This window comes from Festucalex cinctus, chromosome 14, assembly GCF_051991245.1.
Source record: "Festucalex cinctus isolate MCC-2025b chromosome 14, RoL_Fcin_1.0, whole genome shotgun sequence".
In the NCBI taxonomy this organism is placed as follows: domain Eukaryota; kingdom Metazoa; phylum Chordata; class Actinopteri; order Syngnathiformes; family Syngnathidae; genus Festucalex; species Festucalex cinctus.
This window is the reverse complement of record NC_135424.1, coordinates 24,556,817-24,845,174: the sequence shown is the minus strand read 5'-3', so window position 1 is coordinate 24,845,174 and position 288,358 is coordinate 24,556,817. Positions and strand designations below refer to the sequence as shown.

The 288,358-nt window shown below is 40.6% G+C and overlaps 1 protein-coding gene and 2 long non-coding RNA genes across 6 annotated transcripts in view; 2 read left to right on the top strand and 1 right to left on the bottom strand.

The window, feature by feature from the left end:
• The window catches only part of LOC144000885 (uncharacterized), a 2,499-nt gene extending 218 nt beyond the window's left edge, over window positions 1-2,281 (top strand). The window contains exons 1-3 of the long non-coding RNA XR_013278318.1: window positions 1-278; window positions 622-786; window positions 1,831-2,281. The exon at window positions 1-278 is cut by the window's left edge and continues 218 nt beyond it. This is a non-coding gene — a long non-coding RNA (uncharacterized LOC144000885). The remainder of the gene's footprint in view (window positions 279-621; window positions 787-1,830) is intronic.
• Window positions 2,282-61,880: 59,599 nt separating this feature from the next.
• LOC144000884 (uncharacterized) lies at window positions 61,881-253,274 on the top strand. The gene is made up of 3 exons (XR_013278317.1): window positions 61,881-62,386; window positions 62,728-62,892; window positions 252,816-253,274. It is a non-coding gene; the product is annotated as an uncharacterized LOC144000884 (long non-coding RNA).
• Window positions 253,275-278,334: 25,060 nt separating this feature from the next.
• The window catches only part of LOC144000883 (rap1 GTPase-GDP dissociation stimulator 1), a 265,952-nt gene continuing 255,928 nt past the window's right edge, over window positions 278,335-288,358 (bottom strand). For 2 of the 4 annotated variants that reach the window (XM_077494631.1, XM_077494634.1), the window contains 2 exons: window positions 287,677-287,805; window positions 278,335-281,808 (listed from right to left, as the gene is read on the bottom strand). In XM_077494631.1, coding sequence (XP_077350757.1) covers window positions 281,681-281,808; window positions 287,677-287,805 — 257 coding nt within the window. In that variant the 3' untranslated portion in view covers window positions 278,335-281,680. Of the gene's footprint in view, window positions 281,809-282,291; window positions 282,394-287,676; window positions 287,806-288,358 lie in introns of all 4 variants that reach the window. The other 2 variants (XM_077494632.1, XM_077494633.1) reach the window with 2 other exon arrangements.

The following is a 288,358-nucleotide window of genomic DNA, read 5'->3' as shown; positions in this document are numbered from 1 at the left end:
ACATGAGCCAATCAGGTAGCTGCTGCTTTCTCCTCACCATAGCAACCGCATAACAAAAATGGCGACCACAACGTCGGAGAGCGAAAGGAGAAAAAAAGTTAGAAAGAAAGTAGTGAAAAAACTTCGTTACCGTTCAGATTTGCCCATCGCTTCAGCTGGCCCCGTCCTTCCAGCCATCTGCATCATTTGTAAAAAATAAATTTCAAAGTATATTCGTCTGGGATCGGAAGGAACACGGAAGAGGGATCATCTCGCCAAAGCAGAAACATTGTCAGCAGGTATGTGCTACACACACGCGTGCCCATTTCTGTTATTAATGTGACCGATATTTAGTATAGGGCTGAAAATAATTTTTTGCTAGGTTAAGTTTTAAGGCTATAGTTTATTAAAAAGGCGAGCTGCTGAATGTTTTATCGAGTGAATCCAACAGTTGTTACCAAACTCGAGTTACCTGTGCCCATCAGAGTCATAATATAGTCACAGCTACACACTCCCTTTTCCCCAAACTCTCTCTCATCAACCTCAACAAACACTTTACTTTACTTAAATCTGTGATGTGCATATACTGTAAAGAGGTGATGTGACAATAACACTTATAATATAATTCTTTTTTGTCTAAAGGCGGGTTGGTTGCTGCAGGCCGCTGAGATGAAGAAAGACTGTTCCATTCTTCTGCATATTCAAGACAAAAGACTGTGTCACAATGGAGGTGCAGTTTTGTTTCAGAGATTACACAAGGTTCTTAAAGTCAACAGCAACAGAAACCGCAACCAGGGACGAACAAATGTGAGTTGTTACATTGCACTATTTCATTGTCACTTTGCTAAAATTACACATTTCAAAAGTAAAGCATTGGTCAGCAATATGTCACTTGTATTCTGTTTACATTTCGAGACAGCATTAATTAGAAAGCATGACTCTGCACATATTAAGTGAGTGTGTGTGTGTTTTAGACAACCCAATGCTGAGAGCTACAAATTCTTTTTGTGAACAAGTAATCCGTCAAAGGATTATAGTTGACAAAGATGTGATGAGAATGGACAAGCTAAGGGGTTTGTGAACAGTGTTAATAAACACGGGGATCTTGATGCTTCAGACTACAGGTAACATATAAATCATTGAAACACATTTATGAAATCTATGGGGAGAGATTTGTCTAAAATCTCACTGTTTCAGAGAAAAATAGTTTGCTGACAAGCTCAATTTAAGTTAAAAATAAATAAATAAATAAAATTGATTCTCTAAAAATGAAAACCAGTTGGTTGTTAATTATTACATGCAAATGTGTTTTTTTGTCTTCTGTATTTATAATTGTTCTTTGACCAAGAAAGTATATAGGCCTATAGGTATATTTGTATTTCTATCCAAATATACGATTATTCACTAGAATTTTCAGTAGGATATCCAAATACCAAAATATTCGATAGCTGCAGCACTAATAATACTAATTTTGAGTTGTGGCACGCCCACACGAGTTATTTTACCACACACCCATGTCAAAACTAGCTTACTGCACACACACTGCACCCCAACTTCAAATTTTTGCTAACGTCATAATAATAATAATAATAATAATAATAATATATTATAAATTTTGTTGGATCCAAAAGCAACTTACATAATTATAGTTTCATATGATTGTAATTGTCTTATTTTCAAATGTTTAAATATTTTCTTGATTTGAACAAAATATAATTGTTTAGAATAATCTTGATTTCAATTATTACCAAAATAATTGTGATGATTATTTTTTTCCATAATAGAGTAGCCCTAGTCTGATGTGAATATGTGTATCTTGTGCTCATCTTTCCCTCCAATTTTCTATTTCAGGCAGGATATACTGAAACGAAGATTGAGGTGTGATTTCCCCCAGCTGGTTTTTCACACCCCTTTCCAGCAACAACTCTGAAATGGTTTTTGTAGAGACATTATCAACAACTGACAAACTTTTAGACAGGATACCTCACTCATCAGATACATCAACTACTGAGTCTACTGACGTAAGCCAAGAAAGTGACACTAACACATAGCTGGTACAACATCAGGTTGGAAAATCACAGGGCATACGAGGACACTTTAAAATGCAGGGCTGTAAAATCTATGTAAAATCTGCCATTTTGTTTGTTTCATTATCAAGATGTTAACTCTCCATTTTAACACTTTTCAAGCAAAAATAAAAATGTCTGTATTCAATTTTTCCACAACACAGACCTTTGTTAAATTGGTCTGCCAAAAAAAAAAGAGAGCTGTTCCAATGAAGTTCCAAAGGTTTTATTGTGAATGCACATTTGATTTTTATTTTATTATTATTATTTTTTTTATTAATATTTTTTGGGTAGGGCGTGGGGGGTATAAATGACATGCTGTGATGACACAATCTGATACTTTAATAAATATTCTATATGTTATAATAATCTGGGCTCTGAATGCATCTATTTCCATCTAGTCCATTTTGCCTTGTTCCAGGTTTGTGGTGCATGGTAGTATTTTTGGCCGATGTATGCTGCTTCTTGTGTACCTTTCATTACGTAATAGGTTGTGAATTGTTTTCATATATGAAACATAAACATAGCTAAATGTAACATCCGTGTGCTGGTTTCACTTCTAGTTGAAGCGTTTTTTTGGCACAAATTTAATATATTTAATTATCTAAATTCACATGATTGCACCAAACCACCAATACTTGTTTCTGATGTTAGGTACATGTATTTATAACATCTGGGAATGATTTTCCGTTGCCAAATTTAACGTAAGACATTTTACAACCAAAAACTGCAGCACAAGATTTTCGTTTTTTGTTATTTACCTATATATTGTCAACTTCCGCTTACCCGCAGGACTTAAATCGGGAAATATGTCCTGATCGACTCTCCAATTAAAGGGTTAGAAATTCCCCTTTTTCCTCACCCGCTCTAAGGCGTCAGCGTGAGGAGACGGGAATTAGATAAGCCGATATATCAAAGTGGATTCACCTAGGTTTGTTCACTGTCTTCTTATCATGAGGCCAATCCGTTTTCATACACCTATCAATCCTACACTTTCTCACCAATTCCTTCCATCTAGGTGATTTATACTGACATGGATTTGCCTCGTTAAAACTAGGACATCCACGTAGCGACCAATGTCTTTTGTGGTCGCCGACTACATGTCCTTCACCGGTACAACCCGGGTATGGACATCCTTGCCACCATTTTTCCTTTGGGCGACCTCTAAGGTCTGATTTTCCCCTGACATGGGTCACTCGTTCTTGCCCGAGCCTTCCCTCACTTAATAAACTCGCATTAAGTTTTTCTAGCTTTTCTGTGGCCACCTGGGCTAATGCCATCATCTTCTCATTACCACTAGGCCTTATTTTTTCACTCTTTTCTTCTCTATAGGTTCTACCACTATACATTCTTATCTGTGCACTACTATGGCACTCCCTATAAAAAGTACATTTGGGGTGAAGCCGCTTGGCCTCCTCCTCCGTGCTCATTGACACTTCCATTCCCAATGAGTATATACCCTCATAAGGTTTCATGGCCATCATTATTTTTACTTTTATCCAGTATCCTGTGTCAGACCTCGTATCTTGTTGAGGCGACGCCACTGGACTCACCCTTACTACTGCTGTTTTAGCCTTATATATATTATAATGTAGCGTACATTAACACATTACTACTACCCATACTACTAATATTTATTACCCTTTCTTGTGGGACGTCAGGTAATGTTTCCATCGGAATATCCCCTCGGGCTAACACACCATTGATTACTGTGGCCCAGGGTACCCCTGGTTCAACTACACACTTAGGTTCAACATATATTAGAGTTGGCGTCGCCTCCGAGCCAACAATAAGCAGAGCCGGGCGATACTCACCTCCTTCTGGCGGCCAGTTGTTATAAAGCAGCGCCTGAAATCTCGGGTCGCACGTCCTCTCGTTTATCTCCATCGGCCAATAGGTCAGCAAATCGGAACTCAGCGACTTTATCGGGGTTTCCGCTCTAGTTAGCTGCCACCCTTCGGCTTCCCCAGCTCTTATCACTGAACCTCTTCCCATTCTCATCCAACAATGTTGACAATACAATACCTTCTCTCCATCCCACATACATTTACAATACTGTGCATCTGTATTCTCTTGCGGGGCTAAATCCCACTGAACATGCACTTTTATTCTAGGTAGGCTCTTTATTCTACAATACCCACATACCTGTATTTCAAATATCTTAGCCGTGCCTACCTCGCTCAAATCCGGCTTAAGCTCGTCCAACCAGCCTTCGTCGGATATCTGTTCCACATTCCACTGGCTCCTCGACTCTTCGCTTCCACTACAAATTATGCAGGTCAAGATAGCCGGTTGCCAACTAAAATCTTCTACTCTATTAACAATATATCCTCTTATTGCATTTATCCAAAGATTAAATGCCCTACCAACCATTATTTCCTTTTCAGTCCGCCGCACGATGACAGCTCCTTTCACCATAACGAGCTTGACAAAGGCCGGAGTGGCTTGTTCCATCTTTTAATTATTTGTCTTACTCCTTAGCTTTAGGCTGAATTAACTGGCATTGGTTTTAGCTGCTCTACCCCTTGGAGTCCCTTCTTTTTTAATCGCACTGTATTTCTGTCTAAAACTTCTTCAATGATGTCAGATCGGTCATACTTTGCTTTTACTGCCTGGCTATCAGATGGACCATGAGATTTTATCCACACTCTCTGTCCTACCTGAAATGGGCACTTTCCTTTCTGAGTGTTTTCTGTACTTTGCATTCGTCCTACCTCAGGAGCGACAAAGGGGCGCTGGTTTAACTCCTCTGAAGGGGAAGGTCTATCTGCTCTGCTCCTCCCATTCAAGTCCTTGACCAACTCCACCAATTTTTCACTCCATTCTTTTCCATTAGCATTTTTCCCGAGCCAACTTTTAACTAGGCCAATGGTTCGTTCAGCCACGCCATTAGCTTGAGGGGTGTAAGGCGGAGAGTAAGTCCTTATTATTCCCCACTTTTGACACCACCTGTCAATTGTAGCGTTTTTGAAATGAGTTCCATTGTCAGTTCTTAACTCTCTCGGTATGCCTAACCACATACAACCCTCTTCCAGTGTTTTTAGTACGCTATTAGCATTCGCATTACGTACCGCTTTTAATCCAAAATGTCCTGACATCGAATCTACAAGCACAACAAGATACTTCTCACCTTTAGTGCCGTTTACTCCCATGGGGCCTGCTACGTCCATGCAAACTGATGCCCATGGAACAGTGCTTTTAATCGTCAATCCGTCCACTCGTTGCCCTCGGCGTCCTGCATTATACTTATTACACAAATCGCAATTTCGTATAACTGAACGGATTTTTTTTTTCTGGGATCCAAAGTTCCAGTTTCTCCAGCTCTCTCTTTGTGGGCAAGGCACCTCCATGGCCTAGCGCTTCATGTACGGCCTTAGTCACCTCACACACAAACTCACCTGGGACCACTTTTCCTCCTTTGGGGGTATTGTCCCATTTTTCTGCTCCTACAATTACCGAGCCTCGAGGAAGGCCTTCCTTTCTTCTGGGTTCAGTTTGTCAAATTCTTCTTTGGGCATATATGCTGGACCTGGTCTTCGCACTGCTGGCTGTTGTCTTGGTTGGGGCCTCGTCTGCTGTCCTGGCTGGGTGGCCTGTCTCTGATTCCAGTTCGTTCTCTGCTGCTGAGGTCTCACATAGGGGACAGTCTGAACTGGTTGCTGAGCTCCCTGCTGGACCTGCTGTTCGCTCCCTCGGGTGCGACTAGCGACTGGTCCGGTTCTCCTTTTCTCAGCGTTATGCTTAGTTAGGCGATCCCACTTCTTAACGGAGGCTTCAATTTTCAGCGTCGTGCTATTTGGGGCCATTTTCACAAAGACAGCTTCGTTCCCTCTGTCCTTGACAATCATCCGCAGCACTTTGATATACCTATTTGGAGATGTAACTTCCTTAATTTTGTGCCACACATTTAGCAGTGAAACGTCCCTTTTGAGTTGCTCTCTAGCCCTGCTAATATGGGCATCTTCATCCTCATCTTCACCGTCCACCCATCTTTCGTAGACCTGTTGTGGTGTTTCGTTTGGTCCGACAGGGCTAGCGATGATGTACTGAAGCCATAGTTTCTTAGCACCATCTCCTCCTGGGGCGTCTCTAATCATAGGCCATGTCTCAACTAAATACTCTTTAGCTGTCTCTAGCCTACCTTTTTGGCGAACCAACTCCTTCAAGGTCTTAAATTGTTGCACCTCCCCCTCCATGTCATGTGGTTGGGGTACTGGGTTTGGTACTATTGTAGTTGATCCCAGCTGTGTCACATATTGGGACTGTTGGTTCAAAGAGGTTCTTGGGGCGGCTGGTACCATTACAGTAACCGCTGCTCCATCGTTATCAGAACCTGAATTTAGGTCATCGTCGGCTCTCAGCTCACATTTTGCTTTATTATTTATTGCTTTTTTAAGCCTTCTCAACATAAAATCATGTGCCACCGCCACGTAGCCATCCCTGAAATTCTTAGTCAGGTCTTGGTGAATTAATAATGTGGTATATGGCGGAGTCTGTAAAATGTTAATAGCCTCGCGATAAATTATTCGCATAGTTAGAGGCATTTTACTATCTAGCTTATTGAGCCAGGCAGGTGGATAGGGGCGATTTACTTGCCCTGCCTCGGGTACGTAAGCTCTTCGCCCATCCTTTGTCTCGATCCATCCCAGGTTAAGATCTCTTGCTACCCTTGCTGAGGATTGGTACACGTCAAACGTAGGTTGAGGATTTTTCTTTCTTTTACTAACTGGTCTTGTAACTATTTTCGGGTTCTGGCCGGGGTTGCCCGGGTCATCTTCTGATGAGGTTGAGTCTTGGTCTTCGTCAGCGGGGTTAGCGCCAATCACGGTCGAAACAGGAGCTTGCTCTTCATCGTCTTCCTCTTCGCTCCCATCTCCTGGCATCGCTAACGGTCCCATCGGGTTTACATTTCCCATATGCCTTTTTTGCGAAACCTGTGGCAGGGGCACCGGCGTTATGAGGGGTTGTCCCGGAAAGAGCTCCCGTGCTGTTCCAGGGGTAGACGTGACGGGGCTAAAGGTCACCGTTCCCCTTGGGGCCTTGTTTTTTCCCTTCGGGGTTTGTCTGCTCGGTCCCGCTTGCTCTTCGTCCTCCACCTCCCGGGCAGCTTCTGACTTCCTTCCACTTACCGGGAGAGGCACGGGAGATGTTTTAACCGGGGATGATGACTGGGGTGAGTCCCTGGGTTCTCCGTTTATTGATTGCTGGAGCTGGCGTCGTTCACGATCCATCTGTCTAGTACGGGTTAAAATCTCGTCTGTCACTGATTTAACTCGTTCCTCTCTCTGCTTTTTTGATATTACTATCACAAATTCTACTCCCGATGGTGTTGTTACAGGAGTCTTAGCTCTTAGAGTGAACGCTGCTACTGCTATGGACTCAGCCTGTTGCCACTGCATCTTTCCAGTTTTAATCCAATTTACAGCCATCACTATTCTCTCCGCTCCTTCTCCTAACGCTTTGTCGACCCCCCTCTCCAATGCTTTTGCCATCTCGTCCGCATATTGTGACTGATCGATTTTGGGGTTCCACTCTGTCCCTGGCACGTGTATTATCATGCCGTAGGGAGTGTTCCCGCCACTAGTTTTTGCCGCTATTATTGGCCGCTGATTATCTTTTTGTAATTCTTGTTTAACCTCTAATTCATATTCTTGTCCCGCTTCCTGCCTTAAAATGTTTCCAAGCGCTTTACTATGCGGTTTTAGTGATCTATCTGTTATTATCACTATAGCATCCCCCCGTATTTGCCAGGGGCTTCCCACATAGTGGCACAATATTACACCATTCCCGATTGAAACATTTTTTGTTTCCTCCGGCAGCCCACCCAGGGGCGCCGTTCTTATCAGGGGAGTCATTTTTACAATTTTTCCTGGGCTTTCATTTTCTTTTTTTCTTTTTTTTTTTTTTTTTTTTTTTTTTTTTTTTTTTTGAAGAGCTCAGAATTGTTCATTCGGTAGTCTTACCGATTCAACGTCTTGTCATCATTGCTCTTTTTTTTTTTTTTTTTTTTTTGTGTATGTGTGCGTGCGTTTGCGTGTGTGCGTTTGCGTGCGTTTGCGTGCGTGCGTGTGCGTGCGTTTGCGTGCGTGCAAATACGTATAAATTTATACTCATTCATTCACCTAAAACCTTATAAATATCCCATTACCCTTCGCCTTAACCAGGTACTTCAGAATCTTGCCAGAGTCGTGAGATTTAAATGGTCAGGAGACCAGAGAAAAGGTCAGAAAAAAAAGAAATAAAGAGAAAAGAAAGGTAAATCAAAGTGACATCCAGCACCGACCAAACACTTCCTGCCTTCCCCATGATTACAAAATCAAAGTCTTACGCCAACCCCGGAAGCCTCTAAATTCCAGCAAATTTAGCGAGATCTCAAGAGCCCAGAGGAAAAACTAAAGAGAGGAAGGAGGGAAGGATCGATAAGGCAGAGTGAGATCAATAGAAGCCAGTACATCCAATCCATCAAAGTGGGCTTTCATTTTCTGATGCTCCTGCATCCTCCTCATGGACACATGAGCCCATATCAACAACGCCCTCTTCACCAACGGCCTCAGCTGGCCTTTTCCGCATTTTTTGTAACTCTTTCTGCTTTTGATCAAATCCCGACTGCTCCCAGAGGTTGAAGCTTAATTCTTCAGCCCCCTTGGGATTTGCTAATTCCACCCTTATCTGCATTTTCTCAGCGAGGGATTTAATCGTAGAGTCCCACTGGACTCCGGTGCTAGTTACTTCCACTACGTTATACACATCCAACAACACAGTCCACCAGTGGACCCAAAGCCGAAAAAGGCTGCTTCCACTAGAACATTAGTCTAGTGGAAACCCCTACCTTTTCTCCTTGGTTCTCGACAACTTTCTTCTTGTGCCAATGGACACTCCTGTCAGGAACCGAAAAAGGCTGCTTCCACTAGAACATTAGTCTAGTGGAAACCCCTACCTTTTCTCCTTGGTTCTCGACAACTTTCTTCTTGTGCCAATGGACACTCCTGTCAGGAACCGAAAAAGGCTGCTTCCACTAGAACATTAGTCTAGTGGAAACCCCTACCTTTTCTCCTTGGTTCTCGACGACTTTTTTCTTGTGCCAATGGACACTCCTGTCGGGAACCGAAAACTTAAAATTTTTTCAAAAACTCCAGGAGAAAAGGCAAGAGACAGGGAATCAGGGTTAGGTTTGCAGCGTCAGCCTCTGACACTGAGTCCGCTATCCAAGAAAAGGGACTATAAATATTTTCAGGCACCCCGCAATAACTAAGCAAAGAGTATGGTAGTTTTGCTACAAATGGATACCTGAGATAACAAACCAATAAAATGGGCAACCGCACCCAATATGGAAAGCCTAAATAGCGCAAACCATAGTTTAACATCACAAGTCTAGAAGAGACTGCCTCTCTCCGAGCAGCCTCTCAACATTAACTCTAACTGTTCAAGCCCTCCTTCTTTTTGTGGACTGGCCTGAACCACCCCTTGACTCAGCCCCTCCCTCAGGAAAGCGCGGCGCAGCGCGCTCTGCCAAGTACACTATCAGTACCTTCACAGCTGACCAGAGCAGCAGGTCGCTGTTAAAGCCCATTCACTTTGAATGGCCTTCTCACACTAAACCTCTTTTAGAGTGCAAGTCTCCTGGGGGAGCCAGTCACCGTTTCTTTAACACAAAATAGTACAATCAACTTCAACTCAAAAATCACACTAGATTTTCACAATTAAAGAAGCTCTTTTCCATGAACCACTATTCATCAAAGAGACTATTTTGTGTTAGCTCAGGGTCGTATGACATGACAATTTATCAGCGAGTTCGCTATCAGCTCTAAGTTCTGTGCCCTCCGCTCAGAGTCGCACTTACTCGGGTTCCGGTTTGGGCCTCGATCGATCCCGATTTTGACAAAAATGAGTCAATCGAAGCCCCACATTATGGGCGCCACATGTCAACTTCCGCTTACCCGCAGGACTTAAATCGGGAAATATGTCCTGATCGACTCTCCAACTAAAGGGTTAGAAATTCCCCTTTTTCCTCACCAGCTCTAAGGCGTCAGCGTGAGGAGACGGGAATTAGATAAGCCGATATATCAAAGTGGATTCACCTAGGTTTGTTCACTGTCTTCTTATCATGAGGCCAATCCGTTTTCATCCACCTATCAATCCTGAGTGAGTAACCACACACACAGAGCCCAGGACTGCTAGCATGTACACCTCACTTATATTGGCAGCTCCACTTCTCTGAGTTGTTTGCATTTGTTATTGACCTAGTAATTTAATAATCCTTGTTAGAATCATACGGATTTGTTACATATCAAGCTGGAGTATTTGACTTTATTAATACAGATGGAAGCACTGGTTAGAGGTTATTCAAATGCACTTACCTTCTCCCAAACGTCCGTTACTGTTGTCCTCCTCGAAGAGGGGAAAAATTAATATTAATGCGGACTTATAAAATGTCCAAAATAAAATCAAAACAAATAATAAGGACTTATAAAACGTCCAAATATAAAAATAAAATCAAAACAAATAATAAGGACTTATCAAACGTCCAAAACAAAAATAAAATCAAAACAAATAACAAGGACTTATGAAACGTCCAAAAAATAAAAATAAAATCAAAAACAAATAACAAGGACTTATGAAACGTCCAAAATAAAAATAAAATCAAAAACAAATAACAAGGACTTATGAAACGTCCAAAATAAAAATAAAATCAAAAACAAATAACAAGGACTTATGAAACGTCCAAAATAAAAATAAAATCAGAAACAAATAATAAGGACTTATGAAACGTCCAAAAATAAATATAAAATCAAAAACAAATAACAAGGTCTTATAAAACGACCTCGGACTCATAAAACGTCCAAAAATAAATATAATAAAAATTAAAACAAACCAAACAAACTAATTAAATCACAATTAGTTTTTAAATCATTTTATTTGGTCTCATAAAATGACCTCGGACTTATAGAACGTCCCAAAAAAAAAATAAAACCAAAAATAAATAAAATAAAGATTAAAACAAAACAATAAAATGATTGATTCAAAAATTGTCTTTTAAACAATTTTATTGACAATAATAAGACAACCAATATTAATCATAACAATCACCTTTAATGATAAAACCTTAAATCAATAAAAATAAAATAAAATATAATAAAATAAAGACAGGAGATTAAGAATAATATAACCTTTTACAATAAGCTTTATAAGATTGATCATTTCTCAAAAAAGCTTAAGACCTGATTGACAATAAGATGTTTTTGGCAAAAATAATTTTAAAGATATGAGAGTGTATTAAATGGCCCCTACCCTAACACGCGATTAGTCATTCATATCTTCCTATTATACATCATTATTGCTAAAAGATTTGTACATTACCAATCAGAGAAGAAGAATTCCAGTCACGGCTTAATCCCAGTCCTTCGTAAAAAATCCAAAGTCCCAGGCAGGCAGCTATAATCCTTCTTCGAGAATGCACTCTGTCCAGACCATCGCAGGGTGAAGAAAAAGGAGCCCCGATCGTAGCTGGTGACGGCTTTTTATCCCCTTCGGTCAGACCACCGACTTCTTCCGTGAATGTCCTTCCGCTTCCTCATATCAAGTCGCACTTGTTGGGACTCATTTCCAGTAATTTTCCACAGACGAGCCATGAAGATGAAGTCATACATTCTTTACAAATGTGTCATGGATACACAACGTTGAATGATGAGTCATACATGAAAATATGTCAAGGTCTTCAGCTCTATTCGACAATGATGAACGTTAAAATAAATAACATCATAGATATATTAATTAAGCAAGCATGAATAACATATATATACATGACATGTTAAATCCCAAATTCTCTCAGGCACTTAACAGGTTAATTCTAATCTCTGTTGCACATCTTTGTTAAATCAAACAATACATACAGATAATCTTTTCAATGCAGTTACAGCAATATTATCAGCGATAAAAGACAGTATCACTTATAAATAAAAGAAAAGAGAAAAAAAGAAAAGACAGCAAAACTTCATAGTTGACTTTCAATGTGCTACAAACATTGATCCAAAAATCAGGTTAACAATTGTCGAATATAGATTGTCTTGTGTATTATTATTTAATTCAGGATATCATTTATTTACACTCAATTTGTATCTTATATGGAATGTCCGGGCAATGCTGAGTGGGTGGCTTAGTTGTACAGGTTTGGCGGCATCTGGTGGTTACTTTGAGGAACTACACCCAGAGGCCAAAGTTTAATTATCAGTCCTATAGACACCTATTGGTCTCTAACTAAGAATTGAGTCTAGCCCATTAATTTGTTATCTCATTTTACATGATATGGCGTTTCATCTGACCCACTCAATCTACTCAATTCAACAATATGCATTTCTGGCTTGTGACAAAATTGGGGCAGGAAAACATTGGGTGAACTTTTAACCCAAAGTTCAGAAGGGTATTATCTATCAAAAAATGCATTGAACAAGTAGTGCCCAGACAGTGGAGCGAAACTCATTTTCTAGGCACTTTTTTGGGGTTCACCCCACGGCCTATTGGGACCACTTTTCCTCCTTTGGGGGTATTGTCCCATTTTTCTGCTCCTACAATTACCAATCTTCTCTCCTGGACGTATTTATCTATTTCATCATTTCCTCTCCAGTGAGCCCCCTCCTTGACGTGGACTTTCTGGTGAACAACATCGATAGTCATATTTAACCTTAACTCGGCTATTTTCTTCCATAACTCAGCATGAGCAATTTCTTTACTCCTCGCTCCTTCAAACCCATTTTCTTCCCAAATGGATAAATCTTCTTTGAGCGCCTGAGCGCAATAGTGACTATCGGTTATAAGTCTTACTCGACTCACGTGTAGTCTTATGGCCTCCAATAATCCTTCTAACACCGCTGTAGCCTCTCCTGCTTGGGCACTGCCAGGAGTCTGACCTTTCCTGCGGCATATCTCTTTACCATTGTGTTTCAGGATGAAGCCCCAGTGGGCATGCTGGTCTTCACCCCTTTTGGATCCATCTGTGTATAGAATCCATTCATATGGTTTCTCCTCACTATTTACAGTTTTCGCCTGTTTTTTAGATATGGATTTTGCTGGTCCTATCTCTAAATCAGGGTCAAGCAGGATATCTTCCCACCTCCCCCATCTCACATTAGTTGCTTTAGTACTTTCCAGCGTGTCTTTACGCAGGTATCGATGTACTTGACTCTGCGTAATAACTTTTATACCTTGTCCTTGGGCTAGATCTTTTAATGTTCCCCAATATTTAGCAAGAACCGCTAATTCTCTCTCCTCCTGGGGAAACCTTTTCTCAACATTATTTATAGTGTAAGTCCATAGTGTCACTAAACCGGCCCTTCATTACTAACACTTACCATTGCATTATCTTCATCACATTGTATCTTGGCAACTAACCTAACTTCCAAGCTTCTCGGTTCGAGGCGTATAGCATTTTTTACTGCGTTTTTGAGCCCTTCTAAATTTTCTTGGTCTTTAGCCGACCATGGCCAATTTTTTTGTTTTCTTTTCGTTAGGAATTTTACGCAATCGGGCATAAAGGGGTCTCGCAAATTTCTGATAATATGGAACATAATCTCGAACATAATTACACAGTCCTAATATTTTCTGTAGCTCGTTCTCGGACGTTGGAGGCAAAATCTGTTCTATTTTCTCTCGATATGCTTGCGACAGCCCCAAGTCTTCAGACACTTGGAATCCCAAGTAATCTACCTGAAACCTGGCAGGATGACACTTCTTAAGATTTAGTTTTAATCCTGCCTCCGTCACTCATTCGATTACGGCCTGCAGAATCTCCAAATGTTCCTCCTCCGTGTCACTAGCGATGAACGCATCATCGATGTAAACTGTGACTGGGAGACCTTCCAAAATATGCAAGACAGCTGATTGAAATACATTCGGGGAGTTCTTATATCCTTGCGGCAACCTGTCAACTTCCGCTTACCCGCAGGACTTAAATCGGGAAATATGTCCTGATCGACTCTCCAATCAATGGGTCAGTAATTCCCCTTTTCCCTCACCGGCTCTAAGGCGTCAAAGTGAGGGGACGAGAATTAGTTAAGCCGATATATCGAGGTGGACTCACCTAGGTTTGTTCACTGTCTTCTTATCATGAGGCCAATCCGTTTTCATCCACCTATTACTCCTGAATGAGCAACCACACAGAACCCAGGAATAACAAACTGAACACCTCACTTACTTGGCAGCTCCACTTCTCTTAGTTGTTTGCATTTGTTATTGACCTAGTCTTTTAATAATCCTTGTTAGGATCATACGGACTTGTTTCACATAAAGCAGGAGTATTTGACATCATTAATATAAATGGAAACATTCATCAATTATTATTAAAATGCACTTACCTCTTTTCCAAACGTCCGTTGCTGCTGTCCGTCTCGAAGGAAAATAATGAGGTCTTATCAAATGACCTGGACTTATCAAAACGTCCCAAGAAGAATAAAACAAAAATCAAATCAAATAAAGAAACTTAAGTTCAAGATCAACGGTCTTATAAAATGACCAATGACTCATAAAATGTCAAAATGAACAAAACAAAACCGAAAGAAACAAATAAAATAATTAAATCAAAAATTGTCTTTCAATTTTTTATTTCGATAATAACAGGAATATAAAAACAATTTTTAAATTCTTCAATGCGCTTTCGCCAAACACAAGGCGCAATTATAAATTTCAAAAATCACAAATACAATCAAAATTAAAATTAATAAAATATAAAATAAAATAGGAAAAGGGAAATCAAACATAATCATATAAACCTTTGAATAGAGCCTTCTAAGATTGATCACTTCTCAAAAGAGCTCAAGACCTAAATTTAAAATAAGACGTTTTTGGCTAAAAATAAATTTGAAGATATGGGAGTGTATTAAATGGCTCCGTCCCTACACGCGATTTACCGTTCATCACTTCCTTTTAAACATCTTATTTAATAAAGCGTTGTACATTACCCAATTTGGTGAGAAAAGTCCCCGCTCGCAGCTAACAGCCAAAGGTCCTCCGAGAAAAACCTAAGTCCTATCACTCTGCTGAACAGTTCTCTAACAACACACTCCTTACAGGTCTATCGCAGGAACAAGTCGATGGATATCGTCGACGGAAGAGAGCCCCGATCCTCACAAGGAACGAACTTTTATAACCTTGGTTGCGTGTCACAGCTTCCTCTTGGTGAAGGTGTCCTTCCGCAAGTCTTTTCAGTCACTTGTAGTCCCTTTGCATATCGATGCGCTGAGACAAGTTAGGGCATGTTGGGACGTGTTAGGGCATGTCCACAGTCACATACAGTTGAGTGAGTGACAAGCACATAACATTGGAGCTCATTCTTTACACAAGCGCACACAGGAAACTGGTTTCTAAGCTACGCACACCACAAAGCTTAATCAGTTCCTGTTTAAACAAAAACACATTTCAGCCTACGTGGGGCTATATGCACCCATATGCACGTGGGGCAATATGCCCATCTTACGTGGGGCAATATGCTCATCCTACGTGGGGCACTGCGCCATCTTACGCTGCCAAAGTCTCGGCTGCAATTCAATATGGAGCCAAAAAAGTCCCTATTACAATTCTAACGGTCCTGGCTCTTATTTGATATTTACAAACATCAAATCAATAACAATATATGATAATGTTCTAAACATAACTATGCAAGCATGAATAACATGTATATACATGACATGTTAAATCCCAAACCTCTCAGGGAATCTCAACAAGTTGATTCTTTTTCATTTGTTACACATCTTGTATGACAATGCTGAGAGAAAACATCTTTTCATACAGGCAATCATGACACTCAATGCAGTTACAGCAATCTCATCAGCGATAATAAACAGTATCGCGTGTAATTAAAAGAAAAGAAAAGACAGCAAGGTTTCACAGTGGCTTCAATGTGCTGTAAGCATTGATCCATATTTCAGGTTAACAATTGTCGAATAAAAATTGTATTTTGTGTGTGCTATCACTCAATTCAGGATACCTTTGTTTATTTATTTAACCGTGGGGCTCTATCACTACAACGTGGGGCCACCTACTCTCTTTAACTTGTGGCTTGATAAGGTTCAAATCGTGGGGCAAAACAAAATCACAACGTGGGGCAAAACAAGTCCACTACCTGGGGCAAAACAAGACTGGTGTTCTCGTGGTGTGCTTGATAAGGTTCAAAATGTGGAGCTTACTTAAGGTTAATATGGGCCTTGCTAAGGGATGACCTATCCTTGCTAAGCAGGCGGCTCCGGTTGCTTAGGTTTGGCGGCATCTGGTGGTTACCTTGAGGTACTACACCCAAAGGCCAAAACATGATCATATCTGCCCTATAGACACCAATTCCCTGATCTCATGGACACCAATTGATCTCTAATTTTAGAATTGAGTTCAGTCCATAATTCGTCATCTAAAAGTACATGATATGGCGCTCCATCTGACCCACTCGATCCCACTCAATTCAACAAACCGCTGCCAAACGTATGCTTTTCCTTTATGCGTAAACGCTGTTTTCCCTTGTGATGCTTTGGCAATTCTCAGGGAAAAGAATCCATTCGCAAGGTCAATACATGATTTATACTTCTTTACTCTTAATGTTTTTAAAGACGCCTGGGGGTTTATGAGGCTCGCTCGGTTAGCCACCGTTCGGCGGTTTAGAGCTTTAAAGTTAATGACTGGCCTCCATCCCCCTCCTACCGCTTCAGGTTTTTTAACAGCTTGAATTGGGCTATTGGTAATAGGGTTTAGTTCTTCACGAATAATGCCAAGTGCTAATAATTCTTTTACAATTACCTCCATTTCGGCCACTGCTCCGGGGTTGAGGGGATATTGCCTTACTGGCGGATGTACCCCCCCAATTATAATATGCACATAATTTGAGCCTAAATCACCGCAATCATTCTTAAAATGTGCGATGGCGGCTTTGTCTAGAATTTCACCTAATTTCTTTTTCCCTTCCAGTGTTAATACACTGTCTTGGATTTGTTGGGCTTTTACAGCAGGTACATCTACTGATTTATACCATTCTTGGTCGGGTATTATTTTTGTAGGGCCTACTTTCACTAATTTCGGTTTTAGTTTTTCCCATCTCTTTTTCGCAACTTGCCTTTTACTTTTAGGTATTTTCATTTCTTCTGCATCTTTTAATGTCAACAAATTGTATGGTCCTAACACCCACACAATTCCCTTCCAAATCCCTACCGGCATTTTGGCAATCGAGCCATCAGCTACCATTACTTTTAGGTGTCCAATTCGTTTTAAGGCTTTACGGGTCATGGACACCTCGGCCCCTGTGTCTACTAAATAGGGCACTCCCTCCACCTTAGCATAAAGGTTATCCCCTATTCTGTAAACCCCTTCTAGGGTGACCCGTGCCTTCGTTTCCATTATTTCCCAGGCCCCCCGGAGGCTGCAGCCTTGCGAGCCTCGAGGAAGGCCTTCCTTTCTTCTGGGTTCAGTTTGTCAAATTCTTCTTTGGGCATATATGCTGGACCTGGTCTTCGCACTGCTGGCTGTTGTCTTGGTTGGGGCCTCGCCTGCTGTCCTGGCTGGGTGGCCTGTCTCTGATTTCCGTTCGTTCTCTGTTGCTGCGGTCTTATGTAGGGGACAGTCTGCACTGGTTGTCGAGCTCCCAGCTGGACTTGCTGTTCGTTACCTCGGATGCGACTAGCGACTGGTCCGGTTCTCCTCCTCTCAACGTTATGCTTAGTCAGGCGATCCCGCTTCTTAACCGAGGCTTCAATTTTCAGCATCGTGCTATTAGGGGCTATTTTCACAAAGACAGCTTCGTTCCCTCTGTCCTTGACAATCATCCGCAGCACTTTGATATACCTATTTGGAGATATAACTTCCTTAATTTTGTGCCACACATTTAGCAGTGAAACGTCCCTTTTGAGTTGCTCTCTAGCCCTGCTAATATAGGCATCTTCATCCTCATCTTCGCCGTCCACCCATCTTTCGTAGACCTGTTGTGGTGTTTCGTTTGGTCCGACAGGGCTAGCAATGATGTACTGAAGCCATAGTTTCTTAGCACCATCTCCTCCTGGGGCGTCTCTAATCATAGGCCATGTCTCAACTAAATACTCTTTAGCTGTCTCTAGCCTACCTTTTTGGCGAACCAACTCCTTCAAGGTCTTAAATTGTTGCACATCACCCTCCATGTCATGTGGTTGGGGTACCGGGTTTGGTACTATTGTAGTTGATCCCAGCTGTGTCACATATTGGGACTGTTGGTTCAAAGAGGTTCTTGGGGCGGCTGGTACCGTTACAGTAACCGCTGCTCCATCATTATCCGACTCTGAATTTAGGTCATCGTCGGCTCTCAGCTCACATTTTGCTTTATTATTTATTGCTTTTTTAAGCCTTCTCAACATAAAATCATGTGCCACCGCCACGTAGCCATCCCTGAAATTCTTAGTCAGGTCTTGGTGAATTAATAATGTGGTATATGGCGGAGCCTGTAAAATGTTAACAGCCTCGCGATAAATTATTCGCATAGTTAGAGGCATTTTACTATCTAGCTTATTGAGCCAGGCCGGTGGATAGGGGCGATTTACTTGCCCTGCCTCGGGTATGTAAGCTTTTCGCCCATCCTTTGTCTCGATCCATCCCAGGTTAAGATCTCTAGCTACCCTTGCTGAGGATTGGTACACGTCAAACGTAGGTTGAGGATTTTTCTTTCTTTTACTAACTGGTCTTGTAACTATTTTCGGGTTCTGGCCAGGGTTGCCCGGGTCATCTTCTGATGAGGTTGAGTCTTGGTCTTCGTCAGCGGGGTTAGCACCAATCGCGGTCGAAACAGGAGCTTGCTCTTCATCGTCTCCCTCTTCGCTCCCATCTCCTGGCATCGCTAACGGTCCCATCGGGTTTACATTTCCCATATGCCTTTTTTGCGAAACCTGTGGCAGGGGCACCGGCGTCATTGGGGGTTGTCCCGGAAAGGGATCCCGTGCTGTTCCAGGGGTAGACGTGACGGGGCTAAAGGTCACCGTTCCCCTTGGGACCTTGTTTTTTCCCTTTGGGGTTTGTCTGCTCGGTCCCGCTTGCTCTTCGTCCTCCACCTCCCGGGCAACTCCTGACTTCCTTCCACTTACCGGGAGAGGCACGGGAGATGTTTTAACCGGGGATGATGACTGGGGTGAGTCCCTGGGTTCTCCGTTTATTGATTGCTGGAGCTGGCGTCGTTCACGATCCATCTGTCTGGTACGGGTTAAAATCTCGTCTGTCACTGATTTAACTCGTTCCTCTCTCTGCTTTTTTGATATCACTATCACAAATTCTACTCCCGATGGTGTTGTTACAGGAGTCTTAGCTCTTAGAGTGAACGCTGCTACTGCTATGGACTCAGCCTGTTGCCACTGCATCTTTCCAGTTTTAATCCAATTTACAGCCATCACTATTCTCTCCGCTCCTTCTCCTAACGCTTTGTCGACCCCCCTCTCCAATGCTTTTGCCATCTCGTCCGCATATTGTGACTGGTCGATTTTGGGGTTCCACTCTGTCCCTGGCACGTGTATTATCATGCCGTAGGGAGTGTTCCCGCCACTAGTTTTTGCCGCTATTATTGGCCGCTGATCATCTTTTTGTAATTCTTTTTTAACCTCTAATTCATATTCTTGTCCCGCTTCCTGCCTTAAAATGTTTCCATGCGCTTTACTATGCGGTTTTAGTGATCTATCTGTTATTATCACTATAGCATCCCCCCGTATTTGCAAGGGGCTTCCCACATAGTGGCACAATATTACACCATTCCCGATTGAAACCTTTTTTGTTTCCTCCGGCAGCCCACCCAGGGGTGCCGTTCTTATCAGGGGAGTCATTTTTACAATTTTTTCTGGGCTTTCATTTTCTGATGCTCCTGCATCCTCTTCATGGACACATGAGCCCATATCAACAAAGCCCTCCTCACCAACGGCCTCAGCTGGCCATTTCCGCATTTTTTGTAACTCTTTCAACTTCGGTTGCTCCCAGAGGTTGAGGCTTAATGCTTCAGTCCCATTGGGACTTGCTAATTCCACCCTTATCTGCATTTTCTCAGTGAGGGTTTTTATCGTCGGGTCCCACTGGACTCCGGTACTAACTACTTCCACTACGTTATACACATCCAACAACACAGTCCACCAGTGGACCCAAAGGCCCACCGTCCCAGGGGTGCATCCATCCTGGGGGTGGTTTATTACTATTGTTGCTATTTTTTACTTCGGGAAATTCACTCACGAACACTCCCGTTTCCTTCACCGACCTTTCCACCTCCGCTGGGAGGTCCGTCGGAAGGATTGAAGGGTTACTTCCAGGTGCCTTCTTGCTCCTGGTGGCCATCGATCTACACCTTCGCCCAGTAGCATAACCTCTACTGGTATATCTGGTTGTTCTAGAGGATGGGGTGCAGGCATTAACCCTGCTACCCTCTCTGTAGGGCTGGGGGGCTTTCCCCTCCCATTTCTCCCTATTATTCTTTCCATTACTTCACTAACGTGTTTTATAGCCCGCTTTGCTTCCTTATTGTAGGAGTGGAGCTATCTATTTCCTAAGCCTTTCCCGCGCGCCTTTTGGGTTCAGGGACGTACTTTAGCTCCTGGCTACTCAGCTCCGTACCCGTGTACGTTGCCTCTACCTCTATCGGGACTACCGCCTTCGGGTTTCCTACCTTTACTCGTCGGCGGATGTCCTCTCTCGAACGGTGGGGTGTGTTATTCTTTTAGGTCGGTTGCAATCCTTCCCGCTTCTCCTTTCCGGGATGTGGATTTCTTCTTGTGCCAATGGACACTCCTGTTATGGAACCGAAAAAGGCTGCCTCCACTAGAACATTAGTCTAGTGGAAACACCTACCTTCTCTCCTTGGTTCTCGACGACTTCCTTCTTGCGCCAATGGACACTCCTGTCAGGGAACCGAAAAAGGCTGCTTCCACTAGAACATTAGCCTAGTGGAAACACCTACCTTTTCTCCTTGGTTCTCGACGACTTTCTTCTTGTGCCAATGGACACTCCTGTCGGGGAACCGAAAAAGGCTGCTTCCACTAGAACATTAGTCTAGTGGAAACACCTACCTCTTCTCCTAGGTTCTCGACGACTTTCTTCTTGTGCCAATGGACACTCCTGTCGGGAACCGAAAACTTAAAATTTTTCCAAAAACTCCAGGAGAAAAGGCAAGAGACAGGGAATCAGGGTTAGGTTTGCAGCGTCAGCCTCTGACACTGAGTCCGCTATCCAAGAAAAGGGACTATAAATATCTTCAGGCACCCCGCAATAACTAAGCAAAGAGTATGGTAGTTTTGCTACAAATGGATACCTGAGATAACAAACCAATAAAATGGGCAACCGCACCCAATATGGAAAGCCTAAATGGCGCAAACCATAGTTTAACATCACAAGGTTAGAAGAGACTGCCTCTCTCCGAGCAGCCTCTCAACATTAACTCTAACTGTTCAAGCCCTCCTTCTTTTTGTGGACAGGCCTGAACCACCCCTTGACTCAGCCCCTCCCTCAGGAAAGCGCGGCGCAGCGCGCTCTACCAGGTACACTATCAGTACCTTCACAGCCGACCAGAGCAGCAGGTCGCTGTAAAAGCCCATTCACTTTGAATGGCTTTCTCACACTCAACCTCTTTTGGAGTGTAAGTCTCCTGGGGGAGCCAGTCACCGTTCCTTTAACACAAAATAGTACAATCAACTTCAACTCAAAAATCACACTAGATTTTCACAATTAAAGAAGTTCTTTTCCATGAAACACTATTCATCAAAGAGACTATTTTGTGTTAGCTCAGGGTCGTATGACATGACAATTTATCAGCGAGTTCGCTATCAGCTCTAAGCACTGTGCCCTCCGCTCAGAGCCGCGCTCACTCGGGTTCCTGTTTGGGCCTCGATCGATCCCGATTTTGACAAAAATGAGTCAATCGAGCCCCACGTTGGGCGCCACATGTCAACTTCCGCTTACCCGCAGGACTTAAATCGGGAAATATGTCCTGATCGACTCTCCAATTAAAGGGTTAGAAATTCCCCTTTTTCCTCACCAGCTCTAAGGCGTCAGCGTGAGGAGACGGGAATTAGATAAGCCGATATATCAAAGTGGATTCACCTAGGTTTGTTCACTGTCTTCTTATCATGAGGCCAATCCGTTTTCATCCACCTATCAATCCTGAGTGAGTAACCACACACACAGAACCCAGGAATGATAATCTGAACACCTCACTTAAATTGGCAGCTCCACTTTTCTAAGTTGTTTGCATTTGTTATTGACCTAGTAATTTAATAATCCTTGTTAGGATCATACGGATTTGTTACATATCAAGCTGGAGTATTTGACTTTATTAATACAGATGGAGACACTCATTAGATGTTATTCGAGTGCACTTACCTTTTTCCAAACGTCCGTTGCTGTTGTGTCCTCCTCGAAGAGGGAAAAAAGAAAGGGGAAAAGAGAAAAAAGAAAAAGAAAAGGAAAAGGAAAGAAAATAATAATAATAATAATAATAAGGTCTTATAAAACGACCTTGGACTTATAAAATGTCCAACAAAAAAATAAAATAAAAAATAAAAAGAAACAAATAAAATAATTAATTCACAACTGGTTTTTCAATTATTTTATTTGGTCTTATAAAATGACCCTGGACTTATAAAACGTCCAAAAATAAAAATAAAATCAAAGACAAATAATAAGGTCTTATAAAACGACCTTGGACTTATAAATGTCCAACAAAAAAATAAAATAAAAATTAAAAAGAAACAAATAAAATAATTAATTCACAACTGGTTTTTCAATTATTTTATTTGGTCTTATAAAATGACCTCGGACTTATAAAACGTCCAAAAAGAATAAAACCAAAACTAAATAAAATAAAGACTGACAAAACAATAAAATGATTGACTCAAAAATTGTCTTTTAACATTTTTATTGTCAATAATAAAATAACCAATATAAATCATAAAAATCACATTTAATGATAAAACCTTAAATCAATAAAAATAAAATAAAATAGAAAACAGGAGATCAAGAATAATATAACCTTTTACAAAAGCTTTCTAAGATTGATCATTTCTCGGAAAAGCTTAAGACCTGATTCACAATAAAATGTTTTTGGCTAAAAATAATTTAAAGATATGAGAGTGTATTAAATGGCCCCCACCCTAACTCGCGATTAGTCATTCATATCTTCCTATTATACATCATTATTGATAAAAGTTTTGTACTTTACCCAATCATTGAAGAAAATTCCATCCACGGCTTTAAGTCCTTCGTAAAAAAATCGTAAGTCCTCAAACAGCCATAAATCCATCTTCAGAAATACACTCCATCCAGACCACATCGCAGGGAAAAAGGGCCTCGATCCCAGCTGGTGACGACCTTTTATCACCTTGGGTCATATCACTGATTTCTTCCGGTGAGTGTCCTTCCGCATCTCCTCATATCAATGCGCACTTGTTGAGACTCATTCTCAGTAATTTTCCACAGATGAGTCATGAAGATGAGTCATAAATTCTTTACAATTGAGTCATGGATACACAACGTTAAATGATGAGTCATGAGGATGAGTCATAAATACACAACGTTGAATAAAAATATGTCAAAGGTCATGGCTCTATTCGACAATGATAAACGTTAAATCAATAAAATCATATATATATTAACTAAGCAAGCATGAATAACATATATATACATGACATGTTAATCCCAAATTCTCTCAGGGAACTTAACAGGTTAATTCTAGTTCTTGTTTCACATCTTGTATATCATTGTTGAATCAAACAATACATACAGGTAATCTTTTCAATGCAGTTACAGCAATATTATCAGCGATAAAAGACAGTATCGCTTGTAAATAAAAGAAAAGAAAAGAAAAGAAAAGACAGCAAAACTTCATAGTTGGGCTCAATGTGCTGTAAACATTGCTCCAAAAATCAGGTTAACAATTGTCGAATATAGATTGTGTTGTGTGTATTATTACTTAATTCAGGATATCATTTATCTATTTATCTACACTTATGGCCTTATAAGGAATGTATGTCCGTTTGTTGAGTGGGTGGCTTAGTTGTACAGGTTTGGCGGCATCTGGTGGTTACTTTGAGGAACTACACCCAGAGGCCAAAGAATAATTCTCAGTCCTACAGACACCAATTGGTCTCTAACTAAGAATTGAGTCTAGCCCATTAATTTGTTATCTCATTTTACATGATATGGCGTTTCATCTGACCCTACTCAATCCACTCAATTCAACAATATATATGGGTCGAAATTGACCCACAACCAGTGTTGGGGGTAACGCATTTCAAAAGTAACGCGTTGCAGTAATATATTACATTTAGGTAGTAATGAGGTAATATAACGAGTTAATATATTTTTGTAATATTATTACAGTTACTGACCCTCGTAACTTGTGTTTTAAGTGGGCCGGAACGCACCGGTACGGAGCTCCGGCACTTCTAAAAATCGCTCTTGAGCGTTCCGGTACTTCTTGACGTGCAAAGAACGTACTATCAGCGTTCCAGTACGCTTGACAATGCAATTTTTTATTCTCAAAATCTGTTAGGGCGAACACCGCTCATCTACAGATTTGCATATAGTATGGAAAACGCCTCTTTTTAGGTTGCGAGAGGGTGCAGGAAGATGCCTTCATGGCACGCACTGAACACGGAAGCGCTCGTTGAGAAGCATGACGCACTAATTAAGCTTATTAATTGTAGCGCTCGCTGGCCGTCCACTCCCCGTTGAGAAGCACGACTCACTAATTAAGTGTCATATTGAACTTTTTTTCCCCCTTACACCTCGCTAACAGGTATTGTACCAAAGTTGTACAAGCCGCGGGAGCGCGCACGCAGAGTGGAACCCATGCGACAGCACTGCCTATGGATGAGTTCAATAAACAAATGAAGAACACACTTCCATCCATCCATCCATTGTCTTGACCGCTTATTCCTCACAAGGGTCGCGGGGGCTGCTGGCGCCTATCTCAGCTGGCTCTGGGCAGTAGGCGGGGAACACCCTGGACTGGTTGCCAACCAATCGCAGGGCACGCAGAGACGAACAACCATCCACACTCACAAGCACACCTAGGGACAATTCGGAGCGCCCAATTAACCTGCCATGCATGTCTTTGGAATGTGGGAGGAGACCGGAGTACCCGGAGAAGACCCACACGAGCACGGGGAGAACATGCAAACTCCACCCAGGAAGGTCCGAGCCTGGACTCGAACCGGAGACCTCAGAACTGGGAAGCCGACGTGCTAACCACTCGACTACCGTGCCGCCGAAGAACACACTTGTGGTTTTCAATTTTCAGTTTTGGAAACGTTTTGTAACAAGAGCAAATGTTTTTCATGGAGAAGGAGGAGAAGGAAAAGCAATAATCCTGCAGTGGACTCAAGGTGCGTTCAATTAACAGGCAACACAGTAGGAAATCACAGTTATACACAGAAAAAGCTAAGACGATGGTCAGAGCGTCAGGTTGTGACGCATTTTTGACACCTCTTAAAAAATAAATCGAGTGTGAATGGTTTTGTTCCCAGTTTGTAGTATTTGATTGATTATGGGAACGGAATGAAGAGCGGAGACATGCACACACACTCAAGCAACGTTATATTGAGTCATTGGAGTATGACCAATATTTCAAATGGATGACATCAAATGCAATCAAATACAGTACTTCAACAATATGGCATGCAATGTGAAAGCACATACAGTAGGCTATATACATAAATATATACAGTATGTACATAAAATAACGTGTACATCCTACTGTTTTGATTTCATAAAAAATAAAAATTTGAAGTTCTTTTGTTAGTTTTAATGCTGCTTTTGCTGATGTTTTGGATTTTTATCTCGAGGTACTGTTTCAGTACCGTATCGAGGTATTTTATTCAGGTACAGTATCGAAGTCAAAATTTTGGCATTGTGACAACACTAATATATATACAAATTCTCTTAACAGCAATATATATATATATATATATATATATATATATATATATATAAACTAATTAATTAATTTTATCTAGGGGAGTACCGGCACTTATTTTTTCCGACTTAAAACACGGCTCATAACGCATTACAACATCGAACAGAAGGGGGAAAAAACACCATAAATTTAAACTATCTATAATATCAAAAAGTATAGAGGCCAGCACCTGTCAAATTTTGATGGATGCCCCGCCCCCCCGGCCAATCAGAAGCCGTTATTTTGAATTAAGCCCCGCCCCCTTCCCCCCTTCTCAACCAATCAGAAGCCGTTATTTTGAATTAAGCCCCGCCCCCTTCTCAACCAATCACGAAGTTCCCCCCACCCCCATCCAATCAGAAGCCATTATTTTGAATTAATCCCCGCCCCCTCTCCCCGCCCTCCCCCTATTCACCGCCTCCCCCTCCCCGCCCTCCCCGTGTACGGTTACTGTGTGTTTCCGACAGATAATGTCGTGTCCCCCTCTGCTAATCAAAATCGTGACACGAAACGCTCCCCCTGCAAGACTCCGTTATGAAAAAGAGGAAGCAGGCGCAATAATCTTGATAGTTCCCCATCTGCTAATCAAAATCGTGGTTAGTCGTTATCGTCTTGTCAAAAAGTTTTCGTCAAACTGACAGCTCTCCCTCTGGTCGTGCAGGAAAACACAGGAAGTCCTTCCCGCCCTCCCCCTTGCAAGACTCCGCTATCGTGTGTGTGCGTGTGTGTGCAATGTAAAAACAGTGAAAGGCTCTCTTATTCGAGCGAAAGTGTTGTGAATATTAAAAAATGTGATCCATTTGCTACATGTTTTTTAAAATAAATAAAAGAAACTTACCGGTGTTTCCGGATGTGAAGTTGCGTCTCGTCTCCTTTGAGGGGTTTTCTTTAAAAAAAAATAATGGACATTGTAGCGGGGTTTGCATTAAAAATGTAATCCTTTTGCTTCATGTTTTTTAAAATAAATAAAAGAAAAAAAGCTGTCATCCTCCACAACCGCGAGATCGCGAGATGCTGTGACTATCGCGAGACCGGTAGCGAGACTGGGAAAATCTAACATGGCGGCGTCCTGCTGCTAAAATAGAATTAGCTTTATATTTCTAATTAAACCCGAATTTAACGATTAGATAAATTCGATTTTTTTCTTTTCTAAGAAAGATCGGAAATATTATCCAGTGTGGACGACTTCGAACGCTTTATTGACGATTATTTTTATAGCTGCGCGATAGATGATCTGGCGGCTAGTCGTGATAATCCTTCGAAAAAAAGGAAAAAGGACTCGTCAACAGACACGGACGATTTAGTAACCGCCGACGTATCGGTGAGTATGGTGTTTTCCATAAATAAAAAACTTGACGTCCTCTGTCTTATCCGCGAGGACTTCAAAGAATTAAAGGCAAGTTTGGAATTCGTTAGCCAACAGGTAAGCGATCTCCAACGAGATAATTCCGAGCTACGCTCCTCTCTCGTCGCTGTCACAGCCGAGTTGGAGACGATTAAAAAGGAAAATAAAATGCTAAAGGAAACGGTCTTAGATGTTCAATCCCGTAGTATGCGGGAAAATCTAATATTTTCAGGTATATCCGAAAATACCCCAGATAATCCAGAGGGCGAGATAAAAAAATTTATGATATTATCGCTAAAGATCCCTCAGGAGACGGTAAATAATATCTCTTTTCACCGTGTACACCGGCTCGGAGCTCGTAAGGGCAATAAGCCCCGTCCTATTATTGCTAAGTTCGAACATTTTAAACATAAAGAATTGGTAAAAAGTAAAGGACGGGAGCTCAAAGGGACATCTTTCGGGATGAATGATCAATTTCCAAGATAGATAAACGAGCGGCGAAAAGTACTGTTTCCTATAATGAAACAAAATAGACAGGAGGGTAAACGGACTTCGATGGTCGTTGATAAATTATATATCGACGGCCAGCTATTCCGAAACCCACCCTCGACCCCTTGGCTGTTCTAACTGATAATTGGTAGAGCCGAGTATTGTGTGATTATTTGACGTATGTATATGTATGTGTATGTATATGTGTATATATGTATATATAAGTATATGTATATAGGTGTGTATGTATATATGTGTGTATGTATATGTATGTATATGTATGGATAATGGGTTACGAAACTGAGAATATGAATTTATATCATGTATAGGCTATAATAATAATAATAATGATAATAATAATAATAATATAAAAATATATTCTTAAAAAAATAAAAATAATAATAATAATAAAAATAATAATCTCGCTTAGGTCACTATTTACTGGTGTATTGTTATGTTGAATCCCCCACAGATTTCCTTCACACTCACTTCCCCCCTCGTTTCTTCACTATTATACTTATCTACTTGCTATCTCTCTCTTTATATAAATTATATAAATTGCCTAATTACTCTTTTGCTATCCTACAATATGTTAATATTAATAAGCAGCTTATATAGATGTATACATAAGACTGAGTCTATATTGCTTGTATGCAGAAATTAGTTCTGGTCTCCTGGAATGTGTGTGGCGCTCGCTCCCAGGCAAAAAGAATAAAAATTTTAGACCATGTCTCAAAATTTAAGGCAGATATTTGTCTCCTACAAGAAACCCACTTACAAAAATCAGAAGAAAAATTATTTATAGATAAAAATTTTAGTCAAGTTTACTCTGCCTCCTATAATAGTAGACAAAGAGGTGTCTCTATACTTATACATAAGAATTTATTCTTTACTCTAAATAATATAGTAACAGATTTAGAGGGCCGATATATTATTATCCAGGTAACTATATTTAATAAAGTATATACAATTGGTAATTTATATGCCCCAAATAATGATGACCCGGATTTTTTCCATGAATTTTTCTCTCGGTTACTCGATTTAGCAACAAATTCTACTATTATTATTGGAGGTGATTTTAACACGGTCTTAAACCCGTTAATAGATCATTCTAATAATATGATATATACAAGGCGATTACGATCCGCTAAAGTAATAGATGAATATATGGAGGATTTTGGCCTCAGCGATGGCTGGAGACTTCAAAACCCAACTAAGAAGGAATTTACTTTCTTCTCTGCGGTGCACCGATCATTCTCAAGAATTGATTTTTTCCTTACAAATAATTCTATTGTTGATAAAACTGCTATAAAAATACATTCTATAATTATAAGTGATCATGCACCAGTCTCTCTCACTCTACAAATTGACTCTACCTTTAAACTTCCCCCGATATGGCGTTTTAACATCTCATTACTGAAAGACGTAGAGTTTGATAAAATTATTAGAAGGGAGTGGGCAGATTTTTTGGAAATAAATGACTCTCCAAATATATCTCCATCTCTTCTCTGGGAAGCAGGGAAAGTGTCACGCCGCCACGTGACGGCCCATGCTTTTATTTTCATAGTAATGTTTCCCGTTTTATTTTGAAAGTTCTAACTCTCCTCTCACCCCAGGTCACTTGCTCTTCCTGCAGCTCACTAATTACCGGTCCACGCCCATGATCACCACCACCTGCTTCCAATCAACCCTGCAATAAAAGCCATCAGCCTTCTTCCTCAGTTGGCCGAAGTGTCACACACATCTCAGTGCATGGAAGCGGCCTCACAGTCCTTGATCCACAGTCCTAGTTTGATGTCTTGCCTTGCTTTGTCTTGCGCCCTTTGTTTGCCCCTTGTTTTCCTCCCTTGTGGAGCGCCTTTAGTTGTCCCTGTTTTTGAGTGCCCTTTTTGTATCTCCAGTTTGGAGCTCTTTTTGTTCAGCCTTTTTTCCCTCTTTGAGAGGTGTTTTGAGTTTCGATCTATTAAAACTGCAGCCTTGTTGGCCAACTGTCACTCTGCGTCTGAGTCCTACCTCCTCGCTTCGTGTCAGAAAGCGGTAATTAGAGGGAAAATTATATCATATTCAACTTATAAAAAGAAACAGGATCAAAAATTAGAAAAATACCTGGAAGATAAAATTTAAAAACTAACGGATGAATATGCATTAAACCCAAATAATCAAATATGGATAGAACTACAGAATATAAAAATACAGTTAGATAACATGTTATCTAAAAAGACAGAGTTTATAATACAACAGTTGAGATATAATAATTTTGAACATAATAATAAATCAGGTAAATTCCTGGCAAATCAACTTCAACGGAATCGGGAAAAATCTCTTATAACGGCTATTAAGATATAAATGGTGAATGCACACAATCACCAAAAGAAATTAACCATATTTTTTATAACTATTATCGAAATCTATACTCAGAAATTAATAGACCTAACCCTGAACATATTGAGGTATTCCTAAATAGCTTAAATATACCTCAGTTATCTATTGAACATAAAGATATTCTAGATGCCCCGCTTACTATAGATGAGTTGTATCGTGCTTTAGACAGTATGCCTAATGGCAGAGCACCTGGTCCAGACGGCTATCCGGCTATATTTTTTAAACATTTCTGGTTAATGTTTGCTCCATTATTTCTAAGAGTAGTAACTGAAATTAAAAGTAAGGGTGATATACGTCAAGATATGAATATAGCAGCAATTAAACTTTTATTAAAGCCAGAAAAAGACCCCACCCTCCCGTCAAGTTACCGACCGATATCACTAATTAATACCGATATTAAAATTATCGCTAAGGCCTTGGCATCTCGACTAGAGACAGTAATCTCGACAATTATTCATAGCGATCAAACAGGTTTTATTAAAGGTCGTCATTCTACTAATAATATTAGGAGGCTCTTTAACTTGATTAGTATGTCACAGCGGTATGATAAAAAGGCAGTTGTTATTTCGCTGGATGCAGAAAAAGCCTTCGATAAAGTGAACTGGTCCTTCCTCTTTGCTGTCTTAAATAAATTCGGCTTCGGGGAGTCATTCATTCAATGGGTCTCAATATTATATGATTCTCCTAAAGCTACAGTTACTACCAATGGGATTACATCACAGAGTTTTACTCTACAAAGGGGAACAAGACAAGGGTGCCCAATGTCTCCTTTATTATTTGCTATATTTATTGAGCCGCTTGCATTAGGTATACGTCAGGATAGACGGATCCAAGGAATCCACTCCGGGACAATAGAACATAAAATTAATCTATATGCCGATGATATACTACTCTATTTAGAAGAACCTGCTATCTCGCTAGGGGAAGCATTTAACTTAATAACTAAATTCTCTCACTTATCAGATTACTCTATTAACTGGACAAAATCAACATTATTACCTATCACAGAAAATTCATGGAATCCTACATGTCAGGATCCACACTACTCCTTTCCTACAGGTAATTTAAAATACTTAGGTGTTAAAATTTCACCAAAGTTAACTGAATTAACTTCTTTAAATTTTTTACCATTATTGGATAGTATCCGTAGTGATCTGGAGCGCTGGAATAATCTTCCGATCTCTTTAATAGGACGGATAGCTACTATAAAAATGAAAGTTTTACCAAAGATTAATTATTTATTTTCAATGATTCCATTTAAACCTACGTCTAACTGGTTCCTATCGCTGGACTCTGCTATCATAAAATTCTATTGGAATAAAAAAAAAGCTAAAATTAGTCTATCTACTCTTCAGGAAAGTAAATCTAAAGGAGGTTTAGAGGCACCAAACTTTATGTACTATTAAATAGCTAATCAACTACAATATCTTGTGCTATGGACACAACCCAACAGAGATACTAACTGTTGGTTGGAATTGGAGCAGAAGGATTGTAATAATCTTAGACTGTTAGATTTACTCTTTATTACAAAATCAATAAAACGACATAATTGTTTTAAAAACCCAATGATAGCCGCCACCCTGACTGCCTGGTGGAAGGCATTAGAAATTACAAACTCCCAATTGGCGCCCTGTGGGCTCTCTCCCATTTGGCATAACCCCGACTTTCAACTTAATAATCAGTCGTTCCATTTAAGCTTATGGGAGCAGAAAGGAATTACACACCTTCATCATCTTTTCTCAGATAATAAGTTTATATCGTATACAAACTTGGTCCAGAAATATGAAATAAAAAATGGAAATTTCTTACATTATCTGCAAGTTAAAAATATGGTTAAGAAACAAATCCCAACACTTCAGGATACGCTGTCAGGATACTGCCTGTCTTAGCTAAAGATATTATAAAGCTTTCTCCAACAACAATAAAGAAAATATCAAAAATATATAAGTTATTTTTATACACAAATAAAACGTATTTACCGACTTTAAAATGGGAAAAAGACTTGTCTATAGTTCCAGAACCAGACTTTTGGACCCAAATCTGTGAAAATGTATTTAAAATGACCAAACAGACAAATTTGCAACTTATCCAATATAAGATACTTCATAGACATATATTACACAATATATGATGAAAAAAATGGGACTCTCTGACTCCGACATTTGTCTCCAGTGCTCACAAAACACTGCCGATACTTATCTTCATGCTTTATGGTCATGCACTCCAGTGCTGCATTTCTGGACTAAAATCTTGGAAAAGCTCGCTTTATATTAAACTGTAGGCTTCCTTTATCTCCAAGATTGTGTTTACTAGGTGACTTAACAATAACTGAGCTACCATGTAAACAATCCCAATCTATATTTATAGCCCTTACTATTGCTAAAAAAATAATCCTTGTCAATTGGAAAAATAAACAATCTCTAAATATCGACCACTGGTTAAACTTACTAATAAATTATATCTCAATGGAAAAAATCTCTGCCTTAAATAAAAATCAAGTATCAAGTTTTAAACAAATATGGTCTATGTACATAGAATATTTTAATCTTAATTTGGCAACTTAATCCTGCCAAGATTCTGCCTGTTAACGAGAGCCACCACATCGCTACAACTTCTGTTTTCGCTGCTTCTGTATTTGGTATTTTGTATCTGATTGTTTTTATTTGTTTTTATTTTTATATAGTCAGGAACCTAGTTGCTGCTAGTGGGCTCGAGCATACCACACTATACGACACTATACTCACTAACTCCTTAAGAGTTATTTCTAGTGGGCACTAAGCATCAACACTTGGTGTTACTGCATGCTAATTAGTCCATTTTCTTGACGCCGCCCCCTGTGGTCGGGCGGGGGTGGTTCTGCCCCCCCCCGTTATCTGCTCGGTAGCGGTTGCGTCTTGGCCGCTCCCTGGGCCCCCTGTGGGGTGCGGTGTTGGGGTGCTTTCCCTGGTGCCCGGGGCGGCGCCGTCCCGGCGCGGTCTGCTGCTCCGTGCCCGGCGGCGCGGTTCGGGGCGGGTGGGCCTCTGGTGTGCCCCGTGGCTCCCTCTCCCCTCCCACTTCCTCCCCCCCGTCGCCTCTCCCTCCTCGCCTCCTCCCGCCCATCCTCCTCTGCCTCCCGGTCCCTTTTCCCTTGTCGCCTTCCCTCCTCCCCCCCCCCCCCCCCCCCTCCTGCCCTGAGCCGCCCTTTCGCCTTCTTGTCGTCTTCCCCCCGCTTCCCCCTCCCCCTTCCCTGTCTGCCCCCCGCCCCCTCCCCCTCCCTCTCCCTGGGCCTGGGGCTCCCTCCCCGGCCCGGGCGTCGGGCTCCGGGGGCCGGGTGGGGGTTTGAGGCCTGCCCCACTCCGGTAGAACTCCTGGCGCCCCGGGCGGGCTCCGGTGGCCGGTGGGCTGTCCAGTAGCCCTGCTGCGCTGGCGGTCCGCCTATTGTGGTGCCAGATGTGTGGGGTGGGGGGCGGGTGGGGGTGGGGGGTGCTGGGGGACGGGCGTGCCACCTACACCCGCCGGGTTGGGTGAGGCCCCGCTGGTCGCTCCTCTTACTCACTTCACTAGTTTTGCACTATACACTTTGTAAATATACACATAGGGCACACAACACATTTCTTGGTGGGGTGGGGAAGGGTGGAAACACCGTCTTCACCCTTCAACTCCCCTCCAATTTTAATGCACTTCATGTCCAAGGGGAGGGGTGAGTTGGGGCGGGGAGCCATCAGAGGGGATGGACTGCAGTGCCTGGCAGCGCTGTGGTCCCCCCTATCTGTGTCCCTGCCCCACCACTTTGTCCCTCCATTTCCTTTTTTAATGCACCACACATATACATATTCATTTTTTTGGGGGGATGCGGGTGTGTCGGAGTAGGGGAAATTTTTTCCCTCTGCTCCGACTCACCTGCTCCCAATTTTAATGCACCACACGCACACACTTGTATATACACTGGGTGGGGGCCACATTCACGGTGTAAGGGTAGAGCTCGCCAGTCGGCGAGCTGGCGGACTCAGTAACAGGGTTAGGTGTCACTAGTACGCTGGCGTGACGACCGGGGCCTCTCCCCACCGGGCTCGGTGTTCTGGTGTTCCGCCTTTTCCCCTGGTGCTTCCTCCTCTGCTTCCCCCCCTACCGCCGCTGTGCTACTCTCGCACGGCTGGAGGTGGGGTGGGCACGTTTTCCCTCTCTGCGCTGCTGCCCAGTGCCGGTTTCCGGGGGTGGGGGGGGGCTCGCGGGGGCCGGGTTCGCGGGGGGGTTGGCGGTCGTCGGGGGGGGGCTGCTTGTTTGGGGGGGGTGGAGGTATGGGTGGGTGGGGGGTTGGGTGTTGGGGGTCGGGGTGTTCGGGGGTTTGGGGGCCGGGGGTGGTGGGGCCTGGGTCGTGGTGGGTGGCGGGTTTGGGTGGGGTGTGGGGGGGTCGTGGGGGGATGGGGGCTGGGGACCGGTGGGGCGCTGTGGGGGCCCGCTGGGCCTCGTTCTGCGGCTTTGGGCTCGGGGGTGTGGGCCGGGGCTGGTGCGGGGGTGTTCCGGGCGTCTGGGTCGGCTCGCCGACCGGTGTCCGCTCGGGTGGCTTGGGGGTGGCCTTGGTGCTGCCGCGGCCTGGGGATTTCGGGGGGGGGGGGTTCTCGCTTTGCTGGACCGCGGTTGACGGCTTCTTTCTTTGGTGGTGGTCCTTATGCATGCCAGATCCGTCGCACCAGCATCTACTGAAACTCAACAGAAGTAGCCTCTCCCTCCCACAGCCCCTTGAATCAGTGGGTGCTGGTGTCTGTGGATCTCACTTTGCTTTATCTATCCTTCCCTCCTTCCTCTCCTTAGTTTTTCCTCTGGTCACTTGAGATCTCAATTTATTGGAAGTTTGAGGTTTCTGGGGTTGGCATAAGACTCTGGTTTTGTAACCACGCAGGAGGGGTTTTGTTGGTGCTGGATTTCACTTTGATGGATTGGATGTACTGGCTTCTATGGATCTCACTCTGCCTTATCGATCCTTCCCTCCTTCCTCTCTTTAGTTTTTCCTCTGGTCTCTTGAGATCTCGCTAAATTTGCTGGAATTTAGAGGCTTCCGGGGTTGGCGTAAGACTTTGATTTTGTAATCATGGGGAAGGCAGGAAGTGTTTGGTCGGTGCTAGATTTCACTTTGATTTATCTTTCTTTTCTCTTTATTTTTTTCTGACCTTTTCTCTGGTCTCCTGACCATTTAAACCTCACGACTCTGGCAAGATTCTGAAGTACCTGGTTAAGGCGAAGGGTAATGGGATATTTATAAGGCTTTAGGTGAATTAATGAGTATAAATTTATACGTATTTGCACGCACACGCACGCACGCACGCAAACGCACGCACGCGCACGCACGCACGCACGCAAACGCACACACGCAAACGCACGCACACACAAAAAAAATAAAAATAAATAGAGCAATGATGATAAGACGTTGAATCGGTAAGACTACCGAATGAACAATTCTGAGCTCTTAAAAAAAATACAAATAAAAAAATAAAAAATAAAATAAAATAAAATAAATAAAATAAACTTACCGGTGTTTCCGGATGTGAAGTTGCGTTTCGCCTCCTTTGAGGGGTTTTCTTTTAAAAAAAAATAAAGGGTATTGTAGCGGGGTTGGTTTCTAACTGAAGGAGGTGGGGGGGAATACATACGAAAAAATAAAACGATTATTCGTGTGTATAGGTCGTTATTTTTAAAAAGACAATTTCTGAACTGTCTGCACGTTCGTCGCTTGAAGACGTCTGACATTGTTACAATAGCTAAACGGGGTGGCGGAGAGGAGTGACTGTCTCTCCCATGGTGAACGGCGTCATCTAATGGTCAAAGGATGTTACTCCATTTGATTAAGGGAGGGGCTACTCATTGTTCCTTCTATAAACATCGCGTATTCCCCATAGCATGTCATCAGTTCTTTCCAACGGATTTCTCAAGAAGTTCTTCTTTTGGGTCTCTGAAAAAAAACCCGCGTTTAAGATGGTGAAAGGTGATCTTTTTTATTATTATTATTGTTTTAAATGTATATAGATGATATAAAACTATATTTCTAATGTATGAATGTGGATATGCAGATATTATAAAACTATATTTTGTATTTTACAGATACTATTACAACGACCGCGGAAGTTTATGATGCTCGTGAGTTTACCACATTTTAATTATTTGTATTATTTTTCCTAACTTTTAATATAGAAAATTGTTTTATAAGGTCCTCAACAGATCGACTTTAGCGATGAGGATTTTACACACGAGGATTACGGTAAGAATCTGTGTTTAGTCTAAAACACCTTTACTATATTTAATTTTAACTTATAACTTGTTTTTTAGAAGCTATAACAGAGACCGAAAATTCGGCCTTGCCGGAAAAATTACAGTGGTATCCTATACTCTGGGGCAATCCAGCGGCACAGGTCGCTGTTTTGGCTGACGAGGACTCACGGGCGATTGCTGACGGAAGAGAAGAAGAAGAAGCGGGTTCTGTTTCCGGACCCGGAGTCACCGACCGCGACGTTAACTTGAGGGAGGCCGCTCCTAAACCCATCGTTTCTGGCCGCGCCAGGATAAATATTGGCAGATACGTGACAACGAGCGGTAAGCGGTTGATATTTATTATTAAAGAGATTCATATAATGAAATAAAACGCCGTCGGTTATTGTTATCGTAGATACAAGGTACCGGGTAACAGCTGGTGTTTTGAAATACTACAGTACCCATAATGCGTCACGACCAGATTGTTTTGTTTTGCTTTTTAAAATTGTTTAAAGTTTTTGAGGTAAAAGTAATATATTTATAATGATGAAATGAATAAACTAAACAAAATAAACGAATGTGTAGGCAGTGAAGGGACCGCCGCCGAGGACGGAGAACCCCGCGTTGACTCGCCGGCGGAGGGTAGGAGAAGGGACCGGAGCGAGACCAGCGAGGCCGGTGAACCCTACGCTGACTCGCCGGTGGGGAGAAGGAGAAGGAGGAGGAGAGGGACCGACGGGGTCAGAGGCCGGCCAGGGTGCAGGTTTTGTGAAGGAGATTGTGTTCGTGACCGCATAGAGGCGGTTAAACGGATTACTCGTTTAGAAACGACTATGCGTATTTTACGTTCTATTATCAATAATTTGTAGTTTGCTGTTTTTTATTTTAAAGCCTTGTAATGGAACGCTATCACACGGGTAATGTACTGCCTGAATTGGAAGAAATTGAAAATCAGATAAATGACCTCTTTGCATCTATAAGACAAATCGATGATTTTGAAGACTTTTTTTTAGCCCTCTAGAATCGGCGCTAGCTAGACTTAACCATACAAATTCAAACGGAGGTGAAAATCAAGAAGTACAGGCACATATCATATCTGATAACGATGTAGCTAGTATATCTGATGAAATACTGCTCCCTGCCGTATTGGCATTTGGGGATGGATTGGCGTTAGACGAATCACTACATCCGCTGCTACCTGCGCAATACATAAACGAATCAGCGCATTCGCACCATCATGTACCTCACATAGATGAAATACAACATCAACAACAACAACACACAGACGATTTACTACATTCAAATGAAACACAATATGCAGCGGAATTAACCGCATCACACACAGACAATTCGCTACATCCGCTGCTACCTGCACAATACATAAACGAATCAGCGCATTCGCACCATCATGTACCTCACATAGATGAAATACAACATCAACAACAACAACACACAGACGATTTACTACATTCAGATGAAACACAATATGCAGCAGAATTAACCGCATCACACGCAGACGATTCGCTACATCCACTACTACCTGTTCCACACATAAACGAATCAGCGCATTCATACCCGCACACGTCACATTTAGATGAAATACAACAACAACAACAACACACAGACGATTTACTACATTCATATCCACCTACGCTAAGCGTAGACGATAATCAGGCAACAGATTGCTCATTAGACGCAGATGTACAGGAGGGGGCGGGGGGTATTATTAGAACGAGGAGAACCGTTTTTAACAATACCGAATTCCGTAAACGTCTATACACGCCGACGTCCGACCGCCCCTCGATTTTGCGACTTTTTATACAAATATAGGAAATCATGTAAACGAGCTAATCGAAGAGGTAATTAGAACGACACGCCCCGGCGATATCGTACAAGTAGAATTAATTAGCGGTGATAGGAGCGCTAACTGTTATCTACGCCTTACCGACGATCCAAATATTTTATCCGAAGAGGTTGATAATTTATTGGAACGTATAGCTCAATCTAACGCAGAGATTTTGGCTAGCGACGACATCCAAATGGTAGTACAAGTTGTCCCGGATATGAGAGGAGGAGGAGGAGGGGTCAGACGTAAACTACAGTTAACTACAAACGCAGAAATTTTGAGAAAGAAACGACAATGTTTGTATATAACCGACAACGAAAATAACAAACTATGTTTTGCTCTAGCACTAGCCTACTTGCTAGACGGGTCGTTAACGACGGCTCAGGCTATGCAAAGGGCTGTGCATTTACAAAAAAGCGTCGGGCTAAGCTGTCAAACGACCGTCAGTCTGAGAGACGTGCACAGATTCTAGACCTTCATCAATCGAAAAATCGTAATTCTGTATAGAAACGATGATTGTAGGCCCTTGTCTTTTTTTGAAACGCAATATCCTAAATCAGAGGACGCTCTGTTCTTGTTATTGCTGAATGAGCATTATTATGGAATAAAAAGGGTCGAACGTTTTGTTGGACACAGTTACTTCTGCTGACACTGCTACAAGGGGCACTCAGACTGGCGACGTCATAATTGCGAGGGACGATGCGGGGTGTGTCTTAACCCTTTATGTAAACAACTGCCTCTAAAAATCGTTTATTGCCGCGATTGTAACAGAACGTGTCTAAACGATGAATGCTATGCTAAACATAAAGAAAGCGTACGGACGAACGAGAGTAATTGCGACCTCTGGAAAAAATGTCGCAATTGCGGTCTCTCTTACTACAAATCAAAACACACATGCGTGCAACCCCGTTGCGTTGTATGTAAAGAGGTCTTGCCGCGGGGGGATGACACAATGCTTAACACTCATCGTTGTTACATGCAACCCTTAAAAAAGGAACAGGTGTGTAAACAAATAATCTACTACTATTTTGAAACTTGCGTGGAGGGAGACGGTAACCATAAAGCATATCTGGTTTGCGCAAAATTAAACAATCTTGAAAAACAATGGTTAGGGCGAGATTGCGTGGAACGATTTATCGAATGCTTCAGAAATCCACGTTTTAAGGGGGCTACCTTCATAGCCCACAATGCACGAGCCTTTGATTCATACATCTTAATTAACAAGATGATATATATGGGGGTTAAACCCGAAATTATTATGCAGGGCAGTAAAATCATCTGTATTTGAATATCTAGGATGTTTTTACCACGGCTGCGTCAAATGTTTTGATCCCTCCCAAATTTGTCCTATGACTAAAAGACCTTTCCAAGAAAAATTTGATGCTACCGAAAAGACATTGCGCGAGCTAACTCTTAATCACGGCGTTAAACTTTTTGTTATGAAGGAACATATCTGGCAGCGAATGAAACAGACCGATCCGAAAGTGAGAGAGTTTTTGCGCGAATCAAAATTCCCGGAACCTCTCAACCCGCGCCAGGCTCTTTTCGGGGGTAGAACAAACGCTTTTGTTTTACGCTACACCGCGGCTCCCAACGAACGCGTATTGTACGTTGATGTCACATCTCTGTATCCTTTTGTCAACAGTACCTGCCTATACCCTCTAGGGCATCCCGTTATTATTCACAAAGACTTTGGCGACCTCAGAAAGTATTTTGGTTTCATTAAAGCCACGGTCGCACCGCCGAGAGGTCTGTATTTTCCTGTACTTCCTCATAAAACAGCTAGAGGTAAACTCGTGTTTACGCTTTGCAAGATGCGCGCGGAACTTAACAATCAAGAAAGCGCGTGTACTCATAACGAGAAAGAAAGAGCGCTGGAGGGGGTGTGGGCGACGCCCGAGTTTATCAAAGCTCTAGATCTAGGCTACACCGTCTCACAAGTAGATGAAGTGTGGCATTTTAAGGACTCGAGTAATGACGTTTTCAAACAATACATGAACACTTTTCTCAAAGGAAAGCAAGAGGCTTCAGGATATCCCTCGCACGTTACCGACGACGCGGGTAGAGAGAAATACATCTCCGACTACCTAAAGCATCAAGGTATTCAACTTGAGGCTAGTAAGATAGCGTTAAACCCCGCTAAAAGACAGGTATCAAAGCTATGCATGAATTCGACATGGGGCAAACTCGGACAGCGTGAAAATTTAAATGAAACAGAAATTGTAAATAATCCAGATCGTTTTTTCAGCCTGCTGTTTTCGGGGTTGTACGAGGTGAAATTTTTTCACTTCCTCAGCGATGACGTTTCTCTGGTACAGTACAAATACAACGAACGCAGTCAAACACCCGCCTCAGAGACGTCTAACATCTTTATCGCTTGCCTGACGACCGCCTACGCGCGTTTAATAATGTATGGGTATTTGGAACAACTACAGACTAGAGTACTGTATACCGATACAGACAGTTTGATCATTACCGTGAAAGAGGGGGAAAGCAGTCTCCCTTTAGGCGATCTATTGGGTGACCTTACAGATGAACTAGATAATGATAGCATCCAAGAATTTGTCTCCGCAGGTCCAAAAAGCTACGCTTATCAGACCAGAAACAAGGGGAAAATGGTGATGAAGGTGAAAGGCATCACTCAGACTCATGACACCTGTCGACGCATCAATTTTGACAGCATCAAGGAGCTAGTTGACGGATACGTTGACAGCATGGGCGCCCAGTCAGGGATGGATCAAACCCCGCAATACAACATTGTCCGGAATAAGAAGGGGTTTCATTTGAAAAACACATCATTTATGAAAAAGTTTAAGGTGGTTTACGACAAGCGTCGGTTGCTTCCAGGCGGTCATAGCGTTCCATTTGGTTTTTGAAGAGACTGTGTTTGTGATTGTGACTGTGTTTGTGGCGGAAAAAAAATAAAATAAAAATGAACCCGAACCACATTGATTTTGATCCCAGATGAGAGACGCCTTTTTCATGTCTAATTTCTGGACCCAGCGGATGCGGGAAAACTTTTTTTGTGAAAAGTGTTTTGGAAAATTGCGAACATGTTATGAAAACAACCCCTGAGAATATCGTTTGGATTTATAATTCTTATCAGAAAATGTATGACGAACTTGAAAAAAAACTGAATAAAAAGATAAAGTTTGTAAAAGGTCTCCCTGAAAGCTTTGAAGACGAATCTCTCTTCCCAGCGAACCAATCACACCTGGTCATCTTGGACGACGTCATCTTCCAGGTGAGTGATCATCCGGAAGTGGTAAACATTTTCACCCAGTACAGACACCATCGGAATATGAGCGTTATGATGCTCACACAAAACATTTTCCACCAGGGGAAGTATAGCAGAACAATTAGTTTAAACAGTAATTACATGATACTGTTTAAAAACCCTCGCAATAAATTACAGGCGAGTGTTTTGGCTAATCAAATCTTTCCCACTCGCAAAAAGTACTTTTTGGAATGTTATGAGGACGCCACGAAAAACGCGCACGGCTATTTATTAGTGGACCTGACCCCCGCGTCTCCAGATCAATTTAGGCTGAGAACCGGGGTGTTACGCGGGGAGTGGCCTACTCTGTATTTACCTAAAAGTTTGTAAGATGTCAAAACTTAAAAAAAAAAAACGTCCGGCTTCTTAAATCATTGTTTCGGGCGCTTCCTCGTAAACGTAAACAAATCCTCAAACAAGCCCCCGACAGCCTGGTTAAAGCGCTTTGCGAGATTGCTTTAAATCTCTTAAAAGGGCACATACCTCTAAACCCGTCTCAATATAAGAAGTTGAAGAGGCGAAAGAAGTTTATTCGGATATTAGCGGATAAAAAAAAAAAGTCTTAAAAAGAAGAAGAAAAGTTAGTTCAAAAAGGTGGAATCATACTCCCTCTACTGGCCGCTTTTGCACCTGTCCTAGGCAGCATCGTTACCGGTCTCGCAAACAAATAAAATATGAGTTTGAAAACAGCGCAGAAAATGTTTTTAGTATCGCCGCTCCAACTGGAACGTTTAAGCAAACCCGCCCCCAATATCCGAGAAACGGCGGAGAATGAATTGGACGCCAGGATGAGAGAGGTATTGGAAGATCGTTCTATAAATCAATATGAAAAAATTAAAAAATACCAAGCTCTGATGCAGCGCTATTTAGGACTACTTAAACAAAAAGATCGTGAGTTGGTTCCGCTCACTTTGACTCTCCCTAATCGACGCAATGCATTTGGAGAAGAAGAGATGGAAAAGAAGAAGAAGAAGGAGGATGAGGAGGGGGCGGAGGAGGAGGAGGAGGAGGTCAAGATGGATGCGAGGGTATGGGATGAGATATACAAACCGTCCCGTTACATCATCGTAAAAACGCCGAATATGTTTTAAGAAAAATATCGTCTCGAGAAAAGGTATGGAACCAACGAGGAGAGTTTATCTTTAACGGTAAACCCGTCAGAGGGTCCCACATGACCGATTTTCTCAAACATCTCACGGTAACCGGAAAGAAGATTAGTGATCGAGGCCCGCTGGGTTGGTCGGAATTCTTACACCTGTTATCGGAACTTAATATACCAGACACTATAGTCTCTAATCCCTACGCCAGAGAACGGCTGAGACTTTTAAAAAACGGGTCTATTTCTAAGCAAAGCGATGATGACGTAATATCCGGTGGTAAAAAGAAGAAAAAGAGAAAGCAGAAGATCATCAAATGGGAGGATTATTAATTTGTATCCCTCGTGTCAAGAGAAAAAGAGAAAAAAAAAACACACGCTCACAACTCTGTATCTTTTGCATGCGAATTTTATTGAATAAAATATTTGAAAAAGACATCACGAACAATGGCATTTTTTTTTAAATATATCCAAAGAACATGAAATCTGGCCTCCGCATGCCATGTACATCCTTCGCTTTTCCACGAATATTGAAACCATGACGTCATTCATGACGACGTCATCGTGATAACGGGTTAAAACCTCTCGGTAAGATTCACCGCACCCTCTAGCGGATAAATAATAAACGCAATGCTGTCCGCATACCACCGATAGTTCGTGCTGCAATTGCCGGTCGTGATAGAATATCCGGTCGGAATGTTTTTTTAAGAACCAGTTTATACTCTTGTATAATGTTCACCCGGTCTGTCACGGGGATGTGTGTTGACGATATAGTGGGAGGGGATAGGGGGCGCTGTTATGTCAGCCAACTCATCTTCCACGAAGACGCCGAGGAATCTTTCCCCCTGAATTTGTCTCATAAGGCGTTCTAAATCTCTGCCGTTCATCCTTTAATAATAGTCGATCAAAACTTCTCTTTTTGAATTAATTTCTATGATAGAGTCGTAGCAGGCATAAACAATAAGGGTCGCCGTGTATGTCAAAGCATTTCTAAATCTCATATCCAGTCTCACGACGCCGTTAGAAACGGGTGATAACGCCTCAGTATCAGCGCTGGGGCTTAGATTAAAAACAAAAAGCGCTTAACCGTTTTGAAAGTCCTCCAAGTCTAAAAACAGGGGTAAATCTTTCAGATACTTCCCGGTAGCCTCAAACAAATTATGGAACTCCCGAACAGAATTCCCAGCAATAAAAAGTGGTTGAAAAGGTTTATTGGGGATCTGCGTACCTTCTCTCGACAGCGCTAAATATTCAATATCGTGATGGGCGAAATTAAAGGGATTTAAATCTCTTCTCCCAACAAAAGTTGTGGTTAACGAGAGCCAGAACAACGCTTTTTGGCATGTTCCCCAGAAAGAGGTTATCTTGATGACAGATCCTTGAATTTTGGGGGATGGAGTAAGTTTTTATGTCGACTCTTGTAACTGGGTATAAAGCGTTCCCTTTGTTGAGAGCCGAGGCGTGGCCTAGCGCGACAGCGGGGGATACGGTTACTTTTTTGATAAAGAGCGACGCCCCCATAATTTTTAATCGAGTATCGCTGTCGGGGGCGCTCATCAAACAGAAATCATCGCAGGCTCTTGTCAGCTTCAACCTTAGATCCACGTTATTTAAAAGGTGTCTCTCGCAGAAAAATATATCAGCATGGATCGGGCCTATAACGTGAAATTCTCGAGAATTTTTCTATTATGCGTGCTCTTTTAACGAAGCCTTCGTTTACCGCGTCCCCTTCCAAAGCTAAGGAGTCCATAAGCCCCTTCGTATCTTTAAAAAACATCCCCGCCGTAAATGGACTTTTCAGAGTATCACCCGAGAAGTTTAATAGCGTTTCTATTATAGCTCTGTAGGGGTGTGAGGCGCTAGATTGAGAAATTAAACGGTCTCCGAGGGTGACGTCAACCTGACTAAAAATGTGTTTAGAGGGAAATTAATTATACTGACGCGCTCGTTGGGGGGTATGTTAAAGCCGTCCCGTCGGGTTATTTTTAAGCGCAGGTGTAATAACGTATCCGATAAGTCTAGATACTTTGATCCGTCGCCCGGTATAAAAAATTCAATCGGGGATTGGTCACCAAGCGCTGAGAGGGGTAATATCTCAATGTATTGGCTCTGTTCTATAGAAAGTTGCGTCATAGGGGGCGAAAACAAATCTAATTCAGACATGGTGCATTCTTGCGACTTGTGATGTAAGAGGGCCCTTTTCCTTTTCTTTTTCTTTTATGAGAAAATATCCGCGTTGTTTCTTCCGCGCTTTCTTCTCCGAACTGATTTTATTTTAGTACTGCGTGGACGCTTTTTATGCGTCATCACCCGACGCCCCACGGGTCTAGACGACGGACGTCGCGCCAGTACGAACAGGCCCGAACCATCTTGGCCTTGTTTAACGTCTCTTTTTTGTCTCATTCTTTCCATAACACGTCCTGCAACATCAGTGGCTATATTTTTAGCCGCCGACTGTATGTGTGGTCTGGCCACGGTAAAACCTCTTTTAACTAAGGGATCTATGAAACGAAATAATTTCGCAAAAATAAATCCTAAACCTCGGCCATATTGAACCGGGCTTCCGTGAAACCCAGGAATGCCGCTTCCGGTTTGATTTTCATAATAATGTACGAAGCGGTAGGGGTCCGGATGTGACGTCATAATAACCATGATCTATCTAGGTCTAAAGTGTAACGTCAAAATGATCTTCCCAAACCGGAAACCAACGGGCTGATTTTGGTCCGTCTTAATCTGTATCGCTATGTCTTCGATGTGTTTCTTACTAACCGGTTGGTAATAAGCGGGGTTAAAAATTTTATAAATAATCTCTCCGTAGCGACCTGAAACAGGGACTGCTCTCAGCAGCGGGGCGGAGGCGTCACCTACCGCTTGATGACGTATCACGTCCGTATAAACATAAAGATAATATTGTCCCGCCTTTATATCCGCCGGATGCGGAGCGTTGGTCCAGTCTGAATCTATAGTGAACCATTCCCCTTCTTTCATACCGAGTATATAAGCCAACGGACCCTCGAAGCGAATCTTATAACTGCCCTCCGCCACGAAGAAAAAACATTTTCTTTTCATAGGGTTGAATTGAAATAAAATGTAAGGGCCTATTTTTTCTCTTATAACACTCTCTACCTCCTGTCGCACCTTATCGAGATTATCGTAGTCGCCGGCTCTAACGTCTAAATCGTAATGCTTGGACGTCTTCGTATCCAATAAGGAAAACGACGTATGATTGTCAGGGATGTTTACCCAGCTGCGTGGGTATAAAATCTCGGTTAAAGCCACTTCCCATTCGCCCTTAACCAGGTCTAAATGACGCGCTAGATTAACTCTATACTGCGAGATTGTATTATCCTTAAACATATCCATGCTCGAGTTTGACGGGAGAGTTACGTAGAATCCTCCTTTGTTAATGGGATCCATATTAACGTATGATTTATGACGTATATTGCAGCTGTTTTTAAAGATCAATAACCTGAGACGCTGGGACCCAGCTGTCAAATTTCGAAGGCCATCCCTTCCAACGAATTAGATATTGAGTCCGTCCGTTAACCTTACGTCTTTTTAAAAAAATTTCCACGTGAAAAGCGTGATCTTTTGAAACGTCGACTTTCTGTAATTCCTCCTCGTAAAATGAGCCATCTATTTTCTCCCCGTCGTAATCTGCAAGTTTGTAGACAGGGGGCGCTCGAGGAATACATTCGATAATTGTAAAATATTCGTCGGTGAAGCTCTGTTCATATTTCTTGTCGAAAACGCCTCTTAATTTTGATATCCGTACAATATCTCCTTTTTTAAAATTCATTTTAATCTTTCCACCTACGCGGATGTTTCCGTATAAATTAAAAAATACTTTTTGTGTCGTTTCCGCGTTTACTTCGTTTGGTTTCATTTTAATGCTGCTGTGATAGCTCTCGTTATAACTCTTTATGAGATCTTGCAATACTTCTATATATCTGCGGCTGTTTTTTGCTGTAAAATATCTCCACATCCTAGTTTTCGAAGTCCGATTGAACCTTTCTACCACCTGGGCTTTTTTGTCGCTATGCGTTGCAAAGTGAGTGATTCGGAGCTTTTTCATCAATCTGCCGAAACGGTTATTAAAAAATTATTTTCCTTCATCCGTTTGTAATTTCTTAGGAACGCCGCTTTCGGTAAAAACTGATTCGAACGCCTCTGCGACCCTCGACGCCGATTTATCTTTTAATACGCGAGCGTACGCGCGTTTTGAAAAAATATCAATAACGGTTAATAAATATTTATTACCGTCATTGTATTCGGCCAAGGCCTGCATGTCACACAGGTCGGCCTGAAATTGTCTCAGGGGCCCCGTAATAAACACTCTGTTTCTAGGGCAAATTAATTCGGGCAGGTTTATGTAACGAATACGTATCTTGTTGCGATAAATATTCTTTAACTTTATCACGTTTAATTTTTTTATTCAAAGCTTCCTGCAGGCCTCTATGGAGGCGATCTATACCCCCGTAACTGGACGGATGTTTAGGATCGTAGTATAGCTCTTTTAAACGTTTACCCTCCGCCATCCTCATCTCTTAATGGTTATTAAAGGATGTGTCTATAATTTTTATAGACCTTTGTTTTAAAAATTAACTCTTTTAATGTTTTTTTTGTTTTAAAGATTTTATTAGGAAGTAAAATAAATTTACGTTAATATATTTTTTAAATATGTCTATATGATTTAAATAATTTGCATCGTTATATTTCAATGCATTGTTTACCGTGTGTGTTTTATTTTTTATAAATAATTTACATCGTTATATTTCACAACGCGATGCAAATTCATTGTTTTTTTTTATTTGTGTGCGTGTGTGTCTGGTATAAATAAAGAATGTGCTCAGACTTTTTTTTATTTTTTATTTTTAATCAATGGGTAATGAAAAAGCAAACACAAGTATACATGATTCTAAAAACTAAGAAAAAGCAAACACAAAACATACATTTTCATATATGGTTTCAAAAATTCAAGAAAGCGAGTATACATGATTTTTTTTTTTTTTTTTTTTTTACATGGTTCTAAAAAACTAAGAAAAGCAAACACAGGTCATATACATTTTCTGCCTTGTGAGTAGAAAAAAAAACTTAAGGAATAACTTGGTAAAGCACTCTGAATAAGACATAGGGGTGCACTTTGCGTTCGATAAAGCTTTTAAATTGTTTCAGTTCATTCATCAGATCATGAGACAGGTTATTGTCTTGACAGTATCGTACACAGTCTATGAATAATGCCATGAGGGTAATCAATTGACCCGCATTGACAGGATCCCCCCTCCACTCGTATGTGGCGTATTCTATAGTATCTGAGATGTTGAAGTGACTTATTTCAACAACACGTTTTACATACGTTTCCCAAGGCTGATCAAATAAAGAGCGGGCTAATGTCCTGACTTTATCAATTAATAAAATCAGGCATTTGACACGTTTCCATCATCATCATCATCATCATCATCATCATCACGTTTTTGTATGGTTTTCTCCAAAATTTCTATCCAATTATCCAATCCGTAGTAATATTTAATCATCAGCTTTCTTAAAAAGTTACCCATCGCAGTCGTACAGATCACGGATTAGCTCGAGAACTCCTGGTGGCAAGAACCCGTCCCACGTACTGGCAAGAACGGTAGTTATTCTGTCAAAAATCAGACGTTCTTGCACGTAGTCGTGTAAAACAAATTCTATGATGCGTCTCACTTCTGCATCTGTGGATACATGATCAGTAAGCGTTATAACGCGGCGGATTGTCGACATGAAATTGCCGTTACACAGCACCTCCACGATACCATCGAAATTTTGTGCGAAATAATACGCATGTCTGGGCATGTAAAAACAGCTATGCTTATATCGGCATGTGTATAAATGAAAACATCCGTCACACATATTTCTACTATATCTATGGATAGCGACCCTTAGCATATAGCTAACAGCCTGCTTAATGCATTGATAGCGCGCGTTATTCACCCACAAATCAGGAGAGCTGCTCCAATTCAGATCGACCTCTCTCTCCCCGGGTGTCGCAGCTCGTGGTTCGGGGTTTGTCGGTGAATCCTGCAGCAATGCGTCAGGAGACGTCGTTCCGCTTGAAAGGGCCCACGCCGGCAGTCCAGGTCCTACAGGTCGACTGCTCTCCCCATCGGCTCTCTCATTTATGGGGGAAAGCGACTGCGTAAATGGAAGAAGAAGTTTCTCTTTTTCAGAGATATTTCCAGGAGAGCCGTTGACGTCATCGCTCGGCCCATCATTGCAGCAGGCAGCCTCCTCCTCGGAGGGAGCCAAGATGGCTGCGAGGTAGGAGGATGTGTTTTTTCAGATAGTTAAGGGGTTTGTGGTTAACAACGTGTTATGTAGGTACTATATACGTGTTATATATCTTTTTATGCAACTTTTTTGAATGGGAAAGGGGGTCAAAGAAAGAAAAAGAAAGAAAATTAGAAACGTTTCATCCGAGACTTTCTCAATGTCGGATAACGACGCAGTCGCCGCAGCTAAAATGGACGTTGTTGACGAGAGCGAAGAATCTTCAAACGCCGTTCTTGAACCGAAGTATGATACTCCAAAAAAACCGCCACTCAAAAGGACCAAAAAGAACGAAGATGAAGGTAACATCTTAATGGCAATTCAAGCTCTGTCTGCAAAGCATGATGAGACTTTTAAGAAAATATCAATCATTGAAAGAACAACTGAGGCCACTTCACAAGAGGTAGCTAAGCTAACTGCGACAGTCCTGCAACTTACATTGGATGTTAACCAGCAAAAAGAAAAGATGGAAGGCATGGATACAGAAATTAAGAACCTTCAGGCGGAAAATAAGCTGTTGAAAGCCAATGTTGCTGAGAATCAACGCTACAGCCGTCGCTGGTCACTGAAGATTCATGGAATGAAGGAGGAAGATCATGAGGACATCAGAACCAAAGTCATCACCATCCTGGAGAAAACTGCTCCTTCCATCCGTGACTGCTTGAAGGAGGGGATCGACATCGTTCATCGAGTTGGGCAGCGGCGTCCAGACGGTTCGTCCAGATCAACCATTGTCCTGTTCGCTTTGCGACGGCATCGGGATGCTGTATGGAAGGAGGCGAAAGGTTCGAAGTTTCTTCTCGACAACAAGCTACGGATCACCGAGGCTTTATCCCCAGAGGATAAAGCTGCAAGAGAAAAGCTTTGGCCTTTGGTCCAGAAAGCAAGAGAAAGAGGAGATAAAGCTGTCTTCCGTGGTCCTTTTGTCTTCATAAATGGCAAGAAGATGAACATCCCAGAGAATTTCTGTTAAATTTGTTTCCACCTGCCTTATGTTGAACTAGAAATTTAAGCTTTTATACAGAAGTAGAATTGTATTTTTGTTTTTATCTAGTAATTATTTTCTTTATTTTTTTTGCCTTCTTCTCAAAGGTGTAGTGATTGTATTTGTATATGTCTTAGGTTGAACTGCAAACTGGAGAATTTTTATGTTTATGCGGGTACGGTTTTGATTTAAGGAAAATATATGTGGTTAATTTAATATTCACATAAAAAATGGGGAAAGTACTGTCAGAAACGAAAAGGAAATCTCTCCACACCAGTCACACACTGAATGACTTTTTGGAGATAATAGTTTCAGAATTTTGTCTGTTCCCAATACTTGTCTATGACCTACTTTAGTTCCTACATTTTCTTTTTTCTTTCTCTCTCTTTTTTTTTTCTTTAAAGGGTTTTGGATCTACCTACTGTTATATATTGTCAAGTGTTCAATGGTTTAATGGTTGTTAATCACCACCTCTCTTAGGTGTATTTTTTGTCAAGTACATCTTTAATTTGGTGCTTGGGATTTCAGGTTGTCTGTTATAGTTCTATGGATTTTTTGTTTAATTCTCTTAATGTTATGTCTTTAAATGTTAAAGGTCTTCGGGATATTACCAAGCGTAAAGCAATCTTTTTGTTTTGTAAAAAATCAGAATCTGACTTAATACTGCTTCAGGAAACACATTCTGGTGAGTCAGATGTGAAATTTTGGAAAACACAATGGGGTCATTCGTCTTACTTTAGCCACGGTACTAATCACTCTGCTGGGGTATTGATTCTCATTGATAAATTTAAAGGGGATGTTATTGAGACTTTGTCTTCAAATGATGGCAGATCGTTGATTCTAGTTGTTAAACAAGACAATGCTACTTTTATTATTTGTAACATATACGGATTTAACTCTCATACTCTTAATAAGATACTATTTGATTTATTAATTTCAAAATTGAAAGATCTCAATAACAAATACCAGGGTGCACTCCTTATCCTTGGTGGAGATTTTAATGAGTGTCTAGATGACACGAAAGATAGATATCCCCCTAAACTATCCCAAACGTCTATATACAATAATCTTGTGTCATTATTTTGCTCCAATCTCTCTGTGACTGATGCTTGGAGATTTCTTAATCCTAATGAGGTGGAATTCACATGGAGTAATAGAAGTATGACATTAAAATCTAGAATTGATTTATTTTTAATATCTTCATCCTCCCTTCAATTTGTTAAAGAAGTTTATCATCAATATGCACCATTAACAGACCACATGCAAATAATTTTGAAATTGGGGGTAATTCGAGACAAGCCTGGTCTAAGAGGATACTGGAAATTTAATAATTCTTTGCTTAGTGATAAATTGTTTAATGAATCAATTAAAACTTTAATAAATAATACCCTAATTGAAAATGTTGACAATAATTTTTGCCGGAAATGGGAATTTTTCAAATTTAAGGTCCGATGCATTTCCATCCAAAGAAGCAAAGAATTAAAGAAAGAGAGAAACCTCCATGAAGCTGAGTTGCTTGCTAAGCTCGACTATTTATTAAAAAATAATAGTCTCACCTTAGACGAGGAACTTGAATTGAAGGATATTCAACTACAGCTGGATCAAATTTACTTGGACATGGCAAAGGGGGCATTTATTAGATCCAGGGCCCGATGGTTGGAGGAGGGAGAAAAAAATACTAGTTATTTTTTTGCGCTAGGGAAAAGGAATTTCAAGAGAAATTCCTTGACTGCCCTCAATATTGATGGAAATCTCTCTAAAGATCATAAGTTAATATCTTCTTTTGTGAGCTCCTTTTATAAAAATCTATATGATACCAAATTCAATGTAAGAGATTGTGAGAGTTTTTTTGAAAAAAGTTAATTCTAATATCCCCTTGATTAATGAAGATTTCCGATTATCTTGTGACTCTAAATTGTCTTGTGCTGAAATTAAGGATGCCTTGATGTCTATGAAAAAGGGGAGGTCCCCTGGGATCGACGGTTTGTCTGTTGAATTCTATGCCCATTTTTGGGATCTACTAAATATTCCTTTAATTGCCATGTATAATGAATGCATCAGTCAAGGAGAAATGACCACTACAATGAAGCAAGGGGTAATATCTCTTATCCCCAAACCAAACAAAGACACTTTATTCATAGAAAATTGGCGCCCTATCACTCTTTTGACTATAGATTACAAGATATTAGCCTTGGTTTATGCAAATAGACTAAAAAAAAGAGCTCCATTCCATTATTGCTGAAACACAGACAGGATTTATGAAAAATCGTCATATTAGCTGTAATATAAGACTGATTTTAGATCTGCTAGATTATGCGGACAATGTCAAATCGAAAGCGCTTATTTTGTTTCTGGACTTTTATAAAGCTTTCGACACTGTTGAGCATAATTTTCTTATTGAGTCTCTTAGAGCTTTTGGCTTTGGGAAAACATTTATTGATGTTGTCCGTATGTTTTATAATGGTATCAATAGCTCCGTCATGATAAATCAGAGTACTTCCAGCAGATTCCTTATTAATAGAGGTGTTAGGCAGGGCTGCCCAATCTCCCCTTTTTTGTTTATTATTATTACGGAGCTATTATCTATTTATATACGTATGGATATAAATTTTGAAGGGATCTCAATTTTTGGCAGAGAACTGAGGATTTCTCAATTGGCCGATGACAACCACCTTGTTTCTGAAGGACAAGAACCAAGTTGCTCATTCTATAACGCTAATTGAAGATTTTTCTAAGGCTTCAGGTCTAAAACTGAATAAGACCAAATGTGAAATGTTGTCATTACATGACTCCGAAGACTCTGTAATAGATAATATCCCTTTGAAGGCATCAGTTAAGTATTTAGGAATAGTCATATCTAAAAATATTACGGTTAGACAACATCTAAATTTTTCAGATAGATTTAAAAAGGTTCGGAATATATTTGGCTTATGGCTTCAAAGGGATCTGTCTGTAATAGGAAGGGTTCTCCTTTCTAAAGCTGAAGGTTTATCTCGTTTTGTTTACCCATCGTTATCTCTTTTTATGAAAGAATCAACAGTCACTGAAATAAATAAGATATTTTTTGACTTCATTTGGAAGAATAAGTCTCACAAGCTCAAGAAACGAGTGCTATCCAATTGCAAAGCAGAGGGTGGTTTTGAAGTTTTGAATTTTTGTGATGTTGCTAATTCATTTAAGATTACTTGGTTAAAAAAATGTCTCTCTAACCCAGATTCAATTTGGTATTTTATTCCCAATTATATTTTCAACAAAATTGGTGGGCTACATTTTCTTCTTCAATGTAATTTTTTGCCAAACAAATTGCCTGTCAAGTTATCAAATTTTCGTCAACAGGCCCTTCTTGCTTGGCTTTTGGCTTTTGTTCACAATTTTTCTCCCCACAAAACTTTCTTTTGGAACAATTCTACTATACTTGTCAGAAATAAGTCTATATTCCTTCATACTTGGTATGAAAAAGGAATTAACCATGTTTGTAATTTATTTGATGAATCTGGTAGTATGCTGTCTTATGAACAATTCATGTCTGTCCATGATTTTCCAGTTCCCTTCAAGACCTTTAACTTAGTAGTACGTGCTATTCCAAATGGGCTGGTTCAATTTATGGTGAATCATTTAAAATATAATAGAACTGTTTTAACACTTCCTGTTTTGAAACTTGATGGAATTGAATTAACAGACACAAAATGTAATAATAAACATCTACGCCAGATTTTACAAAGAAAGAACAAAATTGTGCCTAGAGGAAAGTTTTTTTGGGATTCTAAAATTATAGATATAAATTGGAAAAGAGTGTGGCTTTTACCTTATAAATATTGTATTACTAATAAAGCCAAGGTCATACATCTTAATATTTTACATAATATATATCCTACTAATTATTTTATATCCAAATTTGCCGATATTAGCAACCTTTGTTCTTTTTGTGAAAATGAAGTTGAAACTGTATCTCATTTGTTTTATGAATGTGTGATTACTAAACAGTTTTGGTGTGATTTAGTGGCTTTTTTCTTTAAAGCTTCTAAAACCTCTTACAATCTTAATCTAAAGGATGTAGTTTGCTACTATAGTAACTCAGAAGACAAAAACTTTGAATATTTACTTAATTTTGTTATTCTTTATGCTAAGTTTTTTATTCACAAACAAAAGTTTTCAAAATCCAACCCCAGATTTGTGTGTTTCCTTTTGGAATTGAAATCTATTTTCAAAGTTGTTAAATTAATCAACAATAAGAAAAGCAGTAAACTGTCAAATCTGTTAGAAGTGTCATGGTTCGGTTCTCAGCCCTGTTGTGCTCTTGTGTGTGTTTTCAGTGTCAATGACAAGGTGGGCGTTCCCCAGCTCCGCACCTGCATCGAGTTGGCAATCAGGACTATAAGAGGACTCAGACAAGCAACAGCCAGCTGTCGGATTATTACTTGCTCATCCTCGTGTCCAAGTGTTCTCCGCGTTTCCCCATTGGTAAAAGTTTTTGAATCTGCCGTCGTCTTTAGTTTACTTATATTCACGTGTGTGTTTCCGCGTCGCCTTTTGTTGTTATACTCGCGTTGATTGAGTCCGTGTGCATTTCGTGTCGTCCTTGCCGGTCGCAAGTGATTTATGTTTTTCTAGTCCTTGCTGTTAGCAAGTGTTTTTTGTTACGTTAGTTCTCCTTGCCGTTTGCAAGCGATTTTGGTTATGTTAGTTTTCCTTGCAGTTGCAAGCGCTTTGTGTTACATTCGTGTTCCCTGCCTTTTGCGGGAGTTTTGTGTTTCCCAATTCCTCCTTGCCTTTTGCAAGTGTCCTTTGTTACTTCCGTGTCCCTCGCCTGTGTGCAAGGGCACCGCTGTAAATTTCGTTGTCTTGCCTGCGCGCAAGCTTTGTGCAATCGGTTTTTCAGAAAGAATAAATCGAGATTGTTTTCCTCCTCTGAGCCTGCAGTTTTGGGATTCATTCTTTATCGACTCAGCTGAGTCCTTACAGAATAATCCGACCACCATGGATCCCGCAGACTCGGAGAAGGTGAGACGGGCGTTGGCCAGTCAGGGGCAAAGGGTGGTGCAAACTGAAACCTCCTTGGTGGAACTCCAAGGTATGGTAGGCAGGCTTGCTCACCGGTGCGAGGAGATGTTCGCGATGTTCGAGCAGCTCGGTTCCCGTGGAGTGCTGAGCCCGGAACTTCCGCGAACGGACCCAGCCACCACTGCTCCTCCAGCAGCTACAAGGGAACCCGTTTTGCCCCATCCGTCGCGCTACGAAGGACAGCCGGGTGGCTGTGCTCAGTTCCTGCATCAATGTTCGCTTATCTTCGACCAGCAACCATACACCTACGCTCGTGATCAATCTAAGGTTGCTTTTATTATGAGCCTCCTGGCTGGTCAAGCCGCTACCTGGGCTATGGTGGTGAGCAACTCACGACCAGACCTCCGGTCCTCCTTCCCGTCTTTTGTTTCTGAGTTTCAACGTGTGTTCGATCATCCAGTCAAGGGGAAGGAGGCCGGAGGTCGGTTGTTAGATTTAGTGCAGGGGGAAAGATCCGTCGCAGACTATTCAATCGCGTTTCGTATTCTGGCCGCAGAAAGCGGGTTTGATGATTGTGCTTTACGTAGTATCTTTCGTCGGGGACTGAATACCGTACTGAAAGATGAACTGGCGGTCCGCGATGACACGAGCTCTCTCGAAGGGCTTATTGAGCTCACCATACGGTTAGATAACCGTCTTCGAGAACGGCACCGGGAGCGGGCTTGTGAGCGGCATGGGCTCTCCACCAACCTCCGAGGGCCTGGACTCACGCTCAGCGAGGACTCCGAGGCACGTTCCCTTCCGGGTGCCCCAGTGGATACCGGGGAGCCCATGCAGGTCGGAGGAGGACGCCTGCCTCCCGAGGAGCGCCGCCGTCGATGGGTCACGGGAGCCTGTCTTTACTGCGGCCAACCTGGGCATCGGGTGGCTGCCTGCCCGGCGAAGCCACCACGCCGGACGCAACCGACCACCCGACTCGGAGGACGGACCAATGAGACCCAGGAGTCCGGAACAGACTCGAACCAGGGTAAGCACCTACCGGGGGGAACCGAACCTTGCCCTTCGAGGAGGGCGAGTTGTGAGATTAGACGGTTAGAATTGTCGGGGGAGTTGTCTGACCACGGGATGAATTTTAAGATTAAGGCACTCATTGATTCTGGCGCCGACGATTGCTTCGTTGATCCAGGTGTGGTAGAGGCGTTGGGAAGCCCGGTAGAACCGTTAGAGAAGGTTAAGGAGGTGTTCGACCTAGATGGGCGGTTACTAGCACAGGTCCGACATGTTACCGGGCCACTAACATTGAGACTTTCGGGAAATCATGTTGAGAGAAGGAGTTTTTTCGTGATGCCCTCCCGTGCAGCTCCGCTAGTATTGGGGCTCCCTTGGCTAAAGACGCATAACCCCGATATCAATTGGGAGAAGCCCGCGTTGGAGAACTGGAGTCCCTTCTGCCACGCCCACTGTTTGAGGTCGGCTGAAGGGACCACCACGGTGTCCGTAGGACCGGTTCCCGAAGCAATTTGCCTCGATCAGGTTCCTAAGGAATACCATGACTTAGGAAAGGTGTTTAGTAAGGACCGTGCCCAGGCATTGCCGCCCCATAGACCTTACGATTGTGCGATTGAGCTGATACCCAATGCGACACTACCGAGTTCTCGCCTGTATCAAGTATCTCAGCCGGAACAAGAAGCCCTCCGGGAATATATTTCGAGTTCGCTGGCCAGTGGTCAGATCCGTCCGTCTAAATCACCCGTGGGGGCGGGGTTCTTTTTCATAGAAAAGAAAGATAAGACACTTCGTCCCTGTGTTGACTATCGGGGATTGAATGAGATAACAGTTAAAAATAAGTACCCGCTTCCACTGTTGGACTCGGCCTTCGCTCCGTTACAGTCTGCCCGAATCTTTTCGAAGTTAGATTTACGCAGTGCGTACCACTTAGTACGCATCCGAAAGGGAGATGAATGGAAGACCGCGTTCAAGACTCCCCTTGGTCATTTTGAGTATTGCGTCATGCCTTTCGGGTTAACGAATGCGCCCGCGGTGTTCCAATGCCTAATTAACGATGTCCTCCGGGACATGTTGAATGTTTTCTGTTTTGTGTATTTGGATGACATTCTAATCTTCTCGCGAGACGAGCAGGAGCACCGACAACATGTTCGCCTGGTGCTCCAGCGCCTTTTGGAGAATCGACTATATGTCAAAGCGGAGAAATGCGAGTTTCATTCCAAGTCGGTTCAGTTCTTGGGCTTTATTATTGAGGGGGGGCAGCTGCGAGCAGACCCAATCAAGACACAGGCGGTGGTCGAGTGGCCGAGTCCCACGACACGTAAGCAGTTGCAAAGGTTTTTGGGCTTCGCCAACTTTTATCGCCGGTTTATTAGGAACTATAGTCTCCGGGCCGCCCCTCTTACCAGGTTAACGTCGAGTAAGGTTCCGTTTAGGTGGACCCCGAGCGCCGAAGCGGCCTTCACAGAACTTAAGCAGTTGTTCATAAATCCACCCGTATTGCTCCACTCTAATACTGATATTCCCTTTGTGGTCGAGGTTGACGCGTCGGATTCAGGAGCGGGGGCGGTCCTGTCCCAGCGGTCGCCAGAAGACGGGAAGCTCCACCCCTGCGCCTTCTTCTCCAGGCGACTAAGCCCAGCGGAGCGCAACTACGACGTGGGGAATCGGGAGTTACTGGCGATCGTCCTGGCACTACAAGAATGGAGACACTGGCTGGAGGGCGCGAAGGAACCGTTCCAAGTACTGACAGATCATAAGAACTTGGCGTACCTTCGGTCAGCGAAGAGACTCAATTCCAGACAGGCACGCTGGGCCCTACTTTTCACCAGATTCAACTTTGTTGTGGACTATCGCCAAGGTTCCCGGAACCAGAAGCCGGATGCTTTGTCCCGTATGCACGACGTGGCTACTCCCGAGGCTGGGACGGAACCCATTCTTCCCGAGCATTGTTTTGTGGGCGCAGTGCGCTGGGAGGTGGAGAAGAGGGTTACTGAGGCATTGGAGGGAATCGCCATCCCGGAGGACTGTCCGGACGAGAGACTGTTTGTCCCGGACCCCTTGCGGGCGGAGGTCCTGCAGTGGGGTCACACCTCGAGAGTCGCCTGCCATCCGGGTATTCATAGGACTCTCGCCCTCATCGGCCAACGTTTTTGGTGGCCGGAGATGAGGAAAGACATCACCGAGTTTGTCAAGGCCTGCACCGCTTGTGCATGTGGGAAGTCCTCCCACCAGCCTCCGGCGGGACTACTGCGACCTCTACCCGTCCCTTCTCGACCGTGGTCCCATATTGCCCTTGATTTCATCACGGGCCTCCCTAGTGCTAGAGGAAATACCGTGATCATGACTGTGGTAGACCGATTCTCCAAGCTGGCACATTATGTCGCTCTCTCCAAATTGCCTACATCCTGGGAGACCGCACAACTCCTCGTCCGGCACGTATTTAGGCTTCATGGACTGCCGGTGGACTTGGTGTCAGACCGTGGGCCGCAGTTCATCTCCCAGGTCTGGAAGAAATTCTGTAAGCTGTTGGGAGCCACAGCCAGCCTGTCGTCGGGGTATCACCCGCAGACTAACGGCCAGACAGAAAGGGCCAATCAAGACCTGGAAGCCGCCCTCCGATGTGTCTGTCTGCACAACCCCGAATCTTGGTTCACGCATCTACCCTGGATAGAATACGCCTCCAACACCTTACCTTCTTCTGCTACAGGACATTCACCCTTCATGGCGGCGTATGGTTACCAGCCACCCCTGTTCCCGTCACAAGAAGGCCCCATCGAATTACCCACAGTTCAGCAGCACCTACGCCGGGCCCACAAGGTGTGGCGGGAGACCAGAGCGGCGTTGTCCCGCACAGCTGAACGCAACAAGGAGATAGCAGATCGCCGGCGGCGGCCAGAGCCAGCTTACCGACCTGGGGACAAGGTTTGGCTCTCCTCCCGGGACCTGCGACTGGCTGGTGGGGCTAAAAAATTGGGTCCGCGCTTCATTGGACCATTCGAAATCCTCGCCATGATTAACCCTGTGACAGCGAAGCTCCGTCTGCCCTCCTCTCTCAAAGTGCATCCTGTGTTCCACGTCTCCCTCCTTAAGCCTGTGACTCCTAGCCCTCTGAATCCTCCCGCGCCAGCTCCGCCTCCACCCCGGTTAGTGGATGGGGATCCTGTCTACACAGTGAGAGAAATTTTGGACTCTAGGTGCAGGGGCCGGGGCTTCCAGTACCTGGTGGACTGGGAGGGATACGGACCGGAGGAGCGCCAGTGGATCCCCCGCTCCTGGATCCTGGACCCGTCCCTGTTAGACACGTTCTATGCTGCGCACCCGGATAAACCAGGTGGTCCGCCAAGGGGCGTCCGTTAAGGGGGGGGTACTGTCATGGTTCGGTTCTCAGCCCTGTTGTGCTCTTGTGTGTGTTTTCAGTGTCAATGACAAGGGGGGCGTTCCCCAGCTCCGCACCTGCATCGAGTTGGCAATCAGGACTATAAGAGGACTCAGACAAGCAACAGCCAGCTGTCGGATTATTACTTGCTCATCCTCGTGTCCAAGTGTTCTCCGCGTTTCCCCATTGGTAAAAGTTTTTGAATCTGCCGTCGTCTTTAGTTTACTTATATTCACGTGTGTGTTTCCGCGTCGCCTTTTGTTGTTATACTCGCGTTGATTGAGTCCGTGTGCATTTCGTGTCGTCCTTGCCGGTCGCAAGTGATTTATGTTTTTCTAGTCCTTGCTGTTAGCAAGTGTTTTTTGTTACGTTAGTTCTCCTTGCCGTTTGCAAGCGATTTTGGTTATGTTAGTTTTCCTTGCAGTTGCAAGCGCTTTGTGTTACATTCGTGTTCCCTGCCTTTTGCGGGAGTTTTGTGTTTCCCAATTCCTACTTGCCTTTTGCAAGTGTCGTTTGTTACTTCCGTGTCCCTCGCCTGTGTGCAAGGGCACCGCTGTAAATTTCGTTGTCTTGCCTGCGCGCAAGCTTTGTGCAATCGGTTTTTCAGAAAGAATAAATCGAGATTGTTTTCCTCCTCTGAGCCTGCAGTTTTGGGATTCATTCTTTATCGACTCAGCTGAGTCCTTACAAGAAGTCTTTCTCTTATGATGATGCGTTTGTGTAATATCCAATGATGGTTGGCCTGTGTTCATGTCAATGGTTATTTTTTCTTTTTTGTATTTTTCTATCTTTAAACTGTGTAACGATTTTCATATATGTTATGTGTGTAAGACGTATTCTTAAATGTATAGGTGTGTTAAACTGTGTTAATAAAAGCATTAAAAAAAAAAAAAAAGGCAGCCTCCTCCTCGTTCGTCGAATGTAACGATGTCTACCTCCGCAACAATCTTTCGATGTCGACGGACGTTCGGGCGTGAAAAATTCCCCGCAGCAGGAGTAGACGATTTTTATAGACCCGCCGCTCCGCTCCTCCTCGACCGGGTTCGCCCCCGCTGTGCGGGGATCCGATCTCACCGAAGAGACCTCCATCGCACCCCGGCGTTGGTCGGGTCCCTCGAGAAAGGTAACGTCGGCCTCGTTCTCCTCGGTGTCCGAGCACTCAGGACTAGAGGAGATTAAGATCGGGGCTCGAAGCAAGAACGCATACCTTCGGTGAGTAGAGGGAACAGCGGGGGAGACGCAGCCTCGTGCCTGTAAGATGGTTGCGGAGGCGGTGGGGGTGTTGGCGGCGGTGTCAGGGACCGTCCTTTTCATTCATCGGCGGACTGCATTGTTGAAGATTTTTCTTGCCGCGAGTCAGACGTTTTGGTAGGGTGAAAAGATGTTGAAGCCGATGAGTTAGCGTCCTTTTTTATCAGGGAGAATAAAACCCCCTCCCTAGAGGGGCGTATAACGACCTCCCCCTCAGGGATGCATAGCTTTTTTTTCACACTAGAGGGCGGGGGTGTGGGGATTTTTATTTTTTATTTATTTATTTATTTTATTTATTTATTTTTACCAGGCAGGAAATGTCACTCCTTTTCGCAGGCGTGTATGAGGGGTCTTCTAACGTGAATGAGGCTTAATCAAATTTCAAGGTTTTTCTCACCCCTGTAAAATTCTGCCACAATCTGCTGTTAAAATAGAGGGCAGAAATTCTCTCAGCCTCGCTCAGCATGCGGTCGTTCCATTCGTCCCATGGCACACTCACTATTTGGTAGAAAACCCCACATTCTGTGTTGAATGATTCCAGCGTAAAATACATGTGTGCCGACTCTCTACAACCTCCTGTAGTTTTTAAACAAGCTTCTGCTTTAACGTGCTCGATCTTTACTTTGAAGTACCATCGCCCGTTTGGAACGGTTCTACTGATCCATGTAAAGCATAAAATCTCACCGCTTACATCTGACGGAGACGCCATGTACTCCTTAAAGGTCCTGGGTACGAGATCGCTGATAATCCCCCAGTCATTCGAGTTCAGGGTCCCGTAGCCAGATGCAGGAGTAGTTTCGACACCGTCATATTCCATAAAAATGCAGAGCTCGCCCATTTCGTACAAAAAATGATACCCCCAAAAAGCTCCGTTCAGAGGCCACTGCATTCTCAAAACCCCCTCTGCCGGTTTTTGAACGCGGTGTAAAAACATTCTCTGTTTGCGAGGTGTCTTTAGAGGGCAAAACACTTGCAATAAGACGCTAGTCTCGGCGATCACGCGATGGTTTGTCTGTGACATTTTGCGTCAGGTTTCACGGCTCAAATGAAAAGAAAAATTGAATCTTTCGCCGTCTAGTCAATCTAAAACACACACCCTGCATTTAAATCCGTCCCACTCTATTACCACGTGGTGTTTAATGTAAAAAAAGAAAAAGTCATAGAATAAAAATATAATATTTTATACCTTACACCGATTTACAAGAGTCGAAATAAAGACTTTATAGTTTCAATATACATCACTTTTATTATTTCAAAAAAAAAAAAATCAACATATTATTCCATTGTGTTACATTTACAATATAACAAAAATAATCATTTATTTCAAACTATTAGGCCGTCAGGTCACACACGTTTTCGTTCAGTTTCGCTCCACTACCAGGGGCACTAAATAATCTTTACTTCATAAAATAGATTTATTAGTAGTAAGTAAGAATCCGTGGAGTTCACCCTCTGAAAACCTGCCAATTTTGTGTTTTCGGTGGTGAAACCCCGGCACTATTTTGCGATGAGGCGCAGTGATCTCTCGTGTGGGCGTAGTGCCATTAGGTCGGTAGTGGTGTGATTTAGGTCACATGAGCCAATCAGGTAGCTGCTGCTTTCTCCTCACCATAGCAACCGCATAACAAAAATGGCGACCACAACGTCGGAGAGCGAAAGGAGAAAAAAAGTTAGAAAGAGAGTGGTGAAAAAACTTCGTTCCCGTTCAGGTTTGCCCATCGCTTCAGCTGGCCCCGTTCTTCCAGCCATCTGCATCATTTGTAAAAATAAATTTCAAAGTATACTCGTCTGGGATTGGAAGGCACACGGAAGAGGGATCATCTCGCCAAAGCAGAAACATTGTCAGCAGGTATGTGCTACACAGACGCGTGCCCATTTCTGTTATTAATGTGACCGATATTTAGTATAGGGCTGAAAATAATTTGTTGCTAGGTTAAGTTTTAAGGCTATAGTTTATTAAAAAGGCGAGCTGCTGAATGATTTATCGAGTGAATCCAACAGTTGTTACCAAACTCGAGTTACCTGTGCCCATCAGTCATAATTGAGTCACAGCTACACACTCCCTTTTCCCCAAACTCTCTCTCATCAACCTCAACAAACACTTTACTTTACTTAAATCTGTGATGTGCATATACTGTAAAGAGGTGATGTGACAATAACACTTATAATGTAATTCTTTTTTGTCTAAAGGCGGGTTGGTTGCTGCAGGCCGCTGAGATGAAGAAAGACTGTTCCATTCTTCTGCATATTCAAGACAAAAGACTGTGTCACAATGGAGGTGCAGTTTTGTTTCAGAGATTACACAAGGTTCTTAAAGTCAACAGCAACAGAAACAGCAACCAGGGACGAACAAATGTGAGTTGTTACATTGCACTATTTCATTGTCACTTTGCTAAAATTACACATTTCAAAAGTAAAGCATTGGTCAGCAATATGTCACTTGTTAGGGCCCGAGCAGCGACCGCTGCGAGGTCCCTATTGTTTTTGTAAAAATTATTATTATTATTATTATTATTATTATTATTAGGGCCCGAGCAGCGACCGCTGCGAGGTCCCTATTGTTTTTGTAAAAATTATTATTATTATTAGGGCCCCAGCAGCGACCGCTGCGAGGTCCCTATTGTTTTTGTAAAAATTATTATTAGGGCCCGAGCAGCGACCGCTGCGAGGTCCCTATTGTTTTTGTAAAAATTATTATTAGGGCCCGAGCAGCGACCGCTGCGAGGTCCCTATTGTTTTTGTAAAAATTATTATTATTATTATTATTATTATTATTATTATTCTTCTTCTTCTTCTTTATTCTCCGCAAACAATCGCGATTTTGGGTACCTAAATATTCACGAAAACTCACCAAACTTTGCACACTCCTCAGGTCCGGCGAAAAATTTGATATTATGAAGTCGTTATAACAACGCGGCTCTATAGCGCCCCCTAGCGTAGAAAAATAAAAACCAAGCCCGACACGTTTGAGCTAGAGCAACGAAAATTGGCAGGCACGTGTAGCACCCCGAGACGCACAAAAAATTCTATTGGGACCATGTAGCTAAAATGTACAGGAAGTGAGCTATGAATTTTTTAATGTCCAATTTTGGCCTATTTTGGCACATTCACTGTGGTCATGCTTTTTCCCCCTTTGCAAACATTTTTCATCCAATTGACTTCAAACTTGGCATTTATCATCTCAAGACCTAAGAGAACAGCTGGGCAAAACATCTTGCCTTTTCGAAATACTATACGACGGGGGCGGAGCATCAAATATTGCCTTTAAAATTTCATTTGTCCAGAAAGAGCAAATGCTTAATAACTCCCATGTTCAAGCTCCAAAAAATCTCAAACTTCTCAGGCAACGTAATAGTCACAGCCTGAAAACATCTATATGACAAAATTCAGTTATACATATAGCGCCACCTAGTGGTTACAATAAATGTCATACTTTACGTTTTTAGCTACTGTGCTGAGCTTGTTGAAGGGATCCATTTGAAAATTGGTCAGAAAAGCCTTAAGATGTTGATCATGCCCCACACCGAATATTGTAACTTTTCATCAATGGGCGTGGCCGCTACGGTGACGCAAAATCTGAAGATTTTTCGTGAAAATAAAAGCTGCATTAACTTGACCGAGATGATCCTATCTTCTCAAAATTTCACACATTTGATGAGAGTCCAGCTCTAAAGACATCTACTAACTTACATTTCATCTAACTGATAGCGCCACCTAGTGGCAATTTTTTTTCTTACGAATTTTCTTCTACGTTTTTCTCCAAACATGTTAACTGGACCTACCTCATATTTGCTCAGAGGAGGGTTTCGGCCTTCATGATGTCACAACACGAAGTTTGTGAGTTTTCGCGAATTGCTGTAGGCGTGGCTAAGCGCTGTTCGCCAAGAAAACAACGCCAGTTTTGAGGGTCTAAACATGCACAGAAAGGCACACACATCTGGCCTGGTAAAATGAGCAATATTTTATTGTTGATTGTGCTATTTTTACAAAAATGACTCAATAGCGCCCCCTCAAAATTTTTAACGAAGCAGCCCCGGTTGTACGTTTAAGCAAAAACGCCGAATATTTTTAGGTGTATGAGGGAGCCCAAGACCTACAAAAACGTCTCTTGTAGCCATATGCTAAAATGAACAGGAAGTGAGCTACGAATTTTTGAATGTCCCATTTTTGACGATTTTTGCACATTCACAGGGGGCAGACTTTTGCCCACTTCTCCTACACGTTTCATCCGACTGAGTTAAGACTTGGCCTGGACCATGTCAAGACCTGAGCCAACGACAGGGGGAAAAATTTTGACTTTTCGAAATACTATATGATGAGGGCGGGGCATCAAAATTTGTGTTTCACAATGAAAAAGGATATGCTTGATAACTCCCCGGTACATGCTCCAAAAAATCCCAAACTTGACATGTATGTTTATCGTCAAGGCCTGAAGTTATCTCTATGACAACATTCAGTTATATATGCAGCGCCACCTAGCCCTTGAGGCATGAAAAAAAAATACCCCACATACGGTATTTTGTACAAAAAATGTACACTCATTCTAAGTGTGATAACTAAGTCATTTATGAATATTTTTTTAGTTTCCACCACTCAAAATGTTCACTGGCATCAGACTTATCCAAACATATATATATTTTTATTTATTTTTGATAGCCTCTATGGACATTAAAAGCAATATCGTGAATGAAGGATATGCTTAATAACTCCACGGTACATGCTCCAAAAAAAAATCCCACACTTGACATGTATGCTTATAATCAAGGCCTGAAGGTATCTCTATGACAACATTCAGTTATAAATACAGCGCCACCTAGCCCTTGAGGCTTATATAAAAAATAAAAAAAATACCCCACATACGGTATTTTGTACAAAAAATGTACACTCATTCTAAGTGTGATAACTAAGTCATTTCTGAATATTCTTTTAGTTTCCACCACTCAAATTGTTCACTGGCTTCACACCGATCCAAACGTATGTACGTTTCCATTTTGTTTTATTCATTTTTGATTGCCCCTTTGGACAATAAAAGTAACATTGTGCAATGAGTACAACGAGCGATGATGTGTATATACACTTTTACAAAAAAATACCAATCAGGGCAACTCATTGCCTAAAAATAAAAAAGGACGCTGATTTTTGCAGGTCTTAACAATCACCAAAACCCGTTGAGCTTGACACACACACTGGCAAAAAAATATTCTACATGTAAACGTTTATTATGCCATTTTCAAAGAAATTTTGCTTCCAATATGCCAGTACCCCAACGTGCCAGTACCCCAACGTGCAAGTACCCCAACGTGCAAGGACCCCAACGTGGCCCGGGCTGCGAGGGCCCTTTATAGCTGCTCGCAGCTCTAGTTATTATTATTATTATTAGGGCCCGAGCAGCGACCGCTGCGAGGTCCCTATTGTTTTTGTAAAAATTATTATTATTATTATTATTATTATTATTATTATTATTATTATTATTATTCTTCTTTATTCTCCGCAAACGATCCCGATTTTGGGTACCTAAACATTCACGAAAACTCACCGAACTTTGCACACTCCTCAGGCCCGGCGAAAAATTTGATATTATGAAGTCGTCATAACAACGCGACTCTATAGCGCCCCCTAGCGTAGAAAAATAAAAGCCTAGCCCGGCACGTTTGAGCTGGAGCAACGAAAATTGGCAGGCACGTGTAGCACCGCGAGATGCACAAAAAAGTCTATTGGGACCATGTAGCTAAAATGTACAGGAAATGAGCTATGAATTTTTTAATGTCCAATTTTGGCCTATTTTGGCACATTCACTGTGGTCATGCTTTTTCCCCCTCTGCAAACATTTTTCATCCCATTGACTTCAAACTTGGCATTTATCATCTCAAGACGTGAGAGAACAACTGGGCAAAAAGTCTTGCCTTTTCGAAATACTATATGATGGGGGCGGGGCATCAAATATTGCCTTTAAAATTTCATTTGTCCAGAAAGAGCAAATGCTTAATAACTCCCATGTTCAAGCTCCAAAAAATCTCAAACTTCTCAGGCAATGTAATAGTCACGGCCTGAAAACATCTATATGATAAAATTCAGTTATACATATAGCGCCACCTAGTGGTAACAATAAATGTCATACTTTACGTTTTTAGCTACTGCGCTGAGCTCGTTGAAGGGATCCAGTTGAAAATTGGTCAGAAAAGCCTTAAGATGTTGATCATGCCCCACACCGAATATTGTAACTTTTCGCCAAAGGGCGTGGCCGCTATGGTGCCGCAAAGTCTGAAGATTTTTCGTGACAATAAAAGCTGCATTAACTTGACCGAGATGATCCTATCTTCTCAAAATTTCACACATTTGATGAGAGTCCAGCTCTAAAGACATCTACTAACTTACATTTCATCTAACTGATAGCGCCACCTAGTGGCAATTTTTTTTCTTACGAATTTTCTTCTACGTTTTTCTCCAAACACGTTAACTGGACCTACCTCATAGTTGCTCAGATGAGGGTTTCGGCCTTCATGATGTCACAACACGAAGTTTGTGAGTTTTCGCGAATTGCTGTGGGCGTGGCTAAGCGCTGTTCGCCAAGAAAACAACGCCAGTTTTGAGGGTCTAAACATGCACAGAAACTCCTGAAACTTGGCACACACATCTGGCCTGGTAATATGAGCAATATTTTATTGTTGATTGTGCTATTTTTACAAAAATGACTCAATAGCGCCCCCTCGAAATTTTTAACGAAGCAGCCCCGGTTGTACGTATAAGCAAGAACGACGAATATTTTTAGGTGTATGAGGGAGCCCAAGACCTACAAAAAAGTCTCTTGTACCCATATGCTAAAATGAACAGGAAGTGAGCTACGAATTTTTGAATGTCCCATTTTTGACGATTTTTGCACATTCACAGGGGGCAGACTTTTGCCCACTTCTCCTACACGTTTCATCCGACTGAGTTAAGACTTGGCCTGGACCATGTCAAGACCTGAGCCAACGACAGGGGGAAAAATTTTGACTTTTCGAAATACTATATGATGAGGGCGGGGCATCAAAATTTGTGTTTCGCAATGAAAAAGGATATGCTTGATAACTCCCCGGTACATGCTCCAAAAAATCCCAAACTTGACATGTATGTTTATCGTCAAGGCCTGAAGTTATCTCTATGACAACATTCAGTTATATATGCAGCGCCACCTAGCCCTTGAGGCATGAAAAAAAAATACCCCACATACGGTATTTTGTACAAAAAATGTAAACTCATTCTAAGTGTGATAACGAAGTCATTTCTGAATATTCTTTTAGTTTCCACCACTCAAAATGTTCACTGGCATCAGACTTATCCAAACATATATATATTTTTATTTATTTTTGATAGCCTCTATGGACATTAAAAGCAATATCGTGAATGAAGGATATGCTTAATAACTCCACGGTACATGCTCCCAAAAAAATCCCACACTTGACATGTATGCTTATAATCAAGGCCTGAAGGTATCTCTATGACAACATTCAGTTATAAATACAGCGCCACCTAGCCCTTGAGGCTTATATAAAAAAAAATAAAAATACCCCACATACGGTATTTTGTACAAAAAATGTACACTCATTCTAAGTGTGATAACTAAGTCATTTATGAATATTCTTTTAGTTTCCACCACTCAAATTGTTCACTGGCTTGACACCGATCCAAACGTATGTACGTTTCCATTTTGTTTTATTCATTTTTGATTGCCCCTTTGGACAATAAAAGTAACATTGTGCAATGAGTACAACGAGCGATGATGTGTATATACACTTTTACAAAAAAATACCAATCAGGGCAACTCATTGCCTAAAAATAAAAAAGGACGCTGATTTTTGCAGGTCTTAACAATCACCAAAACCCGTTGAGCTTGACACACACACTGGCAAAAAAATATTCTACATGTAAACGTTTATTATGCCATTTTCAAAGAAATTTTGCTTCCAATATGCCAGTACCCCAACATGCAAGTACCACAACGTGCAAGGACCCCAACGTGGCCCGGGCTGCGAGGGCCCTTTATAGCTGCTCGCAGCTCTAGTTAGGGCCCGAGCAGCGACCGCTGCGAGGTCCCTATTGTTTTTGTAAAAATTATTATTATTATTATTATTATTATTATTATTATTCTTCTTCTTCTTTATTCTCCGCAAACAATCGCGATTTTGGGTACCTAAATATTCACGAAAACTCACCGAACTTTGCACACTCCTCAGGTCCGGCGAAAAATTTGATATTATGAAGTCGTTATAACAACGCGACTCTATAGCGCCCCCTAGCATAGAAAAATAAAAACCAAGCCCGGCACGTTTGAGCTAGAGCAACGTAAATTGGCAGGCACGTGTAGCACCCCGAGACGCACAAAAAAGTCTATTGGGACCATGTAGCTAAAATGTACAGGAAGTGAGCTATGAATTTTTTAATGTCCAATTTTGGCCTATTTTGGCACATTCACTGTGGTCATGCTTTTTCCCCCTATGCAAACATTTTTCATCCCATTGACTTCAAACTTGGTATTTATCATCTCAAGACCTAAGAGAACAGCTGGGCAAAAAGTCTTGCCTTTTCGAAATACTATATGACGGGGGCGGGGCATCAAATATTGCCTTTAAAATTTCATTTGTCCAGAAAGAGCAAATGCTGAATAACTCCCATGTACAAGCTCCAAAAAATCTCAAACTTCTCAGGCAACGTAATAGTCACGGCCTGAAAACATCTATATGACAAAATTCAGTTATACATATAGCGCCACCTAGTGGTTACAATAAATGTCATACTTTACGTTTTTAGCTACTGTGCTGAGCTCGTTGAAGGGATCCAGTTGAAAATTGGTCAGAAAAGCCTTAAGATGTTGATGATGCCCCACACTGAATATTGTAACTTTTCGCCAAAGGGCGTGGCCGCTACGGTGACGCAAAGTCTGAAGATTTTTCGTGACAATAAAAGCTGCATTAACTTGACCGAGATGATCCTATCTTCTCAAAATTTCACACACTTGATGAGAGTCCAGCTCTAAAGACATCTACTAACTTACATTTCATCTAACTGATAGCGCCACCTAGTGGCAATTTTTTTTCTTACGAATTTTCTTCTACGTTTTTCTCCAAACACGTTAACTGGACCTACCTCATATTTGCTCAGATGAGGGTTTCGGCCTTCATGATGTCACAACACGAAGTTTGTGAGTTTTCGCGAATTGCTGTGGGCGTGGCTAAGCGCTGTTCGCCAAGAAAACAACGCCAGTTTTGAGGGTCTAAACATGCACAGAAACTCCTGAAACTTGGCACACACATCTGGCCTGGTAAAATGAGCAATATTTTATTGTTGATTGTGCTATTTTTACAAAAATGACTCAATAGCGCCCCCTCGAAATTTTTAACGAAGCAGCCCCGGTTGTACGTTTAAGCAAGAACGACGAATATTTTCAGGTGTATGAGGGAGCCCAAGACCTACAAAAAAGTCTCTTGTACCCATATGCTAAAATGAACAGGAAGTGAGCTACGAATTTTTGAATGTCCCATTTTTGACGATTTTTGCACATTCACAGGGGGCAGACTTTTGCCCACCTCTCCTACACGTTTCATCCGACTGAGTTAAGACTTGGCCTGGACCATGTCAAGACCTGAGCCAACGACAGGGGGAAAAATTTTGACTTTTCGAAATACTATATGATGAGGGCGGGGCATCAAAATTTGTGTTTCGCAATGAAAAAGGATATGCTTGATAACTCCCCGGTACATGCTCCAAAAAATCCCAAACTTGACATGTATGTTTATCGTCAAGGCCTGAAGTTATCTCTATGACAACATTCAGTTATATATGCAGCGCCACCTAGCCCTTGAGGCATGAAAAAAAAATACCCCACATACGGTATTTTGTACAAAAAATGTAAACTCATTCTAAGTGTGATAACGAAGTCATTTATGAATATTCTTTTAGTTTCCACCACTCAAAATGTTCACTGGCATCAGACTTATCCAAACATATATATTTTTTTATTTATTTTTGATAGCCTCTATGGACATTAAAAGCAATATCGTGAATGAAGGATATGCTTAATAACTCCACGGTACATGCTCCAAAAAAAATCCCACACTTGACATGTATGCTTATAATCAAGGCCTGAAGGTATCTCTATGACAACATTCAGTTATAAATACAGCGCCACCTAGCCGTTGAGGCTTATATAAAAAAAATTAAAAAAATACCCCACATACGGTATTTTGTACAAAAAATGTACACTCATTATAAGTGTGATAACTAAGTCATTTATGAATATTCTTTTAGTTTCCACCACTCAAATTGTTCACTGGCTTCACACCGATCCAAACGTATGTACGTTTCCATTTTGTTTTATTCATTTTTGATTGCCCCTTTGGACAATAAAACATTGTGCAATGAGTACAACGAGCGATGATGTGTATATACACTTTTACAAAAAAATACCAATCAGGGCAACTCATTGCCTAAAAATAAATAAGGACGCTGATTTTTGCAGGTCTTAACAATCACCAAAATCCGTTGAGCTTGACAGACACTGGCAAAAAAAATATTCTACATGTAAACGTTTATTATGCCATTTTCAAAGAAATTTTGCTTCCAATATGCCAGTACCCCAACGTGCCAGTACCCCAACGTGCAAGTACCCCAACGTGCAAGGACCCCAACGTGGCCCGGGCTGCGAGGGCCCTTTATAGCTGCTCGCAGCTCTAGTTATTATTCTTCTTCTTCTTCTTCTTCTTCTTCTTTATTCTCCGCAAACGATCGCGATTTTGGGTACCTAAACATTCACGAAAACTCACCGAACTTTGCACACTCCTCAGGCCCGGCGAAAAATTTGATATTATTAAGTCGTCATAACAATGCGACTCGATAGCGCCCCCTAGCGTAGAAAAATATAAACCAAGCCCGGCACGTTTGAGCTAGAGCAACAAAAATTGGCAGGCACGTGTAGCACCCCGAGACGCAAAAAAAAGTCTATTGGGACCATGTAGCTAAAATGTACAGGAAGTGAGCTATGAATTTTTTTATGTCCAATTTTGGCCTATTTTGGCACATTCACTGTGGTCATGCTTTTTCCCCCTTTGCAAACATTTTTCATCCAATTGACTTCAAACTTGGCATTTATCATCTCAAGACCTGAGAGAACAACTGGGCAAAACATCTTGTCTTTTTGAAATACTATATGACGGGGGCGGGGCATCAAATATTGCCTTTAAAATTTCATTTGTCCAGAAAGAGCAAATGCTTAATAACTCCCATGTTCAAGCTCCAAAAAATCTCAAACTTCTCAGGCAACGTAATAGTCACAGCCTGAAAACATCTATATGATCAAATTCAGTTATACATATAGCGCCACCTAGTGGTTACAATAAATGTCATACTTTACGTTTTTAGCTACTGTGCTGAGCTTGTTGAAGGGATCCATTTGAAAATTGGTCAGAAAAGCCTTAAGATGTTGATTATGCCCCACACCGAATATTGTAACTTTTCGCCAAAGGGCGTGGCCGCTACGGTGACGCAAAGTCTGAAGATTTTTCGTGAAAATAAAAGCTGCATTAACTTGACCGAGATGATCCTATCTTCTCAAAATTTCACACATTTGATGAGAGTCCAGCCCTAAAGACATCTATGAACTTATATTTCATCTAACTGATCGCGCCACCTAGTGGCAATTTTTTTTCTTACGAATTTTCTTCTACGTTTTTCTCCAAACACGTTAACTGGACCTACCTCATATTTGCTCAGATGAGGGTTTCGGCCTTCATGATGTCACAACACGAAGTTTGTGAGTTTTCGCGAATTGCTGTGGGTGTGGCTAAGCGCTGTTCGCCAAGAAAACAACGCCAGTTTTGAGGGTCTAAACATGCACAGAAACTCATGAAACTTGGCACACACATCTGGCCTGGTAAAATGAGCAATATTTTATTGTTGATTGTGCTATTTTTACAAAAATGACTCAATAGCGCCCCCTAGAAGTTTTTAACGAAGCAGCCCCGGTTGTACGTTTAAGCAAGAACGACGAATATTTTTAGGTGTATGAGGGAGCCCAAGACCTACAAAAAAGTCTCTTGGACCCATATGCTAAAATGAACAGGAAGTGAGCTACGAATTTTTGAATGTCCCATTTTTGACAATTTTTGCACATTCACAGGGGGCAGACTTTTGCCCACTTCTCCTACACGTTTCATCTGACTGAGTTAAGACTTGACCTGGACCATGTCAAGACCTGAGCCAACGACAGGGGGAAAAATCTTGACCTTTCGAAATACTATATGATGAAGGCGGGGCATCAAAATTTGTGTTTCGCACTGAAAAAGGATATGCTTAATAACTCCCCGGTACATGCTCCAAAAAATCCCAAACTTGACATGTATGTTTATCGTCAAGGCCTGAAGCTATCTCTATGACAACATTCAGTTATATATGCAGCGCCACCTAGCCCTTGAGGCATAAAAAAAAAATACCCCACATACGGTATTTTGTACAAAAAATGTAAACTCATTCTAAGTGTGATAACTAAGTCATTTATGAATATTCTTTTAATTTCCACCACTCAAAATGTTCACTGGCATCAGACTTATCCAAACATATATATATTTTTATTTATTTTTGATAGCCTCTGTGGACATTAAAAGCAATATCGTGAATGAAGGATATGCTTAATAACTTCACGGTACATGCTCCAAAAAAAATCCCACACTTGACATGTATGCTTATAATCAAGGCCTGAAGGTATCTCGATGACAACATTCAGTTATAAATACAGCGCCACCTAGCCGTTGAGGCTTATATAAAAAAAATAAAAAAAATACCCCACATACGGTATTTTGTACAAAAAATGTACACTCATTCTAAGTGTGATAACTAAGTCATTTATGAATATTCTTTTAGTTTCCACCACTCAAATTGTTCACTGGCTTCACACCGATCCAAACGTATGTACGTTTCCATTTTGTTTTATTCATTTTTGATTGCCCCTTTGGACAATAAAAGTAAACATTGTGCAATGAGTACAACGAGCGATGATGTGTATATACACTTTTACAAAAAAATACCAAACAGGGCAACTCATTGCCTAAAAATAAATAAGGACGCTGATTTTTGCAGGTCTTAACAACATACGATGTACAAAAAAGTCCCTTGCTGCTTTGTGCTAAACCCAACAGGAAGTCCCCCAGGGGCCGAGCATCACATTTTGAGCTAAAAAAATTCCGCTTTAACGAAGCATTCCCGGTTGTACGTTTCACCTAGCGCTATGATAATTTGGAGGCATACATAAGAGCCCACGATGTACAAAAAAGTCTCTTGCAACCATATGCTAAACCAAACAGGACGTCCGCCACTTTGATTTACGTTGGGATTTGTAGCCATTTTTTGTGGCTTTTTTTAGGGGTCATATTTTAACCAACTGCTCCTACAAAATTTATCTGACCATCTTCAAACTTGGTGTTTTTCATCTTAAGATGTTTATGTTGCAAAGTTATCGAAAGTTTTTTATTTTGTCGCACGCCGTTCCCATAGCAATGCATTGTTTGCCAAGTAAAGTGCTTCTATTTTTTTGGTCTATACATGTGCGAAAACTCGTGAAACTTTGCACACACATCAGACTTGTCATGCACATGAATATTTTAGAGATTTCTTGTGCAATTTGCAATAAATGGCTCAATAGCGCCCGCTAGACATTTTTAGGAAGCTTTTGGAAATGTATGATTCAGCTAGATTTTTAAAAATTGGGATACCTATCAGCCTAAGAATTACAAAAAGTTACTAAAGCCATATGCTAAACCAAACAGGAAATCTGTCATTTTGATTTACTTTGGTATTTGTAACCATTTCTGGGGGCCTTTTATTGGGGTCATATTTTCAACAGAACTTATCAGATCGTCTTCATTCTTTGGCGTGTTTCATCTGAAGATATTTAAGATGATAAGTTATTGAATTTTTTTATTTTGTCACACGCCTTTGCTGTAGCCATGTATTGTTTGTGAAAAAAATGCTTTTTTGAGAGTCTAAATATGGGCGAAAACTCACATAACTTTGCACACACACCAGACCTGTCTGGAACATGAATATTTTATTTAGAGATTTGTTGTGCAATTTGTAATAAATGGCTCAATAGCGCCCTCTAGACATTTTTATGAAGTCTTTCCGATTATATGATTCAGCTAGATGTGTGAATATTGGCAGGCAAGCCTAATATATACAAAAAGTATTCTATATAGCCATGTGCCAATCCATTTTGATTTTATTTTGTTAATTGTGCATCAGTTTTGGCCCCCACATCAAACTTTGCAAACACAAAGCATGTCAAAAACATTTACAATTTAGAGAGTTTCCTATTTGCGAGGGCCCTTTATAGCTGCTCGCAGCTCTAGTTAGGGCCCGAGCAGCGACCGCTGCGAGGTCCCTATTGTTTTTGTAAAAATTCTTCTTCTTCTTCTTCTTCTTCTTCTTCTTCTTCTTCTTCTTCTTCTTCTTTATTCTCCGCAAACGATCCCGATTTTGGGTACCTAAACATTCACGAAAACTCACCGAACTTTGCACACTCCTCAGGCCCGGCGAAAAATTTGATATTATGAAGTCGTCATAACAACGCGACTCTATAGCGCCCCCTAGCGTAGAAAAATAACAACCAAGCCCGGCACGTTTGAGCTAGAGCAACGAAAATATGCAGGCACGTGTAGCACCCCGAGATGTACAAAAAAGTCTATTGGGACCATGTAGCTAAAATGTACAGGAAATGAGCTATGAATTTTTTAATGTCCAATTTTGGCCTATTTTGGCACATTCACTGTGGTCATGCTTTTTCCCCCTCTGCAAACATTTTTCATCCAATTAACTTCAAACTTGGCATTTATCATCTCAAGACGTGAGAGAACAACTGGGCAAAAAGTCTTGCCTTTTCAAAATACTATATGATGGGGGCGGGGCATCAAATATTGCCTTTAAAATTTCATTTGTCCAGAAAGAGCAAATGCTTAATAACTCCCATGTTCAAGCTCCAAAAAATCTCAAACTTCTCAGGCAATGTAATAGTCACGGCCTGAAAACATCTATATGATAAAATTCAGTTATACATATAGCGCCACCTAGTGGTAACAATAAATGTCATACTTTACGTTTTTAGCTACTGCGCTGAGCTCGTTGAAGGGATCCAGTTGAAAATTGGTCAGAAAAGCCTTAAGATGTGATCATGCCCCACACCGAATATTGTAACTTTTCACCAAAGGGCGTGGCCGCTACGGTGCCGCAAAGTCTAAAGATTTTTCGTGACAATAAAAGCTGCATTAACTTGACCGAGATGATCCTATCTTCTCAAAATTTCACACATTTGATGAGAGTCCAGCCCTAAAGACATCTATGAACTTATATTTCATCTTACTGATAGCGCCACCTAGTGGCAATTTTTTTTCTTACGAATTTTCTTCTACGTTTTTCTCCAAACACGTTAACTGGACCTACCTCATATTTGCTCAGATGAGGGATTCGGCCTTCATGATGTCACAACACGAAGTTTGTGAGTTTTCGCGAATCGCTGTGGGCGTTGCTAAGCACTGTTCGCCAAGAAAACAACGCCAGTTTTGAGGGTCTAAACATGCGCAGAAACTCATGAAACTTGGCACACACATCTGGCCTGGTAAAATGAACAATATTTTATTGTTGATTGTGCTATTTTTACAAAAATGACTCAATAGCGCCCCCTAGGAATTTTTAATGAAGCAGCCCCGGTTGTACGTTTAAGCAAGATCTATGAAAATTTTTAGGTGTATGAGGGAGCCCAAGACCTACAAAAAAGTCTCTTGGACCCATATGCTAAAATGAACAGGAAGTGAGCTACGAATTTTTGAATGTCCCATTTTTGACGATTTTTGCACATTCACAGGGGGCAGACTTTTGCCCACTTCTCCTACACGTTTCATCTGACTGAGTTAAGACTTGACCTGGACCATGTCAAGACCTGAGCCAACGGCAGGGGGAAAAATCTTGACTTTTCGAAATACTATATGATGAAGGCGGGGCATCAAAATTTGTGTTTCGCACTGAAAAAGGATATGCTTAATAACTCCCCGGTACATGCTCCAAAAAATCCCAAACTTGACATGTATGTTTATCGTCAAGGCCTGAAGCTATCTCTATGACAACATTCAGTTATATATGCAGCGTCACCTAGCCCTTGAGGCATAAAAAAAAAAATACCCCACATACGGTATTTTGTACAAAAAATGTAAACTCATTCTAAGTGTGATAACTAAGTCATTTATGAATATTCTTTTAGTTTCCACCACTCAAAATGTTCACTGGCTTCACACCGATCCAAACGTATGTACGTTTCCATTTTGTTTTATTCATTTTTGATTGCCCCTTTGAACAATAAAAGTAACATTGTGCAATGAGTACAACGAGCGATGATGTATATATACACTTTTACAAAAAATACCAATCAGGGCAACTCATTGCCTAAAAATAAATAAGGACGCTGATTTTTGCAGGTCTTAACAATCACCAAAACCCGTTGAGCTTGACACACACTGGCAAAAAAAATATTCTACATGTAAACGTTTATTATGCCATTTTCAAAGAAATTTTGCTTCCAATATGCCAGTACCCTAACGTGCAAGTACCCCAACGTGCAAGTATCCCAACGTGCAAGGACCCCAACGTGCAAGGACCCCAACGTGGCCCGGGCTGCGAGGGCCCTTTATAGCTGCTCGCAGCTCTAGTTATTATTATTATTATTAGGGCCCGAGCAGCGACCGCTGCGAGGTCCCTATTGTTTTTGTAAAAATTCTTCTTCTTCTTCTTCTTTATTCTCCGCAAACGATCCCGATTTTGGGTACCTAAACATTCACGAAAACTCACCGAACTTTGCACTCTCCTCAGGCCCGGCGAAAAATTTGATATTATGAAGTCGTCATAACAACGCGACTCTATAGCGCCCCCTAGCGTAGAAAAATAAAAACCAAGCCCGGCACGTTTGAGCTAGAGCAACGAAAATTGGCAGGCACGTGTAGCACCCCGAGATGCACAAAAAAGTCTATTGGGACCATGTAGCTAAAATGTACAGGAAGTGAGCTATGAATTTTTTAATGTCCAATTTTGGCCTATTTTGGCACATTCACTGTGGTCATGCTTTTTCCCCCTTTGCAAACATTTTTCATCCAATTGACTTCAAACTTGGCATTTATCATCTCAAGACCTGAGAGAACAGCTGGGCAAAACATCTTGCCTTTTCGAAATACTATATGACGGGGGCGGAGCATCAAATATTGCCTTTAAAATTTCATTTGTCCAGAAAGAGCAAATGCTTAATAACTCCCATGTTAAAGCTCCAAAAAATCTCAAACTTCTCAGGCAACGTAATAGTCACGGCCTGAAAACATCTAGATGATAAAATTCAGTTATACATATAGCGCCACCTAGTGGTTACAATAAATGTCATACTTTACGTTTTTAGCTACTGTGCTGAGCTTGTTGAAGGGATCCATTTGAAAATTGGTCAGAAAAGCCTTAAGATGTTGATCATGCCCCACACCGAATATTGTAACTTTTCGCCAAAGGGCGTGGCCGCTACGGTGCCGCAAAGTCGGAAGATTTTTCGTGAAAATAAAAGCTGCATTAACTTGATCGAGATGATCCTATCTTCTCAAAATTTCACACATTTGATGAGAGTCCAGCCCTAAAGACATCTACTGACTTATATTTCATCTAACTGATAGCGCCACCTAGTGGCAATTTTTTTTCTTACGAATTTTCTTCTACGTTTTTCTCCAAACACGTTAACTGGACCTACCTCATATTTGCTCAGATGAGGGTTTCGGCCTTCATGATGTCACAACACGAAGTTTGTGAGTTTTCATGAATTGCTGTGGGTGTGGCTAAGCGCTGTTCACCAAGAAAACAACGCCAGTTTTGAGGGTCTAAACATGCACAGAAACTCATGAAACTTGGCACACACATCTGGCCTGGTAAAATGAGCAATATTTTATTGTTGATTGTGCTATTTTTACAAAAATGACTCAATAGCGCCCCCTAGAAGTTTTTAACGAAGCAGCCCCGGTTGTACGTTTAAGCAAGAACGACGAATATTTTTAGGTGTATGAGGAAGCCCAAGACCTACAAAAAAGTCTCTTGGACCCATATGCTAAAATGAACAGGAAGTGAGCTACGAATTTTTGAATGTCACATTTTTGACAATTTTTGCACATTCACAGGGGGCAGACTTTTGCCCACTTCTCCTACACGTTTCATCTGACTGAGTTAAGACTTGACCTGGACCATGTCAAGACCTGAGCCAACGACAGGGGGAAAAATCTTGACCTTTCGAAATACTATATGATGAAGGCGGGGCATCAAAATTTGTGTTTCGCACTGAAAAAGGATATGCTTAATAACTCCCCGGTACATGCTCCAAAAAATCCCAAACTTGACATGTATGTTTATCATCAAGGCCTGAAGCTATCTCTATGACAACATTCAGTTATATATGCAGCGCCACCTAGCCCTTGAGGCATAAAAAAAAAATACCCCACATACGGTATTTTGTACAAAAAATGTAAACTCATTCTAAGTGTGATAACTAAGTCATTTATGAATATTCTTTTAGTTTCCACCACTCAAAATGTTCACTGGCATCAGACTTATCCAAACATATATATATTTTTATTTATTTTTGATAGCCTCTGTGGACATTAAAAGCAATATCGTGAATGAAGGATATGCATAATTACTCCACGGTACATGCTCCAAAAAAAATCCCACACTTGACATGTATGCTTATAATCAAGGCCTGAAGGTATCTCTATGACAACATTCAGTTATAAATACAGCGCCACCTAGCCCTTGAGGCATAATATATATAAAAAAAAAAAAACCCACATACGGTATTTTGTACAAAAAATGAAAACTCATTCTAAGTGTGATAACTAAGTCATTTATGAATATTCTTTTAGTTTCCACCACTCAAATTGTTCACTGGCTTCACACCGATCCAAACGTATGTACGTTTCCATTTTGTGTTAGTCATTTTTGATTGCCCCTTTGGACAATAAAAGTAACATTGTGCAATGAGTACAACGAGCGATGATGTATATATACACTTTTACAAAAAATACCAATCAGGGCAACTCATTGCCTAAAAATAAACAAGGACGCTGATTTTTGCAGGTCTTAACAATCACCAAAACCCGTTGAGCTTGACACACACTGGCAAAAAAAATATTCTACATGTAAACGTTTATTATGCCATTTTCAAAGAAATTTTGCTTCCAATATGCCAGTACCCCAACGTGCCAGTACCCTAACGTGCAAGTACCCCAACGTGCAAGGACCCCAACGTGGCCCGGGCTGCGAGGGCCCTTTATAGCTGCTCGCAGCTCTAGTTATTATTATTATTAGGGCCCGAGCAGCGACCGCTGCGAGGTCCCTATTGTTTTTGTAAAAATTATTATTATTATTATTATTATTATTATTATTATTATTATTATTATTATTATTATTATTATTAGGGCCCGAGCAGCTACCGCTGCGAGGTCCCTATTGTTTTTCGATCGGATTATTATTATTATTATTATTATTAGGGCCCGAGCAGCGGCGGCGGCGGTGCCGCTGCGAGGCCCTATTGTTTTTGTAGGAATTCTTCTTATTATTATTAGGGCCCGAGCAGCGACCGCTGCGAGGTCCCTATTGTTCCTGAAGGAATTCTTATTAGGGCCCGAGCAGCGGCGGCGGCGGTGCCGCTGCGAGGCCCTATTGTTTTTGTAGGAATTCTTCTTCTTCTTATTATTATTATTATTATTATTATTATTATTATCCGCAAACAATCGCATTTTTGAGACGCTAAACGTGAACGAAAACTCACCAAACTTTACACGCACATCAGGCCTGGCGAAAAATTTGATATTTTAAAGTCGCCATACATGATAACAGAAAAATGGCTCCATAGCGCCACCTACATGGGTTAAACGGATCCCTGTCCCGCTACGATTGTCCTATGGCGACGAAAATTGTGTGGCACCCGTAGCACATCCAGATGAACAAAAACCTCTTTGATGTGTGTACCCTAAAATAGACAGAAAGTGAGGTATGATCATCTGAATGTCCAATTTTGGCCCAGTTTTGCACATTTACAGGGGTCATACTTTTGCCCGCTTCTCCTACACGGTTAACCTGTTGACTTCAAACTTGGGATGGACCATCTCAACACCTGGGACAACATCATTGTAAAAAATCTAAAGTTTTTGATATACTATATGACGGCGGCGACGCATCAAATTTAGAGTTTAAAAATTCTTACTTCACGAAGCATTGCCGGTTGTACGTTTAATCTAGAGCTACGAAAATTGGTACACATATGTAACAGACTATGACCTACAAAAAACTCTTTTTGAACCATATGCTAAACCTAACAGGACGTCCGCCATTTTTATTTATTTTGGAACGTGTTGCCATTTTTTTGGCCATTTCATTGGGGTCTTATTTTAACGAACTCCTCCTACAGTGTTTATCCGATCATCTTCAAACTTGGTGTGATTCATCTAAAGATGTTGAAGATGAAAAGTTATTGAAAGCTCTTTATTTCTTCGCACGCTGTTGTCGTGGCATGCACTTTTTGCAAAGGAAAAAAATCCTTCTTAATGAAGCATTCCCAGTTGTACGAAGTAGCTAGAGCTACAAAAATTTGTAGACATTTGTAACAGCCCACAATGTACAAAAAAGTCTCTTGGTGCCATGTGCTAAACCCAACAGGAAGTCCCCCAGGGGCCGGGCATCACATTTTGAGCTAGAAAACTCCTCTTTAACGAAGCATTCCCGGTTGTACGTTTCACCTAGCGCGATGATAATTTGCAGGCATACATAAGAGCCCACGATGTACAAAAAAGTCTCTTGGAACCATGTGCTAAACCAAACAGGAAGTCTGCCATTTTGATTTACGATGGGATTTGTTGCCATTTTTTGTGGCCTTTTTCAGGGGTCATATTTTAACGAACTCCTCGTACAAAGTTCATCCGACCGTCTTCAAACTTGGTGTGTTTCATCTTAAGATGTTTAAGATGCAAAGTTATCGAAAGTTTTTTATTTTGTCGCACGCTGCTGCTATAGCGATGCATTGTTTGCCAAGTAAAGTGCTGCTTTGTTTTTTTATCTTTACATGTGTGAAAACTCATGAAACTTTGCAAACACATCAGACTTGTCATGAACATGAATTTTTAGAGATTTATTGTGCAATTTGCAATAAATAGCGCCCTCTAGACATTTTTATGAAGTATTTCCGATTGTATGATTCTGCTAGATTTGTGAAAATTAGGACAGACCCCTATCAGCCTAATACCTACAAAAAAGTATGATGTAGCCATTTGCCAAACCAAAGAGGAAGTCCGCCATTTTGATTTTATTTTGGGAATTATACATCATTTTTGGCCTCTTTCATTAAACTTTGCACAGACAAGGCATGGAAAAAACTAACATTTTAAATGGTCCTTGTTCCATGTAACAGTACCCCAACGTGCCAGTACCTTGACGTGCAAGTAACCCAACGTTGTGCTCAATAGCGCCCTCCATGCATTTTTATGGAGCATTTCCAATTGTATGATTCAAGCGATACACAACTAAAGATGACTTGACCTAGATTTGTGAAAACTGGGAGGCATACCTATTAGCTTAAGACCTACAAAAAGTATTCTGTAGCCGTATGCTAAACCTAAAAGGAAGTCCGCCATTTTGAATTTATTTTGGGAATTGCACACCATCTTTGGCCTTTTGCACTCACAAAGCTTGTCAAAAACATTTTAGATGGTCCTTGTCCGATTTGACAGTACCCCAACGTGCCAGTACCCCGACGTGCAAGTACCCCAACGTGGCCCAGGTTGCGAGGGCCCTTTATAGCTGCTCGCAGCTCTAGTTATTCTTCTTCTTCTTCTTCTCTTTTTCTTTGTTATTATTCTTTTCCGCAAACAACCACATTTTTGAGGCACTAAACATGAACGAAAACTCACCAAACTTTACACGCAGATCGGGCCTGGCGAAAAATTTGATATTTTAAAGTCGCCATACATGATAACAGAAAAATGGCTCTGTAGCGCCACCTACATAGGTTTAACGGATCCCTGTCCCGCTACGATTATCCTATGGCTACGAAAATTGTGTGGCACCTGTAGCACATCCAGATGAACAAAAACCTCTTTGATATGTGTACCCTAAAATAGACAGGAAGTGAGGTATGAGTATTTGAATGTCCAATTTTGGCCCATTTTTGCACATTTACAGGGGTCATACTTTTGCCCGCTTCTCCTACACGGTTAACCCGATTGACTTCAAACTTGGGCTGTACCATCTCAACACCTGGGACAACATCATGGTAAAAAATCACAAGTTTTTGACATACTATATGACGGTGGCGGGGCATCAAATTTACAGTTTCAAAATTCTTACTTAACAAAGCATTGCCGGTGGTACGTTTAATTGAGAGCCATGAAAATTGGTACACATATGTAACAGACTATGATCTACAAAAAAGCCTGTTGGTGCCATATGCTAAACCTAACAGGAAGTCCGCCAGAGGCGAGGCATCAAATTTTGTGTTTCAAAATTCTTATTTAATGAAGCATTCCCGGCTGTACATTTCACCTAGAGTTACCAACATTTGAAGACATATGTAACAGCCCTCAAGGTACAAAAAACTCTTTTTGAACCATATGCTAAACCGAACAGGAAGTCCGCCATTTTGATTTACTTTGGAACGTGTTGCCATTTTTTGGGCCATTTCATAGGGGTCTTATTTTAACGAACTCCTCCTACAGAGTTTATCCGATCATCTCCAAACTTGGTGTGATTCATCTTAAAATGTTGAAGATGAAAAGTTATTGAAAGCTTTTTATTTCGTCGCACGCTGTTGCCGTGGCATGCACAGTTTGCAAAGGAAAACATTCCCTCTTAATGAAGCATTCCCAGTTGTACGAAGCAGCTAGAGCTACGAAAATTTGGAGACAAATTTAACAGCCCACGATGCACAAAAAAGTCTCTTGGTGCCATGTGCTAAACCCAACAGGAAGTCCCGTAGGGGCCGGTCATCACATTTTGAGGTAAAAAACTCCTCTTTAACGAAGCATTCCCGGTTGTACGTTTCACCTAGCGCTATGATAATTTAGAGGCATACATAAGAGCCCACGATGTACAAAAAAGTCTCTTGGAACTATCTGCTAAACCAAACAGGAAGTCCGCCATTTTGATTTACGTTGGGATTTGTAGCCATTTTTTGTGGCCTTTTTTAGGGGTCATATTTTAACGAACTCCTCCTACAAAATTTATCCGACTGTCTTCAAACTTGGTGTGCTTCATCTTAAGATGTTTAAGATACAAAGTTATCGAAAGTTATTTATTTTGTCGCACGCCGTTTCATGGCGATGCATTGTTTGCCAAGTAAAATGCTGCTTTTTTTTTTTTTGGTCTAAACATGTGCAAAAACTCATGAAACTTTACACACACATCAGGCTTGTCATAAGCATGAATATTTTAGAGATTTCTTATTAAATTTGCAATAAATGCTTCAATAGCGCCCTCTAGACATTTTTATGAAGTCTTTCCGATTATATGATTCAGCTAGATGTGTGAATATTGGCAGGCATGCCTAATATATTCAAAAAGTATTCTATATAGCCATGTGCCAATCCATTTTGATTTTATTTTGTTAATTGTGCATCATTTTTGGCCTTTCCATGAAACTTTACAAACACAAAGCATGGCAAAAACGTTTAAAATTTAGATGGTTTCCTATTTGACAGTACCCCAACATGCCAGTACCCCGACGTGCAAATACCCCAACGTGGCCCGGGTTGCGAGGGCCCTTTATAGCTGCTCGCAGCTCTAGTTCTTATTATTATTATTCTCCGCAAACAATCGCATTTTTGAGACACTAAACGTGACCGAAAACTCACCAAACTTTACACGCACATCAGGCCTGGCGAAAAATTTGATATTTTAAAGTCGCCATACATGATAACAGAAAAATGGCTCCTTAGCGCCCCCTACATAGGTTAAACGGATCCCTGTCCCGCTACGATTGTCCGACGGCTATGAAAATTGTGTGGCACCTGTAGCACATCCCAATGAACAAAAACCTCTTTGAAGTGTGTACCCTAAAATAGACAGAAAGTGAGGTATGAGTATTTAAATGTCCAATTTTTGCCAATTTTTGCACATTTACAGGGGTCATACTTTTGCCCGCTTCTCCTACACGGTTAACCCGATTGACTTCAAACTTGGGATGTACCATCTCAACACCTGGGACAACATCATTGTGAAAAATGAAAAGTTTTTGATATACTATATGACGGCGGCGGCGCATCAAATTTAGAGTTTAAAAATTCTTACTTCACGAGGCATTGCCGGTTGTACGTTTAATCTAGAGCTACGAAAATTGGTACACATATGTAACAGACTATGACCTACAAAAAACTCTTTTTGAACCATATGCTAAACCTAACAGGAAGTCCACCATTTTGATTTATTTTGGAACGTGTTGCCATTTTTTTGGCCATTTCATTGGAGTCTTATTTTAACGAACTCCTCCTACAGTGTTTATCCGATCATCTTCAAACTTGGTGTGATTCATCTTAAGATGTTGAAGATGAAAAGTTATTGAAAGCTTTGTATTTCGTCGCACGCTGTTGTCATGGCATGCACTGTTTGCAAAGGAAAAAAAATATCCTTAAAGAAGCATTGCCAGTTGTACGAAGCAGCTAGAGCTACGAAAATTTGTAGACATATGTAACAGCCCAAGATGTACAAAAAAGTCTCCTGGTGCCCTGTGCTAAACCCAACAGGAAGTCCCCCAGGGGCCGGGCATCACATTTTGAGCTAAAAAAAACTCCTCTTTAACAAAGCATACCCGGCTGTACGTTTCACCTAGAGTTACCAAAATTTGTAGAGGTATATAACAGCCCTCGATTTACAAAAAACTCTTTTTGAACCATATGCTAAACCTAACAGGACGTCCGCCATTTTGATTTACTTTGGAATGTGTTGCCATTTTTTTTGGCCATTTCATAGGGGTCATATTTTAACAAACTCCTCCTACAGAGTTTATCCGATCATCTTCAAACTTGGTGTGATTCATCTTAAGATGTTGAAAATGAAAAGTTATTGAAAGTTTTTTATTTCGTCACATGCTGTTATCGTGGCATGCACTTTTTGCAAAGGAAAAAAATCCTTCTTAATGAAGCATTCCCAGTTGTACGAAGCAGCTAGAGTGACGAAAAATTGTAGACATATGTAACAGCCCAGGATCTACAAAAATGTCTCTTGGTGCCATGTGCTAAACGCAACAGGAAGTCCCCCAGGGGCCGGGCATCACATTTTGAGCTAAAAAACTCCTCTTTAACTAAGCATTCCCGGTTGTACGTTTCACCTAGCGCTATGATAATTTGCAGGCATACATAAGAGCCCACGATGTACAAAAAAGTCTCTTGGAACCATGGGCTAAACCAAACAGGAAGTCCGCCATTTTGATTTATGATGGGATTTGTTGCCATTTTTTGTGGCCTTTTTCAGGGGTCATATTTTAACGAACCCCTCCTACAAAATTTATCCGACTGTCTTCAAACTTGGTATGTTTCATCTTAAGATGTTTAAGATGCAAAGTAATCGAAAGTTTTTTATTTTGTCACACGCTGTTGCCATAGCAATGCATGGGAATTGCACACCATATTTTGCGTTTTGATTAAACACCTAAAGCTATGATAATTTGCAGGCAAACATAAGAGCTCAGGATGTACAAAAAAAGTCTCTTGGAGCAATATGCTAAACCAATCAGGAAGTCCACCATTTTGATTTACGTTGGGATTTGTAGCCATTTTTTGTGGCCTTTTTTAGGGGTCATATTTTAACGAACTCCTCCTACAAAATTTATCCGACTGTCTTTAAACTTGGTGTGCTTCATCTTAAGATGTTTAAGATGCAAAGTTATCGAAAGTTATTTATTTTGTCGCACGCCGTTGTCATGGCGATGCATTGTTTGCCAAGTAAAATGTTACTTTTTTTTTTTGGTCTAAACATGTGCAAAAACTCATGAAACTTTACACACACATCAGGCTTGTCATCAGCATGAATATTTTAGAGATTTCTTATTCAATTTGCAATAAATGGTTCAATAGCGCCCTCTAGACATTTTTATGAAGCTTTTGCAAATGTTTTGTGTTTTATGATTCAGCTAGATTTGTAAAAATTGGGATACCTATCAGCCTAAGACTTACAAAAAGGTTTCTAAAGCCATATGCTGAATCAAAAAGGAAGTCTGCCATTTTGATTTACTTTGGTATTTGTAGCCATTTTTTGGGGCCTTTTATAGGGGTCATATTTTCAACAGAACTTATCAGATCGTCTTCATTCTTTGGCGTGTTTCATCTTAAGATATTTAAGATGAAAAGTTATTGAATTTTTTTATTTTGTCACACGCCTTTGCTGTAGCCATGCATTGTTTGTGAAGAAAAATGCTTTTTTGAGAGTCTAAATATGGGTGAAAACTCACAAAACTTTGCACACGCACCAGACCTGTCTAGAACATGAATATTTTATTTAGAGATTTGTTGTGCTATTTGTAATAAATGGCTCAATAGCGCCCTCTAGACATTTTTATGAAGTCTTTCCGATTATATGATTCAGCTAGATGTGTGAATATTGGCAGGAATGCCGAATATATTCAAAAAGTATTCTATATAGCCATGTGCCAATCCATTTTGATTTTATTTTGTTAATTGTGCATCGTTTTTGGCCTTTCCATGAAACTTTAAAAACACAAAGCATGGCAAAAACGTTTACAATTTAGATGGTTTCCTATTTGACAGTACCCCAACATGCCAGTACCCCGACGTGCAAATACCCCAACGTGGCCCGGGTTGCGAGGGCCCTTTATAGCTGCTCGCAGCTCTAGTTATTATTATTATTAGGGCCCGAGCAGCGACCGCTGCGAGGTCCCTATTGTTTTTGTAAAAATTATTATTATTATTATTATTATTATTATTATTATTATTATTATTATTATTATTATTAGGGCCCGAGCAGCTACCGCTGCGAGGTCCCTATTGTTTTTCGATCGGATTATTATTATTATTATTATTATTAGGGCCCTTTATAGCTGCTCGCAGCTCTAGTTAGGGCCCGAGCAGCGACCGCTGCGAGGTCCCTATTGTTTTTGTAAAAATTATTATTATTATTATTATTCTTCTTCTTCTTCTTTATTCTCCGCAAACAATCGCGATTTTGGGTACCTAAATATTCACGAAAACTCACCGAACTTTGCACACTCCTCAGGTCCGGCGAAAAATTTGATATTATGAAGTCGTTATAACAACGCGACTCTATAGCGCCCCCTAGCGTAGAAAAATAACAACCAAGCCCGGCACGTTTGAGCTAGAGCAACGAAAATTGGCAGGCACGTGTAGCACCCCGAGACGCACAAAAAAGTCTATTGGGACCATGTAGCTAAAATGTACAGGAAGTGAGCTATGAATTTTTTAATGTCCAATTTTGGCCTATTTTGGCATATTCACTGTGGTCATGCTTTTTCCCCCTATGCAAACATTTTTCATCCCATTGACTTTAAACTTGGCATTTATCATCTCAAGACCTCAGAGAACAACTAGGCAAAAAATCTTGCCTTTTCGAAATACTATATGACGGGGGCGGGGCATCAAATATTGCCTTTAAAATTTCATTTGTCCAGAAAGAGCAAATGCTGAATAACTCCCATGTACAAGCTCCAAAAAATCTCAAACTTCTCAGGCAATGTAATAGTCACGGCCTGAAAACATCTATATGATAAAATTCAGTTATACATATAGCGCCACCTAGTGGTGACAATAAATGTCATACTTTACGTTTTTAGCTACTGTGCTGAGCTCGTTGAAGGGATCCAGTTGAAAATTGGTCAGAAAAGCCTTAAGATATTGATGATGCCCCACACCCAATATTGTAACTTTTCGCCAAAGGGCGTGGCCGCTACGGTGACGCAAAGTCTGAAGATTTTTCGTGACAATAAAAGCTGCATTAACTTGTCCGAGATGATCCTATCTTCTCAAAATTTCACACATTTGATGAGAGTCCAGCTCTAAAGACATCTACTAACTTACATTTCATCTAACTGATAGCGCCACCTAGTGGCAATTTTTTTTCTTACGAATTTTCTTCTACGTTTTTCTCCAAACACGTTAACTGGACCTACCTCATATTTGCTCAGATGAGGGTTTCGGCCTTCATGATGTCACAACACGAAGTTTGTGAGTTTTCGCAAATTGCTGTGGGCGTGGCTAAGCGCTGTTCGCCAAGAAAACAACGCCCGTTTTGAGGGTCTAAACATGCACAGAAACTCATGAAACTTGGCACACACATCTGGCCAGGTAAAATGAGCAATATTTTATTATTGATTGTGCTATTTTTACAAAAATGACTCAATAGCGCCCCCTAGACATTTTTAACGAAGCAGCCCCGGTTGTACGTTTAAACAAGAACGACGAATATTTTTAGGTGTATGAGGGAGCCCAAGACCTACAAAAAAGTCTCTTGTACCCATATGCTAAAATGAACAGGAAGTGAGCTACGAATTTTTGAATGTCCGATTTTTGACGATTTTTGCACATTCACAGGGGGCAGACTTTTGCCCACTTCTCCTACACGTTTCATCCGACTGAGTTAAGACTTGGCCTGGACCATGTCAAGACCTGAGCCAACGACAGGGGGAAAAATTTTGACTTTTCGAAATACTATATGATGAGGGTGGGGCATCAAAATTTGTGTTTCGCAATGAAAAAGGATATGCTTGATAACTCCCCGGTACATACTCCAAAAAATCCCAAACTTGACATGTATGTTTATCGTCAAGGCCTGAAGTTATCTCTATGACAACATTCAGTTATATATGCAGCGCCACCTAGTCCTTGAGGCATAAAAAAAAAATACCCCACATACGGTATTTTGTACAAAAAATGTAAACTCATTCTAAGTGTGATAACTAAGTCATTTATGAATATTCTTTTAGTTTCCACCACTCAAAATGTTCACTGGCATCAGACTTATCCAAACATATATATATTTTTATTTATTTTTGATAGCCTCTAAGGACATTAAAAGCAATATCGTGAATGAAGGATATGCTTAATAACTCCACGGTACATGCTCCAAAAAAAATCCCACACTTGACATGTATGCTTATAATCAAGGCCTGAAGGTATCTCTATGACAACATTCAGTTATAAATACAGCGCCACCTAGCCCTTGAGGCATATTATATATATAAAAAAAATTACCCCACATACGGTATTTTGTACAAAAAATGTACACTCATTCTAAGTGTGATAACTAAGTCATTTATGAATATTCTTTTAGTTTCCACCACTCAAATTGTTCACTGGCTTCACACCGATCCAACGTATGTACGTTTCCATTTTGTTTTATTCATTTTTGATTGCCCCTTTGGACAATAAAAGTAACATTGTGCAATGAGTACAACGAGCGATGATGTATATATACACTTTTACAAAAAATACCAATCAGGGCAACTCATTGCCTAAAAATAAAAAAGGACGCTGATTTTTGCAGGTCTTAACAATCACCAAAACCCGTTGAGCTTGACACACACACTGGTAAAAAAATATTGTACATGTAAACGTTTATTATGCCATTTTCAAAGAAATTTTGCTTCCAATATCCAGTACCCCAACGTGCCAGTACCCCAACATGCAAGTACCCCAACGTGGCCCGGGCTGCAAGGGCCCTTTATAGCTGCTCGCAGCTCTAGTTATTATTCTTCTTCTTCTTTATTCTCCGCAAACAATCGCGATTTTGGGTACCTAAATATTCACGAAAACTCACCGAACTTTGCACACTCCTCAGGTCCGGCGAAAAATTTGATATTATGAAGTCGTCATAACAACGCGACTCTATAGCGCCCCCTAGCATAGAAAAATAAAAACCAAGCCCGGCATGTTTGAGCTAGAGCAACGAAAATTGGCAGGCACGTGTAGCACCCCGAGACGCACAAAAAAGTCTATTGGGACCATGTAGCTAAAATGTACAGGAAGTGAGCTATGAATTTTTTAATGTCCAATTTTGGCCTATTTTGGCACATTCACTGTGGTCATGCTTTTTCCCCCTTTGCAAACATTTTTCATCCAATTGACTTCAAACTTGGCATTTATCATCTCAAGACCTGAGAGAACAACTGGGGAAAAAATCTTGCCTTTTCGAAATACTATATGACGGGGGCGGGGCATCAAATATTGCCTTTAAAATTTCATTTGTCCAGAAAGAGCAAATGCTTAATAACTCCCATGTTCAAGCTCCAAAAAATCTCAAACTTCTCAGGCAACGTGATAGTCACGGCCTGAAAACATCTATATGATAAAATTCAGTTATCCATGTAGCGCCACCTAGTGGTAACAATAATTGTCATACTTTACGTTTTTAGCTACTGTGCTGAGCTCGTTGAAGGGATCCAGTTGAAAATTGGTCAGAAAAGCCTTAAGATGTTGATCATGCCCCACACCGAATATTGTAACTTTTCGCCAAAGGGCGTGGCCGCTACGGTGCCGCAAAGTCTGAAGATTTCTCGTGACAACAAAAGCTGCATTAACTTGACCGAGATGATGCTATCTTCTCAAAATTGTACACAATTGATGAGAGTCCAGCCCTAAAGACATCTACAAACTTATATTTCATCTTACTGATAGCGCCACCTACTGGCAATTTTTTTTCTTACGATTTTTCTTCAATGTTTTTCTCCAACCATGTTAACTGGACCTACCTCATATTTGCTCAGATGAGGGTGTCGGCCTTCATGCTGTCACAACACGAAGTTTGTGAGTTTTCGCGAGTCGCTGTGGGCGTGGCTAAGCGCTGTTCGCCAAGAAAACAACGCCAATTTTGAGGGCCTAAACTGGCACAGAAACACACGAAACTTGGCACACACAGCTGGCCTGGCAAAATGAGCAATTTTTTATCGCCGATTGTGCTATTTTTACAAAAATGACTCAATAGCGCCCCCTAGAAATCTTTAACGAAACAGCCCCAGTTGTACGTTTAAGCAAGAACGACGAATATTTTTAGGTGTATGAGGGAGCCCAAGACCTACAAAAAAGTCTCTTGTACCCATATGCTAAAATGAACAGGAAGTGAGCTACGAATTTTTGAATGTCCCATTTTTGACGATTTTTGCACATTCACAGGGGGCAGACTTTTGCCCACTTCTCCTACACGTTTCATCCGACTGAGTTAAGACTTGGCCTGGACCATGTCAAGACCTGAGCCAACGACAGAGGGAAAATTTTTGACTTTTCAAAATACTATATGATGAGGGCGGGGCATCAAAATTTGTGTTTCGCAATGAAAAAGGATATGCTTGATAACTCCCCGGTACATGCTCCAAAAAATCCCAAACTTGACATGTATGTTTATCGTCAAGGCCTGAAGTTATCTCTATGACAACATTCAGTTATATATGCAGCGCCACCTAGCCCTTGAGGCATAAAAAAAAAATACCCCACATACGGTATTTTGTACAAAAAATGTAAACTCATTCTAAGTGTGATAACTAAGTCATTTATGAATATTATTTTAGTTTCCACCACTCAAAATGTTCACTGGCATCAGACTTATCCAAACATATATATATTCTTATTTATTTTTGATAGCCTCTATGGACATTAAAAGCAATATCGTGAATGAAGGATATGCTTAATAACTCCACGGTACATGCTCCAAAAAAAATCCCACACTTGACATGTATGCTTATAATCAAGGCCTGAAGGTATCTCTATGACAACATTCAGTTATAAATACAGCGCCACCTAGCCCTTGAGGCATGAAAAAAAAATACCCCACATACGGTATTTTGTACAAAAAATGTACACTCATTCTAAGTGTGATAACTAAGTCATTTATGAATATTCTTTTAGTTTACACCACTCAAATTGTTCACTGGCTTCACACCGATCCAAACGTATGTACGTTTCCATTTTGTTTTATTCATTTTTGATTGCCCCTTTGGACAATAAAAGTAACATTGTGCAATGAGTACAACGAGCGATGATGTGTATATACACTTTTACAAAAAAACACCAATCAGGGCAACTCATTGCCTAAAAATAAAAAAGGACGCTGATTTTTGCAGGTCTTAACAATCACCAAAACCCGTTGAGCTTGACACACACACTGGCAAAAACATATTCTACATGTAAACGTTTATTATGCCATTTTGAAAGAAATTTTGCTTCCAATATGCCAGTACCCCAATGTGCCAGTACCCCAACGTGCAAGTACCCCAACGTGCAAGGACCCCAACGTGGCCCGGGCTGCGAGGGCCCTTTATAGCTGCTCGCAGCTCTAGTTATTATTAGGGCCCGAGCAGCGACCGCTGCGAGGTCCCTCTTGTTTTTGTAAGAATTATTATTATTCTTCTTCTTCTTCTTCTCCGTAAACGATCGCATTTTTGAGGGCCTAAACATTTACGAAAACTCACCAAACTTTGCAGTCTCTTCGGGCCCGGCGAAAAATTTGATATTATGTAGTTGTCATAACAACGCGACTCTATAGCGCCACCTAGCGTAGAAAAATAAAAACCAATCCCGGCCCGTTTGAGCTAGAGCTACGAAAATTGGCAGGCACGTGTAGCACTACGAGACGCACAAAAAAGTCAGTGGAAGCCATTTCCTAAAATGTACAGGAAGTGAGCTATGAATTTTTTAATGTCCAATTTTGGCCTATTTTGGCACATTCACTGTGGTCATACTTTTTCCCCCTATGCAAACATTTTTCATCCCATTGACTTTAAACTTGGCATTTATCATCTCAAGACTTAAGAGAAAAACTAGGCAAAAAATCTTGCGTTTTCGAAATACTATATGACGGGGGCGGGGCATCAAATATTGCCTTTAAAATTTCATTTGTCCAGAAAGAGCAAATGCTGAATAACTCCCATGTACAAGCTCCAAAAAATCTCAAACTTCTCAGGCAACGTAATAGTCACGGCCTGAAAACACCTATATGAAAAAATTCAGTTATACATATAGCGCCACCTAGTGGTTACAATAAATGTCATACTTTACGTTTTTAGCTACTGTGCTGAGCTCGTTGAAGGGATCCAGTTGAAAATTGGTCAGAAAAGCCTTAAGATGTTGGTGATGCCCCACACCGAATATTGTAACTTTTCGCCAAAGGGCGTGGCCGCTACGGTGACGCAAAGTCTGAAGATTTTTCGTGACAATAAAAGCTGCATGAACTTGACCGAGATGATCCTATCTTCTCAAAATTTCACACATTTGATGAGAGTCCAGCCCTAAAGACATCTACGAACTTATATTTCATCTAACTGATAGCGCCACCTAGTGGCAATTTTTTTTCTTACGAATTTTCTTGTACATTTTTCTCCAAACACGTTAACTGGACCAACCTCATATTTGCTCAGATGGGGGTTTCGGCCTTCATGATGTCACAACACGAAGTATTGTGAGTTTTCGCGAATCGCTGTGGGCGTGGCTAAGCACTGTTCGCCAAGAAAACAACGCTAGTTTTGATGGTCTAAACATGCGCAGAAACTCATGAAACTTGGCACACACATCTGGCCTGGCAAAATGAGCAATATTTTATCATGTATTGTCCTATTTTTACAAAAATGACTCAATAGCGCCCCCTAGAAATTTTTAACGAAGCAGCCCCGATTGTACGTTTAAGCAAGATCTACGAAAATTTTTAGGTGTATGAGGGAGTCCAAGACCTACAAAAAAGTCTCTTGGACCCATGTGCTAAAATGAACAGGAAGTGAGCTATGAATTTTTGAATGTCCCATTTTTGACGATTTTTGCACATTTTCAGGGGGCATACTTTTGCCCACTTCTCCTACACATTTCATCCGACTGACTTTAGACTTGACCTGGACCATGTCAAGACCTGAGCCAACTACAGGCAGAAAAATCTTGACTTTTGGAAATACTATATGATGAGGGCGGGGCATCAAATTTTGTGTTTCGCACTGAAAAAGGATATGCTTAATAACTCCCCGGTACATGCTCCAAAAAATCCCAAACTTGACATGTATGTTTATAGTCAAAGCCTGAAGGTATCTCTATGACAAAATTCAGTTATATATGCAGCGCCACCTAGCCCTTCAGGCGTGAAAAAAAAATACCCCACATACGGTATTTTGTACAAAAAATGTCAACTCATTCTAAGTGTGATAACTCCCATGTTCAAGCTCCAAAAAATCTCAAACTTCTCAGGCAACGTAATAGTCACGGCCTGAAAGCATCTATATGATAAAATTCAGTTATACATATAGCGCCACCTAGTGGTAACAATAAATGTCATACTTTACGTTTTTAGCTACTGTGCCGAGCTCGTTGAAGGGATCCAGTTGAAAATTGGTCAGAAAAGCCTTAAGATGTTGATCATGCCCCACACCGAATATTGTAACTTTTCGCCAAAGGGCGTGGCCGCTACGGTGACGCAAAGTCCGAAAATTTTTCGTGACAATAAAAGCTGCATGAACTTGACCCAGATGATCCTATCTTCTCAAAATTTCACACATTTGATGAGAGTCCAGCCCTTAAGACATCTACGAACTTATATTTCATCTCACTGATAGCGCCACCTAGTGGCAATTTTTTTTCTTACGAATTTTCTTGTACATTTTTCTCCAAACACGTTAACTGGACCAACCTCATATTTGCTCAGATGAGGGTCTCGGCCTTCATGATGTCACAACACGAAGTTTGTGAGTTTTCGCGAATCGCTGTGGCCGTGGCTAAGCACTGTTCGCCAAGAAAACAACGCCAGTTTTGAGGGTCTAAACATGCGCAGAAACTCATGAAACTTGGCACACACATCTGGCCTGGTAAAATGAACAATATTTTATTGTTGATTGTACTATTTTTACAAAAATGACTCAATAGCGCCCCCTAGAAATTTTTAACGAAGCAGCCCCGATTCTACGTTTAAGCAAGATCTACGAAAATTTTTACGTGTATGAGGGAGCCAAAGACCTACAAAAAAGTCTCTTGGACCCATATGCTAAAATGAACAGGAAGTGAGGTACGAATTTTTGAATGTCCCATTTTTGACGATTTTTGCACATTTTCAGGGGGCATACTTTTGCCCACTTCTCCTACATGTTTTATCCGACTGACTTATGACTTGACCTGGACCATGCCAAGACCTGAGCCAACAACAGACGGAAAAATCTTGACTTTTGGAAATACTATATGATGAGCGCGGGGCATCAAAATTTGTGTTTCGCACTGAAAAAGGATATGCTTAATAACTCCCCGATACATGCTCCAAAAAATCCCAAACTTGACATGTATGTTTATCGTCAAGGCCTGAAGGTATCTCTATGACAACATTCAGTTATATATGCAGCGCCACCTCGCCCTTGAGGCAAAACAAAAAAATACCCCACATACGGTATTTTGTACAAAAAATGTAAACTCATTCTAAGTGTGATAACTAAGTCATTTATGAATATTCTTTTACTTTCCACCACTCAAAATGTTCACTGGCATTAGACTTATCCAAACATGTACTTTTTTATTTATTTTTGATAGCCTCTAATGGACATTAAAAGCAATATCGTGAATGAAGGATATGCTTAATAACTCCACGGTACATGCTCCAAAAAAATCCCACACTTGACATGTATGTTTAGAGTCAAGGCTTGAAGGTATCCCTATGACAACATTCCATTATATATACAGCGCCACCTAGCCCTAGAGGCATAAAAAAAAATACACCAACTTAACGGTATTTTTACAAAAAAAAAAAAAATCCACATGTCAAGGTTTATCATGCCATTTTCAAAGAAATTCTGCTTCCAATGTGCCGTACCTAAACTTGCCAGTACCCCAACGTGCCAGTACCCCAACGTGCAAGTACCCCAACGTGCAAGTACCCCAACGTCGCCCGGGCTGCGAGGGCCCTTTATAGCTGCTCGCAGCTCTAGTTATTCTTCTTCTTCTTTATTCTCCGCAAACAATCGCGATTTTGGGTACCTAAATATTCACGAAAACTCACCGAACTTTGCACACTCCTCAGGTCCGGCGAAAAATTTGATATTATGAAGTCGTTATAACAACGCGACTCTATAGCGCCCCCTAGCATAGAAAAATAAAAACCAAGCCCGGCACGTTTGAGCTAGAGCAACGAAAATTGGCAGGCACGTGTAGCACCCCGAGACGCACAAAAAAGTCTATTGGGACCATGTAGCTAAAATGTACAGGAAGTGAGCTATGAATTTTTTAATGTCCAATTTTGGCCTATTTTGGCACATTCACTGTGGTTATGCTTTTTCCCCCTATGCAAACATTTTTCATCCTATTGACTTCAAACTTGGTATTTATCATCTCAAGACCTAAGAGAACAGCTGGGCAAAAAGTCTTGCCTTTTCGAAATACTATATGACGGGGGCGGGGCATCAAATATTGCCTTTAAAATTTCATTTGTCCAGAAAGAGCAAATGCTGAATAACTTCCATGTACAAGCTCCAAAAAATCTCAAACTTCTCAGGCAACGTAATAGTCACGGCCTGAAAACATCTATATGACAAAATTCAGTTATACATATAGCGCCACCTAGTGGTTACAATAAATGTCATACTTTACGTTTTTAGCTACTGTGCTGAGCTCGTTGAAGGGATCCAGTTGAAAATTGGTCAGAAAAGCCTTAAGATGTTGATGATGCCCCACACCGAATATTGTAACTTTTCGCCAAAGGGCGTGGCCGCTACGGTGACGCAAAGTCTGAAGATTTTTCGTGACAATAAAAGCTGCATTAACTTGACCGAGATGATCCTATCTTCTCAAAATTTCACACATTTGATGAGAGTCCAGCTCTAAAGACATCTACTAACTTACATTTCATCTAACTGATAGCGCCACCTAGTGGCAATTTTTTTTCTTACGAATTTTCTTCTACGTTTTTCTCCAAACACGTTAACTGGACCTACCTCATATTTGCTCAGATGAGGGTTTCGGCCTTCATGATGTCACAACACGAGGTTTGTGAGTTTTCGCGAATTGCTGTGGGCGTGGCTAAGCGCTGTTCGCCAAGAAAACAACGCCAGTTTTGAGGGTCTAAACATGCACAGAAACTCCTGAAACTTGGCACACACATCTGGCCTGGTAAAATGAGCAATATTTTATTGTTGATTGTGCTATTTTTACAAAAATGACTCAATAGCGCCCCCTCGAAATTTTTAACGAAGCAGCCCCGGTTGTACGTTTAAGCAAGAACGACGAATATTTTCAGGTGTATGAGGGAGCCCAAGACCTACAAAAAAGTCTCTTGTACCCATATGCTAAAATGAACAGGAAGTGAGCTACGAATTTTTGAATGTCCCATTTTTGACGATTTTTGCACATTCACAGGGGGCAGACTTTTGCCCACCTCTCCTACACGTTTCATCCGACTGAGTTAAGACTTGGCCTGGACCATGTCAAGACCTGAGCCAACGACAGGGGGAAAAATTTTGACTTTTCGAAATACTATATGATGAGGGCGGGGCATCAAAATTTGTGTTTCGCAATGAAAAAGGATATGCTTGATAACTCCCCGGTACATGCTCCAAAAAATCCCAAACTTAACATGTATGTTTATCGTCAAGGCCTGAAGTTATCTCTATGACAACATTCAGTTATATATGCAGCGCCACCTAGCCCTTGAGGCATGAAAAAAAAATACCCCACATACGGTATTTTGTACAAAAAATGTAAACTCATTCTAAGTGTGATAACGAAGTCATTTATGAATATTCTTTTAGTTTCCACCACTCAAAATGTTCACTGGCATCAGACTTATCCAAACATACATATATTTTTATTTATTTTTGATAGCCTCTATGGACATTAAAAGCAATATCGTGAATGAAGGATATGCTTAATAACTCCACGGTACATGCTCCAAAAAAAATCCCACACTTGACATGTATGCTTATAATCAAGGCCTGAAGGTATCTCTATGACAACATTCAGTTATAAATACAGCGCCACCTAGCCGTTTAGGCTTATATAAAAAAAATTAAAAAAATACCCCACATACGGTATTTTGTACAAAAAATGTACACTCATTCTAAGTGTGATAACTAAGTCATTTATGAATATTCTTTTAGTTTCCACCACTCAAATTGTTCACTGGCTTCACACCGATCCAAACGTATGTACGTTTCCATTTTGTTTTATTCATTTTTGATTGCCCCTTTGGACAATAAAAGTAAACATTGTGCAATGAGTACAACGAGCGATGATGTGTATTTCCACTTTTACAAAAAAATACCAATCAGGGCAACTCATTGCCTAAAAATAAATAAGGACGCTGATTTTTGCAGGTCTTAACAATCACCAAAATCCGTTGAGCTTGACAGACACTGGCAAAAAAAATATTCTACATGTAAACGTTTATTATGCCATTTTCAAAGAAATTTTGCTTCCAATATGCCAGTACCCCAACGTGCCAGTACCCCAACGTGCAAGGACCCCAACGTGGCCCGGGCTGCGAGGGCCCTTTATAGCTGCTCGCAGCTCTAGTTATTCTTCTTCTTCTTCTTCTTCTTCTTCTTCTCCGTAAACGATCGCATTTTTGAGTACCTAAACATTCACGAAAACTCACCAAACTTTGCACACTCCTCAGGCCCGGCGAAAAATTTGATATTATGAAGTCGTCATAACAACGCGACTCTATAGCGCCGCCTAGCATAGAAAAATAAAAACCAAGCCTGGCACGTTTGAGCTAGAGCAACGAAAATTGGCAGGCACGTGTAGCACCCCGAGACGCACAAAAAAGTCTATTGGGACCATGTAGCTAAAATGTACAGGAAATGAGCTATGAATTTTTTTATGTCCAATTTTGGCCTATTTTGGCACATTCACTGTGGTCATGCTTTTTCCCCCTCTGCAAACATTTTTCATCCAATTCACATCAAACTTGGCATTTATCATCTCAAGACCTGAGAGAACAACTGGGCAAAAAGTCTTGCCTTTTCGAAATACTATATGATGGGGGCGGGGCATCAAATATTGCCTTTAAAATTTCATTTGTCCAGAAAGAGCAAATGCTTAATAACTCCCATGTTCAAGCTCCAAAAAATCTCAAACTTCTCAGGCAACGTGATAGTCACGGCCTGAAAACATCTATATGATAAAATTCAGTTCTACATATAGCGCCACCTAGTGGTAACAAAAAATGTCATACTTTATGTTTTTAGCTACTGCGCTGAGCTCGTTGAAGGGATCCAGTTGAAAGTTGGTCAGAAAAGCCTTAAGATGTTGATCATGCCCAACACCGAATATTGTAACTTTTCGCCAAAGGGCGTGGCCGCTACGGTGCCGCAAAGTCTGAAGATTTTTCGTGACAATAAAAGCTGCATGAACTTGACCGAGATGATCCTATCTTCTCAAAATTTCACACATTTGATGAGAGTCCAGCCCTAAAGACATCTACGAACTTATATTTCATCTTACTGATAGCGCCACCTAGTGGCAATTTTTTTTCTTACGAATTTTCTTGTACATTTTTTCTCCAAACACGTTAACTGGACCAACCTCATATTTGCTCAGATGAGGGTGTCGGCCTTCATGCTGTCACAACACGAAGTTTGTGAGTTTTCGCGAGTCGCTGTGGGCGTGGCTAAGCACTGTTCGCCAAGAAAACAACGCCAGTTTTGAGGGTCTAAACATGCGCAGAAACTCATGAAACTTGGCACACACATCTGGCCTGGTAAAATGAACAATATTTTATTGTTGATTGTGCTATTTTTACAAAAATGACTCAATAGCGCCCCCTAGAAATTTTTAACGAAGCAGCCCCGATTGTACGTTTAAGCAAGATCTACGAAAATTTTTACGTGTATGAGGGAGCCAAAGACCTACAAAAAAGACTCTTGGACCCATATGCTAAAATGAACAGGAAGTGAGCTACGAATTTTTGAATGTCCCACTTTTTACGATTTTTGCACATTTTCAGAGGGCATACTTTTGCCCACTTCTCCTACACGTTTTATCCGACTGACTTATGACTTGACCTGGACCATGCCAAGACCTGAGCCAACAACAGACGGAAAAATCTTGACTTTTGGAAATACTATATGATGAGGCCGGGGCATCAAAATTTGTGTTTCGCACTGAAAAAGGATATGCTTAATAACTCCCCGATACATGCTCCAAAAAATCCCAAACTTGACATGTATGTTTATCGTCAAGGCCTGAAGGTATCTCTATGACAACATTCAGTTATATATGCAGCGCCACCGAGCCCTTGAGGCATGAAAAAAAAATACCCCACTTACGGTATTTTGTACAAAAAATGTAAACTCATTCTAAGTGTGATAACTAAGTCATTTAGGAATATTCTTTTACCTTCCACCACTCAAAATATTCACTGGCATCAGACCTAACCAAACATACATATTTTTGTTATTTAGTTTTATGTATTTTTGATAGCCTCTATGGACATTAAAAGCAATATGGTGAATGAAGGCTATGCTTAATAACTCCCAGGTACATGCTCCAAAAAATCCCATATTTGAAATGTATATTTAGAGTCAAGGCCTGAAGGTATCTCTATGACAAAATTCAGTTATAAATACAGCGCCACCTAGTCCTTGAGGCATAAAAAAAAATGCCTCACTTACGGTATTTTTGCAAAAATTGTAAACTCATTGTAAGTGTGATAACTAAGTCATTTATGAATATTCTTTTACTTTCCACCACTCAATATGTTCACTGGTATCAGACCGATCCAAACATACGTATTTTTTATTTAGTTTTATTTATTTATTTTATCGCCTCTATGGACAATAAAAGCAACATTGTGCAATGAGTACGAGCGATGATGTGTGTGTATATACTTTTACGAAAAATACCAATCAGAGCAACTCATTGCCTAAAAATAAAAAAAAGACGCAGATTTTTGCAGATCTTAACAATCACCAAAACCCATTGAGCTTGACACACTCATCACACCTGGCAAAAAAAAAAAAAAAGTCCACATATTTATCATGCCATTTTCAAAGAAATTCTGCTTCCAATGTGCCAGTACCCCAATGTGCAAGTTCCCCAACGGTCAAGTACCCCAACGTGGCCCGGGCTGCGAGGGCCCTTTATAGCTGCTCGCAGCTCTAGTTATTATTCTTCTTCTTCTTCTTCTTCTTCTTTATTCTCCGCAAACAATCGCGATTTTGGGTACCTAAATATTCACGAAAACTCACCGAACTTTGCACACTCCTCAGGTCCAGCGAAAAATTTGATATTATGAAGTCGTTATAACAACGCGACTCTATAGCGCCCCCTAGCGTAGAAAAATAAAAACCAAGCCCGACACGTTTGAGCTAGAGCAATGAAAATTGGCAGGCACGTGTAGCACCCCGAGACGCACAAAAAAGTCTATTGGGACCATGTAGCTAAAATGTACAGGAAGTGAGCTATGAATTTTTTAATGTCCAATTTTGGCCTATTTTGGCACATTCACTGTGGTCATGCTTTTTCCCCCTTTGCAAACATTTTTCATCCAATTGACTTCAAACTTGGCATTTATCATCTCAAGACCTGAGAGAACAGCTGGGCAAAACATCTTCCCTTTTCGAAATACTATATGACGGGGGCGGAGCATCAAATATTGCCTTTAAAATTTCATTTGTCCAGAAAGAGCAAATGCTTAATAACTCCCATGTTCAAGCTCCAAAAAATCTCAAACTTCTCAGGCAACGTAATAGTCACGGCCTGAAAACATCTATATGATAAAATTCAGTTATACATATAGCGCCACCTAGTGGTTACAATAAATGTCATACTTTACGTTTTTAGCTACTGTGCTGAGCTTGTTGAAGGGATCCATTTGAAAATTGGTCAGAAAAGCCTTAAGATGTTGATCATGCCCCACACCGAATATTGTAACTTTTCGCCAAAGGGCGTGGCCGCTACGGTGACGCAAAGTCTGAAGATTTTTCGTGAAAATAAAAGCTGCATTAACTTGACCGAGATGATCCTATCTTCTCAAAATTTCACACATTTGATGAGAGTCCAGCCCTAAAGACATCTACTGACTTATATTTCATCTAACTGATAGCGCCACCTAGTGGCAATTTTTTTTCTTACGAATTTTCTTCTACGTTTTTCTCCAAACACGTTAACTGGACCTACCTCATATTTGCTCAGATGAGGGTTTCGACCTTCATGATGTCACAACACGAAGTTTGTGAGTTTTCGCGAATTGTTGTGGGTGTGGCTCAGCGCTGTTCGCCAAGAAAACAACGCCAGTTTTGAGGGTCTAAACATGCACAGAAACTCATGAAACTTGGCACACACATCTGGCCTGGTAAAATAAGCAATATTTTATTGTTGATTGTGCTATTTTTACAAAAATGACTCAATAGCGCCCCCTAGAAGTTTTTAACGAAGCAGCCCCGGTTGTACGTTTAAGCAAGAACGACGAATATTTTTAGGTGTATGAGGGAGCCCAAGACCTACAAAAAAGTCTCTTGGACCCATATGCTAAAATGAACAGGAAGTGAGCTACGAATTTTTGAATGTCCCATTTTTGACGATTTTTGCACATTCACAGGGGGCAGACTTTTGCCCACTTCTCCTACACGTTTCATCTGACTGAGTTAAGACTTGACCTGGACCATGTCAAGACCTGAGCCAACGACAGGGGGAAAAATCTTGACCTTTCGAAATACTATATGATGAGGGCGGGGCATCAAAATTTGTGTTTCGCAATGTAAAAGGATATGCTTGATAACTCCCCGGTACATGCTCCAAAAAATCCCAAACTTGACATGTATGTTTATCGTCAAGGCCTGAAGTTATCTCTATGACAACATTCAGTTATATATGCAGCGCCACCTAGCCCTTGAGGCATGAAAAAAAAATACCCCACATACGGTATTTTGTACAAAAAATGTAAACTCATTCTAAGTGTGATAACTAAGTCATTTATGAATATTCTTTTAGTTTCCACCAGTCAAAATGTTCACTGGCATCAGACTTATCCAAACATATATATATTTTTATTTATTTTTGATAGCCTCTATGGACATTAAAAGCAATATCGTGAATGAAGGATATTGTCACGCCGCCACCTGCGTGACAGGCCTTTATTGTCATAGTCATGTTTCCTGTTTTATTTTGAATTTCTGATTCCCTTCGCACCCCAGGTCACTTGCCCTTCCTGCAGTTCACTAATTACCGGTCCCCGCCCATGATCATGTCCACCTGCCACCAATCAACCAAGACAATAAAAGCCACCTGCATTCTCCCCTCCGGGGCCGAAGTGTCACCGTCAGTGCATGGAAGCGTCCACAGTCCTTATGTCCTCGTTCATGTTGCCTAGCGTTGTTGCCTTGTTTTTGTGCCTTTTCCTCCCTTTTGGAGCGCCTTTAGTTACCCCTTTTGCCTTGTGCCCTTTTTCCTCCCTAGCGGAGCGCTTTCTGTTGTCCCCAGTACCTTTTGCCTGTTTTTTCCTCCCTAGTGGAGCGCTTTTTGTTCTCCACCTTTTTGATTCCCCCTTTCTCCTCTCAGTGTGAGAGGAGACTGCTGCTGCCCGGCAATAAAACCTGTTGCCTCTGTGGCCTACCTTATCCTGCGTCTGGGTCCTACCTCCTCTCGCCGTGTCAGTACACTTCGGCCAGCATGGACCCAGCGGGAGTGTCCAAATTGGAGACCTGGCAGAGGCTTGAAGACATCGCCCGAGTCATTGCAGAGATAAAAGAGTTGATGGCTTTGGACCGTGGCGACTGGGGTGAAGGGTCGGACTGGCCTCAGAACCCCGAACCTCGTCTGCTGCAGCCTCTCGCCCCTGAACCTCGTCTGCTGCAGCCTCTCGCCCCTGAACCTCGTCTGCTGCAGCCTCTCGCCCCTGAACCTCGTCTGCTGCAGCCTCTCGCCCCTGAACCTCGTCTGCTGCAGCCTCTCGCCCCTGAACCTCGTCTGCTGGAGCCTCTCGCTCCTGAACCTCGTCTGCTGGAGCCTCTCGCTCCTGAACCTCGTCTGCTGGAGCCTCTCGCCCCTGAACCTCGTCTGCTGGAGCCTCTCGCTCCTGAACCTCGTCTGCTGGAGCCTCTCGCCCCTGAACCTCGTCTGTTGCAGCTTCTCGCTCCTGAACCTTGTCTGCTGCAGCCTCTCGCCCCTGAACCTCGTCTGCTGCAGCCTCTCGCCCCTGAACCTCGTTTGCTACAGCCTCTCGCTCCGGAACCTTGTCTACTGCCGCCGCAGCCCCTGGCCGCTTCGCCTGTGCCGCTGCCGCCGCAGCCCCTGGCCGCTTCGCCTGTGCCGCTGCCGCCGCAGCCCCTGGCCGCTTCGCCTGTGCCGCTGCCGCCGCAGCCCCTGGCCGCTTCGCCTGTGCCGCTGCCGCCGCAGCCCCTGGCCGCTTCGCCTGTGCCGCTGCCGCCGCAGCCCCTGGCCGCTTCGCCTGGGCCGCTGCCGCCGCAGTCCCTGGCCGCTTCGCCTGGGCCGCTGCCGCCGCAGTCCCTGGCCGCTTCGCCTGGGCCGCTACCTCCTGTTCCTCGTCAGGCGGCGCATGGATTACGGTCGCCACCTCCTGTTCCTCGTCAGGCGGCGCATGGATTGCGGTCGCCACCTCCTGTTCCTCGTCAGGCGGCGCATGGATTGCGGTCGCCACCTCCTGTTCCTCGTCAGGCGGCGCATGGATTGCGGTCGCCACCTCCTGTTCCTCGTCAGGCGGCGCATGGATTGCGGTCGCCACCTCCTGTTCCTCGTCAGGCGGCGCATGGATTGCGGTCGCCACCTCCTGTTCCTCGTCAGGCGGCGCATGGATTGCGGCCGCCACCTCCTGTTCCTCGATCGGCGGCGCCCAGCCAGCGGCCGCCTCCTCTTGCACCAGTTCCGGCAGCGCCCGGCCAGCGGCCGCCATCACCTGCACCAGTTCCGGCGGCGCCCGGCCAGCGGCCGCCTCCTGCTCCTCATCTGGCGGCGAACACCCCGCCGCCACCTCTGCTCCTTGTCGGGCGTCGAGGACGCCCTCCTGAACTGCTTTTTGTCTGTACGGATGGGTGGGCCGTGTTCCCACCTCCGTGCCCCCTTCCGCCCGCCCTTGTTTTTGGACTCTTTGGGTCGGATGGCCGTCAGGAGCCGGCCATTGAGGGGGGGGTACTGTCACGCCGCCACCTGCGTGACAGGCCTTTATTGTCATAGTCATGTTTCCTGTTTTATTTTGAATTTCTGATTCCCTTCGCACCCCAGGTCACTTGCCCTTCCTGCAGTTCACTAATTACCGGTCCCCGCCCATGATCATGTCCACCTGCCACCAATCAACCAAGACAATAAAAGCCACCTGCATTCTCCCCTCCGGGGCCGAAGTGTCACCGTCAGTGCATGGAAGCGTCCACAGTCCTTATGTCCTCGTTCATGTTGCCTAGCGTTGTTGCCTTGTTTTTGTGCCTTTTCCTCCCTTTTGGAGCGCCTTTAGTCACCCCTTTTGCCTTGTGCCCTTTTTCCTCCCTAGCGGAGCGCTTTCTGTTGTCCCCAGTACCTTTTGCCTGTTTTTTCCTCCCTAGTGGAGCGCTTTTTGTTCTCCACCTTTTTGATTCCCCCTTTCTCCTCTCAGTGTGAGAGGAGACTGCTGCTGCCCGGCAATAAAACCTGTTGCCTCTGTGGCCTACCTTATCCTGCGTCTGGGTCCTACCTCTTCACGTCGTGACAGTTATGCTTAATAACTCCACGGTACATGCTCCAAAAAAAATCCCACACTTGACATGTATGCTTATAGTCAAGGCCTGAAGGTATCTCTATCTTCAGTTATAAATACAGCGCCACCTAGCTCTTGAGGCATAAAAAAATAAATAAATACCCCACATACGGTATTTTGTACAAAAAATGTACACTCATTCTAAGTGTGATAACTAAGTCATTTATGAATATTCTTTTAGTTTCCACCACTCAAATTGTTCACTGGCTTCACACCGATCCAAACGTATGTACGTTTCCATTTTGTTTTATTCATTTTTGATTGCCCCTTTGGACAATAAAAGTAACATTGTGCAATGAGTACAACGAGCGATGATGTGTATATACACTTTTACAAAAAAATACCAATCAGGGCAACTCATTGCCTAAAAATAAAAAAGGACGCTGATTTTTGCAGGTCTTAACAATCACCAAAACCCGTTGAGCTTGATACACACACTGGCAAAAAAATATTCTACATGTAAACGTTTATTATGCCATTTTCAAAGAAATTTTGCTTCCAATATGCCAGTACCCCAATGTGCCAGTACCCCAACGTGCAAGTACCCCAACGTGCAAGGACCCCAACGTGGCCCGGGCTGCGAGGGCCCTTTATAGCTGCTCGCAGCTCTAGTTATTAGGGCCCGAGCAGCGACCGCTGCGAGGTCCCTATTGTTTTTGTAAAAATTATTATTAGGGCCCGAGCAGCGACCGCTGCGAGGTCCCTATTGTTTTTGTAAAAATTATTATTATTATTATTATTATTATTATTATTATTATTATTATTATTAGGGCCCGAGCAGCGACCGCTGCGAGGTCTCTATTGTTTTTGTAAAAATTATTATTATTATTATTAGGGCCCGAGCAGCGACCGCTGCGAGGTCCCTATTGTTTTTGTAAAAATTATTATTATTCTTCTTCTTCTTCTTCTTCTTCTTCTTCTTCTTCTTCTTCTTCTTCTTCTTTATTCTCCGCAAACAATCGCGATTTTGGGTACCTAAATATTCACGAAAACTCACCGAACTTTGCACACTCCTCAGGTCCGGCGAAAAATTTGATATTATGAAGTCGTTATAACAACGCGACTCTATAGCGCCCCCTAGCATAGAAAAATAAAAACCAAGCCCGGCACGTTTGAGCTAGAGCAACGTAAATTGGCAGGCACGTGTAGCACCCCGAGACGCACAAAAAAGTCTATTGGGACCATGTAGCTAAAATGTACAGGAAGTGAGCTATGAATTTTTTAATGTCCAATTTTGGCCTATTTTGGCACATTCACTGTGGTCATGCTTTTTCCCCCTATGCAAACATTTTTCATCCAATTGACTTCAAACTTGGTATTTATCATCTCAAGACCTAAGAGAACAGCTGGGCAAAAAGTCTTGCCTTTTCGAAATACTATATGACGGGGGAGGGGCATCAAATATTGCCTTTAAAATTTCATTTGTCCAGAAAGAGCAAATGCTGAATAACTCCCATGTACAAGCTCCAAAAAATCTCAAACTTCTCAGGCAACGTAATAGTCACGGCCTGAAAACATCTATATGACAAAATTCAGTTATACATATAGCGCCACCTAGTGGTTACAATAAATGTCATACTTTACGTTTTTAGCTACTGTGCTGAGCTCGTTGAAGGGATCCAGTTGAAAATTGGTCAGAAAAGCCTTAAGATGTTGATGATGCCCCACACCGAATATTGTAACTTTTCACCAAAGGGCGTGGCCGCTACGATGACGCAAAGTCTGAAGATTTTTCGTGACAATAAAAGCTGCATTAACTTGACCGAGATGATCCTATCTTCTCAAAATTTCACACATTTGATGAGAGTCCAGCTCTAAAGACATCTACTAACTTACATTTCATTTAACTGATAGCGCCACCTAGTGGCAATTTTTTTTCTTACGAATTTTCTTCTACGTTTTTCTCCAAACACGTTAACTGGACCTCCCTCATATTTGCTCAGATGAGGGTTTCGGCCTTCATGATGTCAAAACACGAAGTTTGTGAGTTTTCGCGAATTGCTGTGGGCGTGGCTAAGCGCTGTTCGCCAAGAAAACAACGCCAGTTTTGAGGGTCTAAACATGCACAGAAACTCCTGAAACTTGGCACACACATCTGGCCTGGTAAAATGAGCAATATTTTATTGTTGATTGTGCTATTTTTACAAAAATGACTCAATAGCGCCCCCTCGAAATTTTTAACGAAGCAGCCCCGGTTGTACGTTTAAGCAAGAACGACGAATATTTTCAGGGGTATGAGGGAGCCCAAGACCTACAAAAAAGTCTCTTGTACCCATATGCTAAAATGAAGAGGAAGTGAGCTACGAATTTTTGAATGTCCCATTTTTGACGATTTTTGCACATTCACAGGGGGCAGACTTTTGCCCACCTCTCCTACACGTTTCATCCGACTGAGTTAAGACTTGGCCTGGACCATGTCAAGACCTGAGCCAACGACAGGGGGAAAATTTTTGACTTTTCTAAATACTATATGATGAGGGCGGGGCATCAAAATTTGTGTTTCGCAATGAAAAAGGATATGCTTGATAACTCCCCGGTACATGCTCCAAAAAATCCCAAACTTGACATGTATGTTTATCGTCAAGGCCTGAAGTTATCTCTATGACAACATTCAGTTATATATGCAGCGCCACCTAGCCCTTGAGGCATGAAAAAAAAATACCCCACATACGGTATTTTGTACAAAAAATGTAAACTCATTCTAAGTGTGATAACAAAGTCATTTATGAATATTCTTTTAGTTTCCACCACTCAAAATGTTCACTGGCATCAGACTTATCCAAACATATATATATTTTTATTTATTTTTGATAGCCTCTATGGACATTAAAAGCAATATCGTGAATGAAGCATATGCTTAATAACTCCACGGTACATGCTCCAAAAAAAATCCCACACTTGACATGTATGCTTATAATCAAGGCCTGAAGGTATCTCTATGACAACATTCAGTTATAAATACAGCGCCACCTAGCCGTTGAGGCTTATATATAAAAAAAACAAAAAAACACATACGGTATTTTGTACAAAAAATGTAAACTCATTCTAAGTGTGATAACTAAGTCATTTATGAATATTCTTTTAGTTTCCACCACTCAAATTGTTCACTGGCTTCACACCGATCCAAACGTATGTACGTTTCCATTTTGTTTTATTCATTTTCGATTGCCCCTTTGGACAATAAAAGTAACATTGTGCAATGAGTACAACGAGCGATGATGTATATATACACTTTTACAAAAAATACCAATCAGGGCAACTCATTGCCTAAAAATAAATAAAGACGCAGATTTTTGCAGGTCTTAACAATCACCAAAACCCGTTGAGCTTGACACACACTGGCAAATAAAATATTCTACATGTAAACGTTTATTATGCCATTTTCAAAGAAATTTTGCTTCCAATATGCCAGTACCCCAACGTGCCAGTACCCTAATGTGCCAGTACCCTAACGTGCAAGTACCCCAACGTGCAAGGACCCCAACGTGGCACGGGCTGCGAGGGCCCTTTATAGCTGCTCGCAGCTCTAGTTATTATTATTATTATTATTATTATTATTATTATTCTTTATTCTCCGCAAACGATCGCGATTTTGGGTACCTAATCATTCACGAAAACTCACCGAACTTTGCACACTCCTCAGGCCCGGCGAAAAATTTGATATTATGAAGTCGTCATAACAGCGCGACTCTATAGCGCCCCCTAGCATAGAAAAATAAAAACCAAGCCCGGCACGTTTGAGCTAGAGCAACAAAAATTGGCAGGCACGTGTAGCACCCCGAGACGCACAAAAAAGTCTATTGGGACCATGTAGCTAGAATGTACAGGAAATGAGCTATGAATTTTTTTATGTCCAATTTTGGCCTATTTTGGCACATTCACTGTGGTCATGCTTTTTCCCCCTTTGCAAACATTTTTCATCCAATTGACTTCAAACTTGGCATTTATCATCTCAAGACCTGAGAGAACAACTGGGCAAAAAGTCTTGCCTTTTCGAAATACTATATGATGGGGGCGGGGCATCAAATATTGCCTTTAAAATTTCATTTGTCCAGAAAGAGCAAATGCTGAATAACTCCCATGTTCAAGCTCCAAAAAATCTCAAACTTCTCAGGCAACGTAATAGTCACGGCCTGAAAACATCTATATGATAAAATTCAGTTCTACATATAGCGCCACCTAGTGGTTACAATAAATGTCATACTTTACGTTTTTAGCTACTGTGCTGAGCTCGTTGAAGGGATCCAGTTGAAAATTGGTCAGAAAAGCCTTAAGATGTTGATGATGCCCCACACCGAATATTGTAACTTTTCGCCAAAGGGCGTGGCCGCTACGGTGACGCAAAATCTGAAGATTTTTCGTGACAATAAAAGCTGCATTAACTTGACCGAGATGATCCTATCTTCTCAAAATTTCACACATTTGATGAGAGTCCTGCTCTAAAGACATCTACTAACTTACATTTCATCTAACTGATAGCGCCACCTAGTGGCAATTTTTTTTCTTACGAATTTTCTTCTACGTTTTTCTCCAAACACGTTAACTGGACCTACCTCATATTTGCTCAGATGAGGGTTTCGGCCTTCATGATGTCACAACATGAAGTTTGTGAGTTTTCGCGAATTGCTGTGGGCGTGGCTAAGCGCTGTTCGCCAAGAAAACAACGCCAGTTTTGAGGGTCTAAACATGCACAGAAACTCCTGAAACTTGGCACACACATCTGGCCTGGTAAAATGAGCAATATTTTATTGTTGATTGTGCTATTTTTAAAAAAAATGACTCAATAGCGCCCCCTCGAAATTTTTAACGAAGCAGCCCCGGTTGTACGTTTAAGCAAGAACGACGAATATTTTTAGGTGTATGAGGGAGCTCAAGACCTACAAAAAAAGTCTCTTGTACCCATATGCTAAAATGAACAGGAAGTGAGCTACGAATTTTTGAATGTCCCATTTTTGACGATTTTTGCACATTCATAGGGGGCAGACTTTTGCCCACTTCTCCTACACGTTTCATCCGACTGAGTTAAGACTTGGCCTGGACCATGTCAAGACCTGAGCCAACGACAGGGGGGAAAATTTTGACTTTTCGAAATACTATATGATGAGGGCGGGGCATCAAAATGTGTGTTTCGCAATGAAAAAGGATATGCTTGATAACTCCCCGGTACATGCTCCAAAAAATCCCAAACTTGACATGTATGTTTATCGTCAAGGCCTGAAGTTATCTCTATGACAACATTCAGTTATATATGCAGCGCCACCTAGCCCTTGAGGCATGAAAAAAAAATACCCCACATACGGTATTTTGTACAAAAAATGTAAACTCATTCTAAGTGTGATAACTAAGTCATTTAAGAATATTCTTTTAGTTTCCACCACTCAAAATGTTCACTGGCATCAGACTTATCCAAACATATATATATTTTTATTTATTTTTGATAGCCTCTATGGACATTAAAAGCAATATCGTGAATGAAGGATATGCTTAATAACTCCACGGTACATGCTCCAAAAAAAAATCCCACACTTGACATGTATGCTTATAATCAAGGCCTGAAGGTATCTCTATGACAACATTCAGTTATAAATACAGCGCCACCTAGCCCTTGAGGCTTATATAAAAAAATTAAAAAAATACCCCACATACGGTATTTTGTACAAAAAATGTACACTCATTCTAAGTGTGATAACTAAGTCATTTATGAATATTCTTTTAGTTTCCACCACTCAAATTGTTCACTGGCTTCACACCGATTCAAACGTATGTACGTTTCCATTTTGTTTTATTCATTTTTGATTGCCCCTTTGGACAATAAAAGTAACATTGTGCAATGAGTACAACGAGCGATGATGTGTATATACACTTTTACAAAAAAATACCAATCAAGGCAACTCATTGCCTAAAAATAAAAAAGGACGCTGATTTTTGCAGGTCTTAACAATCACCAAAACCCGTTGAGCTTGACACACACACTGGCAAAAAAATATTCTACATGTAAACGTTTATTATGCCATTTTCAAAGAAATTTTGCTTCCAATATGCCAGTACCCCAACGTGCCAGTACCCCAACATGCAAGTACCACAACGTGCAAGGACCCCAACGTGGCCCGGGCTGCGAGGGCCCTTTATAGCTGCTCGCAGCTCTAGTTATTATTATTCTTTATTCTCCGCAAACAATCGCAATTTTGGGTACCTAAATATTCACGAAAACTCACCGAACTTTGCACACTCCTCAGGTCCGGCGAAAAATTTGATATTATGAAGTCGTTATAACAACGCGACTCTATAGCGCCCCCTAGCATAGAAAAATAAAAACCAAGCCCGGCACGTTTGAGCTAGAGCAACGAAAATTGGTAGGCACGTGTAGCACCCCGAGACGCACAAAAAAGTCTATTTGGACCATGTAGCTAAAATGTACAGGAAGTGAGCTATGAAATTTTTTAATGTCCAATTTTGGCCTATTTTGGCACATTCACTGTGGTCATGCTTTTTCCCCCTATGCAAACATTTTTCATCCCATTGACTTCAAACTTGGCATTTATCATCTCAAGACCTAAGAGAACAGCTGGGCAAAAAGTCTTGCCTTTTCGAAATACTATATGACGGGGGTGGGGCATCAAATATTGACTTTAAAATTTCATTTGTCCAGAAAGAGCAAATGCTGAATAACTCCCATGTACAAGCTCCAAAAAATCTCAAACTTCTCAGGCAACGTAATAGTCACGGCCTGAAAACATCTATATGACAAAATTCAGGTCTACATATAGCGCCACCTAGTGGTTACAATAAATGTCATACTTTACGTTTTTAGCTACTGTGCTGAGCTCGTTGAAGGGATCCAGTTGAAAATTGGTCAGAAAAGCCTTAAGATGTTGATGATGCCCCACACCGAATATTGTAACTTTTCGCCAAAGGGCGTGGCCGCTACGGTGACGCAAAGTCTGAAGATTTTTCGTGACAATAAAAGCTGCATTAACTTGACCGAGATGATCCTATCTTCTCAAAATTTCACACATTTGATGAGAGTCCAGCTCTAAAGACATCTACTAACTTACATTTCATCTAACTGATAGCGCCACCTAGTGGCAATTTTTTTTCTTACGAATTTTCTTCTACGTTTTTCTCCAAACACGTTAACTGGACCTACCTCATATTTGCTCAGATGAGGGTTTCGGCCTTCATGATGTCACAACACGAAGTTTGTGAGTTTTCGCGAATTGCTGTGGGCGTGGCTAAGCGCTGTTCGCCAAGAAAACAACGCCAGTTTTGAGGGTCTAAACATGCACAGAAACTCCTGAAACCTGGCACACACATCTGGCCTGGTAAAAGGAGCAATATTTTATTGTTGATTGTGCTATTTTTAAAAAAATGACTCAATAGCGCCCCCTCGAAATTTTTAACGAAGCAGCCCCGGTTGTACGTTTAAGCAAGAACGACGAATATTTTTAGGTGTATGAGGGAGCCCAAGACCTACAAAAAAGTCTCTTGTACCCATATGCTAAAATGAACAGGAAGTGAGCTACGAATTTTTGAATGTCCCATTTTTGACGATTTTTGCACATTCACAGGGGGCAGACTTTTGCCCACTTCTCCTATACGTTTCATCCGACTGAGTTAAGACTTGGCCTGGACCATGTCAAGACCTGAGCCAACGACAGGGGGAAAAATTTAGACTTTTCGAAATACTATATGATGAGGGCGGGGCATCAAAATGTGTGTTTCGCAATGAAAAATGATATGCTTGATAACTCCCCGGTACATGCTCCAAAAAATCCCAAACTTGACATGTATGTTTATCGTCAAGGCCTGAAGTTATCTCTATGACAACATTCAGTTATATATGCAGCGCCACCTAGCCCTTGAGGCATGAAAAAAAAATACCACACATACGGTATTTTGTACAAAAAATGTAAACTCATTCTAAGTGTGATAACTAAGTCATTTATGAATATTCTTTTAGTTTCCACCACTCAAATTGTTCACTGGCTTCACACTGATCCAAACGTATGTACGTTTCCATTTTGTTTTATTCATTTTTGATTGCCCCTTTGGACAATAAAAGTAACATTGTGCAATGAGTACAACGAGCGATGATGTGTCTATACACTTTTACAAAAAAATACCAATCAGGGCAACTCATTGCCTAAAAATAAAAAAGGACGCTGATTTTTGCAGGTCTTAACAATCACCAAAACCCGTTGAGCTTGACACACACACTGGCAAAAAAATATTCTACATGTAAACGTTTATTATGCCATTTTCAAAGAAATTTTGCTTCCAATATGCCAGTACCCCAACGTGCCAGTACCCCAACGTGCAAGTACCCCAACGTGCAAGGACCCCAATGTGGCCCGGGCTGCGAGGGCCCTTTATAGCTGCTCGCAGCTCTAGTTAGGGCCCGAGCAGCGACTGCTGCGAGGTCCCTATTGTTTTTGTAAAAATTATTATTATTATTAGGGCCCGAGCAGCGACCGCTGCGAGGTCCCTATTGTTTTTGTAAAAATTCTTCTTCTTCTTCTTCTTCTTCTTCTTCTTCTTCTTCTTCTTCTTCTTTATTCTCCGCAAACAATCGCGATTTTGGGTACCTAAATATTCACGAAAACTCACCAAACTTTGCACACTCCTCAGGTCCGGCGAAAAATTTGATATTATGAAGTCGTTATAACAACGCGGCTCTATAGCGCCCCCTAGCGTAGAAAAATAAAAACCAAGCCCGACACGTTTGAGCTAGAGCAACGAAAATTGGCAGGCACGTGTAGCACCCCGAGACGCACAAAAAAGTCTATTGGGACCATGTAGCTAAAATGTACAGGAAGTGAGCTATGAATTTTTTAATGTCCAATTTTGGCCTATTTTGGCACATTCACTGTGGTCATGCTTTTTCCCCCTTTGCAAACATTTTTCATCCAATTGACTTCAAACTTGGCATTTATCATCTCAAGACCTAAGAGAACAGCTGGGCAAAACATCTTGCCTTTTCGAAATACTATACGACGGGGGCGGAGCATCAAATATTGCCTTTAAAATTTCATTTGTCCAGAAAGAGCAAATGCTTAATAACTCCCATGTTCAAGCTCCAAAAAATCTCAAACTTCTCAGGCAACGTAATAGTCACAGCCTGAAAACATCTATATGACAAAATTCAGTTATACATATAGCGCCACCTAGTGGTTACAATAAATGTCATACTTTACGTTTTTAGCTACTGTGCTGAGCTTGTTGAAGGGATCCATTTGAAAATTGGTCAGAAAAGCCTTAAGATGTTGATCATGCCCCACACCGAATATTGTAACTTTTCATCAAAGGGCGTGGCCGCTACGGTGACGCAAAATCTGAAGATTTTTCGTGAAAATAAAAGCTGCATTAACTTGACCGAGATGATCCTATCTTCTCAAAATTTCACACATTTGATGAGAGTCCAGCTCTAAAGACATCTACTAACTTACATTTCATCTAACTGATAGCGCCACCTAGTGACAATTTTTTTTCTTACGAATTTTCTTCTACGTTTTTCTCCAAACACGTTAACTGGACCTACCTCATATTTGCTCAGAGGAGGGTTTCGGCCTTCATGATGTCACAACACGAAGTTTGTGAGTTTTCGCGAATTGCTGTAGGCGTGGCTAAGCGCTGTTCGCCAAGAAAACAACGCCAGTTTTGAGGGTCTAAACATGCACAGAAACTCCTGAAACTTGGCACACACATCTGGCCTGGTAAAATGAGCAATATTTTATTGTTGATTGTGCTATTTTTACAAAAATGACTCAATAGCGCCCCCTCGAAATTTTTAACGAAGCAGCCCCGGTTGTACGTTTAAGCAAAAACGCCGAATATTTTTAGGTGTATGAGGGAGCCCAAGACCTACAAAAACGTCTCTTGTACCCATATGCTAAAATGAACAGGAAGTGAGCTACGAATTTTTGAATGTCCCATTTTTGACGATTTTTGCACATTCACAGGGGGCAGACTTTTGCCCACTTCTCCTACACGTTTCATCCGACTGAGTTAAGACTTGGCCTGGACCATGTCAAGACCTGAGCCAACGACAGGGGGAAAAATTTTGACTTTTCGAAATACTATATGATGAGGGCGGGGCATCAAAATTTGTGTTTCACAATGAAAAAGGATATGCTTGATAACTCCCCGGTACATGCTCCAAAAAATCCCAAACTTGACATGTATGTTTATCGTCAAGGCCTGAAGTTATCTCTATGACAACATTCAGTTATATATGCAGCGCCACCTAGCCCTTGAGGCATGAAAAAAAAATACCCCACATACGGTATTTTGTACAAAAAATGTACACTCATTCTAAGTGTGATAACTAAGTCATTTATGAATATTTTTTTAGTTTCCACCACTCAAAATGTTCACTGGCATCAGACTTATCCAAACATATATATATTTTGATTTATTTTTGATAGCCTCTATGGACATTAAAAGCAATATCGTGAATGAAGGATATGCTTAATAACTCCACGGTACATGCTCCAAAAAAAAATCCCACACTTGACATGTATGCTTATAATCAAGGCCTGAAGGTATCTCTATGACAACATTCAGTTATAAATACAGCGCCACCTAGCCCTTGAGGCTTATATAAAAAAAAAAAAAAATACCCCACATACGGTATTTTGTACAAAAAATGTACACTCATTCTAAGTGTGATAACTAAGTCATTTATGAATATTCTTTTAGTTTCCACCACTCAAATTGTTCACTGGCTTCACACCGATCCAAACGTATGTACGTTTCCATTTTGTTTTATTCATTTTTGATTGCCCCTTTGGACAATAAAAGTAACATTGTGCAATGAGTACAACGAGCGATGATGTGTATATACACTTTTACAAAAAAATACCAATCAGGGCAACTCATTGCCTAAAAATAAAAAAGGACGCTGATTTTTGCAGGTCTTAACAATCACCAAAACCCGTTGAGCTTGACACACACACTGGCAAAAAAATATTCTACATGTAAACGTTTATTATGCCATTTTCAAAGAAATTTTGCTTCCAATATGCCAGTACCCCAACGTGCCAGTACCCCAACGTGCAAGTACCCCAACGTGCAAGGACCCCAACGTGGCCCGGGCTGCGAGGGCCCTTTATAGCTGCTCGCAGCTCTAGTTATTATTAGGGCCCGAGCAGCGACCGCTGCGAGGTCCCTATTGTTTTTCGTTCGAATTATTATTATTATTATTATTATTATTAGGGCCCGAGCAGCGACCGCTGCGAGGTCCCTATTGTTTTTCGTTCGAATTATTAGGGCCCGAGCAGCGACTGCTGCGAGGTCCCTATTGTTTTTCATTCGAATTATTATTATTATTATTATTATTATTATTATTATTATTCTCCGTAAACGATCGCATTTTTGAGTACCTAAACATTCACGAAAACTCACCAAACTTTGCACACTCCTCAGGCCCGGCGAAAAATTTGATATTATGAAGTCGTCATAACAACGCGACTCTATAGCGCCCCCTAGCGTAGAAAAATAAAAACCAAGCCTGGCACGTTTGAGCTAGAGCAACGAAAATTGGCAGGCACGTGTAGCACCCCGAGACGCACAAAAAAGTCTATTGAGACCATATAGCTAAAATGTACAGGAAATGAGCTATGAATTTTTTTATGTCCAATTTTGGCCTATTTTGGCACATTCACTGTGGTCATGCTTTTTCCCCCTCTGCAAATATTTTTCATCCCATTGACTTCAAACTTGGCATTTATCATCTCAAGACCTAAGAGAACAGTTGGGCAAAAAGTCTTACCTTTTCGAAATACTATATGACGGGGGCGGGGCATCAAATATTGCCTTTAAAATTTCATTTTTCCAGAAAGAGCAAATGCTGAATAACTCCCATGTACAAGCTCCAAAAAATCTCAAACTTCTCAGGCAACGTAATAGTCACGGCCTGAAAACATCTATATGACAAAATTCAGTCATACATATAGCGCCACCTAGTGGTTACAATAAATGTCATACTTTACGTTTTTAGCTACTGTGCTGAGCTCGTTGAAGGGATCCAGTTGAAAATTGGTCAGAAAAGCCTTAAGATGTTGATGATGCCCCACACCGAATATTGTAACTTTTCGCCAAAGGGCGTGGCCGCTACGGTGACGCAAAATCTGAAGATTTTTCGTGACAATAAAAGCTGCATTAACTTGACCGAGATGATCCTATCTTCTCAAAATTTCACACATTTGATGAGAGTCCAGCCCTAAAGACATCTACGAACTTATATTTCATCTTACTGATAGCGCCACCTAGTGGCAATTTTTTTTCTTACGAATTTTCTTGTACATTTTTTCTCCAAACACGTTAACTGGACCAACCTCATATTTGCTCAGATGAGGGTTTCGGCCTTCATGATGTCACAACACGAAGTTTGTGAGTTTTCGCGAATCGCTGTGGGCGTGGCTAAGCACTGTTCGCCAAGAAAACAACGCCAGTTTTGAGGGTCTAAACATGCGCAGAAACTCATGAAACTTGGCACACACATCTGGCCTGGTAAAATGAACAATATTTTATTGTTGATTGTGCTATTTTTACAAAAATGACTCAATAGCGCCCCCTAGAAATTTTTAACGAAGCAGCCCCGATTGTACGTTTAAGCAAGATCTACGAAAATTTTTACGTGTATGAGGGAGCCAAAGACCTACAAAAAAAGTCTCTTGGACCCATATGCTAAAATGAACAGGAAGTGAGCTACGAATTTTTGAATGTCCCATTTTTTACGATTTTTGCACATTTTCAGAGGGCATACTTTTGCCCACTTCTCCTACACGTTTTATCCGACTGACTTATGACTTGACCTGGACCATGCCAAGACCTGAGCCAACAACAGACGGAAAAATCTTGACTTTCGGAAATACTATATGATGAGGGCGGGGCATCAAAATTTGTGTTTCGCACTGAAAAAGGATATGCTTAATAACTCCCCGATACATGCTCCAAAAAATCCCAAACTTGACATGTATGTTTATCGTCAAGGCCTGAAGGTATCTCTATGACAACATTCAGTTATATATGCAGCGCCACCTAGCCCTTGAGGCATGAAAAAAAAATACCCCACTTACGGTATTTTGTACAAAAAATGTAAACTCATTCTAAGTGTGATAACTAAGTCATTTAGGAATATTCTTTTACCTTCCACCACTCAAAATATTCACTGGCATCAGACCTAACCAAACATACATATTTTTGTTACTTAGTTTTATGTATTTTTGATAGCCTCTATGGACATTAAAAGCAATATCGTGAATGAAGGCTATGCTTAATAACTCCCAGGTACATGCTCCAAAAAATCCCATATTTGAAATGTATATTTAGAGTCAAGGCCTGAAGGTATCTCTATGACAAAATTCAGTTATAAATACAGCGCCACCTAGTCCTTGAGGCATAAAAAAAAATGCCTCACTTACGGTATTTTTGCAAAAATTGTAAACTCATTGTAAGTGTGATAACTAAGTCATTTATGAATATTCTTTTACTTTCCACCACTCAATATATTCACTGTTATCAGACCGATCCAAACATACGTATTTTTTATTTAGTTTTTTTTTTTTTTTTTATCGCCTCTATGGACAATAAAAGCAACATTGTGCAATGAGTACGAGCGATGATGTGTGTATATATACTTTTACGAAAAATACCAATCAGAGCAACTCATTGCCTAAAAATAAAAAAAAGACGCTGATTTTTGCAGATCTTAACAATCACCAAAACCCATTGAGCTTGACACACTCATCACACCTGGCAAAAAAAAAAAAAAAAGTCCACATGTTTATCATGCCATTTTCAAAGAAATTCTGCTTCCAATGTGCCAGTACCCCAATGTGCAAGTTCCCCAACGTGCAAGTACCCCAACGTGGCCCGGGCTGCGAGGGCCCTTTATAGCTGCTCGCAGCTCTAGTTAGGGCCCGAGCAGCGACCGCTGCGAGGTCCCTATTGTTTTTGTAAAAATTATTATTATTATTATTATTATTATTATTATTAGGGCCCGAGCAGCGACCGCTGCGAGGTCCCTATTGTTTTTCAAGGAATTCTTATTATTCTTCTTCTTTTTATTTGTTATTATTCTTTTCCGCAAACAATCACATTTTTGAGACACTAAACGTGAACGAAAACTCACCAAACTTTACACACACGTCAGGCCTGGCGAAAAATTTGATATTTTAAAGTCGCCATAGGTGATAACAGAAAAATGGCTCCATAGCGCCACCTACATAGGTTAAACAGATCCCTGGCCCGCTACGATTGTCCGACGGCTATGAAAATTGTGTGGCACCTGTAGCACATCCAGATGAACAAAAACCTCTTTGATGTGTGTACCCTAAAATAGACAGGAAGTGAGATATGAGTATTTAAATGTCCAATTTTGGCCAATTTTTGCACATTTACAGGGGTCATACTTTTGCCTGCTTCTCCTACACGGTTAATCCAATTGACTTCAAACTTGGGATGTACCATCTCAAGACCTGGGACAACACCATGGTAAAAAATCTAAAGTTTTCGACATACTATATGACGGCGGTGGGGCATCAAATTTAGAGTTTCAAAACTCTTACTAAACGTAGTATTGCCGGTTGTATGTTTAACCTAGAGCTACGAAAATTGGTACACATATGTAACAGACTATGACCTACAAAAAAGTCTGTTGGTGCCATATGCTAAACCCAACAGGAAGTCCGCCAGAGGCGGGGCATCAAATTTGGAGTTTCAAAATTCTTACTTAATGAAGCATTCCCGGCTGTACGTTTCACCTAGAGTTACCAAAATTTAAAGACATATGTAACAGCCCTCAAGGTACAAAAAACTCTTTTTGAACCATATGCTAAACCGAACAGGAAGTCCGCCATTTTGATTTACTTTGGAACGTGTTGCCATTTTTTGGGCCATTTCATAGGGGTCTTATTTTAACGAACTCCTCCTACAGAGTTTATCCGATCATCTCCAAACTTGGTGTGATTCATCTTAAGATGTTGAAGATGAAAAGTTATTGAAAGCTTTTTATTTCGCTGCACGCTGTTGTCGTGGCATGCACTTGTTTGCAAAGGAAAAAAATTCTTCTTAATGAAGAATTCTCAGTTGTACGAAGCAGCTAGAGCTACGAAAATTTGTAGACATATGTAACAGCCCACGATGTACAAAAAAAGTCTCTTGCTGCTTTGTGCTAAACCCAACAGGAAGTCCCGCAAGGGCCGGGCATCACTTTTTGAGCTAAAAAACTCCTCTTTAACGAAGCATTCCCGGTTGTACCTTTCACCTAGCGCTATGATAATTTGGAGGCATACATAAGAGCCCACGATGTACAAAAAAGTCTTTTAGAACCATATGCTAAGCCAAACAGGAAGTCCGGCATTTTGATTTACTTTGCTATTTGTAGCCATTTTTTGGGGGCCTTTTATAGGCCTCATATTTTCTACAAAACTTATCAGATTGTCTTCATTCTTTGGCATGTTTCATCTGAAGTATTGCCGGTTATACGTTTAATCTAGAGCTACGAAAATTGGTACACATATGTAACAGACTATGATCTACAAAAAAGCCTGTTGGTGCCATATGCTAAACCTAACAGGAAGTCCGCCAGAGGCAGGGCATCACATTTTGCATTTCAAAATTTTTACTTAATGAAGCATTTCCGGCTGTACGTTTCACCTAGAGTGACCAAAATTTGAAGACATATGTAACAGCCCTCGAGGTACAAAAAACTCTTTTTGAACCATATGCTAAACCTAACAGGAAGTCTGCCATTTTGATTTACTTTGGAACATGTTGCCATTTTTTTGGCCATTTCATAGGGGTCTTATTTTAACGAACTCCTCCTACAGAGTTTATCCGATCATCTTCAAACTTGGTGTGATTCATCTTAAGATGTTGACGATGAAAAGTTATTGAAAGCTTTTTATTTCGTCGCACGCTGTTGTCGTGGCATGCACTGTTGGCAAAGGAAAAAAAAATCCTTCTTAATGCAGCGTTCCCAGTTGGACGAAGCAGCTCGAGCTACAAAAATTTGTAGACATATGTACACATTTGTCCACATATATATATTTACATATGCATGTAAAAAAATTATGTCAGGCTAAACTAAATGGTTGATTAGGCCCCACACATTCTCACCTTACCATACCCGGCCCTCTTTGCAAAAGGTTTGAACACTCCTGGCCTAAACCTAGGTGTATACTCAAACTATGCACGCACATAAAGCCTGGAACATAATGTGTAATTTAGAGGGTTCTTGTTTTGTTTTTTGTATTCCTTATATTTCATGTCATTATACTTGACACACTATTTTTACTACTCACTGAATCAGTTATAAGAACATTTAATTGATACAATCCAATCACATCCTAGAGAATTGAAAACACATTCAATCATGAGGTTGTTAAGACACATTTACTTCTGTAGCACTTAACCACAAACAAGTTGCGACATCCCCTGATCTAACCCTCCAACCGGGCAAGGAAAAACTTTCAGGGGTCATATTTTAACGAACCCCTCCTACAAAATTTATCCGACTGTCTTCAAACTTGGTGTGTTTCATCTTAAGATGTTTAAGATGCAAAGTAATCGAAAGTTTTTTATTTTGTAACACGCTGTTGCCATAGCAATGCATTGTTTGTCAAGTGCTGCTTTTTTTTTTTTATACACATGAAAACTCATGGAACTTTGCAAACACATCAGACTTGTCATGAACATGAATTTTCAGAGATTTATTGTGCAATTTGAAATAAATAGCGCCCTCTAGACCTTTTTATGAAGCATTTCCGATTGTATGATTATGCTAGACCTACAAAAAAGTATTATGTAGCCATTTGCCAAACCAAAGAGGAAGTCCGCTATTTTGATTTTATTTTGGGAATTATACATAATTTTTGGCCTTCTTCATTAAACTTTGCACAGACAAGGCATGGAAAAAACTAACATTTTAAATGGTCCTTGTTCCATGTAACAGTACCCCAACGTGCCAGTACCCTGACGTGCAAGTAACCCAACGTTGTGCTCAATAGCGCCCTCTATGCATTTTTATGGAGCATTTCCAATTGTATGATTCAAGCGATACACAACTAAAGATGACTTGACCTAGATTTGTGAAAACTGGGAGGCATACCTATTAGCTTAAGACCTACAAAAAGTATTCTGTAGCCGTATGCTAAACCTAAAAGGAAGTCCGCCATTTTGAATTTATTTTGGGAATTGCGCACCATATTTTGCGTTTTGATTCAACTTTGCACACACAAGGCTTGTCAAAAACATTTTAGATGGTCCTTGTCCTATTTGACAGTACCCCAACGTGCCAGTACCCCGACGTGCAAGTACCCCAACGTGGCACGCCTTTGCTGTAGCGATGCATTGTTTGCAAAGAATTTTTTTTTTTTATATGATTCAGCTAGATGTGTGAATATTGGGAGGCATACCTATCAGCCGAATACCTCGACAAAGCATTCCATAGCAATGTGAACAAACACAAAAAGCATGGCAAAACATTTACAATTTAGACGGTTTCTTATGAAACAGTACCCTAACGTGCCAGTACCCCGACGTGCAAATACCCCAACGTGGCACGGGTTGCGAGGGCCCTTTATAGCTGCTCGCAGCTCTAGTTATTATTATTAGGGCCCGAGCAGCTACCGCTGCGAGGTCCCTATTGTTTTTCGATCGGATTATTATTAGGGCCCGAGCAGCGACCGCTGCGAGGTCCCTATTGTTTTTGTAAAAATTATTATTATTATTATTATTATTATTATTATTATTATTATTATTATTATTATTATTCTTCTTCTTTATTCTCCGCAAACGATCGCGATTTTGGGTACCTAAACATTCACGAAAACTCACCGAACTTTGCACACTCCTCAGGCCCGGCGAAAAATTTGATATTATTAAGTCGTCATAACAATGCGACTCGATAGCGCCCCCTAGCGTAGAAAAATATAAACCAAGCCCGGCACGTTTGAGCTAGAGCAACAAAAATTGGCAGGCACGTGTAGCACCCCGAGACGCAAAAAAAAGTCTATTGGGACCATGTAGCTAAAATGTACAGGAAGTGAGCTATGAATTTTTTTATGTCCAATTTTGGCCTATTTTGGCACATTCACTGTGGTCATGCTTTTTCCCCCTTTGCAAACATTTTTCATCCAATTGACTTCAAACTTGGCATTTATCATCTCAAGACCTGAGAGAACAACTGGGCAAAACATCTTGTCTTTTTGAAATACTATATGACGGGGGCGGGGCATCAAATATTGCCTTTAAAATTTCATTTGTCCAGAAAGAGCAAATGCTTAATAACTCCCATGTTCAAGCTCCAAAAAATCTCAAACTTCTCAGGCAACGTAATAGTCACGGCCTGAAAACATCTATATGATCAAATTCAGTTATACATATAGCGCCACCTAGTGGTTACAATAAATGTCATACTTTACGTTTTTAGCTACTGTGCTGAGCTTGTTGAAGGGATCCATTTGAAAATTGGTCAGAAAAGCCTTAAGATGTTGATTATGCCCCACACCGAATATTGTAACTTTTCGCCAAAGGGCGTGGCCGCTACGGTGACGCAAAGTCTGAAGATTTTTCGTGAAAATAAAAGCTGCATTAACTTGACCGAGATGATCCTATCTTCTCAAAATTTCACACATTTGATGAGAGTCCAGCCCTAAAGACATCTATGAACTTATATTTCATCTAACTGATCGCGCCACCTAGTGGCAATTTTTTTTCTTACGAATTTTCTTCTACGTTTTTCTCCAAACACGTTAACTGGACCTACCTCATATTTGCTCAGATGAGGGTTTCGGCCTTCATGATGTCACAACACGAAGTTTGTGAGTTTTCGCGAATTGCTGTGGGTGTGGCTAAGCGCTGTTCGCCAAGAAAACAACGCCAGTTTTGAGGGTCTAAACATGCACAGAAACTCATGAAACTTGGCACACACATCTGGCCTGGTAAAATGAGCAATATTTTATTGTTGATTGTGCTATTTTTACAAAAATGACTCAATAGCGCCCCCTAGAAGTTTTTAACGAAGCAGCCCCGGTTGTACGTTTAAGCAAGAACGACGAATATTTTTAGGTGTATGAGGGAGCCCAAGACCTACAAAAAAGTCTCTTGGACCCATATGCTAAAATGAACAGGAAGTGAGCTACGAATTTTTGAATGTCCCATTTTTGACAATTTTTGCACATTCACAGGGGGCAGACTTTTGCCCACTTCTCCTACACGTTTCATCTGACTGAGTTAAGACTTGACCTGGACCATGTCAAGACCTGAGCCAACGACAGGGGGAAAAATCTTGACCTTTCGAAATACTATATGATGAAGGCGGGGCATCAAAATTTGTGTTTCGCACTGAAAAAGGATATGCTTAATAACTCCCCGGTACATGCTCCAAAAAATCCCAAACTTGACATGTATGTTTATCGTCAAGGCCTGAAGCTATCTCTATGACAACATTCAGTTATATATGCAGCGCCACCTAGCCCTTGAGGCATAAAAAAAAAATACCCCACATACGGTATTTTGTACAAAAAATGTAAACTCATTCTAAGTGTGATAACTAAGTCATTTATGAATATTCTTTTAATTTCCACCACTCAAAATGTTCACTGGCATCAGACTTATCCAAACATATATATATTTTTATTTATTTTTGATAGCCTCTGTGGACATTAAAAGCAATATCGTGAATGAAGGATATGCTTAATAACTTCACGGTACATGCTCCAAAAAAAATCCCACACTTGACATGTATGCTTATAATCAAGGCCTGAAGGTATCTCGATGACAACATTCAGTTATAAATACAGCGCCACCTAGCCGTTGAGGCTTATATAAAAAAAATAAAAAAAATACCCCACATACGGTATTTTGTACAAAAAATGTACACTCATTCTAAGTGTGATAACTAAGTCATTTATGAATATTCTTTTAGTTTCCACCACTCAAATTGTTCACTGGCTTCACACCGATCCAAACGTATGTACGTTTCCATTTTGTTTTATTCATTTTTGATTGCCCCTTTGGACAATAAAAGTAAACATTGTGCAATGAGTACAACGAGCGATGATGTGTATATACACTTTTACAAAAAAATACCAAACAGGGCAACTCATTGCCTAAAAATAAATAAGGACGCTGATTTTTGCAGGTCTTAACAATCACCAAAATCCGTTGAGCTTGACAGACACTGGCAAAAAAAATATTCTACATGTAAATGTTTATTATGCCATTTTCAAAGAAATTTTGCTTCCAATATGCCAGTACCCCAACGTGCAAGGACCCCAACGTGGCCCGGGCTGCGAGGGCCCTTTATAGCTGCTCGCAGCTCTAGTTATTATTATTCTTCTTCTTCTTCTTCTTCTCCGTAAACGATCGCATTTTTGAGGACCTAAACATTCACGAAAACTCACCAAACTTTGCACACTCCTCAGGTCCGGCGAAAAATTTGATATTATGAAGTCGTTATAACAACGCGACTCTATAGCGCCCCCTAGCGTAGAAAAATAAAAACCAAGCCCGGCACGTTTGAGCGAGAGCAACGAAAATTGGCAGGCACGTGTAGCACCCCGAGACGCACAAAAAAGTCTATCGGGACCATATAGCTAAAATGTACAGGAAATGAGCTATGAATTTTTTTATGTCCAATTTTGGCCTATTTTGGCACATTCACTGTGGTCATACTTTTTCCCCCTATGCAAACATTTTTCATCCAATTGACTTTAAACTTGGCATTTATCATCTCAAGACTTAAGAGAAAAACTAGGCAAAAAATCTTGCGTTTTCGAAATACTATATGACGGGGGCGGGGCATCAAATATTGCCTTTAAAATTTCATTTGTCCAGAAAGAGCAAATGCTGAATAACTCCCATGTACAAGCTCCAAAAAATCTCAAACTTCTCAGGCAACGTAATAGTCACGGCCTGAAAACACCTATATGAAAAAATTCAGTTATACATATAGCGCCACCTAGTGGTTACAATAAATGTCATACTTTACGTTTTTAGCTACTGTGCTGAGCTCATTGAAGGGATCCAGTTGAAAATTGGTCAGAAAAGCCTTAAGATGTTGATGATGCCCCACACCGAATATTGTAACTTTTCGCCAAAGGGCGTGGCCGCTACGGTGACGCAAAATCTGAAGATTTTTCGTGACAATAAAAGCTGCATGAACTTGACCGAGATGATCCTATCTTCTCAAAATTTCACACATTTGATGAGAGTCCAGCCCTAAAGACATCTACGAACTTATATTTCATCTAACTGATAGCGCCACCTAGTGGCAATTTTTTTTCTTACGAATTTTCTTGTACATTTTTCTCCAAACACGTTAACTGGACCAACCTCATATTTGCTCAGATGGGGGTTTCGGCCTTCATGATGTCACAACACGAAGTTTGTGAGTTTTCGCGAATCGCTGTGGGCGTGGCTAAGCACTGTTCGCCAAGAAAACAACGCTAGTTTTGATGGTCTAAACATGCGCAGAAACTCATGAAACTTGGCACACACATCTGGCCTGGCAAAATGAGCAATATTTTATCATGTATTGTCCTATTTTTACAAAAATGACTCAATAGCGCCCCCTAGAAATTTTTAACGAAGCAGCCCCGATTGTACGTTTAAGCAAGATCTACGAAAATTTTTAGGTGTATGAGGGAGTCCAAGACCTACAAAAAAGTCTCTTGGACCCATGTGCTAAAATGAACAGGAAGTGAGCTATGAATTTTTGAATGTCCCATTTTTGACGATTTTTGCACATACAATAATAATACAATAAATGTCATACTTTACGTTTTTTGCTACTGTGCCGAGCTCGTTGAAGGGATCCAGTTGAAAATTGGTCAGAAAAGCCTTAAGATGTTGATCATGCCCCACACCGAATATTGTAACTTTTCGCCAAAGGGCGTGGCCGCTACGGTGACGCAAAGTCCGAAAAATTTTCGTGACAATAAAAGCTGCATGAACTTGACCGAGATGATCCTATCTTCTCAAAATTTCACACATTTGATGAGAGTCCAGCCCTTAAGACATCTACGAACTTATATTTCATCTTACTGATAGCGCCACCTAGTGGCAATTTTTTTTCTTACGAATTTTCTTGTACATTTTTCTCCAAACACGTTAACTGGACCAACCTCATATTTGCTCAGATGAGGGTTTCGGCCTTCATGATGTCACAACACGAAGTTTGTGAGTTTTCGCGAATCGCTGTGGGCGTGGCTAAGCACTGTTCGCCAAGAAAACAACGCCAGTTTTGAGGGTCTAAACATGCGCAGAAACTCATGAAACTTGGCACACACATCTGGCCTGGTAAAATGAACAATATTTTATTGTTGATTGTACTATTTTTACAAAAATGACTCAATAGCGCCCCCTAGAAATTTTTAACGAAGCAGCCCCGATTCTACGTTTAAGCAAGATCTACAAAAAATTTTACGTGTATGAGGGAGCCAAAGACCTACAAAAAAGTCTCTTGGACCCATATGCTAAAATGAACAGGAAGTGAGCTACGAATTTTTGAATGTCCCATTTTTTTGACGATTTTTGCACATTTTCAGGGGGCATACTTTTGCCCACTTCTCCTACATGTTTTATCCGACTGACTTATGACTTGACCTGGACCATGCCAAGACCTGAGCCAACAACAGACGGAAAAATCTTGACTTTTGGAAATACTATATGATGAGCGCGGGGCATCAAAATTTGTGTTTCGCACTAAAAAAGGATATGCTTAATAACTCCCCGATACATGCTCCAAAAAATCCCAAACTTGACATGTATGTTTATCGTCAAGGCCTGAAGGTATCTCTATGACAACATTCAGTTATATATGCAGCGCCACCTCGCCCTTGAGGCAAAACAAAAAAATACCCCACATACGGTATTTTGTACAAAAAATGTACACTCATTCTAAGTGTGATAACTAAGTCATTTATGAATATTCTTTTAGTTTCCACCACTCAAATTGTTCACTGGCTTCACACCGATCCAAACGTATGTACGTTTCCATTTTGTTTTATTCATTTTTGATTGCCCCTTTGGACAATAAAAGTAAACATTGTGCAATGAGTACAACGAGCGATGATGTGTATATACACTTTTACAAAAAAATACCAAACAGGGCAACTCATTGCCTAAAAATAAATAAGGACGCTGATTTTTGCAGGTCTTAACAATCACCAAAATCCGTTGAGCTTGACAGACACTGGCAAAAAAAATATTCTACATGTAAATGTTTATTATGCCATTTTCAAAGAAATTTTGCTTCCAATATGCCAGTACCCCAACGTGCAAGGACCCCAACGTGGCCCGGGCTGCGAGGGCCCTTTATAGCTGCTCGCAGCTCTAGTTATTATTATTCTTCTTCTTCTTCTTCTTCTCCGTAAACGATCGCATTTTTGAGGACCTAAACATTCACGAAAACTCACCAAACTTTGCACACTCCTCAGGTCCGGCGAAAAATTTGATATTATGAAGTCGTTATAACAACGCGACTCTATAGCGCCCCCTAGCGTAGAAAAATAAAAACCAAGCCCGGCACGTTTGAGCGAGAGCAACGAAAATTGGCAGGCACGTGTAGCACCCCGAGACGCACAAAAAAGTCTATCGGGACCATATAGCTAAAATGTACAGGAAATGAGCTATGAATTTTTTTATGTCCAATTTTGGCCTATTTTGGCACATTCACTGTGGTCATACTTTTTCCCCCTATGCAAACATTTTTCATCCAATTGACTTTAAACTTGGCATTTATCATCTCAAGACTTAAGAGAAAAACTAGGCAAAAAATCTTGCGTTTTCGAAATACTATATGACGGGGGCGGGGCATCAAATATTGCCTTTAAAATTTCATTTGTCCAGAAAGAGCAAATGCTGAATAACTCCCATGTACAAGCTCCAAAAAATCTCAAACTTCTCAGGCAACGTAATAGTCACGGCCTGAAAACACCTATATGAAAAAATTCAGTTATACATATAGCGCCACCTAGTGGTTACAATAAATGTCATACTTTACGTTTTTAGCTACTGTGCTGAGCTCATTGAAGGGATCCAGTTGAAAATTGGTCAGAAAAGCCTTAAGATGTTGATGATGCCCCACACCGAATATTGTAACTTTTCGCCAAAGGGCGTGGCCGCTACGGTGACGCAAAATCTGAAGATTTTTCGTGACAATAAAAGCTGCATGAACTTGACCGAGATGATCCTATCTTCTCAAAATTTCACACATTTGATGAGAGTCCAGCCCTAAAGACATCTACGAACTTATATTTCATCTAACTGATAGCGCCACCTAGTGGCAATTTTTTTTCTTACGAATTTTCTTGTACATTTTTCTCCAAACACGTTAACTGGACCAACCTCATATTTGCTCAGATGGGGGTTTCGGCCTTCATGATGTCACAACACGAAGTTTGTGAGTTTTCGCGAATCGCTGTGGGCGTGGCTAAGCACTGTTCGCCAAGAAAACAACGCTAGTTTTGATGGTCTAAACATGCGCAGAAACTCATGAAACTTGGCACACACATCTGGCCTGGCAAAATGAGCAATATTTTATCATGTATTGTCCTATTTTTACAAAAATGACTCAATAGCGCCCCCTAGAAATTTTTAACGAAGCAGCCCCGATTGTACGTTTAAGCAAGATCTACGAAAATTTTTAGGTGTATGAGGGAGTCCAAGACCTACAAAAAAGTCTCTTGGACCCATGTGCTAAAATGAACAGGAAGTGAGCTATGAATTTTTGAATGTCCCATTTTTGACGATTTTTGCACATTTTCAGGGGGCATACTTTTGCCCACTTCTCCTACACATTTCATCCGACTGACTTTAGACTTGACCTGGACCATGTCAAGACCTGAGCCAACTACAGGCAGAAAAATCTTGACTTTTGGAAATACTATATGATGAGGGCGGGGCATCAAATTTTGTGTTTCGCACTGAAAAAGGATATGCTTAATAACTCCCCGGTACATGCTCCAAAAAATCCCAAACTTGACATGTATGTTTATAGTCAAAGCCTGAAGGTATCTCTATGACAAAATTCAGTTATATATGCAGCGCCACCTAGCCCTTCAGGCGTGAAAAAAAAATACCCCACATACGGTATTTTGTACAAAAAATGTCAACTCATTCTAAGTGTGATAACTCCCATGTTCAAGCTCCAAAAAATCTCAAACTTCTCAGGCAACGTAATAGTCACGGCCTGAAAGCATCTATATGATAAAATTCAGTTATACATATAGCGCCACCTAGTGGTAACAATAAATGTCATACTTTACGTTTTTTGCTACTGTGCCGAGCTCGTTGAAGGGATCCAGTTGAAAATTGGTCAGAAAAGCCTTAAGATGTTGATCATGCCCCACACCGAATATTGTAACTTTTCGCCAAAGGGCGTGGCCGCTACGGTGACGCAAAGTCCGAAAAATTTTCGTGACAATAAAAGCTGCATGAACTTGACCGAGATGATCCTATCTTCTCAAAATTTCACACATTTGATGAGAGTCCAGCCCTTAAGACATCTACGAACTTATATTTCATCTTACTGATAGCGCCACCTAGTGGCAATTTTTTTTCTTACGAATTTTCTTGTACATTTTTCTCCAAACACGTTAACTGGACCAACCTCATATTTGCTCAGATGAGGGTTTCGGCCTTCATGATGTCACAACACGAAGTTTGTGAGTTTTCGCGAATCGCTGTGGGCGTGGCTAAGCACTGTTCGCCAAGAAAACAACGCCAGTTTTGAGGGTCTAAACATGCGCAGAAACTCATGAAACTTGGCACACACATCTGGCCTGGTAAAATGAACAATATTTTATTGTTGATTGTACTATTTTTACAAAAATGACTCAATAGCGCCCCCTAGAAATTTTTAACGAAGCAGCCCCGATTCTACGTTTAAGCAAGATCTACAAAAAATTTTACGTGTATGAGGGAGCCAAAGACCTACAAAAAAGTCTCTTGGACCCATATGCTAAAATGAACAGGAAGTGAGCTACGAATTTTTGAATGTCCCATTTTTTTGACGATTTTTGCACATTTTCAGGGGGCATACTTTTGCCCACTTCTCCTACATGTTTTATCCGACTGACTTATGACTTGACCTGGACCATGCCAAGACCTGAGCCAACAACAGACGGAAAAATCTTGACTTTTGGAAATACTATATGATGAGCGCGGGGCATCAAAATTTGTGTTTCGCACTAAAAAAGGATATGCTTAATAACTCCCCGATACATGCTCCAAAAAATCCCAAACTTGACATGTATGTTTATCGTCAAGGCCTGAAGGTATCTCTATGACAACATTCAGTTATATATGCAGCGCCACCTCGCCCTTGAGGCAAAACAAAAAAATACCCCACATACGGTATTTTGTACAAAAAATGTAAACTCATTCTAAGTGTGATAACTAAGTCATTTATGAATATTCTTTTACTTTCCACCACTCAAAATGTTCACTGGCATTAGACTTATCCAAACATGTACTTTTTTTTTATTTATTTTTGATAGCCTCTAATGGACATTAAAAGCAATATCGTGAATGAAGGATATGCTTAATAACTCCACGGTACATGCTCCAAAAAAATCCCACACTTGACATGTATGTTTAGAGTCAAGGCTTGAAGGTATCCCTATGACAACATTCCATTATATATACAGCGCCACCTAGCCCTAGAGGCATAAAAAAAAATACACCAACTTAACGGTATTTTTACAAAAAAAAAAAAATCCACATGTCAAGGTTTATCATGCCATTTTCAAAGAAATTCTGCTTCCAATGTGCCGTACCTAAACTTGCCAGTACCCCAACGTGCCAGTACCCCAACGTGCAAGTACCCCAACGTGCAAGTACCCCAACGTGGCCCGGGCTGCGAGGGCCCTTTATAGCTGCTCGCAGCTCTAGTTAGGGCCCGAGCAGCTACCGCTGCGAGGTCCCTATTGTTTTTCGATCGGATTATTATTATTATTATTCTTCTTCTTCTTCTTCTTCTCCGTAAACGATCGCATTTTTGAGGACCTAAACATTCACGAAAACTCACCAAACTTTGCACACTCCTCAGGTCCGGCGAAAAATTTGATATTATGAAGTCATTATAACAACGCGACTCTATAGCGCCCCCTAGCGTAGAAAAATAAAAACCAAGCCCGGCACGTTTGAGCGAGAGCAACGAAAATTGGCAGGCACGTGTAGCACCCCGAGACGCACAAAAAAGTCTATCGGGACCATATAGCTAAAATGTACAGGAAATGAGCTATGAATTTTTTTATGTCCAATTTTGGCCTATTTTGGCACATTCACTGTGGTCATACTTTTTCCCCCTATGCAAACATTTTTCATCCAATTGACTTTAAACTTGGCATTTATCATCTCAAGACTTAAGAGAAAAACTAGGCAAAAAATCTTGCGTTTTCGAAATACTATATGACGGGGGCGGGGCATCAAATATTGCCTTTAAAATTTCATTTGTCCAGAAAGAGCAAATGCTGAATAACTCCCATGTACAAGCTCCAAAAAATCTCAAACTTCTCAGGCAACGTAATAGTCACGGCCTGAAAACACCTATATGAAAAAATTCAGTTATACATATAGCGCCACCTAGTGGTTACAATAAATGTCATACTTTACGTTTTTAGCTACTGTGCTGAGCTCATTGAAGGGATCCAGTTGAAAATTGGTCAGAAAAGCCTTAAGATGTTGATGATGCCCCACACCGAATATTGTAACTTTTCGCCAAAGGGCGTGGCCGCTACGGTGACGCAAAATCTGAAGATTTTTCGTGACAATAAAAGCTGCATGAACTTGACCGAGATGATCCTATCTTCTCAAAATTTCACACATTTGATGAGAGTCCAGCCCTAAAGACATCTACGAACTTATATTTCATCTAACTGATAGCGCCACCTAGTGGCAATTTTTTTTCTTACGAATTTTCTTGTACATTTTTCTCCAAACACGTTAACTGGACCAACCTCATATTTGCTCAGATGGGGGTTTCGGCCTTCATGATGTCACAACACGAAGTTTGTGAGTTTTCGCGAATCGCTGTGGGCGTGGCTAAGCACTGTTCGCCAAGAAAACAACGCTAGTTTTGATGGTCTAAACATGCGCAGAAACTCATGAAACTTGGCACACACATCTGGCCTGGCAAAATGAGCAATATTTTATCATGTATTGTCCTATTTTTACAAAAATGACTCAATAGCGCCCCCTAGAAATTTTTAACGAAGCAGCCCCGATTGTACGTTTAAGCAAGATCTACGAAAATTTTTAGGTGTATGAGGGAGTCCAAGACCTACAAAAAAGTCTCTTGGACCCATGTGCTAAAATGAACAGGAAGTGAGCTATGAATTTTTGAATGTCCCATTTTTGACGATTTTTGCACATTTTCAGGGGGCATACTTTTGCCCACTTCTCCTACACATTTCATCCGACTGACTTTAGACTTGACCTGGACCATGTCAAGACCTGAGCCAACTACAGGCAGAAAAATCTTGACTTTTGGAAATACTATATGATGAGGGCGGGGCATCAAATTTTGTGTTTCGCACTGAAAAAGGATATGCTTAATAACTCCCCGGTACATGCTCCAAAAAATCCCAAACTTGACATGTATGTTTATAGTCAAAGCCTGAAGGTATCTCTATGACAAAATTCAGTTATATATGCAGCGCCACCTAGCCCTTCAGGCGTGAAAAAAAAATACCCCACATACGGTATTTTGTACAAAAAATGTCAACTCATTCTAAGTGTGATAACTCCCATGTTCAAGCTCCAAAAAATCTCAAACTTCTCAGGCAACGTAATAGTCACGGCCTGAAAGCATCTATATGATAAAATTCAGTTATACATATAGCGCCACCTAGTGGTAACAATAAATGTCATACTTTACGTTTTTAGCTACTGTGCCGAGCTCGTTGAAGGGATCCAGTTGAAAATTGGTCAGAAAAGCCTTAAGATGTTGATCATGCCCCACACCGAATATTGTAACTTTTCGCCAAAGGGCGTGGCCGCTACGGTGACGCAAAGTCCGAAAAATTTTCGTGACAATAAAAGCTGCATGAACTTGACCGAGATGATCCTATCTTCTCAAAATTTCACACATTTGATGAGAGTCCAGCCCTTAAGACATCTACGAACTTATATTTCATCTTACTGATAGCGCCACCTAGTGGCAATTTTTTTTCTTACGAATTTTCTTGTACATTTTTCTCCAAACACGTTAACTGGACCAACCTCATATTTGCTCAGATGAGGGTTTCGGCCTTCATGATGTCACAACACGAAGTTTGTGAGTTTTCGCGAATCGCTGTGGGCGTGGCTAAGCACTGTTCGCCAAGAAAACAACGCCAGTTTTGAGGGTCTAAACATGCGCAGAAACTCATGAAACTTGGCACACACATCTGGCCTGGTAAAATGAACAATATTTTATTGTTGATTGTACTATTTTTACAAAAATGACTCAATAGCGCCCCCTAGAAATTTTTAACGAAGCAGCCCCGATTCTACGTTTAAGCAAGATCTACAAAAAATTTTACGTGTATGAGGGAGCCAAAGACCTACAAAAAAGTCTCTTGGACCCATATGCTAAAATGAACAGGAAGTGAGGTACGAATTTTTGAATGTCCCATTTTTTTGACGATTTTTGCACATTTTCAGGGGGCATACTTTTGCCCACTTCTCCTACATGTTTTATCCGACTGACTTATGACTTGACCTGGACCATGCCAAGACCTGAGCCAACAACAGACGGAAAAATCTTGACTTTTGGAAATACTATATGATGAGCGCGGGGCATCAAAATTTGTGTTTCGCACTAAAAAAGGATATGCTTAATAACTCCCCGATACATGCTCCAAAAAATCCCAAACTTGACATGTATGTTTATCGTCAAGGCCTGAAGGTATCTCTATGACAACATTCAGTTATATATGCAGCGCCACCTCGCCCTTGAGGCAAAACAAAAAAATACCCCACATACGGTATTTTGTACAAAAAATGTAAACTCATTCTAAGTGTGATAACTAAGTCATTTATGAATATTCTTTTACTTTCCACCACTCAAAATGTTCACTGGCATTAGACTTATCCAAACATGTACTTTTTTTTTATTTATTTTTGATAGCCTCTAATGGACATTAAAAGCAATATCGTGAATGAAGGATATGCTTAATAACTCCACGGTACATGCTCCAAAAAAATCCCACACTTGACATGTATGTTTAGAGTCAAGGCTTGAAGGTATCCCTATGACAACATTCCATTATATATACAGCGCCACCTAGCCCTAGAGGCATAAAAAAAAATACACCAACTTAACGGTATTTTTACAAAAAAAAAAAAATCCACATGTCAAGGTTTATCATGCCATTTTCAAAGAAATTCTGCTTCCAATGTGCCGTACCTAAACTTGCCAGTACCCCAACGTGCCAGTACCCCAACGTGCAAGTACCCCAACGTGCAAGTACCCCAACGTGGCCCGGGCTGCGAGGGCCCTTTATAGCTGCTCGCAGCTCTAGTTATTATTATTCTTCTTCTTCTTCTTTATTCTCCGCAAACGATCGCGATTTTGGGTACCTAAACATTCACGAAAACTCACCAAACTTTGCACACTCCTCAGGTCCGGCGAAAAATTTGATATTATGAAGTCGTTATAACAACGCGGCTCTATAGCGCCCCCTAGCGTAGAAAAATAAAAACCAAGCCCGACACGTTTGAGCTAGAGCAACGAAAATTGGCAGGCACGTGTAGCACCCCGAGACGCACAAAAAAGTCTATTGGGACCATGTAGCTAAAATGTACAGGAAGTGAGCTATGAATTTTTTAATGTCCAATTTTGGCCTATTTTGGCACATTCACTGTGGTCATGCTTTTTCCCCCTTTGCAAACATTTTTCATCCAATTGACTTCAAACTTGGCATTTATCATCTCAAGACCTAAGAGAACAGCTGGGCAAAACATCTTGCCTTTTCGAAATACTATACGACGGGGGCGGAGCATCAAATATTGCCTTTAAAATTTCATTTGTCCAGAAAGAGCAAATGCTTAATAACTCCCATGTTCAAGCTCCAAAAAATCTCAAACTTCTCAGGCAACGTAATAGTCACAGCCTGAAAACATCTATATGACAAAATTCAGTTATACATATAGCGCCACCTAGTGGTTACAATAAATGTCATACTTTACGTTTTTAGCTACTGTGCTGAGCTTGTTGAAGGGATCCATTTGAAAATTGGTCAGAAAAGCCTTAAGATGTTGATCATGCCCCACACCGAATATTGTAACTTTTCATCAAAGGGCGTGGCCGCTACGGTGACGCAAAATCTGAAGATTTTTCGTGAAAATAAAAGCTGCATTAACTTGACCGAGATGATCCTATCTTCTCAAAATTTCACACATTTGATGAGAGTCCAGCTCTAAAGACATCTACTAACTTACATTTCATCTAACTGATAGCGCCACCTAGTGGCAATTTTTTTTCTTACGAATTTTCTTCTACGTTTTTCTCCAAACACGTTAACTGGACCTACCTCATATTTGCTCAGAGGAGGGTTTCGGCCTTCATGATGTCACAACACGAAGTTTGTGAGTTTTCGCGAATTGCTGTAGGCGTGGCTAAGCGCTGTTCGCCAAGAAAACAACGCCAGTTTTGAGGGTCTAAACATGCACAGAAACTCCTGAAACTTGGCACACACATCTGGCCTGGTAAAATGAGCAATATTTTATTGTTGATTGTGCTATTTTTACAAAAATGACTCAATAGCGCCCCCTCGAAATTTTTAACGAAGCAGCCCCGGTTGTACGTTTAAGCAAAAACGCCGAATATTTTTAGGTGTATGAGGGAGCCCAAGACCTACAAAAACGTCTCTTGTACCCATATGCTAAAATGAACAGGAAGTGAGCTACGAATTTTTGAATGTCCCATTTTTGACGATTTTTGCACATTCACAGGGGGCAGACTTTTGCCCACTTCTCCTACACGTTTCATCCGACTGAGTTAAGACTTGGCCTGGACCATGTCAAGACCTGAGCCAACGACAGGGGGAAAAATTTTGACTTTTCGAAATACTATATGATGAGGGCGGGGCATCAAAATTTGTGTTTCACAATGAAAAAGGATATGCTTGATAACTCCCCGGTACATGCTCCAAAAAATCCCAAACTTGACATGTATGTTTATCGTCAAGGCCTGAAGTTATCTCTATGACAACATTCAGTTATATATGCAGCGCCACCTAGCCCTTGAGGCATGAAAAAAAAATACCCCACATACGGTATTTTGTACAAAAAATGTACACTCATTCTAAGTGTGATAACTAAGTCATTTATGAATATTTTTTTAGTTTCCACCACTCAAAATGTTCACTGGCATCAGACTTATCCAAACATATATATATTTTGATTTATTTTTGATAGCCTCTATGGACATTAAAAGCAATATCGTGAATGAAGGATATGCTTAATAACTCCACGGTACATGCTCCAAAAAAAAATCCCACACTTGACATGTATGCTTATAATCAAGGCCTGAAGGTATCTCTATGACAACATTCAGTTATAAATACAGCGCCACCTAGCCCTTGAGGCTTATATAAAAAAAATAAAAAATACCCCACATACGGTATTTTGTACAAAAAATGTACACTCATTCTAAGTGTGATAACTAAGTCATTTATGAATATTCTTTTAGTTTCCACCACTCAAATTGTTCACTGGCTTCACACCGATCCAAACGTATGTACGTTTCCATTTTGTTTTATTCATTTTTGATTGCCCCTTTGGACAATAAAAGTAACATTGTGCAATGAGTACAACGAGCGATGATGTGTATATACACTTTTACAAAAAAATACCAATCAGGGCAACTCATTGCCTAAAAATAAAAAAGGACGCTGATTTTTGCAGGTCTTAACAATCACCAAAACCCGTTGAGCTTGACACACACACTGGCAAAAAAATATTCTACATGTAAACGTTTATTATGCCATTTTCAAAGAAATTTTGCTTCCAATATGCCAGTACCCCAACGTGCCAGTACCCCAACGTGCAAGTACCCCAACGTGCAAGGACCCCAACGTGGCCCGGGCTGCGAGGGCCCTTTATAGCTGCTCGCAGCTCTAGTTATTATTAGGGCCCGAGCAGCGACCGCTGCGAGGTCCCTATTGTTTTTCGTTCGAATTATTATTATTATTATTATTATTATTAGGGCCCGAGCAGCGACCGCTGCGAGGTCCCTATTGTTTTTCGTTCGAATTATTAGGGCCCGAGCAGCGACTGCTGCGAGGTCCCTATTGTTTTTCATTCGAATTATTATTATTATTATTATTATTATTATTATTATTATTCTCCGTAAACGATCGCATTTTTGAGTACCTAAACATTCACGAAAACTCACCAAACTTTGCACACTCCTCAGGCCCGGTGAAAAATTTGATATTATGAAGTCGTCATAACAACGCGACTCTATAGCGCCCCCTAGCGTAGAAAAATAAAAACCAAGCCTGGCACGTTTGAGCTAGAGCAACGAAAATTGGCAGGCACGTGTAGCACCCCGAGACGCACAAAAAAGTCTATTGAGACCATATAGCTAAAATGTACAGGAAATGAGCTATGAATTTTTTTATGTCCAATTTTGGCCTATTTTGGCACATTCACTGTGGTCATGCTTTTTCCCCCTCTGCAAATATTTTTCATCCCATTGACTTCAAACTTGGCATTTATCATCTCAAGACCTAAGAGAACAGTTGGGCAAAAAGTCTTACCTTTTCGAAATACTATATGACGGGGGCGGGGCATCAAATATTGCCTTTAAAATTTCATTTTTCCAGAAAGAGCAAATGCTGAATAACTCCCATGTACAAGCTCCAAAAAATCTCAAACTTCTCAGGCAACGTAATAGTCACGGCCTGAAAACATCTATATGACAAAATTCAGTCATACATATAGCGCCACCTAGTGGTTACAATAAATGTCATACTTTACGTTTTTAGCTACTGTGCTGAGCTCGTTGAAGGGATCCAGTTGAAAATTGGTCAGAAAAGCCTTAAGATGTTGATGATGCCCCACACCGAATATTGTAACTTTTCGCCAAAGGGCGTGGCCGCTACGGTGACGCAAAATCTGAAGATTTTTCGTGACAATAAAAGCTGCATTAACTTGACCGAGATGATCCTATCTTCTCAAAATTTCACACATTTGATGAGAGTCCAGCCCTAAAGACATCTACGAACTTATATTTCATCTTACTGATAGCGCCACCTAGTGGCAATTTTTTTTCTTACGAATTTTCTTGTACATTTTTTCTCCAAACACGTTAACTGGACCAACCTCATATTTGCTCAGATGAGGGTTTCGGCCTTCATGATGTCACAACACGAAGTTTGTGAGTTTTCGCGAATCGCTGTGGGCGTGGCTAAGCACTGTTCGCCAAGAAAACAACGCCAGTTTTGAGGGTCTAAACATGCGCAGAAACTCATGAAACTTGGCACACACATCTGGCCTGGTAAAATGAACAATATTTTATTGTTGATTGTGCTATTTTTACAAAAATGACTCAATAGCGCCCCCTAGAAATTTTTAACGAAGCAGCCCCGATTGTACGTTTAAGCAAGATCTACGAAAATTTTTACGTGTATGAGGGAGCCAAAGACCTACAAAAAAAGTCTCTTGGACCCATATGCTAAAATGAACAGGAAGTGAGCTACGAATTTTTGAATGTCCCATTTTTTACGATTTTTGCACATTTTCAGAGGGCATACTTTTGCCCACTTCTCCTACACGTTTTATCCGACTGACTTATGACTTGACCTGGACCATGCCAAGACCTGAGCCAACAACAGACGGAAAAATCTTGACTTTCGGAAATACTATATGATGAGGGCGGGGCATCAAAATTTGTGTTTCGCACTGAAAAAGGATATGCTTAATAACTCCCCGATACATGCTCCAAAAAATCCCAAACTTGACATGTATGTTTATCGTCAAGGCCTGAAGGTATCTCTATGACAACATTCAGTTATATATGCAGCGCCACCTAGCCCTTGAGGCATGAAAAAAAAATACCCCACTTACGGTATTTTGTACAAAAAATGTAAACTCATTCTAAGTGTGATAACTAAGTCATTTAGGAATATTCTTTTACCTTCCACCACTCAAAATATTCACTGGCATCAGACCTAACCAAACATACATATTTTTGTTACTTAGTTTTATGTATTTTTGATAGCCTCTATGGACATTAAAAGCAATATCGTGAATGAAGGCTATGCTTAATAACTCCCAGGTACATGCTCCAAAAAATCCCATATTTGAAATGTATATTTAGAGTCAAGGCCTGAAGGTATCTCTATGACAAAATTCAGTTATAAATACAGCGCCACCTAGTCCTTGAGGCATAAAAAAAAATGCCTCACTTACGGTATTTTTGCAAAAATTGTAAACTCATTGTAAGTGTGATAACTAAGTCATTTATGAATATTCTTTTACTTTCCACCACTCAATATATTCACTGTTATCAGACCGATCCAAACATACGTATTTTTTATTTAGTTTTTTTTTTTTTTTTTATCGCCTCTATGGACAATAAAAGCAACATTGTGCAATGAGTACGAGCGATGATGTGTGTATATATACTTTTACGAAAAATACCAATCAGAGCAACTCATTGCCTAAAAATAAAAAAAAGACGCTGATTTTTGCAGATCTTAACAATCACCAAAACCCATTGAGCTTGACACACTCATCACACCTGGCAAAAAAAAAAAAAAAAGTCCACATGTTTATCATGCCATTTTCAAAGAAATTCTGCTTCCAATGTGCCAGTACCCCAATGTGCAAGTTCCCCAACGTGCAAGTACCCCAACGTGGCCCGGGCTGCGAGGGCCCTTTATAGCTGCTCGCAGCTCTAGTTAGGGCCCGAGCAGCGACCGCTGCGAGGTCCCTATTGTTTTTGTAAAAATTATTATTATTATTATTATTATTATTATTATTAGGGCCCGAGCAGCGACCGCTGCGAGGTCCCTATTGTTTTTCAAGGAATTCTTATTATTCTTCTTCTTTTTATTTGTTATTATTCTTTTCCGCAAACAATCACATTTTTGAGACACTAAACGTGAACGAAAACTCACCAAACTTTACACACACGTCAGGCCTGGCGAAAAATTTGATATTTTAAAGTCGCCATAGGTGATAACAGAAAAATGGCTCCATAGCGCCACCTACATAGGTTAAACAGATCCCTGGCCCGCTACGATTGTCCGACGGCTATGAAAATTGTGTGGCACCTGTAGCACATCCAGATGAACAAAAACCTCTTTGATGTGTGTACCCTAAAATAGACAGGAAGTGAGATATGAGTATTTAAATGTCCAATTTTGGCCAATTTTTGCACATTTACAGGGGTCATACTTTTGCCTGCTTCTCCTACACGGTTAATCCAATTGACTTCAAACTTGGGATGTACCATCTCAAGACCTGGGACAACACCATGGTAAAAAATCTAAAGTTTTCGACATACTATATGACGGCGGTGGGGCATCAAATTTAGAGTTTCAAAACTCTTACTAAACGTAGTATTGCCGGTTGTATGTTTAACCTAGAGCTACGAAAATTGGTACACATATGTAACAGACTATGACCTACAAAAAAGTCTGTTGGTGCCATATGCTAAACCCAACAGGAAGTCCGCCAGAGGCGGGGCATCAAATTTGGAGTTTCAAAATTCTTACTTAATGAAGCATTCCCGGCTGTACGTTTCACCTAGAGTTACCAAAATTTAAAGACATATGTAACAGCCCTCAAGGTACAAAAAACTCTTTTTGAACCATATGCTAAACCGAACAGGAAGTCCGCCATTTTGATTTACTTTGGAACGTGTTGCCATTTTTTGGGCCATTTCATAGGGGTCTTATTTTAACGAACTCCTCCTACAGAGTTTATCCGATCATCTCCAAACTTGGTGTGATTCATCTTAAGATGTTGAAGATGAAAAGTTATTGAAAGCTTTTTATTTCGCTGCACGCTGTTGTCGTGGCATGCACTTGTTTGCAAAGGAAAAAAATTCTTCTTAATGAAGAATTCTCAGTTGTACGAAGCAGCTAGAGCTACGAAAATTTGTAGACATATGTAACAGCCCACGATGTACAAAAAAAGTCTCTTGCTGCTTTGTGCTAAACCCAACAGGAAGTCCCGCAAGGGCCGGGCATCACTTTTTGAGCTAAAAAACTCCTCTTTAACGAAGCATTCCCGGTTGTACCTTTCACCTAGCGCTATGATAATTTGGAGGCATACATAAGAGCCCACGATGTACAAAAAAGTCTTTTAGAACCATATGCTAAGCCAAACAGGAAGTCCGGCATTTTGATTTACTTTGCTATTTGTAGCCATTTTTTGGGGGCCTTTTATAGGCCTCATATTTTCTACAAAACTTATCAGATTGTCTTCATTCTTTGGCATGTTTCATCTGAAGTATTGCCGGTTATACGTTTAATCTAGAGCTACGAAAATTGGTACACATATGTAACAGACTATGATCTACAAAAAAGCCTGTTGGTGCCATATGCTAAACCTAACAGGAAGTCCGCCAGAGGCAGGGCATCAAATTTTGCATTTCAAAATTTTTACTTAATGAAGCATTTCCGGCTGTACGTTTCACCTAGAGTGACCAAAATTTGAAGACATATGTAACAGCCCTCGAGGTACAAAAAACTCTTTTTGAACCATATGCTAAACCTAACAGGAAGTCTGCCATTTTGATTTACTTTGGAACATGTTGCCATTTTTTTGGCCATTTCATAGGGGTCTTATTTTAACGAACTCCTCCTACAGAGTTTATCCGATCATCTTCAAACTTGGTGTGATTCATCTTAAGATGTTGACGATGAAAAGTTATTGAAAGCTTTTTATTTCGTCGCACGCTGTTGTCGTGGCATGCACTGTTGGCAAAGGAAAAAAAAATCCTTCTTAATGCAGCGTTCCCAGTTGGACGAAGCAGCTCGAGCTACAAAAATTTGTAGACATATGTACACATTTGTCCACATATATATATTTACATATGCATGTAAAAAAATTATGTCAGGCTAAACTAAATGGTTGATTAGGCCCCACACATTCTCACCTTACCATACCCGGCCCTCTTTGCAAAAGGTTTGAACACTCCTGGCCTAAACCTAGGTGTATACTCAAACTATGCACGCACATAAAGCCTGGAACAAAATGTGTAATTTAGAGGGTTCTTGTTTTGTTTTTTGTATTCCTTATATTTCATGTCATTATACTTGACACACTATTTTTACTACTCACTGAATCAGTTATAAGAACATTTAATTGATACAATCCAATCACATCCTAGAGAATTGAAAACACATTCAATCATGAGGTTGTTAAGACACATTTACTTCTGTAGCACTTAACCACAAACAAGTTGCGACATCCCCTGATCTAACCCTCCAACCGGGCAAGGAAAAACTTTCAGGGGTCATATTTTAACGAACCCCTCCTACAAAATTTATCCGACTGTCTTCAAACTTGGTGTGTTTCATCTTAAGATGTTTAAGATGCAAAGTAATCGAAAGTTTTTTATTTTGTAACACGCTGTTGCCATAGCAATGCATTGTTTGTCAAGTGCTGCTTTTTTTTTTTTATACACATGAAAACTCATGGAACTTTGCAAACACATCAGACTTGTCATGAACATGAATTTTCAGAGATTTATTGTGCAATTTGAAATAAATAGCGCCCTCTAGACCTTTTTATGAAGCATTTCCGATTGTATGATTATGCTAGACCTACAAAAAAGTATTATGTAGCCATTTGCCAAACCAAAGAGGAAGTCCGCTATTTTGATTTTATTTTGGGAATTATACATAATTTTTGGCCTTCTTCATTAAACTTTGCACAGACAAGGCATGGAAAAAACTAACATTTTAAATGGTCCTTGTTCCATGTAACAGTACCCCAACGTGCCAGTACCCTGACGTGCAAGTAACCCAACGTTGTGCTCAATAGCGCCCTCTATGCATTTTTATGGAGCATTTCCAATTGTATGATTCAAGCGATACACAACTAAAGATGACTTGACCTAGATTTGTGAAAACTGGGAGGCATACCTATTAGCTTAAGACCTACAAAAAGTATTCTGTAGCCGTATGCTAAACCTAAAAGGAAGTCCGCCATTTTGAATTTATTTTGGGAATTGCGCACCATATTTTGCGTTTTGATTCAACTTTGCACACACAAGGCTTGTCAAAAACATTTTAGATGGTCCTTGTCCTATTTGACAGTACCCCAACGTGCCAGTACCCCGACGTGCAAGTACCCCAACGTGGCACGCCTTTGCTGTAGCGATGCATTGTTTGCAAAGAATTTTTTTTTTTTATATGATTCAGCTAGATGTGTGAATATTGGGAGGCATACCTATCAGCCGAATACCTCGACAAAGCATTCCATAGCAATGTGAACAAACACAAAAAGCATGGCAAAACATTTACAATTTAGACGGTTTCTTATGAAACAGTACCCTAACGTGCCAGTACCCCGACGTGCAAATACCCCAACGTGGCACGGGTTGCGAGGGCCCTTTATAGCTGCTCGCAGCTCTAGTTATTATTAGGGCCCGAGCAGCGACCGCCGCGAGGTCCCTCTTGTTTTTGTAAGAATTATTATTATTATTCTTCTTCTTCTTCTCCGTAAACGATCGCATTTTTGAGGGCCTAAACATTTACGAAAACTCACCAAACTTTGCAGTCTCTTCGGGCCCGGCGAAAAATTTGATATTATGTAGTTGTCATAACAACGCGACTCTATAGCGCCACCTAGCGTAGAAAAATAAAAACCAATCCCGGCCCGTTTGAGCTAGAGCTACGAAAATTGGCAGGCACGTGTAGCACTACGAGACGCACAAAAAAGTCAGTGGAAGCCATTTCCTAAAATGTACAGGAAGTGAGCTATGAATTTTTTAATGTCCAATTTTGGCCTATTTTGGCACATTCACTGTGGTCATACTTTTTCCCCCTATGCAAACATTTTTCATCCCATTGACTTTAAACTTGGCATTTATCATCTCAAGACTTAAGAGAAAAACTAGGCAAAAAATCTTGCGTTTTCGAAATACTATATGACGGGGGCGGGGCATCAAATATTGCCTTTAAAATTTCATTTGTCCAGAAAGAGCAAATGCTGAATAACTCCCATGTACAAGCTCCAAAAAATCTCAAACTTCTCAGGCAACGTAATAGTCACGGCCTGAAAACACCTATATGAAAAAATTCAGTTATACATATAGCGCCACCTAGTGGTTACAATAAATGTCATACTTTACGTTTTTAGCTACTGTGCTGAGCTCGTTGAAGGGATCCAGTTGAAAATTGGTCAGAAAAGCCTTAAGATGTTGATGATGCCCCACACCGAATATTGTAACTTTTCGCCAAAGGGTGTGGCCGCTACGGTGACGCAAAGTCTGAAGATTTTTCGTGACAATAAAAGCTGCATGAACTTGACCGAGATGATCCTATCTTCTCAAAATTTCACACATTTGATGAGAGTCCAGCCCTAAAGACATCTACGAACTTATATTTCATCTAACTGATAGCGCCACCTAGTGGCAATTTTTTTTCTTACGAATTTTCTTGTACATTTTTCTCCAAACACGTTAACTGGACCAACCTCATATTTGCTCAGATGGGGGTTTCGGCCTTCATGATGTCACAACACGAAGTTTGTGAGTTTTCGCGAATCGCTGTGGGCGTGGCTAAGCACTGTTCGCCAAGAAAACAACGCTAGTTTTGATGGTCTAAACATGCGCAGAAACTCGTGAAACTTGGCACACACATCTGGCCTGGCAAAATGAGCAATATTTTATCATGTATTGTCCTATTTTTACAAAAATGACTCAATAGCGCCCCCTAGAAATTTTTAACGAAGCAGCCCCGATTGTACGTTTAAGCAAGATCTACGAAAATTTTTAGGTGTATGAGGGAGTCCAAGACCTACAAAAAAGTCTCTTGGACCCATGTGCTAAAAGGAACAGGAAGTGAGCTATGAATTTTTGAATGTCCCATTTTTGACGATTTTTGCACATTTTCAGGGGGCATACTTTTGCCCACCTCCTACACATTTCATCCGACTGACTTTAGACTTGACCTGGACCATGTCAAGACCTGAGCCAACTACAGGCAGAAAAATCTTGACTTTTGGAAATACTATATGATGAGGGCGGGGCATCAAATTTTGTGTTTCGCACTGAAAAAGGATATGCTTAATAACTCCCCGGTACATGCTCCAAAAAATCCCAAACTTGACATGTATGTTTATAGTCAAAGCCTGAAGGTATCTCTATGACAAAATTCAGTTATATATGCAGCGCCACCTAGCCCTTCAGGCGTGAAAAAAAAATACCCCACATACGGTATTTTGTACAAAAAATGTCAACTCATTCTAAGTGTGATAACTCCCATGTTCAAGCTCCAAAAAATCTCAAACTTCTCAGGCAACGTAATAGTCACGGCCTGAAAGCATCTATATGATAAAATTCAGTTATACATATAGCGCCACCTAGTGGTAACAATAAATGTCATACTTTACGTTTTTAGCTACTGTGCCGAGCTCGTTGAAGGGATCCAGTTGAAAATTGGTCAGAAAAGCCTTAAGATGTTGATCATGCCCCACACCGAATATTGTAACTTTTCGCCAAAGGGCGTGGCCGCTACGGTGACGCAAAGTCCGAAAATTTTTCGTGACAATAAAAGCTGCATGAACTTGACCGAGATGATCCTATCTTCTCAAAATTTCACACATTTGATGAGAGTCCAGCCCTTAAGACATCTACGAACTTATATTTCATCTTACTGATAGCGCCACCTAGTGGCAATTTTTTTTCTTACGAATTTTGTTGTACATTTTTCTCCAAACACGTTAACTGGACCAACCTCATATTTGCTCAGATGAGGGTTTCGGCCTTCATGATGTCACAACACGAAGTTTGTGAGTTTTCGCGAATCGCTGTGGGCGTGGCTAAGCACTGTTCGCCAAGAAAACAACGCCAGTTTTGAGGGTCTAAACATGCGCAGAAACTCATGAAACTTGGCACACACATCTGGCCTGGTAAAATGAACAATATTTTATTGTTGATTGTACTATTTTTACAAAAATGACTCAATAGCGCCCCCTAGAAATGTTTAACAAAGCAGCCCCGATTCTACGTTTAAGCAAGATCTACGAAAATTTTTACGTGTATGAGGGAGCCAAAGACCTACAAAAAAGTCTCTTGGACCCATATGCTAAAATGAACAGGAAGTGAGGTACGAATTTTTGAATGTCCCATTTTTGACGATTTTTGCACATTTTCAGGGGGCATACTTTTGCCCACTTCTCCTACATGTTTTATCCGACTGACTTATGACTTGACCTGGACCATGCCAAGACCTGAGCCAACAACAGACGGAAAAATCTTGACTTTTGGAAATACTATATGATGAGCGCGGGGCATCAAAATTTGTGTTTCGCACTGAAAAAGGATATGCTTAATAACTCCCCGGTACATGCTCCAAAAAATCCCAAACTTGACATGTATGTTTATAGTCAAAGCCTGAAGGTATCTCTATGACAACATTCAGTTATATATGCAGCGCCACCTCGCCCTTGAGGCAAAACAAAAAAATACCCCACATACGGTATTTTGTACAAAAAATGTAAACTCATTCTAAGTGTGATAACTAAGTCATTTATGAATATTCTTTTACTTTCCACCACTCAAAATGTTCACTGGCATTAGACTTATCCAAACATGTACTTTTTTATTTATTTTTGATAGCCTCTAATGGACATTAAAAGCAATATCGTGAATGAAGGATATGCTTAATAACTCCACGGTACATGCTCCAAAAAAATCCCACACTTGACATATATGTTTAGAGTCAAGGCTTGAAGGTATCCCTATGACAACATTCCATTATATATACAGCGCCACCTAGCCCTAGAGGCATAAAAAAAATACACCAACTAAACGGTATTTTTACAAAAAAAAAAAAAATCCACATGTCAAGGTTTATCATGCCATTTTCAAAGAAATTCTGCTTCCAATGTGCCGTACCTAAACTTGCCAGTACCCCAACGTGCCAGTACCCCAACGTGCAAGTACCCCAACGTGCAAGTACCCCAACGTGGCCCGGGCTGCGAGGGCCCTTTATAGCTGCTCGCAGCTCTAGTTATTATTATTATTATTATTCTTCTTCTTTATTCTCCGCAAACGATCGCGATTTTGGGTACCTAAACATTCACGAAAACTCACCGAACTTTGCACACTCCTCAGGCCCGGCGAAAAATTTGATATTATTAAGTCGTCATAACAATGCGACTCGATAGCGCCCCCTAGCGTAGAAAAATAAAAACCAAGCCCGGCACGTTTGAGCTAGAGCAACAAAAATTGGCAGGCACGTGTAGCACCCCGAGACGCACCAAAACGTCTATTGGGACCATGTAGCTAAAATGTACAGGAAGTGAGCTATGAATTTTTTTATGTCCAATTTTGGCCTATTTTGGCACATTCACTGTGGTCATGCTTTTTCCCCCTTTGCAAACATTTTTCATCCAATTGACTTCAAACTTGGCATTTATCATCTCAAGACCTTAGAGAAAAACTGGGCAAAACATCTTGCCTTTTTGAAATACTATATGACGGGGGCGGGGCATCAAATATTGCCTTTAAAATTTCATTTGTCCAGAAAGAGCAAATGCTTAATAACTCCCATGTTCAAGCTCCAAAAAATCTCAAACTTCTCAGGCAACGTAATAGTCACGGCCTGAAAACATCTATATGATAAAATTCAGTTATACATATAGCGCCACCTAGTGGTTACAATAAATGTCATACTTTACGTTTTTAGCTACTGTGCTGAGCTTGTTGAAGGGATCCATTTGAAAATTGGTCAGAAAAGGCTTAAGATGTTGATCATGCCCCACACCGAATATTGTAACTTTTCGCCAAAGGGCGTGGCCGCTACGGTGACGCAAAGTCTGAAGATTTTTCGTGAAAATAAAAGCTGCATTAACTTGACCGAGATGATCCTATCTTCCCAAAATTTCACACATTTGATGAGAGTCCAGCCCTAAAGACATCTACTGACTTATATTTCATCTAACTGATAGCGCCACCTAGTGGCAATTTTTTTTATTACAAATTTTCTTCTACGTTTTTCTCCAAACACGTTAACTGGACCTACCTCATATTTGCTCAGATGAGGGTTTCGGCCTTCATGATGTCACAACACGAAGTTTGTGAGTTTTCGCGAATTGCTGTGGGTGTGGCTAAGCGCTGTTCGCCAAGAAAACAACGCCAGTTTTGAGGGTCTAAACATGCACAGAAACTCATGAAACTTGGCACACACATCTGGCCTGGTAAAATGAGCAATATTTTATTGTTGATTGTGCTATTTTTACAAAAATGACTCAATAGCGCCCCCTAGAAGTTTTTAACGAAGCAGCCCCGGTTGTACGTTTAATCAAGAACGACGAATATTTTTAGGTGTATGAGGGAGCCCAAGACCTACAAAAAAGTCTCTTGTACCCATATGCTAAAATGAACAGGAAGTGAGCTACGAATTTTTGAATGTCCCATTTTTGACAATTTTTGCACATTCACAGGGCGCAGACTTTTGCCCACTTCTCCTACACGTTTCATCTGACTGAGTTAAGACTTGACCTGGACCATGTCAAGACCTGAGCCAACGACAGGGGGAAAAATCTTGACCTTTCGAAATACTATATGATGAAGGCGGGGCATCAAAATTTGTGTTTCGCACTGAAAAAGGATATGCTTAATAACTCCCCGTTACATGCTCCAAAAAATCCCAAACTTGACATGTATGTTTATCGTCAAGGCCTGAAGCTATCTCTATGACAACATTCAGTTATATATGCAACGCCACCTAGCCCTTGAGGCATAAAAAAAAAATACCCCACATACGGTATTTTGTACAAAAAATGTAAACTCATTCTAAGTGTGATAACTAAGTCATTTATGAATATTCTTTTAGTTTCCACCACTCAAAATGTTCACTGGCATCAGACTTATCCAAACATATATATATTTTTATTTATTTTTGATAGCCTCTGTGGACATTAAAAGCAATATCGTGAATGAAGGATATGCTTAATAACTCCACGGTACATGCTCCAAAAAAAAATCCCACACTTGACATGTATGCTTATAATCAAGGCCTGAAGGTATCTCGATGACAACATTCAGTTATAAATACAGCGCCACCTAGCCCTTGAGGCTTATATAAAAAAAAAAACCCACATACGGTATTTTGTACAAAAAAATGTAAACTCATTCTAAGTGTGATGACTAAGTCATTTATGAATATTCTTTTAGTTTCCACCACTCAAATTGTTCACTGGCTTCACACCGATCCAAACGTATGTACGTTTCCATTTTGTTTTATTAATTTTTGATTGCCCCTTTGGACAATAAAAGTAACATTGTGCAATGAGTACAACGAGCGATGATGTATATATACACTTTTACAAAAAATACCAATCAGGGCAACTCATTGCCTAAAAATAAAAAAGGACGCTGATTTTTGCAGGTCTTAACAATCACCAAAACCCGTTGAGCTTGACACACACTGGCAAAAAAAATATTCTACATGTAAACGTTTATTATGCCATTTTCAAAGAAATTTTGCTTCCAATATGCCAGTACCCCAACGTGCCAGTACCCTAACGTGCAAGTACCCCAACGTGCAAGGACTCCAACGTGGCCCGGGCTGCGAGGGCCCTTTATAGCTGCTCGCAGCTCTAGTTATTATTATTATTCTTTATTCTCCGCAAACAATCGCGATTTTGGGTACCTAAATATTCACGAAAACTCACCGAACTTTGCACACTCCTCAGGCCCGGCAAAAAATTTGATATTATTAAGTCGTCATACCAATGCGACTCGATAGCGCCCCCTAGCGTAGAAAAATAAAAACCAAGCCCGACACGTTTGAGCTAGAGCAACAAAAATTGGCAGGCACGTGTAGCACCCCGAGACGCACAAAAAAGTCTATTGGGACCATGTAGCTAAAATGTACAGGAAGTGAGCTATGAATTTTTTAATGTCCAATTTTGGCCTATTTTGGCACATTCACTGTGGTCATGCTTTTTCCCCCTTTGCAAACATTTTTCATCCAATTGACTTCAAACTTGGCATTTATCATCTCAAGACCTGAGAGAACAACTGGGCAAAACATCTTGCCTTTTTGAAATACTATATGACGGGGGCGGGGCATCAAATATTGCCTTTAAAATTTCATTTGTCCAGAAAGAGCAAATGCTTAATAACTCCCATGTTCAAGCTCCAAAAAATCTCAAACTTCTCAGGCAACGTAATAGTCACGGCCTGAAAACATCTATATGATAAAATTCAGTTATACATATAGCGCCACCTAGTGGTTACAATAAATGTCATACTTTACGTTTTTAGCTACTGTGCTGAGCTCGTTGAAGGAATCCATTTGAAAATTGGTCAGAAAAGCCTTAAGATGTTGATCATGCCCCACACCGAATATTGTAACTTTTCGCCAAAGGGCGTGGCCGCTACGGTGACGCAAAGTCTGAAGATTTTTCGTGAAAATAAAAGCTGCATTAACTTGACCGAGATGATCCTATCTTCTCAAAATTTCACACATTTGATGAGAGTCCAGCCCTAAAGACATCTACTGACTTATATTTCATCTAACTGATAGCGCCACCTAGTGGCAATTTTTTTTCTTACGAATTTTCTTCTACGTTTTTCCCCAAACACGTTAACTGGACCTACCTCATATTTGCTCAGATGAGGGTTTCGGCCTTCATGATGTCACAACACGAAGTTTGTGAGTTTTCGCGAATTGCTGTGGGTGTGGCTAAGCGCTGTTCGCCAAGAAAACAACGCCAGTTTTGAGGGTCTAAACATGCACAGAAACTCATGAAACTTGGCACACACATCTGGCCTGGTAAAATGAGCAATATTTTATTGTTGATTGTGCTATTTTTACAAAAATGACTCAATAGCGCCCCCGAGAAATTTTTAACGAAGCAGCCCCGGTTGTACGTTTAAGCAAGAACGACGAATATTTTTAGGTGTATGAGGGAGCCCAAGACCTACAAAAAAGTCTCTTGGACCCATATGCTAAAATGAACAGGAAGTTAGCTACGAATTTTTGAATGTCCCATTTTTGACAATTTTTGCACATTCACAGGGGGCAGACTTTTGCCCACTTCTCCTACACGTTTCATCTGACTGAGTTAAGACTTGACCTGGACCATGTCAAGACCTGAGCCAACGACAGGGGGAAAAATCTTGACCTTTCGAAATACTATATGATGAAGGCGGGGCATCAAAATTTGTGTTTCGCACTGAAAAAGGATATGCTTAATAACTCCCCGGTACATGCTCCAAAAAATCCCAAACTTGACATGTATGTTAATCGTCAAGGCCTGAAGCTATCTCTATGACAACATTCAGTTATATATGCAGCGCCACCTAGCCCTTGAGGCATAAAAAAAAAAATACCCCACATACGGTATTTTGTATAAAAAATGTAAACTCATTCTAAGTGTGATAACTAAGTCATTTATGAATATTCTTTTAGTTTCCACCACTCAAAATGTTCACTGGCATCAGACTTATCCAAACATATATATATTTTTATTTATTTTTGATAGCCTCTGTGGACATTAAAAGCAATATCGTGAATGAAGGATATGCTTAATAACTCCACGGTACATGCTCCAAAAAAAATCCCACACTTGACATGTATGCTTATAATCAAGGCCTGAAGGTATCTCGATGACAACATTCAGTTATAAATACAGCGCCACCTAGCCCTTGAGGCTTATATAAAAAAAAATAAAAAAAATACCCCACATACGGTATTTTGTACAAAAAATGTACACTCATTCTAAGTGTGATAACTAAGTCATTTATGAATATTCTTTTAGTTTCCACCACTCAAATTGTTCACTGGCTTCACACCGATCCAAACGTATGTACGTTTCCATTTTGTTTTATTCATTTTTGATTGCCCCTTTGGACAATAAAAGTAACATTGTGCAATGAGTACAACGAGCGATGATGTGTATATACACTTTTACAAAAAATACCAATCAGGGCAACTCATTGCCTAAAAATTAAAAAGGACGCTGATTTTTGCAGGTCTTAACAATCACCAAAACCCGTTGAGCTTGACACACACACTGGCAAAAAAATATTCTACATGTAAAGGTTTATTATGCCATTTTCAAAGAAATTTTGCTTCCAATATGCCAGTACCCCAACGTGCCAGTACCCCAACGTGCAAGGACCCCAACGTGGCCCGGGCTGCGAGGGCCCTTTATAGCTGCTCGCAGCTCTAGTTATTATTCTTCTTCTTCTTCTTCTTCTTCTTCTCCGTAAACGATCGCATTTTTGAGTACCTAAACATTCACGAAAACTCACCAAACTTTGCACACTCCTCAGGCCCGGCGAAAAATTTGATATTATGAAGTCGTCATAACAACGCGACTCTATAGCGCCCCCTAGCGTAGAAAAATAAAAACCAAGCCTGGCACGTTTGAGCTAGAGCAACGAAAATTGGCAGGCACGTGTAGCACCCCGAGACGCACAAAAAAGTCTATTGGGACCATGTAGCTAAAATGTACAGGAAATGAGCTATGAATTTTTTTATGTCCAATTTTGGCCTATTTTGGCACATTCACTGTGGTCATGCTTTTTCCCCCTTTGCAAACATTTTTCATCCAATTGACTTCAAACTTGGCATTTATCATCTCAAGACCTGAGAGAACAACTGGGCAAAAAGTCTTGCCTTTTCGAAATACTATATGATGGGGGCGGGGCATCAAATATTGTCTTTAAAATTTCATTTGTCCAGAAAGAGCAAATGCTTAATAACTCCCATGTTCAAGCTCCAAAAAATCTCAAACTTCTCAGGCAACGTAATAGTCACGGCCTGAAAACATCTATATGATAAAATTCAGTTATACATATAGCGCCACCTAGTGGTGACAATAAATGTCATACTTTACGTTTTTAGCTACTGCGCTGAGCTCGTTGAAGGGATCCAGTTGAAAGTTGGTCAGAAAAGCCTTAAGATGTTGATCATGCCCAACCCCGAATATTGTAACTTTTCGCCAAAGGGCGTGGCCGCTACGGTGCCGCAAAGTCTGAAGATTTTTCGTGACAATAAAAGCTGCATGAACTTGACCGAGATGATCCTATCTTCTCAAAATTTCACACATTTGATGAGAGTCCAGCCCTAAAGACATCTACGAACTTATATTTCATCTTACTGATAGCGCCACCTAGTGGCAATTTTTTTTCTTACGAATTTTCTTGTACGTTTTTTCTCCAAACACGTTAACTGGACCAACCTCATATTTGCTCAGATGAGGGTTTCGGCCTTCATGATGTCACAACACGAAGTTTGTGAGTTTTCGCGAATCGCTGTGGGCGTGGCTAAGCACTGTTCGCCAAGAAAACAACGCCAGTTTTGAGGGTCTAAACATGCGCAGAAACTCATGAAACTTGGCACACACATCTGGCCTGGTAAAATGAACAATATTTTATTGTTGATTGTGCTATTTTTACAAAAATGACTCAATAGCGCCCCCTAGGAATTTTTAATGAAGCAGCCCCGATTGTACGTTTAAGCAAGATCTACGGAAATTTTTACGTGTATGAGGGAGCCAAAGACCTACAAAAAAGTCTCTTGGACCCATATGCTAAAATGAACAGGAAGTGAGCTACGAATTTTTGAATGTCCCATTTTTTACGATTTTTGCACATTTTCAGAGGGCATACTTTTGCCCACTTCTCCTACACGTTTTATCCGACTGACTTATGACTTGACCTGGACCATGCCAAGACCTGAGCCAACAACAGACGGAAAAATCTTGACTTTTGGAAATACTATATGATGAGGGCGGGGCATCAAAATTTGTGTTTCGCACTGAAAAAGGATATGCTTAATAACTCCCCGTTACATGCTCCAAAAAATCCCAAACTTGACATGTATGTTTATCGTCAAGGCCTGAAGTTATCTCTATGACAACATTCAGTTATATATGCAGCGCCACCTAGCCCTTGAGGCATAAAAAAAAATACCCCACATACGGTATTTTGTACAAAAAATGTACACTCATTCTAAGTGTGATAACTAAGTCATTTATGAATATTCTTTTAGTTTCCACCACTCAAAATGTTCACTGGCATCAGACTTATCCAAACATATACATATTTTTATTTATTTTTGATAGCCTCTATGGACATTAAAAGCAATATCGTGAATGAAGGATATGCTTAATAACTCCACGGTACATGCTCCAAAAAAAATCCCACACTTGACATGTATGCTTATAATCAAGGCCTGAAGGTATCTCTATGACAACATTCAGTTATAAATACAGCGCCACCTAGCCCTTGAGGCTTATATAAAAAAAATAAATAAATACCCCACATACGGTATTTTGTACAAAAAATGTACACTCATTCTAAGTGTGATAACTAAGTCATTTATGAATATTCTTTTAGTTTCCACCACTCAAATTGTTCACTGGCTTGACACCGATCCAAACGTATGTACGTTTCCATTTAGTTTTATTCATTTTTGATTGCCCCTTTGGACAATAAAAGTAACATTGTGCAATGAGTACAACGAGCGATGATGTGTATATACACTTTTACAAAAAAATACCAATCAGGGCAACTCATTGCCTAAAAATAAAAAAGGACGCTGATTTTTGCAGGTCTTAACAATCACCAAAACCCGTTGAGCTTGACACACACACTGGCAAAAAAATATTCTACATGTAAACGTTTATTATGCCATTTTCAAAGAAATTTTGCTTCCAATATGCCAGTACCCCAATGTGCCAGTACCCCAACATGCAAGTACCACAACGTGCAAGGACCCCAACGTGGCCCGGGCTGCGAGGGCCCTTTATAGCTGCTCGCAGCTCTAGTTATTATTCTTCTTCTTCTTCTTCTTCTCCGTAAACGATCACGATTTTGGGTACCTAAACATTTACGAAAACTCACCAAACTTTGCACACTCCTCAGGCCCGGCGAAAAATTTGATATTATGAAGTCGTCATAACAACGCGACTCTATAGCGCCCCCTAGCATAGAAAAATAAAAACCAAGCCCGGCATGTTTGAGCTAGAGCAACGAAAATTGGCAGGCACGTGTAGCACCCCGAGACGCACAAAAAAGTCTATTGGGACCATGTAGCTAAAATGTACAGGAAGTGAGCTATGAATTTTTTAATGTCCAATTTTGGCCTATTTTGGCACATTCACTGTGGTCATGCTTTTTCCCCCTTTGCAAACATTTTTCATCCAATTGACTTCAAACTTGGCATTTATCATCTCAAGACCTGAGAGAACAACTGGGGAAAAAATCTTGCCTTTTCGAAATACTATATGACGGGGGCGGGGCATCAAATATTGCCTTTAAAATTTCATTTGTCCAGAAAGAGCAAATGCTTAATAACTCCCATGTTCAAGCTCCAAAAAATCTCAAACTTATCAGGCAACTTAATAGTCACGGCCTGAAAACATCTATATGATCAAATTCAGTTATCCATGTAGCGCCACCTAGTGGTAACAATAATTGTCATACTTTACGTTTTTAGCTACTGCGCTGAGCTCGTTGAAGGGATCCAGTTGAAAATTGGTCAGAAAAGCCTTAAGATGTTGATCATGCCCCACACTGAATATTGTAACTTTTCGCCAAAGGGCGTGGCCGCTACGGTGCCGCAAAGTCTGAAGATTTTTCGTGACAACAAAAGCTGCATGAACTTGACCGAGATGATGCTATCTTCTCAAAATTTTACACAATTGATGAGAGTCCAGCCCTAAAGACATCTACGAACTTATATTTCATCTTACTGATAGCGCCACCTACTGGCAATTTTTTTTCTTACGATTTTTCTTCTATGTTTTTCTCCAACCACGTTAACTGGACCTACCTCATATTTGCTCAGATGAGGGTGTCGGCCTTCAATGCTGTCACAACACGAAGTTTGTGAGTTTTCGCGAATCGCTGTGGGCGTGGCTAAGCGCTGTTCGCCAAGAAAACGACGCCAATTTTGAGGGCCTAAACTGGCCCAGAAACACATGAAACTTGGCACACACAAATGGCCTGGCAAAATTAGCAATTTTCTATCGTCGATTGTGCTATTTTTACAAAAATGACTCAATAGCGCCCCCTAGAAATCTTTAACGAAACAGCCCCAGTTGTACGTTTAAGCAAGAGCTACATTTTTTTTAGGTGTATTAGGAAGCCCAAGACCTACAAAAAAGTCTCTTGGACCCATATGCTAAAATGAACAGGAAGTGAGCTACGAATTTTTGAATGTCCCATTTTTGACGATTTTTGCACATTTACAGGGGGCATACTTTTGCCCCCTCTCCTACACGTTTCATCCGACTGACTTCAGACTTGACCTGGACCGTGTCAAGACCTGAGCCAACGACAGGGGGAAAAATCTTGACTTTTCGAAATACTATATGATGAGGGCGGGGCATCAAAATTTGTATTTTGCAATGAAAAAGGATAAGCTTAATAACTCCCCAGTACATGCTCCAAAAAATCCCAAACTTGACATGTATGTTTATAGTCAAGGCCTGAAGCTATCTCTATGACAACATTCAGTTATATATGTAGCGCCACCTAGCCCTTGAGGCATAAAAAAAAAAAATACCCCACTTACGGTATTTTTACAAAAATTGTAAATTCATTCTAAGTGTGATAACTAAGTCATTTATGAATATTCTTTTAATTTCCACCACTCAAAATGTTCACTGGCATCAGACCTAACCAAACATACATATTTTTTTATTTAATTTTATTGATTTTTGATAGCCTCTATGGACTTTAAAAGCAATATCGTGAATGAAGGATATGCTTAATAACTCCCAGGTACATGCTCCAAAAAATCCCATACTTAAAATGTATATTTATAGTCAAGGCCTGAAGGTATCTCTATGACAAAATTCAGTTATAAATACAGCGCCACCTAGTCCTTGAGGCAAAAAAAAAATGCCTCACTTACGGTATTTTACAAAAATTGTAAACTTATTGTAAGTGTGATAACTAAGTCATTTATGAATATTCTTTTACTTTCCACCACTCAATATGTTCACTGGCATCAGACCGATCCAAACATATGTGCTTTTTTATTAGGGCCCGAGCAGCGACCGCTGCGAGGTCCCTATTGTTTTTGTAAAAATTATTATTATTATTATTATTATTATTATTATTCTTTATTCTCCGCAAACGATCGCGATTTTGGGTACCTAAACATTCACGAAAACTCACCGAACTTTGCACACTCCTCAGGCCCGGCGAAAAATTTGATATTATTAAGTGGTCATAACAATGCGACTCGATAGCGCCCCCTAGCGTAGAAAAATAAAAACCAAGCCCGGCACGTTTGAGCTAGAGCAACAAAAATTGGCAGGCACGTGTAGCACCCCGAGACGCACAAAAAAGTCTATTGGGACCATGTAGCTAAAATGTACAGGAAGTGAGCTATGAATTTTTTAATGTCCAATTTTGGCCTATTTTGGCACATTCACTGTGGTCATGCTTTTTCCCCCTTTGCAAACATTTTTCATCCAATTGACTTCAAACTTGGCATTTATCATCTCAAGACATGAGAGAACAACTGGGCAAAACATCTTGCCTTTTTGAAATACTATATGACGGGGGCAGGGCATCAAATATTGCCTTTAAAATTTCATTTGTCCAGAAAGAGCAAATGCTTAATAACTCCCATGTTCAAGCTCCAAAAAATCTCAAACTTCTCAGGCAATGTAATAGTCACGGCCTGAAAACATCTATATGATAAAATTCAGTTATACATATAGCGCCACCTAGTGGTAACAATAAATGTCATACTTTACGTTTTTAGCTACTGCGCTGAGCTCGTTGAAGGGATCCAGTTGAAAATTGGTCAGAAAAGCCTTAAGATGTTGATCATGCCCCACACCGAATATTGTAACTTTTCGCCAAAGGGCGTGGCCGCTACGGTGCCGCAAAGTCTAAAGATTTTTCGTGACAATAAAAGCTGCATGAACTTGACCGAGATGATCCTATCTTCTCAAAATTTCACACATTTGATGAGAGTCCAGCCCTAAAGACATCTATGAACTTATATTTCATCTTACTGATAGCGCCAACTAGTGGAAATTTTTTTTCTTACGAATTTTCTTCTACGTTTTTTCTCCAAACACGTGAACTGGACCTACCTCATATTTGCTCAGATGAGGGATTCGGCTTTCATGATGTCACAACACGAAGTTTGTGAGTTTTCGCGAATCGCTGTGGGCGTGGCTAAGCACTGTTCGCCAAGAAAACAACGCCAGTTTTGAGGGTCTAAACATGCGCAGAAACTCATGAAACTTGGCACACATATCTGGCCTGGCAAAATGAGCAATATTTTATCATGTATTGTCCTATTTTTACAAAAATGACTCAATAGTGCCCCCTAGAAATATTTAACGAAGTAGCCCCGATTGTACGTTTAAGCAAGATCTACGAAAATTTTTAGGTGTATGAGGGAGCCAAAGACCTACAAAAAAGTCTCTTGGACCCATATGCTAAAATGAACAGGAAGTGAGCTACGAATTTTTGAATGTCCCATTTTTGACGATTTTTGCACATTCACAGGGGGCAGACTTTTGCCCACTTCTCCTACACGTTTCATCTGACTGAGTTAAGACTTGACCTGGACCATGTCAAGACCTGAGCCAACGACAGGGGGAAAAATCTTGACTTTTCGAAATACTATATGATGAAGGCGGGGCATCAAATTTTGTGTTTCGCACTGAAAAAGGATATGCTTCATAACTCCCCGGTACATGCTCCAAAAAATCCCAAACTTGACATGTATGTTTATCGTCAAGGCCTGAAGCTATCTCTATGACAACATTCAGTTATATGTGCAGCGTCACCTAGCCCTTGAGGCATAAAAAAAAAATACCCCACATACGGTATTTTGTACAAAAAATGTAAACTCATTCTAAGTGTGATAACTAAGTCATTTATGAATATTCTTTTAGTTTCCACCACTCAAAATGTTCACTGGCATCAGACTTATCCAAACATATATATATTTTTATTTATTTTTGATAGCCTCTGTGGACATTAAAAGCAATATCGTGAATGAAGGATATGCTTAATAACTCCACGGTACATGCTCCAAAAAAAATCCCACACTTTACATGTATGCTTATAATCAAGGCCTGAAGGTATCTCGATGACAACATTCAGTTATAAATACAGCGCCACCTAGCCCTTGAGGCTTATATAAAAAAAAAAAACACATACGGTATTTTGTACAAAAAATGTAAACTCATTCTAAGTGTTATAACTAAGTCATTTATGAATATTCTTTTAGTTTCCACCACTCAAATTGTTCACTGGCTTCACACCGATCCAAACGTATGTACGTTTCCATTTTGTTTTATTCATTTTTGATTGCCCCTTTGGACAATAAAAGTAACATTGTGCAATGAGTACAACGAGCGATGATGTATATATACACTTTTACAAAAAATACCAATCAGGGCAACTCATTGCCTAAAAATAAATAAGGACGCTGATTTTTGCAGGTCTTAACAATCACCAAAACCCGTTGAGCTTGACAGACACTGGCAAAAAAAATATTCTACATGTAAACGTTTATTATGCCATTTTCAAAGAAATTTTGCTTCCAATATGCCTGTACCCCAACGTGCCAGTACCCCAACGTGCAAGGACCCCAACGTGGCCCGGGCTGCGAGGGCCCTTTATAGCTGCTCGCAGCTCTAGTTTAGTTTAATTTTTTTTTTTTTTTTTTTTTGATCGCCTCTATGGACAATAAAAGCAATATTGGTCAATGAGTACGAGCGATGATGTGTATATGTACCTTTACAAAAAATACCAATCAGGGCAACTCATTGCCTAAAAATAAAAAAAGACGCTGATTTTTGCACATCTTAACAATCACCAAAACCCATTGAGCTTGACACACTCATCACACCTGGAAAAAAAAAAAAATCCACGTAATGGTTTATCATGCCATTTTCAAAAAAATTCTGTTTCCAATGTGCCAGTACCCCAACGTGCAAGTACCCCAACGTGGCCCGGGCTGCGAGGGCCCTTTATAGCTGCTCGCAGCTCTAGTTATTCTTCTTCTTCTTCTTCTTCTTCTTCTTTATTCTCCGCAAACGATCGCGATTTTGGGTACCTAAACATTCACGAAAACTCACCGAACTTTGCACACTCCTCAGGCCCGGCGAAAAATTTGATATTATTAAGTCGTCATAACAATGCGACTCGATAGCGCCCCCTAGCGTAGAAAAATAAAAACCAAGCCCGGCACGTTTGAGCTAGAGCAACAAAAATTGGCAGGCACGTGTAGCACCCGAGACGCACAAAAAAGTCTATTGGGACCATGTAGCTAAAATGTACAGGAAGTGAGCTATGAATTTTTTAATGTCCAATTTTGGCCTATTTTGGCACATTCACTGTGGTCATGCTTTTTCCCCCTTTGCAAACATTTTTCATCCAATTGACTTCAAACTTGGCATTTATCATCTCAAGACCTGAGAGAACAACTGGGCAAAACATCTTGCCTTTTTGAAATACTATATGACGGGGGCGGGGCATCAAATATTGCCTTTAAAATTTCATTTGTCCAGAAAGAGCAAATGCTTAATAACTCCCATGTTCAAGCTCCAAAAAATCTCAAACTTCTCAGGCAACGTAAAGTCACGGCCTGAAAACATCTATATGATAAAATTCAGTTATACATATAGCGCCACCTAGTGGTTACAATAAATGTCATACTTTACGTTTTTAGCTACTGTGCTGAGGTTGTTGAAGGGATCCATTTAAAAATTGGTCAGAAAAGCCTTAAGATGTTGATCATGCCCCACACCGAATATTGTAACTTTTCGCCAAAGGGCGTGGCCGCTACGGTGACGCAAAGTCTGAAGATTTTTCGTGACAATAAAAGCTGCATTAACTTGACCGAGATGATCCTATCTTCTCAAAATTTCACACATTTGATGAGAGTCCAGCCCTAAAGACATCTACTGACTTATATTTCATCTAACTGATAGCGGCACCTAGTGGCAATTTTTTTTCTTACGAATTTTCTTCTACGTTTTTCTCCAAACACGTTAACTGGACCTACCTCATATTTGCTCAGATGAGGGTTTCGGCCTTCATGATGTCACAACACGAAGTTTGTGAGTTTTCGCGAATTGCTGTGGGTGTGGCTAAGCGCTGTTCGCCAAGAAAACAACGCCAGTTTTGAGGGTCTAAACATGCACAGAAACTCCTGAAACTTGGCACACACATCTGGCCTGGTAAAATGAGCAATATTTTATTGTTGATTGTGCTATTTTTACAAAAATGACTCAATAGCGCCCCCTCGAAATTTTTAACGAAGCAGCCCCGGTTGTACGTTTAAGCAAGAACGCCGAATATTTTTAGGTGTATGAGGGAGCCCAAGACCTACAAAAAAGTCTCTTGTACCCATATGCTAAAATGAACAGGAAGTGAGCTACGAATTTTTGAATGTCCCATTTTTGACGATTTTTGCACATTCACAGGGGGCAGACTTTTGCCCACTTCTCCTACACGTTTCATCCGACTGAGTTAAGACTTGGCCTGGACCATGTCAAGACCTGAGCCAACGACAGGGGGAAAAATTTTGACTTTTCGAAATACTATATGATGAGGGCGGGGCATCAAAATTTGTGTTTCACAATGAAAAAGGATATGCTTGATAACTCCCCGGTACATGCTCCAAAAAATCCCAAACTTGACATGTATGTTTATCGTCAAGGCCTGAAGTTATCTCTATGACAACATTCAGTTATATATGCAGCGCCACCTAGCCCTTGAGGCATGAAAAAAAAATACCCCACATACGGTATTTTGTACAAAAAATGTACACTCATTCTAAGTGTGATAACTAAGTCATTTATGAATATTTTTTTAGTTTCCACCACTCAAAATGTTCACTGGCATCAGACTTATCCAAACATATATATATTTTTATTTATTTTTGATAGCCTCTGTGGACATTAAAAGCAATATCGTGAATGAAGGATATGCATAATAACTCCACGGTACATGCTCCAAAAAAAATCCCACACTTGACATGTATGCTTATAATCAAGGCCTGAAGGTATCTCTGCGACAACATTCAGTTATAAATACAGCGCCACCTAGCCCTTGAGGCATAATATATAAAAAAAAAAAACACACATACGGTATTTTGTACAAAAAATGTAAACTCATTCTAAGTGTGATAACTAAGTCATTTATGAATATTCTTTTAGTTTCCACCACTCAAATTGTTAACTGGCTTCACACCGATCCAAACGTATGTACGTTTCCATTTTGTTTTATTCATTTTTGATTGCCCCTTTGGACAATAAAAGTAACATTGTGCAATGAGTACAACGAGCGATGATGTATATATACACTTTTACAAAAAATACCAATCAGGGCAACTCGTTGCCTAAAAATAAATAAGGACGCTGATTTTTGCAGGTCTTAACAATCACCAAAACCCGTTGAGCTTGACACACACTGGCAAAAAAAATATTCTACATGTAAACGTTTATTATGCCATTTTCAAAGAAATTTTGCTTCCAATATGCCAGTACCCCAACGTGCCAGTACCCTAACGTGCAAGTACCCCAACGTGCAAGGACCCCAACGTGGCCTGGGCTGCGAGGGCCCTTTATAGCTGCTCGCAGCTCTAGTTATTATTATTCTTCTTCTTTATTCTCCGCAAACAATCGCGATTTTGGGTACCTAAATATTCACGAAAACTCACCGAACTTTGCACACTCCTCAGGTCCGGCGAAAAATTTGATATTATGAAGTCGTTATAACAACGCGACTCTATAGCGCCCCCTAGCGTAGAAAAATAAAAACCAAGCCCGGCACGTTTGAGCTAGAGCAACGAAAATTGGCAGGCACGTGTAGCACCCCGAGACGCACAAAAAAGTCTATTGGGACCATGTAGCTAAAATGTACAGGAAGTGAGCTATGAATTTTTTAATGTCCAATTTTGGCCTATTTTGGCACATTCACTGTAGTCATGCTTTTTCCCCCTTTGCAAACATTTTTCATCCAATTGACTTCAAACTTGGCATTTATCATCTCAAGACCTGAGAGAACAGCTGGGCAAAACATCTTGCCTTTTCGAAATACTATATGACGGGGGCGGGGCATCAAATATTGACTTTAAAATTTCATTTGTCCAGAAAGAGCAAATGCTGAATAACTCCCATGTACAAGCTCCAAAAAATCTCAAACTTCTCAGGCAACGTAATAGTCACGGCCTGAAAACATCTATATGACAAAATTCAGTTATACATATAGCGCCACCTAGTGGTTACAATAAATGTCATACTTTACGTTTTTAGCTACTGTGCTGAGCTCGTTGAAGGGATCCATTTGAAAATTGGTCAGAAAAGCCTTAAGATGTTGATCATGCCCCACACCGAATATTGTAACTTTTCGCCAAAGGGCGTGGCCGCTACGGTGACGCTAAGTCTGAAGATTTTTCGTGAAAATAAAAGCTGCATTAACTTGACCGAGATGATCCTATCTTCTCAAAATTTCACACATTTGATGAGAGTCCAGCCCTAAAGACATCTACTGACTTATATTTCATCTAACTGATAGCGCCACCTAGTGGCAATTTTTTTTCTTACGAATTTTCTTCTACGTTTTTCTCCAAACACGTTAACTGGACCTACCTCATATTTGCTCAGATGAGGGTTTCGGCCTTCATGATGTCACAACACGAAGTTTGTGAGTTTTCGCGAATTGCTGTGGGCGTGGCTAAGCGCTGTTCGCCAAGAAAACAACGCCAGTTTTGAGGGTCTAAACATGCACAGAAACTCATGAAACTTGGCACACACATCTGGCCTGGTAAAATGAGCAATATTTTATTGTTGATTGTGCTATTTTTACAAAAATTACTCAATAGCGCCCCCTAGAAGTTTTTAACGAAGCAGCCCCGGTTGTACGTTTAAGCAAGAACGACGAATATTTTTAGGTGTATGAGGGAGCCCAAGACCTACAAAAAAGTCTCTTGGACCCATATGCTAAAATGAACAGGAAGTGAGCTACGAATTTTTGAATGTCCCATTTTTGACGATTTTTGCACATTCACAGGGGGCAGACTTTAGCCCACTTCTCCTACACGTTTCATCCGACTGAGTTAAGACTTGGCCTGGACCATGTCAAGACCTGAGCCAACGACAGGGGCGAAAAATTTTGTCTTTTCGAAATACTATATTATGAGGGCGGGGCATCAAATTTTGTGTTTCGCAATGAAAAAGGATATGCTTGATAACTCCCCGGTACATGCTCCAAAAAATCCCAAACTTGACATGTATGTTTATCGTCAAGGCCTGAAGTTATCTCTGTGACAACATTCAGTTATATATGCAGCGCCACCTAGCCCTTGAGGAATAAAAAAAAAATACCCCACATACGGTATTTTGTACAAAAAATGTACACTCATTCTAAGTGTGATAACTCAGTCATTTATGAATATTCTTTTAGTTTCCACCACTCAAATTGTTCACTGGCTTCACACCGATCCAAACGTATGTACATTTCCATTTTGTTTTATTCATTTTTGATTGCCCCTTTGGACAATAAAAGTAACATTGTGCAATGAGTACAACGAGCGATGATGTGTATATACACTTTTACAAAAAATACCAATCAGGGCAACTCATTGCCTAAAAATAAAAAATAAGACGCTGATTTTTGCAGATCTTAACAATCACCAAAACCCATTGAGCTTGACACACTCATCACACCTGGCAAAAAAAAAAAAAAAAAAATCCACGTTTATCATGCCATTTTCAAAGAAATTCTGCTTCCAATGTGCCAGTACCCCAATGTGCAAGTTCCCCAACGTGCAAGTACCCCAACGTGGCCCGGGCTGCGAGGGCCCTTTATAGCTGCTCGCAGCTCTAGTTATTATTATTATTATTCTTTATTCTCCGCAAACGATCGCGATTTTGGGTACCTAAACATTCACGAAAACTCACCGAACTTTGCACACTCCTCAGGCCCGGCGAAAAATTTGATATTATTAAGTCGTCATAACAATGCGACTCGATAGCGCCCCCTAGCGTAGAAAAATAAAAACCAAGCCCGGCACGTTTGAGCTAGAGCAACAAAAATTGGCAGGCACGTGTAGCACCCCGAGACGCACAAAAAAGTCTATTGGGACCATGTAGCTAATATGTACAGGAAGTGAGCTATGAATTTTTTAATGTCCAATTTTGGCCTATTTTTGCACATTCACTGTGGTCATGCTTTTTCCCCCTTTGCAAACATTTTTCATCCAATTGACTTCAAACTTGGCATTTATCATCTCAAGACCTGAGAGAACAGCTGGGCAAAACATCTTGCCTTTTCGAAATACTATATGACGGGGGCGGAGCATCAAATATTGACTTTAAAATTTCATTTTTCCAGAAAGAGCAAATGCTGGATAACTCCCATGTACAAGCTCCAAAAAATCTCAAACTTCTCAGGCAACGTAATAGTCACGGCCTGAAAACATCTATATGATAAAATTCAGTTATACATATAGCGCCACCTAGTGGTTACAATAAATGTCATACTTTACGTTTTTAGCTACTGTTCTGAGCTTGTTGAAGGGATCCATTTGAAAATTGGTCAGAAAAGCCTTAAGATGTTGATCATGCCCCACACCGAATATTGTAACTTTTCGCCAATGGGCGTGGCCGCTACGGTGACGCAAAGTCTGAAGATTTTTCGTGAAAATAAAAGCTGCATTAACTTGACCGAGATGATCCTATCTTCTCAAAATTTCACACATTTGATGAGAGTCCAGCCCTAAAGACATCTACTGACTTAAATTTCATCTAACTGATAGCACCACCTAGTGGCAATTTTTTTTCTTACGAATTTTCTTCTACGTTTTTCTCCAAACACGTTAACTGGACCTACCTCATAATTGCTCAGATGAGGGTTTCGGCCTTCATGATGTCACAACACGAAGTTTGTGAGTTTTCGCGAATTGCTGTAGGCGTGGCTAAGCGCTGTTCGCCAAGAAAACAACGCCAGTTTTGAGGGTCTAAACATGCACAGAAACTCCTGAAACTTGGCACACACATCTGGCCTGGTAAAATGAGCAATATTTTATTGTTGATTGTGCTATTTTTACAAAAATGACTCAATAGCGCCCCCTCGAAATTTTTAACGAAGCAGCCCCGGTTGTACGTTTAAGCAAGAACGACGAATATTTTTAGGTGTATGAGGGAGCCCAAGACCTACAAAAAAGTCTCTTGTACCCATATGCTAAAATGAACAGGAAGTGAGCTACGAATTTTTGAATGTCCCATTTTTGACGATTTTTGCACATTCACAGGGGGCAGACTTTTGCCCACTTCTCCTACACGTTTCATCCGACTGAGTTAAGACTTGGCCTGGACCATGTCAAGACCTGAGCCAACGACAGGGGGAAAAATTTTGACTTTTCGAAATACTATATGATGAGGGCGGGGCATCAAAATTTGTGTTTCGCAATGTAAAAGGATATGCTTGATAACTCCCCGGGACATGCTCCAAAAAATCCCAAACTTGACATGTATGTTTATCGTCAAGGCCTTAAGTTATCTCTATGACAACATTCAGTTATATATGCAGCGCCACCTAGCCCTTGAGGCATGAAAAAAAAATACCCCACATACGGTATTTTGTACAAAAAATGTACACTCATTCTAAGTGTGATAACTAAGTCATTTATGAATATTCTTTTAGTTTCCACCACTCAAAATGTTCACTGGCATCAGACTTATCCAAACATATATATATTTTTATTTATTTTTGATAGCCTCTGTGGACATTAAAAGCAATATCGTGAATGAAGGATATGCTTAATAACTCCACGGTACATGCTCCAAAAAAAATCCCACACTTGACATGTATGCTTATAATCAAGGCCTGAAGGTATCTCTATGACAACATTCAGTTATAAATACAGCGCCACCTAGCCCTTGAGGCATAAAAAAAATAAATAAATACCCCACATACGGTATTTTGTACAAAAAATGTACACTCATTCTAAGTGTAATAACTAAGTCATTTATGAATATTCTTTTAGTTTCCACCACTCAAATTGTTCACTGGCTTCACACCGATCCAAACGTATGTACGTTTCCATTTTGTTTTATTCATTTTTGATTGCCCCTTTGGACAATAAAAGTAACATTGTGCAATGAGTACAACGAGCGATGATGTGTATATACACTTTTACAAAAAAATACCAATCAGGGCAACTCATTGACTAAAAATAAAAAAGGACGCTGATTTTTGCAGGTCTTAACAATCACCAAAACCCGTTGAGCTTGATACACACACTGGCAAAAAAATATTCTTCATGTAAACGTTTATTATGCCATTTTCAAAGAAATTTTGCTTCCAATATGCCAGTACCCCAATGTGCCAGTACCCCAACGTGCAAGTACCCCAACGTGCAAGGACCCCAACGTGGCCCGGGCTGCGAGGGCCCTTTATAGCTGCTCGCAGCTCTAGTTATTATTATTCTTTATTCTCCGCAAACGATCGCGATTTTGGGTACCTAAACATTCACGAAAACTCACCGAACTTTGCACACTCCTCAGGCCCGGCGAAAAATTTGATATTATTAAGTCGTCATAACAATGCGACTCGATAGCGCCCCCTAGCGTAGAAAAATAAAAACCAAGCCCGGCACGTTTGAGCTCGAGCAACAAAAATTGGCAGGCACGTGTAGCACGCCGAGACGCACAAAAAAGTCTATTGGGACCATGTAGCTAAAATGTACAGGAAGTGAGCTATGATTTTTTTTATGTCCAATTTTGGCCTATTTTGGCACATTCACTGTGGTCATGCTTTTTCCCCCTTTGCAAACATTTTTCATCCAATTGACTTCAAACTTGGCATTTATCATCTCAAGACCTGAGAGAACAACTGGGCAAAACATCTTGCCTTTTTGAAATACTATATGACGGGGGCGGGGCATCAAATATTGCCTTTAAAATTTCATTTGTCCAGAAAGAGCAAATGCTTAATAACTCCCATGTTCAAGCTCCAAAAAATCTCAAACTTCTCAGGCAACGTAATAGTCACGGCCTGAAAACATCAATATGACAAAATTCAGTTATACATATAGCGCCACCTAGTGGTTACAATAAATGTCATACTTTACGTTTTTAGCTACTGTGCTGAGCTCGTTGAAGGGATCCAGTTGAAAATTGGTCAGAAAAGCCTTAAGATGTTGATCATGCCCCACACCGAATATTGTAACTTTTCGCCAAAGGGCGTGGCCGCTACGGTGCCGCAAAGTGTAAAGATTTTTCGTGACAATAAAAGCTGCATTAACTTGACCGAGATGATCCTATCTTCTCAAAATTTCACACATTTGATGAGAGTCCAGCCCTAAAGACATCTATGAACTTATATTTCATCTAACTGATAGCGCCACCTAGTGGCAATTTTTTTTTTTACGAATTTTCTTCTACGTTTTTCTCCAAACACGTTAACTGGACCTACCTCATATTTGCTCAGATGAGGGTTTCGGCCTTCATGATGTCACAACACGAAGTTTGTGAGTTTTCGCGAATTGCTGTGGGCGTGGCTAAGCGCTGTTCGCCAAGAAAACAACGCCAGTTTTGAGGGTCTAAACATGCACAGAAACTCATGAAACTTGGCACACATATCTGGCCTGGTAAAATGAGCAATATTTTATTGTTGATTGTGCTATTTTTACAAAAATGACTCAATAGCGCCCCCTAGAAGTTTTTAACGAAGCAGCCCCGGTTGTACGTTTAAGCAAAAACAACGAATATTTTTAGGTGTATGAGGGAGCCCAAGACCTACAAAAAAGTCTCTTGGACCCATATGCTAAAATAAACAGGAAGTGAGCTACGAATTTTTGAATGTCCCATTTTTTACGAATTTAGCACATTTACAGGGGGCATACTTTTGCCCACTTCTCCTACACGTTTCATCCGACTGACTTCAGACTTGACCTGGACCATGTCAAGACCTGAGCCAACGACAGGGGGAAAAAATCTTGACTTTTCGGAATACTATACGATGAGGGCGGGGCATCAAATTTTGTGTTTCACAATGAAAAAGGATAGGCTTAATAACTCCCCGGTACATGCTCAAAAAAATCCCAAATTTGACATGTATGTTTAGAGTCAAGGCCTGAAGGTATCTCTATGACAAAATTCAGTTATATATGCAGCGCCACCTAGCCCTTGAGGCGTGAAAAAAAAATACCCCACTTACGGTATTTTGTACAAAAAATGTAAACTCATTCTCAGTGTTATAACTAAGTCATTTATGAATATTCTTTTACTTTCCACCACTCAAAATCTTCACTGGCATCAGACCTATCCAAACATACGTATTTTTTATTTATTTTTGATAGCCTTTATGGACGTTAAAAGCGGTATCGTGAATGAGGGATATGCTTAATAACTCCTCGGTACATGCTTCAAAAAATCCCAAACTTGACATGTATATTTATAGTCAAGGCCTGAAGGTATCTCTATGACAATATTCAGTTATAAATACTGCGCCACCTAGTCCTTGAGGCATAAAAAAAAAACCACTTAAGGTATTTTGTACAAAATTAGTGAACTCATTGTAAGTGTTATAACTAAGTCATTTATGAATATTCTTTAACTTTCCACTACTCAAGATGTTCACTGGTATAAGACCGATCCAAACATATGTACTTTTTTATTTTGTTTTAGTTATTTTTGATAGCCTCGATGGACAATAAAAGCAACATCGTGCAATGAGTACGAGCGATGATGTATATATGTACTTTTGCAAAAAAATACCAATCAGGGCAACTCATTGCCTTACAATAAAAAAATAAAAAAAGACGCTGATTTTTGCAGATCTTAACAATCACCAAAACCCATTGAGCTTGACACACATATTACACCTGGCAAAAAAAAAATCTACATGTATATGTTTATCATGCCATGTTCAAATTAATTTTGCTCCTAATGTGCCAGTTCCCCAATGTGCAAGTACCCCAACGTGCAAGTACCCCAACGGGCCCGGGCTGCGAGGGCCCTTTATAGCTGCTCGCAGCTCTAGTTAGGGCCCGAGCAGCGACCGCTGCGAGGTCCCTATTGTTTTTGTAAAAATTATTATTATTAGGGCCCGAGCAGCGACCGCTGCGAGGTCCCTATTGTTTTTGTAAAAATTATTATTATTATTATTATTATTATTATTATTATTAGGGCCCGAGCAGCGGCGGCGGCGGTGCCGCTGCGAGGCCCTATTGTTTTTGTAGGAATTCTTATTATTATTATTAGGGCCCGAGCAGCGGCGGCGGCGGTGCCGCTGCGAGGCCCTATTGTTTTTGTAGGAATTCTTCTTATTATTCTTCTTTTTCTTCTCCGCAAACAATCGCATTTTTGAGACACTAAACGTGAACGAAAACTCACCAAACTTTACACGCACATCAGGCCTGGCGAAAAATTTGATATTTTAAAGTCGCCATACATGATAACAGAAAAATGGCTCTGTAGCGCCACCTACATAGGTTTAACGGATCCCTGTCCCGCTACGATTGTCCTATGGCTACGAAAATTGTGTGGCACCTGTAGCACATCCAGATGAACAAAAACCTCTTTGATATGTGTACCCTAAAATAGACAGGAAGTGAGGTATGAGTATTTGAATGTCCAATTTTGGCCCATTTTTGCACATTTACAGGGGTCATACTTTTGCCCGCTTCTCCTACACGGTTAACCCGATTGACTTCAAACTTGGGCTGTACCATCTCAACACCTGGGACAACATCATGGTAAAAAATCTAAAGTTTTTGACATACTATATGACGGTGGCGGGGCATCAAATTTACAGTTTCAAAATTCTTACTTAACTAAGCATTGCCGGTGGTACGTTTAATTGAGAGCCACGAAAATTGGTACACATATGTAACAGACTATGATCTACAAAAAAGCCTGTTGGTGCCATATGCTAAACCTAACAGGAAGTCCGCCAGAGGCGAGGCATCAAATTTTGTGTTTCAAAATTCTTATTTAATGAAGCATTCCCGGCTGTACATTTCACCTAGAGTTACCAACATTTGAAGACATATGTAACAGCCCTCAAGGTACAAAAAACTCTTTTTGAACCATATGCTAAACCGAACAGGAAGTCCGCCATTTTGATTTACTTTGGAACGTGTTGCCATTTTTTGGGCCATTTCATAGGGGTCTTATTTTAACGAACTCCTCCTACAGAGTTTATCCGATCATCTCCAAACTTGGTGTGATTCATCTTAAAATGTTGAAGATGAAAAGTTATTGAAAGCTTTTTATTTCGTCGCACGCTGTTGCCGTGGCATGCACAGATTGCGAAGGAAAAAATTCCCTCTTAATGAAGCATTCCCAGTTGTACGAAGCAGCTAGAGCTACGAAAATTTGGAGACAAATTTAACAGCCCACGTTGTACAAAAAAGTCTCTTGGTGCCATGTGCTAAACCCAACAGGAAGTCCCGTAGGGGCCGGTCATCACATTTTGAGGTAAAAAACTCCTCTTTAACGAAGCATTCCTGGTTGTACGTTTCACCTAGCGCTATGATAATTTAGAGGCATACATAAGAGCCCACGATGTACAAAAAAGTCTCTTGGAACCATCTGCTAAACCAAACAGGAAGTCCGCCATTTTGATTTACGTTGGGATTTGTAGCCATTTTTTGTGGCCTTTTTTAGGGGTCATATTTTAACGAACTCCTCCTACAAAATTTATCCGACTGTCTTCAAACTTGGTGTTCTTCATCTTAAGATGTTTAAGATACAAAGTTATCGGAAGTTATTTATTTTGTCGCACGCCGTTTCATGGCGATGGATTGTTTGCCAAGTAAAATGCTGCTTTTTTTTTTTGGTCTAAACATGTGCAAAAACTCATGAAACTTTACACACACATCAGGCTTGTCATAAGCATGAATATTTTAGAGATTTCTTATTAAATTTGCAATAAATGCTTCAATAGCGCCCTCTAGACATTTTTATGAAGTCTTTCCGATTATATGATTCAGCTAGATGTGTGAATATTGGCAGGCATGCCTAATATATTCAAAAAGTATTCTATATAGCCATGTGCCAATCCATTTTGATTTTATTTGTTAATTGTGCATCATTTTTGGCCTTTCCATGAAACTTTACAAACACAAAGCATGGCAAAAATGTTTAAAATTTAGATGGTTTCCTATTTGACAGTACCCCAACATGCCAGTACCCCGACGTGCAAATACCCCAACGTGGCCCGGGTTGCGAGGGCCCTTTATAGCTGCTCGCAGCTCTAGTTAGGGCCCGAGCAGCGGCGGCGGCGGTGCCGCTGCGAGGCCCTATTGTTTTTGTAGGAATTCTTCTTATTATTCTTCTTTTTCTTCTCCGCAAACAATCGCATTTTTGAGACACTAAACGTGAACGAAAACTCACCAAACTTTACACGCACATCAGGCCTGGTGAAAAATTTGATATTTTAAAGTCGCCATACATGATAACAGAAAAATGGCTCTGTAGCGCCACCTACATAGGTTTAACGGATCCCTGTCCCGCTACGATTGTCCTACGGCTACGAAAATTGTGTGGCACCTGTAGCACATCCAGATGAACAAAAACCTCTTTGATAGTTGTACCTTAAAATAGACAGGAAGTGAGGTATGATCATTTGAATGTCCAATTTTGGCCCATTTTTGCACATTTACAGGGGTCATACTTTTGCCCACTTCTCCTACACGGTTAACCCAATTGAGTTCAAACTTGGGATGTACCATCTCAACACCTGGGACAACACCATGGTAAAAAATCTAAAGTTTTTGACATACTATATGACGGCGGCGGGGCATCAAATTTAGAGTTTCAAAATTCTTACTTAACATAGTATTGCCGGTTGTACGTTTAACCTAGAGCTACGAAAATTGGTACACATATGTAACAGACTATGATCTACAAAAAAGTCTTTGGTGCCATATGCTAAACCCAACAGGAAGTCCGCCAGAGGCGGGGCATCTAATTTTGCGTTTCAAAATTCTTAATTAAAGAAGCATTCCCGGCTGTACGTTTCACCTAGAGTTACCAAAATTTGAAGACATATGTAACAGCCCTCAAGGTACAAAAAACTCTTTTTGTACCATGTGCTAAACCGAACAGAAAGTCCACCATTTTGATTTACTTTGGAACGTGTTGCCATTTTTTTGGCCATTTCATAGGGGTCTTATTTTAACGAACTCCTCCTACAGAGTTTATCCCATCATCTTCAAACTTGGTGTGATTCATCTTAAGATGTTGAAGATGAAAAGTTATTGAAAGCTTTTTATTTCGTCGCACGCTGTTGCCGTGGCATGCACTTGTTCGCCTAAGAAAAAAAATTCTTCTTAATGAAGAATTCCCAGGTGTACGAAGTAGCTAGAGCTACGAAAATTTGTAGACATATGTAACAGCCCACAATGTACAAAAAAGTCTCTTGGTGCTATGTGCTAAACCCAACAGGAAGTCCCCCAGGGGCCGGGCATCACATTTTGAGCTAAAAAACTCCTCTTTAACGAAGCATTCCCGGTTGTACGTTTAATCAAGAGCTACGAAAATTGGTACACATATGTAACAGACTATGATCTACAAAAAAGCCTGTTGGTGCCATATGCTAAACCTAACAGGAAGTCCGCCAGAGGCGAGGCATCAAACTTTGTGTTTCAAAATTCTTACTTAATGAAGCATTCCCGGCTGTACATTTCACCTAGAGTTACCAAAATTTGAAGACATATGTAACAGCCCTTAAAGTACAAAAAACTCTTTTTGAACCATATGCTAAACCGAACAGGAAGTCCGCCATTTTGATTTACTTTGGAACGTGTTGCCATTTTTTGGGCCATTTCATAGGGGTCTTATTTTAACGAACTCCTCCTACAGAGTTTATCCGATCATCTCCAAACTTGGTGTGATTCATCTTAAGATGTTGAAGATGAAAAGTTATCGAAAGTTATTTATTTTGTCGCACGCCGTTGTCATGGCGATGCATTGTTTGCCAAGTAAAATGCTGCTTTTTTTGGTCTAAACGTGCAAAAACTCATGAAACTTTACACACACATCAGGCTTGTCATAAGCATGAATATTTTAGAGATTTATTATTCAATTTGCAATAAATGGTTCAATAGCACCCTCTAGACATTTTTATGAAGCTTTTGCAAATGTTTTGTATTTTATGATTCAGCTAGATTTGTAAAAATTGGGATACCTATCAGCCTAAGACTTACAAAAAGGTTTCTAAAGCCATATGCTGAATCAAACAGGAAGTCTGCCATTTTTTGGGGCCTTTTATAGGGGTCATATTTTCAACAGAACTTATCAGATCGTCTTCATTCTTTGGCGTGTTTCATCTTAAGATATTTAAGATGAAAAGTTATTGAATTGTTTTATTTTGTCACACGCCTTTGCTGTAGCCATGCATTGTTTGTGAAGAAAAATGCTTTTTTGAGAGTCCAAATATGGGCGAAAACTCACAAAACTTTGCACACACACCAGACCTGTCTGGAACATGAATATTTTATTTAGAGATTTGTTGTGCAATTTGTAATAAATTGCTCAATAGCGCCCTCTAGACATTTTTGTGAAGTCTTTCCGATTATATGATTCAGCTAGATGTGTCAATATTGGCAGGCATGCCTAATATATTCAAAAAGTATTCTATATAGCCATGTGACAATCCATTTTGATTTTATTTTGTTAATTGTGCATCATTTTTGGCCTTTCCATGAAACTTTACAAACACAAAGCATGGCAAAAACGTTTACAATTTAGATGGTTTCCTATTTGACAGTACCCCAACATGCCAGGACCCCGACGTGCAAATACCCCAACGTGGCCCGGGTTGCGAGGGCCCTTTATAGCTGCTCGCAGCTCTAGTTATTATTATTATTCTTATTATTATTCTTCTCCGCAAACGATCACATTTTTGAGACACTAAACGTGACCGAAAACTCACCAAACTTTACACGCACATCAGGCCTGGCGAAAAATTTGATATTTTAAAGTCGCCATACATGATAACAGAAAAATGGCTCCTTAGCGCCCCCTACATAGGTTAAACGGATCCCTGTCCCGCTACGATTGTCCGACGGCTATGAAAATTGTGTGGCACCTGTAGCACATCCCAATGAACAAAAACCTCTTTGAAGTGTGTACCCTAAAATAGACAGAAAGTGAGGTATGAGTATTTAAATGTCAAATTTTTGCCAATTTTTGCACATTTACAGGGGTCATACTTTTGCCCGCTTCTCCTACACGGTTAACCCGATTGACTAAAAACTTGGGATGTACCATCTCAACACCTGGGACAACATCATTGTGAAAAATGAAAAGTTTTTGATATACTATATGACGGCGGCGGCGCATCAAATTTAGAGTTGAAAAATTCTTACGTCACGAAGCATTGCCGGTTGTACGTTTAATCTAGAGCTACGAAAATTGGTACACATATGTAACAGGCTATGACCTACAAAAAACTCTTTTTGAACCATATGCTAAACCTAACAGGAAGTCCACCATTTTGATTTATTTTGGAACGTGTTGCCATTTTTTTGGCCATTTCATTGGGGTCTTATTTTAACGAACTCCTCCTACAGTGTTTATCCGATCATCTTCAAACTTGGTGTGATTCATCCTAAGATGTTGAAGATGAAAAGTTATTGAAAGCTTTGTATTTCGTCGCACGCTGTTGTCATGGCATGCACTGTTTTTAAAGGAAAAAAAATATCCTTAAAGAAGCATTCCCATTTGTACGAAGCAGCTAGAGCTACGAAAATTTTTAGACATATGTAACAGCCCAAGATGTACAAAAAAGTCTCTTGGTGCCCTGTGCTAAACCCAACAGGAAGTCCCCCAGGGGCCGGGCAGCACATTTTGAGCTAAAAAACTCCTCTTTAACAAAGCATACCCGGCTGTACGTTTCACATAGAGTTACCAACATTTGTAGAGGTATATAACAGCCCTCGAGGTACAAAAAACTCTTTTTGAACCATATGCTAAACCTAACAGGACGTCCGCCATTTTGATTTACTTTGGAATGTGTTGCCATTTTTTTTGGCCATTTCATAGGGGTCATATTTTAACAAACTCCTCCTACAGAGTTTATCCGATCATCTTCAAACTTGGTGTGATTCATCTTAAGATGTTGAAAATGAAAAGTTATTGAAAGTTTTTTATTTCGTCACACGCTGTTGTCGTGGCATGCACTTTTTGCAAAGGAAAAAATTCCTTCTTAATGAAGCATTCCCAGTTGTACGAAGCAGCTAGAGCGACGAAAAATTGTAGACATATGTAACAGCCCAGGATGTACAAAAAAGTCTCTTGGTGCCATGTGCTAAACCCAACAGGAAGTCCCCGAGGGGCCGGGCATCACATTTTGAGCTAAAAAACTCCTCTTTAACGAAGCATTCCCGGTTGTACGTTTCACCTAGCGCTATGATAATTTGCAGGCATACAAAAGAGCCCATGATGTACAAAAAAGTCTCTTGGAACCATGTGCTAAACCAAACAGGAAGTCTGCCATTTTGATTTATGATAGGATTTGTTGCCATTTTTTGTGGCCTTTTTCAGGGGTCATATTTTAACGAACCCCTCCTACAAAATTTATCCGACTGTCTTCAAACTTGGTGTGTTTCATCTTAAGATGTTTAAGATGCAAAGTAATCGAAAGTTTTTTATTTTGTAACACGCTGTTGCCATAGCAATGCATTGTTTGTCGAGTGCTGCTTTTTTTTTTTATATACACATGAAAACTCATGAAACTTTGCAAACACATCAGACTTGTCATGAACATGAATTTTCAGAGATTTATTGTGCAATTTGCAATAAATAGCGCCCTCTAGACATTTTTATGAAGCATTTCTGATTGTATGATTATGCTAGACCTACAAAAAAGTATTATGTAGCCATTTGCCAAACCAAAGAGGAAGTCCGCTATTTTGATTTTATTTTGGGAATTATACATCATTTTTGGCATTTTTCATTAAACTTTGCACAGACAAGGCATGGAAAAAACTAACATTTTAAATGGTCCTTGTTCCATGTAACAGTTGTCAAGTGCTGCTTTTTTTTTTTTTTATACACATGAAAACTCATGAAACTTTGCAAACACATCAGACTTGTCATGAACATGAATTTTCAGAGATTTATTGTGCAATTTGCAATAAATAGCGCCCTCTAGACATTTTTATGAAGCATGTCCGATTGTATGATTATGCTAGACCTACAAAAAAGTATTATGTAGCCATTTGCCAAACCAAAGAGGAAGTCCACTATTTTGATTTTATTTTGGGAATTATACATCATTTTTGGCCTTTTTCATTAAACTTTGCACAGACAAGGCATGGAAAAAACTAACATTTTAAATGGTCCTTGTTCCATGTAACAGTACCCCAACGTGCCAGTACCCTGACGTGCAAGTAACCCAACGTTGTGCTCAATAGCGCCCGCTATGCATTTTTATGGAGCATTTCCAATTGTATGATTCAAGCGATACACAACTAAAGATGACTTGACCTAGATTTGTGAAAACTGGGAGGCATACCTATTAGCTTAAGACCTACAAAAAGTATTCTGTAGCCGTATGCTAAACCTAAAAGGAAGTCCGCCATTTTGAATTTATTTTGGGAATTGCGCACCATATTTTGCGTTTTGATTCAACTTTGCACACACAAGGCTTGTCAAAAACATTTTAGATGGTCCTTGTCCTATTTGACAGTACCCCAACGTGCCAGGACCCCGACGTGCAAGTACCCCAACGTGGCCCGGGTTGCGAGGGCCCTTTATAGCTGCTCGTTATTAGGGCCCGAGCAGCGGCGGCGGCGGTGCCGCTGCGAGGCCCTATTGTTTTTGTAGGAATTCTTCTTATTATTAGGGCCCGAGCAGCGGCGGCGGCGGTGCCGCTGCGAGGCCCTATTGTTTTTGTAGGAATTCTTATTATTATTATTATTAGGGCCCGAGCAGCGGCGGCGGCGGTGCCGCTGCGAGGCCCTATTGTTTTTGTAGGAATTCTTCTTATTATTCTTCTTTTTCTTCTCCGCAAACAATCGCATTTTTGAGACACTAAACGTGAACGAAAACTCACCAAACTTTACACGCACATCAGGCCTGCCGAAAAATTTGATATTTTAAAGTCGCCATACATGATAACAGAAAAATGGCTCCTTAGCGCCCCCTACATAGGTTAAACGGATCCCTGTCCCGCTACGATTGTCCGACGGCTATGAAAATTGTGTGGCACCTGTAGCACATCCCAATGAACAAAAACCTCTTTGAAGTGTGTACCCTAAAATAGACAGAAAGTGAGGTATGAGTATTTAAATGTCCAATTTTTGCCAATTTTTGCACATTTACAGGGGTCATACTTTTGCCCGCTTCTCCTACACGGTTAACCCGATTGACTTCAAACTTGGGATGTACCATCTCAACACCTGGGACAACATCATTGTGAAAAATGAAAAGTTTTTGATATTCTATATGACGGCGGCGGCGCATCAAATTTATAGTTTTAAAATTCTTACTTCACGAAGCATTGCCGGTTGTACGTTTAATCTAGAGCTATGAAAATTGGTACACATATGTAACAGGCTATGACCTACAAAAAACTCTTTTTGAACCATATGCTAAACCTAACAGGAAGTCCACCATTTTGATTTATTTTGGAACGTGTTGCCATTTTTTTGGCCATTTCATTGGGGTCTTATTTTAACGAACTCCTCCTACAGTGTTTATCCGATCATCTTCAAACTTGGTGTGATTCATCTTAAGATGTTGAAGATGAAAAGTTATTGAAAGCTTTGTATTGCGTCGCACATTGTTGTCATGGCATGCACTGTTTTTAAAGGAAAAAAAATATCCTTAAAGAAGCATTCCCATTTGTACGAAGCAGCTAGAGCTACGAAAATTTGTAGACATATGTAACAGCCCAAGATGTACAAAAACGTCTCTTGGTGCCCTGTGCTAAACCCAACAGGAAGTCCCCCAGGGGCCGGGCATCACATTTTGAGCTAAAAAAAACTCCTCTTTAACAAAGCATACCCGGCTGTACGTTTCACATAGAGTTACCAAAATTTGTAGAGGTATATAACAGCCCTCGAGGTACAAAAAACTCTTTTTGAACCATATGCTAAACCTAACAGGACGTCCGCCATTTTGATTTACTTTGGAATGTGTTGCCATTTTTTTTGGCCATTTCATAGGGGTCATATTTTAACAAACTCCTCCTACAGAGTTTATCCGATCATCTTCAAACTTGGTGTGATTCATCTTAAGATGTTGAAAATGAAAAGTTATTGAAAGTTTTTTATTTCGTCACACGCTGTTGTCGTGGCATGCACTTTTTGCAAAGGAAAAAAAATCTTATTAATGAAGCATTCCCAGTTGTACGAAGCAGCTAGAGCGACGAAAAATTGTACACATATGTAACAGTCCAGGATGTACAAAAAAGTCACTTGGTGCCATGTGCTTAACCTAACAGGAAGTCCCCCAGGGGCCGGGCATCACATTTTGAGCTAAAAAAACTCCTCTTTAACGAAGCATTCCCGGTTGTACGTTTCACCTAGCGCTATGATCATTTGCAGGCATACATAAGAACCCATGATGTACAAAAAAGTCTCTTGGAACCATGTGCTAAACCAAACAGGAAGTCTGCCATTTTGATTTATGATGGGATTTGTTGCCATTTTTTGTGGCCTTTTTCAGGGGTCATATTTTAACGAACCCCTCCTACAAAATTTATCCGACTGTCTTCAAACTTGGTGTGTTTCATCTTAAGATGTTTAACATGCAAAGTAATCGAAAGTTTTTTATTTTGTAACACGCTGTTGCCATAGCAATGCATTGTTTGTCAAGTGCTGCTTTTTTTTTTTTTATACACATGAAAACTCATGAAACTTTGCAAACACATCAGACTTGTCATGAACATCAATTTTCAGAGATTTATTGTGCAATTTGCAATAAATAGCGCCCTCTAGACATTTTTATGAAGCATTTCCGATTGTATGATTATGCTAGACCTACAAAAAAGTATTATGTAGCCATTTGCCAAACCAAAGAGGAAGTCCGCTATTTTGATTTTATTTTGGGAATTATACATCATTTTTGGCCTTTTTCATTAAACTTTGCACAGACAAGGCATGGAAAAAACTAACATTTTAAATGGTCCTTGTTCCATGTAACAGTTGTCAAGTGCTGCTTTTTTTTTTTATACACATGAAAACTCATGAAACTTTGCAAACACATCAGACTTGTCATGAACATGAATTTTTAGAGATTTATTGTGCAATTTGCAATAAATAGCGCCCTCTAGACATTTTTATGAAGCATTTCCGATTGTATGATTATGCTAGACCTACAAAAAAGTATTATGTAGCCATTTGCCAAACCAAAGAGGACGTCCGCTATTTTGATTTTATTTTGGGAATTATACATCATTTTTGGCCTTTTTCATTAAACTTTGCACAGACAAGGCATGGAAAAAACTTTAAATGGTCCTTGTTCCATGTAACAGTACCCCAACGTGCCAGTACCCTGACGTGCAAGTAACCCAACGTTGTGCTCAATAGCGCCCTCTATGCATTTTTATGGAGCATTTCCAATTGTATGATTCAAGCGATACACAACTAAAGATGACTTGACCAAGATTTATGAAAACTGGGAGGCATACCTATTAGTTTAAGACCTACAAAAGGTATTCTGTAGCCGTATGCTAAACCTAAAAGGAAGTCCACCATTTTGAATTTATTTTGGGAATTGCACACCATATTTTGCGTTTTGATTAAACTTTGCACACACAAGGCTTGTCAAAAACATTTTAGATGGTCCTTGTCCTATTTGACAGTACCCCAACGTGCCAGTACCCCGACGTGCAAGTACCCCAACGTGGCCCGGGTTGCGAGGGCCCTTTATAGCTGCTCGCAGCTCTAGTTATTATTATTATTATTATTATTATTCTCCGCAAACGATCACATTTTTGAGACACTAAACGTGACCGAAAACTCACCAAACTTTACACGCACATCAGGCCTGGCGAAAAATTTGATATTTTAAAGTCGCCATACATGATAACAGAAAAATGGCTCCTTAGCGCCCCCTACATAGGTTAAACGGATCCCTGTCCCGCTACGATTGTCCGACGGCTATGAAAATTGTGTGGCACCTGTAGCACATCCCAATGAACAAAAACCTCTTTGAAGTGTGTACCCTAAAATAGACAGAAAGTGAGGCATGAGTATTTAAATGTCCAATTTTTGCCAATTTTTGCACATTTACAGGGGTCATACTTTTGCCCGCTTCTCCTACACGGTTAACCCGATTGACTTCAAACTTGGGATGGACCATCTCAACACCTGGGACAACATCATTGTGAAAAATGAAAAGTTTTTGATATAATATATGACGGCGGCGGCGCATCAAATTTAGAGTTTAAAAATTCTTACTTCACGAGGCATTGCCGGTTGTACGTTTAATCTAGAGCTACGAAAATTGGTACACATATGTAACAGACTATGACCTACAAAAAACTCTTTTTGAACCATATGCTAAACCTAACAGGAAGTCCACCATTTTGATTTATTTTGGAACGTGTTGCCATTTTTTTGGCCATTTCATTGGGGCCTTATTTTAACGAACTCCTCCTACAGTGTTTATCCGATCATCTTCAAACTTGGTGTGATTCATCTTAAGATGTTGAAGATGAAAAGTTATTGAAAGCTTTGTATTTCGTCGGACGCTGTTGTCATGGCATACACTGTTTGCAAAGGAAAAAAAATATCCTTAAAGAAGCATTGCCAGTTGTACGAAGCAGCTAGAGCTACGAAAATTTGTAGACATATGTAACAGCCCAAGATGTACAAAAAAGTCTCTTGGTGCCCTGTGCTAAACCCAACAGGAAGTCCCCCAGGGGCCGGGCATCACATTTTGAGCTAAAAAAACTCCTCTTTAACAAAGCATACCCGGCTGTACGTTTCACCTAGAGTTACCAAAATTTGTAGAGGTATATAACAGCCCTCGAGGTACAAAAAACTCTTTTTGAACCATATGCTAAACCTAACAGGACGTCCGCCATTTTGATTTACTTTGGAATGTGTTGCCATTTTTTTTGCCCATTTCATAGGGGTCATATTTTAACAAACTCCTCCTACAGAGTTTATCCGATCATCTTCAAACTTGGTGTGATTCATCTTAAGATGTTGAAAATGAAAAGTTATTGAAAGTTTTTTATTTCGTCACACGCTGTTATCGTGGCATGCACTTTTTGCAAAGGAAAAAAATCCTTCTTAATGAAGCATTCCCAGTTGTACGAAGCAGCTAGAGCGACGAAAAATTGTAGACATATGTAACAGCCCAGGATGTACAAAAATGTCTCTTGGTGCCATGTGCTAAACGCAACAGGAAGTCCCCCAGGGGCCGGGCATCACATTTTGAGCTAAAAAAACTCCTCTTTAACGAAGCATTCTCGGTTGTACGTTTCACCTAGCGCTATGATAATTTGCAGGCATACATAAGAGCCCACGATGTACAAAAAAGTCTCTTGGAACCATGTGCTAAACCAAACAGGAAGTCCGCCATTTTGATTTATGATGGGATTTGTTGCCATTTTTTGTGGCCTTTTTCAGGGGTCATATTTTAACGAACCCCTCCTACAAAATTTATCCGACTGTCTTCAAACTTGGTATGTTTCATCTTAAGATGTTTAAGATGCAAAGTAATCGAAAGTTTTTTATTTTGTCACACGCTGTTGACATAGCAATGCATCGAATTGCACACCATATTTTGCGTTTTGATTAAACAGACAAAGCATTCCCGGTTGTACGTTTCACCTAAAGCTATGATAATTTGCAGGCAAACATAAGAGCTCAGGATGTACAAAAAAAGTCTCATGGAGCCATATGCTAAACCAATCAGGAAGTCCACCATTTTGATTTACGTTGGGATTTGTAGCCATATTTTGTGGCCTTTTTTAGGGGTCATATTTTAACGAACTCCTCCTACAAAATTTATCCGACTGTCTTTAAACTTGGTGTGCTTCATCTTAAGATGTTTAAGATGCAAAGTTATCGAAAGTTATTTATTTTGTCGCACGCCGTTGTCATGGCGATGCATTGTTTGCCAAGTAAAATGCTGCTTTTTTGTTTTGGTCTAAACATGTGCAAAAACTCATGAAACTTTACACACACATCAGGCTTGTCATCAGCATGAATATTTTAGAGATTTCTTATTCAATTTGCAATAAATGGTTCAATAGCGCCCTCTAGACATTTTTATGAAGCTTTTGCAAATGTTTTGTGTTTTATGATTCAGCTAGATTTGTAAAAATTGGGATACCTATCAGCCTAAGACTTACAAAAAGGTTTCTAAAGCCATATGCTGAATCAAAAAGGAAGTCTGCCATTTTGATTTACTTTGGTATTTGTAGCCATTTTTTGGGGCCTTTTATAGGGGTCATATTTTCAACAGAACTTATCAGATCGTCTTCATTCTTTGGCGTGTTTCATCTTAAGATATTTAAGATGAAAAGTTATTGAATTTTTTTATTTTGTCACACTCCTTTGCTGTAGCCATGCATTGTTTGTGAAGAAAAATGCTTTTTTGAGAGTCTAAATATGGGTGAAAACTCACAAAACTTTGCACACACACCAGACCTGTCTGGAACATGAATATTTTATTTAGAGATTTGTTGTGCAATTTGTAATAAATGGCTCAATAGCGCCCTCTAGACATTTTTATGAAGTCTTTCCGATTATATGATTCAGCTAGATGTGTGAATATTGGCAGGCATGCCGAATATATTCAAAAAGTATTCTATATAGCCATGTGCCAATCCATTTTGATTTTATTTTGTTAATTGTGCTTCGTTTTTGGCCTTTCCATGAAACTTTAAAAACACAAAGCATGGCAAAAACGTTTACAATTTAGATGGTTTCCTATTTGACAGTACCCCAACATGCCAGTACCCTGACGTGCAAATACCCCAACGTGGCCCGGGTTGCGAGGGCCCTTTATAGCTGCTCGCAGCTCTAGTTATTATTATTATTCTTCCTCTTCTTCTTCTTTATTCTCCGCAAACGATCGCGATTTTGGGTACCTAAACATTCACGAAAACTCACCGAACTTTGCGCACTCTTCGGGCCCGGCGAAAAATGTGATATTATGAAGGCGTCATAACAACGCGACTCTATAGCGCCCCCTAGCGTAGAAAAATAATAACCAAGCCCGGCACGTTTGAGCTAGAGCAACGAAAATTGGCAGGCACGTGTAGCACCCCGAGACGCACAAAAAAGTCTATTGGGACCATGTAGCTAAAATGTACAGGAAATGAGCTATGAATTTTTTAATGTCCAATTTTGGCCTATTTTGGCACATTCACTGTGGTCATGCTTTTTCCCCCTCTGCAAACATTTTTCATCCAGTTGACTTCAAAATTGGCATTTATCATCTCAAGACGTGAGAGAACAACTGGGCAAAAAGTCTTGCCTTTTCGAAATACTATATGATGGGGGCGGGGCATCAAATATTGCCTTTAAAATTTCATTTGTCCAGAAAGAGCAAATGGTTAATAACTCCCATGTTCAAGCTCCGAAAAATCTCAAACTTCTCAGAAAACGTAATAGTCACGGCCTGAAAACATCTATATGATAAAATTCAGTTATACATATAGCGCCACCTAGTGGTAACAATAAATGTCATACTTTACGTTTTTAGCTACAGTGCTGAGCTCGTTGAAGGGATCCAGTTGAAAATTGGTCAGAAAAGCCTTAAGATGTTGATCATGCCCCACACCGAATATTGTAACTTTTCGCCAAAGGGCGTGGCCGCTACGGTGACGCAAAGTCTGAAGATTTTTCGTGACAATAAAAGCTGCATTAACTTGACCGAGATGATCCTATCTTCTCAAAATTTCACACATTTGATGAGAGTCCAGCCCTAAAGACATCTACGAACTTATATTTCATCTTACTGATAGCGCCACCTAGTGGCATTTTTTTTTTCTTACGAATTTTCTTCTACGTTTTTGTCCAAACACGTTAACTGGACCTACCTCAGATTTGCTCAGATGAGGGTTTCGGCCTTCATGATGTCACAACACGAAGTTTGTGAGTTTTCGTGAATTGCTGTGGGCGTGGCTAAGCGCTGTTCGCCAAGAAAACAACGCCGGTTTTGAGGGTCTAAACATGCACAGAAACTCATGAAACTTAGCACACACATCTGGCCTGGTAAAATGAGCAATATTTTAATGTTGATTGTGCTATTTTTACAAAAATGACTCAATAGCGACCCCTAGAAAATTTTAACGAAGCAGCCCCGGTTGTACGTTTAAGCAAGATCTACGAAAAATTTTAGGTGTATGAGGGAGCCCAAGACCTACATAAAAGTCTCTTGGACCCATATGCTAAAATGAACAGGAAGTGAGCTACGCATTTTTGAATGTCCCATTTTTGATGATTTTTGCACATTTACAGGGGGCATACTTTTGCCCACTTCTTCTCCACGTTTCATCCGACTGAGTTAAGACTTGACCTGGACAATGTCAAGACCTGAGCCAACGACAGGGGGGAAAATCTTGACTTTTCGAAATACTATATGATGAGGGCGTGGCATCAAAATTTGTGTTTCGCAATGAAAAAGGATATGCTTGATAACTCCCCGGTACATGCTCCAAAAAATCCCAAACTTGACATGTATGTTTATCGTCAAGGCCTGAAGTTATCTCTATGACAACATTCAGTTATATATGCAGCGCCACCTAGCCCTTGAGGTATGAAAAAAAAATACCCCACATACGGTATTTTGTACAAAAAATGTAAACTCATTCTAAGTGTGATAACTCAGTCATTTATGAATATTCTTTTAGTTTCCACCACTCAAAATGTTCACTGGCATCAGACTTATCCAAACATATATATATTTTTATTTATTTTTGATAGCCTCTATGGACATTAAAAGCAATATCGTGAATGAAGGATATGTTTAATAACTCCACGGTACATGCTCCAAAAAAAATCCCACACTTGACATGTATGCTTATAATCAAGGCCTGAAGGTATCTCTATGACAACATTCAGTTATAAATACAGCGCCACCTAGCCGTTGAGGCTTATATAAAAAAAATTTAAAAAAATACCCCACATACGGTATTTTGTACAAAAAATGTACACTCATTCTAAGTGTGATAACTAAGTCATTTATGAATATTCTTTTAGTTTCCACCACTCAAATTGTTCACTGGCTTCACACCGATCCAAACGTATGTACGTTTCCATTTTGTTTTATTCATTTTTGATTGCCCCTTTGGACAATAAAAGTAAACATTGTGCAATGAGTACAACGAGCGATGATGTGTATATACACTTTTACAAAAAAAATACCAATCAGGGCAACTCATCGCCTAAAAATAAATAAGGACGCTGATTTTTGCAGGTCTTAACAATCACCAAAATCCGTTGAGCTTGACAGACACTGGCAAAAAAAATATTCTACATGTAAACGTTTATTATGCCATTTTCAAAGAAATTTTGCTTCCAATATGCCAGTACCCCAACGTGCCAGTACCCCAACGTGCAAGTACCCCAACGTGCAAGGACCCCAACGTGGCCCGGGCTGCGAGGGCCCTTTATAGCTGCTCGCAGCTCTAGTTAGGGCCCGAGCAGCGACCGCTGCGAGGTCCCTATTGTTTTTGTAAAAATTATTATTATTATTATTATTATTATTAGGGCCCGAGCAGCGACCGCTGCGAGGTCCCTATTGTTTTTGTAAAAATTATTATTATTATTAGGGCCCGAGCAGCGACCGCTGCGAGGTCCCTATTGTTTTTGTAAAAATTATTATTATTATTATTATTATTATTATTCTTCTTCTTCTTCTTCTTCTTTATTCTCCGCAAACAATCGCGATTTTGGGTACCTAAATATTCACGAAAACTCACCAAACTTTGCACACTCCTCAGGTCCGGCGAAAAATTTGATATTATGAAGTCGTTATAACAACGCGGCTCTATAGCGCCCCCTAGCGTAGAAAAATAAAAACCAAGCCCGACACGTTTGAGCTAGAGCAACGAAAATTGGCAGGCACGTGTAGCATCCCGAGACGCACAAAAACGTCTATTGGGACCATGTAGCTAAAATGTACAGGAAGTGAGCTATGAATTTTTTAATGTCCAATTTTGGCCTATTTTGGCACATTCACTGTGGTCATGCTTTTTCCCCCTTTGCAAACATTTTTCATCCAATTGACTTCAAACTTGGCATTTATCATCTCAAGACCTAAGAGAACAGCTGGGCAAAACATCTTGCCTTTTCGAAATACTATACGACGGGGGCGGAGCATCAAATATTGCCTTTAAAATTTCATTTGTCCAGAAAGAGCAAATGCTTAATAACTCCCATGTTCAAGCTCCAAAAAATCTCAAACTTCTCAGGCAACGTAATAGTCACAGCCTGAAAACATCTATATGACAAAATTCAGTTATACATATAGCGCCACCTAGTGGTTACAATAAATGTCATACTTTACGTTTTTAGCTACTGTGCTGAGCTTGTTGAAGGGATCCATTTGAAAATTGGTCAGAAAAGCCTTAAGATGTTGATCATGCCCCACACCGAATATTGTAACTTTTCATCAAAGGGCGTGGCCGCTACGGTGACGCAAAATCTGAAGATTTTTCGTGAAAATAAAAGCTGCATTAACTTGACCGAGATGATCCTATCTTCTCAAAATTTCACACATTTGATGAGAGTCCAGCTCTAAAGACATCTACTAACTTACATTTCATCTAACTGATAGCGCCACCTAGTGGCAATTTTTTTTCTTACGAATTTTCTTCTACGTTTTTCTCCAAACACGTTAACTGGACCTACCTCATATTTGCTCAGAGGAGGGTTTCGGCCTTCATGATGTCACAACACGAAGTTTGTGAGTTTTCGCGAATTGCTGTAGGCGTGGCTAAGCGCTGTTCGCCAAGAAAACAACGCCAGTTTTGAGGGTCTAAACATGCACAGAAACTCCTGAAACTTGGCACACATATCTGGCCTGGTAAAATGAGCAATATTTTATTGTTGATTGTGCTATTTTTACAAAAATGACTCAATAGCGCCCCCTCGAAATTTTTAACGAAGCAGCCCCGGTTGTACGTTTAAGCAAAAACGCCGAATATTTTTAGGTGTATGAGGGAGCCCAAGACCTACAAAAACGTCTCTTGTACCCATATGCTAAAATGAACAGGAAGTGAGCTACGAATTTTTGAATGTCCCATTTTTGACGATTTTTGCACATTCACAGGGGGCAGACTTTTGCCCACTTCTCCTACACGTTTCATCCGACTGAGTTAAGACTTGGCCTGGACCATGTCAAGACCTGAGCCAACGACAGGGGGAAAAATTTTGACTTTTCGAAATACTATATGATGAGGGCGGGGCATCAAAATTTGTGTTTCACAATGAAAAAGGATATGCTTGATAACTCCCCGGTACATGCTCCAAAAAATCCCAAACTTGACATGTATGTTTATCGTCAAGGCCTGAAGTTATCTCTATGACAACATTCAGTTATATATGCAGCGCCACCTAGCCCTTGAGGCATGAAAAAAAAATACCCCACATACGGTATTTTGTACAAAAAATGTACACTCATTCTAAGTGTGATAACTAAGTCATTTATGAATATTTTTTTAGTTTCCACCACTCAAAATGTTCACTGGCATCAGACTTATCCAAACATATATATATTTTTATTTATTTTTGATAGCCTCTATGGACATTAAAAGCAATATCGTGAATGAAGGATATGCTTAATAACTCCACGGTACATGCTCCACAAAAAAAATCCCACACTTGACATGTATGCTTATAATCAAGGCCTGAAGGTATCTCTATGACAACATTCAGTTATAAATACAGCGCCACCTAGCCCTTGAGGCTTATATAAAAAATAAAAAAAATACCCCACATACGGTATTTTGTACAAAAAATGTACACTCATTCTAAGTGTGATAACTAAGTCATTTATGAATATTCTTTTAGTTTCCACCACTCAAATTGTTCACTGGCTTCACACCGATCCAAACGTATGTACGTTTCCATTTTGTTTTATTCATTTTTGATTGCCCCTTTGGACAATAAAAGTAACATTGTGCAATGAGTACAACGAGCGATGATGTGTATATACACTTTTACAAAAAAATACCAATCAGGGCAACTCATTGCCTAAAAATAAAAAAGGACGCTGATTTTTGCAGGTCTTAACAATCACCAAAACCCGTTGAGCTTGACACACACACTGGCAAAAAAATATTCTACATGTAAACGTTTATTATGCCATTTTCAAAGAAATTTTGCTTCCAATATGCCAGTACCCCAACGTGCCAGTACCCCAACGTGCAAGTACCCCAACGTGCAAGGACCCCAACGTGGCCCGGGCTGCGAGGGCCCTTTATAGCTGCTCGCAGCTCTAGTTATTATTATTATTATTATTATTATTATTATTATTATTATTCTTCTTTATTCTCCGCAAACAATCGCGATTTTGGGTACCTAAATATTCACGAAAACTCACCGAACTTTGCACACTCCTCAGGTCCGGCGAAAAATTTGATATTATGAAGTCGTTATAACAATGCGACTCGATAGCGCCCCCTAGCGTAGAAAAATAAAAACTAAGCCCGGCACGTTTGAGCTAGAGCAACAAAAATTGGCAGGCACGTGTAGTACCCCGAGACGCACAAAAAAGTCTCTTGGGACCATGTAGCTAAAATGTACAGGAAGTGAGCTATGAATTTTTTTATGTCCAATTTTGGCCTATTTTGGCACATTCACTGTGGTCATGCTTTTTCCCCCTTTGCAAACATTTTTCATCCAATTGACTTCAAACTTGGCATTTATCATCTCAAGACCTGAGAGAACAACTGGGCAAAACATCTTGCCTTTTTGAAATACTATATGACGGGGGCGGGGCATCAAATATTGCCTTTAAAATTTCATTTGTCGAGAAAGAGCAAATGCTTAATAACTCCCATGTTCAAGCTCCAAAAAATCTCAAACTTCTCAGGCAACGTAATAGTCACGGCCTGAAAACATCTATATGATAAAATTCAGTTATACATATAGCGCCACCTAGTGGTTACAATAAATGTCATACTTTACGTTTTTAGCTACTGTGCTGAGCTTGTTGAAGGGATCCATTTGAAAATTGGTCAGAAAAGCCTTAAGATGTTGATCATGCCCCACACCGAATATTGTAACTTTTCGCCAAAGGGCGTGGCCGCTACGGTGCCGCAAAGTCTAAAGATTTTTCGTGAAAATAAAAGCTGCATTAACTTGACCGAGATGATCCTATCTTCTCAAAATTTCACACATTTGATGAGAGTCCAGCCCTAAAGACATCTACTGACTTATATTTCATCTAACTGATAGCGCCACCTAGTGGCAATTTTTTTTCTTACGAATTTTCTTCTACGTTTTTCTCCAAACACGTTAACTGGACCTACCTCATATTTGCTCAGATGAGGGTTTCGGCCTTCATGATGTCACAGCACGAAGTTTGTGAGTTTTCGCGAATTGCTGTGGGTGTGGCTAAGCGCTGTTCGCCAAGAAAACAACGCCAGTTTTGAGGGTCTAAACATGCACAGAAACTCATGAAACTTGGCACACACATCTGGCCTGGTAAAATGAGCCATATTTTATTGTTGATTGTGCTATTTTTTACAAAATTGACTCAATAGCGCCCCCTAGAAGTTTTTAACAAAGCAGCCCCGGTTGTACGTTTAAGCAAGAACGACGAATATTTTTAGGTGTATGAGGGAGCCCAAGTCCTACAAAAAAGTCTCTTGGACCCATATGCTAAAATGAACAGGAAGTGAGCTATGAATTTTTGAATGTCCCATTTTTTACGATTTTTGCACATTCACAGGGGGCAGACTTTTGCCCACTTCTCCTACACGTTTCATCCGACTGAGTTAAGACTTGGCCTGGACCATGTCAAGACCTGAGCCAACGACAGGGGGAAAAATTTTGACTTTTCGAAATACTATATGATGAGGGCGGGGCATCAAATTTTGTGTTTCGCAATGAAAAAGGATATGCTTGATAACTCCCCGGTACATGCTCCAAAAAATCCCAAACTTGACATGTATGTTTATCGTCAAGGCCTGAAGTTATCTCTGTGACAACATTCAGTTATATATGCAGCGCCACCTAGCCCTTGAGGAATAAAAAAAAAATACCCCACATACGGTATTTTGTACAAAAAATGTACACTCATTCTAAGTGTGATAACGAAGTCATTTCTGAATATTCTTTTAGTTTCCACCACTCAAAATGTTCACTGGCATCAGACTTATCCAAACATATATATATTTTTATTTATTTTTGATAGCCTCTATGGACATTAAAAGCAATATCGTGAATGAAGGATATGCTTAATAACTCCACGGTACATGCTCCAAAAAAAATCCCACACTTGACATGTATGCTTATAATCAAGGCCTGAAGGTATCTCTATGACAACATTCAGTTATAAATACAGCGCCACCTAGCCCTTGAGGCTTATATAAAAAAAATAAAAAATACCCCACATACGGTATTTTGTACAAAAAATGTACACTCATTATAAGTGTGATAACTAAGTCATTTATGAATATTCTTTTAGTTTCCACCACTCAAATTGTTCACTGGCTTGACACCGATCCAAACGTATGTACGTTTCCATTTTGTTTTATTCATTTTTGATTGCCCCTTTGGACAATAAAAGTAACATTGTGCAATGAGTACAACGAGCGATGATGTGTATATACACTTTTACAAAAAAATACCAATCAGGGCAACTCATTGCCTAAAAATAAAAAAGGACGCTGATTTTTGCAGGTCTTAACAATCACCAAAACCCGTTGAGCTTGACACACACACTGGCAAAAAAATATTCTACATGTAAACGTTTATTATGCCATTTTCAAAGAAATTTTGCTTCCAATATGCCAGTACCCCAATGTGCCAGTACCCCAACATGCAAGTACCACAACGTGCAAGGACCCCAACGTGGCCCGGGCTGCGAGGGCCCTTTATAGCTGCTCGCAGCTCTAGTTATTATTATTATTAGGGCCCGAGCAGCGACCGCTGCGAGGTCCCTATTGTTTTTGTAAAAATTATTATTATTATTATTAGGGCCCGAGCAGCGACCGCTGCGAGGTCCCTATTGTTTTTGTAAAAATTATTATTATTATTATTATTATTATTATTATTATTATTATTATTATTCTTTATTCTCCGCAAACGATCGCGATTTTGGGTACCTAAACATTCACGAAAACTCACCGAACTTTGCACACTCCTCAGGCCCGGCGAAAAATTTGATATTATTAAGTCGTCATAACAATGCGACTCGATAGCGCCCCCTAGCGTAGAAAAATAAAAACCAAGCCCGGCACGTTTGAGCTAGAGCAACAAAAATTGGCAGGCACGTGTAGCACCCCGAGACGCACAAAAAAGTCTATTGGGACCATGTAGCTAAAATGTACAGGAAGTGAGCTATGAATTTTTTTATGTCCAATTTTGGCCTATTTTGGCACATTCACTGTGGTCATGCTTTTTCCCCCTTTGCAAACATTTTTCATCCAATTGACTTCAAACTTGGCATTTATCATCTCAAGACCTGAGAGAAAAACTGGGCAAAACATCTTGCCTTTTTGAAATACTATATGACGGGGGCGGGGCATCAAATATTGCCTTTAAAATTTCATTTGTCCAGAAAGAGCAAATGCTTAATAACTCCCATGTTCAAGCTCCAAAAAATCTCAAACTTCTCAGGCAACGTAATAGTCGCGGCCTGAAAACATCTATATGATAAAATTCAGTTATACATATAGCGCCACCTAGTGGTTACAATAAATGTCATACTTTACGTTTTTAGCTACTGTGCTGAGCTTGTTGAAGGGATCCATTTGAAAATTGGTCAGAAAAGGCTTAAGATGTTGATCATGCCCCACACCGAATATAGTAACTTTTCGCCAAAGGGCGTGGCCGCTACGGTGACACAAAGTCTGAAGATTTTTCGTGAAAATAAAAGCTGCATTAACTTGACCGAGATGATCCTATCTTCTCAAAATTTCACACATTTGATGAGAGTCCAGCCCTAAAGACATCTACTGACTTATATTTCATCTAACTGATAGCGCCACCTAGTGGCAATTTTTTTTATTACGAATTTTCTTCTACGTTTTTCTCCAAACACGTTAACTGGACCTACCTCATATTTGCTCAGATGAGGGTTTCGGCCTTCATGATGTCACAACACGAAGTTTGTGAGTTTTCGCGAATTGCTGTGGGTGTGGCTAAGCGCTGTTCGCCAAGAAAACAACGCCAGTTTTGAGGGTCTAAACATGCACAGAAACTCATGAAACTTGGCACACACATCTGGCCTGGTAAAATGAGCAATATTTTATTGTTGATTGTGCTATTTTTACAAAAATGACTCAATAGCGCCCCCTAGAAGTTTTTAACGAAGCAGCCCCGGTTGTACGTTTAAGCAAGAACGACGAATATTTTTAGGTGTATGAGGGAGCCCAAGACCTACAAAAAAGTCTCTTGGACCCATATGCTAAAATGAACAGGAAGTGAGCTACGAATTTTTGAATGTCCCATTTTTGACAATTTTTGCACATTCACAGGGCGCAGACTTTTGCCCACTTCTCCTACACGTTTCATCTGACGGAGTTAAGACTTGACCTGGACCATGTCAAGACCTGAGCCAACGACAGGGGGAAAAATCTTGACCTTTCGAAATACTACATGATGAAGGCGGGGCATCAAAATTTGTGTTTCGCACTGAAAAAGGATATGCTTAATAACTCCCCGGTACATGCTCCAAAAAATCCCAAACTTGACATGTATGTTTATCGTGAAGGCCTGAAGCTATCTCTATGACAACATTCAGTTATATATGCAGCGCCACCTAGCCCTTGAGGCATAAAAAAAAATACCCCACATACGGTATTTTGTACAAAAAATGTAAACTCATTCTAAGTGTGATAACTAAGTCATTTATGAATATTCTTTTAGTTTCCACCACTCAAAATGTTCACTGGCATCAGACTTATCCAAACATATATATATTTTTATTTATTTTTGATAGCCTCTGTGGACATTAAAAGCAATATCGTGAATGAAGGATATGCTTAATAACTCCACGGTACATGCTCCAAAAAAAATCCCACACTTGACATGTATGCTTATAATCAAGGCCTGAAGGTATCTCGATGACAACATTCAGTTATAAATACAGCGCCACCTAGCCCTTGAGGCTTACATAAAAAAAAAAAAACCCACATACGGTATTTTGTACAAAAAAATGTAAACTCATTCTAAGTGTGATGACTAAGTCATTTCTGAATATTCTTTTAGTTTCCACCACTCAAATTGTTCACTGGCTTCACACCGATCCAAACGTATGTACGTTTCCATTTTGTTTTATTCATTTTTGATTGCCCCTTTGGACAATAAAAGTAACATTGTGCAATGAGTACAACGAGCGATGATGTATATATACACTTTTACAAAAAATACCAATCAGGGCAACTCATTGCCTAAAAATAAAAAAGGACGCTGATTTTTGCAGGTCTTAACAATCACCAAAACCCGTTGAGCTTGACACACACTGGCAAAAAAAATATTCTACATGTAAACGTTTATTATGCCATTTTCAAAGAAATTTTGCTTCCAATATGCCAGTACCCCAACGTGCCAGTACCCTAACGTGCAAGTACCCCAACGTGCAAGGACTCCAACGTGGCCCGGGCTGCGAGGGCCCTTTATAGCTGCTCGCAGCTCTAGTTAGGGCCCGAGCAGCTACCGCTGCGAGGTCCCTATTGTTTTTCGATCGGATTATTATTATTATTATTATTATTATTATTAGGGCCCGAGCAGCGACCGCTGCGAGGTCCCTATTGTTTTTCGTTCGAATTATTATTATTATTATTATTCTTCTTCTTCTTCTTCTTCTTCTCCGTAAACGATCGCATTTTTGAGTACCTAAACATTCACGAAAACTCACCAAACTTTGCACACTCCTCAGGCCCGGCGAAAAATTTGATATTATGAAGTCGTCATAACAACGCGACTCTATAGCGCCGCCTAGCGTAGAAAAATAAAAACCAAGCCTGGCACGTTTGAGCTAGAGCAACGAAAATTGGCAGGCACGTGTAGCACCCCGAGACGCACAAAAAAGTCTATTGGGACCATGTAGCTAAAATGTACAGGAAATGAGCTATGAATTTTTTTATGTCCAATTTTGGCCTATTTTGGCACATTCACTGTGGTCATGCTTTTTCCCCCTCTGCAAACATTTTTCATCCAATTCACATCAAACTTGGCATTTATCATCTCAAGACCTGAGAGAACAACTGGGCAAAAAGTCTTGCCTTTTCGAAATACTATATGATGGGGGCGGGGCATCAAATATTGCCTTTAAAATTTCATTTGTCCAGAAAGAGCAAATGCTTAATAACTCCCATGTTCAAGCTCCAAAAAATCTCAAACTTCTCAGGCAACGTGATAGTCACGGCCTGAAAACATCTATATGATAAAATTCAGTTCTACATATAGCGCCACCTAGTGGTAACAAAAAATGTCATACTTTATGTTTTTAGCTACTGCGCTGAGCTCGTTGAAGGGATCCAGTTGAAAGTTGGTCAGAAAAGCCTTAAGATGTTGATCATGCCCAACACCGAATATTGTAACTTTTCGCCAAAGGGCGTGGCCGCTACGGTGCCGCAAAGTCTGAAGATTTTTCGTGACAATAAAAGCTGCATGAACTTGACCGAGATGATCCTATCTTCTCAAAATTTCACACATTTGATGAGAGTCCAGCCCTAAAGACATCTACGAACTTATATTTCATCTTACTGATAGCGCCACCTAGTGGCAATTTTTTTTCTTACGAATTTTCTTGTACATTTTTTCTCCAAACACGTTAACTGGACCAACCTCATATTTGCTCAGATGAGGGTTTCGGCCTTCATGATGTCACAACACGAAGTTTGTGAGTTTTCGCGAATCGCTGTGGGCGTGGCTAAGCACTGTTCGCCAAGAAAACAACGCCAGTTTTGAGGGTCTAAACATGCGCAGAAACTCATGAAACTTGGCACACACATCTGGCCTGGTAAAATGAACAATATTTTATTGTTGATTGTGCTATTTTTACAAAAATGACTCAATAGCGCCCCCTAGAAATTTTTAACGAAGCAGCCCCGATTGTACGTTTAAGCAAGATCTACGAAAATTTTTACGTGTATGAGGGAGCCAAAGACCTACAAAAAAGTCTCTTGGACCCATATGCTAAAATGAACAGGAAGTGAGCTACGAATTTTTGAATGTCCCATTTTTTACGATTTTTGCACATTTTCAGAGGGCATACTTTTGCCCACTTCTCCTACACGTTTTATCCGACTGACTTATGACTTGACCTGGACCATGCCAAGACCTGAGCCAACAACAGACGGAAAAATCTTGACTTTTGGAAATACTATATGATGAGGGCGGGGCATCAAAATTTGTGTTTCGCACTGAAAAAGGATATGCTTAATAACTCCCCGATACATGCTCCAAAAAATCCCAAACTTGACATGTATGTTTATCGTCAAGGCCTGAAGGTATCTCTATGACAACATTCAGTTATATATGCAGCACCACCTAGCCCTTGAGGCATGAAAAAAAAATACCCCACTTACGGTATTTTGTACAAAAAATGTAAACTCATTCTATGTGTGATAACTAAGTCATTTAGGAATATTCTTTTACTTTCCACCACTCAAAATATTCACTGGCATCAGACCTAACCAAACATACATATTTTAGTTATTTAGTTTTATGTATTTTTGATAGCCTCTATGGACATTAAAAGCAATATCGTGAATGAAGGCTATGCTGAATAACTCCCAGGTACATGCTCCAAAAAATCCCATACTTGAAATGTATATTTATAGTCAAGGCCTGAAAGTATCTCTATGACAAAATTCAGTTATAAATACAGCGCCACCTAGTCCTTGAGGCATAAAAAAAAAAAAAATGCCTCACTTACGGTATTTTTGTAAACTCATTGTAAGTGTGATAACTAAGTCATTTATGAATATTCTTTTACTTTCCACCACTCAATATGTTCACTGGTATCAGACTGATCCAAACATACGTATTTTTTATTTAGTTTTTTTTTTTTTTTTTATCGCCTCTATGGACAATAAAAGCAACATTGTGCAATGAGTACGAGCGATGATGTGTGTATATATACTTTTACGAAAAATACCAATCAGGGCAACTCATTGCCTAAAAATAAAAAAAAGACGCTGATTTTTGCAGATCTTAACAATCACCAAAACCCATTGAGCTTGACACACTCATCACACCTGGCAAAAAAAAAAAAAAAGTCCACATGTTTATCATGCCATTTTCAAAGAAATTCTGCTTCCAATGTGCCAGTACCCCAATGTGCAAGTTCCCCAACGTGCAAGTACCCCAACGTGGCCCGGGCTGCGAGGGCCCTTTATAGCTGCTCGCAGCTCTAGTTATTATTATTATTATTCTTCTCCGTAAACGATCACGATTTTGGGTACCTAAACATTTACGAAAACTCACCAAACTTTGCACACTCCTCAGGCCCGGCGAAAAATTTGATATTATGAAGTCGTCATAACAACGCGACTCTATAGCGCCCCCTAGCATAGAAAAATAAAAGCCAAGCCCGGCATGTTTGAGCTAGAGCAACGAAAATTGGCAGGCACGTGTAGCACCCCGAGACGCACAAAAAAGTCTATTGGGACCATGGAGCTAAAATGTACAGGAAGTGAGCTATGAATTTTTTAATGTCCAATTTTGGCCTATTTTGGCACATTCACTGTGGTCATGCTTTTGACCCCTTTGCAAACATTTTTCATCCAATTGACTTCAAACTTGGCATTTATCATCTCAAGACCTGAGAGAACAACTGGGGAAAAAATCTTGCCTTTTCAAAATACTATATGACGGGGGCGGGGCATCAAATATTGCCTTTAAAATTTCATTTGTCCAGAAAGAGCAAATGCTTAATAACTCCCATGTTCAAGCTCCAAAAAATCTCAAACTTATCAGGCAACTTAATAGTCACGGCCTGAAAACATCTATATGATAAAATTCAGTTATCCATGTAGCGCCACCTAGTGGTAACAATAATTGTCATACTTTACGTTTTTAGCTACTGTGCTGAGCTCGTTGAAGGGATCCAGTTGAAAATTGGTCAGAAAAGCCTTAAGATGTTGATCATGCCCCACACCGAATATTGTAACTTTTCGCCAAAGGGCGTGGCCGCTACGGTGCCGCAAAGTCTGAAGATTTCTCGTGACAACAAAGGCTGCATTAACTTGACCGAGATGATGCTATCTTCTCAAAATTTTACACAATTGATGAGAGTCCAGCCCTAAAGACATCTACAAACTTATATTTCATCTTACTGATAGCGCCACCTACTGGCAATTTTTTTTCTCACGATTTTTCTTCAATGTTTTTCTCCAACCATGTTAACTGGACCTACCTCATATTTGCTCAGATGAGGGTGTCGGCCTTCATGCTGTCACAACATGAAGTTTGTGAGTTTTCGCGAATCGCTGTGGGCGTGGCTAAGCGCTGTTCGCCAAGAAAACAACGCCAATTTTGAGGGCCTAAACTGCCACAGAAACACACGAAACTTGGCACACACAGCTGGCCTGGCAAAATGAGCAATTTTTTATCGTCGATTGTGCTATTTTTACAAAAATGACTCAATAGCGCCCCCTAGAAATCTTTAACGAAACAGCCCCAGTTGTACGTTTAAGCAAGAGCTACAAAAATTTTTAGGTGTATTAGGAAGCCCAAGACCTACAAAAAAGTCACTTGGACCCATATGCTAAAATGAACAGGAAGTGAGCTACGAATTTTTGAATGTCCCATTTTTGACGATTTTTGCACATTTACAGGGGGCATACTTTTGCCCACTTCTCCTACACGTTTCATCCGACTGACTTCAGACTTGACCTGGACCATGTCAAGACCTGAGCCAACGACAGGGGGAAAAATCTTGACTTTTCGAAATACTATATGATGAAGGCGGGGCATCAAAATTTGTGTTTCGCACTGAAAAAGGATATGCTTAATAACTCCCCGGTACATGCTCCAAAAAATCCCAAACTTGACATGTATGTTTATCATCAAGGCCTGAAAGTATCTCTATGACAACATTCAGTTATATATGCAGCGCCACCTAGCCCTTGAGGCATAAAAAAAAAATACCCCACATACGGTATTTTGTACAAAAAATGTAAACTCATTCTAAGTGTGATAACTAAGTCATTTATGAATATTCTTTTAGTTTCCACCACTCAAAATGTTCACTGGCATCAGACTTATCCAAACATATATATATTTTTATTTATTTTTGATAGCCTCTGTGGACATTAAAAGCAATATCGTGAATGAAGGATATGCTTAATAACTCCCCGGTGCATGCTTCAAAAAATCCCAAACTTGACATGTATATTTATAGTCAAGGCGTGAAGGTATCTCTATGACAAAATTCAGTTATAAATACAGCGCCACCTAGCCCTTGAGGCATATATATATATATATATATATATAAAAATAATACCCCACATACGGTATTTTGTACAAAAAATGTACACTCATTCTAAGTGTGACAAATGTTGAGGGTTTCGGCCTTCATGATGTCACAACACGAAGTTTGTGAGTTTTCGCGAATTGCTGTGGGCGTGGCTAAGCGCTGTTCGCCAAGAAAACAACGCCAGTTTTGAGGGTCTAAACATGCACAGAAACTCATGAAACTTGGCACACACATCTGGCCTGGTAAAATGAGCAATATTTTATTGTTGATTGTGCTATTTTTACAAAAATGACTCAATAGCGCCCCCTAGAAATATTTAACGAAGCAGCCCCGGTTGTACGTTTAAGCAAGAACGACGAATATTTTTAGGTGTATGAGGGAGCCCAAGACCTACAAAAAAGTCTCTTGGGCCTACATGCTAAAATGAACAGGAAGTGAGCTACGAATTTTTGAATGTCCCATTTTTGACGATATTTGCACATTTACAGGGGGCATACATTTTCCCACTTCTCCTACACGTTTCATCCGACTGACTTCAGACTTGACCTGGACCATGTCAAGACCTGAGCCAACGACAGGGGGGAAAATCTTGACTTTTCGAAATACTATATGATGAAGGCGGGGCATCAAACTTTGTGTTTCGAACTGAAAAAGGATATGCTTAATAACTTCCCAGTACATCCTCCAAAAAATCCCAAACTTGACATGTATGCTCATAGTCAAGGCCTGAAGGTATCTCTATGACAACATTCAGTTATATATGCAGCGCCACCTAGCCCTTGAGGCAAAACAAAAAAATACCCCACATACGGTATTTTGTACAAAAAATGTAAACTCATTCTAAGTGTGATAACTAAGTCATTTATGAATATTCTTTTACTTTCCACTACTCAAGATGTTCACTGGTATCAGACCGATCCAAACAACAGTAGTTTTTTTATTCAGTTTCATTTTTTTTGATCGCCTCTATGGACAATAAAAGCAACATTGTGCAATGAGTACAAGCGATGATGGGTATACATACTTTTGCAAAAAAAAAACAGTCAGGTCAACTCATTCCCTAAAAATAAAAATTGAAGCTGATTTTTGCACATCTTGACAATCACCAAAACACATTGAGCTTGTCACACACATCACACCTGGCAAAAAAAAAAATCACATGTAAAGGTTTGTCATGCCATGTTCAAAGAAATTTTGCTCATAATGTGCCAGTACCCCAACGTGCGAGTACCCCAACGTGCAAGTTCCCCAACGTGCAAGTAGCCCAACGTGGCCCGGGCTGCGAGGGCCCTTTATAGCTGCTCGCAGCTCTAGTTATTATTCTTCTTCTTCTTCTTCTTCTTCTTCTTTATTCTCCGCAAACGATCCCGATTTTGGGTACCTAAACATTCACGAAAACTCACCGAACTTTGCACACTCCTCAGGCCCGGCGAAAAATTTGATATTATTAAGTCGTCATAACAATGCGACTCGATAGCGCCCCCTAGCGTAGAAAAATAAAAACCAAGCCCGGCACGTTTGAGCTAGAGCAACGAAAATTGGCAGGCACGTGTAGCACCCCGAGACGCACAAAAAAGTCTATTGGGACCATGTAGCTAAAATGTACAGGAAGTGAGCTATGAATTTTTTAATGTCCAATTTTGGCCTATTTTGGCACATTCACTGTGGTCATGCTTTTTCCCCCTTTGCAAACATTTTTCATCCAATTGACTTCAAACTTGGCATTTATCATCTCAAGACCTGAGAGAACAACTGGGCAAAACATCTTGCCTTTTTGAAATACTATATGACGGGGGCGGGGCATCAAATATTGCCTTTAAAATTTCATTTGTCGAGAAAGAGCAAATGCTTAATAACTCCCATGTTCAAGCTCCAAAAAATCTCAAACTTCTCAGGCAACGTAATAGTCACGGCCTGAAAACATCTATATGATAAAATTCAGTTATACATATAGTGCCACCTAGTGGTTACAATAAATGTCATAATTTACGTTTTTAGCTACTGTGCTGAGCTTGTTGAAGGGATCCATTTGAAAATTGGTCAGAAAAGCCTTAAGATGTTGATCATGCCCCACTCCGAATATTGTAACTTTTCGCCAAAGGGCGTGGCCGCTACGGTGACGCAAAGTCTGAAGATTTTTCGTGAAAATAAAAGCTGCATTAACTTGACCGAGATGATCCTATCTTCTCAAAATTTCACACATTTGATGAGAGTCCAGCCCTAAAGACATCTACTGACTTATATTTCATCTAACTGATAGCGCCACCTAGTGGCAATTTTTTTTCTTACGAATTTTCTTCTACGTTTTTCTCCAAACACGTTAACTGGACCTACCTCATATTTGCTCAGATGAGGGTTTCGGCCTTCATGATGTCACAACACGAAGTTTGTGAGTTTTCGCGAATTGCTGTGGGTGTGGCTAAGCGCTGTTCGCCAAGAAAACAACGCCAGTTTTGAGGGTCTAAACATGCACAGAAACTCATGAAACTTGGCACACACATCTGGCCTGGTAAAATGAGCCATATTTTATTGTTGATTGTGCTATTTTTTACAAAAATGACTCAATAGCGCCCCCTAGAAGTTTTTAACAAAGCAGCCCCGGTTGTACGTTTAAGCAAGAACGACGAATATTTTTAGGTGTATGAGGGAGCCCAAGTCCTACAAAAAAGTCTCTTGGACCCATATGCTAAAATGAACAGGAAGTGAGCTATGAATTTTTGAATGTCCCATTTTTTACGATTTTTGCACATTCACAGGGGGCAGACTTTTGCCCACTTCTCCTACACATTTCATCCGACTGAGTTAAGACTTGGCCTGGACCATGTCAAGACCTGAGCCAACGACAGGGGGAAAAATTTTGACTTTTCGAAATACTATATGATGAGGGCGGGGCATCAAATTTTGTGTTTCGCAATGAAAAAGGATATGCTTGATAACTCCCCGGTACATGCTCCAAAAAATCCCAAACTTGACATGTATGTTTATCGTCAAGGCCTGAAGTTATCTCTGTGACAACTTTCAGTTATATATGCAGCGCCACCTAGCCCTTGAGGAATAAAAAAAAAATACCCCACATACGGTATTTTGTACAAAAAATGTACACTCATTCTAAGTGTGATAACGAAGTCATTTCTGAATATTCTTTTAGTTTCCACCACTCAAACTGTTCACTGGCATCAGACTTATCCAAACATATATATATTTTTATTTATTTTTGATAGCCTCTATGGACATTAAAAGCAATATCGTGAATGAAGGATATGCTTAATAACTCCACGGTACATGCTCCAAAAAAAATCCCACACTTGACATGTATGCTTATAATCAAGGCCTGAAGGTATCTCTATGACAACATTCAGTTATAAATACAGCGCCACCTAGCCCTTGAGGCTTATATAAAAAAAAAAAAAAATACCCCACATACGGTATTTTGTACAAAAAATGTACACTCATTCTAAGTGTGATAACTAAGTCATTTATGAATATTCTTTTAGTTTCCACCACTCAAATTGTTCACTGGCTTCACACCGATCCAAACGTATGTACGTTTCCATTTTGTTTTATTCATTTTTGATTGCCCCTTTGGACAATAAAAGTAACATTGTGCAATGAGTACAACGAGCGATGATGTGTATATACACTTTTACAAAAAAATACTAATCAGGGCAACTCATTGCCTAAAAATAAAAAAGGACGCTGATTTTTGCAGGTCTTAACAATCACCAAAACCCGTTGAGCTTGACACACACACTGGCAAAAAAATATTCTACATGTAAACGTTTATTATGCCATTTTCAAAGAAATTTTGCTTCCAATATGCCAGTACCCCAATGTGCCAGTACCCCAACATGCAAGTACCACAACGTGCAAGGACCCCAACGTGGCCCGGGCTGCGAGGGCCCTTTATAGCTGCTCGCAGCTCTAGTTATTATTAGGGCCCGAGCAGCGACCGCTGCGAGGTCCCTATTGTTTTTGTAAAAATTATTATTATTATTATTATTATTATTATTATTATTATTATTATTATTCTTCTTCTTCTTTATTCTCCGCAAACGATCGCGATTTTGGGTACCTAAACATTCACGAAAACTCACCGAACTTTGCACACTCCTCAGGCCCGGCGAAAAATTTTATATTATTAAGTCGTCATAACAATGCGACTCGATAGCGCCCCCTAGCGTAGAAAAATAAAAACCAAGCCCGGCACGTTTGAGCTAGAGCAACAAAAATTGGCAGGCACGTGTAGCACCCCGAGACGCACAAAAAAGTCTATTGGGACCATGTAGCTAAAATGTACAGGAAGTGAGCTATGAATTTTTTTATGTCTAATTTTGGCCTATTTTGGCACATTCACTGTGGTCATGCTTTTTCCCCCTTTGCAAACATTTTTCATCCAATTGACTTCAAACTTGGCATTTATCATCTCAAGACCTGAGAGAACAACTGGGCAAAACATCTTGCCTTTTTGAAATACTATATGACGGGGGCGGGGCATCAAATATTGCCTTTAAAATTTCATTTGTCCAGAAAGAGCAAATGCTTAATAACTCCCATGTTTAAGCTCCAAAAAATCTCAAACTTCTCAGGCAACGTAATAGTCACGGCCTGAAAACATCTATATGACAAAATTCAGTTATACATATAGCGCCACCTCGTGGTTACAATAAATGTCATACTTTACGTTTTTAGCTACTGTGCTGAGCTTGTTGAAGGGATCCATTTGAAAATTGGTCAGAAAAGCCTTAAGATGTTGATCATGCCCCACACCGAATATTGTAACTTTTCGCCAAAGGGCGTGGCCGCTACGGTGACGCAAAGTCTGAAGATTTTTCGTGAAAATAAAAGCTGCATTAACTTGACCGAGATGATCCTATCTTCTCAAAATTTCACACATTTGATGAGAGTCCAGCCCTAAAGACATCTACTGACTTATATTTCATCTAACTGATAGCGCCACCTAGTGGCAATTTTTTTTCTTACGAATTTTCTTCTACGTTTTTCTCCAAACACGTTAACTGGACCTACCTCATATTTGCTCAGATGAGGGTTTCGGCCTTCATGATGTCACAACACGAAGTTTGTGAGTTTTCGCGAATTGCTGTGGGCGTGGCTAAGCGCTGTTCGCCAAGAAAACAACGCCAGTTTTGAGGGTCTAAACATGCACAGAAACTCCTGAGACTTGGCACACACATCTGGCCTGGTAAAATGAGCAATATTTTATTGTTGATTGTGCTATTTTTACAAAAATGACTCAATAGCGCCCCCTCGAAATTTTTAATGAAGCAGCCCCAGTTGTACGTTTAAGCAAGAACGACGAATATTTTTAGGTGTATGAGGGAGCCCAAGACCTACAAAAAAGTCTCTTGTACCCATATGCTAAAATGAACAGGAAGTGAGCTACGAATTTTTGAATGTCCCATTTTTGACGATTTTTGCACATTCACAGGGGGCAGACTTTTGCCCACCTCTCCTACACGTTTCATCCGACTGAGTTAAGACTTGGCCTGGACCATGTCAAGACCTGAGCCAACGACAGGGGGAAAAATTTTGACTTTTCGAAATACTATATGATGAGGGCGGGGCATCAAAATTTGTGTTTCGCAATGAAAAAGGATATGCTTGATAACTCCCCGGTACATGCTCCAAAAAATCCCAAACTTGACATGTATGTTTATCGTCAAGGCCTGAAGTTATCTCTATGACAACATTCAGTTATATATGCAGCGCCACCTAGCCCTTGAGGCATGAAAAAAAAATACCCCACATACGGTATTTTGTACAAAAAATGTAAACTCATTCTAAGTGTGATAACGAAGTCATTTATGAATATTCTTTTAGTTTCCACCACTCAAAATGTTCACTGGCATCAGACTTATCCAAACATATATATATTTTTATTTATTTTTGATAGCCTCTGTGGACATTAAAAGCAATATCGTGAATGAAGGATATGCTTAATAACTCCACGGTACATGCTCCAAAAAAAATCCCACACTTGACATGTATGCTTATAATCAAGGCCTGAAGGTATCTCTATGACAACATTCAGTTATAAATACAGCGCCACCTAGCCCTTGAGGCTTATATAAAAAAATAAAAAAAAATACCCCACATACGGTATTTTGTACAAAAAATGTACACTCATTCTAAGTGTGATAACTAAGTCATTTATGAATATTCTTTTAGTTTCCACCACTCAAATTGTTCACTGGCTTCACACCGATCCAAACGTATGTACGTTTCCATTTTGTTTTATTCATTTTTGATTGCCCCTTTGGACAATAAAAGTAAACATTGTGCAATGAGTACAACGAGCGATGATGTGTATATACACTTTTACAAAAAAATACCAATCAGGGCAACTCATTGCCTAAAAATAAATAAGGACGCTGATTTTTGCAGGTCTTAACAATCACCAAAATCCGTTGAGCTTGACAGACACTGGCAAAAAAAAATATTCTACATGTAAACGTTTCTTATGCCATTTTCAAAGAAATTTTGCTTCCAATATGCCAGTAGCCCAACGTGCAAGGACCCCAACGTGGCCCGGGCTGCGAGGGCCCTTTATAGCTGCTCGCAGCTCTAGTTATTATTCTTCTTCTTCTTCTTCTTCTTCTTCTTCTTCTTTATTCTCCGCAAACGATCGCGATTTTGGGTACCTAAACATTCACGAAAACTCACCAAACTTTGCACACTCCTCAGGCCCGGCGAAAAATTTGATATTATGAAGTCGTCATAACAATGCGACTCGATAGCGCCCCCTAGCGTAGAAAAATAAAAACCAAGCCCGGCACGTTTGAGCTAGAGCAACAAAAATTGGCAGGCACGTGTAGCACCGCGAGACGCACAAAAAAGTCTATTGGGACCATGTAGCTAAAATGTACAGGAAGTGAGCTATGAATTTTTTTATGTCCAATTTTGGCCTATTTTGGCACATTCACTGTGGTCATGCTTTTTCCCCCTTTGCAAAAATTTTTCATCCAATTGACTTCAAACTTGGCATTTATCATCTCAAGACCTGAGAGAACAACTGGGCAAAACATCTTGCCTTTTTGAAATACTATATGACGGGGGCGGGGCATCAAATATTGCCTTTAAAATTTCATTTGTCCAGAAAGAGCAAATGCTTAATAACTCCCATGTTCAAGCTCCAAAAAATCTCAAACTTCTCAGGCAACGTAATAGTCACGGCCTGAAAACATCTATATGATAAAATTCAGTTATACATATAGCGCCACCTAGTGGTTACAATAAATGTCATACTTTACGTTTTTAGCTACTGTGCTGAGCTTGTTGAAGGGATCCATTTGAAAATTGGTCAGAAAAGCCTTAAGATGTTGATCATGCCCCACACCGAATATTGTAACTTTTCGCCAAAGGGCGTGGCCGCTACGGTGACGCAAAGTCTGAAGATTTTTCGTGAAAATAAAAGCTGCATTAACTTGACCGAGATGATCCTATCTTCTCAAAATTTCACACATTTGATGAGAGTCCAGCCCTAAAGACATCTACTGACTTATATTTCATCTAACTGATAGCGCCACCTAGTGGCAATTTTTTTTATTACGAATTTTCTTCTACGTTTTTCTCCAAACACGTTAACTGGACCTACCTCATATTTGCTCAGATGAGGGTTTCGGCCTTCATGATGTCACAACACGAAGTTTGTGAGTTTTCGCGAATTGCTGTGGGTGTGGCTAAGCGCTGTTCGCCAAGAAAACAACGCCAGTTTTGAGGGTCTAAACATGCACAGAAACTCATGAAACTTGGCACACACATCTGGCCTGGTAAAATGAGCAATATTTTATTGTTGATTGTGCTATTTTTACAAAAATGACTCAATAGCGCCCCCTAGAAGTTTTTAACGAAGCAGCCCCGGTTGTACGTTTAAGCAAGAACGACGATTATTTTTAGGTGTATGAGGGAGCCCAAGACCTACAAAAAAGTCTCTTGGACCCATATGCTAAAATGAACAGGAAGTGAGCTACCAATTTTTGAATGTCCCATTTTTGACAATTTTTGCACATTCACAGGGCGCAGACTTTTGCCCACTTCTCCTACACGTTTCATCTGACTGAGTTAAGACTTGGCCTGGACCATGTCAAGACCTGAGCCAACGACAGGGGGAAAAATCTTGACCTTTCGAAATACTATATGATGAAGGCGGGGCATCAAAATTTGTGTTTCGCACTGAAAAAGGGTATGCTTAATAACTCCCCGGTACATGCTCCAAAAAATCCCAAACTTGACATGTATGTTTATCGTCAAGGCCTGAAGCTATCTCTATGACAACATTCAGTTATATATGCAGCGCCACCTAGCCCTTGAGGCATAAAAAAAAAATACCCCACATACGGTATTTTGTACAAAAAATGTAAACTCATTCTAAGTGTGATAACTAAGTCATTTATGAATATTCTTTTAGTTTCCACCACTCAAAATGTTCACTGGCATCAGACTTATCCAAACATATATATATTTTTATTTATTTTTGATAGCCTCTGTGGACATTAAAAGCAATATCGTGAATGAAGGATATGCTTAATAACTCCACGGTACATGCTCCCAAAAAAATCCCACACTTGACATGTATGCTCATAATCAAGGCCTGAAGGTATCTCGATGACAACATTCAGTTATAAATACAGCGCCACCTAGCCCTTGAGGCTTATATAAAAAAAAAAAAACCACATACGGTATTTTGTACAAAAAAATGTAAACTCATTCTAAGTGTGATGACTAAGTCATTTCTGAATATTCTTTTAGTTTCCACCACTCAAATTGTTCACTGGCTTCACACCGATCCAAACGTATGTACGTTTCCATTTTGTTTTATTCATTTTTGATTGCCCCTTTGGACAATAAAAGTAACATTGTGCAATGAGTACAACGAACGATGATGTATATATACACTTTTACAAAAAAAATACCAATCAGGGCAACTCATTGCCTAAAAATAAAAAAGGACGCTGATTTTTGCAGGTCTTAACAATCACCAAAACCCGTTGAGCTTGACACACACTGGCAAAAAAAATATTCTACAGGTAAACGTTTATTATGCCATTTTCAAAGAAATTTTGCTTCCAATATGCCAGTACCCCAACGTGCCAGGACCCTAACGTGCAAGTACCCCAACGTGCAAGGACTCCAACGTGGCCCGGGCTGCGAGGGCCCTTTATAGCTGCTCGCAGCTCTAGTTATTATTATTATTATTATTATTATTATTATTAGGGCCCGAGCAGCGACCGCTGCGAGGTCCCTATTGTTTTTGTAAAAATTATTATTATTATTATTATTATTATTATTATTATTATTATTATTATTATTCTTCTTCTTCTTTATTCTCCGCAAACGATCGCGATTTTGGGTACCTAAACATTCACGAAAACTCACCGAACTTTGCACACTCCTCAGGCCCGGCGAAAAATTTGATATTATTAAGTCGTCATAACAATGAGACTCGATAGCGCCCCCTAGCGTAGAAAAATAAATACCAAGCCCGGCACGTTTGAGCTAGAGCAACAAAAATTGGCAGGCACGTGTAGCACCCCGAGACGCACAAAAAAGTTTATTGGGACCATGTAGCTAAAATGTACAGGAAGTGAGCTATGAATTTTTTTATGTCCAATTTTGGCCTATTTTGGCACATTCACTGTGGTCATGCTTTTTCCCCCTTTGCAAACATTTTTCATCCAATTGACTTCAAACTTGGCATTTATCATCTCAAGACCTGAGAGAACAACTGGGCAAAACATCTTGCCTTTTCGAAATACTATATGACGGGGGCGGGGCATCAAATATTGCCTTTAAAATTTCATTTGTCCAGAAAGAGCAAATGCTTAATAACTGCCATGTTCAAGCTCCAAAAAATCTCAAACTTCTCAGGCAACGTAATAGTCACGGCCTGAAAACATCTATATGATAAAATTCAGTTATACATATAGCGCCACCTAGTGGTTACAATAAATGTCATACTTTACGTTTTTAGCTACTGTGCTGAGCTTGTTGAAGGGATCCATTTGAAAATTGGTCAGAAAAGCCTTAAGATGTTGATCATGCCCCACACCGAATATTGTAACTTTTCGCCAAAGGGCGTTGCCGCTACGGTGACGCAAAGTCTGAAGATTTTTCGTGAAAATAAAAGCTGCATTAACTTGACCGAGATGATCCTATCTTCTCAAAATTTCACACATTTGATGAGAGTCCAGCCCTAAAGACATCTACTGACTTATATTTCATCTAACTGATAGCGCCACCTAGTGGCAATTTTTTTTCTTACGAATTTTCTTCTACGTTTTTCTCCAAACACGTTAACTGGACCTACCTCATATTTGCTCAGATGAGGGTTTCGGCCTTCATGATGTCACAACACGAAGTTTGTGAGTTTTCGCGAATTGCTGTGGGTGTGGCTAAGCGCTGTTCGCCAAGAAAATAACGCCAGTTTTGAGGGTCTACACATGCACAGAAACTCATGAAACTTGGCACACACATCTGGCCTGGTAAAATTAGCAATATTTTATTGTTGATTGTGCTATTTTTACAAAAATGACTCAATAGCGCCCCCTAGAAGTTTTTAACGAAGCAGCCCCAGTTGTACGTTTAAGCAAGAACGACGAATATTTTTAGGTGTATGAGGGAGCCCAAGACCTACAAAAAAGTCTCTTGGACCCATATGCTAAAATGAACAGGAAGTGAGCTACGAATTTTTGAATGTCCCATTTTTGACAATTTTTGCACATTCACAGGGGGCAGACTTTTGCCCACTTCTCCTATACGTTTCATCTGACTGAGTTAAGACTTGACCTGGACCATGTCAAGTCCTGAGCCAACGACAGGGGGAAAAATCTTGACCTTTCGAAATACTATATGATGAAGGCGGGGCATCAAAATTTGTGTTTCGCACTGAAAAAGGATATGCTTAATAACTCCCCGGTACATGCTCCAAAAAATCCCAAACTTGACATGTATGTTTATCGTCAAGGCCTGAAGCAATCTCTATGACAACATTCAGTTATATATGCAGCGCCACCTAGCCCTTGAGGCATAAAAAAAAAAATACCCCACATACGGTATTTTGTACAAAAAATGTCAACTCATTCTGAGTGTGATAACTAAGTCATTTATGAATATTCTTTTAGTTTCCACCACTCAAAATGTTCACTGGCATCAGACTTATCCAAACATATATATATTTTTATTTATTTTTGATAGCCTCTGTGGACATTAAAAGCAATATCGTGAATGAAGGATATGCTTAATAACTCCACGGTACATGCTCCAAAAAAAATCCCACACTTGACATGTATGCTTATAATCAAGGCCTGAAGGTATCTCGATGACAACATTCAGTTATAAATACAGCGCCACCTAGCCCTTGAGGCTTATATAAAAAAAAAAAACCCACATACGGTATTTTGTACAAAAAAATTTAAACTCATTCTAAGTGTGATGACTAAGTCATTTCTGAATATTCTTTTAGTTTCCACCACTCAAATTGTTCACTGGCTTCACACCGATCCAAACGTATGTACGTTTCCATTTTGTTTTATTCATTTTTGATTGCCCCTTTGGACAATAAAAGTAACATTGTGCAATGAGTACAACGAGCGATGATGTATATATACACTTTTACAAAAAATATCAATCAGGGCAACTCATTGCCTAAAAATAAAAAAGGACGCTGATTTTTGCAGGTCTTAACAATCACCAAAACCCGTTGAGCTTGACACACACTGGCAAAAAAAATATTCTACATGTAAACGTTTATTATGCCATTTTCAAAGAAATTTTGCTTCCAATATGCCAGTACCCCAACGTGCCAGTACCCCAACGTGCCAGTACCCTAACGTGCAAGTACCCCAACGTGCAAGGACTCCAACGTGGCCCGGGCTGCGAGGGCCCTTTATAGCTGCTCGCAGCTCTAGTTATTCTTCTTCTTCTTCTTTATTCTCCGCAAACGATCGCGATTTTGGGTACCTAAACATTCACGAAAACTCACCGAACTTTGCGCACTCTTCGGGCCCGGCGAAAAATTTGATATTATGAAGTCGTCATAACAACGCGACTCTATAGCGCCCCCTAGCGTAGAAAAATAAAAACCAAGCCCGGCACGTTTGAGCTAGAGCAACAAAAATTGGCAGGCACGTGTAGCACCCCGAGACGCACAAAAAAGTCTATTGGGACCATGTAGCTAAAATGTACAGGAAATGAGCTATGAATTTTTTAATGTCCAATTTTGGCCTATTTTGGCACATTCACTGTGGTCATGCTTTTTCCCCCTTTGCAAAAATTTTTCATCCAGTTGACTTCAAAATTGGCATTTATCATCTCAAGACCTGAGACAACAACTGGGCAAAAAACCTTGACTTTTTGAAATACTATATGACGGGGGCGGGGCATCAAATATTGCCTTGAAAATTTCATTTGTCCAGAAAGAGCAAATGCTTAATAACTCCCATGTTCAAGCTCCGAAAAATCTCAAACTTCTCAGACAACGTAATAGTCACGGCCTGAAAACATCTATATGATAAAATTCAGTTATACATATAGCGCCACCTAGTGGTAACAATAAATGTCATACTTTACGTTTTTAGCTACTGTGCTGAGCTCGTTGAAGGGATCCAGTTGAAAATTGGTCAGAAAAGCCTTAAGATGTTGATCATGCCCCACACCGAATATTGTAACTTTTCGCCAAAGGGCGTGGCCGCTACGGTGACGCAAAGTCTGAAGATTTTTCGTGACAATAAAAGCTGCATTAACTTGACCGAGATGATCCTATCTTCTCAAAATTTCACACATTTGATGAGAGTCCAGCCCTAAAGACATCTACGAACTTATATTTCATCTTACTGATAGCGCCACCTAGTGGCATTTTTTTTTTTCTTACGAATTTTCTTCTACGTTTTTGTCCAAACACGTTAACTGGACCTACCTCAGATTTGCTCAGATGAGGGTTTTGGCCTTCATGATGTCACAACACGAAGTTTGTGAGTTTTCGTGAATTGCTGTGGGCGTGGCTAAGCGCTGTTCGCCAAGAAAACAACGCCGGTTTTGAGGGTCTAACATGCACAGAAACTCATGAAACTTGGCACACACATCTGGCCTGGTAAAATGAGCAATATTTTAATGTTGATTGTGCTATTTTTACAAAAATGACTCAATAGCGCCCCCTAGAAAATTTTAATGAAGCAGCCCCGGTTGTACGTTTAAGCAAGATCTCCGAAAAATTTTAGGTGTATGAGGGAGCCCAAGACCTACATAAAAGTCTCTTGGACCCATATGCTAAAATGAACAGGAAGTGAGCTACGAATTTTTGAATGTCCCATTTTTGATGATTTTTGCACATTTACAGGGGGCATACTTTTGCCCACTTCTTCTCCACGTTTCATCCGACTGAGTTAAGACTTGACCTGGACAATGTCAAGACCTGAGCCAACGACAGGGGGGAAAATCTTGACTTTTCGAAATACTATATGATGAGGGCGTGGCATCAAAATTTGTGTTTCGCAATGAAAAAGGATATGCTTGATAACTCCCCGGTACATGCTCCAAAAAATCCCAAACTTGACATGTATGTTTATCGTCAAGGCCTGAAGTTATCTCTATGACAACATTCAGTTATATATGCAGCGCCACCTAGCCCTTGAGGCATAAAAAAAAAATACCCCACATACGGTATTTTGTACAAAAAATGTAAACTCATTCTAAGTGTGATAACGAAGTCATTTATGAATATTCTTTTAGTTTCCACCACTCAAAATGTTCACTGGCATCAGACTTATCCAAACATATATATATTTTTATTTATTTTTGATAGCCTCTGTGGACATTAAAAGCAATATCGTGAATGAAGGATATGCTTAATAACTCCACGGTACATGCTCCAAAAAAAATCCCACACTTGACATGTATGCTTATAATCAAGGCCTGAAGGTATCTCTATGACAATATTCAGTTATAAATACAGCGCCACCTAGCCCTTGAGGCTTATATAAAAAAACAATAAAAAATACCCCACATACGGTATTTTGTACAGAAAATGTACACTCATTCTAAGTGTGATAACTAAGTCATTTATGAATATTCTTTTAGTTTCCACCACTCAAATTGTTCACTGGCTTCACACCGATCCAAACGTATGTACGTTTCCATTTTGTTTTATTCATTTTTGATTGCCCCTTTGGACAATAAAAGTAAACATTGTGCAATGAGTACAACGAGCGATGATGTGTATATACACTTTTACAAAAAAATACCAATCAGGGCAACTCATTGCCTAAAAATAAATAAGGACGCTGATTTTTGCAGGTCTTAACAATCACCAAAATCCGTTGAGCTTGACAGACACTGGCAAAAAAAAATATTCTACATGTAAACGTTTATTATGCCATTTTCAAAGAAATTTTGCTTCCAATATGCCAGTACCCCAACGTGCCAGTACCCCAACGTGCAAGTACCCCAACGTGCAAGGACCCCAACGTGGCCCGGGCTGCGAGGGCCCTTTATAGCTGCTTGCAGCTCTAGTTATTAGGGCCCGAGCAGCGACCGCTGCGAGGTCCCTATTGTTTTTGTAAAAATTATTATTATTATTAGGGCCCGAGCAGCGACCGCTGCGAGGTCCCTATTGTTTTTCGTTCGAATTATTATTATTATTATTATTATTATTATTATTATTCTTCTCCGTAAACGATCGCATTTTTGAGGACCTAAACATTCACGAAAACTCACCAAACTTTGCACAATCCTCAGGCCCGGCGAAAAATTTTATATTATGAAGTCGTCATAACAACGCGACTCAATAGCGCCCCCTAGCGTAGAAAAATAAAAATCAAGCCTGGCATGTTTGAGCTAGAGCAACGAAAATTGGCAGGCACGTGTAGCACCCCGAGACGCACAAAAAAGTCTATTGGGACCATGTAGCTAAAATGTACAGGAAATGAGCTATGAATTTTTTTATGTCCAATTTTGGCCTATTTTGCCACATTCACTGTGGTCATGCTTTTTCCCCCTCTGCAAACATTTTTCATCCAATTCACATCAAACTTGGCATTTATCATCTCAAGACCTGAGAGAACAACTGGGCAAAAAGTCTTGCCTTTTAGAAATACTATATGACGGGGGCGGGGCATCAAATATTGTCTTTAAAATTTCATTTGTCCAGAAAGAGCAAATGCTTAATAACTCCCATGTTCAAGCTCCAAAAAATCTCAAACTTCTCAGGCAACGTAATAGTCACGGCCTGAAAACATCTATATGATAAAATTCAGTTATACATATAGCGCCACCTAGTGGTTACAATAAATGTCATACTTTACGTTTTTAGCTACTGTGCTGAGCTTGTTGAAGGGATCCATTTGAAAATTGGTCAGAAAAGCCTTAAGATGTTGATCATGCCCCACACCGAATATTGTAACTTTTCGCCAAAGGGCGTGGCCGCTACGGTGACGCAAAGTCTGAAGATTTTTCGTGAAAATAAAAGCTGCATTAACTTGACCGAGATGATCCTATCTTCTCAAAATTTCACACATTTGATGAGAGTCCAGCCCTAAAGACATCTACTGACTTATATTTCATCTAACTGATAGCGCCACCTAGTGGCAATTTTTTTTCTTACGAATTTTCTTCTACGTTTTTCTCCAAACACGTTAACTGGACCAACCTCATATTTGCTCAGATGAGGGTTTCGGCCTTCATGATGTCACAACACGAAGTTTGTGAGTTTTCGCGAATCACTGTGGGCGTGGCTAAGCACTGTTCGCCAAGAAAACAACGCCAGTTTTGATGGTCTAAACATGCGCAGAAACTCATGAAACTTGGCACACACATCTGGCCTGGCAAAATGAGCAATATTTTATCATGTATTGTCCTATTTTTACAAAAATGACTCAATAGCGCCCCCTAGAAATTTTTAACGAAGCAGCCCCGATTGTACGTTTAAGCAAGATCTACGAAAATTTTTAGGTGTATGAGGGAGCCAAAGACCTACAAAAAAGTCTCTTGGACCCATATGCTAAAAGGAACAGGAAGTGAGCTACGAATTTTTGAATGTCCCATTTTTGACGATTTTTGCACATTTTCAGGGGGCATACTTTTGCCCACTTCTCCTACACGTTTTATCCGACTGACTTATGACTTGACCTGGACCATGCCAAGACCTGAGCCAACAACAGACGGAAAAATCTTGACTTTCGGAAATACTATATGATGAGGGAGGGGCATCAAAATTTGTGTTTCGCACTGAAAAAGGATATGCTTAATAACTCCCCGATACATGCTCCAAAAAATCCCACACTTGACATGTATGCTTATAATCAAGGCCTGAAGGTATCTCTATGACAACATTCAGTTATATATGCAGCGCCACCTAGCCCTTGAGGCATGAAAAAAAAATACCCCACTTACGGTATTTTGTACAAAAAATGTAAACTCATTCTATGTGTGATAACTAAGTCATTTAGGAATATTCTTTTACTTTCCACCACTCAAAATATTCACTGGCATCAGACCTAACCAAACACACATATTTTTGTTATTTAGTTTTATGTATTTTTGATAGCCTCTATGGACATTAAAAGCAATATCGTGAATGAAGGCTATGCTGAATAACTCCCAGGTACATGCTCCAAAAAATCCCATACTTGAAATGTATATTTATAGTCAAGGCCTGAAGGTATCTCTATGACAAAATTCAGTTATAAATACAGCGCCACCTAGTCCTTGAGGCATAAAAAAAAAAAAAGCCTCACTTACGGTATTTTTGCAAAAATTGTAAACTCATTGTAAGTGTGATAACTAAGTCATTTATGAATATTCTTTTACTTTCCACCACTCAATATGTTCACTGGTATCAGACCGATCCAAACATACATATTTTTTATTTAGTTTTTTTTTTTTGATCGCCTCTATGGACAATAAAAGCAACATTGTGCAATGAGTACGAGCGATGATGTGTGTATATATACTTTTACGAAAAATACCAATCAGGGCAACTCATTGCCTAAAAATAAAAAAAAAGACGCTGATTTTTGCAGATCTTAACAATCACCAAAACCCATTGAGCTTGACCCACTCATCACACCTGGCAAAAAAAAAAAAAATCTACATGTTTATCATGCCATTTTCAAAGAAATTCTGCTTCCAATGTGCCAGTACCCCAATGTGCAAGTTCTCCAACGTGCAAGTACCCCAACGTGGCCCGGGCTGCGAGGGCCCTTTATAGCTGCTCGCAGCTCTAGTTATTATTAGGGCCCGAGCAGCTACCGCTGCGAGGTCCCTATTGTTTTTCGATCGGATTATTATTATTATTATTATTATTATTATTATTATTATTCTTCTTCTTCTCCGTAAACGATCACGATTTTGGGTACCTAAACATTTACGAAAACTCACCAAACTTTGCACACTCCTCAGGCCCGGCGAAAAATTTGATGTTATGAAGTCGTCATAACAACGCGACTCTATAGCGCCCCCTAGCATAGAAAAATAAAAACCAAGCCCGGCATGTTTGAGCTAGAGCAACGAAAATTGGCAGGCACGTGTAGCACCCCGAGACGCACAAAAAAGTCTATTGGGACCATGTAGCTAAAATGTACAGGAAGTGAGCTATGAATTTTTTAATGTCCAATTTTGGCCTATTTTGGCACATTCACTGTGGTCATGCTTTTTCCCCCTTTGCAAACATTTTTCATCCAATTGACTTCAAACTTGGCATTTATCATCTCAAGACCTGAGAGAACAACTGGGGAAAAAATCTTGCCTTTTCGAAATACTATATGACGGGGGCGGGGCATCAAATATTGCCTTTAAAATTTCATTTGTCCAGAAAGAGCAAATGCTTAATAACTCCCATGTTCAAGCTCCAAAAAATCTCAAACTTATCAGGCAACTTAATAGTCACGACCTGAAAACATCTATATGAAAAAATTCAGTTATCCATGTAGCGCCACCTAGTGGTAACAATAATTGTCATACTTTACGTTTTTAGCTACTGTGCTGAGCTCGTTGAAGGGATCCAGTTGAAAGTTGGTCAGAAAAGCCTTAAGATGTTGATCATGCCCCACACCAAATATTGTAACTTTTCGCCAAAGGGCGTGGCCGCTACGGTGCCGCAAAGTCTGAAGATTTTTCGTGACAATAAAAGCTGCATGAACTTGACCGAGATGATCCTATCTTCTCAAAATTTCACACATTTGATGAGAGTCCAGCCCGAAAGACATCTACGAACTTATATTTCATCTTACTGATAGCGCCACCTAGTGGCAATTTTTTTTCTTACAAATTTTCTTGTACATTTTTCTCCAAACACGTTAACTGGACCAACCTCATATTTGCTCAGATGAGGGTTTCGGCCTTCATGATGTCACAACACGAAGTTTGTGAGTTTTCGCGAATCGCTGTGGGCGTGGCTAAGCACTGTTCGCCAAGAAAACAACTCCAGTTTTGATGGTCTAAACATGCGCAGAAACTCATGAAACTTGGCACACACATCTGGCCTGGCAAAATGAGCAATATTTTATCATGTATTGTCCTATTTTTACAAAAATGACTCAATAGCGCCCCCTAGAAATTTTTAACGAAGCAGCCCCGATTGTACGTTTAAGCAAGATCTACGAAAATTTTTAGGTGTATGAGGGAGACAAAGACCTACAAAAAAGTCTCTTGGACCCATGTGCTAAAATGAACAGGAAGTGAGCTACGAATTTTTGAATGTCCCATTTTTGACGATTTTTGCACATTTTCAGGGGGCATACTTTTGCCCACTTCTCCTACACGTTTTATCCGACTGACGTATGACTTGACCTGGACCATGCCAAGACCTGAGCCAACAACAGACGGAAAAATCTTGACTTTTGGAAATACTATATGATGAGGGCGGGGCATCAAAATTTGTGTTTCGCACTGAAAAAGGATATGCTTAATAACTTCCCGATACATGCTCCAAAAAATCCCAAACTTGACATGTATGTTTATCGTCAAGGCCTGAAGTTATCTCTATGACAACATTCAGTTATATATGCAGCGCCACCTAGCCCTTGAGGCATGAAAAAAAAATACCCCACTTACGGTATTTTGTACAAAAAATGTAAACCCATTCTAAGGGTGATAACTAAGTCATTTAGGAATATTCTTTTACTTTCCACCACTCAAAATATTCACTGGCATCAGACCTAACCAAACATACATATTTTTATTTAGTTTTATGTATTTTTGATAGCCTCTATGGACATTAAAAGCAATATCGTGAATGAAGGCTATGCTTAATAACTCCCAGGTACATGCTCCAAAAAATCCCATACTTGAAATGTATATTTATCGTCAAGGCCTCAAGATATCTCTATGACAAAATTCAGTTATAAATACAGCGCCACCTAGTCCTTGAGGCATAAAAAAAAATGCCTCACTTACGGTATTTTTGCAAAAATTGTAAACTCATTGTAAGTGTGATAACTAAGTCATTTATGAATATTCTTTTACTTTCCACCACTCAATATGTTCACTGGCATCAGACCGATCCAAACATACGTATTTTTTATTTAGTTTTATTTATTTTTTGATCGCCTCTATGGACAATAAAAGCAACATTGTGCAATGAGTACGAGCGATGATGTGTGTATATATACTTTTACGAAAAATACCAATCAGGGCAACTCATTGCCTAAAAATAAAAAAAAAAAGACGCTGATTTTTGCAGATCATCACCAAAACCCATTGAGCTTGTCACACTCATCACACCTGGCAAAAAAAAAATAAAAAATCCACATGTTTATCATGCCATTTTCAAAGAAATTCTGCTTCCAATGTGCCAGTACCCCAATGTGCAAGTTCCCCAACGTGCAAGTACCCCAACGTGGCCTGGGCTGCGAGGGCCCTTTATAGCTGCTTGCAGCTCTAGTTATTATTATTCTTCTTCTTCTTCTTCTTCTTTATTCTCCGCAAACGATCGCGATTTTGGGTACCTAAACATTCACGAAAACTCACCGAACTTTGCACACTCCTCAGGCCCGGCGAAAAATTTGATATTATTAAGTCGTCATAACAATGCGACTCGATAGCGCCCCCTAGCGTAGAAAAATAAAAACCAAGCCCGGCACGTTTGAGCTAGAGCAACAAAAATTGGCAGGCACGTGTAGCACCCCGAGACGCACAAAAACGTCTATTGGGACCATGTAGCTAAAATGTACAGGAAGTGAGCTATGAATTTTTTTATGTCCAATTTTGGCCTATTTTGGCACATTCACTGTGGTCATGCTTTTTCCCCCTTTGCAAACATTTTTCATCCAATTGACTTCAAACTTGGCATTTATCATCTCAAGACCTGAGAGAACAACTGGGCAAAACATCTTGCCTTTTTGAAATACTATATGACGGGGGCGGGGCATCAAATATTGCCTTTAAAATTTCATTTGTCCAGAAAGAGCAAATGCTTAATAACTCCCATGTTCAAGCTCCAAAAAATCTCAAACTTCTCAGGCAACGTAATAGTCACGGCCTGAAAACATCTATATGATAAAATTCAGTTATACATATAGCGCCACCTAGTGGTTACAATAAATGTCATACGTTACGTTTTTAGCTACTGTGCTGAGCTTGTTGAAGGGATCCATTTGAAAATTGGTCAGAAAAGCCTTAAGATGTTGATCATGCCCCACACCGAATATTGTAACTTTTCGCCAAAGGGCGTGGCCGCTACGGTGACGCAAAGTCTGAAGATTTTTCGTGAAAATAAAAGCTGCATTAACTTGACCGAGATGATCCTATCTTCTCAAAATTTCACACATTTGATGAGAGTCCAGCCCTAAAGACATCTACTGACTTATATTTCATCTAACTGATAGCGCCACCTAGTGGCAATTTTTTTTCTTACGAATTTTCTTCTACGTTTTTCTCCAAACACGTTAACTGGACCTACCTCATATTTGCTCAGATGAGGGTTTCGGCCTTCATGATGTCACAACACGAAGTTTGTGAGTTTTCGTGAATTGCTGTGGGCGTGGCTAAGCGCTGTTCGCCAAGAAAACAACGCCGGTTTTGAGGGTCTAAACATGCACAGAAACTCCTGAAACTTGGCACACACATCTGGCCTGGTAAAATGAGCAATATTTTATTGTTGATTGTGCTATTTTTACAAAAATGACTCAATAGCGCCCCCTAGAAAATTTTAACGAAGCAGCCCCGGTTGTACGTTTAACCAAGATCTACGAAAAATTTTAGGTGTATGAGGGAGCCCAAGACCTACATAAAAGTCTCTTGGACCCATATGCTAAAATGAACAGGAAGTGAGCTACGAATTTTTGAATGTCCCATTTTTGATGATTTTTGCACATTTACAGGGGGCATACTTTTGCCCACTTCTTCTCCACGTTTCATCCGACTGAGTTAAGACTTGACCTGGACAATGTCAAGACCTGAGCCAACGACAGGGGGGAAAATCTTGACTTTTCGAAATACTATATGATGAGGGCGTGGCATCAAGATTTGTGTTTCGCAATGAAAAAGGATATGCTTGATAACTCCCCGGTACATGCTCCAAAAAATCCCAAACTTGACATGTATGCTTATAATCAAGGCCTGAAAATTATCTCTATGACAACATTCAGTTATATATGCAGCGCCACCTACCCCTTGAGGCATAAAAAAAAAAATACCCCACATACGGTATTTTGTACAAAAAATGTAAACTCATTCTAAGTGTGATAACTCAGTCATTTATGAATATTCTTTTAGTTTCCACCACTCAAAATGTTCACTGGCATCAGACTTATCCAAACATATATATATTTTTATTTGTTTTTGATAGCCTCTGTGGACATTAAAAGCAATATCGTGAATGAAGGATATGCTTAATAACTCCACGATACATGCTCCAAAAAAAATCCCACACTTGACATGTATGCTTATAATCAAGGCCTGAAGGTATCTCTATGACAACATTCAGTTATAAATACAGCGCCATCTAGCCCTTGAGGCATATTATATAAATAAAATAAAAAAACACATACGGTATTTTGTACAAAAAATGTAAACTCATTCTAAGTGTGATAACTAAGTCATTTATGAATATTCTTTTAGTTTCCACCACTCAAATTGTTCACTGGCTTGACACCGATCCAAACGTATGTACGTTTCCATTTTGTTTTATTCATTTTTGATTGCCCCTTTGGACAATAAAAGTAACATTGTGCAATGAGTACAACGAGCGATGATGTCTATATACACTTTTACAAAAAATACCAATCAGGGCAACTCATTGCCTAAAAATAAAAAAGGACGCTGATTTTTGCAGGTCTTAACAATCACCAAAACCCGTTGAGCTTGACACAGACTGGCAAAAAAAAAGATCTACATGTAAACGTTTATTATGCCATTTTCAAAGAAATTTTGCTTCCAATATGCCAGTACCCCAACGTGCCAGTACCCTAACGTGCAAGTACCCCAACGTGCAAGGACCCCAACGTGGCCCGGGCTGCGAGGGCCCTTTATAGCTGCTCGCAGCTCTAGTTATTATTATTCTTCTTCTTTATTCTCCGCAAACGATCGCGATTTTGGGTACCTAAACATTCACGAAAACTCACCGAACTTTGCACACTCCTCAGGCCCGGCGAAAAATTTGATATTATTAAGTCGTCATAACAATGCGACTCGATAGCGCCCCCTAGCGTAGAAAAATAAAAACCAAGCCCGGCACGTTTGAGCTAGAGCAACAAAAATTGGCAGGCACGTGTAGCACCCCGAGACGCACAAAAAAGTCTATTGGGACCATGTAGCTAATATGTACAGGAAGTGAGCTATGAATTTTTTAATGTCCAATTTTGGCCTATTTTTGCACATTCACTGTGGTCATGCTTTTTCCCCCTTTGCAAACATTTTTCATCCAATTGACTTCAAACTTGGCATTTATCATCTCAAGACCTGAGAGAACAACTGGGCAAAACATCTTGCCTTTTTGAAATACTATATGACGGGGGCGGGGCATCAAATATTGCCTTTAAAATTTCATTTGTCCAGAAAGAGCAAATGCTTAATAACTCCCATGTTCAAGCTCCAAAAAATCTCAAACTTCTCAGGCAACGTAATAGTCACGGCCTGAAAACATCTATATGATAAAATTCAGTTATACATATAGCGCCACCTAGTGGTTACAATAAATGTCATACTTTACGTTTTTAGCTACTGTTCTGAGCTTGTTGAAGGGATCCATTTGAAAATTGGTCAGAAAAGCCTTAAGATGTTGATCATGCCCCACACCGAATATTGTAACTTTTCGCCAATGGGCGTGGCCGCTACGGTGACGCAAAGTCTGAAGATTTTTCGTGAAAATAAAAGCTGCATTAACTTGACCGAGATGATCCTATCTTCTCAAAATTTCACACATTTGATGAGAGTCCAGCCCTAAAGACATCTACTGACTTATATTTCATCTAACTGATAGCACCACCTAGTGGCAATTTTTTTTCTTACGAATTTTCTTCTACGTTTTTCTCCAAACACGTTAACTGGACCTACCTCATAATTGCTCAGATGAGGGTTTCGGCCTTCATGATGTCACAACACGAAGTTTGTGAGTTTTCGCGAATTGCTGTAGGCGTGGCTAAGCGCTGTTCGCCAAGAAAACAACGCCAGTTTTGAGGGTCTAAACATGCACAGAAACTCCTGAAACTTGGCACACACATCTGGCCTGGTAAAATGAGCAATATTTTATTGTTGATTGTGCTATTTTTACAAAAATGACTCAATAGCGCCCCCTCGAAATTTTTAACGAAGCAGCCCCGGTTGTACGTTTAAGCAAGAACGACGAATATTTTTAGGTGTATGAGGGAGCCCAAGACCTACAAAAAAAGTCTCTTGTACCCATATGCTAAAATGAACAGGAAGTGAGCTACGAATTTTTGAATGTCCCATTTTTGACGATTTTTGCACATTCACAGGGGGCAGACTTTTGCCCACTTCTCCTACACGTTTCATCCGACTGAGTTAAGACTTGGCCTGGACCATGTCAAGACCTGAGCCAACGACAGGGGGAAAAATTTTGACTTTTCGAAATACTATATGATGAGGGCGGGGCATCAAAATTTGTGTTTCGCAATGTAAAAGGATATGCTTGATAACTCCCCGGGACATGCTCCAAAAAATCCCAAACTTGACATGTATGTTTATCGTCAAGGCCTTAAGTTATCTCCATGACAACATTCAGTTATATATGCAGCGCCACCTAGCCCTTGAGGCATGAAAAAAAAATACCCCACATACGGTATTTTGTACAAAAAATGTACACTCATTCTAAGTGTGATAACTAAGTCATTTATGAATATTCTTTTAGTTTCCACCACTCAAAATGTTCACTGGCATCAGACTTATCCAAACATATATATATTTTTATTTATTTTTGATAGCCTCTGTGGACATTAAAAGCAATATCGTGAATGAAGGATATGCTTAATAACTCCACGGTACATGCTCCAAAAAAAATCCCACACTTGACATGTATGCTTATAATCAAGGCCTGAAGGTATCTCTATGACAACATTCAGTTATAAATACAGCGCCACCTAGCCCTTGAGGCATAAAAAAAATAAATAAATACCCCACATACGGTATTTTGTACAAAAAATGTACACTCATTCTAAGTGTGATAACTAAGTCATTTATGAATATTCTTTTAGTTTCCACCACTCAAATTGTTCACTGGCTTCACACCGATCCAAACGTATGTACGTTTCCATTTTGTTTTATTCATTTTTGATTGCCCCTTTGGACAATAAAAGTAACATTGTGCAATGAGTACAACGAGCGATGATGTGTATATACACTTTTACAAAAAAATACCAATCAGGGCAACTCATTGCCTAAAAATAAAAAAGGACGCTGATTTTTGCAGGTCTTAACAATCACCAAAACCCGTTGAGCTTGATACACACACTGGCAAAAAAATATTCTTCATGTAAACGTTTATTATGCCATTTTCAAAGAAATTTTGCTTCCAATATGCCAGTACCCCAATGTGCCAGTACCCCAACGTGCAAGTACCCCAACGTGCAAGGACCCCAACGTGGCCCGGGCTGCGAGGGCCCTTTATAGCTGCTCGCAGCTCTAGTTAGGGCCCGAGCAGCGACCGCTGCGAGGTCCCTATTGTTTTTGTAAAAATTATTATTATTATTATTATTATTATTATTATTATTATTATTAGGGCCCGAGCAGCGACCGCTGCGAGGTCCCTATTGTTTTTGTAAAAATTATTATTATTATTATTATTATTATTATTATTCTTCTTCTTCTTTATTCTCCGCAAACGATCGCGATTTTGGGTACCTAAATATTCACGAAAACTCACCGAACTTTGCACACTCCTCAGGTCCGGCGAAAAATTTGATATTATGAAGTCGTTATAACAACGCGACTCTATAGCGCCCCCTAGCATAGAAAAATAAAAACCAAGCCCGGCACGTTTGAGCTAGAGCAACGTAAATTGGCAGGCACGTGTAGCACCCCGAGACGCACAAAAAGGTCTATTTGGACCATGTAGCTAAAATGTACAGGAAGTGAGCTATGAATTTTTTAATGTCCAATTTTGGCCTATTTTGGCACATTCACTGTGGTCATGCTTTTTCCCCCTATGCAAACATTTTTCATCCCATTGACTTCAAACTTGGTATTTATCATCTCAAGACCTAAGAGAACAGCTGGGCAAAAAGTCTTGCCTTTTCGAAATACTATATGACGGGGGCGGGGCATCAAATATTGCCTTTAAAATTTCATTTGTCCAGAAAGAGCAAATGCTGAATAACTCCCATGTACAAGCTCCAAAAAATCTCAAACTTCTCAGGCAACGTAATAGTCACGGCCTGAAAACATCTATATGACAAAATTCAGTTATACATATAGCGCCACCTAGTGGTTACAATAAATGTCATACTTTACGTTTTTAGCTACTGTGCTGAGCTCGTTGAAGGGATCCAGTTGAAAATTGGTCAGAAAAGCCTTAAGATGTTGATGATGCCCCACACCGAATATTGTAACTTTTCGCCAAAGGGCGTGGACGCTACGGTGACGCAAAGTCTGAAGATTTTTCGTGACAATAAAAGCTGCATTAACTTGACCGAGATGATCCTATCTTCTCAAAATTTCACACATTTGATGAGAGTCCAGCTCTAAAGACATCTACTAACTTACATTTCATCTAACTGATAGCGCCACCTAGTGGCAATTTTTTTTCTTACACATTTTCTTCTACGTTTTTCTCCAAACACGTTAACTGGACGTCCCTCATATTTGCTCAGATGAGGGTTTCGGCCTTCATGATGTCACAACACGAAGTTTCTGAGTTTTCGCGAATTGCTGTGGGCGTGGCTAAGCGCTGTTCGCCAAGAAAACAACGCCAGTTTTGAGGGTCTAAACGTGCACAGAAACTCCTGAAACTTGGCACACACATCTGGCCTGGTAAAATGAGCAATATTTTATTGTTGATTGTGCTATTTTTACAAAAATGACTCAATAGCGCCCCCTCGAAATATTTAACGAAGCAGCCCCGGTTGTACGTTTAAGCAAGAACGACGAATATTTTTAGGTGTATGAGGGAGCCCAAGACCTACAAAAAAGTCTCTTGTACCCATATGCTAAAATGAACAGGAAGTGAGCTACGAATTTTTGAATGTCCCATTTTTGACGATTTTTGCACATTCACAGGGGGAAGACTTTTGCCCACTTCTCCTACACGTTTCATCCGACTGAGTTAAGACTTGGCCTGGACCATGTCAAGACCTGAGCCAACGACAGGGGGAAAAATTTTGACTTTTCGAAATACTATATGATGAGGGCGGGGCATCAAAATTTGTGTTTCGCAATGAAAAAGGATATGCTTGATAACTCCCCGGTACATGCTCCAAAAAATCCCAAACTTGACATGTATGTTTATCGTCAAGGCCTGAAGTTATCTCTATGACAACATTCAGTTATATATGCAGCGCCACCTAGCCCTTGAGGCATGAAAAAAAAATACCCCACATACGGTATTTTGTACAAAAAATGTAAACTCATTCTAAGTGTGATAACGAAGTCATTTATGAATATTCTTTTAGTTTCCACCACTCAAAATGTTCACTGGCATCAGACTTATCCAAACATATATATATTTTTATTTATTTTTGATAGCCTCTATGGACATTAAAAGCAATATCGTGAATGAAGGATATGCTTAATAACTCCACGGTACATGCTCCAAAAAAAATCCCACACTTGACATGTATGCTTATAATCAAGGCCTGAAGGTATCTCTATGACAACATTCAGTTATAAATACAGCGCCACCTAGCCGTTGAGGCTTATATAAAAAAAATAAAAAAAATACCCCACATACGGTATTTTGTACAAAAAATTTACACTCATTCTAAGTGTGATAACTAAGTCATTTATGAATATTCTTTTAGTTTCCACCACTCAAATTGTTCACTGGCTTCACACCGATCCAAACGTATGTACGTTTCCATTTTGTTTTATTCATTTTTGATTGCCCCTTTGGACAATAAAAGTAAACATTGTGCAATGAGTACAACGAGCGATGATGTGTATATACACTTTTACAAAAAAATACCAATCAGGGCAACTCATTGCCTAAAAATGAATAAGGACGCTGATTTTTGCAGGTCTTAACAATCACCAAAATCCGTTGAGCTTGACACACACACTGGCAAAAAAATATTCTACATGTAAACGTTTATTATGCCATTTTCAAAGAAATGTTGCTTCCAATATGCCAGTACCCCAATGTGCCAGTACCCCAACGTGCAAGTACCCCAACGTGCAAGGACCCCAACGTGGCCCGGGCTGCGAGGGCCCTTTATAGCTGCTCGCAGCTCTAGTTAGGGCCCGAGCAGCGACCGCTGCGAGGTCCCTATTGTTTTTGTAAAAATTATTATTATTATTATTATTATTATTATTATTATTCTTCTTCTTCTTTATTCTCCGCAAACAATCACGATTTTGGGTACCTAAATATTCACGAAAACTCACCAAACTTTGCACACTCCTCAGGTCCGGCGAAAAATTTGATATTATGAAGTCGTTATAACAACGCGGCTCTATAGCGCCCCCTAGCGTAGAAAAATAAAAACCAAGCCCGACACGTTTGAGCTAGAGGAACGAAAATTGGCAGGCACGTGTAGCACCCCGAGACGCACAAAAAGGTCTATTGGGACCATGTAGCTAAAATGTACAGGAAGTGAGCTATGAATTTTTTAATGTCCAATTTTGGCCTATTTTGGCACATTCACTGTGGTCATGCTTTTTCCCCCTTTGCAAACATTTTTCATCCAATTGACTTCAAACTTGGCATTTATCATCTCAAGACCTAAGAGAACAGCTGGGCGAAACATCTTGCCTTTTCGAAATACTATACGACGGGGGCAGAGCATTAAATATTGCCTTTAAAATTTCATTTGTCCAGAAAGAGCAAATGCTTAATAACTCCCATGTTCAAGCTCCAAAAAATCTCAAACTTCTCAGGCAACGTAATAGTCACAGCCTGAAAACATCTATATGACAAAATTCAGTTATACATATAGCGCCACCTAGTGGTTACAATAAATGTCATACTTTACGTTTTTAGCTACTGTGCTGAGCTTTTTGAAGGGATCCATTTGAAAATTGGTCAGAAAAGCCTTAAGATGTTGATCATGCCCCACACCGAATATTGTAACTTTTCATCAAAGGGCGTGGCCGCTACGGTGACGCAAAATCTGAAGATTTTTCGTGAAAATAAAAGCTGCATTAACTTGACCGAGATGAACCTATCTTCTCAAAATTTCACACATTTGATGAGAGTCCAGCTCTAAAGACATCTACTAACTTACATTTAATCTAACTGATAGCGCCACCTAGTGGCAATTTTTTTTCTTACGAATTTTCTTCTACGTTTTTCTCCAAACACGTTAACTGGACCTACCTCATATTTGCTCAGAGGAGGGTTTCGGCCTTCATGATGTCACAACACGAAGTTTGTGAGTTTTCGCGAATTGCTGTAGGCGTGGCTAAGCGCTGTTCGCCAAGAAAACAACGCCAGTTTTGAGGGTCTAAACATGCACAGAAACTCCTGAAACTTGGCACACACATCTGGCCTGGTAAAATGAGCAATATTTTATTGTTGATTGTGCTATTTTTACAAAAATGACTCAATAGCGCCCCCTCGAAATTTTTAACGAAGCAGCCCCGGTTGTACGTTTAAGCAAAAATGCCGAATATTTTTAGGTGTATGAGGGAGCCCAAGACCTACAAAAACGTCTCTTGTACCCATATGCTAAAATGAACAGGAAGTGAGCTACGAATTTTTGAATGTCCCATTTTTGACGATTTTTGCACATTCACAGGGGGCAGACTTTTGCCCACTTCTCCTACACGTTTCATCCGACTGAGTTAAGACTTGGCCTGGACCATGTCAAGACCTGAGCCAACGACAGGGGGAAAAATTTTGACTTTTCGAAATACTATATGATGAGGGCGGGGCATCAAAATTTGTGTTTCACAATGAAAAAGGATATGCTTGATAACTCCCCGGTACATGCTCCAAAAAATCCCAAACTTGACATGTATGTTTATCGTCAAGGCCTGAAGTTATCTCTATGACAACATTCAGTTATATATGCAGCGCCACCTAGCCCTTGAGGCATGAAAAAAAAATACCCCACATACGGTATTTTGTACAAAAAATGTACACTCATTCTAAGTGTGATAACTAAGTCATTTATGAATATTTTTTTAGTTTCCACCACTCAAAATGTTCACTGGCATCAGACTTATCCAAACATATATATATTTTTATTTATTTTTGATAGCCTCTATGGACATTAAAAGCAATATCGTGAATGAAGGATATGCTTAATAACTCCACGGTACATGCTCCAAAAAAAAATCCCACACCTGACATGTATGCTTATAATCAAGGCCTGAAGGTATCTCTATGACAACATTCAGTTATAAATACAGCGCCACCTAGCCCTTGAGGCTTATATAAAAATAAAAAAAAATACCCCACATACGGTATTTTGTACAAAAAATGTACACTCATTCTAAGTGTGATAACTAAGTCATTTATGAATATTCTTTTAGTTTCCACCACTCAAATTGTTCACTGGCTTCACACCGATCCAAACGTATGTACGTTTCCATTTTGTTTTATTCATTTTTGATTGCCCCTTTGGACAATAAAAGTAACATTGTGCAATGAGTACAACGAGCGATGATGTGTATATACACTTTTACAAAAATATACCAATCAGGGCAACTCATTGCCTAAAAATAAAAAAGGACGCTGATTTTTGCAGGTCTTAACAATCACCAAAACCCGTTGAGCTTGACACACACACTGGCAAAAAAATATTCTACATGTAAACGTTTATTATGCCATTTTCAAAGAAATTTTGCTTCCAATATGCCAGTACCCCAACGTGCAAGTACCCCAACGTGCAAGGACCCCAACGTGGCCCGGGCTGCGAGGGCCCTTTATAGCTGCTCGCAGCTCTAGTTATTATTATTCTTTCTTCTTCTTCTTCTTCTTCTTCTTCTTCTTTATTCTCCGCAAACGATCGCGATTTGGGGTACCTAAACATTCACGAAAACTCACCGAACTTTGCACACTCCTCAGGCCCGGCGAAAAATTTGATATTATTAAGTCGTCATAACAATGCGACTCGATAGCGCCCCCTAGCGTAGAAAAATAAAAACCAAGCCCGGCACGTTTGAGCTAGAGCAACAAAAATTGGCAGGCACGTGTAGCACCCCGAGACGCACAAAAAAGTCTATTGGGACCATGTAGCTAAAATGTACAGGAAGTGAGCTATGAATTTTTTTATGTCCAATTTTGGCCTATTTTGGCACATTCACTGTGATCATGCTTTTTCCCCCTTTGCAAACATTTTTCATCCAATTGACTTCAAACTTGGCATTTATCATCTCAAGACCTGAGAGAAAAACTGGGCAAAACATCTTGCCTTTTTGAAATACTATATGACGGGGGCGGGGCATCAAATATTGCCTTTAAAATTTCATTTGTCCAGAAAGAGCAAATGCTTAATAACTCCCATGTTCAAGCTCCAAAAAATCTCAAACTTCTCAGGCAACGTAATAGTCACGGCCTGAAAACATCTATATGATAAAATTCAGTTATACATATAGCGCCACCTAGTGGTTACAATAAATGTCATACTTTACGTTTTTAGCTACTGTGCTGAGCTTTTTGAAGGGATCCATTTGAAAATTGGTCAGAAAAGCCTTAAGATGTTGATCATGCCCCACACCGAATATTGTAACTTTTCGCCAAAGGGCGTGGCCGCTACGGTGACGCAAAGTCTGAAGATTTTTCGTGAAAATAAAAGCTGCATTAACTTGACCGAGATGATCCTATCTTCTCAAAATTTCACACATTTGATGAGAGTCCAGCCCTAAAGACATCTACTGACTTATATTTCATCTAACTGATAGCGCCACCTAGTGGCAATTTTTTTTCTTACGAATTTTCTTCTACGTTTTTCTCCAAACACGTTAACTGGACCTACCTCATATTTGCTCAGATGAGGGTTTCGGCCTTCATGATGTCACAACACGAAGTTTGTGAGTTTTCGCGAATTGCTGTGGGTGTGGCTAAGCGCTGTTCGCCAAGAAGACAACGCCAGTTTTGAGGGTCTAAACATGCACAGAAACTCATGAAACTTGGCACACACATCTGGCCTGGTAAAATGAGCAATATTTTATTGTTGATTGTGCTATTTTTACAAAAATGACTCAATAGCGCCCCCTAGAAGTTTTTAACGAAGCAGCTCCGGTTGTACGTTTAAGCAAGAACGACGAATATTTTTAGGTGTATGAGGGAGCCCAAGACCTACAGAAAAGTCTCTTGGACCCATATGCTAAAATGAACAGGAAGTGAGCTACGAATTTTTGAATGTCCCATTTTTGACAATTTTGCACATTCACAGGGGGCAGACTTTTGCCCACTTCTCCTACACGTTTCATCTGACTGAGTTAAGACTTGACCTGGACCATGTCAAGACCTGAGCCAACGACAGGGGGAAAAATCTTGACCTTTCGAAATACTATATGATGAAGGCGGGGCATCAAAATTTGTGTTTCGCACTGAAAAAGGATATGCTTAATAACTCCCCGGTACATGCTCCAAAAAATCCCAAACTTGACATGTATGTTTATCGTCAAGGCCTGAAGCTATCTCTATGACAACATTCAGTTATATATGCAGCGTCACCTAGCCCTTGAGGCATAAAAAAAAAATACCCCACATACGGTATTTTGTACAAAAATTGTAAACTCATTCTAAGTGTGATAACTAAGTCATTTATGAATATTCTTTTAGTTTCCACCACTCAAAATGTTCACTGGCATCAGACTTATCCAAACATATATATATTTTTATTTATTTTTGATAGCCTCTGTGGACATTAAAAGCAATATCGTGAATGAAGGATATGCATAATAACTCCACGGTACATGCTCCAAAAAAAATCCCACACTTGACATGTATGCTTATAATCAAGGCCTGAAGGTATCTCTATGACAACATTCAGTTATAAATACAGCGCCACCTAGCCCTTGAGGCATAATATATATAAAAAAAAAACACATACGGTGTTTTGTACAAAAAATGAAAACTCATTCTAAGTGTGATAACTAAGTCATTTATGAATATTCTTTTAGTTTCCACCACTCAAATTGTTCACTGGCTTCACACCGATCCAAACGTATGTACGTTTCCATTTTGTTTTATTCATTTTTGATTGCCCCTTTGGACAATAAAAGTAACATTGTGCAATGAGTACAACGAGCGATGATGTGTATATACACTTTTACAAAAAATACCAATCAGGGCAACTCATTGCCTAAAAATAAAAAAGGACGCTGATTTTTGCAGGTCTTAACAACCACCAAAACCCGTTGAGCTTGACACACACTGGCAAAAAAAAATATTCTACATGTAAACGTTTATTATGCCATTTTCAAAGAAATTTTGCTTCCAATATGCCAGTAGCCCAACGTGCAAGGACCCCAACGTGGCCCGGGCTGCGAGGGCCCTTTATAGCTGCTCGCAGCTCTAGTTATTAGGGCCCGAGCAGCGACCGCTGCGAGGTCCCTATTGTTTTTGTAAAAATTATTATTATTATTATTAGGGCCCGAGCAGCTACCGCTGCGAGGTCCCTATTGTTTTTCGATCGGATTATTATTATTATTATTATTATTATTATTCTTCTTCTTCTTCTTCTTCTTCTCCGCAAACGATCACGATTTTGGGTACCTAAACATTTACGAAAACTCACCAAACTTTGCACACTCCTCAGGCCCGGTGAAAAATTTGATATTATGAAGTCGTCATAACAACGCGACTCGATAGCGCCCCCTAGCGTAGAAAAATAAAAACCAAGCCCGGCATGTTGGAGCTAGAGCAACAAAAATTGGCAGGCACGTGTAGCACCCCGAGACGCACAAAAAAGTCTATTGGGACCATGTAGCTAAAATGTACAGGAAGTGAGGTATGAATTTTTTTATGTCCAATTTTGGCCTATTTTGGCACATTCACTGTGGTCATGCTTTTTCCCCCTTTGCAAACATTTTTCATCCAATTGACTTCAAACTTGGCATTTATCATCTCAAGACCTGGGAGAACAACTGGGCAAAAAATCTTGCCTTTTCGAAATACTATATGATGGGGGCGGGGCATCAAATATTGTCTTTAAAATTTCATTTGTCCAGAAAGAGCAAATGCTTAATAACTCCCATGTACAAGCTCCAAAAAATCTCAAACTTCTCAGGCAACGTAATAGTCACGGCCTGAAAACACCTATATGAAAAAATTCAGTTATACATATAGCGCCACCTAGTGGTTACAATAAATGTCATACTTTACGTTTTTAGCTACTGTGCTGAGCTCGTTGAAGGGATCCAGTTGAAAATTGGTCAGAAAAGCCTTAAGATGTTGATGATGCCCCACACCGAATATTGTAACTTTTCGCCAAAGGGCGTGGCCGCTACGGTGACGCAAAGTCTGAAGATTTTTCGTGACAATAAAAGCTGCATGAACTTGACCGAGATGATCCTATCTTCTCAAAATTTCACACATTTGATGAGAGTCCAGCCCTAAAGACATCTACGAACTTATATTTCATCTAACTGATAGCGCCACCTAGTGGCAATTTTTTTTCTTACGAATTTTCTTGTACATTTTTCTCCAAACACGTTAACTGGACCAACCTCATATTTGCTCAGATGGGGGTTTCGGCCTTCATGATGTCACAACACGAAGTTTGTGAGTTTTCGCGAATCGCTGTGGGCGTGGCTAAGCACTGTTCGCCAAGAAAACAACGCTAGTTTTGATGGTCTAAACATGCGCAGAAACTCATGAAACTTGGCACACACATCTGGCCTGGTAAAATGAACAATATTTTATTGTTGATTGTACTATTTTTACAAAAATGACTCAATAGCGCCCCCTAGAAATTTTTAACGAAGCAGCCCCGATTGTACGTTTAAGCAAGATCTACGAAAATTTTTAGGTGTATGAGGGAGTCCAAGACCTACAAAAAAGTCTCTTGGACCCATGTGCTAAAATGAACAGGAAGTGAGCTATGAATTTTTGAATGTCCCATTTTTGACGATTTTTGCACATTTTCAGGGGGCATACTTTTGCCCACTTCTCCTACACATTTCATCCGACTGACTTTAGACTTGACCTGGACCATGTCAAGACCTGAGCCAACTACAGGCAGAAAAATCTTGACTTTTGGAAATACTATATGATGAGGGCGGGGCATCAAATTTTGTGTTTCGCACTGAAAAAGGATATGCTTAATAACTCCCCGGTACATGCTCCAAAAAATCCCAAACTTGACATGTATGTTTATAGTCAAAGCCTGAAGGTATCTCTATGACAAAATTCAGTTATATATGCAGCGCCACCTCGCCCTTCAGGCGTGAAAAAAAAATACCCCACATACGGTATTTTGTACAAAAAATGTCAACTCATTCTAAGTGTGATAACTCCCATGTTCAAGCTCCAAAAAATCTCAAACTTCTCAGGCAACGTAATAGTCACGGCCTGAAAGCATCTATATGATAAAATTCAGTTATACATATAGCGCCACCTAGTGGTAACAATAAATGTCATACTTTACGTTTTTAGCTACTGTGCCGAGCTCGTTGAAGGGATCCAGTTGAAAATTGGTCAGAAAAGCCTTAAGATGTTGATCATGCCCCACACCGAATATTGTAACTTTTCGCCAAAGGGCGTGGCCGCTACGGTGACGCAAAGTCCGAAAATTTTTCGTGACAATAAAAGCTGCATGAACTTGACCGAGATGATCCTATCTTCTCAAAATTTCACACATTTGATGAGAGTCCAGCCCTTAAGACATCTACGAACTTATATTTCATCTTACTGATAGCGCCACCTAGTGGCAATTTTTTTTCTTACGAATTTTCTTGTACATTTTTCTCCAAACACGTTAACTGGACCAACCTCATATTTGCTCAGATGAGGGTTTCGGCCTTCATGATGTCACAACACGAAGTTTGTGAGTTTTCGCGAATCGCTGTGGGCGTGGCTAAGCACTGTTCGCCAAGAAAACAACGCCAGTTTTGAGGGTCTAAACATGCGCAGAAACTCATGAAACTTGGCACACACATCTGGCCTGGTAAAATGAACAATATTTTATTGTTGATTGTACTATTTTTACAAAAATGACTCAATAGCGCCCCCTAGAAATTTTTAACGAAGCAGCCCCGATTCTACGTTTAAGCAAGATCTACGAAAATTTTTACGTGTATGACGGAGCCAAAGACCTACAAAAAAAGTCTCTTGGACCCATATGCTAAAATGAACAGGAAGTGAGGTACGAATTTTTGAATGTCCCATTTTTGACGATTTTTGCACATTTTCAGGGGGCATACTTTTGCCCACTTCTCCTACATGTTTTATCCGACTGACTTATGACTTGACCTGGACCATGCCAAGACCTGAGCCAACAACAGACGGAAAAATCTTGACTTTTGGAAATACTATATGATGAGCGCGGGGCATCAAAATTTGTGTTTCGCACTGAAAAAGGATATGCTTAATAACTCCCCGATACATGCTCCAAAAAATCCCAAACTTGACATGTATGTTTATCGTCAAGGCCTGAAGGTATCTCTATGACAACATTCAGTTATATATGCAGCGCCACCTCGCCCTTGAGGCAAAACAAAAAAATACCCCACATACGGTATTTTGTACAAAAAATGTAAACTCATTCTAAGTGTGATAACTAAGTCATTTATGAATATTCTTTTACTTTCCACCACTCAAAATGTTCACTGGCATTAGACTTATCCAAACATGTACTTTTTTATTTATTTTTGATAGCCTCTAATGGACATTAAAAGCAATATCGTGAATGAAGGATATGCTTAATAACTCCACGGTACATGCTCCAAAAAAATCCCACACTTGACATGTATGTTTAGAGTCAAGGCTTGAAGGTATCCCTATGACAACATTCCATTATATATACAGCGCCACCTAGCCCTAGAGGCATAAAAAAAAATACACCAACTTAACGGTATTTTTACAAAAAAAAAAAAAATCCACATGTCAAGGTTTATCATGCCATTTTCAAAGAAATTCTGCTTCCAATGTGCCGTACCTAAACTTGCCAGTACCCCAACGTGCCAGTACCCCAACGTGCAAGTACCCCAACGTGGCCCGGGCTGCGAGGGCCCTTTATAGCTGCTCGCAGCTCTAGTTATTATTCTTCTTCTTTATTCTCCGCAAACAATCGCGATTTTGGGTACCTAAATATTCACGAAAACTCACCGAACTTTGCACACTCCTCAGGTCCGGCGAAAAATTTGATATTATGAAGTCGTTATAACAATGCGACTCGATAGCGCCCCCTAGCGTAGAAAAATAAAAACCAAGCCCGGCACGTTTGAGCTAGAGCAACAAAAATTGGCAGGCACGTGTAGTACCCCGAGACGCACAAAAAAGTCTCTTGGGACCATGTAGCTAAAATGTACAGGAAATGAGCTATGAATTTTTTTATGTCCAATTTTGGCCTATTTTGGCACATTCACTGTGGTCATGCTTTTTCCCCCTTTGCAAACATTTTTCATCCAATTGACTTCAAACTTGGCATTTATCATCTCAAGACCTGAGAGAACAACTGGGCAAAACATCTTGCCTTTTTGAAATACTATATGACGGGGGCGGGGCATCAAATATTGCCTTTAAAATTTCATTTGTCGAGAAAGAGCAAATGCTTAATAACTCCCATGTTCAAGCTCCAAAAAATCTCAAACTTCTCAGGCAACGTAATAGTCACGGCCTGAAAACATCTATATGATAAAATTCAGTTATACATATAGCGCCACCTAGTGGTTACAATAAATGTCATACTTTACGTTTTTAGCTACTGTGCTGAGCTTGTTGAAGGGATCCATTTGAAAATTGGTCAGAAAAGCCTTAAGATGTTGATCATGCCCCACACCGAATATTGTAACTTTTCGCCAAAGGGCGTGGCCTCTACGGTGACGCAAAATCTGAAGATTTTTCGTGAAAATAAAAGCTGCATTAACTTGACCGAGATGATCCTATCTTCTCAAAATTTCACACATTTGATGAGAGTCCAGCCTTAAAGACATCTACTGACTTATATTTCATCTAACTGATAGCGCCACCTAGTGGCAATTTTTTTTCTTACGAATTTTCTTCTACGTTTTTCTCCAAACACGTTAACTGGACCTACCTCATATTTGCTCAGATGAGGGTTTCGGCCTTCATGATGTCACAACACGAAGTTTGTGAGTTTTCGCGAATTGCTGTGGGTGTGGCTAAGCGCTGTTCTCCAAGAAAACAACGCCAGTTTTGAGGGTCTAAACATGCACAGAAACTCATGAAACTTGGCACACACATCTGGCCTGGTAAAATGAGCCATATTTTATTGTTGATTGTGCTATTTTTTACAAAAATGACTCAATAGCGCCCCCTAGAAGTTTTTAACAAAGCAGCCCCGGTTGTACGTTTAAGCAAGAACGACGAATATTTTTAGGTGTATGAGGGAGCCCAAGTCCTACAAAAAAGTCTCTTGGACCCATATGCTAAAATGAACAGGAAGTGAGCTATGAATTTTTGAATGTCCCATTTTTTACGATTTTTGCACATTCACAGGGGGCAGACTTTTGCCCACTTCTCCTACACGTTTCATCCGACTGAGTTAAGACTTGGCCTGGACCATGTCAAGACCTGAGCCAACGACAGGGGGAAAAATTTTGACTTTTCGAAATACTATATGATGAGGGCGGGGCATCAAATTTTGTGTTTCGCAATGAAAAAGGATATGCTTGATAACTCCCCGGTACATGCTCCAAAAAATCCCAAACTTGACATGTATGTTTATCGTCAAGGCCTGAAGTTATCTCTGTGACAACATTCAGTTATATATGCAGCGCCACCTAGCCCTTGAGGAATAAAAAAAAAATACCCCACATACGGTATTTTGTACAAAAAATGTACACTCATTCTAAGTGTGATAACGAAGTCATTTCTGAATATTCTTTTAGTTTCCACCACTCAAAATGTTCACTGGCATCAGACTTATCCAAACATATATATATTTTTATTTATTTTTGATAGCCTCTATGGACATTAAAAGCAATATCGTGAATGAAGGATATGCTTAATAACTCCACGGTACATGCTCCAAAAAAAATCCCACACTTGACATGTATGCTTATAATCAAGGCCTGAAGGTATCTCTATGACAACATTCAGTTATAAATACAGCGCCACCTAGCCCTTGAGGCTTATATAAAAAAAAATAAAAATACCCCACATACGGTATTTTGTACAAAAAATGTAGACTCATTCTAAGTGTGATAACTAAGTCATTTATGAATATTCTTTTAGTTTCCACCACTCAAATTGTTCACTGGCTTCACACCGATCCAAACGTATGTACGTTTCCATTTTGTTTTATTCATTTTTTATTGCCCCTTTGGACAATAAAAGTAACATTGTGCAATGAGTACAACGAGCGATGATGTGTATATACACTTTTACAAAAAAATACCAATCAGGGCAACTCATTGCCTAAAAATAAAAAAGGACGCTGATTTTTGCAGGTCTTAACAATCACCAAAACCCGTTGAGCTTGACACACACACTGGCAAAAAAATATTCTACATGTAAACGTTTATTATGCCATTTTCAAAGAAATTTTGCTTCCAATATGCCAGTACCCCAATGTGCCAGTACCCCAACATGCAAGTACCACAACGTGCAAGGACCCCAACGTGGCCCGGGCTGCGAGGGCCCTTTATAGCTGCTCGCAGCTCTAGTTATTATTCTTCTTCTTTATTCTCCGCAAACAATCGCGATTTTGGGTACCTAAATATTCACGAAAACTCACCGAACTTTGCACACTCCTCAGGTCCGGCGAAAAATTTGATATTATGAAGTCGTTATAACAACGCGACTCTATAGCGCCCCCTAGCGTAGAAAAATAAAAACCAAGCCCGGCACGTTTGAGCTAGAGCAACGAAAATTGGCAGGCACGTGTAGCACCCCGAGACGCACAAAAAAGTCTATTGGGACCATGTAGCTAAAATGTACAGGAAGTGAGCTATGAATTTTTTAATGTCCAATTTTGGCCTATTTTGGCACATTCACTGTAGTCATGCTTTTTCCCCCTTTGCAAACATTTTTCATCGAATTGACTTCAAACTTGGCATTTATCATCTCAAGACCTGAGAGAACAGCTGGGCAAAACATCTTGCCTTTTCGAAATACTATATGACGGGGGCGGAGCATCAAATATTGACTTTAAAATTTCATTTTTCCAGAAAGAGCAAATGCTGGATAACTCCCATGTACAAGCTCCAAAAAATCTCAAACTTCTCAGGCAACGTAATAGTCACGACCTGAAAACATCTATATGACAAAATTCAGTTATACATATAGCGCCACCTAGTGGTTACAATAAATGTCATACTTTACGTTTTTAGCTACTGTGCTGAGCTCGTTGAAGGGATCCATTTGAAAATTGGTCAGAAAAGCCTTAAGATGTTGATCATGCCCCACACCGAATATTGTAACTTTTCGCCAAAGGGCGTGGCCGCTACGGTGACGCTAAGTCTGAAGATTTTTCGTGAAAATAAAAGCTGCATTAACTTGACCGAGATGATCCTATCTTCTCAAAATTTCACACATTTGATGAGAGTCCAGCCCTAAAGACATCTACTGACTTATATTTCATCTAACTGATAGCGCCACCTAGTGGCAATTTTTTTTCTTACGAATTTTCTTCTACGTTTTTCTCCAAACACGTTAACTGGACCTACCTCATATTTGCTCAGATGAGGGTTTCGGCCTTCATGATGTCACAACACGAAGTTTGTGAGTTTTCGCGAATTGCTTTGGGCGTGGCTAAGCGCTGCTCGCCAAGAAAACAACGCCAGTTTTGAGGGTCTAAACATGCACAGAAACTCATGAAACTTGGCACACACATCTGGCCTGGTAAAATGAGCAATATTTTATTGTTGATTGTGCTATTTTTACAAAAATGACTCAATAGCGCCCCCTAGAAGTTTTTAACGAAGCAGCCCCGGTTGTACGTTTAAGCAAGAACGACGAATATTTTTAGGTGTATGAGGGAGCCCAAGACGTACAAAAAAGTCTCTTGGACCCATATGCTAAAATGAACAGGAAGTGAGCTACGAATTTTTGAATGTCCCATTTTTGACAATTTTGCACATTCACAGGGGGCAGACTTTTGCCCACTTCTCCTACACGTTTCATCTGACTGAGTTAAGACTTGACCTGGACCATGTCAAGACCTGAGCCAACGACAGGGGGAAAAATCTTGACCTTTCGAAATACTATATGATGAAGGCGGGGCATCAAAATTTGTGTTTCGCACTGAAAAAGGATATGCTTAATAACTCCCCGGTACATGCTCCAAAAAATCCCAAACTTGACATGTATGTTTATCGTCAAGGCCTGAAGCTATCTCTATGACAACATTCAGTTATATATGCAGCGTCACCTAGCCCTTGAGGCATAAAAAAAAAATACCCCACATACGGTATTTTGTACAAAAATTGTAAACTCATTCTAAGTGTGATAACTAAGTCATTTATGAATATTCTTTTAGTTTCCACCACTCAAAATGTTCACTGGCATCAGACTTATCCAAACATATATATATTTTTATTTATTTTTGATAGCCTCTGTGGACATTAAAAGCAATATCGTGAATGAAGGATATGCATAATAACTCCACGGTACATGCTCCAAAAAAAATCCCACACTTGACATGTATGCTTATAATCAAGGCCTGAAGGTATCTCTATGACAACATTCAGTTATAAATACAGCGCCACCTAGCCCTTGAGGCATAATATATATAAAAAAAAAAACACATACGGTGTTTTGTACAAAAAATGAAAACTCATTCTAAGTGTGATAACTAAGTCATTTATGAATATTCTTTTAGTTTCCACCACTCAAATTGTTCACTGGCTTCACACCGATCCAAACGTATGTACGTTTCCATTTTGTTTTATTCATTTTTGATTGCCCCTTTGGACAATAAAAGTAACATTGTGCAATGAGTACAACGAGCGATGATGTGTATATACACTTTTACAAAAAATACCAATCAGGGCAACTCATTGCCTAAAAATAAAAAAGGACGCTGATTTTTGCAGGTCTTAACAACCACCAAAACCCGTTGAGCTTGACACACACTGGCAAAAAAAAAAATTCTACATGTAAACGTTTATTATGCCATTTTCAAAGAAATTTTGCTTCCAATATGCCAGTAGCCCAACGTGCAAGGACCCCAACGTGGCCCGGGCTGCGAGGGCCCTTTATAGCTGCTCGCAGCTCTAGTTATTAGGGCCCGAGCAGCGACCGCTGCGAGGTCCCTATTGTTTTTGTAAAAATTATTATTAGGGCCCGAGCAGCGACCGCTGCGAGGTCCCTATTGTTTTTGTAAAAATTATTATTATTATTATTATTATTATTATTATTATTATTATTATTATTCTTCTTCTTCTTCTTTATTCTCCGCAAACGATCGCGATTTTGGGTACCTAAACATTCACGAAAACTCACCGAACTTTGCACACTCCTCAGGCCCGGCGAAAAATTTGATATTATTAAGTCGTCCTAACAATGCGACTCGATAGCGCCCCCTAGCGTAGAAAAATAAAAACCAAGCCCGGCACGTTTGAGCTAGAGCAACAAAAATTGGCAGGCACGTGTAGCACCCCGAGACGCACAAAAAAGTCTATTGGGACCATGTAGTTAAAATGTACAGGAAGTGAGCTATGAATTTTTTAATGTCCAATTTTGGCCTATTTTGGCACATTCTCTGTGGTCATGCTTTTTCCCCCTTTGCAAACATTTTTCATCCAATTGACTTCAAACTTGGCATTTATCATCTCAAGACCTGAGAGAACAACTGGGCAAAACATCTTGCCTTTTTGAAATACTATATGACGGGGGCGGGGCATCAAATATTGCCTTTAAAATTTCATTTGTCCAGAAAGAGCAAATGCTTAATAACTCCCATGTTCAAGCTCCAAAAAATCTCAAACTTCTCAGGCAACGTAATAGTCACGGCCTGAAAACATCTATATGATAAAATTCAGTTATACATATAGCGCCACCTAGTGGTTACAATAAATGTCATACTTTACGTTTTTAGCTACTGTGCTGAGCTTGTTGAAGGGATCCATTTGAAAATTTGTCAGAAAAGCCTTAAGATGTTGATCATGCCCCATACCGAATATTGTAACTTTTCGCGAAAGGGCGTGGCCGCGACGGTGACGCAAAGTCTGAAGATTTTTCGTGAAAATAAAAGCTGCATTAACTTGACCGAGATGATCCTATCTTCTCAAAATTTCACACATTTTATGAGAGTCCAGCCCTAAAGACATCTACTGACTTATATTTCATCTAACTGATAGCGCCACCTAGTGGCAATTTTTTTTCTTACGAATTTTCTTGTACATTTTTTCTCCAAACACGTTAACTGGACCAACCTCATATTTGCTCAGATGAGGGTTTCGGCCTTCATGATGTCACAACACGAAGTTTGTGAGTTTTCGCGAATCGCTGTGGGCGTGGCTAAGCACTGTTCGCCAAGAAAACAATGCCAGTTTTGAGGGTCTAAACATGCGCAGAAACTCATGAAACTTGGCACACACATCTGGCCTGGTAAAATGAACAATATTTTATTGTTGATTGTGCTATTTTTACAAAAATGGCTCAATAGCGCCCCCTAGAAGTTTTTAACGAAGCAGCCCCGGTTGTACGTTTAAGCAAGAACGACGAATATTTTTAGGTGTATGAGGGAGCCCAAGACCTACAAAAAAGTCTAATGGACCCATATGCTAAAATGAACAGGAAGTGAGCTACGAATTTTTGAATGTCCCATTTTTGACAATTTTTTCACATTCACAGGGGGCAGACTTTTGCCCACTTCTCCTACATGTTTCATCTGACTGAGTTAAGACTTGACCTGGACCATGTCAAGACCTGAGCCAACGACAGGGGGAAAAATCTTGACCTTTCGAAATACTATATGATGAAGGCGGGGCATCAAAATTTGTGTTTCGCACTGAAAAAGGATATGCTTAATAACTCCCCGGTACATGCTCCAAAAAATCCCAAACTTGACATGTATGTTTATCGTCAAGGCATGAAGCTATCTCTATGACAACATTCAGTTATATATGCAGCGCCACCTAGCCCTTGAGGCATGAAAAAAAAATACCCCACATACGGTATTTTGTACAAAAAATGTAAACTCATTCTAAGTGTGATAACTAAGTCATTTATGAATATTCTTTTAGTTTCCACCACTCAAAATGTTCACTGGCATCAGACTTATCCAAACATATATATATTTTTATGTATTTTTGATGGCCTCTGTGGACATTAAAAGCAATATCGTGAATGAAGGATATGCTTAATAACTCCACGGTACATGCTCCAAAAAAAATCCCACACTTGACATGTATGCTTATAATCAAGGCCTGAAGGTATCTCGATGACAACATTCAGTTATAAATACAGCGCCACCTAGCCCTTGAGGCTTATATAAAAAAAAAAAACCACATACGGTATTTTGTACAAAAAAATTTAAACTCATTCTAAGTGTGACGACTAAGTCATTTCTGAATATTCTTTTAGTTTCCACCACTCAAATTGTTCACTGGCTTCACACCGATCCAAACGTATGTACGTTTCCATTTTGTTTTATTCATTTTTGATTGCCCCTTTGGACAATAAAAGTAACATTGTGCAATGAGTACAACGAGCGATGATGTATATATACACTTTTACAAAAAATACCAATCAGGGCAACTCATTGCCTAAAAATAAAAAAGGACGCTGATTTTTGCAGGTCTTAACAATCACCAAAACCCGTTGAGCTTGACACACACTGGCAAAAAAAATATTCTACATGTAAACGTTTATTATGCCATTTTCAAAGAAATTTTGCTTCCAATATGCCAGTACCCCAACGTGCCAGTACCCCAACGTGCCAGTACCCTAACGTGCAAGTACCCCAACGTGCAAGGACTCCAACGTGGCCCGGGCTGCGAGGGCCCTTTATAGCTGCTCGCAGCTCTAGTTATTATTATTATTATTATTCTTCTTTATTCTCCGCAAACAATCGCGATTTTGGGTACCTAAATATTCACGAAAACTCACCGAACTTTGCACACTCCTCAGGTCCGGCGAAAAATTTGATATTATGAAGTCGTTATAACAATGCGACTCGATAGCGCCCCCTAGCGTAGAAAAATAAAAACCAAGCCCGGCACGTTTGAGCTAGAGCAACAAAAATTGGCAGGCACGTGTAGTACCCCGAGACGCACAAAAAAGTCTCTTGGGACCATGTAGCTAAAATGTACAGGAAATGAGCTATGAATTTTTTTATGTCCAATTTTGGCCTATTTTGGCACATTCACTGTGGTCATGCTTTTTCCCCCTTTGCAAACATTTTTCATCCAATTGACTTCAAACTTGGCATTTATCATCTCAAGACCTGAGAGAACAACTGGGCAAAACATCTTGCCTTTTTGAAATACTATATGACGGGGGCGGGGCATCAAATATTGCCTTTAAAATTTCATTTGTCGAGAAAGAGCAAATGCTTAATAACTCCCATGTTCAAGCTCCAAAAAATCTCAAACTTCTCAGGCAACGTAATAGTCACGGCCTGAAAACATCTATATGATAAAATTCAGTTATACATATAGCGCCACCTAGTGGTTACAATAAATGTCATACTTTACGTTTTTAGCTACTGTGCTGAGCTTGTTGAAGGGATCCATTTGAAAATTGGTCAGAAAAGCCTTAAGATGTTGATCATGCCCCACACCGAATATTGTAACTTTTCGCCAAAGGGCGTGGCCTCTACGGTGACGCAAAATCTGAAGATTTTTCGTGAAAATAAAAGCTGCATTAACTTGACCGAGATGATCCTATCTTCTCAAAATTTCACACATTTGATGAGAGTCCAGCCTTAAAGACATCTACTGACTTATATTTCATCTAACTGATAGCGCCACCTAGTGGCAATTTTTTTTCTTACGAATTTTCTTCTACGTTTTTCTCCAAACACGTTAACTGGACCTACCTCATATTTGCTCAGATGAGGGTTTCGGCCTTCATGATGTCACAACACGAAGTTTGTGAGTTTTCGCGAATTGCTGTGGGTGTGGCTAAGCGCTGTTCTCCAAGAAAACAACGCCAGTTTTGAGGGTCTAAACATGCACAGAAACTCATGAAACTTGGCACACACATCTGGCCTGGTAAAATGAGCCATATTTTATTGTTGATTGTGCTATTTTTTACAAAAATGACTCAATAGCGCCCCCTAGAAGTTTTTAACAAAGCAGCCCCGGTTGTACGTTTAAGCAAGAACGACGAATATTTTTAGGTGTATGAGGGAGCCCAAGTCCTACAAAAAAGTCTCTTGGACCCATATGCTAAAATGAACAGGAAGTGAGCTATGAATTTTTGAATGTCCCATTTTTTACGATTTTTGCACATTCACAGGGGGCAGACTTTTGCCCACTTCTCCTACACGTTTCATCCGACTGAGTTAAGACTTGGCCTGGACCATGTCAAGACCTGAGCCAACGACAGGGGGAAAAATTTTGACTTTTCGAAATACTATATGATGAGGGCGGGGCATCAAATTTTGTGTTTCGCAATGAAAAAGGATATGCTTGATAACTCCCCGGTACATGCTCCAAAAAATCCCAAACTTGACATGTATGTTTATCGTCAAGGCCTGAAGTTATCTCTGTGACAACATTCAGTTATATATGCAGCGCCACCTAGCCCTTGAGGAATAAAAAAAAAATACCCCACATACGGTATTTTGTACAAAAAATGTACACTCATTCTAAGTGTGATAACGAAGTCATTTCTGAATATTCTTTTAGTTTCCACCACTCAAAATGTTCACTGGCATCAGACTTATCCAAACATATATATATTTTTATTTATTTTTGATAGCCTCTATGGACATTAAAAGCAATATCGTGAATGAAGGATATGCTTAATAACTCCACGGTACATGCTCCAAAAAAAATCCCACACTTGACATGTATGCTTATAATCAAGGCCTGAAGGTATCTCTATGACAACATTCAGTTATAAATACAGCGCCACCTAGCCCTTGAGGCTTATATAAAAAAAAATAAAAATACCCCACATACGGTATTTTGTACAAAAAATGTAGACTCATTCTAAGTGTGATAACTAAGTCATTTATGAATATTCTTTTAGTTTCCACCACTCAAATTGTTCACTGGCTTCACACCGATCCAAACGTATGTACGTTTCCATTTTGTTTTATTCATTTTTTATTGCCCCTTTGGACAATAAAAGTAACATTGTGCAATGAGTACAACGAGCGATGATGTGTATATACACTTTTACAAAAAAATACCAATCAGGGCAACTCATTGCCTAAAAATAAAAAAGGACGCTGATTTTTGCAGGTCTTAACAATCACCAAAACCCGTTGAGCTTGACACACACACTGGCAAAAAAATATTCTACATGTAAACGTTTATTATGCCATTTTCAAAGAAATTTTGCTTCCAATATGCCAGTACCCCAATGTGCCAGTACCCCAACATGCAAGTACCACAACGTGCAAGGACCCCAACGTGGCCCGGGCTGCGAGGGCCCTTTATAGCTGCTCGCAGCTCTAGTTATTATTCTTCTTCTTTATTCTCCGCAAACAATCGCGATTTTGGGTACCTAAATATTCACGAAAACTCACCGAACTTTGCACACTCCTCAGGTCCGGCGAAAAATTTGATATTATGAAGTCGTTATAACAACGCGACTCTATAGCGCCCCCTAGCGTAGAAAAATAAAAACCAAGCCCGGCACGTTTGAGCTAGAGCAACGAAAATTGGCAGGCACGTGTAGCACCCCGAGACGCACAAAAAAGTCTATTGGGACCATGTAGCTAAAATGTACAGGAAGTGAGCTATGAATTTTTTAATGTCCAATTTTGGCCTATTTTGGCACATTCACTGTAGTCATGCTTTTTCCCCCTTTGCAAACATTTTTCATCGAATTGACTTCAAACTTGGCATTTATCATCTCAAGACCTGAGAGAACAGCTGGGCAAAACATCTTGCCTTTTCGAAATACTATATGACGGGGGCGGAGCATCAAATATTGACTTTAAAATTTCATTTTTCCAGAAAGAGCAAATGCTGGATAACTCCCATGTACAAGCTCCAAAAAATCTCAAACTTCTCAGGCAACGTAATAGTCACGGCCTGAAAACATCTATATGACAAAATTCAGTTATACATATAGCGCCACCTAGTGGTTACAATAAATGTCATACTTTACGTTTTTAGCTACTGTGCTGAGCTCGTTGAAGGGATCCATTTGAAAATTGGTCAGAAAAGCCTTAAGATGTTGATCATGCCCCACACCGAATATTGTAACTTTTCGCCAAAGGGCGTGGCCGCTACGGTGACGCTAAGTCTGAAGATTTTTCGTGAAAATAAAAGCTGCATTAACTTGACCGAGATGATCCTATCTTCTCAAAATTTCACACATTTGATGAGAGTCCAGCCCTAAAGACATCTACTGACTTATATTTCATCTAACTGATAGCGCCACCTAGTGGCAATTTTTTTTCTTACGAATTTTCTTCTACGTTTTTCTCCAAACACGTTAACTGGACCTACCTCATATTTGCTCAGATGAGGGTTTCGGCCTTCATGATGTCACAACACGAAGTTTGTGAGTTTTCGCGAATTGCTTTGGGCGTGGCTAAGCGCTGCTCGCCAAGAAAACAACGCCAGTTTTGAGGGTCTAAACATGCACAGAAACTCATGAAACTTGGCACACACATCTGGCCTGGTAAAATGAGCAATATTTTATTGTTGATTGTGCTATTTTTACAAAAATGACTCAATAGCGCCCCCTAGAAGTTTTTAACGAAGCAGCCCCGGTTGTACGTTTAAGCAAGAACGACGAATATTTTTAGGTGTATGAGGGAGCCCAAGACGTACAAAAAAGTCTCTTGGACCCATATGCTAAAATGAACAGGAAGTGAGCTACGAATTTTTGAATGTCCCATTTTTGACAATTTTTGCACATTCACAGGGCGCAGACTTTTGCCCACTTCTCCTACACGTTTCATCTGACTGAGTTAAGACTTGACCTGGACCATGTCAAGACCTGAGCCAACGACAGGGGGAAAAATCTTGACCTTTCGAAATACTATATGATGAAGGCGGGGCATCAAAATTTGTGTTTCGCACTGAAAAAGGATATGCTTAATAACTCCCCGGTACATGCTCCAAAAAATCCCAAACTTGACATGTATGTTTATCGTCAAGGCCTGAAGCTATCTCTATGACAACATTCAGTTATATATGCAGCGCCACCTAGCCCTTGAGGCATAAAAAAAAAATACCCCACATACGGTATTTTGTACAAAAAATGTAAACTCATTCTAAGTATGATAACTAAGTCATTTATGAATATTCTTTTAGTTTCCACCACTCAAAATGTTCACTGGCATCAGACTTATCCAAACATATATATATTTTTATTTATTTTTGATAGCCTCTGTGGACATTAAAAGCAATATCGTGAATGAAGGATATGCTTAATAACGTCACGGTACATGCTCCAAAAAAAATCCCACACTTGACATGTATGCTTATAATCAAGGCCTGAAGGTATCTCGATGACAACATTCAGTTATAAATACAGCGCCACCTAGCCCTTGAGGCTTATATAAAAAAAAAAAACCACATACGGTATTTTGTACAAAAAAATGTAAACTCATTCTAAGTGTGATGACTAAGTCATTTCTGAATATTCTTTTAGTTTCCACCACTCAAATTGTTCACTGGCTTCACACCGATCCAAACGTATGTACGTTTCCATTTTGTTTTATTCATTTTTGATTGCCCCTTTGGACAATAAAAGTAACATTGTGCAATGAGTACAACGAGCGATGATGTATATATACACTTTTACAAAAAATACCAATCAGGGCAACTCATTGCCTAAAAATAAAAAAGGACGCTGATTTTTGCAGGTCTTAACAATCACCAAAACCCGTTGAGCTTGACACACACTGGCAAAAAAAATATTCTACATGTAAATGTTTATTATGCCATTTTCAAAGAAATTTTGATTCCAATATGCCAGTACCCCAACGTGCCAGTACCCTAACGTGCAAGTACCCCAACGTGCAAGGACTCCAACGTGGCCCGGGCTGCGAGGGCCCTTTATAGCTGCTCGCAGCTCTAGTATTCTGTTTACATTTCGAGACAGCATTAATTAGACTGCACATATTAAGTGAGTGTGTGTGTGTTTTAGACAACCCAATGCTGAGAGCTACAAATTCTTTTTGTGAACAAGTAATCCGTCAAAGGATTATAGTTGACAAAGATGTGATGAGAATGGACAAGCTAAGGGGTTTGTGAACAGTGTTAAGAAACACGGGGATCTTGATGCTTCAGACTACAGGTAACATATAAATCTTCACATTGAAACACATTATCTGAAATCTATGGGGAGAGATTTGTCTAAAATCTCACTGTTTCAGAGAAAAAAAGTTTGCTGACAAGCTCAATTTAAGTTAAAACTAAATAAATAAATAGAATTGATTCTCTAAAAATGAAAACCAGTTGGTTGTTAATTATTACATGCAAATGTGTTTTTTTGTCTTCTGTATTTATAATTGTTCTTTGACCAAGAAAGTATATAGGTCTATAGGTATATTTGTATTTCTATCCAAATATACGATTATTCACTAGAATTTTCAGTAGGATATCCAAATACCAAAATATTCGATAGCTGCAGCACTAATAATACTAATTTTGAGTTGTGGCACGCCCACACGAGTTATTTTACCACACACCCATGTCAAAACTAGCTTACTGCACACACACTGCACCCCAACTTCAAATTTTTGCGAACGTCATAATAATAATAGCAATAATAATAATACTAATAATAATATATTATAAATTTTGTTGGATCCAAAAGCAACTTACATAATTATAGTTTAATATGATTGGAATTGTCTTATTGTCAAATGTTTAAATATTTTCTTGATTTGAACAAAATATAATTGTTTTGAATAATCTTGATTTCAATTATTACCAAAATAATTGTGATGATTATTTTTTTCCATAATAGAGCAGCCCTAGTCTGATGTGAATATGTGTATCTTGTGCTCATCTTTCCCTTTAATTTTCTATTTCAGGCAGGATATACTGAAACGAAGATTGAGGTGTGATTTCCCCCAGCTGGTTTTTCACACCCCTTTCCAGCAACAACTCTGAAATGGTTTTTGTAGAGACATTATCAACAACTGACAAACTTTTAGACAGGGTACCTCACTCATCAGATACATCAACTACTGAGTCTACTGATGTAAGCCAAGAAAGTGACACTAACACATGGCTGGTACAACATCAGGTTGGAAAATGACAGGGCATACGAGGACACTTTACAGTGCAGGGCTGTAAAATCTATGTAAAATCTGCCATTTTGTTTGTTTCTTATCAAGATGTTAACTCTCCCTTTTAACACTTTTCAAGCAAAAATAAAAATGTCTGTATTCCATTTTTCCACAACACAGACCTTTGTTAAATTGGTCTGCCACAAAAAAAGAGAGCTGTTCCAATGAAGTTCCAAAGGTTTTATTGTGAATGCACATTTGATTTTTATTTTATTTATTTATTTTTTTATTAATATTTTTTGGGTGGGGGGCGGGGGGTATAAATGACATGCTGTGATGACACAATCTGATACTTTAATAAATATTCTATATGTTATAATAATCTGGGCTCTGAATGCATCTATTTCCATCTAGTCCAGGGGTGTCAAACATAAGGCCCGCGGGCCGGATCAGGCCCGCAAAGGGGTTTAATCCGGCCCGCGAGATGATTTTGTAAAGTAAAAAATAAAATAAAATAAATAAATAACATTGTAATGTCGGACTAATTAATCAGCCAGCCACAATCAAAATATATAAAATTTGTAATTTCACAAGCAGTCCTCAGACAAGCAATGCAACGTACGGGGGAATTGTCCTGGATGTCATTTTTTTCACACAACTTAAAAGTTATGGTTTGTTTAATTATTATTATTATTTTAAATCATAGACCAACATAAATGTGTTAAATACGACACAAATTCAATTCCTGTTAACAAAAATCGATATGACAAGGATTAGCGTCCTTATAACGTCATTAAATACGCCAGGCAATACATTCTGGGAATGCATACAATATATATGCAAAACAGGTCGATTTAACACGTCCAGAACCTATACCGGGAAAGTGTTGCCGAGTTCCATTAGCATTTGTGTTATTCTTCGGAACAACATAATTACACTTGAGTTCTGTAATTTGGGTCTGGTCCACGAAAATCTGCGTATAAATGACGGTAATTGTATATAAGTTATATACCGTTATTTTACCGATGTGGCCCACTTGGTAATATATTTTCTTCCATGCGGCCCCTGAGCTAATATGAGTTTGACACCCCTGATCTAGTCCATTTTGCCTTGTTCCAGGTTTGTGGTGCATGGTAGTATTTTTGGCCGATGTATGCTGCTTCTTGTGTACCTTTCATTACGTAATAGGTTGTGAATTGTTTTCATATATGAATACTAAACATAGCTAAATGTAACATCCGTGTGCTGGTTTCACTTCTAGTTGAAGCGTTTTTTGTTTTTTTGGCACAAATTTAATATATTTAATTATCTAAATTCACATGATTGCACCAAACCACCAATACTTGTTTCTGATGTTAGGTACATGTATTTATAACATCTGGGAATGATTTTCTGTTGCCAAATTTAATGTAAGACGTTTTACAACCAAAAACTGCAGCACAAGATTTTCGTTTTTTGTTATTTACCTATATATGCATTTCTGGCTTGTGACAAAATTGGGGCAGGAAAACATTGGGTGAACTTTTAACCCAAAGTTCAGAAGGGTATTATCTATCAAAAAATGCATTGAACAAGTAGTGCCCAGACATTGGAGCGAAACTCATTTTCTAGGCACTTTTTTGGGGTTCACCCCACGGCCTATGCCACAAGGAATTCGGTACAGTATTGCCTTCCCTCCCCTCCTCTCTGCAGGCTCGAAGCGCGTTCACGCGCTCAAAGCCCCGCCAACAACCCCGCCCCCGAACCCTCCCCCCTTCCACGTTAAAACACTGTCAATAAGTTGAAACTGAAAAAATGAGAAGTGAAACTGAAATCCAGCGAGTTGAAACTGAAAAACCGTGAAACTCGAGAAAAAAAAGAGAAAGCGTAAAAAAATCTGCAGATTGGCATTGAAAAAGGCATTATAATAAAAAAAATATATGGTTAAAGAAAATAGTGTTTTTTCAATGTTTGTATTTTATTTTTCAATGCAACCTTTTACAATGCAAATTCTTGTTTTACAATGCCAATACTTGTTTCAATGCCAATGCAGCTTTTTCCACAATGACAATTTTTTTTTTCAATACCAAATGTTATTGACAGTGTTGTGGCTCCATATGCCATCACTTGCAGGATGAAAAAAAAATGATAATCATGATTATTCTGATTGGCTGTTACCGAGCAAAATGCAAATCTGTCTCTGAGCCAACAGAAGAGCGTCAGTAGCCGATGACGTCACGGTAAAGAAACTCCGTTGGACAAACTACCGCACGCCAGGGAATTCCGGCAAGATGGCGGAGTGAGCAGTCGCACTCTCTCGAGCTCTCGACATCGAACATGAATTGTTGCACAATTTATCTGCTGTGGTGGGAAACATCTTGGCTAAAGTTTAGCTGAAGAAGATAACTGAGGACTTGTGCCGGAAAAGAAAGGAAAACGAACGAAATGCCAAAAAAGGCCGGTGTGAAACGTCCGAATGCTAGTGTCTCTAGCGAAGAAGCTAACGTTAGCTTTTTAGCTAACGAACACGATTAATCCAGCAACGACATGGATTGTAATCTGCAAACAAGTTTAGAAGAAGAAGAATTCCCGGAACTGCCCGTGACTCCAAGTAAGCCCCCTTTACCGAAGAAGCCATCCTTGTTCATGAATAAAGATTCGGGGCTCAGTTCGGACGAAGCGGTGCGCACCTTGGCGAATCTCATAAACAACAGAAGCGACGCCCTGGAGAAAATGATCGGTTCTACACGAGGCGAGTTGAAGGTCCTAAATGAGAGAGTCGTACACGTGGAGAAGAGAGTGGAAAAGAACGAAAGTGTTGCGCTGAAAACCATAAGCCGGGTCAGCGAGCTTGAACGCTACAGTCGTAGATGGAACCTGCGACTCCAAGGTTTGCCAGAAGCAAGAGAAGAGGATGTTCGGGCTAGTGTGTTCAGGATTTGTCAAGCAATTCTACTGTAGGACGAGGAAATGGTTCCGGCTGCCATTGACGTCGCACACCGGGTGGGAAAGCTTCGTCAAGACAACGCAAGACCCCGAGGAGTCAGGTTCGTCTTTCGAAGATGCAGAGATGCGGTATGGAAAGCAGCAAAAAACAACTCCTATCTCCAGAACAAGGGTCTTCGTTTCACGGAAGATTTGACGCAGGAGGACAGAGAGAACAGACAGAAACTATGGCCCCTCATAAAGAAGGCTCGTGAGGAGGGAAAAACGGCCTACTTCGTGGGAGGAAGAGGTTTCGTGAATGGTTTGGAAATTTTTCTTAGGAATGTTCTGCTTTGACTTATTTATCTTTTGTTTTTTTTGTGTTTTGTTTTTTCCTTTCCCTGAAAGATTACTAATTCTTAAGTAGTTCTTTTATTTTAAATTTAGGTAGTATACATGATGATCCATGTATAATGTCTATGTTGGGGGGAGGATGGGGATGAGGGAGAGAAGAAGCAATAAATAAATAAATAAATAACTAGATAAATAAAAATAATAATGATAATAACAATAATAATAAATCTGAAGGAGGTACATGGGCACAGAGTTATATTGTTTTGTGCTTAGTTTAATTGTTGGCTACGATGTTGATCTCGACAGTTCTTGCTAGTGATTTACACTACAGTTTTACCGAAACTTAGTTGGTTTTGGTTGTTTTCTTTTTTCTGTTTCTTGTTGTTGTTGTGTCATGCTTTCTTTTGTGTCTTTAAATGCCAGGGGGCTACGTAGTAATATTAAGAGGAAAGCTCTTTTTCTGTTTGCAAAACAGTTCAACTCAGATTTTGGTTATTTTCAAGAATCTCACTCCACTGAGGAAGATACTAACTTTTGGAGGTCTCAATGAGGTAACACTATTTGGCTTGCCCATGGTACAAAGCGTTCAGCTGGGGTAGCCTCCTTAAATAATAGGTTTAAGGGAAATGTTTTGACGACAAAATGTGATTCTGAGGGTCACTACATTTGCCAAGTTATTGATCATAACGGCTCAATTTTCCTAATTTCAAATGTATATGGTTATAATTCAAAAAATGAAAATGTAAACCTTCTATTGTCCATTGAAGCTATATTGCTAGGTTGGCTGTCAAAATACCCAACTGCTATTGTTTTGATAGGTGGGGATTTCAACACTGTTTTGGATGGTGCTATAGATAGACTTCCACCTTCTCTACTAAGTGGTATAGACTCGTACTTAAGTGATTTTATGAACAGATTACATCTAAAAGATATATGGAGAGAAAAGAATTCTAATGCCAGAATATATACTTGGAGCAATAAAACTGGCTCTAGGCAATCTCGATTAGATTTTTGGCTAATCTCTGATGAGGTAAATAAGGATAAGATTGAGGTACGTATCTGCCCAACGCCTTTGACTGACCATAAAGCTATATTCCTTTCGGTGAATACCTCATCGGCTCACGGGCCCGCATTTCAGGTTGGTTATTGGAAACTTAATGGGTCACTGTTACAGAAAGATGAAGTTAAAAATAAGATAAAGGATTTGATTTCATTTTACTGGGGTAAAGCAAACGAGGAAAATAATTTTGGACGCAATTGGGAACTTTTAAAATATGAGATAGGAAAATTTCTAAGAAAGAGTGGTACTCAGTCAGTAAAAGCCAGGAAAGAGGAGCAATTGAAGATTATATTCTGTATAACGAACTTATCCGGCAAAAACCCTGACTCACTAACAGAAGAGGAAAAAGAAGAATTATCTATCGCACAGTTTAAACTTGATGATCTATATCGCCTCAAAGCAAAAGGGGCTTTCATTAGATCGCGCGCGAAATGGCTAGAAGAAGGCGAGCAGAATTCGCATTATTTTTTCAGCCTAGAGAAACATCATTTTACTAATAATTGTATTAATAAGTTAAATATTAATGGTACCATCACTGAGGATCAGCGTAAAATTGCTGACTTTTGTTCAAATTTTTACAGAGAGCTTTAAAGCTCTAAATTTAACCCGACTGCTGCACAGGATTTTGTTAACGACCTAGAGGTTAAAATGATAAGTGTGGCAGACAGAGAGTTTTGCGATAGGGATATATCCGCTCAAGAAGTGGAGGAAATGATAAAACAACTTAAAGACAACAAATCACCGGGTTGCGATGGATTATTGTCATTATTCTATAAGTGTTTTGTAACTGAGCTGACCCCCTTTTTGCATAGACTTTTTGTAGAGTGTATTGACAACAAATCACCGGGTTGCGATGGATTATTGTCATTATTCTATAATTGTTTTGTAACTGAGCTGACCCCCCCTTTTTGCATAGACTTTTTGTAGAGTGTATTGACAACGCCCCTCCGTGAGCCGGCACCTTAACGTGGTGGAGGGGTTTGCGTGTTCCAATGATCCTAGGAGCTATGTTGTCTGGGGCTTTATGCCCCTGGTAGGGTCACCCATGGCAAACAGGTCCTAGGTGAGGGGCCAGACTAAGAACGGCTCAGAAGACCCTTATGATGACAAATATCTTTGGAGAAGCGTTTCCCTCGCCCGGACGCGGGTCACCGGGGCCCCCCTCTGGAGCCAGGCCTGGAGGCGGGGCTCGCTGGCGAGCGCCTGGTGGCCGGGCCTGCACCCATGGGGCCCAGCCGGGCATAGCCCGAAGAGGCAACGTGGGTCCCCCTTCCCACGGGCTCACCACCGGTGGGAGGGGCCAAAGGGGTCGGGTGCAGTGTAGGCTGGGTGGCAGCCAAGGGAGGAGAGCTTGGCGGACCGACCCCCGGCTACAGAAACTGGCTCTTGGGACATGGAATGTCACCTCTCTGGCAGGGAAGGAGCCCGAGCTGGTGTGCGAGGCCGAGAAGTTAGACTATGTCTAGTCGGACTTGCCTCCACACACAGCTTGGGCTCTGGTACCAGTCCTCTTGAGAGGGGTTGGACTCTCTTCCACTCTGGAGTTCCCCATGGTGTGAGGCGCAGAGCAGGTGTGGGCATACTTATTGCCCCCTGGCTCGGCGCCTGTACGTTGGGGTTTACCCCGGTGGACGAGAGGGTAGCCTCCCTCCGCCTTCGGGTGGGGGGACGGGTCCTGACTGTTGTTTGTGCATATGCACCAAACAGCAGCTCAGAGTACCCACCCTTTTTGGAGTCCTTGGAGGGTGTGCTGGAGAGCGCTCCCTCTGGGGACTCCCTCGTCCTGCTGGGGGACTTCAACGCTCACGTGGGGAATGACAGTGAGACCTGGGGGGGCGTGATTGGGAGGAACGGCCCCCCTGATCGGAACCCGAGCGGTGTTCTGTTATTGGACTTCTGTGCTCGTCACGGTTTGTCCATAACGAACACCATGTTCAAGCATAAGGGTGTCCATATGTGCACTTGGCACCAGGACACCCTAGGCCGCAGTTCGATGATCGACTTTGTAGTCGTGTCATCGGATTTGCGGCCGCATGTTTTGGACACTCGGGTGAAGAGAGGGGCGGAGCTGTCAACTGATCACCACCTGGTGGTGTGTTGGCTCCGATGGTGGGGGAAGATGCCAGTCCGACCTGGCAGACCCAAACGTATTGTGAGGGTTTGCTGGGAACGTCTGGCGGAATCCCCTGTCAGAAAGAGTTTCAATGCCCACCTCCGGCAGGGCTTCTCCCTTGTTTCGGGGGAGGCGGGGGACATTGAGTCCGAATGGGCCATGTTCCGCGCCTCCATTGTTGAGGCGGCCGATCGGAGCTGTGGCCGTAAGGTGGTCGGTGCCTGTCGTGGCGGCAATCCTCGAACCCGCTGGTGGACACCAGCGGTAAGAGATGCCGTCAAGCTGAAGAAGGAGTCCTATCGGGCCTTTTTGGCCTGTCGGACTCCGGAGGCAGCTGACGGGTACCGGATGGCCAAGCGGAACGCGGCTTCGGCGGTTGCTGAGGCAAAAACTCGGACATGGGAGGAATTCGGTGAGGCCATGGAAAACGACTTCCGGACGGCTTCGAGGAAATTCTGGTCCACCATCCGGCGTCTCAGGAGGGGAAAGCAGTGCACCGTTAACACTGTGTATAGTGGCAATGGGGTGCTGCTGACCTCGACTCGGGACGTCGTGAAGCGGTGGGGGGAATACTTCGAAGACCTCCTCAATTCCACCAACACGTCTCCTCTTGAGGAAGCAGAGTCTGGGGACTCTGGGGTGGGCTCTCCTATCTCTGGGGTCGAAGTCACTGAGGTGGTTGGAAAGCTCCTCGGTGGCAGGGCCCCGGGGGTGGATGAGATCCGCCCGGAGTTCCTAAAGACTCTGGATGTTGTGGGGCTGTCGTGGTTGACACGCCTCTACAACATCGCGTGGACATCGGGGACAGTGCCTCTGGATTGGCAGACCGGGGTGGTGGTCCCCCTTTTTAAGAAGGGGGACCGGAGGGTGTGTTCCAACTACAGAGGGATCACACTCCTCAGCCTTCCTGGTAAGGTCTATTCAGGGGTGCTGGAGAGGAGGGTCCGTCGGGAGGTCGAATCTCGGATTCAGGAGGAGCAGTGTGGTTTTCGTCCTGGCCGTGGAACAGTGGACCAGCTCTACACCCTCCGCAGGATCCTCGAGGGTGCGTGGGAGTTCGCTCAACCAGTCCACATGTGTTTTGTGGATTTGGAGAAGGCGTTCGACCGTGTCCCTCGGGGAGTTCTGTGGGGGGTGCTTCGGGAGTACGGGGTGCCGGGCCCCTTGATACGGGCTGTTCGGTCCCTGTACGACCGTTGCCAGAGTTTGGTCCGCATTGCCGGCAGTAAATCGGATTCGTTTCCGGTGAGGGTTGGACTCCGCCAAGGTTGCCCTTTGTCACCGATTCTGTTCATAACTTTTATGGACAGAATTTCTAGGCGCAGCCGAGGCGTGGAGGGGTTCCGGTTTGGTGGCCTCAACATTGCATCTCTGCTCTTTGCAGATGATGTGGTGCTGTTGGCTTCATCAGGCCGGGGCCTTCAGCTCTCACTGGAGCGGTTCGCAGCCGAGTGTGAAGCGGCTGGGATGAGGATCAGCACCTCCAAATCCGAGACCATGGTCCTCAGTCGGAAAAGGGTGGAGTGTCGTCTTCAGGTCGGGGATAAGATCCTGCCCCAAGTGGAGGAGTTCAAGTATCTTGGGGTCTTGTTCACGAGTGAGGGTAGGATGGAGCGGGAGATCGACAGGCGGATCGGTGCAGCGTCTGCAGTGATGCGGACTCTGTATCGGTCCGTCGTGGTGAAGAAAGAGCTGAGCCAAAAGGCAAAGCTCTCGATTTACCGGTCGATCTACGTTCCAACCCTCACCTATGGTCACGAGCTGTGGGTCGTGACCGAAAGAACGAGATCCCGGATACAAGCGGCCGAAATGAGTTTCCTCCGCAGGGTGTCCGGGCTCTCCCTTAGAGATAGGTTGAGAAGCTCGGTCATCCGGGAGGGACTCAGAGTCGAGCCGCTGCTCCTCCGCATTGAGAGGAGCCAGCTGAGGTGGCTCGGGCATCTGGTTCGGATGCCTCCTGGACGCCTCCCTGGGGAGGTGTTCCGGGCATGTCCCACTGGCGGGAGACCCCGGGGACGACCCAGGACACGCTGGAGAGACTGTCTCTCGGTTGGCCTGGGAACGCCTCGGGATCCCGCCGGAGGAGCTGGTTGAAGTGGCTGGGGAGAGGGAAGTCTGGGTTTCCCTCCTGAAGCTGCTGCCCCCGCGACCCGACCCCGGATAAGCGGAAGAAGATGGATGGATGGATGGATGGTATTGACAACGAGTGTCTCCCCACTACACTTACTCAAGGCATAACTGTGTTAATTCCTAAACCAAATAAGGATACATTATCTTTAGACAATTGGCACCCGATTTGCTTGCTGAACACTGATTATAACATTTTGGCTCTTTTACTAGCCAGACGGTTGAGATTAATTCTAGATTCTATCATAGATGAAACACAATCTGGTTTTATGGATAAGAGGCATATTGCCAACAATGTGAGACTAGTGCTAGATGTTATAGATTATCCAGATTTGGTGGAGGACGGAGGGCTCATGCTATTTTTAGATTTCTACAAAGCATTTGATACCGTTGAACATCCTTTCATTTTACACTCCTTGCAGAAATTTTGTTTTGGAGGGTTTTTCATATCTGTGATAAAAAGTCTGTACAAAAATAGTAATAGCTCAATTAAATTGTCAGGCGGTATGTCCCCAAGGTTTGATATCTGTCGAGGTATTAGACAAGGGTGCCCGGCTTCACCGTACCTCTTTTTGTTGGTGGCTCAGCTTTTAGCTGATCATATAAAATCTAGTGACATAATTGGCATTAACATTTTGGGAAGAGAAATTAAGATTACTCAGCTGGCAGACGATACGACACTCTTTCTTAGGGATGAAAAACAAGTCTCTACTGCTGTAAGCACAATTAATACGTTTTCCAAGGCCTCTGGTTTATGCTTGAATCTAAGTAAGTGTGAAATCATGTCCATTAAGAACTCCTGTAAAACGTCTATCTGTAACATACCGGTAAAATCTGAACTGGTTTATTTGGGAATTACAATTACCGAAGACCAAAAAAAAATAACTGCTTTGAACTTCAGCCCTATTCTTGAAAGAACAAAGAAAAAGTTAAACCAGTGGTGCTTGCGGGATCTATCTCTCAAAGGTAGAATTCTTCTCTCGAAGGCAGAAGGTGTTTCACATTTAACTTATGCTTCTCTATCTCTTGATTTGGACAAAAAATTGATTGCTGAGATTGACAAACTACTTGTCAATTTTGTATGGAAAAATAGAGCTCACCATGTGAAGAAATCTGTTCTGTCGAATGACTATGAAAAGGGGGGTCTAAATTTTCTAGATTTCTCCACTTTAAACAACACATTTAAGATAAACTGGTTGAAACACTTTTTCAAAGACCCTAACTCTATTTGGAATGTAATTCCTTTCCATATTATGGCAAAACTGGGAGGTTTGCAATTTTTTTTGTCTTGTAACTATAACATTGACAAAATTCCAACTAAAATGTCTTCTTTTCACCGTCAGGCCTTCCTTGCATGGACTCTGGTTTACAAACATAATTTCTCACCTCACAAATATTATATTTGGAACAACAAGGACATTTTACAAAACCACAAAATCCTTTTTATTGAACGGTGGTTTAATAATGGTATTATACTTGTTGCTCAATTATTTAACAGGTCTGGTCATCTTTATTCCTACAGTGAATTTCTGCAAGAATATAATTTTCCTGTGTCTCCGAGAGACTATGCAAATGTCTTTGGGGCAATCTCGCCGGGTGTCTGTATGTTATTTAGATCACAAGGAAAAGTGGATTCCCAGCAGTTAACCTTGCCATCTTTGATTGACACTGCAATTGGGAAAATTTGTTTAACCGACAATAACAGTAAGGGCAACAAATCTATTAGGTCTTTGTTCAAAAGGGAAGTTGTGACTGTTCCATATGTGATGTCATACTGGAATATATTTGTGGAACACAGACTGGAAAAGGGTCTGGTTGTTACCCAGTCATTATTTGATAACAAACAAAATTAGAGAAATTTCCTATAAACTCATTCATAGATTCTACCCCTCAAATGGTCATATTGTCAAAAGATTCAGCTCGTAGTTGCCCCCCCTCGATTATAAAGCCAAGGAACTGAACAGACTTGGAATGGAATTCACACTTTTCTGCCTTAACGTAGAGTCGGTTCTCTAAGAGGCGCTGGAGAACCAAACGGACATGTGGCCGGTGCTCAAGCAGATCGCGCGAAAATATTAAAATATCGTCCAAATAGACAAAGCAAAAGACGTTCAGCATGTCCCTGAGGACATCATTAATCAAACACTGAAATACCGCAGGTGCATTAGTCAGGCCGAAAGGCATCACACAGTATTCAAAGTGCCCGAGGGGAGTCTTGAAGGCGGTCTTCCATTCATCACCTTCCCGTATCCGAACCAGGTGATAGGCACTCCGCAGGTCAAGCTTAGTAAAAATCCTGGCGGACTGCAAAGGAGTGAATGCCGAATCCAACAAGGGGAGCGGGTATTTATTTTTCACCGTGATATCATTTAGACCTCGATAATCTACATAAGGACGGAGGGTCTTATCCTTCTTGTCAATAAAAAAAAACCCTGCCCCCACTGGTGACTTTGAAGGACGGATTTGACCGGTTGCTAGTGAATTTGAGATGTACTCCCGAAGGGCTTCCTGTTCAGGTTGGGACACCTGATAAAGATGTGAATTCGGCAACGGTGCATTTGGGATCAGCTCAATAGCACAATCATATGGCCTATGGGGCGGCAACACCTGTGCACGATCTTTACTAAAAACTTTACTTAAATCATGGTATTCTTCTGGGACATTATCAAGACAAATAGACTCAGGAGTTGGGCTAACTAGTAAGGTGGTTGCCCCCTCTGCCCCTCTACAGAAGGGACTCCAGTTCTCTAGGGCAGGCTTATCCCAATCAATGTCGGGATTGTGAGTCTTTAACCAAGGGAGCCCCAACACTTGGGGAGCAGCACGGGAAGGCATAATAAAAAAAAAAACTCCTTCTCTCCACGTGATTCCCAGAAAGCCTCAAGACGAGTGGACCGGTAATATGTCGTACCTCCGCCAGAAGGCGCCCATTGAGGTCGAAAACCTCCTTAGTTTTTTCTAAGGGTTCCACCGGGCTTCCTAATGCCTCTACTACACAAGGATCAACAAAGCAATCGTCAGCACCCGAATCAATAAGAGCTGTAATCTTAAGGTTCTTTCCAAAACCTGACAACTCCCCCGACAATTCTAGCCGTTTATTTTTACGGTTAGACCTTATCGATGTGCATGGTTCGGGTCCCCCCGGTTTGTGCTCACCCTGATTTGCGCCCGTTCCGGCCCCCTCGGTCTCGGTCGCTCGGCCTCCCAGTCGGGTTGTCGGTCGCGTCCGGCGTGGAGGTCTCGCTGGACATGAAGCCACCCGATGGCCTGGTTGACCGCAGTAGAGGCAGGCTCCAACGAGCCACCGACGACGGCGCTCCTCGGGGTGCAGGCGTCCACCTCCGATCTGCATGGGTTCCCCCATGTCGGCTGGGGAGCCCGGAAAGGAGCGCGCTTCCGCGTCTTCGTGGAGAGAGAGTCCGTACGTGCGGCTGTTGGCGGCCGACACATGCCGCTCACAAGCACGCTCTCGGTGCCGTTCCCGTAAACGATTGTCCAAACGGATGGTTAACGCAATAAGTTCCTCGAGAGTGTTCGTGTTGTCACGGACCGCCAGTTCATCCTTGAGTGAGGTATTCAGTCCTCGACGAAATATACTGCGCAACGCACAGTCACCAAATCCGCTCTCCGCGGCCAAAATATAACATAATAGAGTAATCTGCGACAGATTCTTCCCCTTGAACAAAGTCTAATAACCGACCTCCGGCCTCTCTCCCTTTAACTGGATGATCAAACACACGTTTAAATTCTAAAACAAAATTTGGGAAAGAGGACCGAAGGTCCGGTCGCGAGTTGCTCACCACCATCGCCCACGTAGCGGCTTGGCCAGACAGGAGACTCATAATAAAAGCTACTTTAGACTGATCAAGAGCATACGTATAAGGTTGCTGGGCGAAAATAAGGGAACATTGGTGCAAAAACTGACCGCAACCTCCAGGCTGTCCATCGTAACGCGACGGGTGGGGCAAAACGGGTTCCCTCGGTGTAACCGGGAATGCGGACGCGGCTGTGTCCGTTCGCGGGAGTTCCGGGTTTGGCACCCCGCGAGAACCGAGCTGCTCGATCCTCGCAAACATCTCCTCACACCGGTGAGCAAGCCTGCCCACCACCTCTTGGAGTCCGGCCAATGTGGTTTCGGTTTGCCCGACCCGTTGCCCCTGGCTGGCCAATGCCCTTCTCACCTTCTCTGAGTCCGCAGGATCCATGGTCGGATTATTCTGTTAGGTATCGACTCTGTCGATAAAAAAGTGGATCCCAGAAGCGCAGACTCAGAGGAGGAAAATACAATTTTGATTTATTTACAATCCGAACAAACAAAGCTTGCTCGCAGGCAAGAATATTTAAGTAACAAAAAACACTTGCAAAAGGCAAGGAGCACTAACGTAACGAAAAACACTTGCAAAAGGCAAGGAGCACTAACATAACGAAAAACACTTGCAAAAGGCAAGGACCCGAATAGAAAACACAAAACGCTTGCAAGGACTACACGAACTATAACACGGAATCAATGAAAACACGGTAAGACAACAAAAAGCGACGCGGCTACTCACGCCTAAGTAACAGAACCAAAACAAGGACGATAGCAGATCAGAATATATCAAAAGGAGGATGCAGAGAACACTTGGACACGATGGTGAGCAAGTAACAATCCGACATCTGCCTGTTGCTCCTCGGAGTCCTTTTAAAGTCCTGATTACAGACGAGTTGCAGGTGCGGCGCTGGGGAACGCCCCCCTCGTCACTGGCACTGAAATAACAAAACACAACAGGGCTGAGATCCGAACCATGACACATTTTATGTTTTATGTTTTGTTCCTGTTTGTTTCTTTGTAATTTCTAAATTTTGTTCTGTATAGATAATATTGTTTCTTGTTTTGATATATAATCTGTAAGAGTGGCTATTGTAATTTTTTGTGTTGCAATAAAAAAAATAAATAAAATTAAATTAAAAAAATTAAAAAAAACTACCGCACGCCAGTACCGTCAATTGCCTTCGGTGCCACTGCCGGTTGGCGTGGGTTCAACTCCTGCGCCTGGGAGACCATGTGTGGCTTACATGATGTAAGATTGTGTGAGTGAGTGCTTAAAAAAAAAAAAAAAAAACTACCGCACACCACATTAAAAAATTAGGCTACGTTCACACTGCAGAGCGTGCTGGCCAATTCTAACTCTTTTTTTGTTCTTTAAGCTTTTTTTTATGTATTCGTTCACATTAAGCACAAAACACAACACCGAGTGACGTTCACCCAAAACACGTCCTCACATGCCACCGGTTTGCGGACGTAGATGTAGTCCCGCGTGGATATTATGTAAATCCGTGCCTTATCAATCTCATATTGCCAGAGTAGGGAGGCAGGAGGAGGTAGAAATGTTTTGGGGAAATGAGGCGAGTATGGAGAGTTGTAGGCTCTACTTATACTGACGTCACGTCATTGCCGTGCATCATAAATGAAGCGCCCAAAGGGCTGAATTTACATTGCCACAAATGTCAACTTAATAGTAAGTAAACTTTATTTGTACAGCGCTTTTCACAGACACAAAGTTAAAAACTGCACACACATTCAAACACCTGTGGTCGGCTGCTGCTACACAGCTGTCAGGTCCACTGGAAGCAAATCGGGGTAGTGTCTTGCTCACGGACACTTCGACTTGGTCCCCAAGGGTGAGGATTAAACTCACAACCTCACAGATGGGAGATGACCACTTTACCACTGAGCTATGCCCCTCCTAACACCTATACCTAATACTTCATGTTTCAATTTAGTTATTAATTACACTTAATCCATCACTATTATTTGTTAAACCAATGATTAAGTTGACTTTAATATATAAAAAAAAATACATTGTGTTACTGTTAAGGTAAAGAGGAACATGGCATTTGGAAATATAAACTCATCTTTCCCTTGTCTTTAAATTTATTTGAATATTTTGATAATTTCATTTATTGTGTATTTATTTACTGAAACAAATATCAGTTAAAATATCTGAAAAATACATTTTGATTACAAATATGAATCAAAGGCAGTGATCTCCCACTATAATAGAGTGAAAATATTTCATGACCCCGGGAACATCACTGACAATGTGTCCAGGTTGCACCACAAGGTGTATTAAGTAGTTATCCATCATGGCATCGCCATTGACTTCCAGGAAGAGGCTGGATGACAACCGTGAAAGGATGGTGACAACTGGATAGATAGTGGGCAGCTCGGAGAGACGGCAACCGGGGCAGGGAGGGTTAGCACCGCAAACTGCAGCTCCTGGGAGGGAGCAACCAAAACACGCTATGAAGAACCCAAATGAGAAATACCCCCAGGGGCGCCCGAGAGGGGGGGAGAATGAGCTCCCCAAACGGACTGATTTCCCGGTAACGACTAAGGCAAATGGACAACCGACTATGAGAGCAGTCTACACATGTGGCAAGGTCTGCAAAAACGTGACCAGTCTAAAAATACATCAGACCAAGATGGGTTGCCTAAGGAAGCTTGTGATGCAACGCACAATACCTGTACCCAGTACAGTACCTGGTGAGACGGAGGAGGAGCCAGGCCCGGACAGACACCACAGTGGCCAGTACCTCCAAGCACCACCAGCTACACCCCAAAGTAGACAATCAGAGCGTTGCCGCATTGTGTGGCCAGCTGCCAACAAAGAGTCAGTATGGCGCCAGTTTGATGAAGATGTTGACGCAGCCCTTGAAGTGACAGCCAAGGGGGACGTGGACCAGTGGCTTCGAACCATGAGCACGTTCATAATCAGCATCGCTTCAGACAGGTTTGGCGTTAAGAAACACGGCACCACCAAGACCTCGTCTGCAGCACCAATCCCAAACCGACGGGAAGTCAAGATCACCCAGCTCCGTAAAGAGCTGAAGTCACTCAGGAGCCAGTACATAAAGGCAAATGAGGAGGAGAAGGCAGCCCTGGCAGAACTTCTGGATGTGGTGAGGGAGCGGCTAATCACCCTTCGGCGTGCGAAGTGGCATAGGAGGAGTGGAAAGAAGAGGACTCGTAGGCGCAGTGCTTTCATCGCAGACCCTTTTGGGTTTACGAAGAAGCTGCTGGGTGAGAAGCGTAGTGGTCAACTCTCATGTCCTGAGGAGGACATCAACCGCTACATCAGCAACACCTATAGCAATGGCATGAGGGAACAAGATCTGGGCCACTGCGCAGCCCTCGTATGTCCACCCAAACCCAGCACCCTCTTTAACATCAACTAACCCACCCTGAAGGAAGTCAAAGAAGTCATCAAAGCTGCCAGAACTTCATCAGTACCCGGCCCGAGTGGAGTTCCATACAAGGTCTTCAAACAGTGCACTCGACTTCTGGAACGCCTTTGGAAGATCCTGAGAACCATCTGGAGAAGAGGGACAGTACCGCAGCAGTGGAGATACGCAGAAGGCGTTTGGATCCCCAAGGAGGAGAATGCAAGCAACATCGAGCAGTTCAGGACAATTTCCCTCCTCAGTGTTGAATGCAAAGTCTTTTTTAAGATTGTTTCCAATCGCCTGATGGGATTTCTCCTGAAGAACACCTATATAGACACCTCGGTTTCAATGGAGGAGTCCCAGGGGTCCCAGGGTGTATCGAACACACAAACTGGTGGGAGTGGCCCTGAGCAGATACCACGTTCCAGGGAAGATTCAAGATCTCATCCTCGACTACTACAATAATTTTAGTCTGAGGGTGTCCTCTGGATCTTTAACATCGGAGTGGCATCGTCTGGAGAAGGGCATCATTACCGGCTGCACAATCTCTGTGTCTCTTTTCACGCTGGCCATGAACATGCTCATTAAGTCTGCAGAAGTCGAGTGCAGAGGTCCACTGTCTAGATCGGGCACCCGACAGCCACCGATAAGAGCATTCATGGACGATCTCACTGTGACTACAACCTCAGTGCCTGGATGCAGGTGGCTCCTTCAAGGCCTCGAACAGTTCATAACTTGGGCTTCAAGCCGGCAAAATCCAGATCCTTAGTCTTAAGGAAAGGAAAAGTCTCTGACAAGTTTCGCTTTATGCTCGGAGACACGAATTCCATCAGTGTCTGAAAAGCCTGTGAAGAGTCTGGGCAAGCTCTTTACTGGCAGTTTGAAGGACACCGCTGCACGGCAGGGCACCAGCGATGACCTCAATACATGGCTCTCAGCAGTGGACAAGTCAGGACTGCCTGGAAAGTTTAAGGCTTGGATTTACCAGAATGGCATCCTCCCGCGTCTCCTCTGGCCACTGCTCATATATGAGATCCCAATTACCACCGGGGAGGGTTTTGAGCGGAAGGTTAGCCGATTCCTGCGTAGGTGGCTGGGCCTGCCTCGGAGCCTAAGCAGCATTGCTCTGTTTGGACATAACACAAAGCTTCAGCTTCCTTTTAGCAGTTTGGCTGAGGAGTTCAAGGTCACCATAGGCCGTGGGGTGAACCCCAAAAAAGTGCCTAGAAAATGAGTTTCGCTCCACTGTCTGGGCATTACTTGTTCAATGCATTTTTTGATAGATAATACCCTTCTGAACTTTGGGTTAAAAGTTCACCCAATGTTTTCCTGCCCCAATTTTGTCACAAGCCAGAAATGCATATATAGGTAAATAACAAAAAAATGAAAATCTTGTGCTGCAGTTTTTGGTTGTAAAACGTCTTACATTAAATTTGGCAACAGAAAATCATTCCCAGATGTTATAAATACATGTACCTAACATCAGAAACAAGTATTGGTGGTTTGGTGCAATCATGTGAATTTAGATAATTAAATATATTAAATTTGTGCCAAAAAAACAAAAAACGCTTCAACTAGAAGTGAAACCAGCACACGGATGTTACATTTAGCTATGTTTAGTATTCATATATGAAAACAATTCACAACCTATTACGTAATGAAAGGTACACAAGAAGCAGCATACATCGGCCAAAAATACTACCATGCACCACAAACCTGGAACAAGGCAAAATGGACTAGATCAGGGGTGTCAAACTCATATTAGCTCAGGGGCCGCATGGAAGAAAATATATTACCAAGTGGGCCACATCGGTAAAATAACGGTATATAACTTATATACGATTACCGTCATTTATACGCAGATTTTCGTGGACCAGCCCTAAATTACAGAACTCAAGTGTAATTATGTTGTTCCGAAGAATAACACAAATGCTAATGGAACGCGGCAACACTTTCCCGGTATACGTTCTGGATGTGTTAAATCGACCTGTTTTGCATATATATTGTATGCATTCCCAGAATGCATTGCCTGGCGTATTTAATGACGTTATAAGGACGCTAATCCTTGTCATATCGAATTTTGTTAACAGTAATTGAATTTGTGTCGTATTTAACACATTTATGTTGGTCTATGATTTAAAATAATAATAATAACAATTAAACAAACCATAACTTTTAAGTTGTGTGAAAAAAATGACATCCAGGACAATTCCCCCGTACGTTGCATTGCTTGTCTGAGGACTGCTTGTGAAATTACAAATTTTATATATTTTGATTGTGGCTGGCTGATTAATTAGTCCGACATTACAATGTTATTTATTTATTTTATTTTATTTTTTACTTTACAAAATCATCTCACGGGCCGGATTAAACCCCTTTGCGGGCCTGATCCGGCCCGCGGGCCTTATGTTTGACACCCCTGGACTAGATGGAAATAGATGCATTCAGAGCCCAGATTATTATAACATATAGAATATTTATTAAAGTATCAGATTGTGTCATCACAGCATGTCATTTATACCCCCCGCCCCCCACCCAAAAAATATTAATAAAAAAATAAATAAATAAAATAAAAATCAAATGTGCATTCACAATAAAACCTTTGGAACTTCATTGGAACAGCTCTCTTTTTTTGTGGCAGACCAATTTAACAAAGGTCTGTGTTGTGGAATAATGGAATACAGACATTTTTATTTTTGCTTGAAAAGTGTTAAAATGGAGAGTTAACATCTTGATAAGAAACAAACAAAATGGCAGATTTTACATAGATTTTACAGCCCTGCACTGTAAAGTGTCCTCGTATGCCCTGTCATTTTCCAACCTGATGTTGTACCAGCCATGTGTTAGTGTCACTTTCTTGGCTTACATCAGTAGACTCAGTAGTTGATGTATCTGATGAGTGAGGTACCCTGTCTAAAAGTTTGTCAGTTGTTGATAATGTCTCTACAAAAACCATTTCAGAGTTGTTGCTGGAAAGGGGTGTGAAAAACCAGCTGGGGGAAATCACACCTCAATCTTCGTTTCAGTATATCCTGCCTGAAATAGAAAATTAAAGGGAAAGATGAGCACAAGATACACATATTCACATCAGACTAGGGCTGCTCTATTATGGAAAAAAATAATCATCACAATTATTTTGGTAATAATTGAAATCAAGATTATTCAAAACAATTATATTTTGTTCAAATCAAGAAAATATTTAAACATTTGACAATAAGACAATTACAATCATATGAAACTATAATTATGTAAGTTGCTTTTGGATCCAACAAAATTTATAATATATTATTATTAGTATTATTATTATTGTTATTATTATTATGACGTTCGCAAAAATTTGAAGTTGGGGTGCAGTGTGTGTGCAGTAAGCTAGTTTTGACATGGGTGTGTGGTAAAATAACTCGTGTGGGCGTGCCACAACTCAAAATTAGTATTATTAGTGCTGCAGCTATCGAATATTTTGGTATTTGGATATCCTACTGAAAATTCTAGTGAATAATCGTATATTTGGATAGAAATACAAATATACCTATAGGCCTATATACTTTCTTGGTCAAAGAACAATTATAAATACAGAAGACAAAAAAACACATTTGCATGTAATAATTAACAACCAACTGGTTTTCATTTTTAGAGAATCAATTCTATTTATTTATTTAGTTTTAACTTAAATTGAGCTTGTCAGCAAACTTTTTTTCTCTGAAACAGTGAGATTTTAGACAAATCTCTCCCCATAGATTTCAGATAATGTGTTTCAATGTGAAGATTTATATGTTACCTGTAATCTGAAGCATCAAGATCCCCGTGTTTCTTAACACTGTTCACAAACCCCTTAGCTTGTCCATTCTCATCACATCTTTGTCAACTATAATCCTTTGACGGATTACTTGTTCACAAAAAGAATTTGTAGCTCTCAGCATTGGGTTGTCTAAAACACACACACACTCACTTAATATGTGCAGTCATGCTTTCTAATTAATGCTGTCTCGAAATGTAAACAGAATACAAGTGACATATTGCTGACCAATGCTTTACTTTTGAAATGTGTAATTTTAGCAAAGTGACAATGAAATAGTGCAATGTAACAACTCACATTTGTTCGTCCCTGGTTGCTGTTTCCGTTGCTGTTGACTTTAAGAACCTTGTGTAATCTCTGAAACAAAACTGCACCTCCATTGTGACACAGTCTTTTGTCTTGAATATGCAGAAGAATGGAACAGTCTTTCTTCATCTCAGCGGCCTGCAGCAACCAACCCGCCTTTAGACAAAAAAGAATTACATTATAAGTGTTATTGTCACATCACCTCTTTACAGTATATGCACATCACAGATTTAAGTAAAGTAAAGTGTTTGTTGAGGTTGATGAGAGAGAGTTTGGGGAAAAGGGAGTGTGTAGCTGTGACTCAATTATGACTGATGGGCACAGGTAACTCGAGTTTGGTAACAACTGTTGGATTCACTCGATAAATCATTCAGCAGCTCGCCTTTTTAATAAACTATAGCCTTAAAACTTAACCTAGCAACAAATTATTTTCAGCCCTATACTAAATATCGGTCACATTAATAACAGAAATGGGCACGCGTCTGTGTAGCACATACCTGCTGACAATGTTTCTGCTTTGGCGAGATGATCCCTCTTCCGTGTGCCTTCCAATCCCAGACGAGTATACTTTGAAATTTATTTTTACAAATGATGCAGATGGCTGGAAGAACGGGGCCAGCTGAAGCGATGGGCAAACCTGAACGGGAACGAAGTTTTTTCACCACTCTCTTTCTAACTTTTTTTCTCCTTTCGCTCTTCTTCGCTCTCCGACGTTGTGGTCGCCATTTTTGATATGCGGTTGCTATGGTGAGGAGAAAGCAGCAGCTACCTGATTGGCTCATGTGACCTAAATCACACCACTACCGACCTAATGGCACTACGCCCACACGAGAGATCACTGCGCCTCATCGCAAAATAGTGCCGGGGTTTCACCACCGAAAACACAAAATTGGCAGGTTTTCAGAGGGTGAACTCCACGGATTCTTACTTACTACTAATAAATCTATTTTATGAAGTAAAGATTATTTAGTGCCCCTGGTAGTGGAGCGAAACTGAACGAAAACGTGTGTGACCTGACGGCCTACCAGAGCCAGAGAAGTTCTGCTCTACCGAGACTCAGCTGACACCAAGGTCTCCTCAGCAGGGGTGGAGGTTAGAACAGGAAGCAAGTGGCGTGCTCAGGACGCAGTGGAGGAGGCGGAGGCAAGGTTGAGGCACAGGACCTTAGTAGGCACGGTGGCTACTGGTCGGGCTGGGCTTAGTAGCAATACCAAGCCATGTTACAGCAAAGCCAGAGGAAAGGAGAAGCGAAGACTCATCCAGGACGAGGTGCGTGCCGAGGTGGAGGAAGTTCGCTTCAGCAGAGTGGTTGGCATGTCCAAGCAAGGGGCTTGGACCAAGTGGGAGCATACAGCTGGCCGTAAGATCACATGGGCAGAACTCTGGAAGGTGGAGCCACACCATTTCAAGTTCTTGGTCCAGTCAGTGTATGACGTTCTCCCTAGCCCTGCCAACCTGTTCACCTGGGGCCTGATAGATTGACCTGCTTGCCAACTTTGCCAGAGAAGGGGATCTTTAGAGCATATCCTCAGTGGCTGCTCAAAGGCCTTGTAAGACGGGCGTTATCGTTGGCGCCATGACCAGGTCCTAAAGGCAGTAGCAGACACCATCTGCTCTGGCATCAGCAACGGCAAGCAGTTACAGCCATCCAAGACTCAAATCTCCTTTGTCCGAGCAGGTGAGAAATCTCAACCACCCAGAAAGACCCAAGGGGGCCTGCTCGCTACAGCAAGAGACTTGCAGCTCCTGGTTGACCTAGGGTGACAGTTGAGTTTCCCGGACACCATTGCAGCTACATCACTCCGACCAGATATGGTCTTGATGTCCGTGGTAAGCAGGCAGGTGGTGCTGCTTGAACTAACTGTCCCCTGGGAAGATCGAGTCGAGGAAGCCCAGGAGAGGAAGAGAGCCAAGTACGCAGACCTGGTAGCGGACTGTCGGCGGAATGGATGGAAGGCCCGCTGTGAGCCTATTGAAGTGGGCTGCACGGGCTTGGCAGGACAGTCTCGACACCGGGTCTTGGGACTCTTAGGGATTTGCGGACTGCTCAGGCGTAGAGCCATTAAAAACATCCTGGAGGCTGCGGAGAAAGCGTCACGGTGGCTCTGGTTAAGCAGGGGGACACGTGGCGTAGTGTGCTACCTGGACACAAGTCGGGGGCTGATCACCCCCGGCTGGGTCGCCCGGGTGAGGGTGTCTGATGTAAGACCCGAAACACCCTATGACCCTGAGAACATCACTGACGATGTGTCCAGGTTGCACCACAAGGTGTATTAAGTAGTCACATTATGCCCCATGCTATATAGATAAAGTTCCTCATTTCAAGTTAACTTTACCAGCTATGGTTGCAAACTTTTTAAAATGTCAAAATCAGGATTAAATGAATTAATCCCCGATTTAAAAAAAAAAGTAGCTTAAAAGTAACTTAAAGTTGAGTAACTCGTTACTTTACGCAGACGATAATATTGTAAAGAAACATATTACTTTCAAATACAACTAACTAGTAATATGAAATGTTACATTTTGGAAGTAACTTGCCCAACACTGCCCACAACACCATAGATGTTACTATAGTTAATAATAATAATAATAATAATAATAATAAACACAAAAAATATAAATAAGATTATAATATAAATAATATATTTATATTCTATAATAATAGAATATAAATATCCCTCACTACTAGTCAGGTAACATAAAACTATGGGTGTCAAAATTATCGCGTTATTATCTCGTTAACTTAAACTACCTTTAACGGCACTAAATTTTTTAACGCTCGATTAACGACCGCTCCTTATCTGGACAGCCTCTACTTAGGGAATTCCAGTCACCACGCAGTAGAAACGAAGCCCACATCAAAACTACCCAATAGAAATGCATTGGAGCTAAAATACACAGTTTCAGCGGCACAATGGAGCGTGGAGGAGCAGGAGCTATTTGGACTGTCTCACTACTATCACCTGTGCCTTGCTTTGGAAGAACACACTCGATTAGCCATTAGCACCAAGCACCAAGAGCACCACTCTTGAAACTCCTGTGAGGGTACCAAGAGGTGTCCATGGGCATTCTTGAAACTCCTGTGAGGGTAAAGAGCCGAACGGACGCCGTCTTGTCAGTTGGAGTGAGCCCAAGCCTATTTATCTTTAGGTGTGAGGCCTAGTTTATTCAACATCTCCACAAAATATCTCTTAAGTCGATGTGTTCGCTGTAGTGTAGAGCGGCTTCAGCTGCGTCATGGCGCATCCGAGAACATAACAAAATAATAGCGTCCAACGTCGTGAAAAGGAGTCATTATAACATAATTTAGCAGTAATAAATTAAATTATACTGCATGTATTTGTGGGAATTGGCGTCAGGTTGTATTTTACAATTATAAAATGTGCAGAAACTCGCAAGTTACTTATTGTTTAAAAGTACATAGATCTTAATATGAAAAGAACACATCGATCGTTTCTGGTTCCGATGCAGTAAAAATTCATCTTTTTACAATGCACATCCTATTTCACTTAACAAAATAAAGGCATCAGCGAATGTATATATTTGTGGGGACTGTGTTGTATTTTACAGTTTTAAAAATGAGCATAATTTCACAAGTTACTTCATGTTAAACATTAGGCAGCTCCTAATATAAAAACAAAAATGCACTGAGCTGTCACCATTGTTTTACAAATGCAATTATGCCATGTTGTAGTGACAGAAAAATGACCAAAACAAATCAGTCACAGTTTGGTTTGATTTTACAGTACTTTTTTTTTTTTTTTTTTTATTGAATTGTTGTGAATTTACTCTATTAATCAATTTTTAACTTTTTTTTTTATTGAATTGTTATGAAATTACTCTATCAATGACTAAAAAACAAAACCATATTTAAATTAGGGGATAAAAATGGTAATTTTATTGTAAATTTAAATATAAATTGAAATATGAAAATTGTGATTCATGTGTGATTAATCGTCAGTTAATTATTGAAGTCATGTGATTAATTACAATTAAAAAAATTTAATCGACTATCCATTTATTATTCATATAGTTCTCTTAGGGTTCATTTGACCTTTTTTTTTTATTTATTTTGAGAATGAGGGCTGTGCTATCAAATTAAACCAATCTTTTAATTGATAAGGAAGTCTAACAAGGTAGCCAAGAGGTAAGGTTCACGGGTCAAAACCGACCTGTTAACATAAGAGAAGATACCAGAAAGCTAACACAAGAGGAAGGTGTAAAGAAAAAAAAAAAAATTGGACATCAGGCCACTTTCTGACATCTTCCTCCTACTCGATAATTTCATAAGGATCGGAAAGTTGCCATCCGTCTGATAGTATTAGTTTTCTACTAACGTAGTTTTCGTGATACTATGCATTGAGACGTCTTGCGTTTTTTTTTTTTGGCTTGTGTCCGCTCCAGCGATGCGCGATCAGCCCTATGACGTCATCTTTGTTTGTAAACAGTAAAAGTACGCATAAATAAATAAAATAGGGGGCTGCGTGGACTTTCTTCTTGTTCTATTGTTACATTTACCACTAATAAGTGGACGTTTTTTTGTTGGTTTGTCTTTTTTTTTTTTTTTTAACAAAAGAATGAACTTTATTCGAACAATAACAATGCAATATGTGAGAAAATTGAATACAACATTGAGAACATAAACAACTGCAACACATAATACGCCAAGTAAGTTAAAAGAATATAGATGCTCAACAAAATAAACCGAAAATTCGGATCTTATGAATATTAATGACAAAACCAGTGGGTGGGTGGGACAAAACGAGCCTTTGAGGCATAAGGTATTTTTACAAAAATTGTAAACCCGTTTCGCAATGAAAAATGATATGCTTTATAACTCCCCGGTACATGCTCCAAAAAATCCCAAACTTGACATGTATGTTATAGTCAACGCCTGAAGGGTATGACAACATTCAGTTATATATGCAGCGCCACCTAGCCCTTGAGGCATTAAAAAAAAATAAAAAAAATAAAAAAAATACCCCACTTATGGTATTTTTACAAAAAATGTAAACACATTCTAAGTGTGATAACTAAGTCATTTATGAATATTCTTTTACTTTCCACCACTCAAAATGTTCACTGGCATCAGACCTATCCAAACATATGTACTTTTTATTTTGTTTTATTTATTTTTGATAGCCTCTATAGACAATAATAGCAATATCGTGAATGAAGGATAAGTCTAATAACTCCCTGGTGCATGCTCCAAAAAATCCCAAACTTGACATGTATATTTATAGTCAAGGCCTGAAGGTATCTCAACAACAACATTCAGTTATAAATACAGCGCCACCTAACGCTTGAGGCATAAAAAAAATGCCCCACATATGGTGTTTTGTTCAAAATTTGTAAACTCATTCTAAGTATGATAACTAAGTCATTTTTTTATAAATATTCTTTTACTTTCCATCACTCAAAATTTTCACTGGCATCAGACCGATCCAAACATATGTACTTTTTTATTTTGTTTTATTTATTTTTGAACATTGTGCAATGAGTACAACGAGTGATGATGTGTGTATATATACTTTTACAAAAAATACCAATCAGGGCAACTAAATGCCTAAAAATAAAAAAGGACGCTGATTTTTGCAGGTCATAACATTCACCAAAACCCATTGAGCTTGACACACTCATCACACCTGGCATAAAAAATATTCCACATGTAAAGGTTTATTATGCTGTAACGATTATCGGCCGGTTGTAACTTTTTGCAACCTCAGTTCCAAAGGAACTCCACTCCTGTGTCCTGGACATGCCACCGTGGGGGGTGGGGAGGACAAGAACATCCCCCACAAGCAGCCACACACCTTCTGACTGACACGCACACACACACGGCAGAAAAGTAAAAGCCTTCTCAGAAACTCTTATTTTGCAACAGAACAATGAATTATGAGATGTTATGTTCGTCATTTGAAACGTTGACTCCATGAAATGTCATGAAAATTTCCATTGCAGTTAGATTCTCCACTAAACTTTCATGTGTATGCACGTTTGAACAGTGTAAGCTAGGTAACATTTCATTTGAGGTATTCAATTGTACTTGTTGCATTGATTGAATTTCTGACCTTAGAATCTCAACAAAAATGGGATCCAGATTCAAACTGATTAGTCTTAACCAAAACTCTATCGAAGTTGGTAACTTTCCACCCTCCGAGTCCGGACCCCCTGGTGGGGAGGCCGCTGCCCTCCCAATTTAAAAGCACGCTCCCTGCTTGCTTCTTTCTCTTTTCGCTGCTTTTTGGCTCCGCTCCTCCTCTGCTGCTCTGCTCTTTTGGGCCCCTGACCCTTCTGTTCCTGCTCTCCCCGGCTGCTCCTCTTCTGAACTGAACCTTCTTCATCCCTTCTTCAAACGGGCTTGGCGAGTCTCCATCCAGGGTCCTGCTTCTCAGACCAACCCCATCTGTAAGTGCAACTTTGCAGGCCTTCGCCAGATTGTACAATTGGTGCAAACTAGGTTGATTGTGGGTCCCATGTTGGTTTGATTTAAGAAATCCATCACCTTGGTTAAGACTGTTTCTCTTTTCTTGTTTTCTTTCCTTTGATGATTTCATTATTTTAGTTCTCGTTTTATTTCCTATCACAGTAGTCAGTTTTGCTTCTTTAAGTTCTAAGTAGATTTTCCCACCTAGGTTAGAGAATACACGTGCACAAAACTCAAAACCTGGTTTACTGTGTGTGTGTTTCATCAATTTATAGTGACCTCTAAGCTGAACAAAGAACTCACAAAATTGTAGTAAGGGTGCAACCTTCATTTTAATGACTGATTCATGAGGTTCTCATCTGTTATCCTGATAAAATTATCAAAAAGAGATGTGGTGCTCCGCAGGCAAGCTCAAAATTAACTTAAACATTAAGTTTGAGTCTCCTTCAATTAATGAGCCAATTGATTATTAGTTTAATAATTAACAATTATTCATTTAACTCATTGACTGCCATTGACGGAAAAAGACATCAAATAATGCATTTTTGCTGGGCTGGCAGTGAATGTGTTAAACACAATGTGCCAATATATTTTGTGATTATATTGCAGCATCCTTTTTTCCATTTTTCTTTTTTTAAGGCAAATTTTGCTTAAAAATCCGTCAATTTTGGTTACATCTCATCTTAACTCATTGACTGCCATTGACGGAAAAAGACTTCAAATAATGCATTTTTGCTGGGCTGGCAGTGAATGTGTTAATAATTAATTGGACCGATTTCCCTTACAATGCCATATTAAAAGAAATTCTGCTTCTAATGTGCCATTACCCCAGTGTTTCTCAATTCCGGTCCTCAGGCCCCCTAGCCAGCTTGTTTTCCATGTCTCCCAATTGCAACGCAGGTGAGGATCGTTATCAGGCTTCTCCAGAGCTGGCTGATTATTGAATTGGGAGACATGGAAAACAGTCTGGCTAGGGGGGCCTGAGGACCGGAATTGAGAAACACTGCAGTACCCCAACGTGCAAGTACCCCAACGTGGCCCGGACTGCGAGGGCCCTTTATAGCTGCTCGCAGCTCTTGTTTTAGTTAGTTTTTATCAGTTTTCACGGTGGTTCTGTTAGTTTGTATTAGTTTAGTTCTTTAAAAATGCTTAGTTTTAGTTTAGTTCGTTAGTTTTAGTATTAGTATTATTATTTTTTTAACGTGGATTACTTGTGCGCAAAATTTAAAAAACAGAACGTCATCTGAAGGTGCTTTTCTATTGGCTGCTGCTCGATGACGTCACTTCTGTGTGACATACTTTCAAACGTCATTATTCCGGTTTATATAAAAATAAATCTACAAAAAAAAAAAAAAAAAATCACATTTAAAATCATCCCCGAAGGCTCATGCATTAAATTCATTCCCAAAGACTAAAACGAAGGACATGTTTGCTATAATTATAGTTAGTTTTAGTTAGTTTTGTAAACATAAAATGTAGTTTCAGTTAGTTTTTTAAAAAGCATTTTTGTTTTTATTTTATTTCGGTAACCATATTTCATCCATCCATCTTCTACCGCTTATCCGAGGTCGGGTCGTGAGGGCAGCAGCTTTAGGAGGGAAACCCAGACTTCCCTCTCCCCAGCCACTTCAACCAGCTACTCCGGCGGGATCCCAAGGTGTTCCCAGGCCAGCCAAGAGATAGTCTCTCCAGCGTATCCTGGGTCGTCCCCGGGGCCTCCCGCCGGTGGGACATGCCCTGAACACCTCCCCAGGGAGGCGTCCAGAAGGCATCCGAACCAGATGCCCGAGCCACCTCAGCTGGTTCATCTCAACGCGGAGGAGCAGCGGCTCGACTCTGAGTCCCTCCTGGATGACCGAGCTTCTCACCCTATCTCGACGGGAGAGCCCGGACACCCTGCGGAGGAAACTCAGTTGAGTTTGAGTTGAGGAAAGTTTTTGTTTTTTCATTAGTTTTTCATTAGTTAAAATAACCTTTAATGGCACCAGTTTTTCGATACCCTCTCTCCTTACTTTGACCATCTCTAAACATTTTTTGTTTTGTTTATTATTTTATTTGAACAGAGTAAAATGCCATTTTTAGTATATGTCATGGGCCACTGAAAAATGGACGACGGGCACGTAGTTTGGACACCACTGGTTTAGAGGGATAGTGGTCATGAAAAAAAATTATTTTAACCCATCACTTGCAAATAGTTCAACTAATCCAATGTGTTGTGACTTTCTGTAGACTGTATAATTATATACACCTTCTAATTAACTACCTAAAGTAAACTGGCAAGTACAACAATTTTAGAACAATTTCTACATAGTTTATGTGCAGGAAGCAACATCATCAAATAAGTACAATGCTGAAGATAAGGTATTTCTTGTGCTCAGCTAGTGTCACCGAGAAGAGCTAGCGTGGAGCTGGCTTGCGACGCTAGCTGACTGTTGCTGTGGTCGGTCAGTTTATTCAGGCTGTCTTTCATATTCACTTCCTCCAACTTGGCATTCATCACACCTAGAAAAACCAAGGTCAAAAGGAGGTTAATAATATTTGTAGACCACTTTTCAAAACAAGTTACAAAGTGGTGTACATTCCACAATAAAATATCAATAACTGGTCAAATAAGATCACTAATAAAATAAATAAAAATATGCATATGTCAAATGCTTAATGCTAATGCTAATTAGCATTATGTTACAGCGTTTTAACACTTTAAGCCACAGGTGTCAAACTCCAGTCCTCCATTTTTCAGAAGTTTTCTTTCTCCAAGACACCCGATTCAAATGATCAGGTGCATTATCAGGCTCCTGCAGTTGAGCTGATCATTTGAATCAGGTGTGTTGGAAGACAGAAACATCTAAGATACCTTTGACACCTGTGCTTTAGGAAATGGATAGAAAACAAAAATGGTGTAGCAAAATTATCCTCAGCTTTTTAACAACTAATATCAGCTGGTGAGTTGAGAGAGGATTGAAGCGTTATTGTGAATTCCATTACCCTTCTAGGCAGCACACGCCCTGTTGCAATTGGATTGGGTTCTGCATCCAGACAGAATGCCATGTAGCAGGCAATTATATTGCACTTGGGGTGTCCCACCTACTGGGATTTAGAAAAACGTCTCAATGAACATTATATGTGTATGTCTGACTTACACTGCCCCTAGTTGGCCAAGGTGACTGTTTAATTTGTTTCTATTCTATTTAATTATATAATTGCTGTATGTTTCACTACAGTGCAGTACTAGAGTTTTATTTTTCCTCATTGAAATACACATTTTGTGGTTAATTGTTTTAAATGTCTCGTCATCTTGTAGTATGACAAATTTTTGCTCCATATATAGCAAATTGTATTCAACAGTGGTTGATTTAAAGCAGCTTGTAAATGAGTTTTTGGTGGGGGAGGTGGAGCAGGTTAATGGAATTTGCTTCTTTCCATCCATCCATCCATCCATCCATCCATCCATCCATCCATCCATCCATCGCTTATCCGGGGTTGGGTCGTGGGGGCAGCAGCTTTCCCTCTCCCCTGCCACTTCAACCAGTTCCTCCGGCGGGATCCCAAGGTGTTCCCAGGCCAGCCAAGAGACATGTCTCTCCAGCGTGTCCTGGGTCGTCCCCGGGGTCTCCCGCCGGTGGGACATGCCCAGCACACCTCCCCAGGGAGGTGTCCAGGAGGCATCCAAACCAGATGCCCAAACCACCTCAACTGGTGCCTCTCAACGCGGGGGAACAGCAGCTCGACTGTGAGTCCCTCCTGGATGACCAACCTTCTCACCCTATCTCTAAGGGAGAGCCTAGACATCCTGCGGAGGAAACTAATTTCAGCCGCTTGTATCCTGGATCTTGTTCTTTCAGTCACAAGCCACAGCTCGTGGCCATAGGTGAGGGTTGGAACGTAGATCGACCGGTAAATTGAGAGCTTTGCCTTTCGGATAAGCTCCTTCTTCACCACATTGGACCAATACACATTTCGAATCACTGCAGACGCTGCACCGATCCGCCTGTCGATCTCCCGCTCCATCCTGCCCTCACTCGTGAACAAGACCCCAAGATACTTTAACTCCTCCACTTGGGGCAGGATCTCATCCCCGAACCTTTTCCAACTGAGAACCATGCTCTCGGATTTGGAGGTGCTGATTTTCATCACAACCGTTTCACACTCGGCTGCGAACTGCTCCAGTGAGAGTTGGAGATCCCCGCGTGAAGCAGCAAACAGTACCGCATCATCCGCAAATAGCAGAGATGCAATGTTGAGGCCACCAAACCGGACCTCCTCAATGCCTCTGCTGTGCCTAGAACATCTGCAGCAAACTTCTGACGCTCCCCAAGTGCCGGACCAACAGACTAAAGAACTCCTTTGTCCACCGTGCCATTGTACTCTACAACTCCTCACTGGGGGGGAGGAGGGTGGAGCATGCACTTCACTTCACAAATATGGCACTTTACTGTACTTTAATTTATTTAATTCAATCTCCGGTGTAATAACCTTATTCATTGATTGACTGAATTTTTATTTGATTTTTCTAATTATTATTAATTCAATCTCTGGTGTAATAACCTTATTTATTTATTTATTGATTGACTGAATTTTTATTTTATTTTTCTTATTATTATTATTATTATTACTTCAATCTCTGGTGTAATAACCTTATTTATTGATTGATTGAATTCTTAATTTTCATTTTATTACATTTATTTATTGATAGATTGAATTCTTAATTTTCATTTTATTATTATTATTATTATTATTATTATTATTATTGTTATTTTTATTATTATTATTGTTCTTATTAATTCAATCTCTGGTGTAATAACCTTATTTATTGATTGATTGAATTATTTTTTATTCTATTATCTGTTCTCATTGGTGCTGGACATGTAAATTTCCCAGAGGGAGCCATCCCAAAGGGATCAATAAAGTCAAGTCTAAGTCTAAGTCTAAGTCTATGAACAGAATCGGTGATAAAGGACAGCCTTGACGGAGTCCAACCCTCACTGGAAACAAATTCGACTTACTGCCGGACAATGCGGACCAGACTCTAACACCGGTCGTACAGGGACTGAACAGCCCGTATGAGGGGGCTCGGTACCCCGTACTCCCGAAGCACCCTCCACAGGACTCCTCGAGGGACACGGTCGACGCCTTCTCCAAGACCACAAAACACATGTGGACTGGATGAGCGAATTGCCACTCACCCTCAAGGATCCTACCGACGGCATAGAGCTGGTCCGCTGGTCCACTGTTCCACGGCCAGAACAAAAACCACACTTCCCGACAGATCCTCTTCTCCAACACCCCTGAATAGACCATACCTGAGGAGGCTGAGGAGTGTGATCCCTCTATAGTTGGAACACACCCTCCGGTCCCCCTTCTTAAAAAGGGGGACCACCACCCTTGTCTGCCAATACAGAGACACTGTCCCCGATGTCCATGCGATGTTGTAGAGGCGTGTCAACCACAACTGCCCCACAACATCGAGAGCCTTTAGAAACTCATCCACCCCTGGGGCCCTGCCACCAAGGCGCTTTCCAACCACCTCAGAGACTTCGACCCCAGAGATATGAGAGCCCACCTCAGAGTCCCCAGACTCTACTTCCTCAAAGGAAGACGTGTTGGGACGTCGTGAGTCGGTGGGGAGAATATGTTGAAGACCACCTCAATTTCACCAAGTCTAGGTTAGCAGCACCTTATCTCCACTATACACGGTGTTGATGGTGCACTGCTTTCCTCTGAGACGCCGGATGGTGGACCAGAATTTCCTCGAAGGCATCCGGAAGTCGTTTTCCATGGCCTCGCCGAACTCCTCCCAAGCCCCAGTTTTTCTCTAAGCTACCACCGAAGCCGCATTCCGCTGGCATTTCCATTAATTTTAAAATTAAAGTACCAGTGTTTGTCACACACACTTAAGTGGGGTGACATTTGTTCTCCGCATTTGATCCATTCCCTGCGCTGAGCAGCAGCTGGGGCCGCGCTCAAGAATCATTTGGTGATGTAATCACCCAATTGCAACCCTGAGTTCTGAGTGTCAAGCAAGAAGGCAATGGGTCCCATTTTTAAAGTCTTTAGCAGAGGTGGGAGCGTCATTGAATTTTGGAAATTGTCAACAGTTGGGGCACCCGATCATCATAGTCAACCCGTCAATATTTCAAGTCGAACCGCATTGTAATCATCAATCCGTCATTCGCTGATTGCTCAGCAAAGTGATCGTCCTTCAGTGTTTCTGTCATCCGTCAATACTGTGTCATTAGTCATTCGTCAATCCGTCAGCAAAATGGGACATCCGTCGTAGTTGGATTACAGAATTCGTTGAAGGATTGACAATTACATCGATGGCCGAAAACCCACTTATGGCAATGCTTAGCCAATTTTTTTGTTTCCTGTCAATCTTCAACAAAATGGGCATCCGTCATTGATGGATTGACGGGCCTTCCATCAATGTTGATGGAATGCCTAACTCTGGTCTTTAGTTCACTCTAAAAAGAGAATTGTTGAACCAACTCAAATCTAAAAAGAGAATTGTTGACCAACTTAATTGAAACACTTCAAGTGGTAACACACGATTGAATTAAGTTAATCCAAGCCAATCCATTAAATGCAATTTACTCATTCACTCCCAGCCATTTTCACAGAAGCAATTCCCGCTGTTTGACTGGATTTTGACTGATTTTGCAAGGCCCACAGAATATTATGTTCTATTGCTATACAAACATGGAACCTACCAAAAGAAAGATTAAAGTCTCTTCTATCATCAAGAAAAAAAGTATACTTCTGTTTCAGTTTGGCAGCAAATAGCATTAGAACATAGCAAAGTTTAATCATTAACCACAAATCTATTTAAAATTGTAAGTAATTGAGGTTTTTTTCCCCCAAATGGTCTTGGTTGATCTCTTATATTCTGCTGCCACCTACTGGCCGTTTGTTTAATAACTGCCATTTATTCAACCGTTCTTTGTAGTTGAGAGGCTGCATCAAAGCCTTCTGTATGCTCTAGCATTAAAAAACAAAAAATGTATAAATACGTCTTTGGGACACAAAAGATTTAAAAGAGAACGTATTTATACGTTTTTGGGAGCAAATGTGTTAATTATGAGGTTATTAAATTTCAAACTCATATCATTTGTGCTCATTAAACTTCATATATTGATTTTGGTTTAACTTAATTCAAAAGTGTGTTACTACTTGAAGCAATTCAATTAAGTTGGTCAACAATTCTCTTTTTAGACTTAAGTTGGTTCAACAATTCTCTTTTTCGAGTGTATGACACGACCGGTGACTGAACCCACAAGGTGGACATTCTACCACTAGGTTACTGACCTGGTCTTTATTGGGAAAATATGATTTGAGAACAAATAAACTCATATCTCAAGGCAGCGCTAAATGAAAATGTTGCAACCTGTTTGAGGTTGTCAGAGGAGAGATTCTATTTAGGCCAAAGGGGCACACCCTTGGAGATCAGACGGGATTTAAGGCCTCATTATACTTCTGCGTCAGGCTCACGCGGAGACCTTACAGCAAAGGAAAAGAAAGAAAAAGCTGAGTGCGCCATCCAACAGACCAATCACGAGCAATGCTACGTCCCACCATCTAGGGCGTGCAAGAATTGACGACGTGTGCGCTGCAGCTGGCCACGAGCTACGCAGCACTTCAAATTCAGGACGAGCGTAGATCAAATGCAGAAGTATAAACCAAGCTTTAGGGACAACAACAACAAAAAAAAGCCCCACCAAACCATATAAGACAGCAGTCAGACCCATGGAGTCAACAGCAAATAACAAATCTAAATTGGCCTGCGATTGGCTGGCAACCAGTTCAGGGTGTACCCCGTCTACTGCCCGAAGACAGCTGGGATAGGCTCCAGCACCCCCTGCGACCTTTGTGAGGAGTAAGCGGTTAAGACAATGGATGGATGAATGGTAGGAGCATTGCAGTAATCTAACCTAGATAATTTATGGATGACCTTGGTGGTTTGACAGACGAGAGGAAGGGTTTGATTATTTGGTAATTTGCCTGATGACGAGTATGACTTGCAGATGTAATGTAATTAATGAATATTGTTCATGGAGTTGTTAACATGACAGATAACTTCGACTCTGAGGGCCACCACCATCATATTCTAACAGGTCAATTAATGCAAGAGGGTGAATTTGTAAGAAAGTTAAATATGTTGTTTCCCTCAAAAACAGTTTTAAATTGTTTGTTTAGCCTAGAATCTAGTTGAGCCTGGTACTTCTTTAGCCAGTGGCTTTTGCTAGCAGAGGAGTAGCCATTTCCTTGGTAAACGCGTTTGTTGTAAATAAAATGGTGCACATCAGAGACAATCTACAACCTGCAAGAAATTACATCATGAATGTCGGTGCAATAGAGGTTTAAAATGATGCATACCGCTTTTGGCCAGACTGCAGATGAGACCTAAAGCACTGTACTTGACTTCAGCTGTTGCTGAGGAATCTTCCAACATCTTCTTCAGCAATGTCAACAGCTTTGTCTCCATAAAGAGATCCTTCATAGACTCTGTGGTCATACCGCCATAAAAACATTGTTTAACACACATGAAATTGCTTTGCATTCAAGTACAGTCTGCTTCCACACTGCTAAAAATAGGATAGATACGCCTATGCCCTATATGCTGCCATGTTAGACATTTTGGACAAGTTCACATAATCACACGCATGTTGCAACACACTAGTGTTCATTTTGGACATATTTCTTGCTGTTATGCTATAAAAATGCCTTATGGCGTCATCAAGTGTTGCCATCACTTAGATCGGTGGTTCTCAACCATGGTCCTTGAGTATCCCGGGATCATGACAGCAGTGGATGGCACGGTGCACCGTCGCTCTCTGGCTGTTCACGCATAGAGGGATCCAGCCTGTTTTTCATGTCTCCCTCAGCCAACACAGCTGAAGACCGTTATCAGGTTTTATGCAGAGCTTGTGATTAGCTGATCATTTGAAACACCTATGTTGGCTGAGGGAAACATAGAAAACAGTCTGGATAGGGATACTCGAGGATCACGGTTGAGAACCACCAATTTAGATGGCACTTCGAACTATCTCAGGTTTCA